Source organism: Rissa tridactyla, chromosome 1 (assembly GCF_028500815.1).
Source record: "Rissa tridactyla isolate bRisTri1 chromosome 1, bRisTri1.patW.cur.20221130, whole genome shotgun sequence".
Taxonomy (NCBI): Eukaryota; Metazoa; Chordata; class Aves; order Charadriiformes; family Laridae; genus Rissa; species Rissa tridactyla.
The window spans coordinates 193,662,040-193,950,397 of NC_071466.1; the positions used below are offsets into that span (position 1 = coordinate 193,662,040).

General features: G+C 40.8%; 3 protein-coding genes across 6 annotated transcripts; 2 read left to right on the forward strand and 1 right to left on the reverse strand.

Annotated features, from left to right (window-relative positions):
* The first annotated feature begins 581 nt into the window (after positions 1 to 581).
* Positions 582 to 152,875, forward strand: CPED1 (cadherin like and PC-esterase domain containing 1). Of its 3 annotated transcripts, XM_054199693.1 has the most exons (24): positions 582 to 718; positions 1,191 to 1,667; positions 12,945 to 13,131; positions 34,190 to 34,296; positions 36,138 to 36,213; positions 48,112 to 48,268; positions 49,732 to 49,900; positions 62,148 to 62,290; positions 63,729 to 63,801; positions 65,457 to 65,624; positions 66,592 to 66,696; positions 67,603 to 67,772; positions 69,516 to 69,575; positions 73,123 to 73,190; positions 73,524 to 73,568; positions 75,460 to 75,646; positions 78,618 to 78,786; positions 123,979 to 124,096; positions 130,901 to 131,037; positions 140,106 to 140,326; positions 140,587 to 140,688; positions 140,889 to 140,976; positions 143,565 to 143,711; positions 149,444 to 152,875. In XM_054199693.1, the coding sequence occupies exons 2-24, from the start codon at positions 1,416 to 1,418 to the stop codon at positions 149,645 to 149,647; spliced, it is 3,153 nt and encodes a 1,050-aa protein (XP_054055668.1). In that variant the 5' UTR covers positions 582 to 718; positions 1,191 to 1,415; the 3' UTR covers positions 149,648 to 152,875. The 3 variants fall into 3 exon arrangements, with proteins under 3 accessions (XP_054055668.1, XP_054055676.1, XP_054055687.1); XM_054199701.1 differs by lacking the exon at positions 69,516 to 69,575 and having other exon boundaries at positions 149,444 to 152,873; XM_054199712.1 differs by lacking the exons at positions 140,106 to 140,326; positions 140,587 to 140,688; positions 140,889 to 140,976; positions 143,565 to 143,711; positions 149,444 to 152,875 and adding an exon at positions 131,486 to 131,614.
* A 17,182-nt stretch (positions 152,876 to 170,057) lies between these two features.
* On the forward strand, positions 170,058 to 184,697 carry WNT16 (Wnt family member 16). Its single transcript, XM_054189032.1, has 4 exons — positions 170,058 to 170,146; positions 170,239 to 170,510; positions 172,407 to 172,693; positions 180,671 to 184,697. The coding sequence occupies exons 1-4, from the start codon at positions 170,058 to 170,060 to the stop codon at positions 181,133 to 181,135; spliced, it is 1,113 nt and encodes a 370-aa protein (XP_054045007.1). The 3' UTR covers positions 181,136 to 184,697.
* An 8,300-nt stretch (positions 184,698 to 192,997) lies between these two features.
* On the reverse strand, positions 192,998 to 221,776 carry FAM3C (FAM3 metabolism regulating signaling molecule C). 2 transcript variants are annotated; one of them, XM_054187134.1, is made up of 10 exons: positions 221,651 to 221,776; positions 209,091 to 209,152; positions 206,277 to 206,381; positions 205,168 to 205,197; positions 204,604 to 204,727; positions 199,047 to 199,105; positions 197,550 to 197,600; positions 196,988 to 197,072; positions 194,558 to 194,684; positions 192,998 to 193,526 (listed from the first exon to the last, which is right to left on the reverse strand). In XM_054187134.1, exons 2-10 carry the CDS (start codon positions 209,101 to 209,103, stop codon positions 193,437 to 193,439), a joined length of 684 nt encoding a protein of 227 aa, XP_054043109.1. In that variant the 5' UTR covers positions 209,104 to 209,152; positions 221,651 to 221,776; the 3' UTR covers positions 192,998 to 193,436. The 2 variants fall into 2 exon arrangements, with proteins under 2 accessions (XP_054043109.1, XP_054043119.1); XM_054187144.1 differs by lacking the exon at positions 221,651 to 221,776 and adding an exon at positions 213,572 to 213,581 and having other exon boundaries at positions 209,091 to 209,153.
* Between the last annotated feature and the right edge of the window lie 66,582 nt (positions 221,777 to 288,358).

Sequence of the window (288,358 nt, forward strand, 5' to 3'; positions counted from 1 at the left end):
ATATGAGCAGTTTAGGTCTATAAAGATAACAGAGTTCCTCAACTGTTCCCATCTGTCTCGTCCCTGTCCTGTGTCAGCAGGGGGAAGTAGTAACTAAGACCTTCTGTGGCTTAGATACTAAGTGCTTTCACTGGAGTATTTTTGTCCGCCCTCCTTTCTTTCCCTCTTTGACATCAGTAAGAAGTTTTATTTATACACTGCTATGAGATATTATATCTTCTATGGAAAATTACTGACAACTGCTTTGTCAGTGACGCTAATGTCCAAGTAAATCTGCTTCCTTTTACAACATTTTTGTTAATCTGGACTAAAATACTGCAGGTGCTGCTCAGATTTCTCCTGCTTGCAAGATATTAATATTGTTTCAATTAAAACTGATTGCTGCAACAGCAGCTTTCTAAAAATTGCAGTGATGGTGGCTTCGAGGCATGCAGTGTGAGCAAGGACACCTCTTGTTCCTCATCCAGATCCCAGGCTGAGTCTCCAAACCCCGTGCCTGCTCTGAGCGGAGCTACTTTAGCCCCACCCTCTGAGCCGTCCAGCCTTTATTTATATGAAATCTGTGGTCCAACTGGCTTCAGATGGCGTGTGTATGTGCGTGTGCCTGCCTTCTGAGTGTGTGAGACGAGCTGGGATCATGAGCCAGGGTTGTTCCAAGTGGTTTTAATCAGCAGCCCATTAGAGGAGAACGGAAAACTTCTAACAGGATAAGAACCGAGTAAGTAAACCTAACTTTGAACTCGCAATCTGGACAAAACAAATGCAAGCGAAAATCTTCATAGGCTGTCAGTTTTCAGATAAATGATCACTTTTAGAGAGAAAGCTGTGCATGCTGACAGGAAGGAGGCAATTTAAAAGGACTGGAATGAAGGAAACTGTAAAAACAAAGTGGGAATTGAGAATGCAAGAGAGAAAAAAACAGCAAACGGTTGTTCACGAAGTTGGTACACTCTCATACTCTTTTCAGCTGTGGACAGGACGTGTTAAGCTTTAACCTCTTGCTTTCTTGGATACTGTTGTCTGGCTGAGTAGTTCCTTCTGCAAAGGGGGTGAAGATTTCTGCTCCTCACCTGTCTGCCGGCAGGTCTGCTCTCCTGAGAGCGTGGTGTGGACGAGCTCTCTACGTCTCCTTGCAGAACGCCCCATGGCACGCTGCTGTTTGCTGCTGCTCACTTCTTGTTTTTTCACAGGTTTTTCCCGTACCCCCATGGGAGGGCACTTCCCGAACCTCTGCTCCCCTGGAAACCCTGACTTCTTGCCAGGCACCAGGAAAGCGCTCAGCAGCAGAAATGGGGAAAACCCTCATTAGTTTTGGGTAAGGAGTGCTTTTGACTTTTTTTTACCCTGGCACGACGTGGCTACTTGGACTGCATCTGCAATGTGGCAAAGGGTGAAGTGAGGACGGCAAAGAGGCCATGGTTTGTGGGCAAGTCCCCAGGTGCCGCAGGCTTTGTCGCCCTCGTCCCTTCCTTCTGGCCTTGGTGGTAGCCATCTGCCTGTTCTGCCAGACCCTGACCCCACTCATGACCAGCAGCATCCTTTCGGCAGTCGTTAATGGGATTGCACCCAGCAAACTGACTAAAACACAGCAAGGAAGATACAAGGAGGTCTCCCCAAGCACCACTCGCTGCTTCCTCCCTGGCGGTAATTCACAGGCAGTGAAAAAGGTAAGTCAGCTGGAGCAGAGTGCTGAGCAATAATTAGCAAAGAGAGGGATAGCGAGTCTGGCAGGATCATCTGAGTCCAGCTAAAATTAGCCCTAAGCTTGGAAGTCTGAGATCTGTATACAAACAAATGGGTGATCTAATGACAGCAGCATATGCGCAAGCACATCTCCGTTACCAGCTCCTTGGCGTGGCGTTACTGATACGGGAATCCTGAAATCTTCGGCTGAAACATGGCATTGCTCTGTGACTCCAGGGAGATTTCAGTTTGCTGCACAGACCATATTTTATTTTGGTTTTAGGAATCGGGTCAGAGGCTTTACAGTATGGGCACGTAAATCAGGAGCCAGTGGGGTTTCATGAAAGTGACTGAGGCTATTAATTAGCACCGGGACTGCAGCTGCCCTGTTTTAAAAGTTATCTGCTCGTCAGTTTTGAACTTTACTGGGATTCTGCTGAAAAGCTGACAAGAAGTGCATTTGAGAAATACAAAAAAGCTCTTTTCACATTTTCAAATCACACTATTTACTTTAGAATCTTTGTCCCACAAAATTTACTTTGTCCTTAGGTTACCTGACCTCATGTTTATTTTGTATAGGGTTCCTAGAATGGGTGTTAAAACCTAACAAATGCAGACACTGTTATTTTAGTTGGAAAATGTGGTTTGTTAAATGGTCCAGACTGAGGCAGTTATTTTTACTCTGGAATCTGTGATCAGCACTAGCGCAAATGTTTCAGGTTTTCTTCAATCCTATAGAGGGCTGCTAATAGTGCTGCAGATATCTCACCATGAAATTATCATTACGCTGGTATTTTATATTCAACTGTATTGGGACTATAAATATTAATCTGTGATTTCACAGATTATGGATAGCATCCACATAAAGCAGCTCAAATTTTTAAAAAAAAAATTTAGAAGACTGCTTCTTTGATTAGATAGGGTTCACACTCTGAAAGGTCAGCAATATTGATTTTAGGAGAGCAGTTGTAAAGAGCATCTTCTGCAACAATCGAAAACAGACATGTGAAATAACTTTGGCATGAACTCTTTAACCTTAAGGCTTAAAAAATGGATTCTTGTTCATGTGAAGGTCAGAGAGATTTTTCTTACGAGTTGCAGAAATCTAGTCCATGCTGCATTTGTCATAATTTTATATTTAATGATGCTTTAGTACGCTAGGTACCCAGATTTAGATTTGTTCAGCAATGTGACATGAAGAATTACAATTTAAAGGGAAATAAGCACAGCTGACGAGTATGGTTCACGTTGCATTACAACTTTTGACACTTGCAGTCCATTCCCTTTTCCTCATTGCTATTGTAACGGCAAAGAACATTTAATATCTTACCTTGGGCTACCTAAAGTCTGTAAGAATTGGTGGAATAACGGCAACGTTTTGCTAGCATATTGTTTGGCTGGAAATATCTGTAATTTCCTCTTTCACAATTTGTTTGAGAAAAATGCAGATTGACACTGAACTTGGTGCGCTGGCTGTTCGAAATGAGAAGAAAGCTTATGTTTTCACAACATGCTGTACTTATGGCCCTCCAGCCTGCATGGCTGGATGTGACTATCACACGCACATGCTGAACCTATAGTACAGATGTAAATGCTTATGTTAACCCTTATAGGTATGTTTTCCATGGCTGTGCTACTCTTAACACATTCCTCTGCAAGTTCTGAAGACCACCCATAGCTGGCTCCCTATTTGTCTTGAAAGTTTCCTCTAGAGCATAAGGAACAAAATGTCTTGCACATGTTGGGATGTTACTCTTAAGTTGCTCTCGGTTTCCAGAGAATGCTCTGCTGGTTGTGTGGGCTGAATAGTAATAATAATCTCAGGGAACAGAAAAGACAAACATCTCCAAAAATCTCTACCAGTTTGCTTTGAGAGGGTGTTCTTGAACTGTGTGTGCTCGCCCACTGCTTATTCAGATAACAGAACTGTTATCTTTCTTGATTTTATTGGGTATCCAGTAACATCTAAGACAGATGTCATGGCTGAAACTTTACACTCTTTTATTTTACAGTCACGTGCCCACCCACAGTAGCTAGCTTGGAAACAAGTTTTCATCAAAGCTCTGGCTTAGATGTTCGTGTATGAATCTGGAAAAACACTTTAAAATATATTTTTAATTAATTGACTAGTCACACATGTATTCTTATTCTGTAAATAGTCCATCAAGCAGATTTATTAAAAATAATCTATTGTGCAGTTAAACAGTGACTTAAAGCAAACACTGCGACACGTTTTATGAAAGTAAAGTTCACAAATAAGTTTTAAGGAAAAGAAGACCCTGCTGAAGATAATATTTTTTAGACAATACCCAGTGTTTCTGTGTTTTAAGCCATAGCGTCTGTCACACTGCAGAATCTCTTCTGACTGGGTAGGGGCAGATTTAATTCTTGCTTCTTTCAGAGAAACAATCAGTATTGTGTTGAGCCTGCTGTGAGAACTTGGTTGTGATTGGTATTGCATGAGCAAAATCCCCTTGCAAGGACTGATAATTTCTCCATTCAGAGTTTGCTTTACACAAGTGCCTCCAAAAAAAAAAAAAAAAGAGGGTAAAAAAAAAAATAGCTGTCACCTTTTATAAGCATTTACGGGAAGAGGAGGGGGAGATCTGAAGAAAAAGTGCAGCTTTGCCACTGCATCTCTGATCTCAAAATTCCTCTCATTTTGCGAGGGAAAGTTCCCGACATATGCGGAAAAAGCATGGGGCTGGAAATTGCCAATTTGGTCTGTAAATGTGACTTTAACTACATCCAAGATGCCCTGGGATGGAGCCATTACTGTCAGGCACATAGTGACTGTCTTTTTTTTAAATTGCAAAAATGCAGATTTTGTCCATAGCCTGGAAAACCTGACAGAATTAATAGTACTTCTCTTGCAGGTATCACACATCACAGGAGTTTTAAAAGCTGCTGGAGAGCTGGTGCCGTAGCCTTATTTTCACATGAACAGAGGTCAACATTTTCTAGTATAAAACTAAATGTTAATATCTGTAGCCTGAAAAATAGAAGGCTTATTTCTGAATCTCCAGCACTAAAGGCATGAGAGGGAGATACCACATCCAACAGCAGGCTGTCTGCAGGTTCAGCCAGACACATTTTCCTCCTGCATGAGGAAATATTTGTGAATACATCTAGTAAGGAGGAGACTTGGTGTTGTAGCATCTAAACTGAAATCGGTATTAACCAAAAAAGCCCATACAAGCCCCGTGTAGGTTTGCCTGGCATGGTATTGTGCCAGAAATACTTTTGGTACCAGACAGATGTAAAACCATTGTGCTCATTTTAAGTGATTCAGCTCTGCTTCTCAGCCACTTCTGAGAAGAGCTAATTAGCTGGTCATGGATGTGTTTCCACTCTCTGAATTAATTCAGCCAGAGCCAGCTTAGGTGTCTCTGCATAGCAGCAGGTTTTGCCCAGGTAGAAACAGTACCTTTGCTCTTGTGAGGAAGCAGTGAGTCAGTACTGCTTACGTGCTAGGCACTGTTTCAGCATACTAACTCTCTAACCATGGCTAAGGTATAAAAAATGAGATTTCAAATTTGACGATGGGTCTTGAAGGAGATTATTTCATGCATACTCACAAAAGCCTTGCTTCCAGGCACCGGAACAGGATGCCCGGAGAATTTGTGGATGCCCCATCCCTGGAAGTGTTCCAGGCCAGGCTGGACGGGGCTTTGAGCAGCCTGGTCTAGTGGGAGGTGTCCCTGCCCATGACAGGGGGGTTGGAACTAGATGATCTTAGGTCCCTTCTAACCCAAACCATTCTATGATTCTATGGTACATCCCCTGGCCATTTAAGACCACATGACAAAAACAACGTGCAAACAAGCAAGACTAGCAGCTGATTTTATGAGAATTTCATGAATAGGTGAGGCTGGTATCTTAATAAATGAAATATAATAGAAATAGTGAAAAAAGCTGTTTTCACTTTCAAGGCCCTCAACTTGCCACTTATGTTTGGTGTAAAAGATACATCTCCAAGAGGAGCTACAATGAGGTGAGCAAACAGGAAGAATGAGGAAAGGATTTTTATAGCTTTATTCTGAACACATAGGATAGGATATCATTTACTGGCCGAGGACAGCATGGAAGAAGCAAGATAATGACAGCTTGATGTGGCCATATCTCACAGATATTATAGAGAAAAAAAAAAAAGAAGGAAAAGAAAAAAAAAAGGGGGGGGGAAAAGAAACATCATGTTTTAGTTCTAACCAAGATCTAGAGGGAGATGCAGTTGAACCTCTTGCATAGATTACAGGCCCAGGTACCTATATTTGAAAATCAGAAGTGAAATTCCTAAAAAGCTGAGAAACTGTTACTAGAACTTTACAACTCTGGATATCCAGAGTGGAGTTATCCTGTCTTTACTTGAGTGTTCCGCTCATCAGAGTCAGAAAGCTGGACTTCATAGTCAATGGAAATAACTGCCTCTGATGCAAAATTAATCATGACTTGATGTAGTCATTTAAAACAAATCTGATGAACTTCACCCTCTAAAGGCATGTATCTGTTGTTTTTCTGTTGATTTTTCGGATGGAATATACTAGCTTCGGTCAGAATAAGCAGGGAAGGACAGGAGCAGGAGGGGAGCATCATGGAAGAAGGCATGGGGAAAGGAGTCACTGGCTGGGGCAGATGTGGGAGGCAGAGTAGGGAACTATGGCTGCAAAGCAACAGTATCCTCAGAAGGCACAGAAAAGAGACTGTGCACAGAGGGGGCTGGATTTGTGCAGGGGAAGAGAAAGGGAGATGGGAATGGAAATGGAAAGAAAAGAAGACAAAGCTAGTGGGAACTTTTGAAATGTAAATGTGTGAAAAAAAAGGAGAAACGAAGCTGGATGATGGAATGAGAAGGGGTGATTTTTGCTATTATGCAGAAATGGAGTGCGGTGAGAGCTCTGGATAGAAAAGATTACATTATGCCTAATAAGGTTTGATACATTTTTAAAGTAAATTTAATCTTAAAAAGGATATTTATTTTATAGAATACAGTAGGGGGATAAGAACTCTTTTCTCCCCACAAAAGAACAAAGAACTTTGCTAGTATGAAACCTCTCTTCAAAGAAAGCAATTGACAGATGGTATGGTATCAGCAACTGGTTTCCTTGGAATGATACCACATTCACATTGCACCCTACGAAAGCGGGACATTTTTTTTTCCCCCTTTTCAATGTAAAATGCAAAAGGCAATGAGGAAACAGCTATTTTTACTGCGCAGATAGCTAGAGATATTTTGATGATAAAGGGCAAGGCTATTGTGGCAGCGGTCAGGAAAGAGGGGCAGGGTGGAGACCTTGCAGGAAGGGAACTTTGAGAAGGATGCATCAGCAGCAAATGGGAAATGGAGGCAGAATTTCACTCGCGCTTCATTGGAGCCCTTTCCTCACACATAGCTGTTTTGATAAGATGGGTAGGATTGGCTTATCATCTGTTCTCAAGACAAGGCAGTTGGTACCGTCAAATGTACGCAATCATAAAGCAAAGGCATTTTGATAAAATAGCTCTGTACTTCCAGCTCAGAGCGCCGGTGATGACTATGCAAATAACTCCAGTTTTGCTCTTGGATTTATGAAGTCATCAGAAACCAGCCATCAAAGTAGTGCCAATAATCTAGTCTCGCTTGTTCTGTATTTATTCAGCAAACAATTGGAAGCAGAATTACATTCCACCCATTTCATTCTACAACCCAGTCCTTTCTGATTAGGAAATCTAACAGAACATAAAGCCAACACATTTAAATATCCTCCAGAAAGTGAAACAGGAAATTAACTTCTCTGTTACTTCTTGATACAGGAGCTATGTGCACTTCAAATATAACTGTAGTATGAACAACTTACTATTTCTAACGTCTATGCAAACATGAAAAAGAATTTAAAAGTCACATTTGGAATTAATAAAGGTCTGCACAGTCCTGTAAATGAATGATTTAAGGCATTAGAACCACATGCTAAGCTTTTATTATTGCTCTTCTTATTAATGCTGTTTACTATTAGTGCAGTAATTTCTAGGAGTCCCACTCACGGATTTTTTGTAATGTTGTTGTACTAACGGGCATTTAGCAGCGAAGGTAGATCCACGCTTCCTTTGCTGGCTAAATGGGAGTTTAGGCAGTTCACTGCCTGCGAATAGTGCCAGTAGTGCCAGTGTTGTTTGTATAACGCTGGTTGTTTTTCATGGTATTTCTGTTGCACACCCCTTTCATGACAAAGGCCTTTTGGTTTGCATAGCGGCTCATAGATCTCTTCTGCAGCAGCCCAGTACCTGCAGAAAGCAGTGGGGTTAAAGCAAGCTGCAGTCAAATTACTTGAAGCTATCGGACAAGGCTCCGACAGCCTTGGCCAGCTTGGTGTGAAAGAGTGACTGCCTGAAATCAACGCAGGGACCAACACCACCAGAACTGGGTAGCTGAAAAGATGATTCACAGTTTTTGAGTTCTTTCCTGAGAGAAGCTGAGGCAGACATGAGTTGGGCCATTATGTTAGGAAGAAGAATTTTGTTTCTGCAGTTGAAGTGATGGTCAATGAAATTCTATGGCAACAGTTCAACCTGTGTATCTGCTTCCTTGCCAGGCAGAGACAATGCATCAATATTTATGGAATTATGCAATCTTCTTGGAATCTGAAAAAACGCCAAGTAACTGTTTTTCTCTCCTCAACTTGAAATATCTTTGCTATTTTCTTCTTGGCCAAAACAATGACAGTAATTATATATTATAAGATTCAGTTACTGACGGAATTTTGGATTTTTGGAACAACCCAGAGATTTGGTACATAGAGGAAAACTTCGGCAACTAATATAATCAGTTATATCTTTATACATTCATAACCTAGAACTGGATAAACTGGTTTCAAGGAAAATGTCAAAACATTTTCTCTTTAACAGAGAACTTCGCAGCTATGTGGAACTTGCAGGCAGACAGAACTAAGAATTGCAACTCAGATAATAGATGTCTATTTTCAGACGAGGACGGTTACGTAATTCTTGAGCTTTCATATTGTATAAACTGGGCTGTTTATCTCGTTCGTTAAGACCTCAGATGACTATACCTTTGATTTGATAATTTTTTGAAAATCCATAATAAATTTTATGGAGCTCACTTCATTTTCTTTTGTGTTTTTCACGTTAGTCTATAAACTGAAAAAATTACAAAATTCATTTTTATGCATTTTTATTCCCTTTATAGCCCACTGTGGTTTGTTTAGACCAGTTATTAAGGCTGGGGATCATCTACGTAACAGCCTATTGCACTAAAATGAGGTCAGTGACTCAGCTAAGTGCAATGGTTTGCAAGCTGCAAGAGCAGGTATATCATATCAAAGCTGACATAAGCCTCATCCTCAATCATATGGGAAATCTCAGCTTTGCTGTAAAGCCTCATTAATTTCAGTGGAGACAGCCACACCATTCTCTAGGTAAGACACAGGCCGGAGATGTTCTTTACCAATCCCTTTCACATAAGGTGTATTGAATCTGCAATAAACTGACCTGCTAACAAATAGCTTGAGACTTCAAACTGGGGAAGAGCTAAAAAATGGTTGGGATGTGAAAACATTTGACCATTTAACAATTATTCTCAAATATTCAAAATGTTATGGATCCATTTTTTTTAGTCTAAGCCTACTGCACATTAAAGTTATAGGAATGCCAAAAAAATCAGAACCATAAAGCATCGAAATATGTGAACAGCTTATTTTCATCTATCATACTCTGCTGCTTTTATACCAGCTCTCTGCCCAGACTGCATTTTTATGATTGAGAAACATTTTATAAAACCCAGCACTCTTTAAGTGTATAAACATGACTGCTATTGCTATAATATTGGAAATTCTGAAATACATCCAGTAGTAACTAGATCAGCATGGCCAGTGATGTAAGGCATTTTATATAGAGCTTTGGAAAATATTATGGAATCACTTGTTACAAGCATGCAGTTGGCCAGAATATTTTTTTTTAATTCTGTGTAGCCAACGGGTAGTTTAAAACAAAAGAAGAAAGACCCCCGCCCTACATTGCACTGCCTTGGCAAGAAAACAGAGGGGACACGTTGCATCTTGTAACCTGGACTGCAAATAGCTCTGAAAGGAAAGGGCAGAGGAAATAAATTTGGCAACACTGCGCACGGATCTCAAGCAAGCACCGTAAAAGGTGTCGAGCTACTTCATATTATTTAATAGTACCAGATTAGACATCAGGCCAAGCTGTTAAATTTAGGCCCCTGAATTGACTTGGTGTTCCAAAGATCCCATCATGGCTTTTTGGGAGGATAAAAATGCCTGGTGTCCAGCGCCCGGGCAGCAGGAGGGGAGGCTGGGGGCGCAGGCGAGCGTGTCCCCAGCCAGGCCGGCTCCGTCCCTGCATCTGCGGGCTTTGGGCACTGGCAGCTTGAAGGATTTTTATGTGTCTCTGGACGGCGTGTCCAGCCCTCTGGAGCAGCTGGTGGTGTGCGAGGGCCCCCGCAAGCCCTCTGAGCCCCTGTGAAAGGCGGCCGCTGGGAGCCGGCTGCTGTGCAGGCCCTGCGGAGCCGCTCAGGGCCGTTTGCCTTTGTGCTGTGTGGAAGTGACCTAGGTTACCGCAATTGCTTGAACTTCCTTTTTTTTTTTTTTTTTTTTAATGCTACTATCAATGTACTCCTGAATATTTGCCATTGCCAAACCAGAGCCTTGTAAACATTTCTGCTAATCTCCAGGGAGCTGGGGAAGACACTGTCTGCCTCAGCCCTCCCATGGCGGTGTGAGGGAGAGCTCCCTTCCCGTGGAAGATCCTGCCACCGGCAGACACTGTCTGCCTCAGCCCTCCCATGGCGGTGTGAGGGAGAGCTCCCTTCCCGTGGAAGATCCTGCCACCGGCAGGCTGGCGCAGGCTGACCCCGGGGGGGTCCCCAGGGCCCTGGGGACACCCTGAGGCCCGTTGGGTCCTGTCCCCCAGTGCTAAGCCAGCCCTGGCGAGGGGCACAGCCCGGCCTCCAGGCCCCAGTGGCCACCAGGGCCACCAAGGCCTGTTGCAGCAGGCGGGACCCTCGCCCTCAGCTGCAGCGGGAGGGACAGGCACCGGAGGAGCCGCAATCGGCAGCTAAAGCTGGGCAGGGATGTGTCCTGGGCTGCAGCCCTTCTGCGCTACACACCTGTCCTCACTTCACCCCGCCACGCTGGCCCGTGCCGCACACGTGGGATGGAAGAATGGATTTGCTCGCAAAATAACGGCAGAGGTATTTCTCTGTCTCTCTCTCTCTCCTGATTTTCTTCCACGCTGCAAGTGAGATGGAAAGTGGGAAGTGTCTGGCTGGACTGCCCGGAGGAGGAGGGAGAGGGAGCACAGGAGGGGGCCAGGGCAAGGGCTGGATTTAGGAAGAGGGAGGGAAATGGAGAGGAAGGGCTGCCAGCGCTGCTGACGCTGCAGGAGGGCAGGAAAGAGAGGAGATAAGAGGAGAGGAGGGAGGTGCAAAGGCAGAGGGGAAGGAATGGCGGGTGCTGTGGTGGGGAAGGGCGATCTGAGATGCTGTAATGCTGTGCGTGCCGCCTGATTAATGTGTTTTAAAACCACTGCGATGGCGGGGAGGACGTCTGACAGGTTACCGAACGCAGTTCCCGTGACTTCACCCTGTGCTATTTGTGCTTCTTCCGGCCAGCACGTGATCAACCTCTACTTGAATATCCCCGTGTCTAAAGTAGCTTTGCGCTGCACATTTAGCAAATATATGGGGAAGACGCTGACAGCGCTGTATCGAGATATTTTTCAGGGTCCCCTCCATGATGGTGCTAACCCTTTCCCCCAGGGGGTGTCTGCTCTGGGGCAGAAGCAGACATGGCGTTAGAGGCTCAGGGATCTGAACTAGTTTGTGCTCCTCACTGCCGCAGAGAAACTTACACCTCAGCCAAGCGTAACATAAAACTGCATCCTGTAATTGGGGAACAGACTGCTGAGAAGAGTGACTATAGGCCTATAAACAACTGGACACATCTTGAATGACATTTGTTTATGTCAAAGCATCAGTCTCTTTTTAGTGTGGTCTGCTGTGCACAAAATGGTGGTGCCTTGTTTGTGTAGCACTTCCTATCTCCAGTGATAAGCTTACTAAAATAAGAAGTTATGGAATAACTTAGTTTTTAAAGGACATGCTGCTACTTACTGCTATGTTGAAGTTCATGAACTTGCCAAGAGCTAATTTCATGTCCTGAATTTAATTCCTTAAATGCTGGAATATTTCAATCCTAAAGGCAAATACTTTTCACCAAAATAAAATCTTGTCTATTAATGGTGTATTATTGCAAAAGAACAGACAGGCTATCGCAGATATTAGTGACCTGTTTCCCACATGGAGCATCCTAGTTTTATGCCTTATGTAAGACATAAAATATCCCCCTTTCCCAAAGACCTGATGACAGTGGTCCAGTAATTTGCTCTTTTCAGATCTTAATGTCAAGTTCACACTATCTCTGTGTCTTTGGGGTGGCTCTTTTCCATTTTTTTTCTTGCAAGAAGCTCACATCCCAGGCTACTATACAGAGGAAGGGTTTTCTCTAGATCCCATTGTCCCTAGGCATTATGTGGGAAGACAGTGAATGGTAGACAACACAAGGGTTCCTTAGGATTCATTGGAGACATCATATACCTTTCCACTTGCTCCTATATACAAGTCTCTCTGCCAGTCCTCCTATGGGCTGGATCATGTTGGACTAATAAGGCAATAAGGTATGACAAGGTTACATTTAATTTTCTAGAGGCACAGCAATTCTACAGTACTGTTTAGGATGCCTCTGCATGCTTTTAGCTCAGTACTCTTCTTACTTTTCTTAATCACACTGCACAGCAGAACTCAGACCCCTGCACTCTACCATCTACATAGGACCCATATTACATGGAACAATTGACATGGGACCCACCAAGTTCTCTCTGGTAGGTGACCCACAGAACAACCTGAGGCCACAGTCAAAGTCAGCTGGCAAGTACTGTTACCAGCTCACCACAGCAGCCCAGATTTCACCAAAGGTGTTTCCATGAAGGGAAGACCACGGTTTGAAGATCCTCCATTGCTACCCTGAGCTTTCAAACCCTTGCAATTTCAGTCCAATACGAAGATAGAAAAAACTGAAAGGCAGACAAAATGGAATTTGTTGTCAGAAGTCCCTGATACAAAGAGAATCCTTAATTATATCAGAAATATTTCCTGGGTTGTCACAGTATTTGTGAAAAATAACAAGTATATATTATACTGATGAGGAGTGTCCTCTCTTACAACCATTGTCTTTGCATTGTGTTTGCTGTAGATCGATGACTCCATTCTCCAGTACTTTGGAAGCCATACGAGAAGAGCAGTTCTGTACGCACCTCCTGCCCACCATGAAACCGAGCGTCAGCTCTGTCAGCGCATCCTGGCAAAGCATGGATATACAGTCACAGTCCTTGAAAACAGGAGATTGGTGGAAGATCCCAGGCGTGAGGCCCCTTATCACAGTAAGAATTATTGGACTTAGTTAATTCATTAATTACTAAATGTTAGCTGTTGATCTAGCATTCTTCCACAGAGATAAAGCTTATAAACTCTGGATGCAAGTAAGGATACAAACCAAATCCTAGCCCTTCCCAGTTATGCAGCTAATTTCCCACAATTAGACGATTCTTTCATTAGATACTTCCTTCTGTAAAAAAAAAATGCAGCAGAGTGAAGCATCGTAGTATTAACAAGTAAATCAGATCATTTTGGTTCCTGATGTCTTCTCATACCAACTTCATCAATATAATAATGGAGGGATTTTCAGTAGAGCATTTAATAACAAAACAAATACCTGCTATATTTGGTTCTTTCTCATTTCTCTTGAAGAAAAGCTGTATGCATGAAGTTATGCTTTTTCCTCTGGTAATGTTTTGATTGTTCTGTAAGCTTGTTAAAGAACACAATACAGAAGAAGTGCATTTTGCACTTGTTGAAATTTGATCCACAGTTAAAGCAGGCTACTGAAGTTTGCTCTCTTGCACAAGGGACTGTATCTTTGTTGTGTAGAGTTACACTGTGCTTGATAGAGGAGCTTTGGGCACCAGTTATATTTATGCTGACCATGGCTCTTGGACACCTTAGAGGTAGGAACTGAAACTGTGATCTCAATTTGGTCTTCTGTTGGAAGTCCATTTCGGAACTGGAAGGCTTTGAAAAAAATACACAGGCCACCATTCTGTCAATAGGAAAATGGTATGGCTGGTTATTTCTCATGCTAAAGGGAGTGCCGCTTACATCATTCAGGCTTGCAATACATTCCTCGGGTTACTAGAGAGCTCAGTTTTGTGCTTTAACCAATCAGAGAAGTTTCATTGAGGAAAAACATAGTTACTTAGCATACTTCAGGCTGCTCAAAATTCCACCACTAATTTCAAGTTTCTTTAAGAAACTTTCTTGAAAACGAGCTACATGCAATTTTCTTGGCAGAAATATTAAATTGTCTTCATCTGACTCTTTTATTTTAATCTGGTTTCATAGGCACCTTTCAGCCACTCCTTGCCTTGAGTACTTTCCATCTCAGGGTGCCAAGTCAGTGTGTCTGCAGGCTTTGCTAATGTCAGACGGGCTGCGGAGAAAAGATGGACATGTGCTCCATCTCTGTGAAATACTTTTGTTTCAAATGGCCAAGGAAGTGGATATGCCAAATTCAGTTATGACCTAGAAAAAAAATGACTGTACTAGATTCTGCTACAGTGATCAGCTCAGGCTGAAGTTCTCCAATACACTGCCTCTGCAGAAATCAATTTGACGGTGGGTATTTATATTTTACAGGCTAGCACCAGTACTTCCTGTAGTATTTTTCCAGTAAGGGAAAAAAAATAATAAAAAGGGTTTAGGTATTTTCCAGGAACGTCCTACAGCTTCTAGCAGATGTTGGAGTATGTAAAAAAGTGAAATACTTGCCAATTTAAGGTAAAGAGTAAGACTCTACTAATTCAGTTTCATGGCAACATAAGTCTGCCTTTAACTTTTCCCTGTGTTATGTAAGTGCTTAGCTTTAAAGTTACATTTTAAAAACAAGAAGTAAGTAAAAGAGCATGTCTGCATACCAAACCAATGATCTTTTCTTAGAACTAAACAAGTTACACTCAAAGTTATTTTTCTTTGCCAGTACATGATGGGGTTTACTGTTCTGGATGGGATAGTACTCCTTATTTTGGAGAAGGGTATTTTGAGCTATGCTTTGTCATAATATTTTACTAATAGGAGTGTTATAAATGATTAAAAAATATGTTCCTTCAAGCCTCTACTAAAAGGATATAGATAATGGACTGAGAAACATAGATCATAAGTGTTGTGAAAAATCTATAAAAAGAGTCATTCCTTCTTACTTGGTATTATTTAGCAGCTCTATCCGGTGCTTTTATTTTTGTGCAGTCTGTCTTACTCGTGTAACTTTCAAAGTTCACTTTAAATTTGAAAGGATTTTTTGTTTAGAATGGCTGAGAGCCAAGACTTTAGCTGAAGTCATATATGGAAAAAAATTCACCACAAAACATTCCTAACTTTTTTGTGCTGGCCCGCTATTCATTTTGGGACCAGTTCTGCTCCTGTTTGAAACCCAAACGTTAACAGCTCTGCGCACTGATCTTCCAGAGAGATCCTCCACACCTGGGCTGCAGCACTGTGTTGAGTTCATTGCTGTCAGAGAGAAACATCAGAAGAATAGTTTTCTTCAGTGGAAATTTTTCACTTCTTACAGACCAACCAAAACATCTTGAGTTTTGGTAACTGGAAAACTGTTAGCTAAAAAGGAAAAGAATATCTTTTTTTTTCTTTTTCTTCTTTCAGTCAAAGAGACTGTGGTTTATGGGTTTCCTATGAAAAATCTGTACAGATGCTTTTTGCAGTAAAATATAAATTATTCAAACCCCTAATTTTTCACTGAAAAATAGCTCTGTCAGTAAATTCTCGAGCAGCTTTGGTTGAACAAAAAGTAGCTGTGCTTTCACCATTCCTTAGCAATTAAACCCACATGGAGGGAAAAGCCCGTGGACTGATGATATCTGTGCCTGCTCTGAGCTCTTTGAGTCTTCCTTTTTCGGCAGCCTTAAATGAGCTGGTTTTGCTGTAAGGTTTAACACGTCTCTTAGTCTGCTGCAGGGATGGAGATAGAGAGGTGGTAGTCAGGTTTTGCAAAGAGCTGGGATTGACACCTTGGGCTGCTGGGGTAGATCCATTCAAGCATGGTGGGTCTCTCCAGTGTCTATAAGTCCATCGTGAAGCAGGCAGCTCAAATGAAGTTGGGTAACAGCTGACGAGAAAGATACCAGGTTGTATTGGCCAGCACATCTATAAATGGTACACTTGTTTTGTTTGCCAGCTAGGCAGAAGATGATGTGCTTGGTGTGTTCTTCCTTCCTTCATCCTCATATTTTTAAAATGTGAGAATCTGCTCATAGAGACATAGCCTCTGGGACATGGTCTGCCTTTGCTGCAGCCTGGGAGCAGGTTTGAAACTGGTGTCACACAGCTTCGTGGGAAATAATAAAAGGATCAGGAGGAGTGAGAAAGCCCCACACCTCTGGGCTTTCTTCTAGGATGTTTCCTGTGCTGAGCCACACAAGCCGCAGGCCTTCCTTCCCTCAGCCTAGCAGAGAGCTATGCTGCTCTGTCAGAGGTGAGTGGGATGCGCCACCTGGCTTCAGAGCACCCTTAGGTCCTCCCATGGTGGCAAACGCCAGAGAAGAACTCACCAAATATTTTCCAGAGTTTTCTGTCTTCTTCCCTTTCCCTCCAGTCGGAGAAGTTCTCATCTCTGGGGCTAGAGCAAAGATGAACAGATCTGTGGGTCCCTACAGCTCTGTGATGCCCTACCAATGTTTTCAGGTTTTTTAACAGGAAAGTTTTATCTCAGAAATTTGTTGCATTAAAATGCATTTCTGCCCTCCAAAAATAACATTGCTGAGTTACTGTCTGCTGCCTGAACCTTTCCTGAATTCCATACTTTCCGAAGCTGACATCTTCTAAGATACATAAATTACTTGTATCTTTCTTTCTGGAGCCATCAGTTTTTCTGGCCTTTGCTCAATGCGCCTGCCTCATTAGTCAATGGTGACCCTCCCTTAATAGGCACTTCCTTAATTTCTCAATTCTTCGCCTTTACTAACAGTTACACAAATCTCAGAAAACTACAGGCTCTGAAAAACATGTGCAGTTATATGCTACAAATCTGGCCAGCCAGTTTTAATTCATTCTGCAATAACGTGCAAAATTCTGTTGTTACCACTGCTTTCGGACTAGAAAAGATTCTGCATAACCTTAGTGATAGCCAGGCAGTTTGGCCATGGAAAAAGGCACATCTATTCAGGCTGCTGGCAAAGTGAGTGCAGTGTAACATTGTATGCTCCCGGCTGCCTTAATTTGGTGGAAGTTTTTGCAATTGCAATGAGTGACTTCAAAAAAAGAATCATAAACCATTTTCATAGTATTGATTTTACACAATCATTTTCTATTTTTAGAGTACTACAGTTAAGTATTTAAATTTTACTACGGCTTCTGTTTGAGTGACATCCACTGAAGATGAAATTTTAGCCATGCCATTAGAAAGATCGTTACAGTATATATATTGATTTGGATTTTTTTCTGTGATTTATTGTTCCATAAGATAAGTATTGAACCCATCTTAGCTTTGGTTGATATTTACCTCTTGAGTCAGTGAGTCTTGATATTTATTTCCACTGAAATCAGTAGCAGCTTCACGTCCTATTCATTCAACTGAGATTGTTAAGTGGAGATCATATACTATACATATATTGCAAATATTAGATCTGAAGTTATTTCCTCTTTTCTGACTTTATCAATATGCGCTGAATTCTGTTCTGTTTTCTGCCATTTTAAGAGCATGCGGGGTTTAAGTACTTGGCTGTGTAAATTAAGCCCTGGTTCCAGCAACTAACTATGAGGATGATCTGGCTTTTTGCAGATGTGGGAGCGGTGCTTGGGTGGAGCTGCTCTAAGAACAGGAAGGGATGAGTGAGACAACAGACCCATGGGAGCAAATCTGGGTGAATCTTGGCCCTTCTCTTTATGTGCTGGGGTCAGGACATCTCTCTGATATTTAAGGTGGCATCTCATGGAATTGCTTAGTTATTACAGCAAGGAGTGAATAATCCCTCATTGTTAAAGCAACCTGAACATATTCAGACATAAGTAATTTTGCTGTAAAATGCCAATTTGAGAATTGTTGTATTGTTATAGCAGATATGGCCTCTGCTGCCTCCCTCCTCAGCTCTCTATAGAGCACTCTGTTGCTTCCTTGTAGCTGGCGGTTGCTCCCTGTAAAAGCTGCTGCTTGGGGAATGTCAGGAAGCATGAGCCTGCAGGAGCAAGCACAGGTGTTCAGCAGACATGGAGTGATGCTAGCCGCAGGTTTCTGTCTCTCTCTAGATGGTGCATGACCGAAGAAACAGTTGAGGACACATGAAAGAAAATTCTGTTTTGATTCTCCCCAAAGGCTATTTTCCAAGTCAGTCTTTGTCCATTTTTCATTTAGCTTTGTTGGGTATCCTTTGGAAAAATTGCTCTTTAAAGAAAATCTGTTTTCCATGGGAAGAAAATGTCTGTATCTATTCAGTTCAGTTCACAGTAGGACTAGGAGGCAGCTGCACCAGAGCTAGAGATGGAGAAACTAGGATAGAAACCATGTAAGTCACTGCCAGACCTAGAATGAAATGCATGCTTCTTGCTGTATATCTTTATGTTATTCCTTTAACGTATTGTATCACCTCTAGTACTCCTCACTATTTACACTTTTGACCAGAGGCTAAATCAGAAAAACAATCAACTTAATCGCTCACATCTGGCCAGCAGCAAGGTAGGAACTTGCAGAAGTGCTACTTCGTAAGTGCAGCCAGTAATGGTTTCCTCAGGGCTGCTAATTAATCCAGAGAATAAACTACAGCCGTGGGTTTTGGAGGGCCCCTAGGGCCATGTCTGGTGACTGTCATGCATTCACTTTTCATTTTCTAAGACATAATACATCAGCAAAAGTAGTGAGAATAAGAGGAGGTGGTAGAGACAGGAGGACACAGTGATGCTCTTTCTTCAATAAGTGTGAAGACTGGTATGACTGGGGAAGAGAGGTGCTTGTTAATGTAAAATACTTAAAAAGTCTGCTGTCAAGGAAAAAAGAATAATTTGTTCTTCATGCTATAGTAAATAGGACGTGAAGTACTACAACAACAACAACAAAGTTATGTTGGATATTAGGAAATCTGTTTTGTGGGTTAAGCTGGTGAAGTAATCAAATGGATGCCCTGGAGCTGTGGAGGTCTTCAGTCTTAGAGGTTTTGAAATATTAGGTAAAGAGATTTTATTGGGTGCAGTGTGTCCCCTTGTGGGGTAACACGATGGAGGCATAGACTTCTTGAAGTCTTTGACTAGCCTTGAGAAAATGAGGCAGACAAGGAACTGAAGGTGGAAAACAGCAATTTCTAAAGCAGATGGAGAGATTTCAAGTGTGAATCAGCTGTGGTGACTCAGGGCTCCAACTGAGGAACAAGAAATATGTAGTTTACAACATCTTCTTAAAATGTAAAATATTCTTAGAAACCCCGAATCTAGGAGAAAATATTCCTGACATGAATGGGGAAAATGGAAGGGAGCCCAAAGTCATTGGTGCTTATAGTATAGCCAGCTGAAGTTTGAGAAGGTAGAAAGCAAATAACGTACTCTGAAATAGGGATGGTTTTCACGGGACAGCATGTAAAAATCAGTACTAAGAGAATGAAATCTCCTCCCTTAGTGACTGGTTTTCTATAGAGTTTGAAATATATTAACAAGAGTAGGTAACATTAGTTCTAACTTAACTTTTATTTCATTTTTTTTATTTTTAATTGTCCCAAGTACAGCTAGGAAGAGACCCTACTTGCTGCTTGTTACAGCCTCAGACAAGTTTCCATGAAATCAAACTAACTTTAGCAAACAATTATAAAGACTAAAAGCCTCAAGGAAAATTGCTGGTGTGTTCTGTAAACATCTGGTTGCCATTTTCAATTACAAGGACCAACCCACTGAAGGAAGCAGTTTAGTTTTTTTGGAACAGAAATGGGACACTGGGGTTTTTGTTCTTTTTCATAGTGGAGAGTAAAGGAAATGTCAGGAATAGAGAGGTCACTAGATGCTCAGCTTTTATAAATACAAAAGTCTCTGAGAAAATTAAAGTAAATTGAAATCAGGTTCTGAAAGTGTAAACAACCCTGTGGAGGTAAGGTTAAATAAGCAGGACTGGAGATCCTAGCATGCCAGCAAAAGCACAAGATCATTCTATCACAAGTAAGTCATTTAAAATATTGTGCAAAGTAATAATGGTGAGGCTAGCCACAGAAGTGTTTTGTGGGTTACTATACAAATACATGTATATCTTCAAATGTAGAAGATGTAACTTCTTTTCCAGAAATCATTTTGGTTAACTGTTGGTGCAACTATATGGCTGACAGTATACAAAGCTGGTTGGTTTACTAATGCAAAATATACGTCATGTGAGTCCTGGGCAAAGTTTTGACAAGTAAAACATACATTTAAGAAGCATTCTTTTTGCATGTTGTTAGGCGAGGAGCTTCCTAAACAAGCTAAATAAGTAGAAATGTGATCCTCAGAGCATACTGAGTTACAAGCATACTTCATATTTGTTAAGTTTCTTCTGCTTCCTTCAGATGAAACTTCATATAGTTTTAGGAAGAAAATGTATACTAGAAACATACACTGTCTTGATCACTTTTAAATTTTGCTTTTGGCAATTAAGCCTGGCTGTTTGCTAACTAGCTGAAAGTGGATGCTTAATCTTGTGACACAGACATCGTTGGTTTCAGGACAAGACAGGTCAGTTCCTGACATACCCGAAGAAATGCTGCTTTCTAATGTCATGCTGTGGTTTCTTGTTAGAAAATCTAAATGCATCGTATATTTTTCTGAACAATATGTATTCTTCTTCCTAATTATTAACAGAGCGTATTCATGTTTTCTAGCAGAAGAGTACACAAACTATTTTTGTGTGTCACTAAAATAAACCCTCTGTAGAATTGTACTAAAAACCCTGTTTCAAATTCACTCTTTTCCTTGAGGAAGGGAAATTCTTTATTTGTTCATAACAAACATGTAAGGGCATTGAACTTTGTCAAGTTAAAACCAAAATATAGCATTTAGTCATAAAGTTACCAAACACACTTTTCTTTTAATGTTCTTTTTAGTCATATAAACAGAACATACAGTCTGGTGGAGAGTGGTATTTATTGGGCTGACTTAGAACTTAAAATAATTAAAATATTTCACACTGATTACACAGTGAGAAATTAAACCTTTGCTGGAATAAATTATGTCATGTTAATAGAATCTGAAAAACACCGGTGTCCAGGCAGATACACACATCAGCCAAAGGAAAGCAACAATGTGCGAGTCCTCTGAAATTAAATAAATACAAGGGATTAAGGTGTAAGTATACAAGCTTTATAATATGCTAGTAACATGCAAATCCTGTAAAAGAGTTTGAGGCAATGTTTTGTAACTGTAGCCTATGGGATAAGAAGGTAACAGCAGATAATTGTTTATTCAAGTATTTTTAAAATGCTTCACTTTAAGAAATGAATCCTGGCTTCGATAGGGTTCAGGCAGAGACTCTGGTTTATGAAGGTACATGACTGTTCCTAAATGTCAGATGATTGTCGACTAATATAGGTGCTGGGAGAATGACAGTAAGCCCAGCCAGAAGCCTGGAGCAGTCCCGCCAGAGCGCTCTCCCTGAGGGATTGTTGCATTAGTGTTGCCCAATGTTTTGGCTGCTGCTCTTTTTGATGCACTCGCTGGCTCCGAGCCCTGGTCAGCTGTGAGAAATGTGGTGTCTTTCGTCATTGTGCTCCCATTTTAGGTAGAGGCGTTACACACCGCTGAAACCAAAGCAATTCTTTTTAATTTTTATTTTTCACTTTAGCAACCATGACTTTTATTTGTTCAGATAACAAAAAGCTTATACACTGTGTAGGCCTTCATTGTAATTTGCAGCCAGCCCACTCCATTCCTAGATTCAGATTCCAACTTCTCCAGCTGCATCCACTTTCAGCGGACAGCTCTTTTGAATGCTGCATCCCAAAAATGCCCCAGACATCAAAAGTGCAGTAGCCACCCACGGGTTAGAACTTGTTTCTGAAAATTTCACACACCATATTGTTGTTACACTGGCTTATTTTACATCAAATGGGAATCTTTCCTTCATGAGAGGAATGATTATTCTACCCTTCTGATGTTCATTGTACTCCCTCATAGTTGATTCTTAAATGTGTATTGAATATTCTTTTATTTGGCCCCCGAGGTTGTCCATTTGGAGGTAATCCTAGTTTGCACAGATGTTGAAGGGAAAGGAAGCTTCTCTGACATACTCAGAAATCAAAACTAACTATCCCTCGGTTTCAAGTTGGTCATGAGAGCTTTCAGATTTCTGAAAAAAATCTATTTAATACAGAAAAATATTACTAAAAGTGACACCTACTCTTTGATTAGATAGGAAAAAACCCACATATAATTAATTGCTATCATTTTTGGCAGGTGTGTTTCCTTACAAAAACAATGTCCATTTTTCACGACAGAAGGGCAAAATATAGAAAGGATTTGGATTAAAAAGTAACAAAGAAACAGGATTTGAGCAACCTTAACTGGTAGCAAGATTAAAAACATAAAGTCTTAACATATTTCCTCAATGGTGCCTCACATGAGTAGAATATATTCGGACAGAGGGAAGGACAGAAGAGCTGAGCGGTATGCAGTTTGGAAAGATTGAAACAAATGATTCAAGGCATAAAGTGTTTCCATAACAAGCTCATTGTTGTAATGACTTTGTTTCTGACATTTGTCGTAATGCTTTCCAAAATAAATATTTAGCTATAAAAAGGAGTTTTGTTTTTAATTTATAGCAACTGCTAAAAGTGTGTATGTACATAGAATATACTGAGTTTTCTTCTGCATTGTGTAAATGCAAGATGAATGTGGCAGAACCACAGTTATTTTAGATGTGACAGTTAGAATACAATTCAATTGTTCAGTTCTTTGAAAAAGTACTTTTAGTATAAAATGGTAAAAAAAGACAAAAACATTTTTTCTTTATTTGGAAGAAACTACTGTTTGCTACAATTCTTTTTTTTTTTTTTTTTTTTTTTTTTTTACAAGGCATAAAATAGAAAACCTATCAGCATACTGAAGTACTTTGTTAAACAGGCTGATAAACAAAAGAAGAACAAGACCTAGATATTTTGGACCAAATCAAGAAGTATTTGTCTGTCTAAATTGGAATTAGGCATTTAAACTATTTTTGTTTCCATCTGGCTTCAACAACTCTCTCACAAAAAAAAAAAAGCCCTCACTCCAGTTTGGTTTTCTCAACCAGAGTGAGACAAAGTATCACTGGAACCTGTCTAGAAGTCAGTCTTCAAAAAAATTAATTGAGGTAATTTTCTGTAAAGAGTAGGCTGAAAACAAGGACTTTAAATATAGAGATTTTGGCACGCTTTAACCCCATTTTCAATTGGAACAAAGTGCTGTGGCTTTAGAAAAAGGATTAGAGGACCTTTGGAGAAAGCTCTAAGAATAGAAAGAAAGGAGTATCCCAGAAAGTACTATCACAGAAGGTACCTGTAGACTAGTTAGGTTGCCTTCTTTATGACAGGATAATGTGTAAGGTAGGAGAAAGCAGCAGGTTTTTTTCCTCTCTACCTGGCGTCACAAAGTCTGATTTACAACCCAGACGTTACAGCACACGTTTTCTTTGCAAATTTAACAATGTGGGGGCATCTGTGGACCTCCAAAAGTGAGAGATTTGATCCTATGTTTTTTTAAAATCTTTGGAGAGAGAATTTCAACTTCTGCTTTAGAGTCCATGTTCCATGGATGGTCTACATGGTAGGCAGGATGATGTCTGTATCACCGGCTTTCACTACCCCATGCCAGGTGAATAGATCTGAAAGGCAGCCCAGGGTGCTGCATAGAAAATAGCATCTGTGGGGTACAGCTGTAAATCTCCCTTACATTAGCCATGACTTAATCATTGCATCACTGTCTTCTGTGGTTTTGTCTAACTCATAAATGAAATGGGTCAATTCCTTAATCCTGAGGACAAGTGATGCAGTATGGCTCATGTCCATGTATCTAAACTCTTTTTCCCTGACGGAGGGTGGCCTGCTTTTCGCTGAGTTTTTGGAACTGTCACTGGCTTGAACTGTCTCCTGGGGCATTGCATGGCCACCCAAGGAGAAGAAAACAAACACAACAATGATTGCAGGCCAGTGGCTGAGCCTGTGTACTGACACTGTTTAGTTTAGCCATTGCCTCTATTCCTAAGCTTCTCTTTTTCAGTCTTCTGATGTTTCCTGCCTCTAGGGTATCAAGGAATCTGACACATAAATTAGTGTTCATAGGATGCCCGAGTGCTGTAAGTGAAGTGATCAAGGGCTGCCATTCAGATTTTAAAATATGTGTCTGTCTGTCTTCCGTAGGTGATCAAACACCATACTTTCAACATTGTAATTGTTATCCAAATTAATTGTAATTAGAATGAGACAGGACATTAAGACAAATAAAGCCATCTGCTCCTTAGCTGCTTATCCTGAGGCTCCTCTGTATCCATAGAAGGGAAGAGGCTGTTTTCTCAGCTCTAGCACAGTTTCTGCCCTTTAAAGTCAATGATTAATTCTGATTAGTGCCATCATTCAGAGGGCTTCTCATCTCAGGTTCCTCACCTTGTGTTGCAAAGAGTGGGAGTGGTAGAAATGTTGGGGTTAAGGGCAGGATGGAAAGTATAGTCAAGCTGTCAGTTTGGTTTCCTCTGTGCTCCTTTGTGTGTGTGTACGTATACATGCATGTTTGTGCACGTGCATAAGAGAAGAGTGATCTGTGGGCAGATCCCTCCCCTGTGATGTCCCTGGGAGCAGCAGGGTGCTATTTGGGTTTCCCCACCTGCTGCCGTTCCTCTGGGCTCTGTTGGGCACGTCTGTAGGTGAGCTTTTTATCACAGAAGCAGCGATCACCGCACTCCTACTCTGCTTATTCAGCAACAAAGGCATGGGTCTGAAAACTGTAACCTGAGTTCCTCTGAGTTTCTCACAGTAAAATAACAGAGCTTCAGGCCTAAATTTCTTCCCCCCCAAAAAAAACCCATAAAAAAAATTGGTGTTTTAGTAAAAGTTTCTGTAATAGAATTTTTGAATTCTGGTTATTCTGCATCAAATGACTCTGTTGGTTTTTCATCTTACATCTCTGTATCCAGCCAAGAGGAGGTTTTCCTGTCCCCAGTGTGTTCTTCATTGCTGCATGTGTTTGTTTCCCTTCTTTTGCCACTCTGCTCTGTGAGTGACAGAGGTATCTACCTCACATATTGAAACTGCTACTTTTCTTTACGTTATCTGAAGTGTAAATAACATAACTTCATAATAAACAGTGGGAGATCTTGAAGAACCTTGTGAATATCAGACCAGAGTGGGCACATATGCACACAAGCAGCACACAGTTCGCTACTCAAAAGCTATGCCATGGACTCTTCTCAACTTTGCTTTGACTCACCCGCTCATGATACATCCTTCCACTTCATGACTACATGCTGCTTTTTCTCATGACTTTGCCTGAGGCTGCACAGAACAGGGGTAAAAAGTTCTTCCCTGGATATGTTCCCAAGAGTTATCAGTTAGAATAACTTGGATCATGTAGCAGTGAGGGTTGTCCAAAGGCAATTGTGTCAGGCAGTCTTCTTCCTTGGCACAGAGCAGAGTGGAGCTGAGGCTTGGAGAGCTGCGTGCCCTCTTCCTCATCACATGAAGCAGTGGAGTTTTCCTCCCTCAGCAGGATGCACATGTGAAAATCTGGTAATATTTTGATTTATTTTCTTTGATGCCTGCATAGTGCATTGCCACCTCTCACGCTCAGCCCCAAACCCTGCTACCAGGAGAGGGACATCACTGCAAATTTTTCCAGTGCCTATGACAGATGGAGCATATGGACAATGAATTCCTTAACTATAGAGCTGCCCTCCCCATGAGTTTCTTCTGATCCCTGTGTGTCTCAGCTCCATCACCCTCCTCCCCTCATGCATATCCTCTCTCTCCAAGTCCACTGTCAGTAGCCTGTCTCTAATATCTCTCAATCTGACTTTTCTGTCAGACAGTTTCTTTCTCTACCTTCACAGCAGGTAAGGAAGCACCTACACAGATGGATGAGGTGAGCTTTGGCAGGTCTGACAGCTATGTGCTTTAACGAGGTACCAAGTACGTCCTCTGGGATGGAAGTACTTCCATCTCAGTCCCACAATGCTTTCCTGTGCAAGTGAGGAACCTATGTAGAAGCTTTGACTGTAGTAGCCTACCCTGTGTATTAAATAAGTATAGAGCAAGAATTTCAGCATTTGGGAGCAACGAGGGATGTAAACCTTTAGCTTGCGTACAAGTAGAGCATACCATATTGGATTACTAGATGCTTTTGGCTTCACTGGGGCTTGCTATGCAAAAAGTATACGTGTGGAGAGCGTACCAGAGTAATCTGAATATTCACCCAAAGCACGGCACGTAAGCACAGAAGTGGAATAACAGGCTTGAGTGTTGAAATTGCCCTGATGTGTTTGCTGTTGGGTCAGGACTACATATTTTCCTTTTGTTTGCTATTGCACCCTACTGTAGCTCAGAAAGTATTTTGACAGCATCTTTTCTTAGCTTGAGTTGACAGATTATGCCATGATAAAAACTATAGGTTATTAGAGTTACAATCTGTAATACAACTCAGTGGAGAATTATTCTTAGCCTGACACATTCTCTCCCTGATAAAGTAAGAACATCTAATGCACCTGTCTTACATACTGCACACTCTTCTCCTCATGTCAGACTAATATAATTTTTGAATGTACTTTATTTACTTTTATTTCCAGTATTCTGCTCATTCTTTGGTTGCACAGAAAAATATACGGATATAGTTTAATAATACTGCAATTTTTTTGTGCATTACCTTTTGTTGTCTTACAGACAGTTATCTGCAAATTGAAAAACACCACTTTGAATCATTCACTGCAGGTCTGCAAATCCTTTCATGGTTGTATCTTATAGTAGGGTAATTTGTTGATTGAAGAAAGGATTGTTAACCTAGTGCATGACTGAATGTGACATAAATGGAGACAGGATTGTCCTGTCTCTTCTCCATTCTTGTATTTAGGCCTGCAAGAGATTTATTTTGCTTCTTTTAGAGAAAGTCCTCTGCCTTGTATTATCAATTACTCCAGTAAGGAAGATGGTAACTGGTTGACTTGGTAGGTAGGTCCAAGGCACTTTTAGATCGTGAGACCAGGTAGAAAATGGAAAACATCTTGCCAAATTTGAGAAAAGTTCTGGAAGAAACAGGTACCTTTTGGCTTGTTACACTCATCTATTTTTGTGGTTTTAAAATTCTGTTGTGGATTGCCAAGAGAAGCAGGCTTGCAGCCTGGCTCTCCTTGATATAAGGAAACTAATAAAATAACTCTTTCTTTCCAGACAAGAGTGGAAGCATTATGCCTCCCCATTTGTAGTTAGACCTAACATCTCTCTGCAGTATTTGCAGAAGAGATACGGAATAGTCAAGCATTACCTTGGTCTTATGGGTGAGGCACTGTGGTAGGACTTCAGATAGCTATTTCAGTCCCCAAATGCTGAGCTCAGCTGTGACTATGCATTAATTCTTGAGCAGAGGGCAATGTTTTGTGCCAAGCTGTTGAGGGACAGATGAGCTGTCCTCGGAATTAGACTGGTTCCACTTGGTTCACACCAGTCTCTTCTCTGCAAAGAATGCTTCCCTTGGCGCTTCAGGCCCTCTTAGTTAGGGTGTACCAGAGCCAAAATAAAACCCTGATCGTCCTCAAGGGGACGGGGGGGGAATAGTGACTGTCCTCAGGATTCCTGCAGCCTTTCCCTGGCTGCCATACAGCAACTGTACCAAGTATTTTGTGAATGAATTGACTGCGTCCAACAATCTCAGCCTGATACATAGGGTGGGGTTTGGGTTTTTTTTTTTACACTTATAATGCTACACTGTAATTCATGTGCCAAAAAGATTTCAGCCTAATTTGTCTAGTTAAGCAGGAGGTTACTGGGCTGGAGTGTGTGTTATGGCAGAGTACAGTCAGTCTCAACAAGGAGCACAGAGCATGCTGTGGGAACAGAGAAAGGTTTGCACATGGACAGGTGAACAGCTGCTTTCCAGTATAGTTCAGAAAATATCAGAAACCTCGCCGTCTTTTCCTACGCTGTCTTCGCTCAGCAGTGATCATTTCTTCATGGTTGTCATAATGAGTGCAAATTGATGACAGCTCATGACAATCAAGAACCATGCCAAAAGAAAAATTAAAATACTTCCAATAACTACTTCTTTAAGGGGAAAATTCCTGCACACCTAGGTATGAGCCATTCCTTTAGGAAAAGCTCTACAAATGAAACAGTGATATCAAATCAAAAACTTGTAAAAGGCTGTATTGTTAACAAAGAGAAAGCATTTGGTCCAGCCAGCGGCATTCTGATCTTTGCACTAGCGAGACAGCCAAGCTGCCATAACCAGAAATAGGCTTCAAAGGATATTTTTCCTGGGAGCGTTATCAGTGAAGCTCAGATCTTCAGAGGTGTAGAATTCCCACCTCCCCAAACCCCATCACGTAGCCTGCCTGATGCTGCTGCCCTCTGAGATGCTGCAGGGCATAAAATCCAGCCTGGAGTCCGGAGCCAGGCAGTGAGGCAGTAGTTTTGTCTTTCAGACATCTGGTAGTTCTTCCACTCTAAACTCTTCACTAGCAAACTATTGGCTCCTATAAATTGACTACGTTGCAGGGATGAAGCCTGCTTTGTAAAACATATTGCTCTGTCCTGTTTAAAGTTGGATTTGTGCACAAGCAGCTAGTTCCATAAATATGTGCCTCTTCCCCAAATGAGGTTCAACCTGTGCTCACTCCATTACCCTGCAGGAGCAGAGGAGTTAGACTTTTTTTTTCCCCCCTGTAGACTGCAAGGAGTCATGATTCATGAACCTAAAACTTACATTCATCATATTATTTTTTTTACAGATCAGGTTTACAACATGCTAAAGTATATTTGAATACAGCTTAATGCGTCAGTACCTAAACAATACCTTTTCCTGAAAACCTTCTCTTCACATCCATGCAGCTCAGAGGTGCCTGGAAATATGTTTCAAGTGGAGTGGAGGGGAATTTCTTTTTAAAAAACATCATGTACAAATCTCAGGATCTCCCTTGGCAGAGGTAGCTTCCTTAAAATAACATATTCTAGTACTAGGAAAAGGATTAACTCCATCCCAGTCAGACCCAGCACAAAGTCTTCCAAAACCCACCTCCTTCTTGTAACCCTCTGCTGAAACCATGTTTTCCAGAACTGGGAAACAGTGTTACTGGTGAGGTTTGACCAACAACTGCAGTAGCAGGATTACCCTTTTGCTTGCATATAACACTCATAATCAGGTTTTTTTTGTGGTACTTAATGTCTGCAGGTTTATGGTTATAATTAAATAGTCCTATTATTTAGAATTCTGTGTTGCATAGAATAAATTCAAGCTGCAATTCTAAAGAGGAGGGATTCAACTCTTCCAGTCCCAAGAAATCTTTGCCAACAACTCAAAAGTTATTTGGGGATTTTTTTTATGCAACAGTATTATATTGTTAAGCCATATACTGTTTATGAATCTGGTCCTTTTCTGCAGTAGTGTTCTCTGGACTATTGTATCTGTCCATCTGATTTCTCCTTCTGAATTATGGCACTTTGAACTTGTTTTGAATTTCCTCAGGTTGAATTTGCACCATATGTCAACATTATTTTGAATTCTGATTGTATCTTCCAAAGTGCTTGTAATTCCCCTCAACTGGGTGTCATTTGCGGTTTGTAAATGCACTTACTATTCCATCATTCAATTTGCTAATGGAAAATTTGAACAGATCTGAATGTACAGTGGGCTTTTTTGAGGTTCTGCTGCCAAAAAAATCCACTTTGATATTGTAGACTTCATTTTTTTCAAATAGCTATGCCTCACCTGATAGGTATCTCATGTGGAAACAGTGTCTAAAGACTTACTGAAGTCAAACTGTTTCATTGCTAGTATTTCCTCTTTGTTCACTAAATCAGTTACTCTGTCAGAAAAAATTAGACTAGTCTTATATGATGTGTTCTTGACAAGCAAATGCTGGCTGTTTCTTGTCATCTTCTTATCCTCTAGTGCTTGTAAATTGATTAGCTTTAGGGTGATGGTGTGAGCGAGTACAAAATTGCAAATTGACTAGAAATTAAAATAAAAATAAAGCTGACCAGCTTTTTCATTTCCCAGAATGAATGAAGTACAGAAAGATAAGCATAAAAGATGAAAATTGTATTTGACCTTCAAAGTTCTTTCATTTCAAAATTCAGGATGGGGACCTTAACACTGAAAAATGAAATTTCAAGCTATGGTATTGAGATGAAACTTACTTGGTTAAATCAAATATTTTCCTGTGTATACATATAAGACATTAAAAACTCCATGGAGTTGCGTGCATCTAACAGTCTTCCTGCAAAATCGAGCCTCCAATGCCATAGCTCATGTGGAGAATTTCAAAGGTAGTGATAAGATGGCTTTATTTTAGAAATCACCTTCAGAAATTCTTAAAGTTCATCTATAAAATGTATGTGCTGTAAGCTTAAAACCCCACTAAATCCTACAGTTCTCATTTTGTTTCTGTCCACTTTGATCTATATCAGAATACAAAAACTCTCTGAGAATATTTTTATAGAAAAAATAAAATGTTTTATTGGTCTCTGCATTGCTATTTCCACTGCTGCTAAAAAACATGTTTGTTTTTCTGCCTAGATTATCTTTTCGATTATTTTTCCACATTAACCCTGTTAATTATTCCAAGTAACAAGTCAGAATCAAAGCCAATGAAAACAGTGGTATCTTGTTGAAAATTATAATTTGTACATTATATCAATTTTCAGTTGAAAACTTATTGCCCTCTAAATTGTAGAGCATGTACTTTGACTCATTCAGAATGAGAGTAATTAAAGGTCGTCACAGTGGGTTGGAATCAAAGTATGCTGTACTACTTACTGGTTCTTGGATTAGCAACTCAGGTTGATATCTCCAGGTAAACATGAGATGCACATCTCAGGTACACAAACACTTTTTAAGATGGGACTGCAAGACGGGGCTACAAAGACTGGAGGAGAAGAGAGGGAAAGACCTGGCCTAAAAGACATGAATAAAAGCATCCTGCTGCCAGCATCATCCATATCCACATTTAGCTCACTTTGCCTGCATAATAAATGCCATTCTGCAGATTAACATTCCTTGTGTAGGCAAGGCCTTAATTAAGAGGCTGAACTAAACAATTTTGGTTTGACAAGATGCTCAGAGAGGGGATGAACAGACAGTTGTATATTCTCATCATAAGAAGTTACTGCTCTTCTGCTTGTCCACTCCAAACGCAAAATAATACAAAGCAGTAGAGATCATCTTTGTGAGGTGGGACTACATACTGTTTAACTGGTTTACTGCTCCTGCATGCTGTGCTTCACTGCTTTGTTGAATAAGGCGAATGAGATTTCAGTAACTGTAGACAAAGCCCTCTATGTGGAAAGAAATAATGCATATTGCAAGTAGTTAAATTGTTCAGATATGAAGTATCCATTTTAACCTTCCACTGCAAATGTCCTGTCAAAGACACTTCTGATGTGAAGTCTGCAGGACACCAGCAAAACAGTGTGTACACTGAAGATGGAATAATGTGGACATTATTAATGTTTCTTTATTAAACATCTCTAAAAGCATTTTGAAACATGAGTTTTTCCATGCAGATGACTGGTGTTATTACTGTCACTTTTGTTCTTCCTTTCTCTTTAATTGTGGACTGTTTCAGCTCACACATTATATCTTGTTTTGCTTTAGACATAATTTCTGTGAAAGGGATCTTATGTGTTAAAATACAGTGCCTGACAGCTTGGGAACCTTTGCCAGGGCCATGTGACGTTACTGGAATATTAATAACACTAGCACCTTTTCACTGAGATATAGTTTTATAATTATCAGATTTGCAGAAGGGAGGCAGACTCATGGTCTTATGATCACAGATGTTAATATTCCACAAGAAGCTAAACTGTGAGAGGAATGACACGGGCAATTTCTAGGCTATATCTATTCACAGAGGAGTCTGTTCCAAAACTAAATAACTATTGTAACACATGCCTATGTTGTTTTTGTTTTCCAAGAACAACTTTTCAGGTGTAGTTGGTGAGGAATGTATTGATACATTTAAATAGAAGTCAGCCTGGTCTGTCAGCCTGTATCTGAAGGACAGCACTAGGTGTATGCTGTTTTTCTAATAGGAAGTCTCCTGTTTTCTATAAATAGGCGTTTCGGTTCTGATTGTTCTGTACTGAAATAACTGGCTAGATATCTAATTACTCTAAATAGAAAATACAAATAATGGCAGGCATTCAACCCCTCCTGAAAAATTTTTCCTAGCAGTTAACTGTTCTACTTCCTGGGCACTGGCTCAAAAGCATGCCAGGTCTGAGGGCCCTTTTTCCTTTTCTTCTTTTTGGCACATTCGTATTGATCACTCTGCTGTGTCCTAAAGGCAAATGATACACAGTGCAGCGTATCCTTTAGAGTCAGGGATCAAATTCATCCCTGGCCAGGATGTGTAACAATAAACAAGGGAAGGAAATGAACTGCTTCTGAGAAATGGACTTCCCTCCAGCTCCCTTTCAATTTGCACACAGCTAGGCATTGTGCTTTATATGTAATTATAATGATTTATTCAAAGGTGTTTACTAGTCAAAGGCATAACATCTTGCTTATCTGATAATTACATAGCTGGTGAGGTCATCGAGTAGGTTGTTAACACTGTCAATCTTTTGCACTTAAATGAAGCATTTGCTTGTACGTTTCTTTAATGTTTCATTTGCTATCTGTGCCATTTTTATTTCCCTGCAGGTTTTTGTTTGTTTCTTTCACAAAGGCGCATGTAGTGAATCTGTCTTGCCTAAATTTCACATGCCTTAATTATGTTTACTCCGTAATACTGCTTCTCGTAATGTGAAATTGAAGGATTCTTTACAGTAATGCATGCAGCGTAACTAAAAATTCAACTCTTCAGCTTTGTTGCACTGCTTACAAACATTAAAAAGCTTATAGTTACTTTCATGGTCCTGGACCCATTCTGCACAATCAGTTCATTACTGTACTTAATGTAAATTGAGTGTTAAATCTCCTTAAGAGAAATCTTCACCCTGCTTGGCATTTGCAATTGCTATTGGGATAGGAAAAAATTACATTTTGGAGAGGGAAATCAGGCAAAGTAAATATCTCTGTAGGCTGTCAGTGGGACCTAATTTAGGGAGTAATCTAATAAAATTAGGAAGGTATCACAGATGGATAGTATAAAATGAAACAAAATGCATTTAATCTTCCCAACCTTGGGAAAAAGAACCAACCAACCAGTCACTGAAATAGCTGTCCGGCAGAGTGCTGTGACCTAATGCTATACCCTGCCTTGGATGCTGTACGGCTGCTCTGGCTGCCCTTTCTGTTTGGAAGTTCTTCGTTCCTAATTGTCATCCTGTCACTGAAATAGTTTACCCATTAATGAACGTATTCATGGTGTCCTCAACAGATGTAGTGATTCTGTTAATCTTTTGAGAGATGCCATCATCTCTAACTAGTCCAGTTTATGAAGGCTGTATATGGAAGAAAACCAATAACCACTTGAGGGGGCTGACTAAGCTCATTTGAAGCTACACTGACATTACTGTACCACTGTGGGCAAAATCCCAAGATCTTCTAACCTGTAATGGTGTTTTTAGTTTTGTCACTTCTTCAAGCAGCTACCTCTGAGCCTGGTGTTGCTTTTTTCCTGATAATAGAATCCCATGGTCTCACAGGTCAGCTTTGCCCCAGAAAGGAAGAATCAGAGGTAGCTCAGAAGCTAGATACTTGCTCATTGCAACTTAGTTCCCACTTGTACACCAGTTCTAGCTGTTGGCAATCCGGTGTCTAATATTTGGAGAGCTGCTACAGCAAAATCCAGGCTAGAAATTCCTGCTGTTTGCAATAGCCTTACCAATATTACTTCCTGTAAAATTTACTACCAATAATGGAAGACCTCAGAAGATCACGCTGCGTATCAGGGATGTCTGTTGTAAGTATTCATGTTGAGGAGTTCAGAAAAAAGAACAAATTAAAGCAGCACCATGTTATTGAACTTTTTCATTTCTGAATGCTAAACAGATCAGACACCCAGGGACATGACATCAGTAGGCAGGTATAACAGGAGGTGCCAACTGTGAAATACCTGAATATAGTTCCAGACCTTGAACTGTGATAGTGAATATGTCTTTTTCCCCTTCTGGCACCTGTAGCTGTTCATGTACTTAGTACTACAACAGTCTGCCGTTCCTCAGGATTTGTCTCTAAGTATTTTTTTTTTTGTTCAAATAGGAATTGCATGATATTCTTTTTCTCAATATACTTTTTTCTTTTCTTTCCTGATAGGTCGTATAAGCCCTTGGGATCTTTTGATCTGCTTATCTCCCAGAAAAAATGATGGTACTGGCTGCATTCAAGTAGATGACTTGCATCATCTAGAGTTATTCCAAAAGGTACGAAATTATTGTCTTATACTTTGTGGGAATGACAGGACAGGGCTAATTTTCAGCACTCACTCATAAAAACAAAAGGTTTAACAGCAAGTAAAAAGTTTTTCATGTTTCCTACCTACTGAGAAATACTTGTCAGATACCAACATTTCATTCTTCTTTATATCACACCCAGTGATCAAAAGCAATTTCTCATTTGGACATAGTATGTTATTTTGGATGGAAGTATTTCAGTGTAAATACTGAACATTTTTACAACTGAGTGTCAAGTTTTCCTTTTCTCTTCTTTGGCTTGAACTTGAACCCTCAACTGGCATGTCAGGCAGCAAAAGTGTCTACAGAAGTCAAAAGGAAATTTAAGCAATTCGCTCTATTGGAAAAAGAGCATTTGGAAATGGGGAGAAACCACTAGCCAATGCATGCAGTGTTACAGAATAATAGCATAAGCAGAAGATAGCTGGACTAACTTAGGCTTCACATCTTATATCAGTATTGAGTTTCATCTAATCTAATTGCTCCTTTGTAAACATAATTTAGGCATGTCTCCAGACAGTGACAGTGCTCCTGCAATTGATAATGTGTGAGCTGGACCAGTGTCCTTCTCCAGGGCCTCCAGGGAGTTCCTTTTTCTGGCACTGCAATCTGCTTACTCACAGTCCAAAGCATCAGTGGTGCCAATATTTCTTGATATTTTCAGGACTGTTGGTTGGGGGTTTTTTGAGTATGTTGTGGGCACAGTTTAGGTTACTTAGATATGCAAATGTCTAAATAAGCACCTGACTTGTTGTTGAAACTATGTAAGTGATTTAAACTGAGAGCTTTATTTGGAAAAATGTGACCAAACTATGGATAAAGCTTGGCTTATCTGTGTCATTGTACTTGAAATATAATAATGACAAAACCACAAAGTACAGTCTCTGAACTGAAGAACAGGGAGAAACACAGCTACTTTTAAAAGGTATTTAGTTCAAGTATGAAGTTCATGAGGATGCAAAAAATCACTGCGTGTCCACAGAAGTCAGAACTAGGAGCACGTACACTGGGGTTCCCTGGGACAGGATGCCTTATCTAAGTGTAATCAAAGGGAAATTTTTATAGCCGTTCCAGTTTGCTAGAAATATATGTGTTTTGGATTCAGATCTCAGATCATAGAACACCCCAGGCTTGCGCAAACTGCTTTTTGCTCGTTCTACCGATATTATCATATCTGAACCTCTAATACTGTGCAACATAATAATCCTTACAGCACTCAGCAATGCCCAGAAGTTTCACACATGAATAACTGAGACATAAGGTGATCAAAGGAATTGTCCAAGTTCCCGCAGGAAGTCTGCAGCACAGCAGGGACTTAAACCAGATGGCCCGTATCTCCAGATAACTTTAAATATTGGACTAACATTACTCGCTGTTGGCATGTCCATACCACGGTGCACCACAGTTCTTTGTTGCAGAGCCTGGATGTGGTTTAGCTAGGTTAGCTTACCACTCTTCCCAAGCACAGCAATTCATGTTGTTTCCATGCAGTGGGAGACAGTGATTGATAACTGGCAGAGAACAGAGAAGCTGCAGAAACTAAAAAGGGGGCAGGGAAGGGGTGAAAACTCAGCAGCCAGGAGGAGACTGAAAGACTAAAATTTTGTTTCGTGATGGCCATGGAGGAAGAGCCCATACTTTAACTTCATTATCCCACGTTGCAGGAATGGCAAAGTTTTAATTCGCTTCTGACACTGACAGGAGTTTTGCACGTGAGGCGTCTCTGATAAATTAAACACAAACTCATTGAAGGCTCCAGGAAAAAGCATTTTTCTGAATCAAATCATTAAAATGTCTCTTTTTACATACAGGTAAACCTACTTCCAGAAATCCAGCATTTCCTTTGCAGAAAAGAGGGATTATGCCAGATCACAAAAGCTTTTTCAGGTAACCTAATTTCTTTAAATCTGCATATGTGATGATGGTCCTTTAATAGCTGTCACAGGAAATCTCTGAAATGACACTGTCAGGCTTACAATTCCTCTTTATTTTTAGTCATGAATGCATAGGTGAAGAAATGAAACAAGAATGAGAATCCATTTCAGGCACCACTTAAATACAAATTACAGTCATGCAGTATCTTTTCAGGTAAAGATATTGCATTGCTTAGCCATTGCATACTGCAGAAATAATTTGGCTCTAAGTGTCTTATTTTTGGACTGTTTTGTGTTAATGTAGTATATTGGTGTTTACACTTCAAAGCCCTGGGTTCGGTGTAATATGTTTGTTCAGCTTTACAAAAATGTTGTGGCATGGAGAAGGAGTAGGAGACGGAGTTTGGTTCCCATCCAGACATAGTTTACTGATAAAAAGCCTTTGTGTATTAAGATCATCAACCAGAAAAGTTTAAAGGTTATGGGCCAGTTGCCAGCGAATTCTAATTTACTATGGGTGAAATTCAGCTTTGAATAGAAACTGGAAAAAAACTGTTGTGCACCATATTAGATCTATTTGAACTACACAGGGACACATTTTGATCTTAGTTACACCACTAAATATCCGACATCAATGCTATTTTGGATTTATGATCTATTCTATATAAACTTTGCTTATTAAAAAATCTCGTCCTTTTTGGTTTTGGATTACAATAACAACCAACCTCGCATTTATTCCATTAGTTTTTAGCCTTGTTTGCAGCCAAATACAGAAGATTGATCGGTCTGATCCTCCCCCCCCTTCCCTCTCCTCCCCTTTCTTTTCACTTTTTATTTATGCTATACTTAGCACATAAGGAAAGGATTCATTACATCTCATTTAACCATTTAGAAGTCAGGTATTGTCTGCACCCGTATTCTAGTCTTCCCCTTAAGCCAGTGGAGAGTGAGGGGAACCTTCAAGCATTACTTTATTTTATCCTAAACTATGTGTTTAAAGTAGGTGTGTTGAATTACCCTCTGCATGTACTTAACTATCCAATTACCGGTCACCACTGACTGTAAATGGAGCCTAGACAAGTAGCTTAGATTAAATACCTGACACTTGGATGCTTGACTACAGTTGAGGTTGTGTGGTTCCTAACCTAAGCATACCATATTTTCCCTTTTAATTTCTTTTCTGTTTCATCTAGAGATTGATCAATATCTAAAGCTTATGTGAAGTGTTTCCCTTAAAGAACTGTATGTTGAGGGTCAGTTTAAATTGGACATTTTCATTTTCCTGGTGCAGTAAATTGTCAAAACTGATCATAAGGAACATACAGTATGAGGAACATCTACACAGGTCCTGTGAGAGTTCTTTATTGTGAAGTCATATTACACCGGGTAAGTGACATATTCTGTTTTGGCTGAGTTTTAAGTATGTCTTCAGTGATGCCTAGTGCCTTGGTTCCCTTGCACTAATTCACTGGGAAGTGAATTAGAAAGTATTCTGATATAGTACCAGTTTCAGACAAACCTGAGCAGATTTCCGAAAATTTCAAGGACTTCAGGAACTGGTAGTTCCTACTCATGTTGCAACAGACTGCCTTTAAAAAACATTGGTTTGCCCTGCTACTTGGAGAAAGGCCAATTGCGGTAGTTTTATTATTTTGCTACCGCAAAACCACAAACACAAGAGGCACTCACCACACACAGAGCTTTACCCTTAAAATATGCACATTTTCACTGGTGTCCATAAACTGTGCTAGAAGCCACTGTGTATGCAGTCTGTTAAGCTGTCCAGTGTTTTCCCCTCTTTAGGGAAGGGACATTTTTAAACATCTTATTCCATACTTATATTATTAGTGCTTTCCTTACAAAGAGGAAAGCCATTCTAACTGATGCTGAAATCCCATTGAAATCAAAGTAGTAGGTGCGCTTGGCAGCAGGGGTCTGAGTCCTACCCACCGAGTAAAGGAGGATTATCCTAGCAGTCTGCTGAAGGACTGTTGGATAGAAAAAGGCCCATCCTTCACCTTTCATTTACCAGTAAAAAAGATCTTGAACCTAATTAGCTGCAGTGTCTTAAAGTAAAAAAATAAAAATAAAAAAATTAATCTCTTAAATCACAGAGTCTCTACATCAGCATGTGTCCTAGGGGCTGAGGTAGCTGTTTCAACACAAGGGTCTCATGCCACTTGAGACACTATGGAGAGTCCAGGAAGCCCAGTAGGATGGGCAGATTCGGCACAGAACTTATGTCTGTCTGGTCCAGAAGCTGGAGGCTCAGAGGGATATCCTATGGTGTCCTAGATGGTAGTAGGTGTCTGTGTGTGGACATCTGAATTTAACACTTGATATCTAAGCTACCAAAACTAACAGAAGTACAGTTCAGAGTGAGCAAGCCCAAAAAGAGCATTTACTTTCAGCAGAATTTAGTATTAGCTGAATTGTTCCACACAGCCTGTATAGACTACACTAACGTCCACCAACAGGAATGGGAACTTAGATGGTTCCCATTAGATGTCGTCCCAAAGACGACACAGGGGGTTGTCTTTGCATAGACTAGACCTCAAAGTGTCTCAATCCAGAAATTAATCCCTTTCAGTATCACTGGGTATGTGACATCTAATTTACTATTAGTGAAATTCACCTATAGAAGGTGAAATTAGGATCAGAAGGGTAAATAATTTGATTTCACATTAAGAGGACAAAAAGGCAAACATAAAAAATTCAGGCAAACTTAAAAAATTAAAGCAAACTTTACATAAAGCCAAGATTTCACATCCTTTCCTCCCATTCCATTCATCCAATAAAGCCGGCTCTTTCCACTACTTGCTTTTGCTTGCATCCTCTGACAGACCTTTCTTCCCAACTGCAAAGCTGCCAATTATTAGGATTTGTTTGATCCTCAATTTTAAAATTATTTGGAGAAAGAGTGGTTTTCATCAGTATTTCCTCCACAGAAGTTTGTTTCCTTTCAAATCAGTCACGTACTTTCACTCTTGAGTGTTTGAGTCAACAGGGCTTCTCTGCAATTCCTGTTGAAGAGGATCAGTTGGTTTGTTATTACTGTGTTTGTCATTTAGTCAGCCCCCCCAAGGAGCCAAGCAATTTCCTGTAAAAGTGAAAACACAAAGTTTCTGTTTTAAGAATTATGTGATCTAATTAAAGACACACTACATCGTAGAAAGAAATATCAGGCAGCAAGGGGAAAGGATGGCATTACTGGATTTACTGTATGTATGACAGTGGTGATATTGATAAACAATGGGTACAAGGGTAAAGGTTATTTTAAAAAAGATGTTTTTCTATTTGTTGCTGCTAGGTTTTGTATTTAAGGGAGCATGCCCCTTCTCATATCTCTGTTGTATCGATATGGAAAAGAAAATTAGTTGTAGAAAATATCAGGTCAGTGCTTGTTTGTTTGCTTTGTCTCTTTAATGGAAAAATCTTTTTGTCACTCTGAAAGTTTAGACTGGCTCTATCTGTATGGGGGAAAAATTTATGCACATGCCACTGATGACTCCTGTTTAGGAGATAGGAGAGAAGCTGGGAGGAGAAAAGAAGTTAGAAAAGACAGACCAGAGGAAGAATTTAGAGAAGCAAATAAGGCAAAAATATGTGATGTGTGTGGATAAATTGTGAGTAAGAGAAGGAAAGAGATGAAAGCAGTTGCTGGAGGATAAGCACATGTGGCAGTAGGTTTGTGATGAGGCATAAGAATGGTAATGGATCTTAAACATAGAACACACTGATAAGCACGGGCTGCTCAGTCTTAAGATTGGTTTTACTCCTGCTTTTGCAGGGCATTTGGCCCAGTTTTTATTCAGGTTCCTGATGTCTGCTCACTATATGGGACTTGGGCCATGAGAAAGTTCTGGCGTGACTATTGAATGAGCAAGGAAGGCTCCTGGCATTTGTTGCTCAGGTCAGAAAAAGCTGCAGCTGTTGCAGGGATCTGTGAATTAAGTCTTCCTGCAAGGAACCCAAACCTAGAAGCCCTTGGAAGTTGGAGAATGACTGGCAAAGAGATTTCAGGTGCTTATACTTCGTGTCCCACCACAGGTACAGTTACAACTGGGCTTGGCTGCCTCGTGGAACTACTCTCAGCTGAGAGATGGAGAGGACTAAGGTCCACAATGTCAACAGAACTGCCCGGTCTCAGTTTAGGGCACAAGAAAGGCATCCTGATGTATGCACAGCAAATACGCTTTTTGACATGTTTTGCCTGAGAAAGTAGCGGGAATGCTTACAGCATTGCCTCCCTGGTTTTCCTGTTCCCTGAGCAGTCCAGGCTAGTCTCTCTTTCCACACGAGCATTTGTCCTGCTTCATCACTTCCAGGGCCCAGCCTGTGCCGTGCATAGCTGTTTTCTCTACCCATCCAGATCACCAATTCTTTTTCAAGTCTTACTTCTGCTGTATGCCTCCTTTCTGCATTTGTTGTTTAGCGTTACTAGTGCGGAGACTGTATGAGTGTCTACCAGCCTTCCATGCTCACTTGGTCACCTGCAGGGCTGGCTCATGGTGTTAATCACACAGAAGGTCTTGGGATAGGCATGACTCTAATGAAATTGGGTGGGAGGGAGAGCCATTGTAACCCAGATGTCTGCCTGTGCTCTCACTGTGTGATATGTTGACTGCCTGCTGCTAACTCCACTCCAGCTTTCCGCTTCTCCTGCTTAGCAAATCTGCCCTGCCTGTCCCCAGCGTCCCTGGGTTACTGTGGAGTCAGTGGGAAGGGTGATGAAGTGAGGGGAGGAAGCAAACCGTCATTGGTCCACCTATGTAAGAGAGAAATTCTAGATTAAATTTATTTTCTCTTATAATAATTCAACATCTCTGTGACAGAAACATGCTTATTTATAGGGCAATGCATTTCTTTTCCAGCTGGCCCTTATAAATGTCTGCACACCAGTTGTGATCAGTTTTGTGCCTGTGACCTTTCTGCTACTGAAGTTGCTAAGAGCTTCAAGAATGGCCAATAAAATCAGCATCTGATTCCTTTGAGTTAATTTGATTATAAACTACATGGGGCAGGATTTTCTTTGTTTTACAACAGGGTCAGATCTCAGCTGGGACAAAAATGTACTTCTGTAATAACCAATATGAGGACACTTAAAAGAAGTAAACCAGCTAAATGAATTTAATTACTTGGCCTATACTATTCCATGTTCTACCCTGTTACTAGTACAGAATTGTAGCTGTGGTTCTAATCACGTAACTGAGCAACTGAGTTGCTTTTTCCAGAGTTTTATAGCTTATCTGTAAATTTAAATTCTAGTATGAAGGGTGCACACAGAAGAAGCAACCCTTCTGGCAAATATTGACCACGTCCTTCCCCCTCCTCCCCCTCACCCCCACATCTTTTAACTGTGAGGATGCTTTAGGAATGAAGAAGCAATCACTATATTTAATAAATACTGTTTTCCATGCACCTGCTAAAACAGAGAAGCAAAAAACCATGGTAAATGATTAATCTAAACTGAAGCTGTATTTGCTGATGGTTTTGAAGGGGAAAATAAGCAACACGTACATTTCAAAATGTTGCGCTTTGTCTTTATAACTGAAACTTCACAAGTGCTTTTTAGCATGAATTTCAGTGCATTCCAACTCACAGTTTAAATTCTTCTCCCTCTAGATCTGCTTCACTATAAACTTTTTTTTTTAATACTAAACATACTTTAGATAGTTTAAATGTCTAGAAATGACTAATAGTTTGACATTTCCCCATTCTAAATATTCAGGGTGGCTTACTTTGAGATTAACTGTATTACAGAGGGAGGGGTCACTGCATCTTTTGAATATGAAAACCTTTTAAGGACAGCTAGATCAATAGTCAGCAGTGGGTGGGATATTGAACCTGCAGCAATGTGCACATCACAAATGAAGCTAATAACACCTGTCAAAACCATCACAGGAGTGTTAACTATCAAGGAAGAAACCATATTCCTGTGAAATCAGTGGAAATTTTGCCAGGACTTCATTGGGGGCCAGGATTGCCCCTAGTCGTCCTAATTTCCTTCAAATATTCAGCATCTGCTTTGAGTTTCACAGCCACCCTTTTCTAAATCCATAGGTTATAAAACTGAGTGTTAAAGGTTCTCTCTCTTTCTGTAGCAACCTCAAGGCATAATGTGTAAGCCATAGAAGAGTACTTATCTTTTTTTTTCAGAGTCTTTTCATCTCATAGGTCAAATGGATAACAGGAGGCAATTAAATGGAATAGGTCTGCTTTCTGTGACAAGTCTGCAATGACCTCAAGGCATGTAGCGGCAGCAGTTCAACTGAAATCATCCATCCTCCAAAATCAACACTGAAAAATGAAAAAAATGCACTTTTAATGTTCATTACTTTCATGATTATGCAGCTTAGAGCAGGTTTCTATACATGACTGAGCAAAAGGTACTGGATAGTAGACTTTATTTTGACCAAAATCTTCTAGTCCTGGAGGTGCTCGGAAATCTGCCTAAGACTCTATGAAAGCTTTTTAAGCATCTCCTGATGTGAAGCAATCTTTGCAGCTGTTTAACACACCTTTCCAACCTACAATGGCTGGAAAATTGCCCAGCTGTAAATACCAGAAGAGGACCAGGTTGTAGCAATGCAGTTTGCCCCGTCTGTTTCAGAAATAAGCTCTTTGTGCTCCAGCATCCCGTGCCAGTCAGGCAGATGGATGATCCCAGCACAGGATGCAATATGAAGTTCTTTTAACTCACCGAGATGCCCTGTCCGAGAGCAAGCCTGCAAGGCAGGCGGAGAGGACCTGTTATCAGTCCTTGCTGAATATTGTGCTGCAGAAAACTGCTGAGAAATGATGTGAGGTGCCTGCCATTCTCCTTTTTTCCTGTGTGAGAGAACTTAGGCTCCTGCTAGAGACAGACTACCACTATGAAAATCTAGGAAGAAGTTCAGAAGGCTTCTATGAAGATGGAAAGTCTCCTGCATACTTTCAGGATTAATGGACTTCCATGTTCTAAAGTGATGTTTTTCCTGCTGAAAAGAAAAGCAATTGGATGAAGACTCCGCAAGTACAAATGTCCTGAGCTTACAATGTCCTTCATGAAAGAAACGGACATTGTGCTGGGCTCAGGACAAAGCACAGCACCTTAGTTGCATTTCATCCATCTCTAGCCTTGTGCTTCGTTAAACAACCATCTGTCCTTGCTCCATGTTTGATGTGTGTAAAATACAGCCTATTTGATCTATTGAGCCTATTTGAGTTAAAATATTTAAGAAACAAAACCATATCATAACCCTCCTTGTAACAACAAAGGATAACATAAAAGGAAGGCTAAAGAGGACACATTCTCATCCATCTTCTGTTTCCTTTTCTTTCAATTGGGTGTTACTCACTTAGTTCAGCCAGTAGGGTCTTCTGCTGAATTCATTACCTTTGCAGGTCACCAGATGTTCATGTTAACCTAAGCGTTCCATTTATCAACAGTCCACATGGCCGCAGCCGAGTCAACACTGACCTGGCTCTGCTCCACGAAGTCTTAATTTGTCCAAATGTACTTCTATCTATCAGTAAACCTTTGCTCAGCCACACGTTGTAACTCTTAAATCAGCTATTCTTTATTGCATATGGGTTGAATCTCATGTTACGCTTCAGAACTCTGAGCCAAAGACAAGTAAATAATTTGGGAGCCAGAGACGGGGGGAAAGGGAGCAAGAAGTCATAGCTGTGTAAAATACTTGAAAGGCCTCATTAGATGTCAGTGTAGCTGCTGCATTAGATATCAGTTGTCGCTGTCAACTGATCTGTTTGACTCTGTGGTACTTTGAGAGACTGCAGTTGACAGAACAATATCTACCACCAGTTCATGTGACAAAGAGGTGCTTAATTGTTTTGATCTAGAGGTGTTGACTTGCTTTGGCTGATCTTATACCTCCCTTTCACATGTGCCCCCCAGCTGTTCCTGTGCCTCAGATCTATGTTTTACCCGTTGCTGTGGTTAGAGGGCTAATGTGTGAATTCGACTGAGATCTTGTAGTGGCTTCCTTACCCATCAAAATTTTATCATGGAGAACACTTTAGGCAGAGGTAAAGTGGTGCTGTTTGTCGGTGTTTTCAATGGTACCATTTCAGAGATGTCAGCATAAGAAACATTCTTCAAGACAGAATTTCAAGGAAGTGAAGCATTTTTTTTAAGTGAAAGCAGGTATCTGGCCTTAGGTGCTTTGCTGTACACTGGATCATCACAAATGGTGGCAGCAAAAGCTATTTGAGGCAAAGCCTGCAGCGGCTCCTCAGGAAAACCAGCAGTTTCTGTAGTTTGTGTAGTCTTTCAATTACTGCATAGCCACTTTAAAAGGGAAAATATTCTTTTCTAATTTACGTCTTTTTTTTTTTTTTCTTTTGGTCTTTAGAGTCTGCTACAGAAATTACTGATATTAAGATCTGGATTTTTGAAAGAGGGGGTGTAATCTGGACATGAGACTAGGATGCTGGGGCTCTTTTTAACTTAGTTTCCCAAGCTGCCTGACACATACCAACTACTGAGCCTGCCTCACCTCTTCTATTATAAAATGTTGATGTTATTTACATACTTCAAAAAGACTAGTTAATTAACAACAGCTTGTAGAGTGATTTCAAGACAGAAAAACATGGCAATTACAGCAAACAGTAAAGGCACTGCAGGCTAATTTTCATTGATGATAATGTTGATTAACAAATTTACAGCTCTAATGAACAGTACTACTGCTTTTCAGTGCAAGACCAGGTGAAGAGTTGCCATGAGAACTGCTGCAGACGAGCATGCTGCAGTTCAGCGCTACTGACGTCTCTTTATTATTATGATAATTGAATTCATTGATTACTAGGAGTAGATTTACTGAAGTGATGGACTGTCACTCCCTCGTTAGCTCTGCCTGATGATGTACATGTTGTGTGTCCTCTCAAAAGAGCAAGCACCTTGTGACAGTCTCACTCCCCTTTCTCCTTCTTCCAGCCACCTGGCGATGGGCTGTCTGCTGGGTGTACACTAACACAAAATCAACAGAGGTGTGTAAGGCACCATACAAACAGGATGCTCTAAAGCATGAGAAATAATTTACAAGCATTGCCCGTTTTTTAGTTCTCAATGTTAATCACCAACACTCTGAATTTGTTTAACCTTCTCTTCTTTAAGACATGTCAGTTTTCCATTTTTTTAATGTTGAGGCATTTTGTGATGCCTTAGGGCAATACAAAGGATCTTCTACCCAGTAGTTTGAGAATTTCAGAACATTTCTGTTTTTCATCTGTTTCATGGTTCACTGGGTAGTGAGAAACAAATTAATGTTAAAGTAATCTTTTCTATTTCCCTTAAAGAGCTAAAACTCTCATTTAAGAGGGGTAAATATAGGTACAAACCTCATCTCATTCTTTTCAGACTCTATCTTGTGAATTAATACTATATTGGTTACTTGTTCCCTTAGTAACACAATTAAAACCATATTTTAAAAAGGAAATGACACTCTACTTTCTTTTGAGTAATGAGCTGAACAGCCTTTCTCTGCTGCCCTGTTCTTATTTTCAGTGAAATATTTGATTTCTTTTAAATAAGGAAATTATGTTTTGTGCATTTCTCAACATTATGGTCATTTTAACAGAAGCAATTGCTGAAAAATGTGGACCCTTGACATAATTTGGCTTTCAGATGATCAGCTGAGAAGGGCAGAGCTGTCGTTCTTGTCCTTTGTGTGGTTCTGTTAATGGTGTCATGTAGCTATGGCCTAATGTAAAAGGTGTATGTGTTATAGGGAGCTTGGTCTGAAAGCACAGTTCTGCCTCCTTTCAGTTGTGTGCTGTAGCCACCAAGGTAGGACAACATGTCTCTTGTCTGCCCCCCTAGGCAGCATTGGCAAGGGGGTAACTTGAATTGCTGTCATGGGATTCATTGGGTTTTGTGTGACTTCAGTGCCACTAATGGTCAATAGTTCAGTATCCTGCTGTTTGAAGATGTAGGCCATGAGATCTGAACTGGAGTTGTTGGCTGTTCCTGATGGATGTGCTGCAGTACCAAGATACAGGGGAACAGGGCTTAGCTCCAGAACTCCATAGACAGATGCAACAGCAGAGGGCTGCGTCTTGCCTTTTTACCAGTGTGACGATAAATCAGCAAAAGATCTCTGAAGTCATCGGTGCACTGTGGAGGGCCTTTATGTGTTTTAATTCTGGTTTTGCCTGAACACCAAAGCTGTATGATCAAACTTTACACTCCAGAAATTATTTGCAGCTGCAAGTAGCTTAGTTTTCTTGCATAGTCAGTGAAAAAACAGACCCTTTCAGAGAGCAGTTCAGAACCAGTATTTCTCTTAGTGCTTGAAGGACTTGTCTCTCTCTCTCCCTCCATTGCCTAAAGACAAAGCCTAAGAATACTATTTTGCTTATATAGGCACTTCGCTTAGGTAACTAAAGTGATGCATAGGAGTAGTTGCAGTAAGACCATTGGTACTGTGGTGGAATGCCGTTGTCTCTTTAGAGGGCGGAAATTGCCATAGTGAAATGCCGTTGTGTCTTTACAGGGTGGATATGGAAGAAAAAGCACTTGATTTATGCTCCCTGTGCATATTCAGAAGCAAGTCTGCTACGTAAATCACTTAATGGGAGTTTACTGGCTTGTTCCTGTTATCACTGCACAGCCAAGTAGGCAGAGATTAGTCTGTTTTGTCTGTGTACCACCAGCAAACAGGTAGTCACTTACAAAGTCCAAATCAGTTATAATGCGTAGCACAACACAAAGATGCCAATGAGAATATAATCTGAACGTGAGCTGCTTTATTAATAAGGGTCTGGTTTTGATTAGTAAGCCTTTAATCCTGCTAAAGCGTGCATGTAAGGCAAAGGACCAGATTAATTTTAGATCCCAGTTTAGCTTGGAAGGCTGAACTGAGCTGATCTGATGAACAGCCGATAAACACAGACAATCACAATGTCATTTTAACAGGATCTGTATGAAAAAGAATAGTTCTTTTCCTTGAGTGGCTGCTCACAGCTCATCACCAGAAATGCAACTTCAGTTTCATTTTTCATTTCATGCACCAAAGTGGAAAGTGCATGCATTAAAAGAGAAGCTGTACAAATAAATTCATAACATTAGCACGGTGCAGTATGTCATTAAAAAGATAAGTAATAAGGTTTGGGAATAATGTGAACAGCTTGACTTTCCCCTGACTATTACTTAAGAACTTGAAATGTGAGGTGCGTTAGAGCTAATGGAAACAACCCTACATGAAATAATGACATAACGTAAGGGCTCTGTGCCTTTTTATCATCACGGTAAAAGCAGAAAATACATGCCACCCACTGACTGATCTCACATCACAATATTTTGATTACTACTAATAGTCACATGCCTCAGTAATCTTGAGGACTCTGGTACATCAGTCCTGCTCTCACTGCCTTCGGTGGCAGAACTGAGCCTCCCATAGCTTTCAGTAGCTAGAAAATGTAGCCTTAAACAGTGAACCTAGAAACAAGGATATGTGGCTATTTACTGAGCTGTCTGTGTGATTACAGTGGCAAAGTCCCTTGGTCCTTAGTCAAATAAATTTTTTACCCCCATTAATTGTCATCAGAGCTACATGAGAAGCAAACTTTTTTGGTATTCTATATTTAGAAATAAAGGATTTCTGTTAAGAAGAAGGGGGAAGGGGATGCTTTTTGTGTGCAGCGCTCATGCACTCACCTGTAAAGCAGGAATTGCAGCTCAGCCTCTGAGCTTGCAGCTGGAAGGGGGTGCTTGGTGGGTGTAAAGCTCTCTGCTAGCAGATCCAAAAAGGGTTACAGTCTCAGCATTTTGTAATTTACATTTTCAACTGATGCTAGTAGCTCCTCTCTACCTATTGTGTTTTACGCATTTTATCCTTAATAGCAGGAGTCGACCACTGCTTTCAATGTTCTGCTGGCTTTCCTTCTCATCCCTTTGTGACTTTTTCAGACCTGCAGCTCCCAGTCATCACCCCAGAGTGCTCCGGCCAGCCTGGGCTGTCAAGGGCCAGCGCCGCAAGCAACACGTCCCAGGGCGGCGAAAGCACTGACAAGACACGTACTGCCCGTCTGCGGTACTGGTGGAAGCAGAGCAGCAGCACACAGTTGTAAGCTAATGATACCCCACCCTCAGAAACTGGGAGTGCCTCCTTGTGCTTTTAGTTGGGAGTCAGGGACGCAGAATGTAGCATGGGGGAAGCATGTGGATGTATTGCATCTCTTATCCTTGCATAATGTTTGTTTCTGTACTAGCCAAGCTTGAACGTTTTATGTGTGAACAGGTAAGTCTTTATGTTGAGGGCACTGAAACACCTAAACAGATAAATACAGACCCAGAGACACCCCTGAATGTTTAGGTCTCAGAACAGCTGAGCTATTTCCTGCTCCCATCCCTGCCTTGCCCCTACCACAGACACACATACGTAGTCCTTTGCACAGAGACCCTCCCTTAAGTGAAGAACCAAGAAGTACTTGAGAACTGTCTGTGCAAATGCTCTTTCCTATGTTACAGTAACTCACAAATTCTATGCTCCATTCTGCAGAGGACAAAAAGAGGTCTCTTTAAGACAGATACTATTAGATTCCCTTAACAGATAGCAAAATTGAGGTCTGGAAAGGCCACATATTGCCAAAGATTACACAGAAATGAGAGGAGAGAGAGCCCTGTGTCTTTCACCAGTAATCAGTCTGAGAGACCCATAATTTCTGTAGTCATCTACTCATTGCATTTGCTATGAGGTAGATTGATATTTTAACAGGCAGAATAATAACCATATTTGTGAATACACGCAAGTATAGCTCAGGTTTTCCCAAGTAATGAGCTTTTAAATAACAGATTTTTCCCTTACGTTTGTTTTTTTTCTTTCCTATTTCTGTGGCTGATTCTTTTTTGTGGGGGCTGTGGGAGTTGTAGGCCAGTAGCTAGAGTGCCACGTCACTTCCTAGACAAAGTTAGCTTTCATAATTCTTTTATGTTTACCTGATTTATTATGGGTTATTCCTAGGTGTCATGGTCTTTCATAATGTTTGGAATTATAGTTTATGGCTTTCATTAGGGAAAGTATGCAGTACCACATGTTTGTGTCCCTTTATTACACTGAAGAAAGTACTAACAATAGTGCAGTCTTTCCATAGGGTTGTTCGGAGGTTTTTTCTGTATTCATTACAAATCAGTGTTAAATCTGGGTACCTTGACTATGCACTTCTGTTATTTAAACTGCTTGGATTTCTTTATCTTTTTTACCTTCATGCTAAATGTCCTGGATTTGCAACAATTATAATATGCCCACAATGCATTTACCCATATGTACTCTCAAACGTAACTCCCTCCTAACATAGCTAATTTCTATGTATGGGAATTAAAATTCAAAAATACTGAAAGCAATAAAAACACATGATGTAAAACTTTGTTCCATCCTGCTTGGTTTCATCTACTGTGTTGGTTTACTCAGAGAAAAAAAGGCTAATTCCCTATTTCTGCTAATTTCACCATTTCACTATTTTCTTATAGCTCGTTTTCCTCATTTGCAAAAGCACTTCATTAATGCTATGTATTTTTATTACTTTCCAGGAATCAAGTGTCAGCTTCATCAGACCACAAGGACATCCTTAAAGCTCAAGACCTTTCTGTCATCATCAAAGCATATGTGCTTGTGACATCCTTAACACCTCTGCGGGCATTCATTCATTCAACCACCACTGTCTGGCATCCACCCAAGAAGAAGCACTTTTCCGTAAAGGTAAAACATTTCATTTCCTAATTTTTCCATCTTTCAGGCAAAGTACAGAGACAGAAAAACAGATAATACCTTTCTTCTCTTTTCCCCCTTCTTTGTTTACAGTCCACAGCTGACAGTGCATATTCTCCTAATGTACAGCTTTTGTTTCTCAGAATGGGTGGGGTTTGCTTCATGAAGCAGGGAAGAGTTGCCCTGTGCATTGGGGGTTATGAAGGGTCCGGGAATTTGCTTGCCTCAGAGCCCGTTTTTATTGGTGACATTTGACAGGAGCAGCGAGGTTGGGGTTTTCTCTAAAGTACAGCAGTGCGGGTGCTGTCATGCAGTAATGTTTTTTTGCCTGGATATTGACAGTGTTGTAAAAAAGGAAAGTAAATATTTAAAATGGTTTGTTTAGATTTCTTTTTTAGGTGCAGTAAAACAGAATGGAAGAGGGTCAGGGCACTTCTAAATAAGGGGAAGGAAGTATTCCATGAAGAGGGTGGGCCTCCCGTGGTCCCGGTTTTATGAAGAAGGATGTTTCACATGTGCCTTAATAGGATTAACTCTGGACATCTCCAAGTGCCTGGAGAGACCTGTCTCTCTTGATGTCTAGTTCGCTCAACAGTCCTATGGATTTCCAAACATGCCTTCTCATTCCTTTGTTCTTTCAGCAAGGAACTGTGCTTGCAACATGGCAGGTCTTCATGAAGGAACTACAGTTCTGTGGCTGCCCCTTTCCTTTTTCCTTTTGAAGGAATAAAGTCACAAAGTAGCAGTGATTTCTTGAGGTCACATAGCTCAGCTCCTGCAGCAGCCACATGAGGATGGGCGCACTTTGCCCACGTAGCCCTCTTAGGGTAGGAGCAGGTCTTGGCTTTGAATCAGTCTGTGTGCTGTGGTGTCACTGTCAGGACTACTGATGATGCCAGCCATTTGGTATGTTCTACAATTTTAGCTCTCTCAAAGTTAAGTGCCTAGTCTAAGCTCATTATCTAATTCTAGTTATTGGAGAAACAGACACCTCTAGAGAATGTATCATCCCACCCGATTTAAACTCTAATTTTGGAATGAGATGAGTTTTCCGCTAAAAGTGTCTACTTCCTTCCACGGGCTATGACATTCTTAGAGAACATGCCAAATTCTAGATTGCCAAAATTAAGTGAGATGAACCTATTTCTCTTTCTTTCACCCCTCAGAAGCTGTGGAAGCCCATGGAGATATATTATTTTGCCATCTATTTTCCTCTATTTACATTTAGGAAGAGTAATGGTCACTCGCTTTCAAATCTTGGGGTCCAGTTTTGTTTTATGTTTATTAAAATAGCACAATGTCCAGCAGCATCACTGTTGCATCTGAAGTAGAGACATACTTTAAAGGCTAGTAGTCATTAGTGATTGTGATATGGCTCTGTAAAATAATTCCCACTGAGGGAGTTCTGCTGAATGGGGTGCCAGCCACCATTTACAGAGTACTTTGGCAGCTGAAGAAGCAATAAAAGTGATAGATAGAAGCAGCAGCACATCTACAGTAGTTCCAATCTGGTTACTGCTGCTGTGGTGTTATATATTCCACAGCTTTAGGCAGACTTGTCAAAATGGCAAGGAATAAACAAAAAATAGGCATCACAGAAAGCACATTTTTAGTGATGTATAGATTGAAATGCAAATTAACAAAATAATGGAAAATGGTGTGTAGAAGCCTGCCTCTCAGCATGAACTGTGTGGCCTATAAAGAAGCTGGGAGGAGTGAGGGAGTCTCCAGGAGAACTGAGACACTGGGAATTCATGGAGTGTCACTTGTTGCTAGTGGCATCTACAGTGCCAGCAGAGTGGTCTCTGCCAAAGTAGCCAGTGGAGCTATGCATATTTGTACCAGCCAAGGAACCTGGTCCAGAAAGCTCCTAAGCTTTGAATTTCTGCCATCTCCATTGTGTAGGACAGAAAATTGTTTGTTACGTTGTGAAGCTCCAACCTGTCAATAGTCAATAATGACAGAAAGGATCTCTAAGACCTGTTCTTCTGCTGACTAACAGAATACCCATGGGTGTCACTGGGGACTGAACATCTCTATAGAAGAGACTTTGGTCTGGAAAAATTTGCTGGTGTTTGATGTGGTTTTCCCCAAGATCAGCTGACTGAATTATTTTTTTTTTAAATGAACAGATGAGAATAATTTTAGTTTGTTGCATTGCCATCATAGATGTGCTGCTTTCAGTAGTGTTGCACAATAGAGACCTCCTCAGTGTACATAGGCCTCCGGTCAACAAATTTTCTTATACCAGTATAATTGAACTATTATCGATAAGAAATGGATCCATAATTGTGGTTAACTTAGTTACAACATCACTATCACAAAATCAGTATGTTAAGTTTAAAATTTGATCCCCTACGTACAACAACTCTTTATGGTTGCTAGAAACAACCAGAATGTGGTATATATGAAGGAGAGATTTTTAAGAAGACTGGAGATGGGCTACCAGATAATATCAAATGATTAAGAGAAACAGTGTAAAGAAAAACAGAAGTTTCATGAATTAAATAATACTGCATTCCCCACTGCTTCTTTGTTAGTAAACTATTCTAAATCATTTTTACAACTCAGATTTACTTACCCTAATCATAGTGGCAAGGCTTCAGAATGACTCCTTGAATAAGCACTGGCCAAATGGCAGTTCAGGAAGAGTTCAAGTGTGTTTTGCTCACCAGCTGCCAGGTTTTCTCTGGATTATACATATTTTAGTATCTCAGTTCAGAAAGCAAAGGCAGCTAAATCCTGCGCTGGCGTGAGGATTTTGTGTGGAGTCAAGGAGTGGCAAAAGTGCAACTCGACATTTGGGCCCTGATTGGGAAGATGCAGGAAATGCAGGGGAGAGAATGGCTTTCTGCCACATAAATGTTTTGATATGAAACTTGCGTAATAGCCTTATTTCCTTGAGTAAATTTGGAAACCCCTTATTTAGACCATCTGTGCTTTGAAAAATTAATAATAAAATAGAAGCTTTCTATTTTGCATATGGTACCAATTAAGGGATGTGCCTCTGTCAATGTATGCAACGATTCCCTTTGCGTTAATTGACATGATGCATGTGAGCAGAAGGCTGGCCCCTGAATAATTTTCTGTTTTATAGAAGCTGGTGTGCAAAACAGTTGTTTATGATTAATTATCTCAAGGTTTAACACACTGTGAAGTGCTTCCTTTGCCCTGCCATTAACCTTTCCCAATCTGGTCCCTATTCCTAATGAAGGGATGCACTTTCATAGACTTCAGTTGTGCTGCGTCTTGTGTCACCTGGGAAGGGTCTCCTGTGCTGTTGGCAGCTTCCCATGGCCTCCACTCTGGCTCATCCTGCCTTTACTCTTCCAAAATAGTCAGTCAGGTGCCTCCTGGATTTGAATTCCTTGACTGGTGTTCTTGCATAACCCTCAGTACCCTCAGCTGAACCTCTGCTCTTAAGCGCTTTTCCAGTTGTCCAGTGAAGTAAACATAATTTATTAAAGCAGTTTGCTGTTAAGATTGCTGTGGTGTAAGTCACTGTAACTCTTGCTGAAATTCTCTCTCTGTGTATTAAGCATTGTGAAACTTGAGTAAAGAGAAATATTTTTTATACTTAACATATATGCAAATAAAACTGGACCTTTGCCTACCCAGGAAATATATTTCTTAATATGACATGGAGGTCTGGCTTAGAGCCGAACAGTGTGAAAATTAGGTTGCAGTATTGCCCTCAAGTGGCCAGTTTTGATACTGCTTCAAGTAATAGCCACAGCTATTTACTGTGAGATGGGATCCAAACACACAGGCAGATAAAGAGCAAATGCTTAGAAACAGCAGAAAGGCTCACAATTTTTTCCCTTTGTTTTATTTTTGAATTCTATATTCTTGCCTTGTCACTTAGCAGGAGAAAATACAAAGGAAAATCACCATCAACTCTTATTCAATTAGATTGCAGGGTTATTTGGGAACAAAATTAAATTTGTTTATTAAGTTCTGTAAAAATTTAGCATATGCATTTCACTGTTCTTGCAAGTAGCCTGTGTAGAGAATCAAATGCTGTAACGCATCTTTTCCTGGGAGACTGAGCATAACATAAACACCATCTCTGTTTTCTGTCCTCACAGTATCTAGAGCCCTATCATTTCTCTTTTCACTGATAAAAGAATGAAAGTCTGTCTGGACTGGGGGAGATCAAAGACATGCTTAGTCTGACATTCTGTTTCTGGCAACAACCAGGGAAGAAAGCATCATGAAACTGTGTAACACGACAAGCGTAAAGTGGTACTCATCCCTAGACAGACTATAGCTATTTTTGGTAATCTGCAAGGTTAGAAACACAAATCCGGAAGTGGAATATATGTCTTTGTTTAATAAGATCCAGTGGACTTTTATGCCATGCAATTCTGTATTAACTCTCTCCGTTAATGCTTTTGGTCTTCCTAATATCTTGCGACAATGAGACTCTACAGATTATTTACGTATTGCTTGAGAAAGTATATTTGTGTGCTTTAAAACTTCTACCTGAGTACTTAATTTCATATTCCTAATTCTTGTCTTAAGAGAAAGAAGGGGTAATCCTTCCTTCTTTACCTTCTCCATGGCTGTGCCAATCTGTCATGCAGTGCACAAATAACGTTAAAATTCTTTTCTGCTCTTCACATTATGAACACCCCAGTTTAGCTAGATAGAGCTCTAGACTGATTATTCTTTATAGCGTGGTTATGTCATAAGTAAGTCTTTATGCTGTTATCCCGGCCCTTAGCTCTCTGCACTTCTTCTGGTCCATGGATCCTCTTCCTGTGGCTCTTCAATCCAGGCAGCTCTGTAAGCATGCCCCTTTGTGGCTCCCAGCTTCCCTAGTCCTACCTCCAATTATCCGGATTTTTCTTCTCATCTTTCCCTTTTTGCTTTCCAGCTTCCCTTAGTCAAACTGATCCACTGCTGCTTCTCAAAGCAAGCTGAGAAATGCCGTTAGTAAATCACCTTGACTTTTCCACTAAGAAGTTGATGCAAGGTTGGGAAACCATCCTTAGTTCAGTCTCAGTCAAAGGATCTAATTTTGTAGTTGCTGGAGCTAGTGAGTGGCTTTTTGTCTTTGTACTTAAGAGCAAGGATCTTTAGAGGAAACCTTTCTCAGATGGCCTTTTCTCCTCCATGTAAATAAGTTATAAAAGTGTTAAGGGATAAGAAGTTTTTTTGTCCTGAACTATTAATTTATATCCCTTAAAAAAATGTTATGTAAAGAAAAAAATATACATACGTGGGAAATTTACTGTATAAAATAGCTGAACAATACTGTGGTTTCCCCCTTCATCAAAAGCCATGTTAGAGCTGCAGAGAAATGGCACATCATAACAATAAATCAGGGCCGGAATAAGCAGACCTACCTACAGCTAACACTATAAACTTATGATAAATTACTGCACTGTTTTCTCTGTGATGTATTCTGGAACCATTGTTTTGATTATGGGTACATTTTTCTCCCATTACATGTCTTACGAATTTTTTCTATATACTGTGATCAGTAGAGAGGTCTGCCTGTGCTAGCAGGCAGTATGGGAAATAGCTTCATTGCAAAATATGTTTTTTCTGGCCTTCTATGAGGAATCAGTCTGTATTCTTGCAGATATCTTAGATATTTAGATACTTCCATACGTAAAGAGATTCTTGTTTGTGTGCAAAAGAGTATTTTTGTATCTATGAATGACTACTTATACCCAAAAGCATTTGGACTTGGTGAAGAGATTTCATCAAATGTAGTTCCAGTAAGGAGACTGAATGTACAAAAATGAACTGAGAGTACAGAGCCTATACTAAAAGTTATCAGAGATTGATTGAATTAATTCAAGTGGAAATATCCTCAGCTATTTTCAAGGAGAGGCATTACCTTAAGTCTTTTGGAACCCTGTGGATCCAATTGATCAGAAAGAGTGCAACAGCTCTGATGCATAGCAGAACAATCTGGAGAGGACACCCTCCATTACTACAAAGAGAGTAATTTCTTGAAACCAAAAGTCATGCTTTGGTTCCTCAGATGTAAACCTTGCTTTCAGGTATCATCCTGATAACTCTGCCATGTAGTTTTAAAGGCTACAACTAGGAACCAGTGAGGTTCTTTCAAAATCTATTCATACAAATCCTGCAAAATATGATGCACCAAATCCTGAAATGTAAACCTCAAAATTACACTGAATTACTCAGTAGCCCCAATGGCCCCTTATCTTCTATCTCCTTGCCTCTTGGGCAAGTTCAGAGCTCAGCTACACCTCCAAAGGTGAGCTAATGTTGCAGGAAAAAAATTATGACTTCACGTTGTTTAACCAAAACCAGGACAGAAGTGGCTAACTGATGGTATGTAATTAACTGTCAACCACTAATAATAATACACTCACTAACAATTTCAGTTACAGAACAGGTAAACCATGATACCAGATGCTTCAAAAATGTTAATAAACATTGCATATTTCTAAAGGTCCTTCTATAAATACCCTCTGAAGTAGTAGTCACGCCCACCCACTCACCCACCTTTACCCTGTCTCTCAAGTAGCATGGGCTACAAACACAACACCTTTCTCCTGGGACTGCAGCTTCCTTTCTTGCAGGCACCACCTGGAGAAGTTCCAGCTCTTGTGTGTGCCCGTTTCACATGTACCCACATTGGACCCATGCCCATCCTTACACCCTAGAATTCCCTGCAGTCTCTACAGATGCTGTGATGCCAACGGGCTGACTTCTGGCAGTGCCTGGCCGGGTTTTGACTGCTACTGTTTCCACCCCAAAGTCCCTCCCCCTGCTGCAAATTTTCATGCTGCTTTTATATTATATCCTGAGCTGAGTCCTTCCTTGTTTCAAAAGTCACTTTGTAATTTCCTGGTTACTGTTTAACCTTGCTGATGGTCGCCTTCCTTTTGAGCATGATAAGTTTGGGACAAACATCCTTCCAAGCAGTTCTGTATATTCCAGGCACACGGGTTTTATTGTCCGTGGGTGGGCTGTGTGAGCACTCCTGTGGTATATCACCTGCCTGTCTTCAGTGTCTCATTTAGATTCCCTGTACAGTCACTGGAGGAACAGAGCAGTTTTAGATTGCAATTAATGTCACCGTTTTGAGGTGTCTACCTTAGGACGGCATAAATCATGCTCTTCAGGAGTCTGTGTTCTGCAGTGAGGTATAAAAGGAACCTAGACATTTAGCTCATATAGAAACATAACCCATGTAGTCTCGTAGGGTGGGATTTCTCCACAGATTTTGACACCTCACTGAATTGTCACACGAGCTGTGCCTCTGAATGCCTATTACAATCAACAAAAAGCTAATCAATGCAGTCAGTGAAGGCAGGTGTTTTAAGTTTGCATTTATTGCCATTCTGAAAGTTAGTTAAGGAAAATCTTTCTTGTTTGTCTCATCAGGAGGCAAGACTGTGCTGGGACTGAGCTAGAAGGCAATCTCAGAAAGATCACTACAGTTTGTTTCTATACTCTTTCTCAGGGCAAGCCTCAACTGACCATTCAGCTGGCTGCCCCAGCATCTCTGATAAGAAATTCATTTGCAGAAAAATTGCCAGAGGAAAATCCTCTCAAGGGAATTACTACAGTCACCATAACATCCAGCCCTGGGGGTGCCACACTCTTCTACTCTCCTTCAGGCCCCATGGCACTGTACATGAAGCTTGAAAATCAGAATTCCTTTGTCAATTAAATTGCATTTTTTCAGCGTGTCAGGTCTTTAACTAGTGATTCAGTGTATTTTTTGAGGAGCTAAAGGGATCCATGTCACTGAGATCATAAACCTTATTTTAATGACTGCAGATTTTAAAAAGTGGATGTCAAAGTGGGTAGAGAAAAAGCATTGTAAAATTAATATTGAGTTAGACAATATTTTTTTTGCAGTGGCTTATCCTAAAGCAAAAGCAGTTATCAGTGAGGGAAAGGTCAATGAGTTAAAATTAATCTTAAAAATATTTCTAGTTCATTCTGCCTTTACAGAAATATGTGCTTGATCCATGTAATTTGACCGCATTTACACACTTCTGTAAGGCATTACATAAATATGTGGATCATATCTCTAACCGCATGCATCCAGCATGTGGACGAATGTCTTCAAGATTCTGAGAAGTCTTGCATTTCTGTATACAATGGTGTCATTGTACAAAATATATGTGCATGTCTGCGTCAAGTTTTACAGCCTACTAAAATTTAATCCCTATTCCTCTGCTTAAAAATTTGCCAGCCAGAGGTCAGCTTTCTCCCAGACTAAATTCTTGTGATTGCCGCTGTTTTTTCCCATTCTGTCCTCTTTTTACTATTCAATGCTGCTTTTAATCACATTCAATCAATAATGAGATTGAATCTTGCTGGACAGGTAGTCTGTCTCTTCTGAAGGTGAGAGAATCAGCATCAGTGGTGATCATCTGAGGAAACCTTCGACTCAGTGACTTTAATATTTTGCAGTTGAACACAGATATTTATATATCTTTGTTGGGCACGCTCACAAGAACCTGAGGTTGCTGCAGGTTTTCACACTTTATCACCCCTAATCCATATAGTTTACATTGTCCCTATCAGTTGCTGAGAATCCTGTAGAATCTGTAGGAGTCAAACCTAACCTGAACGTGTTTAAATAGGATTTTTTCATGAATTGGAATTTAACCTGAAGTATTTGTCTCTTGTCTCCGCTGGTCCTGAACCAGCCTGACTAAATATTTATTTTCAGCCATTGGCTTAGAATAAACGTTGTTCTAAAACCTGATATCCCCTAAGGAGAACCTCTTGAGCAATGTTTCTTTTCTAGTCTGGCTAAGGAGGGCTGTAACAAAAATGCAGTACCTTGGAGAGGCCAGTTTTATTTTAACGCCTGTTGTGTTGGCTATAATAGCCAACAGAAAGCTCCGAGTGCAAATAAGGCAAATCAGCCTGTCTTTCATCAATTCTTACTAGAAATATATGCATTGTGTATCCTTTGTGTTGAGGTGCTTAGGAATTGGTTTACGGAGCAAATGAGCTAATGAGGCTTTTTCTGTCCCTCTTGCCCTTCCTTCCAGTCATGCCATCTCTCCTGATAAGATTCTGCAACTCCTTATGTTCCCTGTGCAGCAAAATAACACAGCTTCTCACTTAACCCCTCAATACCCACTGCAGATTTAGGAGATTAGAGAAAAGGTGCAAGCCAGTGTAGCAGGAATGTGAGTGATTCAGGATCAGGCAGAGATGCTGGAAATAGTTGTCAAAGACAGCTGAAGAACCACCATGTGGTCGCACCTTGGTGAGATGAGTCTTCATTTTAATTTTTTTATTTCACATTAACAGTTTAGTTAACTGATTTTGGCCTGAACAAGAAACTGAAACGGGACAATTTCACTCAGAGATGAATCTAAATCAGAACTGATTTGAAAAATATGCAGTTTCTTGTTCTTAATCTTTGTACTACTCTGTGGGAGAAACACAGCTCTGGTGATCTTAGACCTTGGGAAACATGGACTCCCTCTCTGCCTGTTGTGGCAATGAAATGGAGTGTGATCTGAGGATTTGCATAATCTCTTTCTAAATAGCAGCTCCAGGGCTCTTTTGCCCTAGAGACTCATGGAATTGCAGTACACATGGAAAACTTTTTACAGCATAAAAATACAGTGTGATGTAATTCAAGATTTCAACGTGTTGCAAATATCCAAAGGGCAGAGTTGAGGCTATATGTGCACCCTTTGCTTTGCAGTTTCCTGGAAGTCAGGGTTTAATCTTATAACTTTAGTCATATATACTGTTATTTTTTTCCTACTGGCATTTTAAGTATCTTTGTCAAAAAGAGGAGAAAAAGTCCCAGGCATTGCAAACCTTCAGCCCAGACCTGTGTATGGGGGACATTTATTTTAGTCAGTAACACTTGGGAAGGGAACCAGGGGTGATAAGAACAGGAAGACTGGCAGATCAACTTCCTACCCACCAGTTGTTTACCAGCATAGCAGAATGGAGTTACCGGAACTGAAGAGAGCAAAACGCAAAGGGGGGTCAGTGTTAGCTGCATACTTCAGCATTTCCCATGGCTGTCTGTAGGCAACGATACAGTATTTTTTGAAAAGGAAAGTGGAAAGTGCTTATTACATTTCACTGCAGTATGCTGCCTGAAGAAACTGAAAGCCATTAATCTACACCAATGCAGACCAGCAGCTTGGCAGTATTCATGCTCACATGGGGAGGCTACAACGCTGTCTAGAAAATCCTGTGGACTAGAGTGCACAGAACTATTTTGTAAGATCTTGTATCAGCATGATGAATACTTCATAACACATCACTGTTAACTAGCGGTGTGCCCCAATGATCCCTACTGGGTCCATTCTTGTTCAACATCTTTGTGAAATGTCTGGATGATGGGATAGAGCGTACCCTCTAATGACACAAAACTAGGAGGAGTGGATGATACAACAGAGGTTCATGCTGTCATCCAGAGAGACCTCCACAGGCTGAAGAAATGGTCTGACAGGAACCTCATGAAGTTCAACAAGAGGAAGTGCGAAGTCCCGTACCTGGTAAGGAACAGCCCCAGGTACCAGTACATGCTGGAGGCCAACCAGCTGGAAGCAGCTTTGCAGAAAAGGACCTAAGAGTCCTGGTGGACACGAAGTTGACCATCAGCCAGCATTCTGCCCTTCTGGCACATCTGGAGTACTGGGTCAAGTTCTGGACTCTCCAGTGCAAGAGGAATGTGGAGAGTCCAGTGGAGGGCCACTAAGATAATTACGGCACTGGAGCATTTCTTATATGAGGAAAGGGTGAGAGAGCTGGGGCTGTTTAGTCTGGAGAAGCTTCTCAGGGGCTTAGAGGGGGATATCATTAGTGTGTACGAATACATGAAGTGAGGCTATAAAGAAGACAAAGTCAGGCTCTTTTCAGTGGTTCCCAGTGACAGGACAAGAGGCCATGGGCACAACTGAAACACAGCAGGTTCCTTTTGAACATCAGGAAACACATTTTTATACTTTGAGGGTGACTGAGCGCTGGCATAAGTTGTCCAGAGAGTTTGTAGAGCTTTTATCCTTGGAGGTATTCAAAAGCTGTCTGGACACAGTCCTGGGCAACCGGCTCTAGGTGATCCTGCTTGAGCAGGGGCGTTGGACAAGATGACCTGCAGAGGTCCCTTCCAACCTCAACCATTCTGTGGCTGAATGATTCTGTGATCATGCTTTAGAGCCAAAATATCACATTAAACCTTGTTACGGTCTTCTGCTAAAGGCCGGGCTTGGTTAGCGCATCTACTGTGGATACTTGTTTGCGACATGTGTAAGTGGGTGATAACCGAAAATATATAATGGCATATCTAAGTCAATTTAGCAGAGACATTCCTGGAAATAATCCAAAATTTTTCTTTTCTGAATATCAATGCAGAACATGTTCTATGTGTACTTTATGTGCTTTATCTCTGAAGATAGTACTTTTCTACTATATAAATGTAACTGGTCATATAGTACTACTAAATTATCTAACAGTTTTACATAGTTCAGACATTAATTGGGTTCTGTGCCGCGTGATAACTCTGATGGAAATATGGTTCAAAGGCAGCACCTTTCTTAGCACAGAGGACTCTGATGCAACAAAACCTTCCTATGGCCCACTCTTCACTGAGGCTCAGCGCTGCTCCAGTTGTTTCCCTGAGTCTCTCTCTGGAGTGGTGAGATGGGTGAATTCACATGAGTGATGAAAGCAGCTGAGGACAGTGTTGTGCAGGCCAGTGAATATGCCACTGAGAGGATTCACGAGTCTGAAAACCTCAAGATGAGCAAGAGTTCAGTCAAAACACAGGCTGCGGTGGATGATCATTTTTTCAACGTCTTTATTCCATATTCTGTTTAAAGCTTGTTAACCTGGGGTAAGAATTCTTAGTCATGGTCAAGTGGGATAGCCCTTGGGATAGTACGTTAACAAGAGAAAAGGCATTTACTTTGAGTGTGCTTTGACCTACTGCTGAAGAAATAAGTGTTTGTGGTTTCTGTTGCCTAGAACCAGTTGACAGCAAAAGGTTTTATCAAAGTATGCTTAGACTGTGAGCAATATTTTTGAAAAACAGTAATACAGAGTTTGTTTCTGATATACTTACTAGTAAAGAAAAAGTCATTCTCTACTAGTATGCTGCCTGGAGCTTTTCATGCCACTTTTTACTGTGCAAATGAGTAAGAACTGAAGTTGGCATTCTAAGGCAATTTTTACTTCTACCAGCTTTTTTATTTATGATCTTAAGCACTGAATTACTGTAATTCTTCAAAAATATATGTAATCTCTTTCACAGCTGCAAAGGTTTTTTGAGATATTCTTCAAAAGCAGTTCTCCCCAACAAGCCTTCAACAACATGAAGGAAGCTATAACCAAACTTCTACTTATAACTGAGGTCTTCAGTGAATCATCTGCCTCAGGACCAAATTCTTTCAACCAGTAAGTGACTTGCAGTGGTCCTTGCTATGCTATTGTCAAGATAGCTCCTTAAAACAGACTAAAAACTCTAGAGGATACATGACTCCTAAAATAAAAAAATCCCCTCTATTTCATTCTTCCTTATAAAGTGACGACGTGCTGCATTTAAGGAGTAAAACTCTTCAAAATCCAGAGTGTTTCTAGTTTGTGAAAAGGTTATGATGAATACTTAGGACCAGATGCTGTGTCCCGATGAAGTGTTTCAGGCAGCACAAATGACCAGAAATCACTCACAACTGGGCTAGTCACAACATATATAAAGCTGTAATTCCCTTCAGTAAGCCTTCTGTCATATGTCAAATATTTCATGTTAGAGTAGCCCAAAGGGTTCAGAGCTGGCTGTGGCAGGCAATCTGAACAAGAGACACTGTAGAATACTTTATGAAATGTACCTTATGAAATATACCTAGGCAGCAACAGTGACATTTCTGTGGGTGTTAAATCATTGTAATCACTTCTGTTAGAGTGTAACAGTTCTTACACATAAATCAACCTTTATTATGTAATATTTTTATTATTTAAAATTAATATTTGTTCGATATATGTTATGTCACATCCCTGACATTTTTATGATAAATACTAAATACATTACTATTTATTACATTTATATGTTTTATAAAGCTATTTGAGAACCCAGGTGTTTTAGTAGCAGTAATATAAAGCTCATTATTTGACTTATGCACGTTGGGAATAAAGATTACATTGTGAGTGGAGAGGGTAGTGAGGAGGGTAGGAGGGCAGTGAGTGTAACAGGGATGAAGCTATAGAGTGGTCCAAACTCCAAATATTTTCTTACCAGTGGGATGGATATCTCTTGCTTATGTAAGCCAAGACTTTTAGAGCTTCTGGCTCGTGCCTTTAAACATCCCCATAGCTGCAGCACAACTCTTGCTTCAATGAGTGCGGAGAGTTTCGCCATATATATTTCCCTCCAAATGTCCTCAAAACTTTTGCAGGACCTCATTCTCATCCAAAGGCATTTCTTCCTCCCACGTAGTTCACCTCCCTCACTGATTTAAAAGTCAGCCATATAAATACACTTTAATATAGCACAGTTTTCATCAGTTCACAGTCTGACTCCATCTGTGTTTAATGCTGCTGGCTCTTCTTAGAAATTTTATTTAGTCTGTGCCGCATGCTGTCTCTTGACCTATGTGTATATATTTTTGCATGTGTTCTCTGGACCTGTTTGTGTATGTCATTGTAGCTGATATAGGGACATGGTTTAGTGGCAGGCTTGGCAGCGTTAGGTTTATGGTTGGACTCAATGATCTTAAAGGTCTTTTCCAACCCAAGTGATTCTATGATTCTATATTTCACAACAGTACCTATCTAATCTGAATTCCTGTTATATTCCTGTATTTCTGAATCTGATTCCTGTTATATTCCTGTATTTCAGATGCAGCCAATGTTTTCAAATGCTAACCTTTGACATTGGATTCGGCGCTTCCATATACCCAGTAGTTCTTGAGGTGAGAAAATTACACAAATTATTGCTTGACACAAAAAACCTACACCAAAAAGAACACAGCAGGGAACCCTGTTTGACAGATACCCTCAAATCTCTGAGAAATGTACAAATACATTAATATTAATTTTGCCTAAAAGTGGAGAGTTGCTGTGGAAGAAACCAGTTTTTAAGGGACAGAGCTCCTGAGGTGAAGTTCACCGCCCCAGTAAGTGTGCAGATCTTTCAGTTTTAGCATTAAAGGACTATCACCCCAACTGAATACCAGTGAAACAAAATCCTTAGGAAGCATTGCATGAAAGTAGAGTTAAGTATTAACTGTGCCAGAACAAAGACGAAGGGAGGAAGTTAAAATACCACAACTGGCTTCTAATACAAATTAAAGTTCTCCCTGAATTGTTCTGTACTTGAGTTCATGACCTGCTTTGACCTCCACTGTGCTGCCTTCTTCCTGGATGGTCCTCAAGGCCCTCAAAGCCAGAGAAATGTGACCTGTGGCATAAACTCCCTGTCCCGGTTTTGTACCACTTCTGCCTCAGAACAGCCTGGCCGGAAACAAAAGTTGTACTGCTTTCCAGCTGCTTCTCATTCCCCCTATATATACATACAAATATGTGTGTATACCTAGGTATATAAAATCTTTGTCCATATTTATGACACACAAACTGAAAAAAAAAAAAAAAACAAAACAATTAATAAAACAATTAATAAATACATCCCAGGAAATTACAGGAGAACACTTTTAATATTCATCCTCAGTTAAAATCTGTTCAAGTTTCTAGTAACAACAGTGCAGTCAATCCCTCCGTCCTTCACAAAAGAAGAATCCTTTAAACACAAAGGAAAAGTGGACATATGAAAGTTCACACAATTGAAAAAATCCATGAAGACAGTATCCTTAATTAGCCTGACAAGACTTGTTTAGCTAGTATAAGAAATGTGACATGTCATAACAATTTAGTAATTGTATACCAGGCTGTTAAAAAATTGTCCCAGGAGTTTCTTAAAAAACTAAACATAAAGCATAATATTTACTTGCCTGTATAGTAGTCTCAGCCATCAGCCATAATCCATAAATGTACAGTGAATCAGTAGGGTTTAATAGTTTGCTATGAAAATACAAATTACTCTAAAAAACTAACAGTTGATAATTACTATGACATTTGGCTTTGAATAGTATCCCTTGGAAACCGTAGTATGCACACAGCCCATGCAGCTTGAAGTTATATTTGTGTTATGATAAAAGACCAATTTATTCATATTTTATAAGCATGAGTTTATTCATTGTGTTTATATATTGAAAAACTTATACTTTCACCTGTAGTAACTCCTAAATACCTGAGTTTTGCGAAAGTTATGTTAACATACAAGCTGACATTTTATTATTTTTTTTAAATCAAATTTCAAATCAAACACATGGGAAAAAAGCTCTCACATGAGAATGCAATATTGTACTCTATCCACTGGAGGTCAGCAAACATTGTGGTGTGTAGTTCTGACAGAAAATGTGATACAGTATGTGTTATATTATAATCCTGTCTATTTTATTAGTATTGTTATGACATATTTTTTTATAAATAATTATAGTGTGGTATAAGTGGTTATGAGAAGACTGGACTTGATATTCAAACTACAAATTCTTACATTGTTTTCCCATAGGTGCATGAAAATTTTGACTTTCAAGATGAGGATGAATCAAATATTCAGGACCAAACTTTCAAAGAATTTCTTTTTGAAGATACTTTTAGATTTCTCTTATCTAATGAATCCTCAACATCCAGTTTCATAGAAGCCTTACAAAAAATATATGGGTCAACTGTGAGCAAGGTAGTTCGTTCCACCTTTTTCTTATTATTAACTATATGAAAATATTTCATTCTCTATCGTATGCTTTTCTGAAATTTTTGGTGCCAACTTATAGAATGAAGGATTTATTTAATCGAAACTACCTGTTACTGAATTCTAGGGAATAAAAAACTGTAACTATATTGAACAACTGAATTTTCTTTTCTAAAAATTCCACTCAGATTATGTCATTCCCCAAAGTACAGTACTTTAAAGATATATTAAAACTTTAACAAAGTAATTTTCCCACCATTTTTTTTTAAAATGGTCTTTTTCAATATACAGGCTTGTGTGTTTTCATAAACCTAGAACTGATTAACTCAGACAAGTAGATTCATGAGCATCGGAATTAAACTTTGTTTCCTACAACTTTGTGTCTTATTCTGAATCCAAGATCCAATTACAATTTTTTGCATTTATAAGATCTGCATAAAGTTTGCATCACTAGTGAAAACTATTTCTGACAAGCTGCAATCACTTTTAGCAGTATTTCTCTCAGTCTGAGCACTTTTAAGGGCGCGTTTCTGAGGAGCCCCCTGCTTGCACGGGACTAAATTATCCATGATGGGTTCTCAATTTATGACAGGATAAAGTAGGAAGCCGCAGGCATATGCACACGTACGATATGATTACCTATGTCTGTGTTCTGTAGGAGACCAGCCCTCATTTCAAACTGTCCGTGTCATTTTCTATACTTTATGCAGTCTCTTTCCACGGTAGTTTTCCATGGGTACTTTTCTACACAAAGCTAATGCACAGTCTACTTTGTTCTAGACTGAGAAATGGGAAGAGCTATCAAGGAGCTGGCTTGACATGACTTTGGATGAGGTTAGGGCAAACTGAGAGCTGTTGTAACTTGTTCCTTTGATCACCAAAGGGTTTGGGGTCTAATGAAAGCACATTGCTTTCCATGTGATTTCACCAGTATATGCTGCCCTTTCCTTCATAGGATGGAACTTACCACAGAGAAGATGAGCAATGTTTGTCTTTAGAGGAGATAAATTCAATGATTACTTTCATAAAGGAGCTGAAGAGTCTTGGACAATTTAAGCTGGTAAAATAAACAGGGTTTTGTTGTATTGGATGCATATTTTATGTAAATCTCTTAACATTTCTCCTTCATTACCATTCCTTGCTGTCTCTGGCGCATGTGTTAGGTGGATAGACAGGGAAGCAGGGAGGTAGAGGTTATGCTCATTTTAATCTGGAGGATTTTTGGAATTTAAATTAAAAGAGATAAAGAAATAAAACAGAGAATTTGAGTTGAGGATTCATTGAAAAGGACAGCTAAAGCAGAAACAGAGACCAGAAAATAAAATGAAAGGAAAAGGAGGAAAATTATGTAAATGACCAATGAGTTGGTAAGAAAATAGAATGATAATGAAGCAAACCAGGTGTGAATGAAGAACTGGAGACATTACAACACTGAGATCATGACCAGAGAGTAGATATAGATGAAAAAGTGGCAAAAAAAGCAGGTGAAAAATGTAATGTGTCTTCTTGACACTTCAAGTGAGTTAATTTTTAGAGAAGAATAGAGATGCAGGAATAACAGTCAGTGTCTGTGAATAGGCATGGCAGTTAATGAGGGAAATGATGGGTATTGGGGAAAGAAAAGATCTGCAACTGTATCTGTTGTTCAGAAAGTCTGCATGATATCAGGATTTTTTCTAGCCCTCCTGGATGAGTTTTAGGGTTGGAGACTGATGAGACTTCCTGAAGAGGGATTGAGTTGAATAGATCTAGAAGTCAAATCAGAGGCTAAGTAGTCAGCCTTCCATGGCAGTACTAGTAATCCTGATTTGCAAGGCTGGGAAAGACAGTCATTTTCTACGCGTGTGGGAAAGAGTGTTAATAGGTATCCATCTGTATACTATATACACTGTCTGCTGATCATTTCTCACTTCTTTGCATTTTACAATTATAATGTGTAGTCTCTAATCAGTGTCTCTCTTCTCAGCTTTTCCCTTCTGCTGCACCCGAGATTCAAACTTTACTGCGCGACCTTTATCACATGGTAGACCCAATGAGGCGGCTTGGTTCAGTCCTGACTGTGCATTGGTTGCTTTCCAGTTTACTTGAACAATTCCAGTTCATGACTAAAGAAGCACATACAAATCTTACAGCATGGTAAGATAGCTATTATATGATAAATTGAGGGTAGTTTCTCAAATTATATTAATGTCAGTGGCTCCAGTGAGCATCATAAAACTTAATCCTTCAGTAGATGCAGGTCGGCTTATAACACTTGAGATGAAGGTTCCTCATCCCATCATGGAGCACTGTCAGCCATTTTGCCATTAGAGATGTAGCTAGATTTCTGCATAGGACAGTTTTGTCCCTTTGCTTCTCTTTCTAATGCAGAGGACTGGCTTAAAAAAATTAATTGGAGCTACAGTAATTTTTTTTCTATTAAAGATGAAGTAAATTAGGTAGGTTGTTTCTGAACAACTGTAAACTCAAAATTAGGAGTGCTTACCAGGGTTAAGACTGTCTTTTAATTTATTCATCAGTTAAAAGCAAAGCTGTAAAGAAAACATAAAATTTCAGGTGGAAGTTTTTCCAAAAGGAACTAATAATTTTTAGTGGCTCTAAATTTTCTGTCCAACAAAAGACAGGTCAAAGAGCATGATGCTCTGAGAACCTCGTTTTAACTCCTTTTGAAAAGCTGGAAAAATATTGTAACGACAAGGTTAGATCCACTGAGCTTCTGGCGAGAAATTTTAACTTTCATAAGGAGGGGTGGAGAAAGGAAGGAAGGAAGGCAGGGAGGAATGGATGAATGGAGGGAAGGAGAAAAGTTGTGGTATACTATGTGTTTAGTGTAAAATTTGTAAAAATATGTTTTCTGTACTCATTATCTCTTGGCTAATGACTTTTCATACACATGTATGCCATACTTCTTTACTGACTACAGGCATATATGATTTTGCAAACAAAGGCTTGGGAACGGAGGCACATCAGACAATGTGCGTGCTCCATTCCACTAAGTCTCAAGTTAAATGTGTGGATGACATTATTTTGTACATTTTGCTTGGAGAATGCCGTAATGACTATATAAGGTGTTAATTTTGTTCCTTATTGAATTAGGCGTGGCTTTCAGTAAGTCAATAGTCATCTGTATCTTTGTTTGCTCAGCGATAAAGTGGAGTTTATACTTTGCCACCATGCTAGGTAACTGTTTATTAGTGTTTTGAAAATACATGGTTCCATGCATGCACTAAGTGTTATTGTTACTGCCCTCCACTCCATGAAATGTAACTCAAAGATGCAGCTGCTTGCATTCATGTGTAAGCCCCTGCCCTTTTGCCAAAATATTTAGGTTTGCATATCAAAGCATACCAACCTTTAGCAGCTTTCTGTTCTAATCTAAGCTGTGCCACTCACTCACTTTTAGCAAGACCCTTGGCCTCTTTTTTTTTCTTATTGTATGTGTGTAAATATGTAGAATCACCATGACCTTTCTCCAGGGCATAGGCCAGTCTACTTCTTTGCACTGTATTTTTCTGCAATGGCTAAGCTAATAATTCTGTTCATTCACTGTATAAAAAACCATGTGTTTTGACATTGCTAAATCAATGATGGTGATGCATGTGTCAGATATGCATGTAATTATACTTAATTGCAAGGAAGAAAGAGCTTAGTAGAGCTTACTCCCCAAGTAACTCAGGTATGCAGTCCAACCAGACAAGATACTTATGGGAAAAATAACGACTTCTGACTTAGGTCTTGTACAATTATTCTGTTCACTGATCATGAATCCATAGGATGGAGACAGGATTTAAAGACGTTTCCTGGTCTTAACCCAATTCATCCACATGACTAGTATTGAAACCTTAAATGATATTAGTGAACTCTGAATTCCTTCCACAGGAGAAGCAAGAAGAACTCTAGAAACTCATCTCAAACTATAACGAAATGGTTACATCCTAGGTGAGAATGACCATCTCAGATGTATTGGTATAACATATGACAAAGTTATGGAGTGCTACTACCTAACATGTGCACTGGAATCCATTTTCTGCATTATTTGTGCACTGTTTTTCAACTTTATGCAGTTTCAATTGATATGACTAAGAGGTACTTTGTTACTGTCTTTTAGAATAGGGGCTGTGAAGTACCATGGCAAGTATGTTTGGCTGTGTCCAGGCAGCAGGGTAGCACGGGAGAATCAGATTAGTGAGAAAAGCTAACCCTTCTGTATTTGCATAACACAAAAGCCTAAGTGGTTCAATAAAATTGAAAATGCTCTTATGAAACAAAATTATATATTTGGAAAAATGTTGCTAGCTTTCCATATGCAAGTCCTTTTTTAGGTTAAAATAAAAGCATCATCCCTCAAACTCAATTTGGGTTGAGAATAATTTCTTGGAGTTTAACTTGGTCATGCTCATTACCTGGACAGTTTGAGAAGCAAACATGGTTTGGACCATGGGTCAGAAGAAGACAGCAGCAAGGAAATCTGGATAACTGATCTGCAATGTGAGGAATGAGAGAGAAAGGGAAGGAGGAAAGGAGAGAGACGGTTGCGTTTAAGTGCCAGGAAACCAATCCCACTCTTGAGTCTGCAATTTTGTATTTCTCTTTTGAAGATCAGTGCAAGATACTTAATTCTGTGAACCAAATGCCCTCCTGGAAACTCTGTGACTGAAGCCAAGCAAACACTCCGCCAGTTTCCAAACAGAAAAAATTGCAAGTGTCATGTCTCACAAAATTACCTCCAGTGGTTCCTCATTTTCAAGAGAGACCTACAAAACATCATCTAAACAAATAAAATTCATAACTCTACTGAATACTGAAATATGGTCTAAATTTTGACTTTATGACCCATTAAAAATTGCACCATTGAAAACTAATACATCCATTGGAAGCCACAAAAGTGACTAGATTTTTTACTTTTTATATTTTAATCTTATGAAGGATATTATCTACATCCTTCATTCTTTATGTCTCTGACTGCTTAGACCATCAGAGCTACATTACTATTGCTGCTGTCAATCCGCTAGTTTTCTCGTTTGTGGAATCAAAGAGATTCCTAAAGGACAACTTCACTGACAATAGTTTGTGATGTACACAGTGGGGATCTTTCAAAAGGTACATTCACAAGCATGTACTCACCTAGGGTATCTGATGTACAGTCATTAGTTTCGTTAGAGCTAATTGCAAAGCATGTAGGCAATGCACACATCTGTGCTTGATAGCTCCTCCAAGATACTAAGTAAATAAGAGGCCAGTCGTATAGATGAAGGTCCCTTCTTGAGTAACAGCATGTGAAGGAAAGGACTCTGCAGAGTCCAGGATCTCAGTCGCTCCCTGCCTGAGGAAGAACTTCGTAACTGCATTGTTCCTCAGTCTACTGACTGCAAGGAGCTTGGACAAAGGAAAACTTAATGATGCTGATGATTAAAAAGCCCAGTCTTCATCAGAGATAAATCATAGAATTGTAGAATCATTTAGGTTGGAAAGGACCTTTAAGATCATCGAGTCCAACTGTTAAGCTAACACTGACAAGTCCACCAGTAAACCATGTCCCAAAGGGACATGTCTTTTAAATACCTCCAGGGATGGTGACTCAGCCACTTCCCTGGGAAGCCTGTTCCAATGCTTCACAACCCTTTCGGTGAAGAAATATTTCCTAATATCCAATCTAAATCTCCCCTGGTGCAACTTGAGGCTGTTTCCTCTTGTCCTGTTGCTTGTTAACTTGGGAGACTGACCTGCACCTCAGCCTCCTTTTCTCCATTCTAAACAACCCCAGTTCCTTCAGCCGCTCCTCATAAGACCCTTCACCAGCTTTTTTGCCTTTCTCTAGACATGCTCCAGCACCTCAAGGTCCTTCTTGTAGTGAGGGGCTCAAAACTGAACACAGTATTCGAGGTGTGGCCTCACCAGTGCACAGGGGGAGTACCAGAGTACAGGGGGATGATCACTTCCCTAGTCCTGCTGGACACACTGTAATCTGAGTATCTTTCTGTACTAACATTTTAAAATATTACATTTTGATACCCCCCTGCAATTAGATAGAGTTCTATGTCTCTTAATGTTGACTGATGATAATTACAATCCCCTTACAGAGTTTACACGTACAGGTCACACCGTTACTTTGGGAGCCGGGGCCTTGCAGTGGTGGTGGCTGCCACACTTTTGAGGTTTTCTCTGGCTAAACCAAAATCTGACATGTTATAGAGCTAATACATCTTATTTTCACCTTACAATAGGGTTTGGGACTGGGCAATCAAAAAGGAACAGAGGAGAGAAAAAAATGTATTTGACAGGTGTTAGCCATTACCTCCTTGGCAAGTAGAAAGAGGCGTGCAAAATGACTTATAGTTTGGAAAACAAACTCTCTCATAGTTTGTTAAGTGCCTCCTGTGAAGGAAGTCATGAATGTGCATGAAATTAGGGCGGTGTCTAGACACTGCAAGCTCAGAACTACATTTTCACACACACACATAGACACACTGATCTGCCAGCTGCTTATTTCCTTATCTCATTAAGATAATGCAGAAATCTCTGTTTTATTATTGGACAATTTACTTTTTACCATGATTGACCTCAATATTGCTTACAGCATCTCCCATTGAAACATTAGTGATAGCTGATTGCACAGAACAATATTGCCACCTCCTTTCCTTGGGACAGACAGTGACTTTGTGTCTTTCAAAATCCAAACTGAATGGGCAGCAGTATCTAGGAAGAAACTACTTTATAAGAACTTCTACAGAAAACACTGAGAGGAAAACAAGGAATGATAATGGACCTCTGAAAAGGTCTTATCAGCCAGAGATTCAGTACATGGACTGGAGAGAAGCCTACTGCCTTTCTTCTACTATGCTCCCAAAATGCTATATGAAAGAAAACTGTGGAGTTAGCAATATGGGCACCACTAACATGTTAATGAATTGTTGCAATTGATTGCAATTGTTGCATTGAGGATTTTTATTTATATATATATATGTGTGTGTGTGTACACTCTGGATGTTGATTATGGGATTTTTTTGAATTAACAAACAAATCAAACACATAGCTGTTCCATTATATGAATTCATGCTAACGTCGGTACAGATATTCACGTTGACACAGGCCTTCATTTATATCTAATTCTTTTGAAACAAAGTCTAACCTCAAATATATACAAAAAAGCATCATACAAACAGCTAAGAGACATGGTTTGGGTTATTTTATTCCTGGTTATATCCACTCTTCCTTTTCCCAGTAGTTCATTTATGCTTTGAAATTTATTTCTGGTTTTCTTTTTTCATGTTATATGCTACCATTAATTATGGAATGTGTGTTTTCTGTCAAATTCATTCAAGTAATATACCTAGTGTTGGGAACATGAATCCAGAAGGTTCATCTTTCCAAGGAGAATATTAAAATACCATATGCCCTGGGTTGCCATATATAAATTTTTGAAAATTTTTCCATGGTTTCTGTTACTTCTGTTCATGTAGAAATATGTCTGCTGTTCAATTGACAGGAATTCTTCTCAAGCAAATGCGAGTCCTAAGCAGAATGTTCCTTCCGACTTTAGGAAGAATCATGAAGGTAAGGGATCAGAGTAAGGTCTTTTATATGCAGTATGTTTTTCCTATTTGTACTACTTTTCATAGCATGTATGATTTAGATTACATTGTGTTGCATTCCGGCTGGAAGGTCTTGGCTTACTACATATAAAAGACCAATTCCTTCCTTACCTGTGTGAGTTGTTCTGCTGAGCCCACAAGTGGCGTTCATGAGCCTAAAGCAAAGATCTCACACTGAAAAGAATAAAAGTGCACTGTATTTTTTATAATTAACACAACGAGGGTTCCTTCTCCTATAGGACTGTGAATCAGTCTTAGAGAAGAAAATTATTAATTGTTTCTGTTTATCTTTCAGCATTGCATTATTCCAGTAAGACTAAAGAAAGACAGTGCAGTTACGGTAAGTCAAGGTCTTTCTAGACCACTAAGGGGGAAGAAGAGTGATTACTTGAACCAATTTCGTGGGTTTTTCTGCATAACCATTCAATGAATAGAGTGCCTGTGGGCTGTTATGTTAAAAAAAAAAAGGGGGTTTTAAGTAGTAAGAATGTTTATGAATCACTCAATAATTGGGCTATTATGTTCAATAAGCCTCAAGCACAAAGTTAAACATTGCTATGCATGCATATTAATGTGAGTATTCCAGTACTCATTGATCCCTTGCCGCACTTCAGTAGACTTTTGCCCCTTATTTCCAAGAACTTTAGCATTCATTTGTTCTTATGGAATAACCTTTAAACTTGTATGGAGTTTAATCATCCTTGTATAAGGCCAGTCTTCAGCTCAATGGTGGAGTTTTAAAGAGCTGCTTAAGAGATGAAGAGTTTTTCTAAAATATCTGCTCGTAGGAATATTTAAAGTATATTTAAAGATATGTAAAGATTTAAAGTATATTTGTCTTTGGTGGGAGCACTACTTTCTGCCACCCTCCTCACTGACACATTATCTGAGAAGTCGCTTTATAAACATTAAACAATTGCTCTGTGGTGGAAAGGCTTTTCTATCCACTGAGCCTCATTTCCCCTCTGTTACTGATCTTGTGGTGCCTCCAGGAACTTCTCTGTGTCAGTCAGAGGCCAGAAAGGCTCCCGGGCTGGCTGGCTGGCATCACCATTCTGATTGCATATTTTATTTTGAAAATACCTCAATTCATTTTATTTTGAAAATTCCTTCTCATTTTTAAGCTAGTAGTGAGAGAAGCTTTCTAGGTAAGGTACATAGGATCCGGAGAACTATTTATACCCATCTGTAGGATTGTTTAAAAATACCTTCTGTGTGTCTACTTATAAGCTTCTATTCCCCTACAAATCTAGCCCAAATTCTGCTCTTCCACTGGAATAACTTACTTTACATTTTCTTCCATGCAAAAGACTGCTGAAATTGCTCTGTTTTGTTTCTCAAGGTAGATATTTCAAGGTAGAAAAGGCCCACATAGAGCTGCTTGCATCCCTTGTGACCCTTTTAAGCCATGTTTTAAGCCACAAGATTTTTCAGATATTATAGTAGAAGAGTTTCCTGGCTGGAGTATTTTCTGAAGTACCCAGTTTTAAACACATACTAGAGAGTATATGTGGAAAGCAAGTTTTGAATGTGTAATTATACTGTAAATCTGAATCCAATAGGTTGGATTAAAATATTTGTCAAAAGTGGGTTGCCAGCAAATAATTCTCATGAGTCGTTTGGCAAACACTACAAAATAAAGGATACATTTGAGCAAATAGGATTTGATTGTGGAGATTTCATACACAGGCAAGGAGCTGGAATTTGTTGATTTGGGAATTTTAATAAAGCATTCTTCCAGCTGTACTACAAATGACCCCATGGGTCTAGATACCTACATGTGACTTGTTCTTATGAACAGTAAGAGTATGTCTAACTTATTTTGATTTTTATTGGCAATTACACATGTACATAAACCCTGTACACAGGCTGGTACCTAAGTAGGTTACGAATTTTGGCCTAACTCTTCTTTAAGTTTCAATTCACCAACTGGAGACAGGATCTCTCAGACCTAATCCTTGCATTTTCAAAGGCTTACTCAGACTTTGAGTTTTGTGACTCTGACTAGAGTCATTGGGCACTGAATGATTAAAATCCCTCCAGGGTCTAAAAATTTCTCTCAAGTGCTAATACAAACTCCATTAAGACCTTTTAGCAGGATTATCTGTCTCAGAGTTACCAGGCATTAAAAATCTTGCCACTGTACATGTTATCAATCTGCCAGAAGTTGCATGTTACCTAAAAATGTTCATACATTTCACGGTTTTTTCTTTGATGCCTTCTTGGAACAGATAAAGATACCCTATCTCATATCAGGCAGATCTTCACCAGTCCACAGCTGGACTTGAATCCTCAGTTTAACCCAAAGATCAAAGAATACTACGCAGAAGTCCCATTTGACATGGTGACAGTGAAGATAGGAGCAGAACCCTCTAACTGTCAATGCCAAGTACATCTTGATGAGAAGAAAGGGCCAAGGTATGAGTGACAAAATATGACTGTAAAAACTAAAAATGTCCTTAAATTTGGAAATATGCCAGAATATTACAGAATTTATTTGTGTTTCCAAAAGCACAGAATGCCTATAGATTAGTCACAGGAAAGTCAGAGGGAGTTCAACACTCAGCAATTTGTATTTTTTTGTCAATGTCCTGAAGGCAATGGTAATATGTTCTCAAGCCGTAATTAATCCTAGCTTTATGGAGTGCACAGTTGCTAGCATCTCCCCCAGCTTCTGCAGTCACTGACAGCATCAAAGCTGGGTAGGAACAGACTGTCATTACATTGCACACAGCAGACAGCAAAAAATTTGAAGTTCCATATCCAAGCCTTGATTTTGCACTGTGGCCTAAGCTACTGCCCCGCCGGGCTTGGTCCCTCAGCCAACAGTCTGCTTACTTGAGTCAGAGTAGGGCAGCTGGGATCAAAAGAAGAAATAAGTTCAAGTTCACTTATTCAGAATGATCCATTTTCATCAGAATTATAAGAGATTGTCACAGAATCATAGAATCATTTAGGTTGGAAAAGACCCTTAACATCATCAAGTCCAACTGTAAACGAGGGTCTAAAAAATTCTCTCAAGTGCTAATACAAACTCCATTAAGACCTTTCAGCAGGATTATCAGTCTCAGAGTAACCAGGCATTAAAAAACTCGCCACTGTACATGTTATCAATCTGCCAAGCCCACCACTAAACCATGTCCCCAAGTGCCACGTCTTTTAAATACCTCCAGGGATTGTGACTCAATCACTTCCCTGAGAAGCCTCTTCCAATGCTTCACAATGTTTTCGGTAAAGAATTTTTTCCTAATATACAATCTAAACTTCCCCTGGTGCAACCTGAGGCTGTTTCCTCTTGTCCTATCACTTGTTACTTGGGAGAAGAGACTGACCCCCACCTCGCTACAACCTCCTGTCAGGTAGTTGTAGAGAGTGATAAGGTCTCCCCTCAGCCTCCTTTTCTCCAGGCTCGTAAGACTTGTGCTCTAGACCCTTCAACAGCTTTGTTGCCTTTCTTTGGACACACTCCAGCACCTCAAGGTCTTTCTTGCAATGAGGGACCCAAAACTGGATACAGTATTCGAGGTGCGGCCTCACCACTGCTGAGTACAGGGGGGCGATCACTTCCTTAGTCCTGCTGGCCACACTATTCCTGATACAAGCCAGGCTATTGGCCTTCTTGACCACCTAGGCCCACTGCTTGCTCATATTCAACCAGCAGTCGGCTGACAACCCCAGGTCTTTTTCCATGGGGCAGCTTTCCAGCCACTCTTCCCCAAGTCTGTGGCGCTGCATGGGGTTGTTGTGACCCAAGCGCGGGACCCGGCACTTGGCCTTGTTGACTCTCACACCATTGGCCTTGGCCCATCAATCCAGCCTGTCCAGATGCCTCTGTAGAGCCTTGCTTCCCTCAAGCAGATCAACGCTCCCACCCAACTTGGTGTCGTCTGCAAACTTACTGAGGGTGCACTCAATTCCCTTGTCCAGATCATTGATAAAGATATCAAACAGAACTGGCCCCGGTACTGAGCCCTGGGGAACACCACTTGTGACCGACTGCCAACTGGATTTAACTCCATTCATCACAACTCTTTGGGCTCGGCCTTCCAGTCAGTTTTTTACCCAGTGAAGCATATGCCCATCCAAGCCATGAGCAGTCATTTTCTCCAGGAGAATGCCGTGGGGAATGATGTCAAGGCTTTGCTAAAGTCTAGGTAAACAACATCCACAGCCTTTCCCACTAAGTGGGTCATCTTGTCATCAGCAAGAGTCCCAGCTTATCTGATCTTTTAGAGAAGTATAAAGCTGGAGGATAGGGGAGAGAGCAAAGTCATCACTAAACATCATGTTTGAGCACTGACCCATAATCATCCATGATGTTTAATTGCTACTATGATCCCCGGCACAGTTTTGGCTTTCCCAACCAGCTCTCTCACAGAAAGAAGCAGGAACAATCACAATAGGCATTTTGGGCATGACTTGGTTTTGGATGTTGGGAGGGACAAAAAGTGTTTATAGGTCAGGTACCAGAGAACTGGCCTATTTACATACTAGCCATTAGTGAGTGGATAAAAGTGAGAGCAGGGAAAAAGATTTGCTTGGGCGGAAGAATCTTTAACCATTACAGAGCTAGCTTTGCTTCGTGGCATGAAGCACCTATGCAACACACTGCCTTTTGACTGATTATGAAGCAGATGCTTTGACCTAGAATGTCTGCTAATAACCAGACAGTCTATACGGTTGTTACTGACCTAACGCCTAATATGATTCCTGTATTTTCAATAAGTAATTAGTCTTGATTTATCATTTCAAAAAAAGCTCCTATAAATTTCTTCCACCCAAATTTTTAGTCTTTTAATATTAACCACCTTGGCAGCCAGCATGGAGACATGCAAAAAACTTAAGAGATTTCTTATTTGTAAAAGGAAAACAGAATAGCAATATGTCCTTTACACTGAAAAGTAAAACCCCTGAATGTGCTGGTTCTGTGTCTTTCAGCATTTCTCATTTCCCTGCCAAGGGAAGAAGAGCACAGGCCAGCTTTGCATTTGTCTAGGACTCCATCACATTTGGCTAGTGGACAATTTCAACAGCTAGCTGACACCTCTGATTTTGTTTGTCACCCTGCTGACTTCACTGGGAACTTGGACCTGCCAGGAATTATTGTCCCTAGTGGCTTCATTCATGGATTTCATGTCAGAATTGTTCTCACAGCCACTGAAGCTGTTTTCACTAAGTTTCGCTGTCAGTATTCTGTCTTCCTGAAGGAACTGTTTTTTTTTTAAAAAACACAGTTTTTTACTTAAAATCATATGTATTTTGTAAGAGAAAGAAAATGTTAGAAATAGAAGCCTCAAGGAGCAAGTAAAGTTTAGCTGCCATAGATAAAGCAGAGTAAATTTTTGTTTCTTTAGTGTTTATTCCACTTCTTTCCTGTTTTGCTTTGCAGCGTTGCTAACTACCCCCTTGGCCTTGGATTGAACAAAATTGTTGTTCTTGTAACAGATGATTCGCAGCCCATCCCTCAGGTTGTGAGCAGCTACAAAATCGCAATTTATCGAGAGGACCGCCCTAGTCTGCCTTTGTTTGATGATTATATGATGTGCGGGTTTGTGCAGGTATTGTTTCTATATTCTTTTGCTCTACAAAGTAATAGTGAATTTAACTGTTTTCTGTTCATCCGATAGTATAAATTAGGGTACCTGTGCCAAAGCTGGTGTAGAGTCGGTTTTGGTGAGATTAGAATCTGAGTTCCAAATAATAATTGTATGAAATACAGCATTTACACAACATTTTGCATATAAAAAGTAAGTCCAGCATAAGTACCTATTACAGTTACCATGTATTTGAGAGCTCCAGTTTAATTAATCATTACTTTGGTCAGCCAAAACCGTACCCATCAGAGAGCTGTTGTTTGCTTGTGAGAAAACAGCCCCTCTGTACCATGCAGTGGGCAGACTGCAGTTTTCATAACTATCTATCTATGACATTGGAAACATGGAAATCCTTTTACCAGGAAAGATATTTATGATGACGGTGTGTTTATCAATGTTCAAGACTAATGCTGCTAGATAATTTACGAATGAAAAGTGTTTATTCTAGAAGACCAACAAACACAATGGAAAAAAAAACAACTGATGATTCCAAAGGAGGGGATGATTGTTGCTTACAACACATTTATCTGCATGTAAGCTTGGGAATGTCAATAAATTACTCCTAAAAAATAACAATCCTTAGGAAGCAGTGAAGCAGTGAGTCTCTTGAATGAAAAAAAGGGTGAGAGTCTAAAAGCCCCTGGGGAAGGGGAGCTGAGGCTAAATTGAACACAAAATTGGAAGAAGGATAATGAAAGAAAGGAACAGTGAAGTTTTCAGTTAGTGAAACTGTGGTGATAAAGATATTCTTTGTAAGGTAGAAAACCTAGGACACAGGCTGGAGCAGAGCTGTTTGGATTCCAAAGTCTGACGACTAAACGTTGGTACTTGGTATGGTGGGCAAAGATAAGTCAGTCAATTCAAAGAAGGAAATGACATGGTAAATCATAACCAAGGGCAGCGCTTTTGTCTGTGGGATTTTAGGCAAATTAAAAGGTTTGGTGGGTTCATTCTAAATATTAGAGCATTCTGAAGGAGTGCATTTTGTCACAATTGATTCTCCAACCAAGAAGCAGGATTTTCAAAACCATAGTGCTGAAACTGTCATCCGTGCTCACATCAAATATCTAATACTATCTTTATTTATCTCTATGAAGATCGTTATATATCAATATATCCCTTTTGTAAAACTTATTTCCCTTGTCCAGTTTCTTTCTATAAACTGCAGAAGAGGTTGGGAGACCAGCGTGGGAGAATGCAGAGGATTTTATGTGGTGGGACAGATCAAGAGGGATTTGCTTGTTTGTTTGTTTGTGGAGAAATAATCAAAGGGGCTTAAAACGGGAGCCAAACAGATTATAAATGTTGATAGCAAATTGTATGTTGACAATAATTATCTCAGTCTGCGAATCAAAACTGTCAGAGAAAATGTATATAGTAGTCATAGCCTACTGACTGCTGATCTGAATACCTGATTATGGTGTTGTCTGGCCCTCCACTTGTTCTTTGTCTCTTCTCTTACACTTATCTTACAAGCTCAAAATGTCAAGGACTATCTTCTTGCTCTTTGTGCCAGCTCAGCACTAGATCTAGTAGTTCCTATGGTAAAACAGGTAAGAATCAAAACATATAATACCTAAGATTTCAGTTTGGGTGTGCAGCAATTTGCCTGACACCTTAAGTGTGAATTAGTATGAAAAGGAGAGCAGCAATAGGTTGAGCTTGAGTTATGTTACTAGGAGAACACACTGGCTGGAAAGATGTGAGGGAAGCTCCTCTTGTTGCCCAGTCTGGGGCATGTATCTGGGTGTAAGAACAGGAATTCAACCTCATGCACATCCTCCCACACTAGAGTTTACACTGTTGTTAATGGTTTATGATAGCATTTATGAGACTGAGTATGAATCTTTGAAGCCCTGTGAAGGGAAAGAGATCTAGAACGATAAAAATGAAAAGTGTTTTAGAAGTTTCTTTTGATTGAGCTTGGGTTTCTGCTCATCTGTGAATAACTGCTCTCTACTTAATATAATTGTTCAGAGCTAGGGAGGACTTCAGGAATTTAGAGTAAAAATGAGATGAAAAGCATTCTTGTGGTATCTAATGAGGGCTGTGAAGACAGATTATGAGATTCTAAACTAACATTTTTTTAGATATGTTAAAGGCAAACTTATCAGAGAGTGCAATTAAAAACAAATGAAGGCTGGAGCTGGAGATAGAAATGGCATTCTACAACACTCAAAAGCCTGCATTTTCTCCCCCTTTTCCCTATTTGCTAAAACAGAATTTATTGCCTTTTGCTTAGAGTGATGTTTTTTTATCAATACAAAACTCAGGTTTTAAATAGTATCATTACATTCTGCTTTTCATACCAGAGAACATTATGAGCTCTTGCAGGGCGGGTTAATACACCCTGATCAATGGCACGAATGCTTGTTCTCCTAGTAACAAGACACCTGTTTTAGGAGCAAAAGGATAAATACAGCGTGAACTGATGGAGTCTCCTTTGGACACTTGACTAGGCACAACTGGGATCACACATGGGGAGAGAAAGGTCACTGACAGTGGTGTGGTCTTTCTCACAGAAGGCTTCAGTTAAAATTCTAATCCAGCAATTTTTTTTCCTGACTTTCTTTTATGTTTAATCCCATTAGGATATTCAGGTTTCACTGCAAGATGATACTATAAAGAAGGTTACAATAAAAAGACAGAGTGCAGGATGTTGTTTCCAGTCTTCTAACAATTCTCATGCAGTTGAATAATCCTGGATTAATTTCAAGGCTATTGAATTAAGAAGGGTGTAGTTCCAAGCCTTGCAGCCTCTAAAAGGGGAAAAAATATTGCCCTCTCTACTTTTTGATAGCAGCTATAATATCCTCATTAAAACCAAATTAGTAGAGGATAAACTGTGGCATCACCATAGCACCTTCAGCAGCTTTGGTTGCCTTTCATGGTGTGTTCTGCATTCTGACAGTATTGCTTGTGCTGCAAATGGAGAGGTTATTGGTTTGTGCTTTAACTTAATTTTGTGCAAATATTGACAATATTCAAATCAAGTGTCCTTTGGAGAAGTGGTGCCATTTCATTATCACCTGTGACGCTGTGATACCAAGACAGGCAGAATACAAAGCAAGCAGCAAAAACCAGTGAGCTCTTAAGGCAGGGGTATCAGCATTATCCTCAACTGAAAGATCCCAGACTACAAACACATTGTCATAAAGGACAAATATTTTATTCATTCTTGCCCTGTGCATTATCTTTAAAATGCAAACAAATTTATCTATGCCTCACTTGAAATGCATGGATGCCACCTCTTTGATTGTTAATCTTTGCCTAGTTGCAATCATGTAAAGTAACGGGTGATGTGCTTAGGGAACCTTGTTTGACACTGTGAACTTTTGTACCTATAGTGTCCTGCTGCCACATATTTCAGGATTTTTGTTGGTTTTTTGGGTTTGTGGTTTTTTGGGGGTTTTTTTTGGTTGGTTGGTTGGTTTTGGGTTTTTTTTGCATTTTAGTAATATAGTTATTTATTTGGTTTTGCATTTGCTTTGTGAGTAACGGATAGCTAATATTATGTTTTATAGCCGTAGTATGTGTCATTCTCTTTATCTGTGCATTTGCACAAATGTGAAAAAGTACTTCCCAGAATCAGTGCAGTGCAGTGGGCTGATGCTCTGGCTGTCCTGCAGCTTTCTCAGGTATAAAAGAATGGACTTACAGGAGAACAGCTTGAGAAACTTTCCTGATTTTTATAGCACACCTTATTCTTAAGTACTATGATCTCTTGTATTTTTATAAACCCTTTTATCATATTCATTTTCTAGAGTCCAGATAGCATAAGAAATCCAACAGAGCTGATAATGAGATACTGGTATAACATTGCTGACTGTGTAAGGCCAAATGGCTGCAATGCAGCTGGCAACAAGATGCCAGCAACAATATGTTGATTTCTCTTTATGTCTACTAAACTTCCATTGATGAAAAAGCAATTAAGACCTAGGCATAATATAATAACTTTATTGAACTTTACTATAGTCTTTGAGGGGTAGAAATGAGAAAACCCTTTAGAAAGGAAGAAGCCTCTAAAATAAAATCAAAGTAATTTCATTTTCTCGTTATGTAAGGTATAAGAATACTTTTTTTTTCATCTCAAATTATAAATTTCCCAAGGAAAATAAAATGTTTTAACTTCATTTTAAACTTCGTGCTATTACAGTTACAATGCCTTTCATACCAGACAAGTACAAACTCTCAATTATAGAAACATGAATTAACCCTTTGCCTAGTGCTTTCATGCAAAGATTTCAAAGAACCTGCAAATATTAAATGAAAAAAAAAATTAAAAAAGCTTAGGAGAGAAACAAAGAACTTGTCCTGTAGTAGAACAGGCTTGAAGCACATTAGTCTCTTCCGTATTTCCCATTAGCTGCATTAGATTCAGTGTGAGCCCCATTACAAACCACCCATCTCCTCTGTCCTTAGGACACTGTGGATGCCATGTGCAGACTCAGGTTTTGCAGTGCTTGTGGTAGCAGCTGCTGACCTTCTTGGCTGTCCTGGGTTTGAGTGTCTTGCTTGCAAACACATAGAAAGTGCATCTCTGGAACTGAATATACAGCCTCATTATAGCCAGACCCTGTCTTATTTGCAGTTAGCTTACTTCCCTTTCAGAGAATAAAAGAATATCCATTATAGGAGCAATCACATGTTGCATTCTTCAGTTTTGTCAGATCTAGTGATGGTGAGAATTTTTTACAGTGGTTTTGAATTTTTCAGAAAACAACAAAAAATGCCCCAAACTTAAAAAAAAATAGTTGGAGTCAGTTTTTGTTTTTTTTTCTTGCTCTGTTTTGTTTTTTTTTTAAAGCTTTCTGATTATGGAAAAAATATAAAGAAAAGCATACTCATTCTTCAAAAGAAGATATTTTGATTCAAAGAGGGTTATTTGATGAAAAGAGATTAGAATATGAAAATTACATTTTTATGACATATATGACACAGTTGTTAAGTTAGAGATTTTAGCTATTGTGCAGTCTGTAATGCTAACTCTGTTTTCAAGGAGGGAGTGGCTGGGACAAGCAAAAATCCCACTCATTATTAGATCTGAAATACTCTAGTCTATACTCTAAATTTTCTTCAGAAACACTGGTGAGAGCATAGTATGACAGTCATTTTTTCCAGGAGCAATGCCAACTTAAGCATCCCTTTCCTTGCCTGCAGCTACTCATGAACCAGATGGGAGAACTTATTTTTTTTAAATGGACTAGTTTCTTGGATGAGGTTCTCAATCTCTCTGTGTGGACGCAAGGGAAGGGGTAGGTGCAAGCGCAGGAATGAGTAGCCAGGCACAGAAGAGTGGTAATGGGTGCTACTAAAGGCAGCTTTTGCTTCCTTCATGAAAGAAATTCACATGGAGGTTGGTTTAAAGCTCTTGCGAGTGAGTAGTTATAGTTGTACAGGAAAAAAAAAAAACAGAGACCTGGTTTTAAATGAGCAGGACCTTCATGTTTAGAAATTGTAGGAGTGATTTATGGGTGAAAACACACAAAATACTTGAAGTACATTTGCATTGCTATTAATCTATTAAATAAAGCGTAAATTATTTTGGGTTGTGTGTGCTTGCAACCCATTCACCGTGAAAGACAAAGTAGTGTTCACATAACCTTGAGGAGCAAATATGTAGCAAACTAAATACATTGTTAAATTGGAGGCATTTCAGATGAAAGCCACAAAATGATTAGATAGCTGGTACAGAGAGACTGCCATAAAAAGAAAAGTGAGGGCTTATGTCTTCAACTGCTGTATGTCAGCATGCTTCAATTAATTTCAGGGGAGCAAGTCCAAATTACACTGATGGAGTACCTGTCCTGACAGAAACATATGGCTAAATTCTGTTCCATTGTATATGCCAGGAAATGTTAGTGAGTGAATTCACTTGCATAAAACTGATGAAATTGCAGGAACTTTCCTAAATATTCATGGTCAAACAACAGCTCAGGAAAACCTAAAAACTATTTGAAGGGCTTTTAAAATATTTAAAGGTCAAGGGACGTATAATTACCATTGACTGTAAATATAAAGTGAATAAACATGTAAATCTAATAGCACAACTTGGTGCTTCTAAAAAGTGTATTTTTGAACATATAGAAGGTAGAATTGTAAATAATGAGTACACTGGACTAATTTGCAAGTAGAGGGTTAATTTCTGTGTCTATCTCAGAACAAAATGTTTTGTAGAGTCAGCATATTCTGGCCTTGTCAACATCTACACCATTAGGGAGAGAAGGCTTGCCACATTTTCTTAATTATAACAAAGACTTTTGTGATGATTTAAAGCATTGCTTTGTAGATGAGTCAGAGGAATAATTAACCATTGTGATGGATCTTCTTTACATTTATGCTGTTCTGTGCTCAACTCCTTTTGGATCTCAGCATCAGAGATGTGACTGTTAGGCTGGTATCTTGATCAGCGGTCAGTATCTGCTGCTTTAAGGAAGGGTCTCAAAAGCTCAACAGAGCACAGACCTGTCCTTGGGGGGAATTATTGTCACGCTCTGGGTTTTCTCTAGAAATCAAACATTCACTTCTTTCAACTATACAGCTGACTTCGTACATAATCTGCACTGTCATCTGGTAATCAAGGGTTCCCATAATCATTGTTCACTGTCAGACATCTGCCGGGCTCTGAACAGGCCATAGAGAGAAAATGGGCACAACTAGGGCATAAGGTGGGAAGAACCAGCAAAAGAATGAGTTTGGCTGTGCTTCTACTTAGGCATTTCTTTCTCTAAGCATGGAATTAAAGTTTGCTTTACGGTTTTGTCCCGTATCTCCAGTAGGCTGTGCCTGACTAGGACCATCATCATACTCTCCGGCATTTTGAGTCCAAATTTTGAGGCTCAAGTCCATGTTGGGTCCAGCTGCCTGGAGAAAAGCATATAGTCTTCCAGTTTACTGCATTTTACTTACACTCCTGATTTTATATTACTTGTGCTTAGTCTTCTCTATATAGCTAAGTTTCCTGTTTAACATGTGATGCGAGATTAATACCAGATACCCTCCAGGAAAACTCTCCAGAAGTATCAGGCAGAGACTGAAGAGAGCGGATGTTTCCATGCAGCAGCTCCATTTGTCATTATTACGATGCATTGTACACTGGAAATGGTGTGTTACACAGATCACTGATGGATAACTTGCCACCAGTGCTTTAAGACGATCCATGGGAATGCTGATTTAGTGATTCAACAGTTTTCAGCCAATAATGGCTGAGATGATGCCAACTAACTAATTTCGTTTATAATCATTAGCCAGAGGAAGTATTAGGTTGCTACAAGTCCCTGAAGAGGGAGAATTTTTTATGCCACTTTCAGCCTTCATTATTCCTATGCTCCCTTTCCTTGGGCAGCATTCTGTTAGTTATGAACTTCTTGAATCAGGAATGATATCACTCTTCATCACCACTGAATTTATTGGCACCAGCTAGTGTTTGTAGCACCTCCTACCTCAGCAGTGGGAAATTTAGAATGTCCTCCCCTTCCTTTCCCTCTTCTCTGTGTTTGCAGTTTAGCACAGTCTTACTAGGAACATCCCACCATCCTAGACACTCAGTTAGGTGACTCCTGACTTGAATGGTTATTTTGCTATTATGCTGCCATAGAAAAATATCATTAGTGTATCATTATGTGAGGAACAAAACCATAAAAGATAAACCTCAATGATGCAACAGAATGATTCCATTCTTTTGTGTGTTCAGGCTGTTCTCCCCCTTCATACAATTACTGATATCATCCCATGGGTGTGCATGACACATTAAAGGTGCAGAAAATGAAGATCTGCACAGGAACTAGACAAGCAGAAATTCTTAAGTGTGTGACTAAAAATGTTTGGGAGTCAAATTATGACCCCTGTCATTGCAAGTGGTGAACAAGATTCTGCTGGTGCTGGTGGGGGGTATAATTGGACATTTCAGCCTGATAGATGCCTTGCAATACTTGCTCCCTAGGGTGCTGCAGGATGGGGAGATGCTGAGACAGATACAGTGCTGTGGATGCAGATTCTGTAGATACAGTACTATCTCTGAGCCCATCAAGGACAGCTAGTACAGACTGGACTAGACCCAGGTTTTTCTGATTCCTTGCCTTTAACCACAGGATTGAAATGCCTTTTTAAATAATAGCAGTGAGCCATTGTGGGTAGCTGTGAAAGGAGACAGGCAACAGGAAACCCTGGGTACGCAATTCAATTCCTGGGAGAACATTGTTCTCTGGAAAAGCTTATCAGAAAAAACGGTTTTATATCTTTCTTGTTAGCTATGGGGTTTTTGTTTGTGCTGAGTTATCAGGCAATCATCCCACATATTTCAAATAGATTTTTGCTTATGCTCCTTTTTTGCTTTTATTTTGGATTATTTCTAATCTAGTACAGGCACAGTGACGCCACTGGAATCAATTACATTTTGCTAGAGAACTGGTAGCAGTAACTTCTGCAGAAGACTCCATGTGGCACAGACTTTTTTGCGCTTGTTCTTGTTTCCTCTCCCTGCCCTTCTCAGTGATTCCTCCATGCATTTCTGCAGTGTGGTCCAGCTTGGGCAGGAGAGGTACAGTTTGATGGATGGAGGGGTAAGTGGGAACCATGTGCTTGAGTTGCCTCAGCCTGAGACCAGCCTGGAGACTGAATGCTTGGGGGGAATCCTGACCCAGCCTGACTAACCACAGAAGGGTTGCTTCCTTCTGTCTGCCCCTGCCTACAGGAGGGCACCATTGGAGCCAGACCCTGGGCAGGCAGAGGTGTCTGCTAGCATGCAGCCCTGAGCTGGGGGCCCTTGAGACATACCCTGTGTACTGTACTAATGATACCACCTCGTGAAGGCACCTGAGATCTCTGGAGAGGAACAGATGATATGCTTGGGGACTCTCAGTCACCCTCTAACAGCTGGTGTTTTTCCTTGATTCCACAGGGAACCTACCTTTAGCTATCTCAATCAACATGGTGGGCCAAGCTCTTGCCTTCAGACTTTGCACTGCCTATATTAACTGTTCTTAATTAGGGGGTCAGAGCATAACCCATAATTTTTCCATGCTTCCATCTCTAACTGTGCCGTATCAGGATATAAGAATTAACAACCCAGTAAAGTGTAAAGCCTTGCAAGTCTTTGGATGAGCTACATAAATATGAGAACTGCAAAGTAGGAGTTGAGCAGTTATCCTTTTGTAAGCTCCAGGAAGTGCAATGACACGTTTAAAAGTACAATAATAGAAGGGGGTGGGGAGGAAGAAAATGTCATCCAAAGTTTCTGAAGCCTCGCTGAAATACTTAGCTTATGTTTTGGGTAAATACCTGTGTCAGTGTTTGCATTCTGTCAGTTGTACCTGATTCATGGAGAGAAAGTTCATTATTAACTTGGACTGTATGACAGCACACAGTGTTACAATCACCATCAGACTGTCATTTTATAAGTTGCAGACAAACCAGTACATGCATATGGGCAAAGTATTTGCAAAATATATGTTGCGCATGCATCTGTGTTTGTTTTTTAATGAATGGTCATTGCAGTCTGTACTGGAGCAAAAGTTACTGTTATAAGGTTAAACTTCAGTAGTTTTTTGTGGCATACCAGGGCTCTGTGGTGCCTTGGTTACATTTTTTTTGTGGATGGTGGCATTTGTTAAATTGCTGATGTGACAGTAGAGTGTTGTGGAGCTACTTGTGCGGGCTGTGAGAGAGCTGCTGCATGTATAGGGAACACACAAGGTGCCACTGCTGCATGGCACCCAGGCTAGTCCAGCTCCATGTTAATGTGCTGTCACAGTTTCTGGTACCTGAGCTTATTCCATCTGCAAGACTTTCTCTCATGCTCATAGACATATCATGAGGGGTAAAACTGTCTAAAGCCAAGTTTAGGCCACAAAAAAGTCGTGTGTTGCTTAGTGCGCAGTTGTGTGAGTACACCTCAGCTCTTCCAGTTCTGAGACTCTCCAAGAAGACTGTCATTTGGATTTAGTAACAGCTCCTGTACCAATTTTTGCCAAGTGTATGATAGTAAAGGAAGAGAAAAATATCCTTAATCCAAGCCTTTTGAAAAGGGACAAGACTCCCATTGACTTCAATGTACTTTGGATCTGACCTAACTAGACTTATTTTGTTAGCATATGGGGTCAAAAAATGAGCGTGCAGAAAAGTATGCCTACCATTGCATCTCCAGAAATAATAGCTGTGCTTTGATCATCTCAGCTTTTGACACTAGTGGAAATTGTTGGTGACATTTTGCCATTAGAAATCTGTAATGCGAAGTAGAGGGTATACGTTGTTATGAAGATGATATAAGGGAAAGACTAATGAGTCATAGTAATGACTCCATAACTCTTTGTAGTAATTTGTCTGGTCTTTTAATGATAATCCTGTAATTCTGATTTGGTAAAATAAAAGCAAAAAGAGTAGTTCTGCGAATCAGCCATATGGTACAATAGAACAATGGAGACTGAAGTGATTTATTGCTGCACTGCTTAAAGTCTGTCACCTCTTCTAGCTAAATACTCACAATGCGTATTTGAAATTCAGATCCTTTTCCCTGTGCATTATGTTAGTAAAGAGGATGGGACATGACTGAAATCCTGCTGCGAGTTTCATGGTCTGGCATAGCGGTTTGACCATTTATGTTCCCATTGAAAGAGCCAAGGATGCTGTGGCACCAAGAGTGGATAACTTACTCAGGCTGCCACACAAAAGCCGGGAAATGGGATAATCCCACGTCTCAGTGAATACTTGAAACAAAACTGGGATCTGAAGGTTTTATAACAATATGGGGCAGTCCTTGCATTCTGGGCCTGTCCAGATCAAGTAGAAAATTTGCTCAACCTTGTTTAGAAGCTTGAGAAATGGCATGCTTCGTAGACTGGAAAACTGTGGAAGTGTTTAGCCTAACTCATGTCTCTCTCTAACATCAGTCAGAAGTAGTTGGACCTAGGTCACAGAGACATAGGCGTTTCATAGCTCTGTCTATGAAAGCTTGTGGAAACTCAGAATTCAACTTCCTTTCTCAAAGTTCAAGAGGCAAATAAGGAAATCACTGTTCTTGATTATTTCACTTGGTTCCTCAGTAGTTTCTTCATGTAGAATATTCTTAATTGAGATCCAAAATAGAAAGTTGTTTAACTTCTTAGGTAGTTGGCCAGATTCTTTTCTGTATAGAGTTATAAATATGTGAAACAATTGTTACTTCTAAAGACTGCTGGTATTGGCCTATATTGCACCTAAGTAAGACAGTGGAAGTTTATTGCATGGCTAATCATAGTTTAATTGGTCTGATTTTGTGTTTATTTAACAGCTTGATAAAGAGCATTAAAATTAAACATTGAGTATTTACATTGTATTTACTATGCAAGATGAGCCTAACACTTGAAGGACAAGCTTCTACCAAAGTCAGGAAGCCAATCTTCCACTGCTCCTGTTCCTTTTGGAATCAAAAGAATAGGTATAAAACACAACCACCAATATATGACAAAAAAGAGACTCAGATTTGGTACATTTTGCTGTATAAGTATCTTCACTGAGAAAATCAAGTTCACAGTACATATCCATTGCTATTTCTGTAGCTGTAAAATTGTCTTTATCCTACAGAGAACTGTTATTCTCTTTACCTAACCCTCTATAGTTTGTGTTTCAAAGCTGAAATCCAGGCCATTCACTATTGACAGTTCAATTACTGTATTCTTTTCAGTTCATGTCATACACTGCTCTCAAATTCATCAGAAAATGTGAAATAGCCTGTTGAATTTTCCCCTTGATGATACCACAATAGATGTGAAAGAAGAGCCTTCAGCGTGAGGCTTCCTAAGCGTTAACAGATCATGAAAATTGGCAACAACTGTTGTGCTGAGTATCATAATCTGCAAGAGGAGGGCCAGCAATTCCACAGTGATGAGAAGAGAGTGCTTGGTGTTTGAGCTGTGGTCACATTTGCCTTTCAAGTCATTTGGGCCTCCATAACACACTTTGTGGGAGAAGAAAGCTAATGCAGCTGCCTTTGCTAATCAGTCAGTACGAGCCAGCCCCTCGGGGAGGCAGGCAAAGGCAGATACATACTGAGACACACAATCCTTGCTGATTAACAGTGAAAGCTGGTAAAGTTACTCTCTAAGCCTGTCTGGCCCATCAGCTCCAGAAATGTAATTTAGATGATTATCTACATGCCCATTAAACCTTGTGACCCAACGCTACTCTGTTTGAAGTTTGCCTGCTTAAACTTGCTAATAGAAAGAATAGAAGGATTAACTCAGAGGTCATGAAATAAGAGAGCAGCAAAGAAGATGACAAAAGAGCAGAGGAAAACTTCCTACTGCATGTATTTGGTAAGGAGAAAGAACTATAGTTCCATGATCATCTCAGCAGATACTGTTACTTTATGGAGCAAACGAGCCATCTGGAATTCAGGCTATTTAATACTTTTTTGTGTGTGTGCTTTCAACCTATTTTGTTTAGCTGCACAAATAAAATGTGCTACCTGTGTGTTAAATGTTGTCAGGTTAGGTGTTTACAGAACTTATCGTAAAAGAGCATGGTATGGCTGATGTATGATTTTGCTCAGGGTTGGAGTGTGTAGATATAAACAAGGAAGTACTTAATTTAAATCAGTCACATCAGAGTAGTCGCAGCCAGGTCAGAATCAAGGCCAACCTTCTTCCCTTTAGGTTAAGAACCTCCAGCCATAAAAGGTGCTTGTGAACTAAAAGATTATCAATGAAAAGCTTACCCAGTGAATCTGTTTTTTAATTAGTCAAATTGAAATAAATATAAACATTTATAATGATCTGCATGAATTAGTCACAGGCTGTTGCAATAAAAACGGTGGCTGGTTAAAACTATATTTGTAGAGGGAAGGTGGGATTCATTGCAGAAAACAGAATGGAATACGTGAGTACCTCAGTAAGGGTGTCCTGGGGATCTGACTTGTTACTGGAAGAAAATGAGCTTGAACTTTAAATGGAGTCTGAAGGTCATTTGCCTACCTTTGCATATACTGCCACTCTTGGAATGAATCCTTGCCCTTTTGCTAAAGACACAATCAACCCACTTGCTGAAAAAAATTGGTTGGGGCATATTTCACTGCATTCCAAAGAAGACAAAACCATTTCACTAATGCTACGTTGGATCCCTAGGTTTTGCAGTATGAGCTCTCTTTATAAAGAATTATTATGTTCTACTTTGCAATATTTTTGGTACGTTTCTTTATTTATGTGATTTTTGTTGATATAGTTATGATTTCATTTTATTGTGTTGAACTGACTATATTTTCCAGCTGGAGTCTCTGTACATCTCAAACTCCTTTCATTTACATGCACAACTCTGTACGAGCAAGACAGCAATATGCTAGTGGGGAAAAAATAGAACAGTATTCAGTGCTGGGGCAATTAATTTTAGAACTTGAGACTTTTATTTTTTGATGTTTTTAGCAATTTTTTTTTTTGGTTTTGTGGCTCAAACTGAAAACTCACATATTGCTCTGGAGTTGATGCCTGTACTTTGTAGTAAAATGCATCAATTTTAAAATTCCACCATAAGCATCACAATGAAGCTGCCTTGCACCTTAATCTCGTTGAAAATATTCAACATTAGTGTCCACTAGAGTTGGGATCTTCAGTCTGAAACTGTTAGTCTTCATGTGTTGACCACACTGTCAGTGGTTCTGACCTTGGAAAATATATTTTCCCAAAAGTTTTAGGAAGGAAACAAACTTCTGCTGCTGATCCCGAGTCTTCCATTGAGTGGCATGTGCTCAGCTGCTTTCAACCAGACTGCTTCAGAGGACAGAAGTTACTCATAAATCTCATTCCATCCATGTTGTCTGAAAAATAAAGTAGATGCCAATATCTGCTGGGAAGCCTTGTAGAAAACAGATCAAAGGCTTCTGGGGTTTATTTAAGAAGGACCAGTTGTGAGTGGCTTAATGTCTGAGCATGGCATGAAAAGTGAAACAGCCATGACAATGAGGCACCATACACAGAAGACCTCTGGGCTTCAGTAAAGAATTTGAGTATTATGTGGTACAGGTGGGCTGATGTCTTACCCTGTCATTCTGTTATTCCTTTGCCTCTAAATGAGCATTGCCTCCTCTGTCTAACCCTCTGAAAAAGGGGAAAAATTCTCCTCAAAGGGATTGCAGAATAGAGCCTTCTTCACTTACACAGTGAAATCCCTGCTGAAGAGATGTTGTCTTCTCTAGGTCATTTGTTTTACAGGGTCTGTGAATCTGTGTAATTCACGTGTGGCCAGTGCCCTGGCTAGCATTTTTACTTTGGGAGTTTCTCAAAATGAATCACACCCTTTAATGTATTCCTATTCTAGGTGTGAGAAACTGGCTTATTTTTCATTAGAATTATCTGTTTTATTTATGCCTACCCCTCCTATGTCCGGCAGGATGCCTTAATTTATAAAATACTTGGAGACAGCTGCAACATCCCTCAGTTCTTACCAGTGATAGGTTTGAATACAAATAGTGCCTGCGCTTTCCTGTGGAACCATTGCACTTATGTTTTAGGGATTTCTTTTCTATTCATTTTTGTCCCGTTATTTTCTTCTTCCTTCAGACATTCCCCATGTGACTGTGCTTTCAGCATGGATGGCAAGTACAACAGCAAAAAAGAATAAAAGTCTTAGAACAACCCCAAAACAGGTTAAAAGTTTAAAGAAGTGACTACCCTGGTATCTCAAGATGAACACTACTCCTTAGTCAGCTCTCTGTTTGTTGAACTTAATGGGATACAAAGGCACAAGCCCTTTCCCAGCCATGGTCTTTCCCATGGTCTGTTGGGAGAAGGGTTTAGGATTGCTTCCAATCACTCAGACCTCTTAGCCTGAGTCCTTCTGAGGAAAGGAAATGCTTCAGCAGGGAAGTTCCCAACAATTGCTTCTTTAGCAATGAATTCACTTTAGAAAAAGACCAAGGAACCTACCAGGAACTGCCATGTGAAAAGGATACAATGAGGAATGGAACAGGGATCAATTGGCTCGATATGGACTTCTTGTCACACCAGAAACTCAGTATCACATCTCACCCTAGGCTGCTGAACCCAAAGAGACTGGGACTGTGCATACTTGCCAGTTCTGTGTAAGTGCTTAGTATGTTAAAGATCATTTTTACACCTTAATGCACCCAAGTAGCACTAGACACCTGTGTTTCAGTACCTGTACCAAACCCTGAATGTTTTTGGCTGGTGACCTGGTAAGTTAAGGTAATTCCCATGATCTGTTGCTATATCAATTTCTTCTATGAAATATGTTGTCACAACTCAAAAACCCTACTGATACTCCTTCTGATATCTGTCTCCATTGTGCTGTACCTTTCCTGGTCCAACAGCCTAGTGTTTTTCATGGTATTAAGCTACAGATGAAAATGAAAAAAAGGGATTGGAAATAAATTGCTTGAGCATTTATCTTCTTTTAATTAAAATAAAAACATTCCTCAGTAAAATTATGTAGTTTGTCATAATAGCATTATCAAGAGATGCAATGCTTGACGGAAAGGTTGCACAATTTTTGTTTGCTGCTGCTTTTTTTTTTTTTTTGAGGCAAACCTTTGACACTTCAGAATTTTATTATGAGAGAGGGTGGATGTCATGGAAATTGGTTATAATGTTACCAAAAATCTCTAAGAGCTGCCAAGTAAATTCTAGGCAAAAGGGATCACTAATAGAATGCAGGAACTGAACAACAATACAAATGACAGCAGAAAGACACAGAACATACTTGAGGAGAGCTCTAATCCCCATGGCTTGATGAGGTTTCAGAGGGAAAACATGAAGATTTAGTGCATTTTTCTGCAAAGGGGTATGCACGCTTAGCTTCACACACTGTGGACATTTCCACTGAAGTCAGTGAGATAACTTGTTCTGAATAATACCATATGTCTCCATCTTTGCAGGCCCGAAGTCTTAAGCAGAATTTATTAAGTCTGGGATGTGTATAATTGTATCCATGTTCACATTTGTCCAGTGCTAAAACAGGACAGTCAGTACTTATTTATTCCTAAAACAGAAACATACTTGTGCCTATCAATGCTCATGACTTTTGTCTTCTAATTCTTTTTGCTCTTTTTCATGGTGCCATGCTTTGATATTTATGAAAAATGACCCTGTTCTTTAGAAAGGAAAAAATAAATGATCTGTTTCAATTTATGTGAAATATTATGTTAGTAATTCAGAGAAGCAAATTCATTGATTACACAGAGCCGTTGATAAATATCAAGCAGTTGTTTATACGTATATGGAGCCTGAATCACCTCTTCAGAACTAGTTTTACACTGGGATTTCCTGAAGTCTTTACAAATTGATGTAACATCGTAATCTGCTAGAATAATCAGAACTAACAAAGAAAGAATATATCCTCTTATACTTTCTTCCTTTTAGCCTTTCTGTCTATATGTCCATCAGTAACATCTGGTCACTTTGTTTGGGCAAATGTTTGTGGAAAATGTGTCAGTTCCACCATTGATGTCCCTTTCACAATGAAAAAAATGCTAGTCTTCATTGGCTGGTAAAGTAATAAAGTTTGAGAAAATGTTTTGGGAAAAAACAGGTCAAAAGACATGTAATTTCAGAAAGTACCTCTAGTGAATTTACAGTGTATGTCTCCTCAATTCCCACCAGGTGAGCATCTTGCTAAGCAGGACAAGTAATCAAAGGACAGAGACAAAATTGTATTTGTATGTTTTGTGCTGGAGTGACTGAGTTTTTATCTTGTAAGCATCATACTTGTGTAACTATTCAGACCTTAGGTTGTGAGTGTCTCTTCCGCCCATTTATTAACAGAGTAACAAAGTACTCAGCTAGCTATAGTTACCTCGCATGTACCTTTAAAATTTCTCCTTAAAAATGGTTTACCAGCAGTATTAAATCAAAGGGTTTCAAGTATTCTGTAGCTGGTTTACTCAAGACAAAAAGATTTATTCAATGAAATCTTTACCTGCTCAAGTGATAGTTGAAGCATTTTGTATTTTTAATAGTAAAATGCCTTAAAATATTACATGGTGCACATTATGTATTTTGGCAAATATGATTTTATGTTCTTCCTCAACATGAGCTCAACATGAGCTTTCGTTTGTCAGAAATCTGCAAGATACTCGGTTTTGCTATCAAATCAACCACTCCTCTTACTGTTCCTTTTTGTTTGCAGTTAAATACTTTTACGTTTTCCCTCTACCAAACCTTTGTATTCTTTGCACTGCATGAGTTGACAAGCCTAACCTAGGAGTAAATACCTGGAATCCTCTAGCTGATTGTGCAACGAGAGCAGAGGATAAACTGAGGTCTTAATGTGGAAGAGAAAAAGTAGGCAGCAAGAATTCTGTATGTGTAGTGGATCTTTGGAAAACATCAAAAAACTGCAGATACGTGATGCAGGACTGTCTTTTAATCTTGGCATTAAAATCTTGGGACATGACTTTTCCATTCTTTAAAGGGTGTGGAACAATTTAGAGAAGGGGTTTTTTTAAGCTAAAATTCAAATCTTGTGGCTGAAAACTTGAAATCTAAATGAAAGCTGTAGGCAGCACCAGTCATGAGCAGAGTCCCTGCCTGGGGATGTACAAGATGGGTCTCTGCAGTATGCGTACTGTGTACCACTAAACAAATGGCAGGAACATATGACTGAAGAATTTATTTGTGTTTCAGTAACCTTGAGCTCAAAATACTCTAGATGGGTTACAGTGACCAAAGGAAAGCACTACAGTTGTCTCTACAAGCACCAAATTCACTGAGCAGAATAGCCATGCGAGAGCAACATCTACAGCAGTAGATCTCAGTCCCTGGCAGGTGCACTTACACTGGTATTTCAGTATTTTATTTCTGGTATTCAAAGCTTCTTGTCTGTGATAACCTCTGCCACTGCTGTTCCCTATTCATTTGTGCATTCACTCTTCCACTGTAATATTTTGACTGCTACAGAGGGTTGGAGTAACTAAAGTTTACGTTTAGAGCAAAACTAACAAAATAAAATTAGCTAACAGTACAAGATTATGGTACTTTGTTGCCTGAAGTTTTATAGGACTTAAATTTTCTTCTCTCTTTCCCCCTCCTTTTCCCTTTCAGCTTTCTCACTTTTCTCATTTCCTTTGAGAATTCTGCTGTATTTTGTTGGGAGGCTGTATATAGGTTGAGGGAATTAGGTTGCAATTTGCTCTGAATGAGCTGATGCTCCCAGGCATCCACCTCCCCTTAGGGAGCAAGTACAACATTCATCAGCTCAGTCACTGGCAAAGTTCACACACAGGTTTCGCTCTCACAAACCTTCCAGTTCCCCAGTTGGATGAGGAAAGTAGGTGTTAGGAAAACTTTCAAACTTGCAAATAAATTGGGCGGGTCCCAAGCAGAACTGGAAGATGAGTACAAAAGACTGTAAGGTCATCTAGGTCAAGTGGTGAAACCCAGAATAGAGCGAACACCTGCACTGATGTCCTTTTCCCCTGGTTGAAAACAGGATTACTACACTCTTAAATATTGCACCAAATCACTGAGCACTTTAGGGGCTGTTGGTGAACTGCGCACTAAGGCCTTTGAGAGCTGGGATGTAAAGACATGGTCTGTGAATCCCTGGCTGGGCAGTTACATTAGTTGTCCGGTTCGCAGGATGGTGCAGAAAGTACTTGCAGAGAGGGAGCTCTTCTGCTTCCTTGCACCTGAGCCCAGGGAGGGCTTCTCCACACTTTGCTTGGCAGGGTGCCAAGACTCAGCATTTTGTCCCAGGCCCACTCTCTCCTGATAAAGACAGAGAGAACGCACCATAAGCTTGTAGACATAGGCAATTCCCAGTACTGCTTACTCTCACGTACAGACAGAGCAGCTGGCGGTATAAGGCAATGCTACTTGCCATAAAACCTTTAAAAGGAAAATGTAAAAGACATCTATATTGAAGGCATCAGCAAGCAAAGCATTGTAGATCACAGTGGGAGAAATCATTATTAGCAGTTCTTAACTTGCAGTAGGCATGATAAAATACCCCCCCCCCTTTTTTTTTGTTTTTGTTTGGAAAGAGTTTGTGCTGAGGGATGAGAGAGTGCTTGGCTCCCAGAACCCCAACCCTCTTCAGTCCCTTTGAAAAATACACATTTGTGTGTACTGATTTCAATTCTGCACTCAGCTTTGCCCACACATTTCAAAGAGATATGGGCACATGACTACAATGCATTTCCAAAACAAATAATAAATATGCAGAAGTCTTTTATAAATATGTGTGATAACTAACACGTATTTCAAACGACGTGAAGGCAAATTCCCACTGTGAGACACAGGGCCTCGAAACTTCCAGCAGAGAAGTTGACACTAAACTGCATGAAATTCTTGCATGTCAAAGACGGGAAAGTGTTAGGAGGATGGCAACGCAGGAGGGGCTTGGCACAATTTATTGTCTTTATTTTACTTAGATTCATGCATTTCTTTTCAGATATATTGCATACTTTATGTTAACATTATGAAGCATTATTTGCTGTAATCAGTAATAACCTTGCGTGTTTTTTTTCTTAAGTTGTTTTATATTTTTTATATTTTATTGTTGCAAATGAGGACTGAGCTTGCATTCAGCTGTTGCTGTGCCCTGCCAGTCTGGCATAATCCCACCAAAGTAACTGAAGCTGTTGTAACTGAGTACAGACTGTAGGCTTGTGCATTTTGCAAAGCATCTGGAAACTTTGGTGGATCCCAGCCAAAACCGTAACTCATTGTTATTGCTCTGATTATGTGATGATTTTATGACATACAATATCCCATTTTCTTAACAGCAGTCTTTTAAATGCAAACCTCCGGGAACTGATATATTTCTCTCTCTAACTTTTGTTTGTTGCTAGCTTGGGTAAGGGTGTTGAAGACAGGTAAAATGTATTTGTTAGACTTTGAATCTAGTGCCTGAGCATGACGAACTTTTAACACATTACTTAAGCAGTTCGGGCATTCTAGTCAGCTTACAAAACAGGACTGAGGGCATCATAACACACCTGAGCTTAAATCAGAAAAAGTCTTGGAGGACTGAACTATTCATTCACTGTCTGAAAGACTGAGATACTCCCCTTAATAATATATTTTGCCTGGGAACCTGCGAATTCCTGTTTGAAATGAGCACACCAGAAAAATGGAATAAAACAAGCTGGGCCCAGTATCGATCCCTGGGGGACCACACTTGTGACAGGTTGCCGCTTTGAAAAGGAGCTATTTACCACCACCCCCTGGATGCGGCCTGTCAGCCAGTTCCCACCCACAGACCACTTGTCTCAACTGTAACACGTCAGTTTCTCTAGCAGGAGGCTGTGGGAAACCATCTCAAAAGCCTTGGAGAAATCCAGGTGGACAATGTCCACTGCTTGCCCCACGCCAACTGAGTAGGTTACTTTGTCATAGAAAGCGATCAGGTTTGTCAAGTATGATTTGCCCTTGGTGAATCCACGCTGGCTTTTCCCGATCACATGTTTCATTTGACTTGTGTTGCCCCCAGGAGGACTCATTCCATAACTTTCCCAGGGACCGAATTAAGACTGATGGGCCTATAATTTCCTGGATACTCCTGTAAGTCCTTCTTGTAGATGAGGGTGATATTAGCCTTCTTCCAGTCTTCTGGGTTGACCCTCGATCTCCATGACTTCTCAAAGTTTATGGAGAGCAGCCTCACAATGACGTCAGCCAGCTCTCTTAACACACTCAGGTGGATAATACCAGGGACCACTGATTTGTAGGGGTCAAGCTCCTGTAACAGTTCACATACCGACTCTGCCTTCACTGGTGGTGGGTCCGTGTTTGTATCAACCTGGATTTTTGTTCCAAGGTCTGGGGCCCATCAGTGCTGGTAAAGACAGAGGTGAAGAAAATGCAGAGAACCTCTGCCTTTTCAGCATTGCTGGTGACTAATTCACCTCTCCTATTTAACAGCAGGCCAGTATTTTCCTTCTGCTTCTGCTCGTTGTTTATGTACCTGAAGAACTCTTGTAGTTTTTGACATCGCTGGCCAATTTCAATTCAAGCTGAGCTTTTGCTTTTCTAACTGCATCTCTGCACACCCTGGCAATGCCTTTGTAGTCCTCAACAAGTATTTATCTGCTTTTCTGTCACTGGTATGCTGCTGTTTTGGTTTTGAGCAGACTCAGAAGCTCACAGTTAAGCCAAGGGGGACTCTTGCTCCACCTACTTTCCTTACCTTTTAAGGGATGAACTGTTTTTGTGCTTTCAGGAGAGAGTTCTTGAAAAATTCCCAGCACTCGCTAGCTCCTTTATCATCCAAGGAAGCTTCCCAATGAATCCCTCCCAACTGAACCCTGAGCAAACTGAACTGTCTTTCGCTGACAGTTTAGTCCAAAAGATAATTACAAATTTTAACATCTGCTTGATACTGCAAATATTTTGTCTTGGACAAAATCCCAAATGAGTGGAATTTTCTTTGACTTTGATCTCTTATGTCGCTGGATGATGGATTGAGGTACAAAAAGGTGGTTCTCTGTTACCTTAAATGTCATGCAATTTTTCACAATGAGAACCGTCAGCCATTGGAATAATCTCCCCAGGGAAGTGGTGGATTCCCCAACATTGGACACTTTTAAGACTCCACAGTTCCATGAAGAACATTGGGCACTTTTCAAGCCAGAATGCATCCTGTAATATGTTAGTCTTTCTGTTCTTCCTGTGAACACAGCTTTTCCACCTCCTTTGTGTGTGTGCACCGCAGTGAGCAAAGCAAGGAGTACTTTCACTGCATCTAGCAGAATTTCACCTGTCTTTGAAGGTCTGAGTGGACTGTAGCACTCCCACTTTGCTGAATACCACAGCTAGTACTTTGTGCCTGCCAGCTGGCAATCTGATATACAAGTGGATATAACCAATTAGCAGGGACCCTAGTTCTAGTGAGGGATTGGACTTGCTGTGTATGTATCGTACCCGTGACTGCAGCTGGGTTTCAGCCTCTGGACTTTTGGCACTCTAAGGTAGGAGCATCGTCTGCCAAGCCAGACTGCAACTCCCCACTCACCAAGCTAGAAACTGTGCTACATTTGCCTTAATCTAAAGCTAAATATGTGACAAGATATATCCTAGTATTCTCATGCACAGAAGTTCATCAGAGAGGAGGGAGCACATTCACTAATATTGTTTTTCTATTTTTATGCATTTTATTTCTTTATCATTCTTATTTACCATTTTGTAAACCACTGTTTATTTCCATCACATCCAAAGAAAAACTCATCTTGCTTCTCTACCGTTACTCTGACATTTTGAAGAAGAGAGTTCGTGAAGGTCCAAAGGATACTATGTGCTCCTTCGTGTCACATTTAATCAAAAACTCCACTCAGAAGAATTTGACTTAGTCATATTCGTGTAAAAGTAACTGGGATTAGTAATCAGTATCTTATGCAAATTCATATTTTGTAACATTTTAAATTGAAATGAGCATAAAGAATCTGGAGTTTTCTGTTACCAGGCCTTTGGTTAAATATCCTTTTTGGTTTGAAACTCTGTTTTCACTTCTTTCTGAATCCATGTGCTCATTCATGTCAGTGTCTCTTCTCTATTGCAATGGTTTTAATTAACTTTATAGTTGCAGATCTGTACAGAATTGCTTTTTGCCCTGTGAATTAATTCCTTTCTAATAACAGTTAGTTATAGATCCATCTATGAAACAAAGGAAAGTCCTATAAAGAAGAAACAAGAAATGGAAAACAGATATTTGGCAAAGAACATTATTGCTCGTTCCTTTCACCCATCGATGTTTCTTAGTATTTCATGAGTAATAGATTATGTGGCTTCTCCCAGAATTTTTTATTGCGGAATGCCCTTCACTGGAAGACTTTAAGTGAGATTAGTAAAACTGCTGGTAAACTTGATCTTGCCTCAGTATGGGAGGATGAACTAGATGACCTCATGGGTTTCTTTGCACCTGGGTTTCTTTCCTGCTTCGTGTGTCTGTAATTCTCACAACTCAGGCTCTTTTTGTAAAAAGCTGTGCCGTGCTGCATTTAGTTTAGCCTAAACACAGAAATAAAATAGAACTGCTAGTGATTTGCTCTATCTATATTTCACATATCTGAATTTAAGAGCTTCTTTTTCCATTCAGTTTTAAAGCAGTGAAACAAGAGAGAAGTGTAATTTAGAGACTTCTTATTGCCGGAAATCTAGCTTTTCTCTGTAAAGATAAAGGTCAAGAGGGTTTTAAACCAGGATATTCCTTGCCAACTGAGCAATTTAGGAAGCAATTATTTGTAGCTAATACAGTTTGGGATGGATGCCATCATCAGAACAATGAGACTTTTCCCTTGTTTTTGATCCAGTAAACATTCTGTTACGGAGCTATGTAACCATACATATGGACATTAGGGAAATGAAGGCAGAATTTGAAAAAGGAAGTCACTGAATTGAAGACAAACTCATGATACAGATTTTAACTCAAAATTGAGGTGGGCTCAAGAATAAAGGCTTCATTTATGATTGCTGAAGAATTATGAGGTTGTTGGAGGTCAAAAGAACTGTGGTGTTATGGTCTACATAAAAGTATAAAAAGAAAGCAAGCAATTACTTTAATCCATTGTTCAAAGCAAGCTATTATGTCTATCTAGTTTAAATTAATGAATTGTGATGTAGTAGAAAACAAAGACATTTTCAGATGACATATTTTACTTGCTAGCAAAGTGATGTCAAACTATATATTGCTGCTCTAATGCTTTCCCAGAAATTCAGCTTAATAATAATCAATAAGTTTTCCAGAAATCTTTTTTCATATTTGGTTCATAAGACCAAATTGAGAAGTCAAACAAAAGCATTTTGTTTGAAATGGCCTTTTCTATCAGAAGATAATTACTGTGTACAAGTATGAAAAGCTATATATTGTCACAAGAGGTAAAGTTCTAATTAACTTCTTTTTTACAGCGTAGTCATAGGAAGCATTTAACACTTTTTCTTCACTTCTGGTCAGTTGTGCACAATGAAAGCAAATTATTCATATTTTTCCTGTTCAGATAAAATCTTTCCTCTGATATTGGTGGTAATTCCAACTGAAAGGAAGACACGTTTGCTGAACAAAACGTGTTTTAGCCACACACCTCCTATTGTATCTCAGTTAGAGTCCTATGGAATGGCCAGTGTCCAAGGACACAAAAAGAGGTAAAACGTCTGTTCCAAAATAAATATGGAAAACTACTTTAGGGGACATTTATGTCTATTAACATCAGCTGTGTCACATGTGTTAAACTTACATTAAGCTCTAGTGTGCTGAACAAAGCCAGAGTATGTAAAGCTCTGTTCTGTTGAAACAACGGAACAGAAATAGGACAGAAATGAAACAGTAAAAAGCAGATGCAAAAAGAAGACCTGTGATCACATACAAATACTGAAATTATGACTTTTTTCAATTTTAATGATGCTACATTCCTCATCTCGGAAACATGTATTAATACATAGGTACCAGAAGAGCTGGACATACCTTGTCAAGATGTTTGTTAATTTATTAGATGCAGTATCTGTCTGGTTGTTTCTGAAGATAAAATTTGGACTGTGGTTGCATACACACTTGTGCATCGTTAAGCAGGAGTATGTTAGGCCGCCTTTTTTCCTCTTGTAATACTGTGTTACAGATTTTACCTACACACACTCCACTCTGCCTTACTGATGCTTTAATCCAGTAAAGGAGGGCTCAAGGCTTCCTTATTAGTAATAAGTAAAAGATCAAACAGTCTCGATTATTGAGACTATGCTTGGTCTAGCCACCAAAAAATGTTGAATTCAACGATAAAAATAATTGTGTATCACATTTTAAGCCTAGATAAGACTTCAAAAATAACCATAGAAATCTAAAAGTGTCAACCCAGTCCTTCTGTGTGGGAAGATTCCACAGCTGACAAAAGCTATGGAAGGCCAAAATAGCAGTAGGCTTTATTATGCAACTTTGGTATTTGGTCCAGGTAGGTGAAATTGCGATGTCCTTAGCCAAGGGACATTTTCAAAGACCTCTTCCAGGCACGAACCCAGAAAAGCAGAGTCAATACATCACCCACACCTTCTTTAATAATTCTTTCCACCAGGGCTTAGGTTGGGCAAGAAACTCTTTATTCCTGTTCTGTAGGTGTGATAGAGTTTGAATGCCTGACAAGCCAAATTAAGGTGAGGCTTTATAGACCAGACCTGTCTGAAAGGTTGATTAATAAAGACAGAGACCTCTGCTAGAAAGAACAGTGTTTCAGAAAAAGAAAATGGAGCACTGTAATTGTTTTGTTCTACTTCAATAATTCTGTGTTTTGAGGCTGTTTTCAGGGAAAAGCAGATGGACAACTGAGTCACAGGTTAAAGGTACACCACACTCAATAGGAATTTGATTCTTTCTTTTCTGGTTTACAATAAATTAAATTAGTAATCATCAGCTTTAGACAGGAACCCAGAAAAATATGTAAATCCACCAAAAAAGAAATGTAAAAGAGTATCATCTTTTCAGAATGCATTTCATTGTTCCCCTTGAAAGCAAGATATCGAAAATAGTACAGTTTTCAGTTTAGCCTCAAAGCTCTGTTTTTCATTATTGTGGCTTATTGCCCACTATTAACTGTTTCCAAAGCCCTTTCAAAGCTCATATGTTCTTTGACTGGTTCTGCTACAGATTGTGAAAGAAATTACTATATATTGTGTCCCGTTAAGTTTTATATTTGGTTTGCTGTAGAAAAAAGTATTGACAATGTCTTCTGCTGCCTACTCTTTGACACTAGAAAAGATGAGGATAGTAGTGAGGATGCCCTCTGTGCTTCATAGCAGGCTTAAAAGAAATTTGATGATGAATTGCCAGAGAGCTGACATGGTACCTGAAGAGCTACCGTGTACATTTCTAAAGGATGCTCTAGTAATTGATGGCTTATGTTTACCCTCTGTACCAAATATTTTGCTCAGTCCCCACTCTCTGAAAAAATGAAAATATGGTGGTGGGATGGAAGGGAAAGCCCTCTGTGACCTGAGAAGTTTTCTCAGTCTATACACTGTGGATGGGATCCGTCTTACCTGACTTATGTTTTCAACAATGTAGAGCTCTACAGCTGAGCTTGTTCCTTTGGCTGCCTTTGTAATCAACTGGGAAAAATTGGCAGTTTTAAGGCACTGTTCAGCTGATCTGTTTTGAATATCTATTTTAGTTGTCTGAATGGCTTAGCTATGAAGATGTAGTGTCTGTATTTCAGCTGTTAATATTTGACCAGATGAAATCCATCCTGTGTAAATTGCATCCTGAGCAATCCTGATAAAATATGTGTGACAACTCATGCATGCGAAGTTAGGTGGGTCTCATGTTCACAGGAGGTGGGGAATGTGGTGCAAACTCCTTTAGCAGGATGTTGGTTGCATCCACTAGCACATGAGATACACATAGTTCAAACCTGCTGTCATAACTGTGGTGCCACTTTGTGACTACTGAGTATCTGAAGATGGATGTTATGTTCGGAAGTTGAAGACTTGTGGGGTGCTGGATATTCTGTATACGTATATTTCAGCAGAATGAAAGCATATGTTCCTAAATGATTTGTCCTGTGTTGGATCTGACTCTTTACCCACTGAAAATTCCTAAATCTCTTACCAGTACAGGGTCAAGTCATTACAGAGGTAATGTGATTTTTGCATAAAGGTTTGTTTTGGAAAAGGAAGTGAAAGAAGAGAAAAGGGAAAAAAAAGAAGACTGGTGATGAAGGAAATTGAACAGCAAAACCACTTTTCCCATAATAATTTTATTTGAAAGTATAAATTTGTGGGTTTGTTTTTTTACTTTTTCTTTATATGCCTTGAGGCTTTCCCCTTCATCCAGAGTTTTATCATCTGTTAGGAATGCCATTTATAATTTAAATAAACAATAGAGAAATAAACCCACTAGTGATAAGACTGAAGGCTCTGTCTTTACTCTCTATGAAATAAAAATTCAGTGTTCGCCCCTCACCTTATGAAGTTATAAAGATTTGCCCCAGTCACACACTTTTGTGACTGTTCCCTACCTTTAGGTGTGAAACACATTATAACTTGTTCAAAAACAGTTGGAATATTAAAACTGATCTGTAAGTATTATGATTTGCTTTTATTATTTTGTAATATAATAACATGAACAGCACAGCAAATTAACATACAGTATAGCGGTTCAAAAAGGCCACTTTTTTTTCTTTTCATTCTTTTGAGTTCTCAAATCCCAAGCTGTCAATCTGGGCTCTTTCAAAAGTGTTCCTTAAACTATAAATACCAAGCTTGAAAAGAGGTAAGGATCATCTGAAAAAGTTGTCTTCCTGGAAAGAAGAAAGAAATGGATGGTGTCTAAGTCTTAGGGGTAGGTGTTCATCAAGATGTAAAGAGCACATCATGCACTTAATTTTGTATGTGGTTTTGACCCTCTCACTTGCTGAGCAAGTGCTGGGCTTTAAGAAGCTTGAAAACATAATTTGTCGTGATAAGGACCTGGATTAATTCCATTCCTCTTGGTAGGAGCATTGATTTCACATTAACTCTTCATGGGAGCATCTGTGTCAGGGGATACTTACAGTAAGTGCCCTTAGTGGCAAATGAGCACTATTCTGGTTCCTCCAGAAAGCTATTAGCTTTGGCATACTCCGAATCAACTTCTGGAGCTGCTACTCTCTATCATTTCACTAAAGATGGCTTCATCTGCTGTCTTAATAACTTACAGGACACCTTTAAACAGGCACATGGGCCAAAGCATCAATTTACTTGCCAAGATATGAATGATACAATACTCTTGTGTCAATAGATAGTCTCTGTCATAAAATGTTATAGGTAAAAAATTTAAGACAGCTTTGGATTTCAGTGTCATCCTAAATATGTCCATATTTATCTCAGTTCCCTACGTCTGTAGTGTGTTTGAAGATCCCCTGAACAAATTAGCGAGAGGTGTTCATCCCTGTCCAAATCAGAGCATCTCTCTCAGATGCCTAAGCTAGAGCATTAGTCCTTCAGAGTCCTCAGTAAAGTGAATGGAGAAAGGCAATCCTCCAGGGAGTGAGCTGGAGAACCTAACCCATGCCATCCAGACATTACAGAAAACAGCTCTTCTCAAAGTCAATAGCAACCTTATTCTTCTCCTTCTCAGAGATCATGATCACTTTAAAACCAGAAGTCTAGTTTAGGTGATGATGAGACAGAAGACATTTGCTGAGTTTGTTCTCTGGCTTTCCACAATTTTTGCAGACTGTCTTGCAGCTTCAGAAAAGACCTGCGAGTTTCCTACTATGATCTGTGAAAGGGCGCTCTTACAGTAAAGATACTACAGAAAAAAGTCTCTGTGCCTGTATAACATTCAGCAATTGCAGGGATGGAAGTAGCTGTTCCTGGGCAATGCTGAGTATTTTTTTCTCAACCCAGCGTTGATATGAGTGCTCAACCTTAAACTTGTGAACCTAAAGCAGGAAGGTGTAAATGGGAACCGTATGCTTGTGCTTAGCGAGAACAGAATCTTACCCTGTCTGCTTGCTCCATCTCCTGCCACAGAACTGGGAATTTCTGTCACATCTCAGCTCTCTGTCCTGCTAAAGGAATCAGATCTATTAAACCAAAGAAATACTGTTGTTTAGTTACTCCTTAGAGATGATTGCCTGGAGCAATCAATTCTGGGGAGTAGAAAGACAGTCAAAGAGCCTACCCCTCTGTTATCTGCACAGCTGCCACACGTAACTTTCCGTCCACAGGCTGTTGATTAATTTACTGGGCCATGTTTTAAAATGGAGCGAGACATTTTTGTTCGATACTCTTATTTTTCAGGACACTTTGGTTGTAGTGACTGGCTGCTAAGCCCTTTGCTGTAACTGCAGATATATTTGCAATAGATTTTTCTTAGTTTATGTTTTTGTAATGGTTTGTGCTATTGCTAGTTTCTAATAAATCGCATTTGGTGTCATACTACACAACTTAGAAAATTATAAAATACTTGTAAAGGTTGTTCTGCAAATGGAGCTACCGTGTCCATTCCCCTAATGAAGCAGACAGAAGCTGATATAAATGAATACATATTTTGAGTTCTGTATTGCTAAAAATATCGTCTTTATACACCAGAACTGTGACTGATAACCAGACTTAATTGTAAACTCCATGTAAATGCTAAATTACAGCTCCTTGTTTAGTTGAAGCTGCAAATTATCTAAGTAGGAGTTAAAATACTAGTAACATCAAATAGAGGACTTGTCAAACTTGCAATCATTCAAATAAAACTTCATCACAAGTATAGTGCAGCTGGTTAAATTAGGAACTCTATTTACAGCTCATAGTAAAAATACTTTTATTGTTTGTTGTGTTTTTTTTTTTTAATCTAGGAAACAGTTGCCTAAAGTGAAGTAGAATCCTCATGCTGGACAAACCCTTACTTTAGGGTTAATTCCTGGTTATCCCACTGGAGATTTTTCACTTAAACCACTAACTGAACTCCCATCAATCAGTATGTAAAGGATTTGAATTTGCATCTCCTACATGTCAGCACTACTCATTAGGCTCTTAGAGATTACAGACTTCTCTTAGCTGTGTTTTCCACTGGTCTTAGTCTGGCATATAAATTCCCAGAATATTTACTAAACAGGCTCTGCTGACAAATTTAGAGGTGAATACCTACTTCTAACTTGAATCTCAGCACCGTCAGGTCTCAGGTGGTTGTGTGCACGCCAAGCTACAGCATAAAGAGCCCTTAGGGCACATTTAGTCTTCAGCACTTACCTTCTGAGAAGAGGCTGAGGGGTCTTTTTTAACCCAGAGTGCAGGTTTCGGGGAGAGTTAATAGCAGCCTTCCAATATCTAAGAGGAGGTTGCCAAGAAGAGGGAGCCAGGCTCTTTATGGAAGAGATGCACAGCAGAACAGAAGCTGATGGTCACAAATTGAAACAGGACAGTTCTGGCTGGGAACATGTCTCACTTTGAGGACAGTCAAGTGATGCAGACTGGAGGTTTTCTGAGGATGCAGAATAGACAAAGCAACCTGAGCAACCTGGTCTGATATCATAGCTGAGTCTGCATGGAAGAAGAGGTTAGATTAGAGACCTCCTGAGGTCTTTCCAATGAATGATTTTGTGACTCTGTGATTCTGTGAACTCTATGGAAGAAATACACATTTTTGAGAGGAATAAAACAAATCAGATGTGCTCTTTGACTGTGGCAAATCATTATGATGTGAAAGATTCAAAACTATATATTTTATTTTATATTAATGATAGAAGTGCCTTTTCATTTTGAAATTCTATCATTTGTCATCTGAAGTAACTAATATAATTTAGAAAATATGAAGAGTGCTACAACGTAACTTATAAAACACAGATGAACATACCACAGCCTGAAGGTAACCCATTTCTTGCTTTATAAACCAGAAATACTTGTGGGAGTATCATAATGTTCCAGAGCACTACACTGTGCAAACAGATCTCTGCTCTTAGTTGACAGATGTGGAGCAAAAACATGTGGTCAGACAACTCCTTAAACACTGCACATGTGGATGTTGCAAGTGGCAAGTTATTCCAGATAAAATCGCTATAAAGTTATGATCATCATGCTTTCGCTCCGTCATTTTTCTGACAGTATATCATGATTTGACATTGTATTTTTTTGATACCATTACTCTCTGTGTGAGGAGAGCTTAGGGTAAGGAGCTTGTACTTCAGAAAGAAGGACAACCAGATCTGAAGAGTTGCTCTGTTGGAAAAAATTATGTATGTAAGCTGTATCTGGTAGGGTACAAAAATGAGTATTTGGGGCACTTACACCTTGCGTTAGCTCCTGGCATTTGAGGCATTCACTATTAAGCATTGTGAAAGGATAGAGATTACTTTTGGAACTCATTGTATTTGCTGTGGAGAGGTACTCGTTAGCCTTGTGGACCTTTGCGATAATTGCATTCAACAGCTGCCACTGAGGTCAATTAGAAGACAGGGAAAAAAAAATATCTTGGGAAATGTCCAACTTCTTGTAAAAACTGGTTATGAACGGCACACTGCCAGTGGACCACCAGCGCTCGTAAATAATGATAGCACCTCTTTTGTTTGGCTCTAACCCAGAACTAACTTCCCAACTTCAGTCAGTTAGCGGAGGGTGAGAAAAGCAGAAGAGGACTAAGACAGCGTTTTTGCTTTACAAGAGATGCCTTCCGCACATCCAAGTCTCATTTACATGGAGCTTCACTTTCATGCTCTGATACAGTGAAGGGGTTTATACTGGTTTGCCAGGAGAGAGCAAAGGCATTCCCAAGCCATTGAACTTGGCAACATGAAGACCATTTGGTGCCTCTGTGTGTCCGGGTTTTCTTAGCTGCATTGAGGTCATTTGTTGGACCTGCGTACATTTGCATTCCCCAGTATGCTAGATGCTGAAGTTCATCAGTCTAGAAGGAGGAGGTTATTTAATCACCATAATCTCAGCGTGGTGGTCCATTAAGATCAGTCTTTGTATGGACATTTTGCAGTGCAAAATTGTAAGCTAGAATTTATCTGCTGTGTGATTTTTTAGTGTACTCTATATGAAAATAGTAATATGGTTCTTTTAGACTAGCAGTCTAATCTTGAGTTGTTTCCTCCTATGTAATGCTTTCAACACAATAGAAGGCAAGTTTAATATTGCAAAATAGAGGTCTTTTGAAGTATTTCCTAATATTTTTTAGCAATTGCAAAAAATTATTTAAGCAATTCTATTCAGTTGTCATAACATGGCACATCTAGACAGCCACGTACCTTAAGAAACTCATTTACCATTTACTTAACCCATATCCTTCTCTTTTCCCTTTCCTCCTTCTGATCTTCCCTCAAGCTTTCTCACTCTGTTCCTCATGTTAGAAATATGAAAAGAATATAACTGAAAAGAAATAATAAGTTATCAAACAGAAATACTTCCCTAGAAGTATCCTCCCCTGATTCAGTCATGCAGAACTGCCATTTTTATAAGACACAGGGGTATTAGCAGCTGGAGGGTAAAGATCAGTATGGTAGAGTCGGCACACCAAGATTACTCCACATCTGTGTATTGCTATAAAAAAAGACTATAAAGTTTAGACAATCTCTACTGTTGTCAAATGATAAAAAGGCTGTAGAAAGGATTTGGAAGGAGGGAATTAAAGAGAAGTAAAAGCAAAATGACAACATCCTTGCACTAATACTTAATTTAACCTTTGTTAAATTACTATCATGTATCTAATATAGATTACAGTATACTGTATATAATGGTATCTAATATATGCTATATCACAATATACTGTAACCTAATATTTGCTGGAATAGGTCCCTTCCATTATCTCAGTCCTTTTGTCTGTAGTACATCCTCTAAGCCTGATCTGAACTGGAAATGTTTTAGTTTTTCACAACAGCCAAGTCTGCAGTAAGGCCAGGGTGTCGGTGTCCGCCGTAAGTTCTGGCCACCCTTTACCATGTGGAAGAGAGCTTGCGCTGGAGGGAATATAAGCTGTGTGTTTGGTTCAGGATTTGTAGGGGTTTTTCTGTGTTACTACTGGGCAAACACTCTGAGTGAAGTTCCTATTGCAAGTTATCCAGTATCTTACCTAGGTAGAGTAGAAAGATGAAAAATAGGTGGTTAACAACCAGGAGTATGGGCAGGCTAAGAGCAATCCATCAGCTAGACTGTTCATCCGTCTAGGCAAAAATATTTAAACAATAAGATAATATTCAATCCATGGTTTCAGAGCTGCTCAGAGGGCATTGCCTGTAATCAAATAGTCCTATCAGTCAGGAAAACAATGATGTGAGTTGTTATGTGGGAGGGTTTGCTACAACATGTGATTGCTGAAGGAAAAACTTGTTCCACATCTCTAGAAGCCTGAATTTACAGCAATTGATTTTATTAGTGGACACAAGAAAGTTAAACATAAAATGCCTCATAGGATGACTCAAAATACATACGAAAGGTGGAGGAGTCCTTAGCTCTATCCAGAGTTATTTCTTTGAAGTGCTGAATCTTGGCGAGTGTAGGTTGGGTCACCACCTGGGCCTGGAACATTGCCCAGATCCAAGTGCAGCCTCTCTCCTTGGAAGAAAAACAGTAGTTAACATGTTTCTGACATTCTGGGGGGAACAACCTGAGTCATTTTGATTCAGTTATGTTTGTAGTGCTGCACTGGCTGAATTATCTGCCTCCTCATTGCTCCCCAGACCTGAAGTGAGTCACAGAAATCTTCCAGACGTTTGTCTATTAGGGCGAGTAAATTGCTGTGTAAAACTATTTGTGTAGGTCAGGAGAACTTGGGTGATTAATAAGCTGTAATTAAATGTCTTAATATATTGTTGAGGGAGCCTTAATTTTGATTTTAAAGTGTTTTTTTTCTGTTTTCACCGTGCTTCATCTCTATGCTAATGTCATCTCGGTATTGACCAAAGCAAGGCTTCAGCTCAGCGTCATTTATCATGCCTCATGCAGTAAAAGAAACATTGTCACTAAGCACATTATTCAGTTTTCAGAAGTAATTAGTTGGTTTTCGTGAGGGGGGCCCTGTTCAACTAGTGGCTGCTTGATTACTTTAGCTGAATGAAAAGGACACACAGTAGTAAATTACTGCGAGCAGGCTGTTGGAGAAAGCGGATGAATTCTAACTTCAATCTGCTCATTTGGCACTAACTGCATGCAATCTGTTTCTGCCCATGTGTGAAAGCTACCTGCATGCAGTCTGCTCCTCAGTAAGCCATCAAGCTGTAAGGAGGCTGCATTTTCAGTCTGCTATGCACCAGAAGGCAAACCTTTAATCAGCATCTTTTGAAAAAGATCATGATTAATAAAAATCCGTGAAATTCACTTCTGTGATTATAGCAGCAAGTGTGCTGCAAATTCATTAGAGTCAATTTTGACCCCATTATGGCTTAGAAAATAAATTACTACATGGCCAGATTTGTAGGTGTTCTAGGAAAACAGATTTGCCTGTCTTACTTCTGTCTCCCAGCTGTGTATGTTAAATGAATATCTGGGGATATGTAAAATTTAGTGCTGGACATAGCTATTATTATTAGACAGCAAGGAAAACATTCTAACTCAAACATTCTTTTGAATGAAATATGGATTGATTTTCTAAGACAAATCAGTCCTTCATTACTTCATTCTTTTCATCGTAAGCCACTGTGGTAAAAGGGAAGTATAAATGATAACCAGATACTGTCTAAAAATACATTTATCTTTTCTGTTTTGGTAGACATAATTTTGTGCATTGTCCAAGAAACTTTAATCTCGAGTGATGTTGATTGATTTCCTTTTAAGTATCGTATTTTTACTGAAGCTTTTAACTCAAGAGGAAGAAAGAAGAAAAAAACCCCACCACTTCTTAAATCTTCACATTCTCTCCCTCTCTTTCATACATGTAGAGTAAAAGCCATTGTATTCCCTTCTGCACTGCCATAGCTACACTACCTTCTGAATATAAGTAGCTTCAATATGAGTTATGGATAGTGTGGAATGGAGATGTCCTGGGCATTTGCACAGAGACTTTCTCTAGTGTCATTTATACATTCTTAGGTTTAGCCCTCACATTTCTTTGTGTATGCAACAAGGCTCTACACTTTACATCAGTAATATATTTTTTCATAAAATATTTTCTGGTTACAGTTAGAAAGATTTGTGTAAACTCTATCTTTCTAAAAATATACCCTCCTAAGATCTTTGAGCCTCTTGACTGACTTAAACAAACCGCTTAATGTCTTAACAAGAGAAGGGTCTGACATTTGGCCAGAAAAGCCTCAGAGGTGGACCCTTTATCAGAGATGGGCCCTTCATCGGAAGCCACTCTAAAAAGAGAGCCAAGTATAAAATGGTGAGACTGCAGCTTGTGGGGCTACCAGCTGCTGTGACCTGCCTCCCACTGAGCTGCCAGCAAAGCGTAAGGTTTTAGGGATCGTCCCTGCCCTCAGTGGGGGCATCGCAACCCGCGCACATCTATTTCACATGCCTCTTTCCTTCTCGGCACCTCTCAGGTGAGGAGCAGTAGTTGCTGAGGTGGCCTTCCACAGAATGCACATCCACAGGCTCAGCTCTGGTCCCATGGCACACCTCAGTATCCCTCTGGCCATCTATACCTGGGTGATATTTTTCAGTGCAGAGTTGGTATTGAGCAGGCAAACCATCTGTGCCACTCTCACTGGAGAGCAAGCACAGGTCCATTCACCCGGAGTATTGCTTTTTGAAGAGGAAGCTGTTCGTTCAACTCTTGGGAGCGGACTTGAATGACTCAGGTTTTCAACACATCTGCTCCCAGGATCTGGCCCTATGTGTTCCCTGGGACACCATTGAAGTCAGCCGACATCAAAGCGCATGGATGCACGAAGCTGGCCATGTGCTTGGGCTCTTCAAACATGTGCGTCAGTGCAGACTGTAAATACACAAAGGGAAATACCTCCTGTTGTCCACCAGATATAAGCGTGCTTTCCATTAGAGTGAAGCCTCCGCACACATGTAGATTCTGTCTTTACATGAAAGGCAGGAACTCGCTGGGTTTTTTTGGCATTGTTTGGGAAAACGATTTCAGAAGTCTTCCACTTGGTGTTTCTGAGCCTCTATTAGTGGCTTCCTCAATGTTCCCCAGACCATACACGACTCTGATGTGTATTCCAAAACCTAGTATGCCACAGAGAGCAATTTCTGTATAAAACAGTGTGTGCACCAATTCCTTAAACAAAAAACATTTTAATTCACCCTGCAGCCAACATAACATAAGTAGAGTAATAAATTTTTCTGGCTTTTTTGATGAATATATTTAGTCCATTTATTTATTTCCTTAACTTTGTTTTTTACTACTTTCCCAAGGTAACAAAGCTCTCTAAATCTTGCTCTCAGTCTGTCCATGGCTCACTAAAACTTTTTCAGTCTTTTGGGCCAATTTAAGCTCAATTTAGACTAAGAAAGGAAATCCTGATTTTCCAATTTTTTATTATTTTTTTTAATAAGAAGAAAAAAGAAGCAAAATCACTGCTCCTGTTGAATTGGGCTTAGTTCTTTTGCATCCTGTTTGTCAGTCACAAGCTTGCTATTCATCATGAATATTTTGCTGAAAAAAAAGTCAGTATTACATTCCTTTTCTCATGTTCAGGGAATGTGCGGAAGAATCACAAGCAATCAGTTGGGAAGAGAGAGATTTAAGCATCCTGAGGCCTAGGAAAACACAAGCAGTGTAACTAGACTCCTTATGCATTGCGTAGGGAGTGTTAGTGAGGTAAAGCTTGCAGAGAAAGGTTTTGGTTTTTTTTTTTGAGTAGAACATCTGATGCAACTGGGGGAAGAAAGAACACACAAAAAAGCATCTGTGTATAACCTTTTTTTAAATTTGAAATAGAAGAGTACAGATTGTAAATATAAGATTCTACACGAGCCACCACAGTGAATAGGGAGTCAGATGTATTGCCCTGCAGAAAATCATACGGAGAGGAATGTATCTTAAGCGTATCTTTACTCTGGGAGTTACACATCCAGTCTTGGGTTACAGGAGAGCCTGGCCTCCACTTTGAATTGCCACGTGCTCTCTCAGGGAGTGAAGTACCTACTTCAGTCAGTCCTTTCTCACGTTAAGAGTTAACAGGGAGCCTGGTGGTGCTCCCTCCATCCAGTTTCACCCTGTGTTCCTTACACACATCTAGCCAGTGGGCAGGGCAGGTTCAAGGCTCTTTACAAGTCAGCATTTAATTGTATGTGCAAAGCAAATGCAAGCAGCTTCCTTGGGAGAGACTGAGACACAACTGCCCAGAAAAGCCTATAGCCCACTTATTGGAGGGAGGACACTGGGAGCTTGAACTGAAATCTCTGCTGCAAATCAGTCAAAAGAGGGACTTTAAACTCTCTTTACTATATCACAGGGAAATGTTCTACCAAGGAAATACCAGTTAATGGTTTGTGCAATGCACACTCCCAGTGGCATGTCCTGAGAACACCTATCAGATCAAGCACTGTTGGCAAAGGGATTTTTGAACTCTGTCAGGGCTAAAGGGGCTGACTTACATAGTTCTGCTGAGCTATGGGTGGGTTTGCCTATGCCCACTAGAAGAAACTTAGGCACTTAGGAGAATGGTGGCAACTGAGTGAGCGTTTTGAAATGATGCGTTGCAGATGTGAATAGTGTTGGATGCTGATCCAAGTCATCTGCCCAAACTGATGCAGAAAACAATAGGCAGAGCTGTGAATTGGACACAAACATCCTAAGTCTCTCCTTGGAGTCTCCACCTCGGTATGCCCCAAGCCCTAAATAAAGTTAATAGATGTTCTTGCAAGGTCTACAGGATTTTGTGCTGAAAGTGAGAAAGAAGTACTTGTGGTATGGTACACCCCGAAACACTGGGTTCAAATCTGCAAGCCTTGCTTACTGTGAAAAGCAGCTTTAACAGTAGCTTCAGTAGATGTATAGCTCACTGGACCGAGTCCTTGGCTAACATAAGTTTTTTCAATGCATTTCATACATTGTCAAAGTATTTCAATTTCAGGATTCGTGAATGAAGAGTAATGCTTCTCAACTCATTCCTTCTCTCATACCTTTTCATACTTTGTGCAGGTAGTGATTACCTTTTCAGACTGCGGCGTTCTGCTACGTTCAGCGTGGCCATGATATAAAGGTCTTAGTCTAAAACCAAAGGGACAAGGCTAGAGCTCAAGTGCCTCTTCCACATAGAAGGGTGTAGAGTCTAGATGTCTCTGCAATATGAACCGTGAATGCCACATAACCTAAGCATGGGAGGGTAGAAAAGAATGCTCCATAAAAATAGCCACAAGGCTGTGGGATTTCCCAGTTAATATAGTACATTTTTTACCTATGTTACCAGGGAAAAGAGTCAGGGCCACATCAGCGCTTTATTGAGAGAGAACCGTAAATACCTATTAATTCCCTTTGTTATCATATAAAATATTTACTTCTTACACTGTCAAAGCACATGGTTTTCTCAAGCTTTTCCCCATTTTCAGATAGTAGACTTGGCAAAATTCAAGTCAGTTCACATTCAGAGATTGCACTGGAAAAAGAGAGGGGGAAAGCGGAGGACTAGGTGGGAATCCAAAACTGATGCAGCTCTTAAAGTCTCCAGGTCAACATTACTGTCTGACTTTTTAAACTAAAAAACCACCAGAACCTAAAATAGCCTCTTCTTATCTGCTATTCCTTGTTCCTGTTTTATCTTCATTTTGAGGGAGGAAGAAACACTAAATTCTTTTCATTCCTTTTTTTCTTGCTTTGTATTTTTAGTTTATAAAGGATACAAGCTGGAAATTGTCACTGTTCTTGCTTGGGAAAAAATATCATTATTTGCGTTAGCAAAACATGTTTGCTAAGAAAGCAGATGAAAAATCCATGCAGATGTTAGCTTCAAGTATTGAAAAAAAAAAAAAGAAGCTGTAATTATCTTTATGTACAGTGTGACATATTTTCCAAAACTTATGTTTACAATATTTTATTCTTAATGGAGTTGGATTTCACATTCTTACTTCAACTAATTCTGCTGCATCTCTGAGCTGTTCAGAGTCATAATTCACAAGTCTCTGCTAGATTAAGAGTCCTTCTTTTTAGTCCTCAAGAATACTTTTGTTCTATGGTTCACAAATGCAGAACTTTAAACTATCGTTTGCAATATTAATATGATGCAAAATGTAATCGAATCAAAGTCCTTCATAGATTGAAGGGATTCTTTTATTTTCTCCACACATAAAAAACACTAAAATAATGGTATGAAATTTGCAATATATTCTCTTTATAAGTAGTGCTCATTTCTCAAACAGTTCCTTAGCTTTCTGTGAGGTTAGTGTTCTCAGCACAGAGGAAGCCACTTTGCATCTGCTCTAGTGACAAGATGAAATTTATTTGCCCATATAATCTATATGGTCTTTGAGGCTGTTGCCTTTGTAGAAAGGCACCTACTGGGATTTTCAAAAGCTCTTTAGCAGATAGTAAAGATATTGTGTAGATATGACATTCTTCCATCACAGGTTTGTGATTAAGAGAGAAAAATCCTGCAATTTGTGGTATGCTTGTATTCTTAAGACAAAACAAGAACTGTAGCAACAACAAGAATAGCGCTAGTAAGAACTTGAAAGCAATTCAGACTGATGGCTGCACTTTGTCCACATTTCAAACTGTTCTCTGATGTCTCCACCATGCCTTGACAATATGGCCAGTATCTCAGCTTTTCATATCATCCCCAGTCTCCTACTCATGTCTGTGCACTGCATGTTCCAACCCTGTGAGTGCCCAGACTCCTTTTCTAAAGTGTTTTTATAGCCCCTACCAGATCCTCATGGAACTGAACATCTCATAGTCTTTTAATGTGTTTTTTGTGACAGTGCCTTTGGGGTCATTGGGGAAATATTATCCCATTTTGCAGATGGAACACATTAGGTTCCCCACAAAATGCAGTGGTGGCAGCTCCTTTCCTTTAAAACATAGCTGCAACACACGGACACATTACTCCATCAGTTCAACCCATTAATCCTATATTCTTTGTTTAATGGATTTGTGTGTCTTTTGATGTAGGCAATGTCTTCATCTATGTCTGAGACAGTGCTTGATGAATAATAATAGTCATTGTTTACCAGCCAAAAGCAGTAGTGAACTGAAATTTCTTGGGAGACTGCCTCTCTCCTTGTGAGAGCTTTCTAGACCTATTTTGTACACCCAGGAGTTTCAGTTCCACCTAGTTAATATGGGTGTTGAACTGAAACAGCCTGAACCTCTGAATCTTTGGAGGTTCATCTATCACTGAATAATGCAGCCGGACAGAGGGGGACGGTTGAATAGAGGTCAATACACCAACTGTTCCTTCATTTATTACTGCCATATTAATAAAGTTGATAGAGTGGAACTAATCCATCTGCTCACAATTTATTCCCGAGAAATAAGATACAATTTCACTATTTCATGAGCTCACTCTTTGACTAATTTTATTAGATTTCCTTCCATAGCATCATTTTTAATCACTTTTCATCCAGTTTTAGTTATGTGTAAAATAGTAGAAAAAGATGGACTAAAGAGAGATGAAAGGATTTCATGAGAAACTCGGGTCAGCTTAAATAGAACCAGATCGAATAAAGTTAAGTCAGAAAGCCTACAAAGGCCAACAGAAAAGCGTTCAAAATGACATCTTTCACAGGAAGCTTTGTTCTGCCATGTCTAAAATGTAAACTGTCAAAAGAAATACGGCAGCGCCAGCAGCATCATGAGATGAGGCAGGGCTGCGGTGCCTGAGGGGAGGCTGAGCGACCTGCCAGGCTGATGGGCAACGCTGGACGAAGGACTGCAGGGTCAGAGCTCAATGGATGGAAAGGTCTCCTCCCTTCTTTGCAAAGAACTAGTGAATGAGGTTTATCTCGTCCACCAGTTCCCACACACATTTGGGCTCTGGTTGTTAAAAAAATGTGGGATTTTGACTGCATGTTGGTTGTATGCAATGCTAAAATGAATTCCTGTGAGCTTAGTTATATTTCCCTTGTTGTTTAGTTTAAAACATTCTGAGACGCTAATCTTTTATTAGTCTGGTAGGGGTAGTCTTCAGTGGTTTGGGCTGGGTGCAATTTCAAACATGAGTACCTAAGTAGAAATTGCCTGTTTTCCTAGGTATTGAGCCCACCATCCCCATTGATCGCCAGGGATTTTAATACACAGGCAAGAAGACTTTTACTGAGGAAGCTGAATGTAGAGCCTAGATACAGGCGTCCTGCATGGGAGTTTCAAAACTATTCAATTCATTAACATAAATCTACTTCCACTAAAAATGGTAGTTTTAACAACAGCTTGGAATGGACAGAGTTGGATTATTCCAGAAAAATTCTGAAAATCCTACCTTCCTATTTTAAAATATCTTTTTGACCTGACAGATAGCAGCAGCCGTAGATCCTAAAAGTAACTTTATTTTTGTTATGTGGTGCTCTGTTACTGCTGGAGCACTGACTGTTCAAACAAACACAGAGGGACAATTTGTCCCTATTCAATATGACTTCTCCTAGGAAAGTCTGGGGCTTCTTACCTTCTCTCCTTTTAACTGCTTCCAGTTTGGTGGAAGCTTATGGAGTTATTCAGTAGGCAATTACTGTAATTTCAGAGTAATCATTTTTTCGTTAGGGTGGACATAGTAAAAAGGTACAGCAGCAATTAAAAATCCATTAATAGTTAAGTTAGATCTCTTAATCTAAAGCATAACTGCAACTACAATGGTATTATATATATGACATTCATTCCATTATGTTAGCTGCATTAGTGTGGATCATCTTTATAATGCTTTGGTTCTCTCTCTCTCTCTCTCATACACACACACACACATCTATATGATTTTAAAACTGTGGGGGTTTTTTAGCATTTTTGTGCACCCGAGTGAAACTATGTATGTATATGCATATGTAGAAATATATGAGAGGAAATACAGTGCAGTTATTGAAAGCTGAGCTAAACAAACAAAATTCTTATTAAATCTGGCACCTAGACTATAAATATATGAAAGAACATATGCATTAATAGCTCCATATTAATAATTTGAGAAAACTGTGAAGTAGCAGGCTCAAAAATCTGCATGATCTCTTAAAGGCTAAAACTTTATGAAGAATCAAATACACTTTAGTGTGGTCAGAACAAAAACAATTCTCATTTCATACGGCAGATGGACTCCAGAAATGTTCGCTATCTAAGTGTCATCTGATGTTGACTGAAAGCTATCTAGATGTACGAGGAAAGCTTTAGTCCTCTTTTATTTGCTGGTATCCAGAAAATCTTCTCTAAAGATAAAAGAAAGTTTACTAGCAAAATGCCAAACCAATCTTATAAAGAGTCGATTTTAACTGTGCACTGAAGTACATAATGCAGGGGAATTTTTCTTTTGATTCTAGTCCAGACATTTCAAGGGTCTTTTTATGTCTGCCTTCTTAAAATTAGGGTTTGCAGGGAGAACAGACACAGAGCAAGAGCTATCATTTTAAGTTTACGTGTCTGGCTCTCAGCTTTGCCACGAGTGATCTTTTGTAAACATACTTAAGATCACGAGATGTTTTGTCTTCGGGCAAGGCAAGAAGGTTGTCATGTCACTGCAGCACCTGAAGAAAACTTTAAAAAAATCTGCAGGCAATTAGAAAAGCCCTTAATGTGCTGTACATTGGTGGAGCTGCAGTAAATCTGTAGCTGCCGCAGATTCATTTTGCACGTTATTATTAATATATCAATGATGACAAAGGATTGGTCTCCCACAAAAGTAAAGATGAAACAAATAAGGCTAGTTCAGTGATTCACAATCTCTCATGACCCTATAGTTTTATATGTGGGTTACATATTAAACGCAAGCAGTGTCTTTTAAAATTCGTGGTTTACGTACTTAGAAAACACAACGAAGTCAAAGGGAATGAGTGATGTAGTTTGACCTGCAGATTGATTGTGATTAGTAATAAACCAGCCACATGAAACCGTTGTTAATGATATTGTCCAAGGAATGCAATTAAAATTGAGTTTTGTTTGTTTAAACACATACCCTGGGCAGAGGTATGAACAAGAAAATCCCTGTTAAGTTATTTTATGGCACTATGTTGAGAGCAATGGCACCACATTCAGGAATTTCAGGCTTTCTTGTGAAGTCCTGTGCAAATTGTTTTACTGCAAGGTAGGAGCTTTCTGATGTTAATGTTAGTTGAAGTAATACTGTCAAATAGCTGTACAGTGTGTCCAGACCCACAGGCTCCAAGACAACCTCACAGTTTAACACTAGAAGATACCATGCCATTCATTTTGTCATAACAGCTTTCCCTAGTTATAGACCATTAGACAGAGAACAGGACAACTGTACAAAAGAACCCACACATATCTACCATTTCATTGACTCTTTGTGCACAAAAATGACCCTAACCCTTTGAAGTCAGTGGGAAGATTTTTTTTTTACTTTTTTTTTTTTCCCCATCATGGAATTTAGTGACATCAGAATAATTGTGAGACAACTATTTCACTTTGTTTTTTGATTGCATAGTCAAGACCCACCAGTATTTACTAAATTCCAGGATGGATTCATATCTCCATCTATATCAGTGGCACATATCCTACTAACTGTCAAGTTTCACCTTGACAATATTAGGACATAATTTTCATTTTGCTCATTGGTCCAATTTAGGCATAGCATCCTAGATGTACCATGATTTCATAGAAACAGTGAATGATATTACGTGACAGTTTCAAAATTAATTTTAATATAATTTTAGAAAATAAAAATAGAAATTGGCATGCTTCAGTGAAGAAAATACCAATGAAATATTCTTTTTTCATTTTGGAGAAATTACATTTTATTATTCTTTTTGGTTTCAAGAATACTCCTTCTTGAAATAACACACTCTAGTAAAAGTGTTTCCATTTGTGTAGTTTGTAACTAATTAGTAGTACTAAGCATATGCAATTCTTTAAAAAGGCAAATTTTGAATTATTGAACATTACCATGGCTAATATTCTGTTTAGCCAGAAAGGGCTACAACTGCATTTTCCTAGAGTATTTAAAAATAAAATCACATTAAATAATGATTGCCGTGGTTAAATTTTCATATTATTTTCTCCTTTGTCATAAAATGATCTTTTTCACAACTTAAGTCCCAGTTTTATAGCTTTTCAGTTTTGGTGAAAAAAACCCTCATTGTGTTCTGGTGAGTTTATCACAATACAGAAATGAGGGTGAGACAAAGAAGTATGAGATAGCAGACACCATTTCTTGAGCTAACACTGACCCTAGGATGCTCCTAACTTCTGATTAAACGACTGGCAATAGCATTGGTTTGGGCAATGCAGTATGGAGGATGAGTATTTTTTCAAAGTAATTTTAAAATCTGAACTGATGTAGGTATATGCCTCTGAATTGTTCTAAACTCTTGTTACAGTTGAGGGAGAAAGGTGTTTTTAGGATGTGATTCATTTTATCCTGAAGTGCACATCTAAAACAGCTTCAAAATGTGTCCCAGGAATGCTATTTCTCTGCTGAAATGATCAAAGAAAACTAGAATGAGCAACTCATGCAGCCGTATGTACTGTAGATGTCTAAAATCACAAGAATTGCCCAATGTCACAAATGCTGTGATGTCATTTATAGCATGTCAGTGGATGCTTGAACATTGTAAGTGTAAGGCACAAGGTTGATGTAGCCCGTTACTTAAAATGTAAGAACCCACATGCACTAAAACTTACAGTAAGGAATCACTATTTAGCAGGATATTTCGTCTGAAATTTGTGGGAGCTGGCAGCACTTCTGGCTTTCCATGTAGAATAATGTTCAAGTTTTCTAAAAGCCAATAATGCTTTTCGCTTGCAAATTTTAAGAAAGTTAATTTCAAATTGATTCATTGGGATTCCAGATTGTTACTGATAATTTTTTAGGCATCTAGCATTAATTAATTCTCATATATGTTTCTCCTAATGCCTGTAAAATGTATTAGAAATTATCAAAATGTGAGAAACTCAGCTCCTTATGAAGTGTGTTTACAGTGTATGCCATTGCATTAGCAGTCTCCAGTTCTTTACTACATTCTGTTGATTTAATCAGCAGCTCATATTTCTGTACCCAAGCATAAACATAGAAAAAAAAATTCTGTGTTAGTTGTGGGTCTTAGCGAACTCTTCTTTAACTAGAACATGAAACAGATTCTTTTCTATGAAGAAAATTAATTAAAAGGTGGATGTTTTTAAACACAAATACATCCATTCTTTATGTTACTATTATGGTACTGTCTGAGGTTCACTACGGATTACATCTCACATGAAGACCCACAAGAAGATTATACTTATATTAAATCCTTTCCTTCAGTACACCTAATGAGTTTTTGTAACCACTCTACTAGCTCAAACATTTTTCCCTTGTAATTTTTCGTTTTTCTTTCTCTTTTCCTTTATGCACCTTTATCTCCTGAATCTAATTTGGGGCATTTCATCACAGAAATATATTCCATATGACTGCAGATATGCATACAACATTGCTGAGGGCAAATAGGTAGAGATTGTATGATAAGTAAAGACAACATGACATTACATGAATGTTATATATGTTTGCCTTAATAAATTTTCTTGTGTCTTTAGCAAATGTAGTATCTTGTAGGTTTACTGTGGATTGGGATAATTTATTACAAAACCATTGTCTGAATGGAAAAAGGATTCTAAATTTCATATTAAAATATATATATTGAAGAGCAAAGCATTAATGAATTGCAGAACGAACCCCAAATAACTTTTCTCCTCTTTAAATGTCCTTGAAGAGGATTTTAAAGTCATATAGATGGGTGCAGTGTTTTCACAGATTTCATTTTAATTCAGGACTGTGGTTCTCGAATTCGTCCAGAGGAATCCTGTGGCTTGCAGCCCCTGTCTCATGAATACCTCTCAGCAATTTCACAGACGGTGTTTAAGACCTGTGAAGCTGGAGACACAAAAGGTTTGTACTTAATCCTCTTTTTCTGAAAATTAACTCATCAAAGTAAAACTAGAAGAGATGTTTCCTCTTTTCTATGGACGTGCACTAACCCATGCACAATAAATTTAACTAATCATTTGTAACAGTTACAGATGTTTAAAATTGGGTTAATTAGTTTACGTGACAATTTGTTTCTTAATAAGTTTCTAATCAGGGTGTGTTATTGTCATGTAGCCTCTAAAATGCATTGAGATATTTCCATCAAAACCATTTAAAATAAAAATGTTTTATTCTAAATGGAAGGGATTATCTACAAAAAAGTAGAAATTAGCTTTACAAAAAGAACACAACAGTTTGAATTTTATATTTCCACTTCTACATCGGAAACACAAAAACAAATTACAATTTTGTGTTTATATATATAGTTAGACCTTAAAAATCAAATCAAAACATTATACAATAACCAATACAATCAAGATATCTCTTTGGTTTAGTGAGAACCCAGATGCCAACAGATCGTTGGACAGGTATTCTTGTTTAGGTCACAGTTGGATGAAGATTTATGCAAGTGTACTTTCACAAATCTGAGTAACCCACAGGACTGCTCGGGCATGCAGTCTTATTCATAGCTTAAGTTGTTGCTTGATTAGACGATAAGTAATTTTGTTCAATTTTTTTATTGGACAAATGAAAAATAACCCAACACTCCGGTATGGTCTACTAACACAACTGTATTTTTTATCTTGCTATAGATAGGAGCAGCTTCTTACAGCAGTAGATTTGCACAGACTCATGGAATAATCAATAGAAAGTAAAAGGAATGTGGGAACTGCCTGAATACATCACTTCATGTGAAACAGAGACATATATTAATTGTTTGTTATATGAAGGGAATGCACAAAGGAGACACTACTGTATCTAGCAGCATATTTTAATCACACAGCAAGTGGTGAATCATAAAGAAGCACAACCCATCCTAAGGTACTATATCAGGACATAAAGTTCCTGACTAGAAAGCCCAAACCAAATCCATAGAAGAGTCCTTCCGGGGCAGATAATCTGTTTTCTCCTGATACATAACATACTTTTTTTGAATACTGCATCTAGCTAAGTGAAGCTGAATATAAAATATCTTTTACAGCCTTATTGCGAATAATATACACAATTAAAATGGAAACAAGCTTCAGAAGATGTAGTCTCAAAGGACAAGTATATTAAACAGGGAAGAATAATTTCTGCTTATGAAGCGAAGATTGCCAAGAGGTGTCTAATGAGCCTAGGTCTGGGGTTTGCAGTATCTGGCAACAAGTGGCTGTATAGTTTTAATGTATGTCACAACTTCCAACTGGAACTGGAAAGCATGGCTTTTTGTGGAAAATCATTCCAAATTTGTAACAACGAAATGATATCCTAATCTTGGCAGTGAACATTTTCCTAACACATATGGGAGCAATTGCAAATTCCCAGCTAAAGCAGCAACTTCTCTTTTACTTAAATAAGTTAAATTTTCAGAGTAGCCAAGCAATGTCGCTTCCTCTCAGAAGAAAACTCAGAATTTCTGCAGAAGTAAGGCAGCGTTGCACACTGTTCTTATGCCAGGGAACAGCTTAGTTGTGTAGGGATACTGAGGTACCGTCACCGCAAAATCAGTCTATGCTGACAAAAGCTTCTGCTTATGCAGACACAGTCAGAGGGTGAGGCAGAGCAGCAGAGACAGAGATGAAACCTTGGTTCCTCTGACATTAATGGCAAAACTTAGAAGTCTGCTTTGCAGGTCAGTACAACCACAATTTCATGCCTCATTTCTAGTCCTTTGATGTAGTGTAGAGACAGTAGTTCAGGGTCTAACCAAAGGCAGAGCTGACCACCTCCTGTCCTAGTCACCATGGCACTATTCTTTGGCGGAAGCTCAGCATCTTACCAAATATGTGCTTTTTTTACACCATTTCTTTCTCTCTCTCTTTTTCTTTTTCTTTTTCTTTTTCTTTTTCTTTTTCTTTTTCTTTTTCTTTTTCTAATTTTTAACCAATAAATACAAATTGGAATATTCAACAGGGGAAGTTTCTCTCTTTCCATCTTGTTTAGATCACAGAATGAAACTATGGTTTTTGTAGCAACAAAAATCCTTTTTCCTTCAGAAAATCTCCTTTGATTCAATGGGGTTTGAACCAGGCTATCATAGGAAAATTAGCTCTTTGTTCAGCATTGCCGTATTATCAATAACACAGAAGTCAGCAAGCACTAACCGTGTGTTTTGCTCCTGAGAGAGAGACACTTGATAGAGACCATGAGAACCCCAAGTTGCACTAAATTCCTGCAGGTGAATCAGGCCACTACAGCCTGTGGAAATTCCGTTTGCAGACAATTAGAAAATCTGGTGGGTGAGAGATCACAGCTTCATTTCTAATGTTCTGCCTCGTTGCTGTGACTTGCCTGTTTTCATTGTATCGTGTCCCTCTTTACACACTTTCTGCAACTTTATCCAGTTTAACGTAATTCTGTATGAGCTCTCTCTTTGCCTTCAACAGCTACCTGGATTTGGGTCCAGCAGAGACATAAACTGATGTTCAACCAAATGAGTGTCTCCTCACAACACTCGTCAAATTTGCTACAAGGAGCAAATTTCAGTTTGGACATAAGTCTTTAGGCCTAAGGCCATTTATTTGGCAGCATCAAAATCGTGTCCTTTTAAAAATAATTTTAATTTATTTTTCATAAATGCAGGTAAAAGCAAAAGAAAAAATATTTCTATGGCCTATTCATGGAAAAAAAGATTTTTAGAAGGCTTAGGGTGCCAAATAGACACCAAATGTAAAAGTAAACTAGTCATAAATCAACAAAGTATGTTTAGCATCAGTTTAGGTTAAATACTTAAATTTTGAGTTGTCAGTTTAGAATATTTTTTTCTTTTTATATGGATAATTCTTTGGCACTATAGAAAAACTTTGATTTTGATCTTGAAACCAAAGTGTGTGTATTTGTGGCTATGACAATGGGAAAGGTTGAATAAAAATAAAAGAGGCTGAAGGAAGAAACAAAACTGTCAAATTAAGCAAACAGCCTTTATTAGTTAAAACTTTTAACTTCAGGTTAATATTTTTAAAATACATATTAAGCAGTCCTAATGAATTGTTTTGAAAGTATATTTCTTTTCATGCCATTTTAGGGGAGCAGTTTTGGGGAGTATTGGCGATGTTTATTCTCATATCTTAAGCAGAAGATTTATGTATGCAACTGATAAACTGCACTAACGAGCCAAAAATCCAGTTTAATTTCATTCTTCCTGTGAAAACCTCCTACTTGCAGGCTTTCATAAAGCTGAGTTTTTACCAGTTTTTAATGTGGGAATAAACTAAGAGCAGCTCTCTCTTTCCTACTCTCTTACATTGAATTGTAAGTAAACGTTCCCTTGCCTGGTAGAGCCGATGCGAACTCTTTCAGCTGAAGCACCACAAAACACAGGCTGACTGAAATGGTGCTGAAAGCTGCATGGCGTGCAAAACCTTATGTAATGGGGAAAAAACAACTTATAATCGCAATAGAAAATAAGATTAATTTCCAAACTAATTTGGATTGTTCGCAATTTTTCACTGTTAATTGTCTTTTATATATGAGATTCATTTTATTTTTTAACACAATCTTATTTTTAAAGGTTAAGAATGCATTTACTAACTGCTGTGAAGTTACAGTAGGAAAAGTTTATAATAATTGGATTAAAAATGCATAAATTTGCACACATAATTTAAAAAAATCTATAAATACAAAACCTGCAACTATTCTGTTAGCATTAAATGTCAGTGCTTCCTATAAACATGAGTTTATCTCCATATATCCTTGTTCTCTATTTTTTTTACATTTGCCACTAACCTTTAGCATATACCAAAATGGATCTGTTTTTTTCTTAATATACCTAGAGAGCTGTTGAATATAAACCAAACTATTTGAAACAAGCTTTTCAAAAGGTACTTATCACTTTCAGTTGCCAAAATTTAAACTTTTATTATTCAGATGTTTCAGCTCCTCAATATTAATTTTATATAGTTCTACTTTTCTAGTTTATTACCTAAAACCAGATCAGCTCGTAAATGTATGGGATGTTAAGAAGAAAATTCTATAAAATGAGGGATCTCAGATGATGTAGACATTGACAGAAATTTTATGTATTTGGTTTGAAAGAAAAATTACAATGTCAGGAAAAAACCTGCCCAGTTTTCATATAATTTTTAAATATAAACCATTGCCCAAACCAACTTTCGGATCATTTAGGAAGTATTCTACAGCAGTGGTCTGAGTCCAGACCTCAAACCAATCAACCAACCAACCATTCTGTCCCTGCTCTGTTAGTCAATGGTTACTCAACTTAACTGTTGCACTTGATGATCTTAAAGGTCTTTTCCAACCTAAATGATTCCATGATTCTATGATTCTGTCAAAAGGCACAAAGCAATAGAAGGTGTTTGCCTGGCACGTATTGCTGTGTTATCTGAGACATTGCACTTTTCAGCCTCTTCATATGACTGCTATGAAGCTGGGAATGACTGTTTAGCCATGGATTGCAAAGGGGGCGCAGAGGGAGCCAAGGGCAAGTGGCGATACAAATCTTGGAAAGTCAAAGTATGCCTGGCCCCAGTGGCAGCCAGGAGGCCAAAACGTGGAGCAAGGGACCTCAAAGCCAAAGGAGGGCCAGCATGAGAAAGGGATTCACAATGGCCAGCACTGGAGGCTGCCAGAAAGATTAATTGTCTTAATTCAGCCCTCAGTTTCCCAGCTGAGCAAGATATTCAACTGGAAGAGCACTCCCTGCTCCAGAACTTAGTTATCCACTTTGTAACTTTACGTAGACTGACTTTAATGCCTATATCAAATGTCTACATAGGACCAGGGACCACAGTTCAGGTCTCTCTTCTCCCCCTAAAATTACCAAGCTACAATTATGCTGTTTTTCTGTCCTAATGGATTTTGAGCTTTAAAGTTGTCCTCAGCTAAGAAGAAGAGGGAGGAACGTTGTCCCTAAGGACAAACAGCTAGGTGATTAGGACACAGACAATGCAAGTTTGAAACTCCCCTGAGCAAGGAGCACTGGGCAGCTCCATCTCCCCGCTTGCACCCTACCACCATGGTCCTGATTGTCCCTCCTCTCCGTCATTCCTCCATGCTGAACAGAGCTGCTTGCCCTGTGGGGAGCCTTCAGGAAACACCCACACCCATGGGAACCAGGGGAGCTGGGTTGTGCTCACTGACCCACAGCATGGTAAAGTCAGCATCCAGGCTTTTGTTTAGGTTCAGTCTGCCATTATTTGCTCCACATCATCTACAAGAGTAGCTGAGGGTGGGGTGAGCATCTTCTGCACGGGGCAGAAGTAGTGGCAGCTGTGTAGGCTACACAGCAGCTGGAGCTGCGTGGTCGTAGCACCGTGGGATATATTCTGCCCTTACATGTGCCAGTGCGGGCTCCCATACAAACAATTCTCAATGTTTTTCTTTAGAAGGACTTCTTTATCTGCTGAAACAACTCATCCTGCTACTTACCAAAACATATTCGCGTGGGGCTTTTGCTCAGTGCAAGCGCAGGCTGCATCCCTGGAAATTCCCTTGCTCCTGAGGTAGCAGCTGACTCTCCCAAGGCTACTGGGATCCCACAGGGTTGCTTCACTCAGCCTCCCACTCAGTCCCTGGCCTGATAAATGTCGATAGGCAGCAGCCTTGGTTTTTTGCCGTGGCTTCTTGTGTAGCAGCAATCTATCACACCCAGCGAAGCACACCCAGCAGAGATGCTGTCTGTCTGTGACGGTCACAAACTCTAAGGCCAGGTCTGCTCTGCAAACATTTGCTTTTGGAGCTGTTTGCTGGGCTGCGGTGAGAAGCCTGGCTGTGCTAGCAAGGCTAGATAGCACTCACACAAGGACCTGGGTGCCCCCGCGCTCTTCCTCATGTAATGCTTTTAATCAGAGCAAAAGCAGGTTTTGCTGGCAGAGCTACATAGGCACTGGGAGATGTTGTCAGGACACTTGTAGGGGCTAGAAAAAGTGTTTCTTGTGTTGATCTGAATATAAGGGCAACTCAAAAGTTTTCTGTCTTCCTTCAGAGGTTAAATCCTTCAAACTTCCAGAGGGATTTTGGAAATGAATAGCTTTAAAAAAACAAAATGACAAAACCATTCAACTTTAGGTAAGAGATGCCCAAAACCCACAATATACGAAGTAATTTTTGAAAATAGGCTCTAATAAATCATATAGGTTATTCACCTCACCTTACTTTCACTTTCTGAAATGTATGTGTGTAGCCTGGAAAAGTCCTCTGAATTCTCACAAATTAAAGAAATTAGGATTTTCTATGGAAAGTCATCCCCTCTCTTGCTTCATTTTTCTAACAAGGGTCTCTCAAAGTCTAGCTTCGACCAGCTACCCAACTTTTAGATGAGATGAATCTTGTAGATGAAAATGAATCTTGTCTTTAGACACTTCTGAAGGTGAATATTTTCTTTTCACATTCATCCTCCTCACCTCCTTTCCCTTTCTTATATCCCTTCTGTGGAGAAAGGACAAGCTGCTACAAGAAAGGCAACATGAACTGAGAAATGAACCCACAAACTACTGTCAATTTGAGCATTTGCAGCTCTTTCAGGGAAAGGAAAAGCTACCACCATAAATGAATGAAAAGGGCATATAACACAGAGGAACGAAATTATCTCTTCAAAGGGCTGGGGGGCATTTAATTTAGGGAAAAGTCCCGTGACAAAATACTCAAAAATATCTTGCTTGCTGTATAATAAAGCTACTCACAAAAATACACAGGAGGTGCTGACATCCCATTGATGTTTTCCAGGGCAGTGGATTGTCCCTTGCCTCAGCTGCTCTGACAATAGGACCTGTGACTGGAGAGAAATAACCTGGCAGCCCCACGGCTGCCGATACTCTGTGCTCGCCAAGCCTGAGCTCCAGCGCTGTGTGGAGGGCAGAAAGGTATGTAACAGATTTTACGTGTTAATTTTTTTTTTTATTTACCTGGCTATTTAGTGTCCTGAAGCTTTAAAAACAATGTTATGATTGATGTGTAGGAAAGATCCCTTTTTATTATAACTGGAAAAAGATTCAGATGGAAAATCCACATGGATGAAAAGCAGCCAGTATCTATAATTTAGCCTCATATGCAGACATGGTTGTCTGCTGCCATTTTGCATAGGAGCTTGGGTTACACCAGTGGAGTTTCAAGACCTACAGTGTTTGTGGTTACCAGTTAGACCTGCAGTGAGTATCCAAGGACTGTAAATGGAGGACAGATTTGCATTGTTGTCACAGTTTTTCTCACACTTGATATGCAAGTTGGGTTTCTTCTGCTGCGTACCTAATGCATGGCATTGCTTGTGCACACTAATCTTACCAAGTCTTCTTGCACATTCTTTTCTTGTAGTGAAGCTTCTAAGGTGGTTGCTTGGAAATACAAGGTCTCCTTAATAAGCATGCTATGACTGTAAAACTGTTGAGAGAGAGCTCTGATCTGAGGCTCAGGTACCTTACTGAGGATACAAGTATCCAGAAAGTAAGTAATTAATTGTTATAAAGATTTTTATAGTGTATTGTCTAGGTAACAAAAGAGTAACTAAAAGCGGCATTTTGATAAAATCCAAGAGCGTTTCTATATAGAAAAATACAAAAATAATAGACTTTCAATTAACATTTCCTCCGTTTCTGGTCATTTCTTGTCCTGCACAAAGTCCTTCATTGCCATTTGGCTTCATTTCTGCCTCTGGTTTTCTCCATTGCTGTGGAGCTGTGGGTTTCTCCTAGCATATTTTTTCTAAAAAACATAGGTTTGTATGACAGAGGAGAGGCTTGATTTGCTCCTCCTGTACAAACCAAGCACTTTTGGATTGACCACAGCAAAAAATACAGAAGAATTTGATAGCTTTGCTTTGGTCTTTAATTTCCACAGGCATCAGGCTGCTTCAATAAGCAAACACCCTTTGATCAGACAATTGAAGGATAGCAGAGGAACAATATATCATCATGGCAGTGGATTGCCAGGGTATTGCTGGGAGGATTATGCTGACATTCCCACCTCCTGAACCCAAGCACTCACATTCACCAGTGTCCAAAACAGGACAGTGTTTGTTAAGGGTCCGTTAAAACCAAGTATATGAAATGAACGTTTGTGAGCTTGATCCAGATTCCACTGTGTTGTGACTCTCTGGGGTCACCGGCCTATTCTAGTGTCAGATGAGAGCCAGATCTCATGTGATCTACATTAACACCATGCGAGAAAATTTTCTGTAAAACTAATTGCACTTGTTCCCCATTTTTCATCTTTTGCAAAAGTCTTCTGTCGTTGTCTGGTAACCTTCACTGCTCTGTAGAAATCTGCTGAATCACTCCTATTGCCTTTGCACAGATGTCCATTTAACTGGTTTATTCTTTTAAAGTGCTCACTCTAACCTGTGTTCCCCTTTTGGTATATTTCTCCTAGACCTTTCCCGCCGATGTTATTTTTGTCATAACTTTGCAGTGGTTTTAACTTTGTGTGGCATTTTGCAACAGCATTTTTGCTTCTTTCACCAAATAAATAAATGTAGAGCCTGGACCAACTCCCTCGTGTCAGTAGAACGAACTTAAGAACTACGAGACTTTCTTCATACCTAAATCACATGAGGAAAAATGGTCCTCTGCTTGGGTGAGGACCATTTTGTGAGGACCATTGGGTGATAAGGTCCTGATTCTGCCTGTGATTAAGGCAAACTTTAATATTACTTTACATAGTCTAAGCAATGTAGTAGAAAAAGTATTTTTTTCAGGTGCTCACTGAAAGGGACTTTTGCCTGTCAGTTGCGTTGTATGCTATTATGTATTGTTAAGCAACCTGGATCTTTTATAAGGGAGCTGTTGAGTAGCCAGCAAGATATAATTCTTGTGAACAAATACATTTTTACTATACAAGAGATTTTGGTAACCATCTATAAACACTTATATTTCCTAATTTGTGATATTAGTTTTAAACCATTATATACCTTTTCTTTAAGCAGTACAGAGACCACTGACTTTTTAAACTAACGACATCATAGTTTCCATAATAAAATAAGCAGAAGGTTTCAATACTGTAAATTTAAGCAGATTGCAAAAAAAGCATGAGTGCAAAATGTAAGGGCAAAAATCATCAACCCAAGTGAGGACACTGAGGTGATCTAGAATGCTGTTTGATTTATATTGTCATTTGCTGAAGTTAGCTAAGAACAACAGAACTCACTTGTGTCCACTTCTCAAAATGGGCTCAACTGACCCGTGTGCCTCTGTATGCTGGGATTTTTTAGTAAGCCACTACACGGAATATTCAGCTTGTGTAACTCTGGTCTCTGGAGTTCAGAATCCTTTACAAAGGAGTCATGTATCATGATCTACATCATCTGAATTCTTGCTCAAAGTTTATTCTGAACTAAGGCAATAAAACCTCCATACACCCTACATAATTACCAATCCTTTCTTAGGAAAGCAGAGACATGTATGTCTGAAATGTCTTTGGGTCAAATGACATCATACCTTCCATCAAAACACTAACAGCCCTCTATGACTGAATTTCACTTCTGAATACCTTCATAAAAAAATCAGTCATGCAAGATTTCAGCAGGAATCACAGGTAAAGCAAGTAGTGACATTTGTGATTCACTAGGCTGAAGTCTCTGATTTTTGTCCTGGAAAAATTATAATTTGGTTTCAGAAATCTGATCCGCTGGTTTTACTTCTTACAATTAAAAACATCATGATAAGACATTATAAATACTGTGTCTGTGATTATGTCTTCTCTTTTAAATAGGAGGTGTTAATCTCTATGCCACTGTGAAATTCCAACTATGATAAATGCAGGCTGTTTTCTTATGCGCCCCTATTAGTTTTACATGAAAAAAAAAAGAAGAAAAAGAAAAAAAGCCTACTTGTGTTTCTACCTCTAATGAATGTGAAGGGAAGCATGTAATGAGTTAACCGCTGCTGTGCTGTGTCCCTGATCACTTCAGCAAGTGATGAAATAAGATGAAAAGTGAATGCTCTTTTTGGCTGAAATGCAGCACGTGTAAGATCAACTGTATCTTTAAGTGCAATTATTCTGTTTTTCTCATGTTACATAGAACAGCAGTAAAATGCTATTCAAATATGTTTCTTGCTCATTAATTTCTTTTATGCATTTGTCAATCTTTCTGAAATATGTTTATGGTCACCCAAACAGAGCCCTTCTTTATTATCTAGAGCATAAATAAGCCTTCAAAAATGCTTTCTAATTAGTTTTCTAACTCCAGGCTGCTTTTATGTCATATTAAAATTGATTTGTTTTTCAGAGCTCATCTCTAAAATTACCATCTCCTTTCTCTATAACAGAAATTCATTTTCCCTGACTATGACTTCCAGTTGATTTCACATCATCATTAACTGTTATTTTAATTTGTGTGCCTATAAAACTGTGTTTGAGCTAAGTTGTTTCTGTCTCATAAAAATGCAAGACCACCTGTAGTGAAACAATAACGCTCAGATTGGTGGAGACATGAGAAAAGGATATACATCCACAAAAACTGTTTATGGGGCCTTATTTTGCTTTATGATGTGTTAGCAAGACTAGTCAGTCATATGTTTGCATTTCAGGCACAGTAAACAGGCAAATCTTGAAGTGTTGAGGCTAAGGTGATTCTGGCTGAGTAGATTTTCATTCAGTCCACTTTTAATATCAACAGTCCTTTTTCTCCTCCATTTTAAACTCTAAGAGTAGTGAGATGCAGGCTGTCTTCTTCTTAGGGAACTCCACATATAAGTCCTAATTGAATCAAAGAAATAGGCAATCATAATAAAAATATTATATCTGTATTATATTGGCTCAACAAAATCCTCTGTAACTGTGGTTAATGAGTTTTTGCTGTAATATTTATGCAATTCTATTCAGATATGATGCTTTGATTTTTGTACAAGAACTTTAAAAAATGGGTGAAGGAAAAGGGGTTCTAACAGGTAATTATTTATCCAATTAGCAGCATATAGAAAGCTGGCCTCAATAGCAGGGGGGATATGTATTTTGTTTATCATTGAGAAATACTACTCGGAGTTTAGTCTTATAATAAAGTACCATTGAGTCATGTGTAATTAAGAACAGGAAATATGAAAAGGCAATATTTGCTGAAGTACTTAAAATTCAGCTGTTAAAACAGGAATCTTAACTTATAATTTCTTAATAATATTTTAAAGTTAAGTAGTGTTTTAGACTTACAGGTGTTTAAATTTCCTAAGTGTGGTTAATTTATAATGATAGGTCTGGTTAAGAAGTGAATTCCACTATGCTTACACAATCTTTTAAAGCCTGTAAGCTATAATGGAATTTTTCACACCAAACATTTGCAAGAGAAGACACTGAAAACATCTGTCTGCATGAAAGTGTTGTTCTTTGTCTGGTAAAATTACAAACTTATGTATGCCTGATCCTTTAGTCATCCTGCAGACAAATCCCCCATTGACCTGAACAGTACATGACTCAGCCTTGTGCCAGACTGTAAAGGAATTTTCATATTCTACACATCTGAGCCATCATTTTCCTCGTTATTGTCATAGAGCTAAATACAGAATCATCCCCAGAGCCCCTGGTTCAAATCATATTAAACACTACACGGCACACACAACTATAGTAAGTTCATGCAGCTGTATAGAAATAAATGTGGCCATAGCTACCACGCGTTCAGTTACATTGAATGATTATTCTAATTCATCGAAGCTCTTGTGTTAGTTGTAGGACATAAGGTTTCTTTCTGGGGCTAAACACCACTTACTTTAACCTTTGAGTCTCGCAAGCATTTGCTGAAAATGAAGCTGACTTGCAAAAGGTGGATGCTTTGAAAGATGCTTTCTGGTGGTCTGCATACTGGGGATTTGGACTAGATGATCTCTGGAGGTCCCTTCCAACTCTGAAAAATTGCATGATTCTGTGATACCACAAGAAAATGTGTTTGGCCAGCTCTGTGCAAGGGCAGTTTGAAAAGCAGGTAGAATTACCTACAAATGGCCTCCTCTTCCACATGGATTTTCTGTGGGGAGAAGCAAAAGAAGAATCTGTTTATTTTTCTAGGATTTACATGTCTCACAGCATGGTTGGACCAATAGTTAGAAGCAGATTGTTGGGTGCAGACAAGGTCTTAATGAATGGGTGCTCTGTGTGTGCAGATTTGATGTACTATGCATCCATCAGCCTGGGATGCATTGGGTTACAAGGAATGCACACCCATCTTTCTAGCTGAGATCTTCTCTCTGCTTATGGGAGAGCATTCCCTTTAAAAGCCCAGCACACACAGCCTCCATAGTGTGACTGCTGATCCCCTCCTGTGACAACTGCAAAGAGCTCTCTATCAGAGCTAGAGGGCAGGGACCATAGATTTCACATACTGCAGTCCTAGTTTTAATGACGTATCATTCAACAATGCTGTGATTTCACTGTGAAGAAAAGTAGCTGGAGTTAAAAAGGTTTGCATGATTCCAGTGATACAGTCCTGGTATGGACTTGAGCAGTCAAAGACCTTTTGACTGAAAGCTAATATGGTTATTATAATTGACATCTTTGAGGATAACCTACACTTCTGATCTGGTTTTCTGTACGACCACAAGTCCACTTTGTCTCATTTCTCTCTTCCCCACTTACATCAAGTCTTAAGTATTCTCTTAGCAGATTATTTTCTGAGTATTCAGGTTAATTTCCCTAGTGAAATTTCCTCACCAGTGTGATGTTGCCATCTGTCTCATTCCTGACTCATCCTGCTCGGCCACACCTTCTCTAGGAATAAGTATACATTCCCAGATGGACACCCAGACACTCAATTGCATTAGCTGTCTGATCTAATTTCCTGACCTTCTTCTTTACCTTCTCACAAAAAGCTCACTTAAGACTGAAAATGGAGATGTTCTGAGACTCAGAACTCACTCCTTCAGAGATGGGCTGCGTGCAGTCTTGTCAGTCGTGTGATGGTATTTCAAGAAGCATACCTGAGCCCTAACAGTTATTTTGTCCAGTTACACTGACCGCTCTAAAGGAATCTGCTCTGACTTCTTTCACCCCCTTCATGTTCTCAGAACATCAGGCAACAACAATAATACTATTCCAATGCCCACGTGATATTTTCATATGGTTCCCAGCGTAATGGCACTTGAGGGCTAGAACTGTCACTGTGAGAAGTGATCTTACCTAGCTTGTCTCTCCTGGTACTGGTTTTAAAGGAGTATGCCATCCCATCTGCAGACCTGGCCAGCTAGGTACCTCAGAGCAGACCTGAAAACACATTTATGGATCCACTGCTTACGTGTGTGTGCATCTAGGAATTGTAAAGCCCTCCAACGCTGAAGTATTTAATAGTGTAAATTGAGGGGCTGGGGGGTTTGCTCTGGTTTTGACGTAAAGAAAAAATGGGAAAGAGGCTGATGAGTCTATCTCAGTCTTCGATGGTCTGCGATGTTTGAGACACTGGAAATATTTAGAATGATACTTCACACTTAAATTTCTAGAGAATACACAGTGTTGGCAAAACTAGACATCTGTGCATCGTGTTCATTGCCCTTGGCCATGGCTCTTCTCTCCTTTTTTTCCACAAAAAGTGTTGTTCTGCCATTTGTACTCAGTGGTAGATGTGAGTAGACCAATTACAGTTACAAGGAGAAAATATCAGTCAGAATCTTAGTCACAGTAGAATGAGTGAGATAAAAATGCCACATCTGCCAAATCAGTGTAATTAATAGCTGAATATGTTCCTTTGCAACTAGAAATCCCCATGTGCAATGATAACAAAATGGTATCATATGTTATTAGAAGTAGAAGAAAAACAATCTAGCATGTTCTACCAACTGCTCTATGTGTGTAACTCAGTAGAGCCTGTTTGTTATTCTGCTAATGATGTTCTGTGTTTTCACAGAAATGTTCTCACCCACATTGCAAGTTAATGATATCCTTGCCTGCTAATATCTGAGAACTGCTTTTTAAATAGATACACATCTACATACTACAGTGACGGACTTAAGAAAGGGAGATTAAAAAGATGTGGATACAGACAGACTGGAGAGATTAAAAGATTTTGCAAGTTAAAAGAATTGTTTAAAACCTCAAGTTAACCTACTTTAGAATTAGGACATATTGTAAGTGTGGACTGTCTTCCTAATTGTAAATAATAGTGTGCATGTTTGTGTCTGCCAAAGAGGGAAAGAGAGAATACCCAACCAATCCTTCCAAGGATGCAAGGATCCTTGACTTCTCTGACTCATGTTATGCTTGGTTTAAAGAGGTTTCTTCTGACACAATGTGAAAAGAGTTGGAAATCCCCTTGCATGTGAGGGAACTCCTTGTGCAGTCCAAGAATAAACAGCAGCTGTTTAAGAATTTACTCTGTGAAGCAGCTTTGAGAGGTCCAGGACAGGAGGCGAAAGAGCCTCGGTGCTTGTTTTAATGATTGCTACCATAAATAATTTATCTAGGACTTCTCTGCAGCCCACAATGGGGAGGCATGGGATGTTCAAGTCCTTGTCATGCCTATTCTTGGCCATCGAATCAGATCGGGGAATGTTTATCTGAAACTGCTTCTCTTCTGTGGGAACTGTCATCGATATGCTGTTGTGGCTTATTTTTACTCACAATAGGTTCATAGTGGGAACTGGAATCAGTCTCTAAAGCTGTGACATTCCTGAAAGAAATAGATAAATAGAGATGTATTAGATGAAAGAAGTCCCAGATGCCTTTACCACGTAAAATCTCTAAGAGAAGCTTTGGAAATGTACAATTAAACATGTAATCTTGTGCAGTCTGAATTTTATTTGCATAACCAAATATTCAAAGTGGAAGTGGTAAAGCATCAAACCCCAAATCAAATTTCAAAAACCAAACAACAACAACCGAACTTAGAGGGTGCCAACTACCCTGAGTGCCAGAGGAGGTAGGAGAAGCAGTATACTGCTGGGCAGAGAACAGGACTGTTACTGTGTTTTGGCTCTGTGGGGTTTCTGACTCCCAGTTTTACGTTTATGCTCCTCTGTGTGGACTTCTGGCTGAGGTGACTGTGGTAATAACTGATTACGCACACAGTTTCATTGGCAAACCACAATGAACCTGGGTTCTCTTCCCCTTTGGACTTGTGTCATTGCTTACATGTTCTCTTCAGCAGGAGGAAATGCTAGTCCTATCCACTAAAAATAGGGCAATTACATTAAAAAACCCCACATATTAAGTTCTGTGGTCTCCACATACAGAGATGTTTGATTTGACAGGGGAGTCTACAGAATGGGTAGGAGCAAGCTCAAATTTGACTTCTTCAGTCATTTGCAAGTTCAGAGTAACCCAGCGAAGACTGTTGATACTTGAAGTTCTTCTGTCATTGTGACAACACTTCTAACTCCCTTCAGGCCATGATGCTTCCTGGTGGCCACATCACACAAGCCAGGACTCTATTCAGATTATCTGCCACCAAAATAACCCTTTTTTTTTTTCCCTCTCTGAAATTGCAGAAAGCCCATCTCTCTACAAATAAGGCAGCAGCTGCATCCATTGATGTGTGAGCGTGTGTGTGTTTGTGTCCCTTTAGTGTAAATTCTAATGAATCACATTTATGGAAGACAGACATTAACCAAGACGTGCTGTGTAGGAACAAACCACATGAAAAACTGGAGGAACGAAAGCAGGAAGTTGCAAGAAATCATGAGAGGCTCTGTAATAGCAATTGGAAGTAAATAAAAACTTAAGCAAAAGAAATTATCAGCAAGGATGAAAAATGCAGGACTAACTGTGCATCTAGAGCCATCTATAACCCGTACTTTTTGTCTTTGAAACATATAATATAACTTTTTGTTAATCAGATCACACAGATTTTACTAAAGGAGGACTTTAGTATTGAGGTGTCAGGGCTGGAGAACTGGCAGCTCACAGAAATATTTCTTGAACGTTATGAGAAGGGTATAAAATCCTCCAGACTAGCTGTATTCTTTTCTTAGCTTTTGGAATTTGGAGTGTACAGCTTCTAAGTCATATCTTTTTTTTCTATCCAAAGATTCTTTTTATAGGTGACTCAACTAACAGAGGGATGATGTACTATCTAATAGAAAGAGTGAATAAGACTCTTCAGGAATGGCAAAAGACTCATGATGTTAAATGTTACCATAATATCAATGAGGGGAAAACCTTTATCAGTTACTCCTACTACCCCCAGTTTTGGATGAATGCAAACCAGAGACCAACTTTTGAAAAAGCACTAGAACAACTGTTGCAGAGGTACCGTACAAACTCTCTTGCTGGCTTGTTTGTATTCTTGTTCTATTCACAAATGTTTAACACATTTTACAATTAAAGTCCGTAAACAATTAAACCTAACGTGTGCAGACCGTATTGTGTGGTTGAAAAATAGCAGAAAATGACATCAAGCCTCTGATCAGGATGCCAGATACAGTTCACTGAAATGCAATGCAATGCAGTTAAAATGTTTGCCATCTGTTTTAAGGCAACATGTGTTGTTTTTCCTCTCTGGATTTCAGATCACGTCCCCTGGAGAATACAGACCAGACCGTATTAATTGTAGGTGGCGTTCAGTGGCTTAATTCCAATCACCTGCAAATTATCCAAAAGGTGTTGAACAGGTAATGTTATGTGCTTGGTGTTATTCCAAGTCTTGATATGCTAAATTATGAGAAACAACTTAACCAAAAATTTTAAATACCAGCATTTCATTTGTTTTCTCATGGGTGCACACTTAATGGACTTTGAAAACATAAAAATTTAATGTCTTTTGATGTGTCTGTTGAGTAAAATGTGTATTTATTTTTTTTTTCCCAAACAGGGAAAATCTATCAAATATCCTGGTAATTATCAAATCCATAGGGATGGGCTTTCACCTCCCAGTGGATGGAATACATTCTCTGTCACAGGTAATCTACAGTATATTTAGAGTGCATTTTCATGGAAGACTTGTCATTTCAGCAATAATTTTGCTATCTGGTCAAAATATGTTGCAACCTCTGCTGAGCAAGCTTCAAGTGGATCAAAGAAAGAATAATGTTTGTATTTGCTCATACGGCTTGCTGATGCAGATTCAAAACGATTTGCCTCATTTCGTGGATTCCGCTGCAATCAGAGCACCGTTTGAGATGCCGTGCTCAGTCAGATGTCCCAGGAACCAGAAGAAGCTCCGACATTAATCCTGCTGCCAAAGTTGAGAAATCGAACTGGGGGTAGGCAGATTGCTCCTCGTACGACGTTGAGTGCTGGCCCTCCCCAGGCTTCCTCCACGGTTACTGCTGGCTCAGATTCACTGTTCTGGCTGCATCGCACAGCTCTCCATAAATCTATCTTAACCAACCTATTGAAGCCAGAACATTACAGAGCAGCTGGAATGTACCGGTGAATCTAGCGTGTGATTTGTATGTTAACCGGATGTTACAGTCAGTTTAAATCATGTCCAAGACTCTCAGAGCAATAGGTGGGCTCATTTCAATGTGCTGTGTAACCCATTCAATTCAATATTTTTATTTACAATTTGGTCGGTAGTTTTCTGTTGAACACATACAAAATGTGTGGATGTGACGGGGCTGGGAAGGGCCGGAGGGCAGAGCGGAGTAAACGATGCCTACCAGCGCTGAGTGTAATGCCCCAGCTGTTCACAGGTGTTGAAAAGAGAAAATTAGTAGCTTTCATAGTTTACGTACAGCGCTCCTATTGCACTAGGGACTGGCGCCCATGTCTTTTTGCAGCCATGACACACTGCTGTATTCAGTGTGTGACTTACTGTCACTCTCACCCTCCTTTTTGCTATGGAGACTGCCCTGTCAGATTTTGCCCATTCTTTCTTTCTAAGTTAGTACTATCTATCTGCCTTGTCTTCACCAAATGTCTTCTTATTGATTCCAACCATTTCCTTAAATTATCCACATGACCAAATTAGGATACAGTAGGGAAATGATTGGATTTAATATGAAGAAATGTTAGAATCATAGAATCTCAGAATCGCTGAGGTTGGAAGGGACCTTTAAGATCATCAAGTCCAACCTTTAACCTACCCTGACAAAAGCCACTTCTAAACCATGTCCCTAAGTGCCCCATCTACCCTTTTTTTAAACACCTCCAGGGATGGTGAATCCACCACCTCCCTGGGCAGCCTATTCCAATGTTTAATAACCCATTCAGTGAAAAAATGTTTCCTAATATCCAATCTAAACCTCCCCTGACATAACTTGAACCCATTTCCTCTCGTCCTATCACTTGTCACCAGGCAGAAGAGGTCAGCCCCCATCTCTCTACACCCTCCTTTCAGGTAGTTGTAGAGGGTGATGAGGTCTCCCCTCAGCCTCCTCTTCTCCAAGCTAAACAACCCCAGCTCCCTCAGTCGTTCTTCATAAGGTTTGTCCTCCAGACCCCTCACCAGCTTTGTAGCCCTTCTCTGGACACGCTCCAACACCTCAATGTCCCTCCCGTAGCGAGGGGCCCAAAACTGAACGCAGTACTCGAGGTGGGGCCTCACCAGTGCCGAGTACAAGGGGATGATCGCTTCCCTAGTCCGGCTATGTTGTCATAGCTGCTGCCATAGCTTTCAGGGGAGTTCAGTCCTAGGAGGAAGAAGCAGAAGTTTGATCGAAGGTAGGTGAGGCAAGGACAGAAAGAGCATTAAAGGCTTCCCAGGACCGCCTTTTTCTGTTTCTCATCCAGTAGTTTATAAAACTCCAAAAATCAACTACAGTGCATAACCCACATTCTTTTCCCTTTCAATATTGGAATCATATGCCAAATTACCCCTGTGGTTTGGGTGCTCTGAACTTCTGGATTACCCCAGCTACTCTCAAAGCCCTTCTGTCTTCAGTGTCAACTCCACTGCCTTGACAAATTTATGGCTAACCTTTTTTCTATTCCTGGCCTTCCTGCAGTGTCTTGAGAAATAATAATCTGTTCTTCAGTGTAACCATTTCTAAGATACTCATGGCCCTATACTCCTTTTTAAGCAACAGTCTCAATGACTTTGATTTGAAGCTGGATTTTTCTTTTACAGGAGCACTTTCACCATTTGTTACAGACAACTTTATAATAGGATTATTTTTTTCTGAAATATACCTCATGTTAGCTGAGTATATATTAAAAAAAGTTACCCAGTATTTTAAACATTAAATTCTTTCTATGAAGGAAGTTCCACAACTATTGAAAAGTAATTGTAGCTGGTGCTAACTTGATTTTAATCTTGATCTTACTGAAATCAACCTGATTTGTAGTGTAATTGAGGGAAACATTTTCAGATTGTCTTGTAACTATTTTTGTGCTGCAAAACCAGTTCTAAGAAATTTCTGAAAAAATCTACAGTAGTCTTGGAGGAAGAGCTACTTTCAAGAGTGAATTTATAGTAATTCAAGTTTGGAATATACATAATTGCTTTATGTAAAATGCAGTTTTGCTATTCATTTCAGTGGCAGAATAAAATAACCTTTAAACAGTCGTTCTGACAAGGCATTGCAATATTTTATCTGTAATGCAGGCAGAAGTGCAAAACTTGTGGAATGAAAACTTGGTTATTCTGGATACAGCAAAAAATTTCGGCTATGAAGTTGTTGACACCTTTGTCATCACCATGGGACGTTACAAAGAATTCCTGCAAGGGAAGTGTGGCTGCCATTTCCATGAGGTAATAGTTGATGCTTATATCAATCCCAGGTATTTAAGAGAGATTTTAACTGTCAGGTGGCTAGAAACCAAAAGGTGCACAAAGGGATTTGCATTCATGACTTAAAATTAGGTGTGAATAAAAGCTGTGGAGAAGCAGTTTGTATGGCAGCATTTAGCCCTTGCTGCTCAGAGTGCAATGCTGCCCGAGGAGGGGCTGAACTGATGTCGTGGTGATTCCTTGAAATAAAAACCAGAATGCTTTTCTGCAAAGGCAACCTGTATAAAAGGGTGTTGCACAGTTTCCAGGTTCTTATATTATTGCTATGCACTATATATCTCTACTGCTTCTGCACGGGCTCACTTCATCTTTTGCCATACCTCAATCTCTTAAGCCTTCCTACAGACTCCCATCAAATCAGAGGTACATTTAAAATGGAGCTTAAAATTGAAAGACCAGTCTTACTGCTGTATATCACTTTCCATGTATCTGAGAAAGAGTTATCTGGGATAGTTATAGTGACTGACTATACAATCACAAATCTCATGCCCATAGTTCTGTTTTCTTATTTGTCTGAAATCTATATAAGTTCTGTCTTCTGTTTTATAACTGCTGGACTAGTGAAACAGGGACATGATGAAATATGAGTAGGGCAATTGAGAACATATTCTTCTGTCCATTCGAAGTTCTGGTGAGGAATCTTCACAATATATTAAAAATGACAGGACTCCATGGATTAAATCAAAAATGAATAAGCAAACACATTATTATATCTAGGCACAAAATCAGCCCAGAGGCTGCCAAACCAGTGAAACTCAAGAGTTTGAAAAACAAGATATTTAAAGTTTTTCTGGTTTCCTTTAAGATGTATTTTGAGTATGTGGTATGTCTTTTTATAGTGAGTGCTCTTCCCCATCAGCAAAGGAGGGACCTGTTTTAGTTTTGGCTTTCTTGTATAGCGTTTAAGAACTGTCACCGAGATCACCAGAATATTCCTATAGCTTCCAACCAAGTCCTTCCTCGTACCCATGACACCAACTTGTTTGTACAAAAGGACAGGTCCCGGGTTCCCATTTTGAGTGGTCAGTCTGCTGAGAATCCAAACACGTCTTTCATTGCCCTAATGAAGACCCACAAATATTACATTACTCCTTTTGGAAATCAGAAAAAGCTTTGGGGAATAAAGGAGGCTCGTATCTTTCCAGATGCTTAGCTCCTGATTCCCAGTAAAAAATATTTCTTCAGTGAAAACTGGAATCATGCACTCATAGTAACCCCGTGCTGTAATTTATTGCTAGATCTAGGGACAGAGAGGCCTTCTGGTACCTCTATAGAAAAAGTCATGTTTAGGACAGGAAGACGTTGCCTGTGATGCTACAAGGATCTTCATTCTTACGAGCTGAATCTGGGTTGTCTGCTTATAAAAAGACTGGGAAACTACCACAATTTATCCCATTAAAAGCTGTTTAGGACCGTAAAACTTGAACTGTCATATCTTTCAGGAAGATTGCATTTCCTCCTCTCCAAAAGAGAGATGACAGGTGCAAGTTCTTTCATAGAATGAAATATAGAATGAGAAGAAATTGTTACCAAAAAGTTAAAACTGGAGAAAAAAAACTATGCAATGAAAGATGTCTGTTTGAAACCAAGAGTTAATGAATTTATGGTGTTTCACAGTCAGCTGGGGACTTTGAGCCAGTAAGAAGCTACTAGTTGGAAGAAATCTCAGGAGTTTGGTTACTCACTAAAATAATGACACAGGTAATTGGATGTGTCACTTAGAGAACAGAACTCCACAAGTTAGCTCTTACAGAGAAAATCCTAGAACTTTTTTTATTAGAGTTATCAAAAGTGCATAAATATTAAAAAAGACTGTGACCCACAGAAGTGAAATGCTAGCATTTTTCCAGCATGAATTTAGGAATTTGTTTTCTGTCAAAACATATTACTTCAAATAAGAGAGACCACCAAATGTTTTCTGAATCTCTCAAGAGAAGGATAAAACCCCTTTGCTTATTTTGCCAAGTCATGCCTATTTCTCTATAAGCCTCGCTCCTCGCCAAGCCTGTTCCCAGGACATGGATGTGTGCAGGGTTAGCACAGAAGCTCCGCAGAGCTTCACAGGTACAAAGGTGGGCCATGACACCAAGAATGAAGGGGAAGCACTAATTTTTGCTGTGAAGAAATGTCAGGACAGCTGTGATATATTTTCCTTCAACATCCAAAAAAAGCAAAGACCTAAAAATAAGGTTTCCTTCATCAGACACCCACAGCATACACTGGAAAACAAAATATACTGTGCCTAATTAAACCTGGGAGTAGTTTAAACAAACTGAAATTCAGTGGTGATGATAGTAAAATTCAAGCATAGGCTCCGGAGTGTCCTTGCGGTGTCTGCTGGCCAAGGACTAGCATAGCAAGCCTAACTATTTTCTTGTAGCCAGTGGATTATATTTAATTCTCTTAGCCACAGCAGTCACCTTTACATAAAGCAGAATGAAAAATTAATAACTATAAGGCTGTGATTTTTCTCCTTAAATATCGCAGACAGATATACAATGTCAGAGACAGTCTACTGGACAACAAATGCATTCCCAAAAGAGAGTGGGGAGACAATGAGCTGTCACTGGTTGGGACTCTCTTCCACATGAGGCTCACTGGGACTGAGCACAGGTTTGGGAGCATTACCAGACCCGTCTGACCTCACGTGCTGTGTGTCAACCTCACAGCTGGTTTCCACCCTGAGGCTCCTCAGCAGCTCACCTGTTTTCAGCCCATTGCCATAGCCTCTGTCCTGCTTTGGGACCAAACACAGCTGGTACGGTTAGTTAACCAGTCCTTTAATCTACGCTGCTCAGTAGATGAGAGAGGCACGAACACAGCTCAGTCCAAATGGAGCTGGAAAAGGGGGAGTAAGTCACCAAGCAGGTATTTATGCAATGGATAAATAGTCCCATGGAGTAAATGCCCCCCTCCGTTTTACCCAGACAGCTATATTGACCCTTTTTTGTCTAGAATCCAGATGTTGGTGTCTTCTTGGGTCATTGCTGATGCTCACCATTTCCACAGAGCTTTTGAGTGAAATGGAGAGCTTCAAAATGAAATATGTCAGATGCTTTGTATGGAACTGGGTGGAAAACAGCAGGGCATGATTGGTCATCAGCGTTTTTCATGCAGTCCTCCATTATTTTGTATGAGCTCACGTGCAGATTTGGCCTTGTTTCTCTGCCGGAGGAATCTCAACAGACAGTATGTGTTTTGGTGAGGATCAGAATTTGGCTCATGGAGCCCTGATAGAATTTGACTCACGGAGCTGTTGTTAATGAGGCTTAAGAGGGCATTGTGCCTGAAAGAGGCATAGATGTGCCCAGGAGAATCCATCAGCCCCCCCAAAATGAGATTTGATCCTTGAGGAAAGCAAAAAGAAAGTCCTTGAATGCTTTTGATACCTCGTTAGTTTTAACAGTTTTGTCATCAGTTTATTTCTGCATCCTGGCCAGTGGAGTTTCATCAGGTGCTGAAGCAGTTAGTGCAAGGAAAATGGCATTTTGCCTCCAAGGATGGAGCCAAGAACACTGCGTAAAACCCCAGCACTTTTCATGTTTTATGAAACCAGATGAGATGGATTAAATCTGCCGCTTTGTACTTTCACTTTCGTTCTCTTAAACAGTGACCTCCTAAACTCCCAGAGTTTAGGAGTAAACTGTAAATGCCATCTGAGCTAAAGCACGGCCGTGTGGGAATGGAGGGCTGGCCATTCTTTGCAGTCAGAAAACAAGAAATGAAATGCATTCAGCAGTTCTCATTTAGTTCTCACTACCTGGCCAAACAAAAACCTATTTCCCTGGTTGTCCTGATCAATTATTTGAGTTCCCACCAACCCACTTCAGAGGGCCCTTGGGTCACCCTGATAGCATAGAAATCTGCAGCTCAGTAGATCCTACAATCTTCGTTCAGATTGCCAAGGGATCTGGACTCACAAAGGGAATTTATCAATCATCTGGGACAACAAATCTTGCATAACTCTGTCACTTTCTGCCCCAAACATACTTTCAGATCTACGCACACATGCAAACCTGAATTTTAATTACCTCATTCTTCACAAATGCTTATGGAGAAATAGATTGGCCAACAGTTATAAAGACCTTTACGGAACCTATTTTTTTATTCAGATTTATTTCCTAATTTAATGGCAATGAAATCATGGTCATAGAAACTAGCAACCTTGGGATTTTGGTGCCTTAATTAGTGGCTGGCTGCTGGATGAACATTAGATTGCATTCCTGGGAGATTATGCCTAAAAGGAATGCAGTTTGGGTGATTGGTTCAAGGTGGCATCGTTTTGAAATAGTTGTAAGATCTAAGGCACTAATTTAGAAAAATGAACCTGCAGTAATTGCATGAAAACAAATAACAGTTCTTGGCTTAGCTGTATCAAATTGATCAGAGGATATATTAATTTTCTACATGGATAATTCCTGGTCTTTTTTTAGTTCTGCCAGCTCCCTCATAGCCTCTCTGCCCAGTCTTTCAAGCCTTTGCACATGTTATTCCTTCACTCACATTTAATTTTGTATGAGTTGTTTCATTTGTTATGAGCTTCACTACATATGAACATTGTTTCTGATTGTTCAGTGATAGTAAATACGCATTATATTTCTAAAAAGCAAATATGCTTCCGCATAAATATATGCATTAATTAATGAAGTCTGCTTTTTCAAGTGTCTGCTGTGGTTGATATAGCAGGAAAATTGATGAGCATCAGAGCTATCAAGCCAGCATATATTAACTCTTTTAAAACTAAGTTAACCACTTGGTCCCTTTTCTGCTACCTCTGGATATGCCAGTGCTCGGGTTGGGGTCCTCTGTCCTGCATCTGTGCAAGGTTCTGAGGTTTTGCCTCTCTTGGACTTGCTTCATCAGTGACTGTGTGTTCACTGAGGTGAGACCTTCTGCATCTTATAGGAGAGCACACACCCCCCAGTCGTTAGGCTCCTGACAACCATACCTTTCACTTTCCCTCTCATTAATTTCACGGACATTTGTTTATTACATACAAATTGAACATGGTAATTACAGAGCTTTATACATATTTGGGGGTCCAAGGAGGACCATCCTACTGCACTAAAAGTTACTGAACCACATTGTGGTTATGTCAGTGTGATGCCCCAGGGAGAGGGATGTTAAATTGCACCGTAACTGCCTTCTTGGAGAAAAATGACACATGAGTGTTTCCATCTCAACATGGGGCTGGGACAGATTTGCATCAAGACCTGAGAGTGAGACATTCTCGCAGGGCTCACAGCTGAGACAGAGCATATGTTCCTCAAGTCCTTGGGATCAGTCCTTGGGATCAGAGCAGTATTTAAACCTTCCTGCAAGTCAGGGCTGTCCTGAGTTTATTTTTCCCCATGGTAAATATACAGACAAGCTGTTAAGTATGAATCTTGTTGTTCAGGTAAATTGTCCCTAATGAAGAGAGCAGAGTCTAATATACAAAGGCATTACAGAACCAACCAAGTGAGTATAATAGGCCTATACATTTAGTTTTCAATGCTTAAGTGAATAATATTTTGCACTTTAATTAGTATGTACCAAGTTGGCCTACTAAAATACTATTTGTGAGCAACTTGCAGCTCAAGGTATGAATATCAGGACCTGCTTTGTGGAGAGCTGTCTCAGCATTTCTGTACACACAGCTGTGTGTCCTAGGTGTAGGCAGAAAGCGCTCACATATGTCACTTCTTTTGCAGGTGGTGAAATCCAATCCCTCTGAAGAAAGTCCGCACATAACAATGACGTTATCAAGGCACTATACACTGGGGAAATATTTCGGCAGTCAAAGCAAACCATCACAACTGCAGGACTATGCAACAAATTCTCAGTCCCCATACCATGTCCGAGGTCCAATAAATCAAGTTTATTCTGAAATCCTTCTCAGCAGGCTGTGCAAGTAAGAGGGAGCTTGTCAGCACATAGCGTCTCTTGGATGAAGGGCTGGGACTAGAGATCTGCCACTACCTGAGTGACAATCGAAGGACCGTGGTGAATTTATGACACGCTATTTATGACATGCTTCCTTGATTGGCTGCGCACACATCAACAGAGTTTGGGACATGTGGCATTTTTCCTAAAACTTTATGGAATCAAGATATGCCCTGGCAACTCTGTGGTGTCAAAATGGAAGATGGAGGGATGCAAAGGAGAGAAGAGGGGAAGTTACTTGAACTGTTGCCAAAGGCTAGAACAGCTGTAGCTCAAGCAACTGTGTATTAATGATAGTAAAGAGGAAGAAATATATACACTTGAACGATTTGGAAAGGACTGCTTTAGCTCTTCAGCACTATCTAGTTTTCTATTTATAGAGACACTGTAATGATTGAATGTATTTAGAAACTGGCTACATTCCATTTTAAAGAGTTCTATTTTATATGGATGGGTTCCTTTCAATATCAAAACTTCTCTATTTAGGCACTTGGTTTATACAATTTGAAAATGTCTATTAGCATTTTACTGATGACGCCAAGTTTTGAACTCTAGGGTTTTTAGTGAAAACACACCCCTTCTTTGATGGAACAGATGTCTACTCTATTTTTTGCATGTTCTAAAGCTAATATAGAGATAGATTACTCAAACTTGGGACCGATTATAACCGTTTCAATGTAGCATGTAAATATAATGAATAACCTTATTTATGGTCCCAGTTTAGGAGAGTAGCCATATGCAGGAAGACTTCCTAGATATGTGCTTCAGCATCTTCCTTGGCCTGTAAGCCAAGCAAGTCTTCTTCCCACATGGAAGTGCCATTTTTTTAATGATTGTGTATAAAATACTTGCCAATTTGTGAAGTCAGTACCACACACAGAAGAAAAATCCCCTTTGCAAAAACACATAAGAACTTTGGGGACTGGTTTTTAATCTGTCATGACGAGTGTGTGATGCAATGTGATGGGAGCAGAATATACTGCCTGCATCTCCTGCTTGGCAGGGACAAGACCTTCTCTGAGCACTAGTTTCATGCTGTAGCCCAGCTACATCACCAGTGTTTGCAGATCTAGTCTGGGCGAAACCCCACGGAGAGGCTCCACCACTGCAGGGGGCACCAGTTTGCCCATCCCCTGCCATCACGTTGACAGCACATTCATTCACAGCTGTGGTGCCCTGATGGGAAACCAAATGTGGTCCAGGCTTAGCAGCTGGGTGGTGGGTTAATGGTGACAGAGAGCAAAGCCCCCTGACACTGTTCTCCCTACAGATTATCCAGTTATGGATTTTTATGAATCCAGTCACAAAGTTGGCAATCAGGGCACCCCTCTCTCCCACCATGCACTACAGAAGGGAATTGGAATGAGGTAATTACGAATCTAATGAAGGATCCGCCGAGCTCTGTAACATGCTTCCCCCTTCACAATTCTGTATTTAATCCTCCACTAGCCTCTACTGCCTTTGGGAGAGGAAGCCTCAATAAATGTTAGGGAAGAAACAAATTATAGCACAGAACTAATCAACATCTTATTGGCCTTAGTACCACCCAGAGGGGCTGCCCTGTATAGAAGTAGGACTAGAAATTCATAACACCGCAATTAGGATTTGCCAAAGATTCTTAAACTCAACACAGTCTCTATCTTCAGCCAAAGTATTGTGAATTCTTGCTCCTTGAGATAAGCTATGTAGAGATATAATGGCAAATTCTCATGCAATATGGACTTGATTGGAGGATCGTCAAAAAGAGGATCTGGCGTATCTAATTCAGGAGGCTTTCCGCTATATTGACAAAGCTTCTAATTTAGACAACGACATTACATTTAGCGAGACAGTGTGAAAATTTCTGTTTCTCTATGATATGCTGCTGCTATGCTTACAGTAAATGTCCCTGAATTTCTATGTAAGGTTTTCGCTGGCATGGAGCTTTACGTGAAAGACGGGTCAGGAACTGTGCATAAATGCTGAAAATGTCAGCATTTGGTTTTGAGCAATATAATTATCTAAGAAATATAATTGTATGCAAATTTTGTAATATATAATCTTGGGTCTGGAACTCCGGGGCTGCACAACCTTAGAGTTGAGGGATTTAATATCATGTCATTAATATCACTAGCTACAATGTGCAGCCAGATGTCTTTGGTATGAAAATGATCAATGATAGGTGTATTACAATTCTGCTTCTGTTAATTTTTTTTTTGTAGCTCACTTAAATCCACATGCTGTTACTGTTATTGTTCTGTACACAAATGTTTTTAAGGCATGAACTGGGTTTTTGTTTTGTTTTTTTTTTGAGTCAAAGCCTATTGCTGAAGCATCAGCTATATTGATGGAAAGGAAAGAGCTGACACTTATATTGTAGCTGATATCAGCAAATGTGCAATTCATCACTTCTGGTTTCACCACAAAATGGTTTACATGTGCTGTACACCCAGATGTCTTAATGTTTTCCGAATCTTAATATTTTTCAAATGTATCAAGTTGAAATTTTCCTGTGTGTTTTCTATTTTTTACATGTCTATGTACATATATATGTCTGTACAAAGTTATTGGTACAATTCGCAAATTGATCTTTATTTAAACAAGTTCTTTGAATAAGCTTTGTTCCAACACTATATATGATCCATGTAATCTTAGGAATAAACAAAGGGAATGCAGACTAAAACAGGTACCAAGGTACATTTTTCATTTAACTTTCAAATATATCTGGCATCTATAGGTATGTGAAAGAAGAGAGTTGAGATTCACATGGAAACATCACTCGCTTGAACACATGAAAATTTACAGATTAAGACAATAAAAGAACTATAATGTCTGAATTCCAGTCAGAGCACACGTGTTGCTATCAATGCTTTACTTTAGAATTATCACATCTGCTATGACGTTTTGCCTGAATAAGCATTAAAATGTTCCTACTATATTAAGACTGATTCGTAATATAGGATTCTTTTCCCCGTAAATTTACCTTAGTCCCATTACTTACCATTAAAACAGCAAAAGGCCTAATTATAAGGTGAATTCCACTTCCTAATACAGACAGGAATAGCCCTGGAATTGGTGCTAGGATTGAAATAATCAGGCTGGGGAACAAGTACTCTGAGAAGTGGTGTTTCCTGCCCAACATCTGCCCAGCAGCACGTGGAGTTTAGAGCAGAACCAGGGTATACTTTAAGCTACAGGCAGAGAGACTGAAACTCTGCTGCAAAAAATAAATACCCTGACATCCAAAGCAGCAATCTCAGCTATTTTTGCACCCCTTTACACTTATAGCAGTATGATGTACCAGTGTCCAATGAGTTATAACTCCTCCTCTCTCCTATAACTCCATAGACGTTGCACAGTGATTTGGTTTTTAGCCTTGCTGGGTAGATGGCCACCATGATCAAGTCCCTCGCACTGAGTATCTTTGAAATAAATGGCTATAACAAAAAAAGATTTCCCTATTTGTAGGGAAATGCCTTGATAAGTCAGCTTGACAAGGAGCTGAAAGAATGAACTACAAATACTATTTTTGCACTTAGTACTATTTGAAAATGTTATTCTTTAGCATAATCTCTTTCACACCACTAAATCTAAGGCCTTTAGTTTTCTATTCTGTGACATACTAAAGGGACATCAAAGTCAATTTATTTGCTTAGTGGGTGGGGTAGCGGGGCATCCAATTACCTCAAGGTTGAAACAACCACTAATAGTTATGCTTCTGTTGCTATGCTGAGCCAAATAGAATGCTTTGAAGAAGCAGATATGTGTGATATTAAGTTGACTGCAGTCCAGGGATCTTTCAGATTACTTTTTTAGAGTAAAGCAATTTTTTAGAGGTGCAGCAAGCTATTTGGCATGGAGTCAAACTGCTAAACAAGCCTCTGTAGGCTCGCATGAAAAATAGTCTTACCTTTTTGTTTGCCTGCTAGCTTTGCATCTGGCTTGTTTTACCTCGCTGTTACGACTATCTGTACCTGCTCTATTCCACACCAGCCTTTCTTTCAGGGGACCTGAGAAGTTTCTTCTTCATCTTAGAAGCAACTTTTAGAAATCTGAGAGATGCTTGTTGCAGATTCAGGCAGAACCTGCAAAATATCAATGTCGTTATCCTTATGTTTTTGTCAATTCCAAGAGCAAAAGATCTACTGAGTGCAGCATGGGTAAAGCATGCCTCTTCTCTAGGGCAGTGATTTTCTGTATCGAATTTAAACCAGCTGTGTTGTGGTAAGCACTTAGTGTGCACTAGCACTTAGCTCTTCATGGAGCTTGCCTTTACCAAGCCAAACTCCATCTTCCAAACTGCACAGCCAACTTTACCTGTGTAAATCTTCAAAACACTGGAGCAGTCAGTGTGTAATGCAGGTACACCTATGTGTCGGTGCTGGTACACATCCTCCAGTATTTACTGGTGCCTTCACACTACTCACTGAATGGAAAAGCACTGACTACACAGTAAAAAGATGCTATGCGTTTTAACCTTGCCCGCCTGTGGTTTGGTGGTACTAAAAATAGTGTTACATGTGTCGGTCTGGGCCAGTACCTAGAGCCACGTGTCCCAGAAAACTTCTCAAGTCATTGACTTGAAGGGCAAGATGGGCCCGGAGGGTCATAACAGGGACTCCTGCAGCACCAGTTTCCGTTGCGATGGACTTCTCCTTTCTCCAGGTTCATTTATCTGTCTGCTTGGCCGGCTCCTCGGCAGCTGTGGGCAGCCCTTCCTGCAATCCCTCAAACACGCTCAACAGCCTTGGCAAGGCACACCGTGGTAAGTAGCCCTGAACTGAAGATAAAGTGTATGTTTAGATGAAACGTGAACTGAGGTCTTTGTGAAACACAGCACCTACTCAGCATCTCCTTGACTTCCTCTAGAATTGAACTGCTCTAATGAGGAGCAGAATTCAGTCCCTTTCAGATGAATCTCAGATAACGGGGTCTTTTCTCGACTTTTGACAAACTTTTTTCCCCACTGCTTGCTTCCATGAAAAAAAGGGAGGGATCTTCTCTGCATGCCTAACAGAGTGAGATGAGCCGCGTTAGCACACAGTCACTGCAGTAGGCTTTTCCCTCATATACCTCATTATGGGGAGAAATTTCCCACGGCAGACGGTGTTCTCAATACCGTGATTTATTTTTTTCCTGGCTTGAGCAGTGAGAGGCAATGCGATCCAAACAGCCAGGGCCTGGCTCGGTGTCCACCAGCGCTGCCGGCCCCGGTGCTGCTCTCAGGATGCGAGGCAGAGCCTGGGTGAAGACAAGACTGCAGAACTAAAATCCTTGCCTGAGGAATCAAAACGCCTCAGACACCTTTTGGCAAAGTCAGGGCAGTTACAAAAAGCTCACTACAGATCAAGAGGGTGAAATGAAAGTTGTCAGGAGCCCTTTAAAGTCAGTAAATTCTCTGGGATATTGCCAGAGTTTGAAGACCAGATCTGTATTTGGCAGAGTTTCTCACTTGCCATGTTCTGAAAACGTCTTTTATCTCTTATTTTGTACTTCTCATTATCAACTTCCATATTTCCGTTATGATTCTCTGGGATTAAGGAGCTTAAAGTAATACTTCTGCTCTGCCTGATAATGACTATGCAGCCTCCCCGCATGGTAGTCCAATTGTCTTATAAATCAGGGAAGTTTTATTATTTCTGCAGGGTTTTTTTCCTTTACTTCCACATACCAGCTCCAAAAATTTTGTATATTTACAGTTAATCATCTATGGCTTTAGTTATGATAACTTCAATGCCTCCAACACATCCAAAGAAACCTGCTGATCCCTATTTATCTTAATAGGACAGAAAATACTTTAAACCATGAAAACCTGACCTTGCAAGTCATTAGACAATGCAGCACTCAGCATGATCTAGCCCACAACTGGCTTCCTGGTAAAATAAAGAATCAGAATCACGTCTTCGTATATAATAATGTGATGTTGTCTTTTACTAAAGTTTATACTAGAGCGATTACAATTTGAAAGTGATTTGTGTGGACTCATAGGGTTTTTTTCATCTCAGGGCCTTTGTTAAGCTCTCTTTACAGCAAATGGTATCTATTAGCTACTGTAAAATCCTGTTTCAACTTGCTTTGTGCACTGCGTCCTGCCCAGTTATTCTAAGACACATACATACAAAGGGATTTACTGCCGATGGTAAAAGGTTAAATCATAACAGGTCTTACCACTCCACCCATTGCTGATCCCTAAATTCCACGTTGCGTCATTCCGGTGCAGTAACAAGGAGTCAGGGTCTAGTAACCCCGTGATGCTGGCTGTCTGCGTGGCTCCTCAGTCTCTAGAACAGTTCAGCGCTGAAGCCCCGATGGAGCTATCAAAATAGCACACCTTCAGCTATGAAACACATACAACAGAGCCTGCAGACATACTCAAAACACGTCTGTTGCGTCATGTTCAGCCTGGAAGTCCAGGATGACAACTTCTAGGGACTATCTATTTTCAGGCACCAGAACCCAGATTCCTCCTTAACTCTAGATATCTAACTGAGGCATAGTAATTATGAGTGTGGTCACACTAGGCTTCTTCATAGTCACCAGAGAAAGACCAAGGTCTGAGTTATTCTCTATTACTTGTCCAATATTGCTTACTGTACAGGGAACTTAAAGTAAGTGAGACACTGGCACAGGTTGCCCAGAGAGGTGGTGGAAGCCCCATCCCTGGAAGTTTTTAAGGCCAAGCTGGACGGGGCTCTGAGCAACTTGATCTAGCGGGAGATGTCCCTGCCCATGGCAGGGGGGGTTGGAACTAGATGATCTTTAAGGTCCCTTCCAACCCTAACAATTCTATGATTCTATGATTCTAAGTCTCAGAATCTTCTGATAGGTGCCTAAAGTTTTGAGAGAGGAATGTCAACTCAACAGAGGAGTGACTGTTGGATTCATTGTGCAGGTAGATGTTTTTGCATCCCCACTCTGATCATTTAGACCAGGAATTTGACCACAAGGCCACCACCACCATCAGGACATGGTCCCCAGCATGGCCTAGGGTGGTACCTTCTCAACACCTGCTCCTGGAGCTGCTTGATTGTTTAACAGTGTGCTGGGTCAGAGGGAAGACAGCCCTCCAGGTAAACTGGTGAGTAGAACATTTAATGGTAGTATGGGATATGCAGGTTTAAGACCCTTCATTTGGAAAAATGAAGAACAAATCTACTGCCTTACAAGGGGGCTGGGTGGATGTCTCTCTTTCCGTGAGAAAAGCCAAGCTGTCAGGTACTTTACTCCAGAAAATATTACAGATTATTTTTCAAGTTTAGAAACCAGATCAGAGATAGGTACCTGGCTGGTGTCTTGAAAGCTCCAACTTATGGCTCTTACGCCTGTGCTTGAAGTCCGTGGTCAGCCTAAGTACTTTAGGGGCTACTGACTTCACTATGCAGTAAAAGCATCAAATAGGTGTTAAAAACCTGAGTCAAATACCTTGGTCACATACCCCATTTTGGCTCTATGAAGAATTTATTGCCCTGAGCACCTCTCCACACCTCACGCACACAAACACACCCCCAACACCATTGCCATGATTTACAGCTGTTCATGCAATTACTCTCTAACCCACTTCACTCAAAACAATACAGGCTAGGAGAGACCTTGCTGAATTAAGGTGTGTAAACTAATCAGGGCAATGTCAGATGATTTGGGCTGGGCAGCTGCTAGATAGCAGCTACGCCAGTGGGTGAATGGTAGCATCCCTGAAGACATAGAGGGGAAAGGCGAACGAGGAGCTGACAGTCTCTCCGCAAGTTAGCTGCATCTTTCCCTGCTGAAGTCCTGTTGATGGACTTGTCCTGCAGCTCCTGGGGTTTGAATGTCTGGCTTCAAAGCAATATCGTTAAATTAATATGAATAAATACCTGCTACAAATACAAGTCTGTAAATGAGACAAAAAGGGTCAAAATCAGGAACTTCTAAATGTTCAGTAACTATATCCAACTGTGCCTAGGGAGTCCCGAGGGACTATAATGAGTCTATAGATCAAGTTAACACCTGCTCCTCATGCTTTTCTTAATTAAAATTCAGTAGAGATGCAAGTCATTTTAATGAGTGATCTGCAGCTGCGCAGGAGCCAGTTTGGAGTAGAGGCTGCCTCGACAACGCCGCACAGTTTGCACAAGGCAATTGTCCTACTTTGTATCTGGCACATCATCTTCAGTGCTGCTCCAGCCCAGGCAATTAGGTTTTTTCCAAGTTTTTTTTCCTGGGGCATTCTGAGGGACAGAATATCAACCGCTTCATCGTTACGTGTCCCCCAAGTTCACAGTTGTTTCAAGTTTGGACTGATAACCTCCAGAAAAACCTGCGTTTAGACTGTGGGAAGGTCAATTGGGGTGAGCTGACCTGCCTAGAAGGTGTCAGTGCCCAAATAACAGAACGACCATCACAACACTAGGGAGTACGGTCCTGCAGCTGCTGGGAGAGAGTCAGCACAGCGGTACACCCCAGTCTTCCACAGCCAAAGTGACCGAGGACTGCAGGCCAGCAAACGGCAGCACTTGCACATCTAGCAAGGCTTTTCTTGTCCTGAAGAGGCCCTCCCTGCCGTGGACTTCCTTCGATTTCTTCCATTTGGGAAAGTAAGTCCTAGCCTTGCTCTCTCCACCATAACCAGGACTTCCAGGACTTTGCCTCCTTCTGGGGCTTGGGGAAGCTGGGATGATCCTGCCGCTTTCCTCCATCCCAGCCACACATTTTCTGGGATGTTTATAAGTGAAAACACCACACTGACTATTCGTTTCCTGGTCCAAGGTTGTTGCTGCCCCTGCTGGGCAAAGGCTTTCTACACAGAACATAGAAGGTCTGGGTAAGGAAAACTGATGGGGAGACAAAAAAAAAATCCATTGGCACATTTAAGGTTTTGACAGTAATTTAGCCACAGACAAGTTGCTGAAGTGAAAAGTATGGCTAATGTCCAAGTGGCAGCTCACTTCAATATAAAATGAAAGAAAATCCAAGGCTTGATTTACAAGGGCTCTGGTAAAAATGCTGTGACACAACCCTGGTAGATTTTTCCCTGTTTGTGTCTTAAAATCTTTCACTAAGTAATAATATTGAGGGACCTGGCCCTATTTTCTTAGTTTCAGATGGAATATTTGCAGGGTTTTTTTCTCACCACATAACAATATTAATGGCAGTGCAAGCGATGCTCAATAGACAGAAATCTAAGGTCCAATCCTGGTTTGTTCATACATGATATCTTATTACTTTTGAAGGAAAAGAAGATACCCAGCAGAAGTGTCCAGTACCTTTCCAGATTATTGTTGAGAGATTTAGAGACAAATACTATGAAAACATCTAAGCAAATGCCCTGTCACGGCCACATATTCAACTGCTGTTAACAGACCTGCTTCCTGTATCCGTAAGTGTTTTATAGCCAACTAGTCAAGAATGTAGATAAAGCGGTTTGGTATTAATGTCTTGCACATAGTTCCAACGTGAGGACAAGCTACCTGTGTCCTTTTCCTCATGTCTAGATTCCTTCCTCCAACCGTTCACATTTTTATTTAGAAGGATCCCCAAAAGGGGCTTCCAGGTTCCTAGAAAATGACAAACCTCAGAAGCCCAAAGTTCTTCAGATTTGCATGTGCTTTACTTGGATGCACACGCTGCTCTGTGTGAGCATGACCGCATGCAAGCAATTCATGGGCTCTCCTGGCTCATCTTGTCGAGTCCTGCAAATAGATAATTCCCATTTATTAGAAAGGCATTCCCAGCCTTTTCCTTTTCCTGCCTTTCGTCGAACATTCTTTTGCAAAACCTTTCAGCCTTTCTTTTCCACTTCCATCGTTTTGCCTTACTTCGCATGGGGTTCCACGCTTTCCATCTCCCCCTACCCCTGCCTGTGGAGAGTTGACTGAGCCCATTTTCCCAGTCCCCACACACCACCTTAGCCTGCCGACTAGCGTCCAGCTCTCAGTTGGTGAAGCTGTGGTCTCCATCAGCTTTATCTTGGTGGACAAGTGGTGAAGGCTTTGTGAGCGAGGCAGCGTGCCTCCATGCTGCAGCCGCTTTCATAAGGATTACAGGCTGTCCTGACAGCGAGCAGAAGGGGCAAGTTGCGCAGTTTGTTTCCTCAGAAGGTCAGAGAGAGCTGTACCGCTGACTTACAATGACCTCCAGACCTCAGCGAGCCTCCAGACTCAGCATGCCTCTCCTGAGCTAAGACTCCTGTTTACAACCAGGGTCGACTGTGCAACTAAAACCTGTCAGAAGCAAAAGTTGTGAGAAGATGAAAACTTAAGTAAGGCGGTGTCCTGGTTTAGGCCATACTGGGCAATGACAAGACAACAGATGAATGCATTTCAGTTTTCCATGTTCTCTTCCTTCGTCACCCTTGTTTTGCTTTCCAGAACATGAATTCCGTCAAATCTCTATTTTCACATAAATCTGTCCTACCTACCTTTTTATCTTCCATCCCCCGCGCCTGTATAGGTGAAATTACATGCTGTAGTTACACAGCCATGTCCTCCTTTTTACCCGGTCCTAATGCAGTGACAGCGTACTAAAGGAAGGAAAGTTTTGTGTTGGTGAGGTGGAGACCTCTGACTTAAATAGGTGGAGCTGTATTCCTGTAACACAGCAGATTCGGGATTTGGGTGAGTAAATTGCACCAACTCTCACACTCACACGTGCGTAAGTGGTCTCAGGAGTCTCACTGTAAAGCAGTCTACCTTGTAACACATCACCTCGGCGTACAGCTTTAAGTGTCTTAAAGCTTAGTTCTATTAAAAAAAAAGTTGTTTCCATAGCTCCTGGCCACTTTCTGAGCCTCGCAGGTTCTGCAGCTAGGGAGTAGTTTTACATCTGATTTTTTTTAATTTTTTTTTAAAACCAGTTTGCTTATTTTTGTAAGGCAGGTAAATTTAAAGTTAATATACAGCCCCTCTATAGCCACAAATAATACAATGAAACTTTGTCCTCCAATATTGCTGCAGGGATCTGATCCAGTAGACACTTACCGTTAAGTTTATATGACATAAATACAGCCTGGTATAGTTTGATTCAGCAGACATTTATTTTTCTGCTTTACTTACACTGTACAGATAGTGCCATTTATTCCTTGAAAGTAGTCATGGATATAAAATAGAGACCATATGGAATATTTTCAAGCTCTGGGGTTTTTTTATAACGAGATCTGGGAATATGCTCCTCTCCATTTTGAATACATATGATTCACTTAACGTTTTGTATTTAAGCTTCCCTTCTAACTATGCTGCATTAGTTTTTGCTGTGCCCAGTTCCCATAACAATACAAGTCATCTTTATTGGTAAAGGTAAGTGAAAACTATTTACTCTCTGTCCTTCAAATTCAGTTTATATTTTTGTTTTGGCTTCGTCAGTATATTTTCACCTCTCAGTTTCTACATTTACCAGAAGAAGAACTTTAATGGAGACATTTTTGTTGGCATTGCTAACGATAGCATTTTCCATCTCAAATGTAAAAATAAAAATAATACATCAGTGCTTCAAAAGCATGATAATGACGTAAAAATTGTGGCAGCTACAATAAACCAAAATAAGTTGAGTTCTCTTTCGTATATTTTTGCATCTGAATCACACACTCAAGCGTCCTCTGCAGTCATGAAAGCTTTTCAATCACACGTGTCCAGTAAGCTGTACTTCAAAACACAGGCCAACTATCACCAAGTCAGTCTGCAAATCTTTCCTAATGAATCACCCAGATTACTGTCCAGCAAATATGGTCTCCTGGGTAGCCTGGAGGTTAGATAGACAAGAAGTGCACAGAGACACTGGATTCTCGTGATAACCAAGCCAGCCTTCTGATAATAAAAATAGAAATCCTTATCACTTTCCTCCCCTTTGCTCCAACAGATATTAAAGAAGTGTTACAAGCCTTGGAAAACACAAGATGAGGTGAAGATAGTGACAGTCATTTCCAGAAAACAGGCTTGTTTTCCCTTCTTTTTTTGGTGTTGGACTGGGCCTGTTGTATATCATCATGATGTTTGTCCATGAATGAATGGATTCTCAAGGGACCCTTGCAGATAACACTTCCAGGGTGCGCCTGAGGAGGGTGTATGTTCCATTTAAACACAGATAATGGGATGTGTGGCACTAAAAAGCAATTCTAAGTAATCATATATAGCTTACACTCAAATATCATAATACAAACCTATTTCCTAATCACTTCTGTAGAAATATAGAGAAATTCAGCAACAGCAATGAAGCACCTGTCAGGCTCTCACACACAAAAGTACCAAGTGCAGCTGGAGCAGAGTGATGAGATGGAGCAAATTCTACAGCAACTTCTGAGGATACTTAGGAAATAAAATTGATTAATATTTATGCAAGTGAGAAATTAAAAGACTTGATGGTCCTGTCTGTTGTCCTTCACTAGCTAAAGGGCAGGAAAATTCTGAATCACGAGATAATTAAATTTTCTGAGCAATAACAAGGTTGAAAGCGTTTGCTATGAGCATATTGAAACTATAAAAATATGTCTAATTTCTAGACAGAAGAAGTCATTAACTTGGTGTTGAGGCTGTAAATAAATCGTTCATTCAAGAGGGAAACTTAATACTGTGTGCGCTATTAAAAACAGATATTTATGGCACCTCAGCACTTAATTTTACAGCTGTGTTTGTGAGCTCCTTTAAGCTTCATCTGGGGAATCTTTCGCATACCGCAGGAACTGCAACTGGCTAGAGTTCCCAGCGCTCTGGGAAGCAGCCCTGTCTCTGTAGGACAGGAGAGGAACGGCAGGGAGTTGCCCAGTTCCACTGCCACGGTCAGCATTAGCCACCGCACTTTGAAGGAGCTGAGAGCCTTCCTTCAGAGCTGCTGGTGTTTATGGAGTCCTGGCATCAGCCGGACCCACCAGGGCATCATCGGATCACGTTCCTCCCACTTGCCTCTTCTAGCAAAGACTAACTGGCTGTACTAGCTCCTGAACGGGGTTGGGGTGGAGAGTGCCTTGGCCTACTCTCCGGGATGAATCCCAAGGCATCTTTACTACTGCCCGTGCCGTGCTGAGGGATACTCTCCTCTGCTCACATGAGTAGGGGAAATCGTGGATGCTCAAGGTCCACGCTGACCCCATTTTCGCTGGTGGTGACTGGAGATTTTTGCAGCTGTTGAACCGCTCAAACATCTCAAAAGACAAGAGTCAAGACAATTGTGCATATATAATTTGCACAATTATATATGTGCAAATAAATAATTATCAGCACAATAAGAAACTACCTGTAGGAAGGGCATAAAACCACGCAAAACCTCCCCAAACAACCTAAACTATTCCCTTTTACCCGCATGGGCCTTAAATTTCGCATGATTTAGGTCCGTGCTATTACAAGGCTGCTGAGATGTCAAACCCCAGCTACTTTGATAACTCGCCAGTTTAGCAGGGAGTTCAATTAGTTGGGGACAGCCTAAACCCTGTAGACTTTGGCATCTTGCCTGTGGCTACACGCATTTTAAACCACAACCGCCCTGCCTCGTGCAACAGTGGATAAATAGCGCAGCTGCAGGGATATAACAAGGGTGAGATTTCCAAAGCTGAAAGACTCTCTGTGACAATGGCACTAAAAGGTTTAAGTGGGTTCAAATACCCCAGAAGCAGGCCCAGCCAAAAAAAGCATGTTAGAAAGAGAGGAGGAGGGGATGACTAAGGAGAAGAAATAAGAAGGTGGCTCAGGAAACAGGTAACGTGTTACACTGATTTAGTAAGATTTAGTAACATTCAAGGAGGGATTTGATGTTTATCAGCTAATGCAATCAAAAATGTTGGAAGTGTTATAAAACCTGCTACTTCGAGGCAACCCGTAACCTTTTGACTTTAAAATGAACCTTTGTGAAGTTGCAGATTACCTTCTTATTAGGGAGTCTCTTGCACCTTCATTTTTAACTTCTGTTGTCCTCATTATCAGTGAAAACAGGCAATTTTATGTAGGTATTGGGTTAAAAAGAGTGTAACTGCACAAATTTTTTTTTTATTTTATTTTTGTCAATCTTTGATTGACAATTTTGTCAATAAGTGGGAGCAAGGCAGGCAAGACGTGAAGCAAGGTTTACTGAGGGTCTAAAGGAAAAATGCTGAGGTAGAAAAGATTAAATTAATGCACTGAAACAGGTAAGATCATTGGGATTGGGAGAAAAGGTGGGAAATTAATGATTTGGATCCCATGCTTGCGATTTTTTAAGTGTTGCCAGATCACTTGAAAGACTGTGAACTTGAAAACTTAGGCCATTCGTTCTTTCCCGTCACCAGCACCTGGCAGGGAGCAGGTGACTTACAAGTGACTGCTGTGGTTGTCAACAAAATACCATTCCCTCCCATTTCTTCCTAAACTTCCTCCTTTCACAACTGGCCTTGCAGGTAGATCACACATATGATGCAAGTGGTCTGATGACCGGACCAAATGCTTTGCGGATTAGACACACACCTGTGCCTCAATGCATGAGAATATAATAAATTGAGCGGCGACTTTATGTTATGACTGTTACAGAGTAGATTCTTCTGTTTCTATTGTTATCCTCACCCAAAGAATAAGCAACTCATTAGAGAATTAGCAGTCAAGAACTGAAGTCCTAATAGTGGATTCGATGATGGTGTGCACCTGACAAATTAAATATCTTTCTGAATCTCAGTTCTCTCATCACAGGATGGCAATACCTCTGCCTGCGTGAGTCGTGTCACTATTACGAGATATAACAAAATTATTGCTCCGAAAGGGCTGTGTGGAAAGTGTTAACGCAAATCGGCAGCTGGGGCGGGAACTCGAGCGGAGCTGCAGTGCTTTTAGGGGAGCAGCTCCCCCTCCTTCCACTTGTTGTACACCTAAAGTACAGCCACCTGAGCGGGAGCGTGACGCTCCTGTGCGCGCACACACACACACACGTGTGCGCACACAGGGTACCTCATCCCGCTTATCTCAGGAACCTCTCTATAAAGCTTCCGCTTATGGCAACAAAGCGGTGGTCCTACACTCAGAGGAGACTGATTTAAAAACTTCCAGACTTCCCCTCTCCATTAAAGTCACTTGGGCTCTTCCACACGCCTGAGCGACTTTTTTTCACCAAGGTCCATAATTACCTCCTAGAAGTCCTGCCACACCAGCCAGTAGCACCAATCCTCCTCCAATCTCATACCTTTTAAGTGTAAAACAAAAAAAACCCAATAAGTTTAAATAATACTGCTTTAAGTATGATGAAAAACATTAAGCAAATTTTATGTCAGTGAAAGCTTTCATTTTTCATAACCTCACGTCTCCTAAAGCATTTCCCATCCTCCTCAAAACAACCAGGGAAATTCATCGATGGGATAAAGGTGCACTATTATGAAATACAATTTTACTGCTAATTTTAATTTTTAGTAGTAAGTAGGTTGTGGGTGAAATCAGAATTAAAAAGGGGAATTTTTTTCCACATCTTTCACACCCCTCTTAGTTATGCTTTGAAGCCTTATCAGCCTTCCCTTGACACCTTTTGCTTAATATTGGTATGCCAAAAACACCTCTCTGGAGTAACTCTAGGAAATACCTACACTGGGACTGGCCGTGTCAGAACAGAATTTGCTAGCAGCACTTCAGAAGAAACCTGTATCTGCTTCCAGGATCCTCCAAAATATGAGCAGATCTCAAGCACTGGTGTAAATATCGGTAAGTCCAGGACACTGCCTCCAGATTTGCGAGCGCGGGGAAGAGCAGACTCCAAAGTCAGTGTGAGTCTTCTCTTCCCCAGCCCTGGCTTTCTGGCAGCACATCACCAATAGCCGTAGATTGCCAGGAGATGTGCTCAACGATTGCTTCAGCAACTGTCACCGGAGTTATGGGCTCCAGAAAACTTACTTGGAGGCTACGCTAACTTTCTTCTGGTTTTTTGGTAAGGAACAGAAGGGATTGTGACAGATCTGCTCTTTCCTTGCCTTCCAGGCCCTACTTCTCCATTTTTTAACTTATCCACGCACGTAGATAACACAGTTCTGTATACTGTGTTGTGCAGCTATTATAAAGATAATATTAAGGTGTAGCTTTGGAATCATTACACATTTGTGAGGTCTGTGTGTGAGGTCTCCGTCTGCCACCATGTTCTTACTGGGTGCACTTTAATTGCCGTCGTGGTCATTTGTGAACTCAGTGTGCCAGGTCTACATTAGCAAGGGGCACGTGTATTTTCAGGCTATACATACTAAAATGAAAAATAACACTGAGGAGAGCAATAATGTTAAACCTCTGGGCAAGAGGCAGGGGAGATCTCGGAGGACTATGTATGGGAGAAGAGGCATTTCTCTTTTCCTAATTTCCCTTCTTCTGCCAGCCTGAGCTTATCGAAAGCCTAAGACTCATCTGCTGAGACAACACCTCACAGAGATGCTGCAGAGTAAGGGGGCACTGTACCAAGGGTGTAAGAACCCCACCAGCATCAAGCCTGGGGTCTCCGTGCACATGTCTCCTCACGTCCTTTCTCACTGGGGGTACAGTACTCTCACAGCCCCCAAGCTGCAAACGCTCTGCTGGGGCACCACTGCTTTGCTGGGGAGTGGGACATGATGGTGGCTTCGTCCAGCCCTTCCCCGCTGCCGGAGCAGGGCAGCTCACACCATCAGCGCTGCCTGCGGACCGGGAGGAAGGGAGCGGGGCAGAGAAAAGAGTCCGGGGATGGCCGGGCTGGGTCAGGCCTCCCAAGGCACAAGCTGGTTTTTGCCGATGCTGCAATATCGTTGGAGCTATCAGCTCCCAGCAACCCTGGCAGCGTGCAGAGCTGTGCGTGGAGAGCTGCCGTACAGCTGTGATATCGGGGTATTGCCCCACACCGTGTGACAGATAAGTGAGCTCACAGCAATTCGCGGCCACTGACCAAGTGGCAGCGACCTTTACACTGACTACAAGTCTCTGCTGGCACGTGACACCTGGAAACAGCCTGGCTGCTTTCCTCGGAAGGGTTTGTCACAGCCAACACATACAAACCTTGGTGGCAACACCTAACGTTGACACGGCTCCAGTTTCTTCAACACAAAGACTCAGCACGTCCCTGGTTCCCAGGGCTGACGGGTGTCATCGGGCAGCCAAGCTCCGAGGTGGGTTGAAAGCACATTTGTTGCATTAGAAGTGCAGAATTTGTGCTTGGTCACCAAACATGGTAAATTTCCTAGCTGAAGGGATAACCTGATTTAGAGAACTTGGGAGATTCTTCCATATGGATGGCAGGTTTATCTCTGCTCAGTTATTTAAGACAAGAGGATGATGCCCCCATAGGTCAGTAGGGCCCATACGTACCGGTGGCATAATGCAGCCTGCTGTGTCCTATTCGTGCCTTCTGGGCATCAGAAGCTTCAGGAGAAGGAAAATAACTTGAACAAAGCTTTCAAAAGTGGTGGCTTGTTTAGAAGTTAACTTTGTATGTACTTGCATGTAGTAAATAAGATATCAGGCCTTGATTATAGTGAGAGCACTAGCCACTAACTTTTTTAAGAGACAATTGGTCTCTCTCTGAAACATATTGTCTGTCCAATGATCTGCTTATTCACACAGATTCTGCACGACAGAGTATTTTTCCTTATCTAACAGTGAATCAAAAATGTATGTATCTGTATTTGGCTCTGTTAAGTTCATGTTAATCATCATTAAACAGTAAATTAGTAAATGTTCAGTCAGGAAATACCACTCAGCTTAGACACATTTCCTTCTTTTTTTTTTTCTTTTAACAAGAGTTTATTGTCTTCTTTTTAAAATAGAAAAATGCATGCGTTTTAGTATGAATAGCCACAGATAGCCCCACCTTGGCCAGAGAAAGTAAGATAAGCGGTAAGTCTAATTTATCTCCCCTGATTTATAGTAAATTTTGATCACTGAGGCTTGGCACTTGTCCTTGGCTTGGCTTCTGGTTCACACTCACATTGCTGTCTGTCATGGAGTGAATGGGGGCTTTGAAGTGCCAGTGAATTAAAATTACAGACTTTAGCAACTTTTGGCAAATTTCAATATATTTTGGTAGATCTGCAAGGCATTTCCAAATCGTGTCCCTTTGCAGGTTTGCAAAGCACATAACTTGCAAAGTAACTTGTCTGCCCATCCCTTCCTAGTAGCCAACCAACCTATATGCAGACGCATAGCTCTAGACTGATAGAAATACTCCTGTATGCGGTGCTTTTGGCCAGGGAGGAGGATGTTGCTGGAGGGAATAAAGAAGAGACATGGTGTAAATGGCAGGCAGGAAGCTGAGCGGCAGGAGAAGGGCAGAGGCTGGGGGTTTGGTGGGGAACCAGCCTGCAACAGCCAGAGAGGAGGTGCAGGGGCCACGGGCAATGGATGGGGGAGTGGTTGTAGGGGAAACAGATGGGAAGAGAGGCAGATGGGGGATTAGGACACAAATACATAGTAATCCAAACTTCTTTATATCAGATGGTCATGGAAAAATGTGGTTTCCTTCCAGTCACTGCTGGAGATTGAACTGGATGATGTCAAGAAGTCCCTTACAATTTATATTAATTTTTCTTAGCATCAGCCTTCCAAAGAGCAACTGTTTCAGTTTATGCAAGTGTATATGACCAAGGGCGTTTCCTAACTACTTAATCATTATTGTAGCAAAAAAATGTAGGCAAAATCAGATCCCAGCATATGGGAACCCAACAGAGAGATAAATTATTTATTGTACCATATATAAAATATGCCACAAATAGGACTGGAGTTTTTGAAATCAATATTTTTCTAATTTAAATCTTACATTGTTTTTAGCGTGTAAGATTCTGCAGCTTCTAGAGAAAACTTCACATATAAGAATTTAGTACCAAAAGCTCCACGCTAATTTAAAAAAAAAAACAAACCAAACCAACCAAACAAAAAAACCCGAAAAACCAAAGAGACCACCGGGATGAACCCTGTTAAAAGAACTGGCAGGAAAAAATAATGTCAGAGTGGATGATAAATGCATATAGCAGATCAAGAAGCACATAAGAAATACACGGCTGCTAGACCAGGGCTTTGATTTAACTGTAGTAGGTGGAGCCAGGAAGCAGCAATGAGGATAAAACAAACCATGTGTCCTGGAATAATTAGATAATTCTCTGACACAGCCCACACAGTTTTGGCTGGTTCAGGCCTGTTTCATGGCCGGTTCCCCGTGTTCTGTTGTCGTCCTCCATCCATTTCCCTCACTCCGGACTGAGTTCCTCTGCAACCACAAGCAGATGTTCTCCAGACTAAAATTCAGAACAAGAAAAAAAGCTATATCGGAAGGTTTAAGTAGCTTATGGGGTCATATGGCATCTACTGAGGACTGGCAATGCTTTGGAGACCCTTTAAGAACAGGCAAATGAGCACAAAGTAGGAAGGAGACGCTATTTTATAGATTTAAATGTATCACAGACCGTGCTCTTAAAATATCTCAGCACATCCATGGGGAAAAAGACAGGGGAAACACCACAATTATGTGATTATTTCTCAACATGTTGTACTCTTAAAACACACATCTGTCATTTGAGACAATTTATTGCGCTCTTCACTTGGAGCTGTTGTCAGTCAACAAAAGCTATTACGCTAGTTTACAACTGTGTCAAATGAAAGTCTTTACAGAGCTGTCATTTTATCCAGATTATTTTTAGTGCAGGTGTTTCACTTACACAGAAGGAAGCAGCAATATATGGAGATCAAAGAGGACGTGAAAGTCCAGAGTGCCAACACCACCTCTTCATCAGGTGCTGGCTGACTCACTGGCTTTTAACGTATAAAATGAGTAACTATTATTAAGGTAGTAGTTGATAAGAGTGTCTCAGTGAAGTTAACAGAGTGGACAGAAGCTGTCCTAATGAATACTGATGTTGGCTCTGGAGCCGGTTAGTTAATACTGCTAAACCATTAGAAAACTTGAATAACAAGTGTAGGGAATGTCATGATTTAGTAACATCCGTATTTCGTGCCTTCTCTTCTCGCTGCGGATGAAATCACTGCAGACCTACAGGTTCCTCTGCCTCCAGCCCCACGCTGTCGCGCCCGCCCCCCCCGCCCCCCAGCGCTTCACATCCCCGAGGAAAGGGCCAGCACGACGGAGGGGCTGGCGACCAGCCTCACGGCTGCCGGCGGGGGCACGGCGGAGCGGTGCGGAGCAAGCGCGCAACCCCCGCGCTCCCGCCGCGCCCCGGCCCGGCCCGCCCCGGCCCGCCCCGGCCCCCGGGCGGCCAATGCGCGTCCGTGGGAGGCAGAGCCGGGGACGGAGCCGGGGAAAACATCAAACCCCAACTTTCTCACCTTGAAGGGAACCCAGCGCTGCCGATGCTGGCCCTCCCGCCGCCCTCCCCGCCAGCCCGCCCTCCCCGGCAGGGCGCTCCGACGGCTTCCCCCGCCAGCTGCCGCCTGCCCCCCGAGGAGGAGAGAGCCGAGTAGTGGGGGGGGGTGGGGGGGGGGGACGACGACGGCGGGCAGCGGCGGCGCGTCGGGGCTCGATGCGGCGGCCATGGGGCGCGGGCCCCCCCTCGGACCGTGGCTACTGCGGGCAGCTCTGCTGCTCGCCCTCTGCCCCGCCGCCGCCGGCGGCACCTGGATGTGAGTAGCCGGGGGCGGGAGGGAGGGCTGCGGGGCGCCCGTCCCCTCGTGTCGCCCGGCGCTGACGGGGCGGGGGGGGGCTGCTTCTGCAGGTGGCTGGGCATCGCCGCCGCCGGCGGGCCGGAGAAGCCGGGCTGCGCCAGCCCGCCGCTGAGCCGCCGGCAGCAGGACCTGTGCAAGCAGAAGCCGGAGCTGGTGCCCGCCATCCGGGAAGGAGCCCGGCTGGGGCTCCAGGAATGCCGCAGCCAGTTCCGACACGAGCGCTGGGACTGTCGCCCGCCGCCCGCCGCCCGCCGGGGACCCGCCGCGCCCCCCGCCGCCCTCCCCGCCGCCGCCGCCGCCTTCGGGCACCAGCTCAGCAGCGGTGAGTGTCCTCGGTCCCCCCCACCCCCGACGGGGGTCCCCCGGTTCTCATCTCCCCGGAGAGGGCGGGGGGCCGGGGGCCCGTCGGGGCGGGCGCAGGGACCGGCCGGAGGAGCCGGGCGGAGAAGCGCCGTCGTGGCGGGCGGTTACCGCATCCGCCCCGGGAGGCTGACACAGGTACACGAAATGCCCCGAGCTGACAAAACCTGGCAGTTGTCTTTCCAAAATTATTGTTGCTTATTGTGATTTTTTGCTCAGTGCGTCCGTGGGTGACAGTGCCTTCAACTATACCCACTTAACTGTGTTGAAATGTTGTTATTCTTAGACTGATGTTGGGTTTATCCCCTTATGTCATAATTACTAAATGAGTGGGGTAATGACACATAGGATTTCGAAAAGGTCACTTGATTGCAGGTGAAAATCTGCTCACAGCACCATATGCAATGTGAAACGCTTTAAAATGTATCATATGTGCTCAATTAGGTGCTCAGCACCGCAAGACCAAAGCTGCTTTCCTTGCATCGACTACCAATGGGATTGCTGAAATTTACACTGAAATAGGGACATTTGGGTTCTGTATCAAATGGCAGCATCAAAGGTCTCGATCCTGCAAGTTTCTTTTGAACACTTCGCTCAAGGTTTTTGGCATAGCCATTGATGTGAACTTAAGTATTGTGGTACTTCATTTTGTGTTTGTGCGGTCTTCACTGCAATACAACAGGGAAAAAAAACCAAACAGTAACCATGAAAATGTAAAATGAGCAATAGGAAGTGATGCATATTCCAAAAAAGAAAAGGGGAAAAAAATGGGGAGCAGTTCTGTCCAATGGGAAGGACTATTCCTGCAGATCCATAAATGAGTGCCACTGCTAACCCACAAAGCTTCACTAGTAGGTCCTGTGGAAGCATATTATGATGGTACAAGCACCTAATAATAAAATACAAACCCAATAGAGACTAATACAAACCGGAGAAACAAACAGGAACTTTCCTGCCCATGAGCAGAAACTTGGAAGACTGGAAATAACAATTTGTTTTTACACCAGTGAACATTAGTACAGTGGAATTTTAGCTGCAGTCAATGGCCAGTCATTGATTTTCAGTTTGCTTGGAGAGTATACCTTGCTTAACACGGGTTAAAGATCTGTGCCATATTATGCCAGAAGTCTCAGAGAACGGGACTGGCAGATCCCCCCATGATTCTTCTGAGATGTAGTGTAACAGTTCAAGGCTTTTTATACCCCTGTCTTTCCCATGGTCAGCTTATTCTAGGAAAAGCACATGGCCTAAATACCCTTCTGCCATCCTGATTTCCGCCTGGTTTAAGATTCTTAGGGCTGTTTGCAACCTTTGTGAATTAGAACAACCTCAATGTTTGCTAAATTTAGCATGAGGTAAGTTCTGGCCCTATACCAAAGTAACCTGGGATCGTGACAGCTTCAAGTTCCTCCTCCGAGATCTGAACTAACCTTTTCTTCTTCTTCAAGTCAATCTGAACAGTGAAGAGCGGAGTGGACAGTAAGGGGTGGGAGGTGGTGGTTTGTTTCGGGTTTGATTATTTTTTTTTATTACTAAAACTTAATTGGCTTCAAAGTTGCTGTGGCAAGTGAAGTTCCCAACCAGATTTAGAAAGAAGTCACCAAAAATCGCATGGTACAGGCAGCTAGAAACAGCACCATTAATAGCATGGTCATATGAAGAGGCCTTTAAGTCTTTTTTGGATGTGAACATCCACCCCTTTAAACAAGTTAACTCTACCGACCAAGCTGTGATGACTTTAAACTTGTAACTGTTGCCTTTTAATAATAGTCTGGCTTGTAAAATCGCTTTCTCCAGCTCCACCAGGACAGTAGTCGGGGGGAGTGACGAAGTAACCCACTGGTGCGTTGCTTTGCAGGCACGAAGGAGACGGCGTTCATTTACGCTGTGACGTCGGCGGGCCTCGTGCACTCGGTGACGCGGTCGTGCAGCGCGGGGAACATGACGGAGTGCTCCTGCGACACGAGCCTGCGCCACGGCGGCTCGGCCAGCGAGGGCTGGCACTGGGGCGGCTGCTCCGACGATATCCACTACGGAATGTCGTTCAGCAGAAAGTTCCTGGATGTGCCCCTTAAGAACCTAACGGGCAAGAGCGGGAGCGGGCTGGCGGCCATGAACCGGCACAACAATGAGGCTGGGAGGCAGGTATGTGTCGCTGTTCGGAAACGGCAGCAGTCGCTTGTTCGCCTTCATTGGCAAAATGGCATCAGCCAAACGAGGCCTGGCCTTGGCCGTGGGTACAGATGGGGCCAAGGGCGAGAACAGCACTAACGTTGCCAAGGCACATGGGTGCAAACTGGGAATCAGAGCTGGTTTTAACTAACTGACTAAGCTGCACAGGTTAAAATCAAATCCACAGAATTAGAATTGGATCTGGAGTGCTAATCAGAGTTATCTTAAATAGATATTTGATATTCTGTAGCAAACTTGAAATAGTCTTGTTATCAGCATAATACATTAGGAGTTTTTTCACTGATTATTCTGTTATTATCATGGCCTGCATTTATTAATTCTCTCTAATACTGAATGAGCAGGCAGCCTGGACATGAGGCATCGTGACCCATCCACAGTCTGGGTCTAAATCGTCTAAAATCGTTCAGAGAGGGAATCAAGAGTTAACCTTCCATTTAAAAAGATGGGATGGAAATGACACCTCTGTTTTAGAGTAGCCCACTGGGTAGGGCACTCGTTAGAGAAGTGAGAGGAGACTGGCTTCGGATAGCTTTTCTTCAGCCCAAAGGTCTTCAAACCCACAGTTGCAGAGGAAATGTTTAGGGGGAGTGTGTGTGACGTTAGGTCCTCCTGTCCTGTTCTGCAGAGGATGATAAATAAGGGCAGAAACAGCCAACACAGGGAGATGTGAGTCTGTAATCTAGTGCTCGGGGCTTACATCTGGAATGGCAGAGACCTAGATGCTGGCTCTTGCTTTAAAATTACTTTCTCTGCTTTACCTTGGAGTTTTTAACTCATAAGTATTTAATGTCTCTCTCTGGACCCGTAATACCTTAAACCTGTTCTGCTCAGTGATGCAGCTATAACTAAAGTAAAGAAATGTAGACCCTCTGGTTTTCGACTGCACGTGCTGATGGACTCCATTGTAACTCAGCAATTTCCTGTAGCCAGAAGCAGCATCAGAGTGGGTTTGACTGAAAACAACTTTCCTATCCGCCATAGGTGGGGAATAGCCATAGTAAGCCGTCATAAGACTCATGGAGGTATCATTGCAAACTATTTTAATTTAAACTAATTTTTACAGTTTATAAAAGTTTTATACATTTATTTATACATTTATTTATACAGTTTATATGTTATTCAATTTAATTAAGTAATATAGTTGGAAAACCAGGAAATCTTTCAGGGACATAAGCCCTTTTCAGGACTGAAGTAGAAGAACCAAACTCTAAACCTAAGTAGATGCTGAGAGCAGTTACCGTGAGTTTAATTAGATGCCAGTCAGCTAATTCATCTCCAAGGGAAGGTGGTTGGTATCGTGTAGTAAGGGATGTTCATAAGAGGAACAGAAGATTAAGTGATTATTTCCTTAGGGAAAGAGCAAAGGGTCATTTATGAAGTTTGTAGAGAGGAATAGTTAATGGAGATAATAATCTCCATAAAATTATCTGTCTTAATTTAATTATTTTTAATATACAGTACAGATATGTATTTTTATTTTAATACTCATGTTTGTCATTAGACAGTGCCGTTTTCTTGGATCAGGGTGACAGTGGAAGTGTAGGGAAGAAGGCTGCAAGGCTCCAGAGGAACTTTAAAAAGAAAAAGAGAGATGTGGTTTCTGTGTTTAGGTGGCAGCGATAGAGGTCTTCCCTTTGATACCTTTCTCTTGTCTGCCTTTAGCTTTATGTTAGCAGCAGCAGCAGTTTGCTGTCCTTTTGTCTTCAGCGACAGTGTTGGCTTATGGTCTTCCCATCCCATCCTTGTGCTCATCACTCGTTGCTGCAGGTGTGACAGCACAACTGTCCGGGGTCTCGCTGTACCAAGGAACCATTCAGCTTTAAATAATAACGCACACACACAGAGCCTAGAAGAGAAACTTTTCTTTTGGTGTTGCTTTCTTTAAAGTTCGATCAGTTCCCTGATCTCCTCTATAGCGGTCACACAGGCCTGTGTCACGGGGACAGGACTGACTGGCAAAGGGGAAGGGTGCGTTCAGCCAAAGATAACGTATTTTCAAACAGTGAGATAAAGCTACAAGGGGTTGGAAGATGTGGTCAAGCGAGTCTTCATTTTCCATCAATCCAAGTTATCTTAGATGACGGTTACATGCACGAAAATCTAATCGATTATGAGTCCACATCATTAATGTCATGCAACTGCAGCATCTTCTATTACTATTCATGTTGAGCGGTACCTCTTACAGTATATAACTTCATGAAACCACAGTTTTAGACTAGGCTGGCAGTTTCTGGGAATGGGGTAGAATCTGGCCCAACAGGATCTGGTAGGTCCTGAGCATCTTTTGGGGTTTCAGGCTTTTCACAATACTGAGCTTTCCCACAAGGCTCTCAAAGTACACTGTCACAGGCTTCTTTGATGCACACAAAACATACGCTCATTCCTTTTTCAAGACACAGTGGGTGTTTTTTTTTTAAAAAAAACATCCACTGCAAGCCTGGAAGGCCAGAAGACCCTTATTTCACTGGTTTTGTGTAAATGGTGTATTTGTTGTTCATTATCTTGGAAGAAAATATGCAAAGTATTTAGTCAGCTTCCGTGCATAAATATTTTGTAACTTAATGGCAAACTGTAGGATAAAGCAAATATTTTGACCACTGTCCAGAGTGAAAGAGAATGTTTATCGTTGGTACTTGGGATGTCTAGCAGCAATATTAGCTGAAGTCAAGTTTAGCAGAAGTCTTCATTTTTGTAGTTTCAAAATCCTTGACTAGGAGATGTTGGAAAATGTTGACCTTCATGTTTTGGGGCTTACAAGAAGGATGTTTTGCAATATATTTTGGTACCTTATGACCTTTTGTAATAAATACTATCGTGTTCCTGGTTCTCTGTCTTGCAAGAGCAGCCTTCCAGGGACAATACTTCTGTGTTTGTTTGGAGTTACTAATGGAACTGGTATGTGCAGAATTCTCTTGTTCCTTTCCCATTTCCATGTAAAATGCTACTTTACATTTCTACACTTCATAGTTAAATCCAAGATATGTCAATCTTAAAATAGTAAGGGACCTGTGGCCGAGTTGTCCACTGCTTAGCATACTAACCTGAACCTCAGAAGATCTGGATTTCATTCCTTATTCTGCCACAAGATAAATGTTCATCATCTTTTAGCATTGTAATGTTCAGTGTACTTGGATGTGCGTACGTGAGTCGGGCACCTCTGCTTCTTATGAAAGGATAAGGGGAGTCAGGCACTGTGGATTGACTATTGTTGCATTCGTGTTCTTTTACCGATGGAAGAATTCTGCTCAGTTTCCCGCTTGTGGAGATTTATTTGACTGGCGGGACTGGTGTTCTCACATTGAATTAGCTTGGCTCATCAGAGAGTTTATTTTTACTGATACTTGTGTGGGTTGGTAACAGACTCACCAACAGTCTGCAACTGTTCTTAAGTGCTGTACCTTCAGCAGGACATGTGCTTTTATTCATGAATAGTCCTATTAGCTCTACCAGTGGCTTAAATTAGGCTGTTTGATTAGAGGCATCGATTCCCATTGCAAAACAAGTACTGGCAGCCCCTGTCTCACAGCTGAGACCAGTGCCTGCAAACGGAGAGCTTAGCTTGGAGATATTAAGCATTAACTGGCAGTAAGGGGTATACAAACTGTGATTCCACTGACGCTCTCCTTTGCTGCACACCAGTCCCTGCTTTCTGCCCATCCGCCTGTTGTAGCCACGCGTTCCCACCCCAGGCCGCTCCCTCTGTTAATTGCATTGGAAGGGTGAAAGGAAGTCAGTCTAAAAATGATCTTTTTTTCAGGTTAATTTTTAACACAGAACAGTGTTCAGCACTGTATCCAGTTCATCACTTAACCCTCCTGTTGTGCTAGTACCACCGGGGCTGAGGGCAGCGAGTGGCAATAGGGGCAAAAGGAACTGCTCAGGTGGGCTTGTGGCCGAACACGACACCCGTGGATCCTGCTCAGTTCCACACTGAGCATTTCTCACAAGCAGGCAGTCGGTTTCGTGACCAGCCTAAGAAAACTGAAAACCTGCCCCAGCTTCCACAGAAGGAAACATCTATCCACCGTGTTTCTGTGAGTAACGGTGCTCCTCTGAAGTTCTCTACGCAATTTTGTCCCTTAGGGAGAATCCTCTCATAATTCCATGGATAACTGAAAAGATTTGCCACGTGAATCTAAAGGTGTGAAACTGCGCCCTGGTTGTGGAGTCAGTCTGGAAGTCACGCTCCCAGTAACCTTGGGCATCCCAGTAAGTCTGTGTGCTGCTGAGACACAGGCGTGTGTCGCAGCCACGTCCCACCAGAAGGCTGTGTTGGCTCTGTAGGCACCATCTTAGGTTTGCTTGCAAGAAAACAGCAAGACAAGGTTCCTAGTCCCTAAATTTTGTCAGATGTTGAACTATGGGGATTTGTTCATTAAAGTTCACATGGCAGCCTGACATCCAGCGGCATGGTTTGTGATCCACCAAAGCAAGACGTCAGCTCCTTGTCATGACAGTAGAGGCAACCCAAACTATGCTGGAATCCAATCAGAAAACTTGCCCACCCTAGCAGCTGTGAAGCAATAGCCTGGGGTCATGCACAATTGTGATGACACCATCAATCATTCTACAACAGAGTGGATCAAAGCTTCATGTGGGAATCCTGAGCAACACAGAACAAAACCACAAATGTTTGTAACTGCTATGGATGTTCTTGGTGCTTCTGCACTCGATCACATTTGTAGCTCTAGCATTCGTCTGATCGTCCATACACTGCTAATATATGCTGCATTTTTATAGTTTGATATCAACCGGAGATGCCAACATCAGTTTCAGTTCCTGTTTAGAAACTCCCTTTAGTTTTCATTAATTCATCCTCAGAGAAAGACGCTGGGTGTCATCTGCTGGGCTACGTGCCCACGTGGAAGTAGCTCACCCTTAGCCGCTAGCAGACATGTCCAGTGCTTCCTCTGACAATTTCGGGATCCTTCTGCCTCATCCAGATTTTACTATGCCTGATTTTATCAGTCTTAGAAGTACACTTCTTTCCCCAAGCCAACTTGTTTATTTTTCCCCTGTTGTTTCTTCCCTAGTTAGTACCCTGTCATACTGCAGTGAAAGCAAGGATTACATCTGTAACTTTGGAAATCTTGTAGTGTAACGTGATTTAAGACTACTTTGAGATTCTCGTTACTTGCCTTGATATGAATGACTAATCGTTAGAAATTGGAAAATACCATTAAATCTCTGTTGGTAAATTGTGTGTAAGATTTATCTTTTGACAGCATGTTTCTCTTTTCCTTGACATTTTATTAGGTTATCTGTATTCTGACAAAGACTTTTTGTTGTTGGATCTCAAAATCTCACCTGCCTTCATTACTGTTACCTCTTAACGATGCATATTCTGACTACCCAGTGATCTCCTTATTGATAGATTCTTCAGATACGAGCATATGGTCAAGTCTGTTTATTAAACAGAAACTAGCCTGTGAAGGAGAGAAGAGAAGTATCTACAAGAATTGCTGCCAGTTGATTTGCCACTGAGAGGGTCAGTGCGTGCTCTGGGGTGAGCGTCTGCTTGTTGCAATGTTCTTATTTCTTCCAGAATCGGCAAAAATCTCCAATCTCACAAGCAATGCACAGACCCTGGCAATACCTCCTGTACTGGTGCGTCACTTCACCAGGTGTAGTTTGCAAAGGCCGACGGCTGTTCTAGGTCAGGGCGTACACCTGCTCTTTCTTGCTAATGGTTCTTTGAATGCCTTGCCTGTTTGGCTTCCGTAGTAACCTCTACCAACAAATAGGTCCTGTTCATTCACCAAAGATGTGACTCCAAGCAAACACTTTGGTCATGTGTATTTTTAATAATGTTTGTAGAGTTATATGCAAATACCAACTCGGGCTTGTGTCAATATCTTTGGGGCAGAACGTGCCAGGAGGCCTCAACTCCCACTGAAATCAATGGATTTAACCATGTTGGACTCGTCCCAAACTTCCGTGACCGCATTCGCCATGATGAAAATTCCCAGTTTAACACACAGGGTAGAAACAGCTCATTTTATCTGCTCCATGCCTTGACTAGCGCTGAAACTTTGAGGATGGCGTTTGTGCTGCTTGAGCTACAAATAATCAGGGACTCGAGTTTATTTCTGGTTCTGCATAGGGTCAGTAGGGCTCGGAAGGATTTCAGGGCTCTGATCTCGCTGCAGCATCAAGGCTTAGGAACAGGCAGAATTGAAAGTATTTTTTGAGGGAAAACCAGAGGAGGATGATAGATAGGCTTGTCTTCTGTTTTTTTCTTCCCTAAGACAATTTGAGAAAAACACAGATTGACAGCAGTTAATACTTGTGGGGGCTGTGGGGTAGCTGAAGGTTTAGGGTGAAATTTAATAAACATCAGGAAGGTTGTGGGAAATAGTGGTTCCTCCGCAGAGGAATAATTTGAATCTGTATTGTCCTTGCTGCATGAGAAGTTTCCAGAGGAATTTACTATAACTTAATTTAAAATTCACGCTTGCTGGTACATTTCCCAATTGCCTTCATTGTGGAAATTAAATATGGGGAGAAAGGTTAGTAAAATGGAAGGTGGTAACATGGGCTTTCCACACCATTAACATTGGCCCATATGAGTCTACGGGATGGCTCCAGAGAGTACGTTAATAGAAAGGTAAAACAAAACAAAATAGAAATTATGATACCTTGTCCTTTTGCTGTATCTGGGCATGAGACGATTTTTCTGTGCACTTTTCCAAACTCTCATGTGAGATGTGTCACAAGTCTAATTGTAAAATTTCATACTATGACTATTAAATATTCCAGAGGGAAGTATTATATTGATTGTCTGCTGACTATTTGAGTTGTAGTCCCAGATAAAAAAAGTTACTGCTTGTTTACAGATTCCGGTTCTTTGAGGCTTGGTCTCCTATAAACTGAGCCAAAATTCTTGTGTGTTGCAAAAGCTTAACGCAGGCTGCAGATTCCCACTGTTGGTCAGACTCTTCTTGTTCAGCCCAGTGCTTGCTCCTGCATGGGCAAGGAAAAGTCGCCTATCTAAGGGTATTGTAATGTTGATAACAACTGTGGAAATTTTGCTAAAACATTGAAAGTTATAAAAGTAATATGAACACAACTATTAAATTGTGTTAAATAGAGACATTATGCAACTGGAAACACTAGAAACCCACGATAGTATTTGTACGCCTGAATTACAAGAACAGGACTTGATTCTGTAAGTGAGAAGCACCTGAGATTTACTCCAGAACACCAAAGTTGAAGATACCTTTGCTGAGCTATAGTGGCTCCTTTGATAGACTTTCCATGGAGCTCAGAGACGTGGGCATCTTCCTGCTCTTCCAGATCGGGTCTGCCCCAAGGCTTCTCCAGGCTGAACCCTGTGCCGCTTCGGTACGGAGCCACCGCGGTCCCACAGATGCTGTTCTGAGACCTCAAGCCATTCCTGTGGTCTTAGTTGGAGAATCTCTTGTGAATATTTAGTGATCTTGATGGTAGCCACAGGGCACCCTTAAAAGATGGCATAGGCCTGCCCAGTAAATGTCTTCCAATGTAGGAATGGTGCCGTCACCTGCCCTATCCCTGCTTCCCCCCCTGCTATTCCCCACAAGGGCTGTTTGCATTCCAGCAGTGGGAGGAGCGACACAGGACGTGTCGTTTCAGGTCTTTAGGATCCTCCAGAATGAAAAGCCAGACAGAAATGCAAGCTTTCATTATTGTGGTTTGATATTGCTGCGTTATCGCCATTGCAAAGTGCAAATGCAGAGTGCTTCTGAAGGTCAGGCTTCTCATCGTGATGGTCCAGAGTGGAAACCTGATTCCTAACACGTATCCTCCCGTGCTTTGGCTTCCCTATCACTGAAATGGCAATGGCAGCTGTAATATTAAGTACTTCGAGACCACTGTGTTACTGATGTCAGGCAGTATTCCTGATGATTGAAAGACCATGTCCAAATGTCGTTCTCCCTTTGCTTTCAGGCTGTAGCAAAGCTGATGTCAGTGGATTGCCGTTGTCACGGTGTTTCCGGGTCCTGCGCTGTGAAAACTTGTTGGAAAACAATGTCCTCCTTTGAAAAGATTGGCCGGTTCTTAAAGGATAAGTATGAAAACAGCATACAAATATCAGACAGACTGAAAAAAAAGCTACGCAGGAAAGAGAAAAGCCAGCGAAAAATACCGATCGGCAAAGAAGACCTGCTGTATGTGAATAAATCGCCCAATTACTGTGTCGAAGACCAAAAATTGGGGATCCCTGGGACTCAGGGAAGGGAATGTAACCGTACCTCAGAGGGCCCCGACGGCTGCAACCTCCTCTGCTGTGGGCGCGGGTACAACACCCACGTCGTCAGGCACGTGGAACGGTGCGAGTGCAAGTTCGTCTGGTGCTGCTATGTGCGCTGCCGGCGGTGCGAGACCATGACCGACGTTCACACCTGCAAATAAGATTAAGTACAGACAACACGGCCAAACCCGCACTGTTTGGTACACACAGTAAGGCAGCGGTGACTCCTGCCATGCGGGATTGCAGGGGGATCAGCCTCAGGGGGAATGGGTATGGCCAAACGATGGGTAGTCCAAGCGTTTGGCCTGTGTGAAAGCAACATAGCGAACAGCAGCCTGCACACAGGGACAGGTAAAACCACAAAAAAAACGATTCCCGCTGACCCGTTTGAACACGTAACTCCATGAGCAGGAACAGATACTAAACTTTCCAAGTCTTTAATAGCCACAACGTCATGAAGATCCATGTGGTCAGTAGGTACAGTGGAGAAAACTCAAGATCTTGTTAGCCAGAGACTGAAGAGTTAAGAGAGCATGTAAGGCACGGTAGATATAATCCTTATGTCTGTATTTTTTAAAATTGGGACTAGATGGTTCATTTCTGCAGGCTTTAGGGAAAAAAAACTAAGATAGGGGAAATATCCTGCTGTTGACCATGAAGCACTTGCTTTGCAACTGTTTGGAAAGCTGTCTTCTGCACGATATGCAGAAAAGTGTGTGTGACTGCGGAGAGCTGGGCACTGCCTGGGTGGATGAGGAGGGTCCCTCGGCATGGAGCAAGCTGTGTCCGGAGAAGAGGGGCTGGAGCACGGCTTGGTGAATGTGTACCAAATAGCAGCCTCGGTATTTTTTATAGGTTGTCTTTCAAACGCACAAAGGACAGGTCTGAGGAGGGACAGAAATACAGTTTACTCTTTGAAGGAAATAAAATCCTTCGCAGGCATTTCCTCAGCATCTGAACACATAATTGGTGAGTCAGCCGGTAGTCACCCCACTGTTGGACTGTATGCAGTAACCTGCCATGTTGAACCTTGCTGGTGGTTCACCATCATTTTGACAATTAACCATACGAGATTCAGCCCAAAGAAATCTGCCATAAAGCAAAAGATTTTTTAAAACATTGCTGTCTCTTATAGAAGCAGCAGCTAGAACTTTTCATTGCATTGCATCCTAAGTAAGTTCAATGCACAATGTAATTTATGGATTGGCTCACACCACTAAAATATTTAAACTGTTATTGAAAACATTTTCTCCCCCCTCCATATGTTGGCTCAATTTTATTTTACATCTGTGAAACGTTGTTTATTTTTATGCAATGATTTAATGCCTGGCTTAAAAAGCATCATGTGAAAGGATTTCTGTTGTTTAAATGTGCAAAGACCTATTTTTGATAAGACAAGAAAGTTTATATTTTGTAAATATTTAAATTATGCAAGTTATGTAAAAGGTTTCCAAAACTAATGTGATAAGATTACAGCCTTGACGTTTGTTGCTTAGATATTTTTTACTATTGTAGTAGCCTTTAATTGATTTTTATTTGCATGTGCAGGGGAAAATTAAAGAATTACATAAATGTTCTTATTTTTACCATCAGGGTGGTTATAAATATTGCAGGTAATACACACTGATGAGAAACACTTACTATGATTTTCTAAATGATCAGCTGATTAATATTTTGTATACTTTTTTATTCTTTTAAATCCATTTTACAAGCAGTGAAATCCCGGCTCCAGCGGTAAGCGCAGAACTCCCACTGACATCAAGGGGACTTGCAAGGGTTTGCAATCCCTTAACTTGTTCCAAACTGACAGTCAGTTTTTAGAAAGAAATCATCTTAGACAGTTTGGTTAAGGCTTTCAAAGTTACTTTGAGGAATTAATTTCCTAGTTGTCAATTATTTTCCCATGAAAGATGGTGACCAGATTCCCTGTCGCTCTTTATCAGATGTGTAGGTCAGGAAGAAGCAAACAAAATCTTCTGTGTTGTGGTACTTCACTGCCTTATGTGGAGTATCTTAGGAACATCAGTTCAGCAACCTCAAAGTCCTTTATCTGTTGGGTTTTTTTTGGACCTTATCTCCACATTTGGCTAGTCTGTCTCCATTGACCTAGCCAGGTGATTATCCTGAGGCCACAAAATCTGCTGTCTGTGGGAAGGGGGCTCAGCATACCACTCGCTGTCACTGGAGGGTGCAGCACCCTCCCTGTGAAAACTTGGATGCAGGGGACGCATCCTGGTGGAAGACCCTGAAGAGAGACTTGTAAGCCCCTGGTTGTTCCCATCTTCCAGCGATGAAAATACACCCACAGTCTCCCCAGGCCATGCCACAGCACCTATTGGCAGCATGGATGGGACATGCTGCTGGTCACCGTTGATATGAAGGTGTTGTAGAGACCACCCCTCTCTCCCTCTCTCTGAATCTGCCCTACCTCAGGCTGCTGGCAGAGGTGAGTGCCTCGGAGCCCTACGTGAGGCTGCTCCTACCAGTGCCTCCATGGAGTTCAGTGTTGAGGTCACAACTGTTCTGTTGTGTGGGGCTCCAGCAGGAACCAGCTGCTGGGAGTTCAGTGTGGAGGCCAAGAGCTTCTCTTGAAGCAGCCCTGATCTGTGTCTCAAGACTACCTTAGCTTTTACCGGACTGAAAGGTTCTTCCATGCCTGATCTGTAAAGCAAGGAAAATTGCTGATGCACATCTCGGTATGCCTTAACTTCTGGCAGTGCAGGAAATAGGGAGAAAATGATCCTGGATTCCTGGGTCTAAGGTTGGATTTGCCCAGGAGAAAAATCTCAGTAGGCTGTTTGTGTGGGTTTGAAGGGGAAGGGCACTCCCATCAACGTTGCATGGAGACGTGGGGCAGTCATGATGCAGCCAACACAGACGGGGTGTCTCTTGCCTGCTTGGCTAGCCACTATGTAAGGCTGCGGTATTTTTGAGAGCTCATCTAGTTCCAACAAGATATCTTTCTGTTCTTAAATGTTGTTAATAAAATATTTTTTTCTGGTTTATGGGGGGGAAAGAGTTTATTTTTTTCAAAGAGTGACAAAAGGCAGCAAAGGCAAGTGGCAACACACATGGTTTATGAAAGCTATAATGGCTGAGCCAACAAGGTAATGGGTTTGAAGCTTCACTGGCAGCAGAAGGACCCATCTTGCCTCTTCAGAAGCTGAAGAAAGGTATTTCATGGGAAGTGGCATTACACTGTCTGCACCAAGGGCAGAGCACTGGTGAGAACAAGCACAAGTGACCCAAGGGGCTGCTCCTCGCTCTCCTGCTGCACCAGCATTGGGGGCTTGGAGGGGGAAGCAGAAGCAAAGCTGAGTGCGCTGGGGAGACTGGAGCATCAGCCCCTCTTTACCTATCACAGCTGCAACTGCCGTTTAAGTTAAGCTACGCTGTAACTTACCTAAGTTACACCCATAAAACTAGTTCTGGATGGGCAGCATCTGTAAAAGCCATCCTGGACGGGATCAGGATGTCAACATTGTTTTGTAGTGGCACTGGGGCTAAAGGCATTAGCTGACATCTACTGCAGTGTTTATTCCAGAAAACTGCCTTTGCTCCTTCCACGCTCTGGAAAAGCTCTCCTCGGGTGAGAGCGAGAGGGGGAACCATCTGTGAGACAGCATGCCTCCGCTTTCAAAGAGGAGCCTACGTACGACATAACGTGGTTCAGCTACTTCTGTGGGCATGTGGCACTGGAATGAATTTAATTCACTCGGTCTAATAGGGTGGGGTTTTTTTCCCAGTGCTGGGACTGGAGGATCAAGGTTGTTGACTTTGAAACCAGAGCCTTATAATACTCTTGTACAGCTTTGCAATAATACATCCTTTCTGTTTGAAAGTAGCTACGTGTGTGCTTATCTGAGCAAGCGAGATTAGAAAGAAAATTGGAAAGACATTCACAGCTTTAGTGGGGGAAATGTCTTATCTCAGTCCTGTTCCCTCCCACTGCCCTTTTATGCGTGGAGCAGCAGTTTGTGAAAAGTAGCAAACGTACGAAAAATGCCACAAGTTTACTTTTTGAAGAAAGGAGGATTGTAACCTCTTCTGAAAGTGAAAAAGATAGATGCCATTTTGGAAACAGAAATGCAAGTGCACTGGCTGCGTATTTTAAGAGCAAAGTTTTGTTGCCAGCTGAAGTGCTGGCGTCCCCAGGGGAGGTTCTGCAGGAATACAGCTGGTCAGTCCGTCCACATGGCCGCCTGGGTGTGCAGCGGCAACTGGAGAGCATCGTCTTGTCCTCGCCTCTTGGAGATCCCTTGTCAAAGGATGGGTGGTGAACGGAGATTGTCTCCATCGCTACCAAAATGTCTCTGGGCTGGGCAGCACTTTTCAGTGAATGACAAGAATGTGAAACGTAGGTGTAAAGTAAACAGCAACAATTAGCGTCGGTCATTAGACAAGTGATGTTAAAAGGACATCCACATTGGCTGGGGTCATTAGACAAAATGATGTTAAAAGGACATCCACATTGGCTGGGGTTTCTGATGGAGCTGAGATGCTTGATTTCATTGAAGGATGAGGTTTCACAGGACGGCAAACTTGATTTCAGGGCGGTACCTCATAGATCAAAACTGACATGGATAGGTCATCCCAACTCATTCTGCTGGCTGAAATTTATTAAAAACATGTAAAAGGCTCATCCCACTGTGTCAGACTTCATGACAAATGAAGAACTATTTGTCTGAGCCCTCTACCTTATGATAGATATTATACAGGGTGGAATATCAGGAAGTGTCAGAGTGGAATAAATGTTATTATTTGTTCTAGATAATCTGCCCAAAATTGCTAATTGTGAATCCTCTCCTGATTGTATCCCATCTTTCCTGCCAGGTCTTCTGGAGTCCTCAGAGCCAGTAGCAGTAGTAGTGGTGAATGTAGTATCGTGGCTTTATTTTAAATTTCGTGCAAGGATTTGCAATGGACATTTTTTAGGATTTTTACACACTTTTACAGTTTTTACTTTCAGTGGATCTGCACGAGCAAACAATAGCTGAGAAACGGTTGGCTTCACACCCACACGTGCAATGAGCATCACTAAGGAGGGCAGTAGTAGTATTCTGACTTCAAATGGGAAACTGGGGAGAAAGGACTTGCTGAAAGTCACTTGCCAAAAGCAGTGGCAGACCTAGGCTTCGAAACAAAAAAAGACTAGCCGGGTCTCCTGCTCACCAACCTAATGCTTTGGTTACCCGGGCACTGCATTTGTTTCTCAGCCCGCGCAGTTTGAAATCTGTGTTTTGCCAGGTGGGGCTGTACAGTAACCATCCGAGTCGTGGCTACTGGGCACGTCCGGCTACAGCGCCCAGTACAGTTTTTAAAGAACAGGCAAAGACTGAAATAATCAGTTGGCTAAAATGGCATTTCCTAAACATAGCCACCTACGGTTTGTATTTCTGGAAGGCGAGTATGCCTTTTTCCCCACACACAAATGAGAAATTCATCCTGAAGGGAATGGTGCCTGTGACCTCCATGTTAATTTGCAGATAATTAGTGCTACAATACCTGTGCCTATCCCAGAGTCTGCTGTTACCCTGCACCAACAACTGTGTAATTCCACTGGTAGTTCTGTTAAATAACTAATGGTTTACTCAGCCGAGAATGAAATGGGAATTAATCCTCTCCGGCCACTGTGTCAGCTCTGCAGGGCTGGAAGCGCGGTGGCAGATGGGAACAGGAGACTGCCATTCACGTCGCAGCCAGCAGGTAACACTGACTGGTGATCCCGCTGGCCGAGGCTGGAATTCGGGTGCCAGGGCTGACAGTAAATGGATGGCCTTTGGTGGAGGGGAGTTATCGCTTCGTTTGCACAGCAAAGAGGTGTAACAAAGTGTCTGGGAGAGTGAAGGCAGACAAACGCATGGAGTTTAGATGCACTAATTGAACTGGAGAAAGATAGAGAGATTAATTGCAGGGTAGCGCCACATACCTTATGAAACCTTCTGCTGGACCTGAGCCTACAAGCGGGAGCAGAGCTTGTCACAGGCTAAAAGATCAGAGCCCATCTCAGGGTTTGGCCATTTCATTTTCCTCTCAGCCTTGCTACGTTTATGACCATACAGTGTAATTTTGAATGAGCTGCACATTTTCCTTGTTAATACTTCAAGAATCCATCAGCTTACCATCCGATTTTTGTATTTATTTATTTTTTTTTAATATCAAGTTATGTGTGTATCAGAATGCCTTAATTAAATGTTGAAACTTCTGATTAGGTATGACTTCTAGAATCATTTTGCCCAAAGCCCTGAAAAATTGTATTTGATTGTGGAGCAGAGTGGAACACATTTCACGAGCCCTTCTGTTTTCTAGAGAAAAAGCTTGACGCTACGTTAGGGGTTAAAAACTGACCGCGGTATTATTTATGTGGATGATGATTTACTCTCTGTGCTGAAAGGTACATTGTGCCTCGTGTCAGTAGCAGAAAAACCAGCTGACAACCGAAACAATGTCCTATTCTTTTGCATGGACCAATCTGCCCCATAATCTAGGAAATTAATTTGACACTCTATTGTGCCTCAGTATGTGCTAAATAATAATTTGACGTTAAACATACTGAGTTTTTAGAGGAGCTATATATCATCAAGAGAATCAACGTGCAGAGGAGCACAACAGCAAGATACTATTCAATTCCAGTTTAAGATATGCTATTTGGGGTTTGTGAAAAAAAAAAAGAAAAATTGGCTGGTCATTACCGATTATGCCAACGGAAGCAAAACCAGAAGTTACCTGAAACTTAGAGAATGAAGTTGTTAAGTTTTATACTTGCTGATTTTGGAGCTTTTGGCCATAGTTTGATGGCAGGCTGGGATTGCCCACCAGGTTGGCTGAGCTCAGGCTCCCATCCCCTGCCCTGGCCCCATCCTGTTGATCGGTTTAATGATATAGTTCACAGAAACGCTCCACAAACAATACGTTTGGCTCAGTTTGGAGCAGCAAACGGCAGTGAGGACGTGGAAGTAAGAACGGAGGGAGGTCACCAGGAGTAGCAACTCCTTGAGCTGATTGTGCTGCCAACGTCAGAACATTGTCCAACTATGGTTTCACACTTCATGTGCATTGAAAACTCCAGGTTTTTAATATAAAACAAACCAACAAAACCAAAACCTACACAGCATGAATGGTGAGTATTCAACAAAAGTTCTGCAAACAAACAGCTAGTGAAATAAACCCATTTTAATGATTTCTATGCAAGAGGTTTAAGTAGAACCAAACTTCTGGGATTATCCAATGCTACAACCACCTCCTGTAGAAGTTTTGTGATCCCTTACAACGTGCTGACATAGAAACCTTCTCAGGAAAACAAGCAAGCCACGTACAGTAAGAAGGGTTGATGTTTCAGGGCAGGCAGGTTTTCCATTGACCAATGACTTTATGGCAGTACAACCACAACTACCCTCCTTAAAAAGCCCTCCTTGCTTTTGGTCACTCAGGACTAAACAGCACTAAGGCGAGACAGAACAGTACTGTACTTTCTGATGAGACCATATTTGACATAATACAATTGTGACCATTTAAATAACCTTGAAATATTAGTTGGGCTCAGTGTTTGTTGTTTGGTTGTTTGTTTTTTTTTCCATTTGCTGAGTGTGCCATAACTGCAATGCTAAGAAAGCAGTCTAAACCTCTTGCATTGTAGTGCAAGATCAGCAAGAGGAACAGAATTAACCAGCTGCTTTGGGCTGCCTCCAGGGATCAGAAATTTCCCATAGAGGATGCAGTGATTTGTGTGCATTTTACACAGTAGACAATGCAGCCAGACTACTACAGTGCTCTATGCTGATCCCTGCCCCTCTCCATACATATTCTAAAGCCCTGAAAGAAAGTTTTCCTTTCTACATGCTTCACATGATAAACACACCATGTTCATTATATTTATCAACACACTACCAAACTTAACACAAAGTGTAGTTATCTACATTGTGTGTTAGGTTCTTTCAAGGCATCTCTGAGGGGTAAGACATAAAAGCCATAAATCAAGACATTTTCCACCAGGTTTTACAATGGGAAGGATGATGCAGCTGCCAAGATCTGGGAACGTGAGGCTGTACTGATAAAGACAATGCTGAAATACTCAAGGCCGAGGAAGATCATTAGTCAGAGAGGATCGCTGCAGCACTTGATAGGCAAAAAGATTCGCAGACTACATTCCACAAGAGACAGCACTCCCTTCCACTGCCATCCATCAAGCTCAGAGAGGAGACGTGATTCCTCCTCAGCTGGGAGGGCCTTTCTCAATGTCAGTGAGGTTGTATTGTAGCTGTATCCTGCTACGGACAACACCCTAAGACAGGATCAGACATTTTTGAGGGAACAAGCAATTACAGATTCACAGAAAATAGCCATTTATAAAGGATAAATGCAGGATTAAAGGAACTGGGTTGCATGTTCTAGAAAGGAAAAGATAGGGCCAGGAAGAACGTGAAGGACATCTAAGATGAGAGTCATCAATTTTTAACTTGCAAAGAAGTAATCATTACTTCTCAGCAAAGAAGATTTGGATGGTACATGAGCCAACACACCTAGATGGCTGGTTAATCACAGGAAGAGACATCTGAGGAACCCGTTTTAACCTGAGCCTATGAAGGATGCATTATATTTTATTTCTAAGGCTCCTGACTACAGGAGCAGCAAGGAGGAACTAAAAGTGGGATTAAGCTAGTATTAAGATAGTAAGAAACATGATGAAACACCTCAAGTAGAGCACATTCTCTCTTGCCATTCTTCATTTTTTCGCCTCCAGGAAGGCAGCAGCAGGACATGGCTGAGCCAAGGTGTCGGTGCCCTGTGAGGAGCAGGGTCCCTCCTGGCCCTAGCACAGCATCAGGAGCCACTGACACCTCATGGTATCACCAAACAGGCCAAGAACTGTTCTTGCACCTTCCTGCTTTGGCCTCAAAGTTCCCATCCAACCTTCCAGGTTTCTTTTTCAATTTTCTTAGCCAGGCCTCCTGCATTAAGGCTAGGGTATGGCCTTAGCCTGGCCTTACAGATGAAAAACATGAAGAGGATTTCATCAATAAAAAGTCCCTGCTTGGTATCCACCTTAGCCACGACCCAGGTAAGTTTAGGGAGGGACCACAGCCCTTCCAACCCTTACACAGGCAAGTCAGTCAACACTTATGGTGGCAATATTATTAATTCCCCCTCCTGCAGGTATCCACCCAGCCTCTACTTTGTCAATATATTCATCCTTGAAAAACACTCAGACTGCAGAAGATCCAAACAGTTTAGGAGACATTACATGCACATCAAGCGTTCAGTAGTCACGTCAATATTTGAGGGAACCGAGTGCCCCAGTAAGACATCTGGAAAGCAAAACATGCTGAGCAAAGGAAGCTTTTTCCAAACTGCCACTTGGGAAACTAAAGCTGTAAAAAGGCTCTGCTGCTTCCAGAAGGGGAAAAAAAAAGTCTGATCATGAAAGACACCAGGGAAGATGCAGAGGGTAGGTCAAGGCAGAGACCCTCCCTCAGCTTCTGTCTTACAACTCCCGTTATCCACATAAAGCAACACTAGTACAGCAATTGAAAGCTGTGGTTTACAATGATGTCTTCAGACAGCTTGAATCCCAGCTGCGTGCTCCTTGGTGAAAATGAAGTTACAACCTTCTTGCATCGTCCCCTCCTCTTCTCACAGCTGCACTTTTTGAGGTAGACAATCTTCCACAATCTTTCTCTTTCCTTCCGTCACTGCTCCGTTCTCAGCAAGTCTGCAAGATGCTGCAAATGTTCCCATCAATTTGTGTAGGAAAACACGCATCCTTGAGCTCTGCCACACACAGGTACTTTCACATGAAGCTACCCGTACAAAATGCCTCCATCTTTGCAACTGACAACTTCCACCCACCACCTGTGGGAGAGACCAGGGAGGGCGGAAAAGTCATCTTTTTGCTTGGTAACTCAAATGAAATGCAGACAAATTATCAGAAAGTCTTGCTGCTGAAGACTAGGCATCAGAAAGTTTACCTCAACAAGGGGATACTGGAAGTAGCTCACTCAAGGCAGAAGAGAAGAGATGCACGACTAGATCTTGTGGCAAATCAACAGACCACGATGATGGACAAGAGCAAGGAGACTCCATTTGTATGGCCACTCTAGGACAAGTTTTATCATAACTGAAGAAGGTCTTATTAAATGTGACACAGCTGTGAGGACATGGGTTAGAGAATAAGAGGAAGAATTCCATCAAAATCACCAGAATCAAATTATTTAAGAAGTTACAAAAACTTACCATTTTATTGCTTTGAAATCCATTGTTTAAAAGGCTTGTGGCAGAGGCAACTTTAAGGGGTTAAAAGAGTCAGAATATATTTACTTAATTTATATTGCTAAAAAAAGAGGCACAAATTTAAAAGATACAAGGGCTAAAAGAGGTTTGCCTTTAGTCTTATTTCCTCTCCATTTAATTTCATAGAGGAAATCTGAACTTTTTAATTTGATGAAAGATGAAATATTAATTGGCATTCAAAATCAAAAGAATGAAGACAAGACATTGTCTTGTAGTAGTCCAGGGAAACTATTAATGCCGAGAAATGTTTTTTTCCCCTCTTAAGCCCTTGCCAAGAAATAACTTCAAAATTATTTTGATATTATTCTGGATAGCAGCATAACCAATGCCGGCATATACACAATGAAACTGTTTCTGTGAAAACTCCAGGACTTACACAATTAGTTTTTCACAATAGCCTGATGTTATGAAATAGAAGTTATTTTCCAACTGACAGAACCGGAGGGGGGTACTTTGATGAAAAAATAGACATGATTTTGACATGTCCTCCTACACAAGAAAATCTGAAAGATTTAACAAAAGCAGTTTCACTGTATAAGGTGCATTTATTGCTGTTCTACATGAAATTTGAGGGAAAACCACATTATTTAACAAGCTAGTTAAACATACAGAACAACTCAGCATCCAGTCTCACTCTGGCATCACAGGTTATTTATGTGACTTACAAGGTAAAACCCAATATTGCTTGAAATTTTTAGTGCACAGAAATAAATTTTTCTCAGAAGACGTCAACAACAATAGTATTTCGAGTGCCACTGTGTTCGACTCGCGCTGCGGGTTCCTGAAAAATCCTTTGTGGCATTTGTCCCATGGTACTAGCCAGAAGTTTTTGAAGATTATACCAGAACTCATGACATAAAACTCCAAGAGATTACACCCAGTTCTGTGTATTCTGTGAATACTGACACCGTCAGTTATACCATACTAACTTAGTTTCAGCAGAAGTTCAAGCTGGCCCTACTTAAAAGAAACCAAAGTTTCCAAAGAAAGCAGTGTTTTCTCACAACTCTGATACAAGCTAGAGAATAAGGCCACTTCAACTTGGTCCATTTTCTTCCATTAAAAAAAAAAAAAAAAGATGAAGGAAACATTGTCCGTTAAGTTTAAGTGTCACACATTGCATAACCCAAGATACAATGCTTTCTCCAACACCTCGCTGCAAGAACAGATCTCCTCAGCTCGCATCAGATGTAAAACAGGTGCTGTACACGATTGTGTGCCCTGAAACAACTCTCACTAGAAGGCAGACTGCTTTCTAACAGGCTCTTTGTGATGGGAAATTTATCCTGACGTTAGAACCAAAAGAGGAAGTTATTCCATAATGCACATCTACTATGTGACTCGCCACTATAGCCAAACAGCCGTAGGTAGAATCGATGCTGAAACAGCAGTACAAAAACTGCAATAAAAACTGACCAAGTTAGCCACAGTACTGCTGCTTAACACCTCTACGTCTCTTCTACAAAGTAAACTTTATTTGAGAGTTAAGTACAAATCCTTCCAAGCTGTTTTTAAATATCACACACACACACTAAATATATTTACTTTTATTCTTCCCCCAATAAAAATAATTTCTATTGTGCTTCTCATGGCATATCTTGTTACACTACCATGTATTCTGATTATTCAGTTTTGATGGGGGACTACAAAATAAATTTCAGGAGCACTTGGTATTAGAATAACGAAATAGCTTTAATAAAAAGTGATGCTGCCATTAAAAAGGCAGAAGATAAAAAAAAAATTAAAGCTCTTTATTAACTTATCACTAAAATCTACAATATTCCACAAAGGTTACATACTTACAGCAACATTACGCTGTTAAGAGGACAGTACAACATTTGTAAGGATCTGTTTATTATCCGCATATGCAATTTATTAGCCATTTGACTTACAAGGTATCATTTACCACAGGCAGACTAAATACTGTGCTTTTAAGAAACCTGCATAGAAATGATTTGATGTTTCTTTTATTTTGGACATATTTACAAAAAGAACTGCTATGTGTGTTAGCAATAAATAATCCCAATATTCAAAATGTCAGTGCTCATGCACACACCGACAAGATGGTTGCATGCTTTAAAAATAGTATTTACAGTACAGTCTCCTTCATAGCCCTCTCCCTAATAATAGCAGAAAGTGCGTTTTCTTCCATATTCTTTCACCTTTCCTTTTCGTTTAGTCTTGCTTCTGAGGGATACATCCTTCCATCTCAACAACTTCTGGCCAGCCTTCATACTTGTTTGTGTCCTTGTTGTTCTTTATATGCTACAAATAGAAAACATCGATCTACTATTAACATAAAGTCATTTATCCTTTTGCTCTAATTCACAGCTTTAAAAGACATTTTATTTACTATTTTCGGGCCACGGACAAAGAGAAGACATCACTATTAGCCTCTTGTGCTTTGTATCAAATACAACAATCTCTGAGTATTCACCACTTAATGTAACTTGCTCGGACAAGCGTATGCTAAAAACAGTTAAGTCATACTGGGAAAACGTTTATTATGGATGTTTATTTAAGAAGAGAAAAACATGAGCTACTAGGAAAAAATAAATAAGGATACTAAATTTACAAGGGACTGAAAACCAACAGTCAAGATTTTAAAGAACTTTATTTAATGTTGAATGTTCGCCTTTTTTGAAAATTAGGGGTTTATTTTTCCACCAAGCAACCATCTGCAGTCAGGTAAGACATTACTGCCTCCAAGAGTTTGCCGCTGCTCCTGCACTGGCTCCCACTCCCTGCCAAACCTGGCCATAGAGAACGTGTCTTTCCTTACCCTCCTAGTACAAAGCTACCTTTACCAGTAATTAAAGGCAGCAATGACACACATTGAATTCTAACAGCTAAAGTATGGGCACATATTCTGTTTCACAAGTTTTGCTACGGCAGCAATGTTTTTTGACATAAGAGCAAAGTGAACAGCCAGGAACACCAACACCTTAACTACCACTTATCTGTTGGAGGTCTACCGTTGTTACTGCATCTAAAATACAAGCGTTACTTTTGAATTCTTCAGTATAATTGGATTCATTAATAAGATAAATGATCCAGTTATTGGGATACTAAGATCTACCCCATATAAGACTTTTTTTTCTTATTTGTGAATCACCAAAGAATCTTTTTTGTACATTTAAGAGAGGGAGGCTAGTCAAGAAATAAATTTGAAAATAACACTGCGTGCCACTACCGCAACACACACCCATCTTGAGCAAATGTGTGGTATTTATAATACATGCTACGCCTTTATTAATGCAAGGTGTTCAATTCCAGTAAGTTATAGAACCACAGACCTGTTCAAATGGACTTTTAGTCTTAATTCCTTTTCCACCGCAGAAGACCCAGTTGTCTCTAAAGCCAAGGTTAGTAATAGATGTGCTTCCTAATTCAGCGATCAGTTTCCGTGCTTCCTCATTAAGCCTTGAACAAAACAGAGAAGTTCAGCACGTAAATAAAATATGTGCCCTTAGAGCTTTCACTGTTCAATGGACCATTCAGCTTTAATCTGATTAAAAATAGTTTAACTCAGTCAATATTGGGCAAGATCTATCTTTCCAAATCAGATAAGGCTAGTTCTGAAATCACCTGATCTAATGAGCACTGCTCTTTAGTATTATAATCTTAAGGAATCAGCACACAAACCTATCGGTACACCAACAAAAGCCAAGAACCCTCTCCTCGGAGAATTTATATATACATCAAGCAACTAAAAAAACTTAACCTTTAAAGTAAACATTGTTTGCAGGCTGAAGCCTAGATAAAGTAAAAGGTATTTTAGATTAGAAGAATGACCTAAATACATGAAAGAAGTTCTTGTCTGCTTGGGTCTAATTCAAAATTCAGAATGCTGCCCCACAGCACAGTTCAGTGCCTGTCGGTCTAAGTAGGATAATTTTAGTACGGAAGGGAAAATGATTCTGTAGGATAAGTTATCATTCCAAGACCTCCAAATAACAGCTCTTTATTTCTTCCTTTCAGTTACTATATTTGCCCAATTAATAAACGTCACACACAACTTTTGATTATTACTACTTACTGAGATACAGTTGCATGACTCACTTTAGCTAAAATTAGGAAAATGATTAAGTACTTTGGAGGTTATTTGCACAACCCACACTCCAAGATTCTAGAGCTTTAGGGCAGCTTTTATTTTTAAAAAATCAAAATAAAAATATTCTATCTTTTAGACATGTTGGTTCTTTACAATTTTAACTATTTTCAAGAATTGGCATTTACGATTACCATCAACCACCAGTGGTAAGGTTTTGGCTAATTATGTAATACCACTAATAAGCAGGAAGTCCTGGCTGTCAGCATGAATGGGTCAAAAGCACCTTCTTGCTTCGTTGATACTGTATCTACATACAAGCTTTCAAAAACATCAGCTGTGACATGACTATGGAAACAAACTAAATGTACTTATTATCTAAAACATCAAAGAAGAAAGGAAAAAGCAAAAAGAAAAGTAACAAAACAAGTGAATAGAACCACAGAAGATCCAGCCTTAGCATAAAGAAACATTAAATTTGTTTCTTCTCCTAAAAGCAGTGAACATACTGACACTTACCACAAAGGAAAACAAAACAAAACAAAAAACCTCTTATTTTTCACTATGAAGATTAATCCTTTGGACAGGATGACTTAAGTGAGAAGTAGGTTACAATACAAATTTTACAGTATTTTTTAGTATCTATTCAAGGTGACCAAAGTTGGGATGCTTGGAAGATAATGCTTAAAGAGAACTAAATCCTCTTAGGCTATGTCTACTTTAATAATTTAACAGCTTTAGGGTGGAACAGTCCAAATACTGAGGCCAAAAAGTATAAAGCGCACACTAGTAACCTCTCAGACTTCAAAAGGAAGGATACAGGCAAGGCCTGCTCGGAACGGTCTCTGCACCCCTGTAACCACCAAATTCTGTCCTGGAGTAGACCTGAGAAAAGCGCTGGATGGAACAGACCAATTTCCACCAGAGTATGTTCTCACAGTCACGTTCCTATGTCTGGACATATCTGAATTTACTAGCATAAAAAAGAATGAGCTCTCAGCAATAGGAAAACCATCACATCTCTAAAAAGACAGGTATTTTTGGCAGCATACATTAAAAAAAAAAAAAAAAAAAAAAACAACAAAAAAAAAAAAGAGGTGGGGAAAAATTCTAGGAGAGAAACCTACAGGGTCTTCAGGAACCTGGGAGGATAAGGTTTAAGAAAAGTACAATACCTGACATGGCTACAAGTAAGCGGTTTGTTGGACTGACCATATGACCTATGTTGTCTTCTCGTTGCATCAACATCCTTTCTCAGAGGAGCAAAAAAACCCAACTATGTGTACTGATATAGCAGTTGCTAATTAGTCAACTATTAATCTCTAGACCTTTCAAATTTTCAAACACTTGTGATATTTCTGCTAAAGGACCTAATTTAATATCTCATTTATTGTTTCTCTGTTGTTGGGATCACAAAAGTATACACCTAACAGTCCTCTATGTAAATACATACATAATCCATTATACCTGGTTACTTTTAATTTGGTCCTTGCTGTCCCCAAAGCACATCAGCATTATAAAACTAATAAACTGAAAGCATAGTTTCAAATCTGTCATCTTGGAAGAACAAAACTTCATCAGAAGTGATTGGGTGATAATGCGTTGGTTTTTTTCTAGTATTTTTTTCAGCATTTAAAGGTTTAAGCAATATTGACTACATAAATCAATGACATACTTGGTTGCACCATCATCATATGTTCCCATTAACACTATCGTTCCATCTTGGATGGACTTCAGAAATTCAATAAACGGTGCCACATCTGAAAAGAGAGAGAACACGCAGCTGTTTAGTAACAAGCAACCATTCCATATTTAAACCCCTGCAAAGCCTTTGTGCAAAGACATTCCTTTTAAGAATATTTGTAAACGTACTTATGAATTTATGAACAGATGCAAAGCGGGAGAAAGATAAAATTCATCAGAGAGAACTCTTTGATTTTATAGAAAGAGTTTCATCCATATTGTGTAAAGATATAACCACTAGTGGGAACTACTCGAGAGAACAAGTGTGTTTGATTAACCATACCATTCCCCCCCATCTCAATTATTTGTATTTCTTTAAAGTTGCACTCTCCTCACAATTGCAAAGGCAGAAGTGAAGCACCCCCTTAACTATCACCTTAAACCACCACAGCAAATACAGCCTGGAGAAAGGCGGTGGGGAAGAAAAGAAAAGAAAAAAAAAAAAAAGGCATTTAAGTTGTTTCTCTCTAACCAGCTAAGGTAACTGCACTTACCTCCTCCCCACATGTCAAAGAATTTAGTGTCTACTGGTTCTCCTGTTTTACCTGGAGAAAGAGAAATATTTAGTGTCAGCAAATATAGCCAAAATTATCTTACAGACAACACTCCTGACTCCCCTTAATGACTGTTTCAGAGAAGTGCTGCAGAAGACACCATATAGGAGTTACCACAGTAATGGATTTATCTTTTATGAAGATTGCTCCTTAAACAGTGTAGTAGTTTGTGAAAAGATGCAGGAAAAGGTAAGAAGAAAAAAAAAAAAACAGAGAAGACACAAACTTTTGATTTTGCTTGAAGTGGATATAAAAAAAACAAGAAGCCCGCAGCCTCCACCAACAATAAAGAGAACTCACTTCATGTATTTGCGCTTTTTTTTTGAAGTTGTTTTTACAAAAACTGATAGCACAGCGATATGTTGCCTTTTGCCTTTAGTGCCACATGGAAAGTAAGAAAGATTAAAATTATACTGCATGTTTTGCTATAGACTGGAAATTCTTAGTCAATTTAAACATCCAGAACAATTAGAAGAAAGTGGACAATATAGTCATCTCATTAGCTTTTTTCTTCCCCACTATGTTCTCCAAAGGCAGTATTTAATGGAACGCACAGTTTTCTTTTTAATACAGACATTCATTTAAAGTTTGGAAGACAGGGAGAAAGACCGGCAGCTATATAACACAAAGATAAGTATTTTGGGTTTGAACAGATTGGGACAATTTAGGAGGGCAAAATAGGATTAGGCGAGTATTGTTCAAGTCATGCTTTAGATGACGTAAACCTGAGTACAATCCAAAAATAACATGAATTTATATTACAGCAAAATGACGAAGTGGTGCCTCAGTGATCCAAGGAATTGCATCCTGTATGTTAAGGACAAGCCTGCCAGTACTGACAGTTCAGTTTTCCAAGGTGATCAAGATGACACAGAGGTAAATTTCTGTGGTTTTAATGAAAGTTAAGAATCCTGAACAAAATTACCTAACACGATGTATTTAGGGACAAGATCTATACATATGGACTAATCATATATATTGATTTCAAGCTAGGAAATAATGAGCCATGTCTTCAGATCTGTAGTAACAGAATTGTTAAATAAGTTACACTGAAAAGAGATCAACAGAAGAATTTAGTCTACAAAGTCCTATTAGTGATGGCAACATACAAAGTCAAAAGAAGTAGCACGCGTCTCGTGTCTTTTTTCATGTTATATGTGCATTAGGAATTTACTTGATGTATCACTGAGATAGTAACGTGGAATGCTGTGGTGACTATTTTTACTACAAATTTTTAGAAACAAAAAAGCACTGAGTTTTTCTACTTTCTAACAAAAAGGTGTAGAGTTCCAAGATCTGATGTTGTCTCAGTATAAATATGCTGAAAAATATCCTTTTCTCCCCCTGCTTGCCTTTCACCATCCCTTAGTATTTCACCTTAAATTTTGGAAACAATCTGAAAATGAAGACAATTTGCTCACTTAAAATGCCACTTACCATTGACCAAGGCCACATTTATTCCTCTGCCAACATTATTTTTAACTCCGCTCATTAAACTGAAACAAAGCAAACAATTTTATTTTTAATAGGACAATTTCTTGATGAAAAATATTTCTGATTTTTAAATAGGATCAATCAAATTTTAAGAGATACATAGCTGAAAGACCACATGCTCATAAGTACTTAAATGAAACAAAATCTTCCTGAACTAATCTGTGGGCTCTTATGGTACCACTGAACTAAGAACAATAGATCAAATATCCCCAGTTGTATCCATTTCATTTGATTGCTTAATCATCTTGGTTTCAGAGTACGTGTGCATTTTTAAGTGTCACAAAAAATAAAGTGCTATTAATGTATTTAAGAAGATTCCTTGCAGTTAAAGAGCCTGAAATAAATAATAACCTGAGGAGCTTAGCACAGTCATGCAACCAACATTTTAAGCTTTTTTTTTTTTCGTACATGAGGAACAAAAATGTGTTAATGAGTTTAAAAGCTAACTGAACAGAGGCATTTCAAATTAATATTGCAGCATCACACTAAGAAATGACAAAGTCAAAGCAGTTAGTTACTTGTACCTATAACGGGACACCTAAACTCAAGAAAAATAGCTAATACATTGATGTGACTTTACACAAAAGTTGAATATAATCTTGGAGTACAGTTACACATCCCAAAAAACCTGTCACAATCTATGAAAGCAATTACTTGGCCAAAGTCAGAGTGGCAAAGGAGCTGGGAAGAAGAGACGCCCTGTGAAATGGAAGCCCTTTAGAGCTGTAAAGGGGAGCTAATGGGAATGACAAGACTGTTAGGCAGGATGCTGCGCTGCCTTGGGCCACGGTAGGTGTACCAGGCCAGCGGGAGGAAGCTTCCACACCTCCTCATCCCTTTTCACTGGCACTGGATAAGGATCTCTGTTCTGCCTCCAGGCCTCAAATATCCCAGCATTAACATTTTGAAGCTAGGAATAAAAGTGTTAACACTTTTTATTATACACAAGGAGAAACAGGAGCACAGGCTGAAACAATTACATAAATTAAGATAACAAAGAAGTCTTCAGCTGAGATTCAAGAAAGCACCTCAGCATAAGCATATAGGTGCACATATCCCACTAATTACAAACACACTCTAACAGATGTTTTACTTCCATCCTGATCAGGATTTCTTTAACCTCTCTAGGTTGCCCTAAGAAGGGGCTGCAGATGTGTAAAATCCTGTTATGTCTGAAACTTTTTTGATGTTTCTTCTGTGATCATATGATTTTTCAGGTCACGTCTAAACATCCATTCTAAGCAACATTTTGGAAGGACCGCATCCTTACACATACAACTGCAACATCAGCTTTCTCATACTAACTAATTGGTGATAGGCTAGAAAGGAGAAATGGTCTATCACAGAAGTATGACAAAAATCTTCCTCTTTGATGCTATCTTTTACACCCAGGATGAAGACAGAAGGCAAAAATTCAGAGGAATGTCAAATTTAATAGACAACTATCAGGAATAGACTCAATATTAGCTAGTTCAGAGAAGCTGTGAAAGACTATTAGTTAATCGTAACTCTTGGCACAGTGACTTCAGTCTTAAAGACCTAGTAATCAGAGATAAGAGATTCCATATTCTTCTGTTAGTCCTCTAAGTTATAACATCTGCCAAAAATTATGATTAAAACTAAAACTCAATTCAATAACTTCTGAAATAGAAGACTTGACATTTTCTGCTGAAATGCAGAATTCAGTTCTGGTTAGTAGGGAACTCCAGAAGTGTTTTAGCCACTGGAGGATCATTTCTTCCCTGATCACATGATTTCTGTGTCATGTCTGAGCATCCCTTCTGAACAATAAAAACATATGGCAAATGAAGACTGAAAACATAAATGAAAAAAGGTAGTGAAGTTCTGAACACGTTTCTTTGCTCACATAAAATTTAGTGGACATTTAATTTACCAAAAAGAATAAGAACTTCTTTTTAACTACAAAATTCTCTGTAAATAAATACCAGTCAAAATATCCAATACCGAGGTGACTAGACGCTGAAAATCCACATAAATAACAAAAGTTATAATGTATTTCAGGCAACAAAAAAACCCTGCGAATCTGAATACAAGAGCTACTAAAGGAATGTAGTGCAACATTCTGCTAATAACGTTACAGTGGCACAATCATGCAACTGGCTTCGTAACAGAAGAAGTAGAACTGCAGAAGTTGCTGGTAAAGAAGTATAGCAGTATCACCCCTTCATCTAAAAAGCCCACGAAGTACCGCTACAATATTTAATATTTTGATGATGACTACATTTTGTTCCTTTTAATTTGCATTACGTCCTTCCAATATAGGAGAACAAGGGTATAACTGAACTTCTATACAGCAGAATTCCTATTTCACACCAAAATATCTATATAAGGAAAAAGAAAAATTGCGAAACTGAATACATTCTGAATTATATCGGCACCTTTAGTGCCCTCAAACTAAGTGACATACTTACATTTAATACACAGCAAAAATAACCATGCTGTAAATACCACTGACAAATTATGAAAACTTGTCCCCGCTTCCTTGTCTCGGAATTATGGAGAAGAATACGAAGTAATCAGAAAGAAGCATTTTGCATGAGTGAGTTCACAAAGCATCACTAAAAAAAGAGGTACTGAAAAGGTAATAAGCTCTTTCAGAGCTCTGAGATACTACTTCACACACTGGAGATAGCCTGTGCACCGTCACAAATGCTACAGGCTGCAATGTGACAGTTTCCTCACAGGAGGGCAGTCGTTCATCAGTTTTAGAATCCTTCCAAAAATTTACAACCAACAAGTTCTGCTACGTTTGGAAGACAAATCAAACGTCTTAAGAGATAATTATTCTTCACAGAAAGAGTGGTCAGACCCTGGAATAGGCTGCCCAGGGAGGTGGCGGAGTCACCATCCCTGAATGTGTTTAAGAGTCGTTTAGATGTGGTGTTAGGGGATATGGTGTAAGAGAGAACTTTGTAGAGAGGAGTTGATGGTTGGACTCGATGATCCCAAGGGTCTTTTCCAACATAAATGATTCTATAATATAAAATTAATCACATTTTCTGGTGGACATTTAAACAGGCATTATAAGTCCTCCTCAGAAGGAATTCAGAAAGACTTTTGCCAAGGGAAATTGGACTCAAGACTCCAATGGCTGTGCACTAAGGTATGCGCTAGTATTAAAAGAATAGAGGGTTTCTTGCCAGCAACTACTGTCTTTTCATCACTTTCTTCAGTGAAATATCCAGTAGAGGATTTATTTTACTTTTTTTTGGACAGGAACAACAATCTCTTCTTAGTTAACAAGTAAGCAAGACATTAAAAAAACCAAACACACACATGCACACTACAATCCTGAAGCTAAAATATTACTTGCCCTCCCACAACTTTTAATTAATGAATCACCTTCAGCCTTTGCAGATATTAAGCTCCTAGCAACCAGAATGAGAAGGTAGTAGGTTTTGTAACACCAATAAAAATACCGTGCAGATATTAGACAAGACTGTCCAAGGTCACAAAGCGAATCAACGATATGAATGGAAACCAGAACCCGGCAGCTTTTATTTCATGCGTGCCACCGGCGTGCTCCTGCTTGCTTCACACTCGCTCCCCGACCATGCCATGATGTGCCGCTGCAAACCTGCTCTTGCGCTGCGCAGGCGAGCGAGCTCTGGCCTCGCAGAAGAACGGCTTGAAATATGAATCACAGAATGACTGGGGTTGGAAGGGACCTCTGGAGATCATCTAGTCCAACCCCCCTGCCAGAGCAGGGTCACCTACAGCAGGTTGCACAGGAACGCGTCCAGGCGGGTTTTGAATGTCTCCAGAGACGGAGACTCCACCACCTCTCTGGGCAGCCTGTGCCAGTGCTCTGCCACCCTCAAAGTAAAGAAGTTCCTCCTCATGTTTAGGTGGAACTTCCTATGCTCAAGTTTGTGCCCATTACCTCTTGTCCTGTCACTGGCCACCACAGAAAAGAGCCTGGCCCCATCCTCCTGACACCCACCCTTCAAGTATTGATAAGCGTTGATAAGATCCCCCCTCAGCCGTCTTTTTTCCAGACTAAAAAGACCCAAGTCCCTCAGTCTTTCTTCATAAGAAAGTCATAAAGTCTTTCTTCATCTTCATAGCCCTTTGCTTTAACCCTCTCCAGCAGTTCCTTGTCCTTCATGAACTGGGGAGCCCAGTACTGTACTATTCCATAGTACTCCTGAACGGTCCTCACATTTCCACTAGTGACACAAAGCAAAGAACCGGCACATGTTTTAGTTGTCAAGGAAAAAAAGCTCCCATTTCAACTTCACTACATCTTAATTGCTAGTTAGCGCTAAGTATAGTCTGATCTTTTAAGATCATATAAGCCTAATCTTACAGGGTTAGTTCAGAGAGTAAAGTGATGGAAAATGTAAATCAATACTTTTTATTCTCTTACAGATTAATGACCCTGTTTCCTATATTACATGGGGTTATGCTGTCCACAGTGAATTTGCCATTTGCTCTAGAATTCATTAGCACTCACTACCGTACGTGCTATCTGAACCATACTAACATAGCTATGTACACAGGCTACGCACTAACACAGCCTGGGCTGAGAAACAGCTAAACTTGGACTAGTTTAAATGCAAACAGAAGGCAGAGGCTTGACAACGTGACTGATATTTAAAAAAAAACTCCTTCCAACAACGCTAACATCATGTCTTTTCTAACGTGTGACATGCAAAACGGAGTGGATAGATTACGTTATATGAAGCTGCACACTCTGGCTAAAAATGAGCAGAACAACCTAAGAGCAAAGAAACAAAGAGTCTAAAAATAAATAATAATGCTCCCATTATGGGGATTACTGAAAGGTATTCATTTAAATACTCTAGGCACAGTATTATTGATAATACTGTGTTAAAAATACAACTATTAGAAATACAGCACTTAAAACCAAACTGTATTTCAAGCTGTTCCTTTCCTCGTTTCACAATTACTTTAACTTTATTAACTTTAGTTACCATCAGCACAATTAAATAACTACAGATCATTACAATACTATTTTTCCCTTTTGAAGTTATACTTTAAAGAAAAGTGGAAAACATGTTCTGACATTAGTACTATGGAAATAGATATTTTAAAAGGTAACTTGCAAAAGACAATTCCACAGCACAGTTTTAGCTGATGACGTGAAATATCAACAATAGTTACTTAAAAATACAATTGTTCATTGAATTACTATTGGAGGCACAAGAACAAGTTACTTGGAGGCAAGTTTGCATCTGACTTGACAAAGTCTAACTAATCCTTAAGTCTGTAAACCTGAAATAAAGTGTAAGCTATCTTGCATGTATTAAAATATCATGTATTTCTGATTTTATTGCGGAGTACCACCTGTGCTTCATCAGAGATTAAGTTACAAGGCAATATAATTTTTTCATGTGTTCAAACCATTGGCAAACAAAGCCTATGAAGAATCATTTAAACTACTGATTTTGTGTGCAAAGTGATCCAGGACAGCATTTGAAAGTGATACTTAGAGACAACAGGTAAAAATACTTACACATTATCTTCTACACAAATTTTAGGTCCAACTACATTTGCTGCTCCACTTGCCATTTTGAATGCAAAATGCTTTTCGGGACAAGCTTTAGAGATCCCACATTTGTATCTTGGAGGTTTTGTAGCTTTCAAAAGGAAATAAAATAGGATTTTAGAGACAACACCACAGGTAGGTTATCAGAGAAGCATCAAACAGAGAAGCATCAGTCAGTTTTCTGAAGGAATTAAAGGGAAAGAGCAAAGACAAACCGTATCTCATCCACAGTTTCACAGCAGCTTAACATATTCTAGGTTCCTGCAGTACCTCATTATTTATTCTACTTCTTGTTCTCACCCTGCTGCTTGCTCTGGCACAGTCATCAAAAGCCACAAGACAAAACTACAAGTGAAATGCTGGCAAAAACCAGGCTTAACCAGAAGTTTTGGAAAATCAGGAAAAGAGGAAAATTAGTTTCTGATTGCATTTAAAGCGTAATTAAGACTTTCTTAACTCAGAAAATTCAAGTGTCTTTCCGTTATTAGCAAAAGCAAGTCACAGCAGTAACACACGCATATGAATACTCACAGTGTGCAGCTGCATCCAGTGCTGATCTAGCTAAAATAAAAAAAAAAAAGTTTTACAAGATGTTACTATAGTGTCACCTGCTATAAAATATCCTATAAATTTAAAACCTTTCTGTACCCCTATAAAACCAGGCTGGTTGAAATGAAATATCAAATACATCCAAACATTACGTTCCAATATAAAACATTAACCTTTACACGGTAGAAGAATGAAAGTGATGAGGGACCATATTTAGAAGCACTGCCTTCATTTATGACTCTCTGATTAAACACAAAGATCCATTGAGATACAAAACCACCAGGGATTTCTGGAGGTGTGGACGCTGAAGGGAAATGAATTCCCTTCTTACAGCTTCACCAGGATGGGGTTCCTTTCACCTAACACTCCTGCAACTCAGGTGTACTTGAACCCAACCATCCACGACTCCCTTTCTTGGGACAGGGAGAGACACAAGCGACCTCATCATGAGCGTATCTACAACACATCTGCAATGCTTAATGACACCTGTGTCTCTTCAACAATTATTAACGATGCCTCTGGTGACTGGTTCAGACATTGGCTCACACTGTTGTAATGTGGAGTTAAACAGCATGAACCCTATCCATGTACCTAAAATTAGGGATTTTTTGTAATGAAAAGCCCCTTTAAAGATAAAGTTCAGACTCTGTTTTGAACCAACTTTAAGTCACTTCAGCTTTGCAGTGCAAGCAAAAAAGCCCACCGCAAACATAATTTCTTAATTGCTTAAGCAGCAGAAAGGCAGAGTGCAGTTTTCCAGACACATCATTCAAGTCACCTGCTTTACAACTCCAGACTAAGACTGTAAGTACCAGTAAACAGAAAAAGCAGGTGAAATTATGCATACTGGGCAGGCAAACAAATCAAAGTTATTAAGTGAGCAGGTTAAATATTTCATACACAAAATAACTTAATACACACATTATATATTATATATGTATAATATAGTAAAAAAACCCAAGTACACACATTAAAAATAAAAACAGATTTCTTAACTGTAAGAAGTCAAGCTTAAAGGAAAATGAATGATAGCCTTGATTACGGTTCAAGTTAATATTAACAGATGTCCAGAGAAAACAGTCGTCACTTACCAAATATGTGTCCTAAGTTTGCATCCATTTTTATTTCAAACACTTGAGATATGACATAAAACGTCAATAAAAATATCGCTACGACTACTACCAACTTTGCAGCACCTATTCAGAAGCAGACAAAAGTTTCAAAAAAAATTATCTGCAAATGATAACATGAAGTTTACCAAAATTAACTACATGAGAAACGCATATCAGATTATGCTAAGGGGAATTTAGAAACAGGATGATCATTTGTGGACTTGCTAAAACAGAAGTAATGTGCAAGAAATAGACAATATAACGTCGGATACAACTGAGCCAGTCCATCAGGTTACTATACCAATTGCACACACTGCTCTCAGCTTTCTCCAGCTTCATGCTCGTCTGACACCAGAGTACACCAACTCAGCTCAGCAGCCAGCACAAACCACAGAATTTTCCATGGAAATCCAGCTTCACAAAATGAACTGAGCTGGTCTAACTGGCTGTTGTCCAAAGGGGAAATTCCCCACTTAACCCCATCCCCCTTCCCTGTTCTTAGCCATGTGTATCCGTTTTCTCACTGCTCACCAACAATCCTCTTTGTCTCCCCCCACCGTTGAGCTACCTCTATTTTAATATATGGCCAAGACTGAGTGATTAGGGATCTGTTCATATACTGTAGCCTGGCTGCTCTGATCAGTCAGGTCTGAGCATTACATTAAAAAAAAAAAAAAAAAAAAGGAAATTAACAAAACCAACCAAACAAAAAGAAAAGCCTCCTTTTCAACAAATTTAAATTATTGACCATTGAAAAGCAAGTCTGAAAACTCAAGAGATACTTTACAAAGTAATAAAAAGCAGTGCCTCTCCCCTCCCCCTTTTAATACTTTGAAGCCTCAAGTAGCTCGAAGTTTTACAAGCTTAACTTTCTCCAGTGCTGAGTGGTCAAACTACCTACTGGGAGAAGAGCTGGAAGCATGCAACCACAGCAATCTATATCTGAAATGGAAACTCGGGTGTACGTGGTACTGTCATGAACCATGCCATTTTTTAGCACAATTTTCATTACATTTTGGCAGAATACTCCGCTCTTAGCTCATTGTAAAATATTAACTGAGAGTAGAAGTTAGGTGAGGAGGCATCTGATCAACATCCTGCCTTCCTGTCTCACCCCAGTATGTCAAACTGTTTGGAAGAAGCAACCTTACAGCGTGCTTCTGTTTCTCAGATTGTCAGCCAAATAAATCCTTCAGAAAAAAACCCCAAACTTCTGTACTCCTGCTGATCTCAGACTGCTGCTGTGATGGGCTGTTCAGAAAACCTTAAAATAGACGGATTACTCAGCCTTCAGAGGGATGAGAGATGTTAATCAATCCGTCCAAAAAGGCTAAAAAAAAAGATAAGGGGATAGAAAAAGAAAAGAAGGATGAAGAAAGAGATAACAACTTTTTTGTTTGCTTGTAGTTTGGTTTTCCTCTCCCACTTTCCCTTCTTGTGTATGTGAGCACATGCATACTACATAAGAAAATGCAGATGCAAACTTAATTTAAAAATATTACACTGGAACTCAGAAGATTACTGCATTCAAAGGGAAGTGAACCACATGTAACCACTAGAGAGAACAGATGATCCGAACATATGTTAAGAAGCAGAGAAAAGGTTTTCAAAGCAAAACTGCTTAGAACTGTAAGATGGTACCAGATTTTGGAATGTGTCACCTAGCAAGTAGCACTTGGAGAGTGTGGTGTTTCAGTAGATAGTAGGTGTGATCAATGAGAACTCAGCCTCAGCAGTAACCATCCACTCCACTCTGTATCCTTTCAACTGAACTGCGAGCACTCCCTCTAAGGGAGAAGAAATCTCCTAGTAAACCCTTTTAGCACTTGAACCAAAACCAGCTTGTTTGCTACATGTTAAACATCCTATAGGAACTGCTGTATCTGCTTTGTCTGTAGGTTTTAGCAAGAAAAGCAGTTAGATGGAAGAAAAAAAGGGGATTGGAAAAGTCATTTCCCAGGCGATTCAGCCATCATGTAAAAATTGCAGCACTTTCCAGTTCTTTATCAGATCTACTTTAGCAGGTTGCTCCCAGTTATAGATATTGAGGTTAATAAAACAACTTTAGTAGTGACAAAAATCATGACTAATTTCATGCATTAAGAAGGTTAATGTGCAACTTTCTTGGAAAAAAGGTGTCTTTTTCTCCTAGAAGATCCAACAGTTGCTTCTTCTGCAACATAACTCTACAACTATTGATAAAAGTGCAACGCATCAGAAACTCTAAACTGTTCAATTGCCACACAGGCTACTCTACTGCAAGGAAATGTCTTAAATAATATTTTATTGTAGCATTATATTGGCAAAGATCTTATTTTTACAACCACTACAAACACAGTTGCTCAGACCCTGTACTACAGTAACTTACCTCTATGAAAAGGCTTTTATAGCTTTCAAACTCCCAGTAACCATTCAGGAAGTTTCAGCCACTATATTATAATAGTATATAGCACTTTTGGTTGGGGTGGGATGCAGGGAAGAAATCGCTGAAGACAGCAATTGGCCATTTCCTCATTCCTTCATCATCTTACAGAATTAGCAGCCAAAGTATTATGTCAAGCCATGGCACCTTCACCAGTCACTGCAGACCAGCTGAAGCATTGTAACCAGCTGCTTGCTCTTAGACCCACCCGAATTCCCAAATGAGTTTCATTAAACGTCAGTTAAATGGAATGGCAATGCCTGTTACACCAGTCAAGTTTATTTCAAAACCTTATTGTCACAACTTGTTAGTGCTGCCTATAGCACTTGTTTGACAATTGACAGAAGTCCGATTTTACTGAGCGGACTTACCTGCTATTCTCATGTTTAGTCTTCAGCCAGCTAATGACACTACTGCATTAAAAAATAGCCACCTAGGGAAAAAGGAAAGTACATCACTGTAGTTACAGCCAAATAAGCACTTTTGTGATGAGTCAACAGGAAACTTCACAGATTTTCTAGCCAATAACATTAATGATGATTGTCCTGAATACCTAATTCTTAATGCTCACAATAAAGGGAGGACAATTTGAGATGGATTTCTGATTTATTGCTTTCATTTTCATTCAAATGCAAACATTTCATTGTACATTATCTTTAGAAATTATTTGAAAGCCTATTGTTATTAGAAGTCAGAAAAATTGCAAATCATTTAGAGATCACCAAAACCCCCACATAGTTCTCATGGTCTATGCTAGGGAAGAAAAATGGATACACCTTTTTCGCCTTCACTTAAACTCAGTATCTGAGTTCAGTGATTTGTGTCCAGATCCTCTTTGCCAAAGACACAGTCATTGTGCTCTACTGCTTAAAGTTTCCAAGAAAATGGTCAGCAGAGAAACAAACAGGAAAAGCAATATTTATTTCTATTCCATAAGAATTTCAAAATAAGTATCAGCAAAGCTTGAAAAGCAGACAAATGTTTTTGCACGCTAAGGTTCTACTATAAGGGAAATCTCATAGCATATTATGGACATAATATATCCATTATATCTATAGCCACATACATTATATCCATATATAGTATCTTCTTTCAGTGAAAGGCTAGTATTTATCTGTCTTATAAAAAGGCAAAAAGAATCTGCCAGGGCAGATAAACTCGTTTTATTTCAAAGTCTGTGAACAGAATTATTCTAAGCTCCTTTCTCTCCCCTCCCCACCCCCAGAAATATATCAACATTAAAATAAACACCATCTGCAGTTTGAATAACCACAAGCTTGTTTTAAGTCAGCTCTGAAAAAAACAAGTTTCTTCTTTTTGTTTTACTATAAACAAAAACACATAATGAATTCAAAGCATGAAAGCAAGAATATGAACAAAACCAAAGAGCAGAAACTAAGTGAAACAATCACACGATCCAACTCTGACTGCAGAATGCCTTTATCCCAACAGCCCCATCCACCCGCCTCAGTGATCATTGCTTGCTGCAATCAACAAATACACAACAAGTAAAATGCACTTTTTTTTTTTAAGTGTGAAATGCTTTTGATTTAGAAAGAGTAAAAATTAGTATGTCATGCCTCAACTTGAAAGGAATTTTAAAAGTGATTTATAGATTCTTTTCCTAAATTACAGCATACCAATTACGGCGGGTTTTGATCTAGAGAATAAATACAGGAATGCTACAGTACAGATAAGCCCTGCATAGCATTTTCCAGCTGCAATAGCATAATTTGTGAATGCCAAGTCCTTTTCCTATACCGCATTATATTAGAATATTTTTTTTTTAATTCAAGACAGAACAGGAATAAAATAGGACAGCCCAAGAGCCCTTAAGAATGCTTATAGATGATTACTCCACATCTTTAGCATTAGACCTCAACACTGGAATTACAGAAGTGATATAAAAATGGGTTGGGAATTTCTAAGAGTGTGTGTATTTCAGGATCATTTAAAAACAAAGAATACAGGACAACTGAGCTTGCTCAGATTCAGATGCACAACAACAGCAGCAACAAGATTCCTTTGATTGCTTTAAGAATGGGCTAAAAAAACCCAAACACTATTTTTCTCCTCTTTGACATAAGATTCTATCAAGCAGGGGCAGCAGAATTACAACCAAAGTATCTTCTTGACTTATTAGTGTCCACTAATATAAATAACCACTTTATTACTACATTAACGTAATTTACCTCTGTCAGGCAGTACAATAAGGCTCACATTTCGCACTTATTAGTCAGAGACCAAAGCAGGATGCGCAGCCTATGGCAGGGTCTACAGGCAGCCCCCGATGAGTACAGCAGAACCCTATACAGATGTAAAGGCCAAGGAGAGCACCACAAAACCAGCAACAGAAGCGAGCAACATCTAGAAGTCACACAGTAAAACAGCTGGTTTTGGGAAACATTATATTGTATGACTGTGAAACACAGATTTTCTTTTTCTTCAGATTGTTTTCTTAGCGCAGAACTTCAGAGGTTTATCAGTCAAGCTCTAAAACTTAGAAAGAAACCAAAAAATCCCTCACATGTAGCACCAAGTGCCTCGAAATAAGAAGTGACCCACAGAAGAACCTACAACTGGTGCCTTCAGATGCTGGTTTTCCTCTATGTTAAGAGAAAGGAAATTGTTAGTCTCCAGGGTGGCCTACTAGAAGGAGAGGTGCAGTTTACATATATCAGGGACAGCAGTAAAGGTGTTTTAAGTCAGACAAGATCTGGTTACAATCAGCATAGTCAAATATCCACACGTGGCACATGCACGCATTCACAAGATGAGTATCACTGTGAATTTCAGCTATTCTATTAAACTTCCCATATTCCTATTCATCAAGGGAATCTTGTGCAACTCTTCATGAGGCTGGAGGAGCATGTTCTCCTTTTCCTATGATCTCACTCAGTGCTAAAAATGAGGACACGTCTCCTCCCAGCAGCAACCACATCTGTTGAAGAGCCTTTTGAGCCCCACTGCCCACCATCGCCCACCCACCGGAGCCAGCACTCAGGAGAATAACCAGTGGCAAGACGTTCAGACCAGTGACCTCTCAACTACAGTAAGTCACATCCACATCCTGAATAAAGAGCAGAAAACTGCGAAGAGGTTGTGGTCTACAGGCTGGCTTTTTTTCTTATAAGGCTTTGATGATGGTAACCTTCAGCCAAGCTCTGCCAACCAGCCATCTGGTCTAGCGAGATGGTAAAATTCCAGTACGTAAAGCTGTGTAATATTGAGTAGCAGAAAACAAAGGGAATGCTTTGTTAAACTGATGTAGAAAGTTCTCTCTGAACATGATGAACTCAACAACAACAGTAAGAGAAAAGCACCAGACAGGCCAGAAGCTGGTGCTGCCATATTAACAAGTTCAGAAATTCCTCTTGCAGCACAGCCCAGCGCATGGGTTGCTTATTCCCCTCAAGAATAGGAAGGAAAAGGCAGACAGCTCACTGAACCAGAAGACAAGAAGTTACAGGTTATAAATCCTTTTTGAACACTGGCACGTCATTGTCCAGTTCCCTGCATGGAGTAGCACGTCTGTCCATGCAGAAAAGGGCTATTTATTCTGGATGCAAACTACTGGGGAGTGGGTATGTGGAAAGACGGTTGGGAGCTGAGGTTACTGCTTGCTTTTTTCTACTCCACCCATCCTTGTGCATTGTATTTTGTCCCAAGGCAGGGGGAGTTTCCAGATGTCGCGATTTCCAGTGCCAAAACCACTCCAAGCAACCCCGATGACAGCCCAAAACGCTATACATAGGGTGACATAACAAAAGTAGAAGAAACACAGAAAACAGCAGCTTACAATAAAAAATGGAAGAGAGAAAAGGGCTTGGGCTTTCCACCCCACTCTGCTCCACTTGTTGATTCGCTTGTGTGGGTATGACAGACTCAACACAAATCTGACAAATTCAGTACCTAGGTCCACATAGCTACTGCACATATTGTGATACATACCCAAACTAGCTTCCATCATCTTTTAAAAGTGACCTGTGTCTCCTGAGAGAATGCTGCGAGGTACTTCACACAGGGAGCTTATAATATAGCTTCATTTAGGAAAACTATGAGCCTATAATCCTGCCAAGCAAATCATCATCATGTTTTATTACATGATATAACATTTCTAACACGCCAAGACTGAGTTCTTTCCACGTTCACGTATTAGATATAACAGTCATTGAGGAAGGCTGTATTGAGGTAAGTAAAAGAATTGATAATTGCTATTAATCAGTTGTTATTAATACAGCTACACTGACACAACACGGAATGAAGCCACGATTTCAGTCCCAAGGTGAACGCAATTCAATTCAGCCAATTCTTTATCAGCCTTGCTCAACACTCTTGCGGTGTGTTGACACCGCAAGGGGGGACGGTGCCGTGGGACACACGACGCAGGGCACACGTCACCCGGGCACAGCCTCCGCCCTTCTCAGTATGCGGGAAAGCTATGGCCACTTGCAATGTACTGCTGTTTATAAGGGGTTTTCAAACACGATTGTAATAAATATTTTTATGCATCATAATGAAACATGCAGATTAGTCTACTTCATTCCCAGGATAATAGTATTTCTATTAGCAATTTGATAGCATGTGCAGATTATACTTATGAAACTGGCACACAAAAACAAGCAAAGATGAGAGGCAAGAATTTAGAAGGCCAAGATAATTTTGAATTCTGACCTTAGTAGATTAGGAAAAAGGTTCCAAAATCAACAACAATATTTAATAAAACAGAAAGTAATACTCTTCAAAACAGACATCCAGCGAGGCAAAACAGGCAGCAGTAATGAAAAAAAGGATCTGAGAGATTACAGCAGCTCTCTAATACTGGGGTCAACGATGTGGTAACCGCTCATTGTGGACTGTACTAACGGGATTGCTATGTGTGAAACCAAAAGCAATTATTCTGATCTGCCTAAACAAAAAAAAATACTCTGCTCTATGTGCTATCTAGACTTTTAACCAAGTTTCATATGTATGGTTTTTCCATAAGTCTATCTTAAAGCATAATCCCCAAATGGAAGAATCTAGATAACAATTACATGACCTAAATATAACAACTAAGGGCTGAAAAGAATCAGGTTTGCTTTGCAAGGAACTGTGAAAGCAAAGACAGAAGTAAGGAACGGACACCTTGTCTCTTACCTCCAAGGTGTAATTTAAAAAACTTTTTAAAAGATGCTGAGATGGACTGTTCTCAATATCCACTGGTTGCTGCTTATCTATCTGTAGCTGTAATGTTGAAGAAAAACAACTTTCCAGCTACAAATACAAACAAGAAATACAAAAGCTGGTTGTAAATCATCATAAAAGTCTAGGAAAATACAAAAGACATGTCTTCTTAATGTAGGTAGCCTACAAGGTGTGAGTTAGCGTCCCCTTCAATATTAACCTCATATTCCTTCACTGTTGTATGCAAATCTGTACCCAGATATATAGCACTAAATCTGTATTAGCCTGATAAGCTTTGAATTAAAGTCAGAGGGATATTTTCCCCCCAAACCATGATTTAAAAGTCTGTATACTTTCAAAAATGGTCAAATAATGTTATACCTGTTTTTATCAGTATTTACTATCTGTTAATATGAATGGCATACTAAGTACACTGTACCAGAATTAGATAAGCATTCAAAATTACTTAGTACCAAAGGAAAAAAAAAAAAGAAAAAAAAGGGTTGAGCTTTTATTTTTATTTCTGAGTCATGAGTAGATTAGGACAGTGTTTATTTTTTGCAGTACAAAAGGCCTTCCTCAATGATTAGCAGATACATTTTTTTCCTGTCAGGGAACAGCTCAGAAAAAGACATTTTACCTTTTTATACCTAGTAAAACGCAATCAGTGAAAAATCTAGTCTCTGTTAATAAATAATTTCAGTCTGTTTTTTTCAAGCAGCTCAGAGCAGTGGTGGTTTTCTACTCAAAATTACATGGTGAATTAGATGTGTCAGGGACAGCACTAGATATTCTCATGCGAGCTCTGGTTTTAAACCAGTGGTTGTGCCAACCTGAATGACATGCCATGGACAAAACAGCGGAGACAGTCGAAATCATTCCACGTCTAAATTTGAGTAGGAATCTAGGCTTCCAGTATGATCATTTTATTCAAATACAAGATGCATTTCTTCACCCAGATAATTGCAAAAAGAATTATATCTTTCAAAAAGTAACTACTGTAGATCGATTTTATTGTATAATCATGCACCATTTGTGTCTTCTGATGACCGAGGCTGTCACCCAAGCAGTTTTTCCCTACAGGCACTCCTATATCCATATGAATTCCTTGTGGTTATGGCAGAACTCCACATAGGCAAAAGGTTTCTCCACACAGAACCACTTACAGACTCCTGGATATGTGTTTTTTTCTCCTTTGAGACAAATAACTACCACGAAGTATAATTATTAACTTCTTACAAAAATTATATCACCTGAATTATATTCTTCCATATATGTGTAAGATTCAGCTTGGTATTCTGATAACACTGAATTAGACCCAAAGGGCTTGCGTGTTAAAACAATTTCATTTTACTTCTGTCAACCACAAGTGAAACCCAGATAAATTTAGCAAATGAAACCCAAACTTACTCCAAAATTAAAACTAGGTAATTCAGCTACTGTTGCATGTCCTATGTTGCAAATACTGCTACGTGGTTTCACTTCTAACAAAGAAAATAGACATAAGAAGCATTAGGACAGAGTGTTTAAATACCTGATGTGCAAAACAAAAGTTCCCAAATGACGTGTTAAATCACTGACCATGCAAGCTTTTGCTAGTGGCATCAATCCAGCGCTTTCACCTTAGCCAATACACAAACTAGTCAGTCTCAAAGGCAGAAAAATTCTCATGAATCCTGGGAAGCTTGAGATAAAAGTACTAAGGCATTCTTCCCACTGAGAATGAAACTCAATCCACATTCCTTTTTCGATTAAAACAACAACAATCCCCCAAAAAAATTCAAACCTCAGAGGTACTCAATCCATATTCTTAAGGCTCTTCCCAAACATTACACAAAATTTACTGGTCCATATATTTAAAAATGGAATTTAATTTACTGTCCCTAAAATCCATACTGTTCATATGCGACAGAAGTAAATCGTACTATTGCTGCTGATGTGCCTGTTAAAGAGAATCTTAGCCCTGTATTTCGTAGGGTTGGATAAAATCATGTCAAGAAATTCATATAGATAAAATCCTCAAGGACAAATTGCTAAACCTCATTCATCCACTTGCTTCCCAGATTAACGGAGAAATACATAAATCTCAAAATAGAGATTTAAGAGAGTGAGGTTAACATTTTCTTCTGTCAAATGATGAACAAACTATTTCAAAACTAAAGCACTGCTGCAATTACCATCTGTTCAAAAGTTTGAACCCACTGATTTGTTCTCTGTTGTGTTTTTCAAGAAACAAATTACCACCTTGATTTCATAAAACAGCAAAGTCTGTTCAATCTTTCCACCACAGGAAGGAGTAAATAAAGCTTTGCAACTCATTTATCTGCAAGATCACCAGGTCTCACTTGAAACAAGGTGTGGCCAGAATCCAATAGACATTTCAAATGTACAACAGCTTTCACATCTTTGTATCAGTAAAAAAATACCAAGCCTGTTACCAGAATAATGCATCACTACTGTGCATCTTACCCTGCCCCATACAGCAATTTTCAATAGAACTGCTATACAAAAAGACTACAGGTCTGAAGAAAAATTAACATACATATAGTTAATATGACTTGATATAAGCACACATGACCACGGCAGAAATTTATTTGAGGCTATGGTTACAGTGTGTCACTTCACAGTGGGGCCCACTTTAAATGAAGTTATCAAGCAAGCAGAACAGGAAAGGAGCGTTACAAACACTTCCTCTACAGGTCCAAGTTTACTACAGGAAGACCAATCTGCTTCTCCACACTATTCTGCTCCCAAGGCACAACCAGACCCTAGATGGTAGCCTTAAGATGTCAGAATGAGACCATCATCTTATGAGTGAGATCAATTTACTGCACAGACCACCACATCAACCTCATCACAGAGCTGCACGCTGAGATCACCCACACAGCGAGGCACGGAGCTCCTATATACTCTGCAAGTCAGAGAGGATCAAGGGTACCGACATCACCACACGCTGCTGCTGACCAAAAAAATACTATGATACTACCAAGCATTTAAGTTTCTCCAACAAAAGCTCATCACGATCTGAGGCTGCACGTTGGAGAAGAGTTCTCATGTTTTCTCAGTAGCAAGCTGACCTCACCTGGAAGCTGGGACATGCCTCTAGGCAAAGTACTGCCAGGTGACAACCACCGCTCAGAGCGCTGCTGATATCTCTCCCTCCTCTTGTTCTAAGGGATACAGAAACCCCAGCTCCAGCACAGAGCACCTTCTCGTCCACTCATCTCCTATGTGAGGCAGCAGCTGGCTTCGGCAGGACAGAAAGAAAGTGCTGCTGGCGGACGGAAGCATCCTGCAGAGAAAGCATCAGGCGTCAGCTCGGGGTAGAAGGGGCAGCAGCACAGCAGGCCCAAGACACAGAGAGGCCACGCTATGCCTACAGGACACTGTAGAGTGGGATCATACTGCAGATATGAGACTGCTGCCAGTGACTAATAACCTCTATGCTGCATGATGCATTCAGAACCGCTCCTCGGTCATTGGTCATTCAGTCATTGCTACTGGTCAATCCTAGCACTGGACAGGCCACCATTTGTGACCATGAGGTGGAAGATGGTCAGAAACGGAGAGGAAGTCGGTCAGTTGCATGATCCGTAACAGCTCTAGAGTGACTCATTTCCTACTGAAGACACAAAGAGACAGCAACAAAAATTGCAGTTTCTAGACTAGACTGGTTTCTGAGCGTAAAGGGATTGGAACAAGGTCCATAACCTACCTCCCAGCTGTGTGCAATCTTCCAGCAACCAGCACCAAACACATATGCCGTATCCAAGAAGAATTAATTTCACAGCAAGAAAAAATTCTAGGGGCAATGTACTCTGTCTTTATATTTTTATGTATATATATATATACTTTGTATACTTCAATATTTAGTCAACAATTGGTACACACCCCACTAACTAAAATCCGACACAGACATCTTCTATCCTACGAGATTTTAAAATCTAAGGATCATCATAGGTGGGAAAAATTAAAAGTTATGTGGCAAAGAAGTTCCTACTTGTCCGTACCTATGGAGAAATTTGCCACATTAAATACATGTAAACTACTTGGAGGAACAGCATCACTGTCAGTGTCACTGACAGACGGGTGCTTACCCCAGTGAGCTCACCACCGAGACTCTACACACAGCTGACAGGAAGATGCTGATATGTAATCACTGTATACTGTAACAACTCCTGATGCCATGCTTCTCTGGATCATGCTGTTCACTAATTATTACAGAAATGCCTGTAATGAACCTCCTCCCAAACTCAAATGCAGTTCCAAAACCATTCAGGTGTCACCGAATATTGGAATATCTGCAAGAACATCTGGGCTGATCCAAAAGCAGAAATAAGCACCTGGGAGCCAGTCAGCAACTTTCTAGCAGCAGTAGTAATAGCTTATACCAGCTCAAAAGTTTGCGAAATGACAACTAAATTACCTGTTGATACCAAAAGAGATAAGGAAAAAAGTCTTTGCTACTAGGAGATGCTTACTTTCTCCTCAAATAGAAGATGACTGGAGAGAGGGTGGGAGAAGGGAAGAAAGTCAGTCAGTCACAAGAAGAAAGCAAGTCTTACGAACAGAGGGGAGACTGTAAATGTCATCTATTTTGATGTTTTAAATTAAGATGTTAACTGGACTCTCATGAGAACTACCATGCTTTTATAAATATAAGCACATTGTGCAACTTTCTAACATTAAAACTGACTCAACAGCAATGCACATCAAATGCAGAGCAGAGTTTACTCCAGCAGCTCCCTCTGTCCTGATAAGCCTTCCAAAGCTTCTCCCCTCTCCCACAAAGTCTCTTCCATATCCTCTTGGCACTGAGCTCCAACAAGAGCTGGGAAAAGCTAAGTTGTAGCTCTCTCTACAAATTAAGATATAAACTATTTTTGTATCCTGGAAATACGGTACTATATATGGGGAGCAAAAATAGTTGAACAATTCCAGAAGAGTAGCTGTTGATAACTCCCTGTGAACACTTAAGTGTGACTAGATTTCAGGAAGCCTGTGTAAAATAATACTTACTAGTCATCAATGACTTGGACTACTGAATAGGGATAAGCATTTTAAATTCATGGATAACATCAAGATGCAGGCAGGTGCAAACAAATTAAAGGGCAGAATTAGAACTACAAATTATCGAGAAAAATATTTTTTTTCTTTTAAGAAAAAAATAATCATTAAATCCTCTCGGGATGCTTATACCATTAAGAAATGCACGAGGAAGCTAAGCTTGGATTCATGGTTAGACACAGCATTTCAGACAATGAAGCAGGAAGCCAGAAGCACGTATTTATAGGTTACAGGTGATTTATCATCCATCCGACTTGAAAATCCTGGTGCTAACAAATGACGTTTCAAGCAGTAATACCAGTTTAAAGTTATTTCCTCATCACCGGTCTTTCATGTTGTCGCTGGGCCTCAGGCCTGGATAAGCATGAAAATTTACGAGACAGGTGAGCTCACCTGCCACGTTGCTCCAGCCCTACTCACCATTTCCCCAGCCCAGGCCACATGATTTTGCTCACTAAGGAAAGTTAACCTAGTAAAAGGGAATGAATATAATTTCTGCCAGATTAGCAGACAACAACTTTTAGGAGTGGTGGGAGGCAAAGCCCAGCAGCATCAGGCTGTTACATTTGCTCAGACAACTCATGAAGTATCATTGCAAGATTTCTGACATTACTGCAAATTACATTTTTCTTCAGGTAATCCTGAGAATTTATGGACAGAATTTATGGGAACCTTCTAAACCGTGAAACAATTACGATAATTCCAATGCTGCTGACAGCAAAACGATTGTCACAGGGTTGTGCAGCTGGCCACTGGCAAAGAAAACACACAGGTTTACAATAATTATGCCTTAAAGCCTAAACTTTCTCAGCAGATTTTAGTGAAAATCTCAAAACTGAACACATTTATCACTTATATTAGGGCTCATGGAGATATTGCTTGCCAATATAAGTGGCAAGACTTGCAGCCCTTACACTCACATACATGTCAACCCTCTGACCTCCCTGGGACGGCAGGTTTAAAAACCACAACCTAAGTTCTATTTGAACAACAACTTCTCTTTGAAAATTCAATTCTTAAGGAACAACTTCTCTGTGTCTGCTGCAGATTCATTTGATGGACACCTAATCTTTAGGCTACAAAATAATCTGTAAAAAATGGTATTTTTTGCAGCTTACATAGTACTGATCCATCTTATGATCTTACAGGAAAAAAAAAAAGTCCCTTTCCCATATAGTATGCTAATATTCCAAACAAAACTGGAAACTAAACGTTCAGGAATTCATTTTTTAAGTATTAGCTTGTCAAAGTTCCACTACATTCTCAAACTCTTTCTATACTATCATTTTCTTCTCAAAGCACTGAGAATTCTCATTAAATGCAGAGCACGTATTCCCTGAAACACTCGGGCTGCACCTAGAGAGGCTGGGCAGTAACTTGTGGGTACTGTGAGGTGACTTTTTGGAACTATTTACTCGGCATTCTTACTGGGTGAAACGGTCAGGACTGGTGGAAAGAGACGGAAGTGATGGCCTGCAACAGACCAGGTGCCTCCTCCATCCCCAAGTGATTAGATGTCATTACACGACAATACCAAGCTATTAGCTTGCGGAGAGCCTACCTGCAGGCTTAAAGCAAGTTACAAAACTTGTTTTGCCACGCAGACAACTGTGATTTCTTCATACTTAAAAGAACCCCGGGGGGGCGGGGGCAGGGGTATGTGCTAATGAAGATATTCATACCTTGATTAGCTGGGCAGGCTTCAAAAAAAAAAAAAAAAAAGAGCCTGTTGTGCAGAGTCATTAACCAGCCATTTCTATTTTATTTTTTTTTGCTTCTAAATAATTCTGCTGTTAGTATTAAATAAACGCTTTGTTAAAAGAGGAGCTGCGTTCGCCAGCACAGACCCGCCGGGGGCTGGGAGCCTGCGCGGCGTTCCGGGGCACCCGTAACATCAAACGAAATACCTGGTACGTGCGGAGATCTTTACACAAGTCTGGAGTTACTACGGTAGCATTTAACCTCTTTTACATGTGGAAAAAATGGAAAGATCAAGACATCGGGTGAGTTATGCAGCCCCTCGGCAGCTCAGGCAAATAAACGTAACTTAAGACACGGTCACGCTTACCTACCAAAAAAAAAAAAGTATGGAATTACTGTATTTTTTCCTACTTCGGCAACTCAATAGGCGAGAAACCAAAGGAACACCGACTGCTTCCACAGGTACCCCTCTGCAAACCTGGATGCGACGGCACATCCTCCTTCCCCATCACCTCACGCCTCTTCTCCGTAACGGTGTATTCAGCGTTTTAATTAAACACACACACACACCCACACCCGGCCCCTGCTCCCAGCGCATCCACCGGAGCCGGCCCGGAGCCCCCTCGGCCGGCGGAGAAGGGGAAAGGAAGGAGGGCAGGGGAAGGGAGGGCAGACCCCCGCCCCGCTGCCCGCCCGGCCGCTACCCCGAGGGGCCCCGCGGGACGCGGCTCTGCTCTGTCCCGCACCCGGGGCCCCGGCCCGCCGCACCTCTCCCGGCGGGAGGTCGGACGGGGGAGAAAAGGCCAGGCGGCCCGGGGAAGTCGCCGCAGGAAGGCGGCAGCGGAGGCGAGGGCAGGCGGCCAGCGCCAGCCTGGCCACCCCGCGCTGAGGAGAGCGATGCGCGGCCGGTCGGCGGGAACGGGGAGCCCTGGGGAGCCCCGGGGAGCGGAGGGGAGCGCGGGCGCCTGCAGCCCCGCGGAGAACGCGGGGCTCTTACCTGGACTGTACGGACGTCCCCTCAGCAGCCCCGCCGCGCCGCGCAGGCTGCCCCCGGCCCTCCCGCCCCGCGATGGAGCAGGAAGCCCAGCGGAGCCGCCGCCGCCGCTGCAGAGGCGGAGGGAGGGGCGGAGGCCGCGCGCCCGCCCCCTACCGGTGGCGGACCGGGGCCGCCGCGGCGCCGCCCCGCAGCCGCGACCGCCCCCGCCGCCGGCGTAGGGGCCCCGCGGGGCAGACACCGGTGGGGAGGGCGGATGTGGTCGGGGGTGCCGTCCCGGGGGCAGCGGGGCCTCCCCCGCACCCGCCGGGTGCCCCCTGAGGGGACCGGCTACGACGCCAGCCCCGCTGGCGTGGCGCGGCGCAGGCGGCTCGCCCAGCAAGGGGGCCTCAGGGCTACAAGTTTTTGGATCGTTTAATGAAGGCTGATTATTCCCCAAAAAATCCCCCACGCGTCCACAGGGGTGCTCGGTGTGCCCAAAAACCAGCGCGGTGCCCCGGTCCGGGAGACTGTTTGAAATGTTTATGCTTGCTTTATTTTATATTTTAAACACCTTTTTTTCTTTTTCTACCCCTGCCCCCCCCGCCCCCCCTCCCCCAGTACACCAGAAGTTATTTTCTGTTGCCGAACAGAATGGGCATTTTCTGCTTTAAAAAAAAACAAAACAAAACAAAACACCTTTTTTCTTAAAAACTTTTTGATCAGTCAGACAGAGCGGATTTGTGTTATCACATAAGAAGAAAAGGTAATCCCTTTCTCATCTTTTGTGCTTGGCTGTGCTCTATGGCTGCTGTCTCTTTTTCCTATTTATCCTATTTTTTCTTCCTTTTTTTTTTTCCCCTGGCACTGGTATTCCTCTAACCCCACCATGAGTTGGCGTAGGGAGGGAGATGAGCTGGAAGGACAGGACTTTATTGTGTGGAAGAAGATTTCTGTTGGTAGAACTCCTTCAGCTGGACTATTGCTGGGGTGGGTATAGAAAGGGGCAGGGCAGCCGACAGCCAGATTCAGTCAATTCCACTGCTGTCAAACCACAAAATCAGCATTTTTCCAACATCAGGGTGGCAATCCTCTTAGCAGAGAACAAAGACACATCTAAAATATAGGGCATATCATGCGTCCTCAAAGTCAGGTAGACAAAAGGAAGTTTCCATGCCTTATTTTAACCACACCTTGTCAACAGATTTTTCTTGTAATGGATTTAAAATAACACACTTTGATACTGACTGCTCCTTGCTACAGTTATTTGAACATCGATCAAGTAATTTCTTTAGTAAATTCTCACAACACATTGAAGTTTCAGGCATGCTGTAATCTCCAAATGAGCAAAGAAATACCCAGTGTGAGCATTGCTTGAGGAAAAAAAAGTCTTTATAGCTTTTAATTTTAAATGATGATATAGATATATCTTAGTTTGACAGTTATTTTAGTGCTTAATAGGTGAAATTTCACCGTGTTCCCCTGATTACTTATGGAATCATGGAATTTCAGAGTTGGAAGGGACCTCTAGAGATCATCTAGTCCAACTCCCCTGCTAAAGCAGGATTGCCTAGAGCACATTACTCAGGACTGCATCCAGGCAGGTCTTGAAAGTCTCTAGAGAAGGGGACTCCGCAACCTCCCTGGGCAGCCTGTTCCGGTGCTCTGTCACCCTCACCGTAAAGAAGTTTTTTCTCATATTTGATCAGCACTTCCTATGCTCCTATGTTGCAGCTTGTGCCTGTTACCCCTCGTCCTGTTACTGGGAACCACTGAAAAGAGTCTGGCTCCATCCTCCTTCAACCCACCCTTTAGATACTTGTAAACGTTAATAAGGTCTCCCCTCAGCCTTCTCTTCTCCAGGATAAAGAGTCCCAGCTCTCTCAGCCTTTCCTCATAAGGGAGATGCTCCAATCCCTCAGTCAGCTTTGTTGCCCTAGGTGATTCTGTCTGTATAAACAGAGTAATAAGGTCAGTATGCTAAAGGAGGCTGGCTCCTTTCATAAGCAAACATTTTAAAAAGATTACCTAAGTAGCAGTATCACATTATTAGAAGAAGAAATAATATTATCTGCACAATAACCAACACCTCGGAATACATCCATATCAAACTCAAAGAAATAAATAAGGCTCGTGAATGGCTGCGATTAAATCCAACTGATTATTTACCTGGTGCCACAGGCATGGGTGCCACAAGGCACGCAGGGTGGAAAGTCACAGTTCCCTGGAAATGTGGCCGCTGGCAGGAGCCCAAAGAAGAGGGAGTACACCAGCCCCCGCAGTGTCTCAGGAAGGCTCCGAGTTCCTCTTTTCCCTTTTTTTCTAACTTGTCTTATAATTTTCCCTTTTTATCTAATTTCCTTTTTGTAATTTGCCTTATAATGAACCCGCTATGGCCGTTAAGTAGAGGTCTTCCATAAGAAATACAAATAATACCTATACCTACCTACAAATAATATCTATATCTATTTTGCTTTTTATTATTGTCTGTGATGAACTGGCCATTTTTCCTTCTATAGATTAAGAAATTCAGTATGAAACAGAATGTGTTTCATAGCCACATACATTCTAAATGTTTCATCGTGACGTAATGTATTCTAAATTTACAATGTGTTCTAAATTTACAGTTTTTAAATCCAAAATGCTTATATTTGTTTACAACAATAAAACAACAAAATAGCTTGTTTTTATCCTTACACTGTTAAACTCTAAGAAAAACATATACTGTAAGTATTTATTTAGCAAACTTCAGAAACAAAAGTGTCTTAAGAATTTGGGTACATTGGGCCTGAACAAAGATGACCTTGTTGGCCTTACTCATATTTTCATAGAATCATAGAATCATAGGGTTGGAAGGGACCTCTGGAGATCATCTAGTCTAACCCCCCTGCCAGAGCAGGGTCACCTAGAGCAGGTTGCACAGGAACGCGTCCAGACAGGTTTTGAATGTCTCCAGAGAAGGAGCCTCCACCACCTCTTTGGGCAGCCTGTTCGTGCTCTGCCACCTTCAAAGTAAAAAGTTCCTTCTCATGTTTAGGTGGAACTTCCTATGTTCAAGTCTGTGCCCATTACCTCTTGTCCTGTCACTGGTCACCACTGAAAAAAGACTGGCCCCATCCTCCTGACACCTACCCTCTAAGTATTTATAAGTGTTGATGAGGTCCCCCCTCAGCCGTCTTTTTTCCAGACTAAAAAGACCCAAGTCCCTCAGCCTTTCTTCATAAGAGAGTTGTTCCAGTCCCCTAATCATCTTGGTAGCCCTTTGCTGTACCCTCTCCAGCAGTTGCCTGTCCTTGAACGGGGGAGCCCAGAACTGGACACAGTACTCCAGATGCAGCCTCACCAAGGCAGAGGAGAGGGGGAGGATGACCTCCCTCGACCTGCTGGCCACACTCTTCTTGATGTACTCCAGGATGCCATTGGCCTTCTTGGCCACAAGGGCACATTGCTGGCTCATGGTCATCCTGTTGTCCACCAGGACTCCCAGGTCTCTTTCCATAGAGCTGCTCTCCAGCAGGTCAGCCCCCAACCTGTACTGGTGCATGGGGTTATTCCTCCCCAGGTGCAGCACCCTACACTTGCCCTTGTTGAATTTCATAAGGTTCCTCTCTGCCCAACTCTCCAGCCTGTCCAGGTCTCTCTGTATGGCAGCACAGCCTTCCAGTGTTTCAGCCACCCCCCCAGCTTTGTGTCATCAGCGAACTTGCTGAGGGTGCACTCTATCCCCTCTGTCCCCTCATCCAGGTCATTGATGAATATATTGAAGAGGACTGGACCAAGTACTGACCCCTGGGGAACACCACTCGTCACTGACCTCCAACTGGACTCTGTGCCCCCAATCACAACCCTCTGAGCTCTGTCTTTCAACCAGTTATCTATCCACCTTACTGTCCATTCATTTAACCCACTCTTCCTAAGCCTCCCTAGGAGGATGCTGTGCGAGACTGTGTTGAATGCCTTGCTTAAGTCAAGGTAGACCACATCTACCGCCCTCCCCTCATCTATCCATCCAGTCATGCCATCATAGAAGGCTATCAGATTAGTCAGACATGATTTCCCCTTGGTGAATCCATGTTGAATACTTCTGATAGCTTTCTTTTCCTCCACATGTCTTGAGATGACGCCCAGAACGAACTGTTCCATCATCTTTCCAGGGATGAGGTGAGGCTGACCGGCCTGTAGTTCCCCAGCTCCTCCTTCTTGCCTTTTTTGAAGACTGGAGTGATGTTGGCTTTCCTCTAGTCCTCAGGCACCTCGCCTGTTCTCCAGGACCTTTCAAAGATGATGGAGAGTGGCCCAGCAATGACTTCCGCCAGCTCCCTCAGCACTCTCGGGTGCATCCCATTGGGGCCCATGGACTTGTGACTTTTGACAAGTTTCTTTGCTCGTGTCTTGAGCATTTGACCTGAACTTACTTTCTCATATCTCTCATAACTGCTGATTTTTACTGTGTGAAGTTATAGCACTGCACTGTGTTTATTTTTTTTAATTGAAAATGAAAACTTTTCTTCATGTAATTGCAGGAAAGCTAAATGTCATGTGTGCCTTATTTAGCATCCTAGGGATGATGGGGATAAAAGAAAACAAAGTAAAATACAGAAGCAAACTCTTTCAGGTGTTTTATCTTTAGGCTGTTGATTATTGCCTCTAGTAATAGATGTTTTGCTAATCAGTCACCAGTCTTGAGTCTCACTTCTGGTATCAAAGCAGTTCCTGGTGGCTTTTTAATGCACTTTTTTCCTGTAAGCCTAAACTTCATGTTTTTATGCTTTAAACTAATACTTCTGCCCTAGCTGATCTTTCCACAGTGTTTTGAATGAGCCAGCCTCACGCTGCGGGCAGAGATCCAGCTCTCCAAAACTTGGAATATCTGTGACATAAGAGTTACTTTTCTCAACACGGTAGCACAATCATAGGAAACGCTTATCTTTGAATTGGGTAGGGTTAGTATTACCGTTGCTGTGTTAAATAAGATGCAAACCCTAGGACATCTTTTAAATATTATACAGAAAAAGAAAAAAAAATGAAGAAGAGAAGAAAGTTACTTAGAGAAGGCTGCAGGCAGTTTGCCCTGAAGCAATTGGAAAAAGTGATTTTCATCGTTGTCAGTCCCTTAATTATAAATAGAAACATAAATGTATAAGCGCAACATGAAGGCCACTCCTCTCTCCTCTCCTGCCTCTTTCAAACATGCAAGAACATGTATAAAAAAACCCCTTCCTTAAAATGACGTTTTGTTAGCTTTCTGGCTGGTGTTATCAAGTTTTATATAAACAGTATGGATGTGTGTCCGAAAGAGAAGGTATTATTTAGTGTTCCCCCTGTGATGGGGTAGGTATTTAAAATATATACCTCCTCTTTTTTGGGACTTCTCCCCCTGTTGATCTCAGAATTTAATTTGCAAGCAGCCAAAATACCAAGTCTCTGATATGAGAAGTCTGAGTAACAATGGATAGAAAGGATGGATGTGAAAATAATCCAAAAATCCGAATCCAGAGGATGGATTTGAACACCTCCAAAGCTTTCTTCTCACTGATCCTGATCAATATTTCACAGATATCTCTCTTTTTCTGTAATTTCAAAATAAACTCCAGGTCCAAGCATTCTCAAACTTTCAGATTTGGGTTTTTTTGCCTTTATTTAGGTCTCTTTTTATTTCAAGTTAAGTGCGTATGATTAGAAAAGGAAATCTGTATGTAAGTGTCCAAAATTCCACTGGAGTCAGTATAATTGCAATTGCTAAAATAATGTCACATTTCTACCACAGGGTTTCTTATTTCACTTTCCTCCCTCTATATCATCTAGTATTGCTTAACTCTTAGATTTAGTAGACAATAGTAGAGACCAAAGTCTTGTGTAAATTATATGTGCAACAAAGGGTAGAGGAAGCTTTCTTATATTGTTTGTTAAATACCTTAAATGTTACATGGGCTATTCCTTGTGTATGATATCGTATTAACTCCTTATGAAATATAATGGGTTTTTTGTGAAATCAGACAATTTGGTGCCAATAAGGACAGGTTATTCTGTCATTTAGACAGAAGAAGTGGAAGGTGGTAATTTTCTTTTGCCATATGGGACTCATAAATATTTGTCTTAACATCTGGTACACAGGTATTACTGCAGACGCAGTGAAATATTGCTGGCGTGAGATCTTATAAGCAATGTGTACTGAGCTGGAGATCCACATGAAATCTGCGCGCAGTGATAAAGAGCAAAATGGCAATCTTTTGCAAAACCTCTAATCTGTGGATATGGAGATCTTACGGTTCCCGTATATGACGTTATTGAATCTAAGCAGTCTCCCCAAAAGCTTTGGAAGTCCTAAAAATCCGTGCTTCGGTTTTATATGAGGAGCATCTGAGGAACACTTCCAACTGAGGTTGTACCCATTCGGATCAAGAACAGGCATCACCAGCTGGTAACTGTAGATGCCCTAAGACGGACACACTAGAGAAGATGGTATTGGTGATGAGTTGCACTGTGAAAGGTCACACGCAGCACTCTGAACATCTTGCCTTAGCATGAGAGCTCTTCTTTTCTGCAAGGTGAAACTCCTCCAACTACAGCCCTTCCTCATTGCAAGCATATAAAGCTTGCTTCCAAGTTTATTAATGCATCATTTCAGCAAGATATTGTTCCTGTGGGTCAGGTCAGAAGCTCTCAAATAGCTCATACCTTTCCCAAGGCAGAGCTCCATGCATCCCTGCTGCTCTCTTACAAAAAGGGCAATTCCTCCCCTCCCTCCCAGCCTGTCCTTGCTAAATTGCCTGTATTCATCCATTGCACCACCCCTGTTGTGTGAGCTATTCCACGACATCACTGTGATGCTAATTAGACACTGTAGCCCTGCAGTTGCATTCAGACCTCTAATTCCTCCTGTTGGTTCTCCGTGCTGCACGCATTAATGTACAGGCGCTTCAGATGGGCACCCAGTCGCGCTGATTTCCCAGAAAATGTAGGAGAGATTTCCCTATAATGTACTGTTGGCACTTCCCTATTGATGTGTATTTGATTAAGTTGACCTCTTCCACCCTGTTCTATTGATTACGCGTCACCCTGCACCATTTCCTTGTGAAACTGGTCCACCCCTTCCTTACTTGATTGTAGGTCATCATCTCCCTCCCTTGTCCTAGTTTAAAGCTCTCCTCGCCATGTTGGCCAGCCATTTGGCAGAATCACTTTTGCCCCACTTTGTCAAGTGGATCCTGTCTTTTCCTAGAAGTTGTTGACCCTCAGATAGGGTCCTATAATCATAAAAATTAATGCCAGATGCATGTTGCTGCGTGGTGATCTGCAGTATCTGTCCACTCCTCCTCAAGCCCTTCCATTCCCTTCTCTGGTGGTTTTCAAGGATAAAACCTGCGGAGTCAGGCTCCGCTGGTTCCACTGCTTTGCTGGACGGAGCTCCTGGCCCCTTGGCTGCTACCAGGGCACTCAGTCTATTTTGTAGGTGCAGATCTGCGGATACAGCAGGAGCCGTCCTCCTGTTGCTAGAAGCCACAAGCCTCCAGCCTTCATCATAATTTTTTCTCCTCCCACCCATGTAACTGCATGAGCAATGTGCTCTGCGTTTCACAACACAACTCAAATGATGAGAGAGGAATTGATGGACAGTCTCTCCATGTCCACCCACACCTCAGTGCTTCATCAAGATAAAAACTCTTCCTGTTTTACCAACACATAAACCATTGTCAGGGGTTGTCATGTCTGTGCTTTTTTAGCAGAAAGAATCCCATCTTGTGAAGAAACTCTCGGGATGCAAAAAGGGGCAAAAAGACAGGGCAGCTCAGCAAATATGTGGAGGGTAGAACCCATACTGAGTTAGGCCCTTAGGTGGTACTATAATAAAAAAACCATTAAATCCTATGTACCCAGAAATAGAAAGCAGGCTGTATAATTATGGGTTCTGCCAGCTTACACAGTTGTCACCAGCATGGAATGACCGGACCCCATCCTGCTAAGCCTCAAGTAATGAGTAAGAAAAAAAGCACAGAGACATTGGTGATCACCCCATGCCTATTGTCATGCCTGGCTAGACCACAGAAAAGAAATTGCATCCTTGGCTGTAGATTGATAGGCACATCCCTGAAGAGGGGATTCTAGTTCTGACCACAGTTACAGAACTGGTAACAGAGGCATCTGACTGACTTTGAAAGTGAAAAAGAAAACTGCGTGAAGCAGATCCAAATGCAGCTGGTTTTAGGCCAAAGGGATTTATCTAGAGACCAGAGTAGGCTGCATCGTTGCCCAGCTAGTACAAGCAGCTCGGCTCTAATGAAAGGAACCCTGGCAACTGCGGAAACTCTGGGAGCAGACACCTGGTTATGCAGTAGAGCTTATGGCCCACCAACCATAAGATCGCACTGTAAAAAATGATCTCTTCAAGGACCAGGAGATGCAGTACTCTGAGACTAAAATACTGAAGATGTTGCAGTTTGGACACTGTGGTTAGAAGGCATTACTTTGCAGCTGTGGGGCAAAGACCCAGAATTGTGAGGGCTTCTGGAATGACTTGGAAGGTGTCAGCTCCTCAGTTCACCCGTATGCCCTCTCACACTGTTCACTTGCCATCTTCCCACCGGTGTTACGCCTCTATGGATCTCACTGCTATTGCTGAGAGTCTCAAAGTAGCACAGTAATATTCATAATGAATTGCAATCAAACTCTGGCTTTGCCTGCAGCTAAGCAGCTACTCAAAAGCTCGTCACAGTCCAGCTGGGGCAGAGGTTCATGTTTGCTGAGTGATAAAAGAAATGCAGCTGGCAGTTTCTGTTCATCTGGTCACAAGCATGGTGGTTTTCTGAGCTCAGCAGTTTACTTCCTCCTACCACAGAGTTGACATGGCCACTGAAATTCAGATGTCTTTGAAGGGGGCCTACCTCAAGAGTCAAAGTAGTATGGTGTGAGAAGCAGCTGATTGTAACAACAGTCTCATTTAGCAAGACACCTTGTCAGAACCAACCCCTCCTGTTTGCAGCAGGGCGCTCGCTCCTTGTACGTCAACACTTCCAACTGTTTCTCATGCTGCTGCGTGCAGTACTGTACAAGTCTGATACCACAGATTTTCTGACAAAAGAACAATATGGCTTTCAATGAATTTTAAAAACATATATTCCCGAACAACTACAGATAGCTTAAATTTTAGTCCAAAGAATGACGTGGGGAGAATGCTTGCTCTGTTTCATAGTACAGACAGCGCAGGAAAGAAAGAACTCATGAGGTACAGGGGGATGCAGCTTGTAAGTAATTCAAGGTAGGCACCCTTTAGTGCTGGGCTGTTTCCTGCTCTGCTTTTCCTGGGTCTGTTCACCTTGTTTATTAGGCTTGTGATAGTGTCTCAACTTAAATACTAGTTTGTGGACTGTCCAGACAGCAAAATCTTCTAGATCCCCCCGCTAAAAATGCAGAGGGCCCACCTTCCCAGGGAAAGCCACCTTCTTCAAACAGGCACGGACCTCTTTCTCCGTCAAGCCCATGCCCTGTCTTTCCAGCCTGTGTCTCCGTAGCAGATTTCACTAGTTCTAAAGGATGTGAGACTGTACATGTGCCTTCCTAAGTGCACAGAATGGCTTGCACTTTTTAAATAAAGTACTAACAGCCCTTTCTAGCAACACTCCTAAAACATAAGACAGCAATTTTGTTTTTTACCAATTGTATTTGTCTGAATGTGGGTTTTTTCCCTTTTTTTTTCTTTTTTAATTTTAACAATAAAGCTTGTCAAAAGGAAAATCTATTTAGTACTTTAAAAAAAAATCTAGGCAAGACTTGAATTCTAAACTTTTATTACTCTCAATCGGTCTTTTATCCTGCAAATGGAAACAGCATGAAATGAAAGGAAAATACTGGAGGAGGGAGAGTCTATTATGCTGTTGCACAGTTAGTTTCTAGACAGGACATATTGAAGCTAAAGTAATTTGATTTACACTAGACAGAAGTGTTACTGTAACAGATTTGTGTTACAAAGCATCCCTTTCATGTACTTTTCTTCTTAAGGTACTGTATTTCTGTTAAAATTTCAGTGAAGATGTTTCTCCCAGTACGCTGGTTTAAATGATCCCTACATCCTTTCCTTTTAGAATACGCCAACATTGTTGCTAATTGATCAGATGAAGTCACACATAGTTTTTGTAGAACATTAGGAAGAAGCTGAAAGGGACCTTTAGTGGTCACCTAATCCATCTGCCCATCACAATCAGTAGTACGTAAACCTTTCCTTACAACTGTTGCTTTGTATTTGTATTATCTCCATCTGGTGATGGAGAATTTAGTTTCCATAAGTGATCCATACCATTACCTACCTATGCTTATGATGCTGATATCTAACCTAAACCTTCCTTGTGGTAGTGCAAGCTCATTTCTTCCTCTCACCTACAGTGATGTCGGCAAACTATGTATTTGTTTTGCCTTTGCTATTAGACTTTTATGTGTTTGAAGACTTTTCTTTCTGTTTTCTGTCAGCCTTCCCTAAGCAAAACACTCACACTTCCTCTAATCCTTGCTCACGGGTCATGTTTTCCAGACTTTCTGTCTCCTTCTTTGGATTACAATTTCTTGGAAACATGGTGGCCAAACCTCAACACAAATCTATTTAGGCATTACCAACATAAAATTATCTATGGCACACAGTACTCTTACATGATGTTTTCTTCCATTTTGGCTACAGCAGTCTGTTTGACTGATGTTCATAGAATCATAGAATGTGTTGGGTTGGAAGGGACCTTTAAAGATAATCTAGTCTAACCCCCCTGCAGTAAGCAGGGACATCTTTAAGATCAGATTGCTCAGAGCCTCATCCAGCCTGGCCTTGAATGTCTCCAGGGATGGGGCCTCCACCACCTCTCTGGGCAACCTGTTCCAGTGCCTCACCACCCTCATTGTAAAGAGCTTCTTCCTAATGTCTGATCTAAACCTACCCTGCTCTAGTTTAAAGCTATTGCCCCTCATCCTATCGCTACATCCCCTTGCAAACAGTCCCTCTCCAGCTTTCTTGCAGGCCCCCTTCAGGTACTGGAAGGCCGCTATAAGGTCTCCCTGGAGCCTTTTCTTCTTCAGCTGTGGCTGTGTGTGACCCCTACATCCTCTTCTGTGCAGCTGCTGCCCTGCAGAGAGTTTCAAGTCCTGTATTTATACAGCTGATTTTTTCTAACCCTAAACTGTAGCCTGTCTTTTTTATACCATTTCTGCTACATGTCAAGATCTTCCTGAAATTAATCCTGGTCTTGAAAGTCCTCACAGGCTTTTGCAGATTGGTTGTATCTGTTTATTTAACAATTAGATACGCCATCGCCTAGAGCGTTAATTGTGAGTGTTCTGTGCTAGAACCAGGACAGATCACTGGGGATAGCACCACAAAAAGGGATTTTGGCAGTATACAGCCCACTGTAGTTGTTTTTTTCTGTCAGTGCCACACCCACGTCATAGCAGTTTTCTCTAAATCTTGCATGCCAAGATTGTTCCTGAAAATCTCATGGACGGCAGAGTCCACAACCCCATTACCATCAAGGTATATGACATCCACTGCTTTTCTCCCGTCTACATGACCTGTTACCTTGGTTAGGTCACTAACCTAAATTTATTCTTCTTTAGCATGATAGGGCCTCTGATGTCTGTCTGAGGAAAGACATTTGGCTTCATGGTATTTGAAGTGACATTTCACCTGCATTAATAGACCCTTCATTGATTTCACAGTAATTAGACGATACCTGCTTGTCTAAACACAAACCACATTTATAGTCACAGAATGATTGTTAATTTACATGTTACCATTTTAAATTGAAATAACCAGAAAATCCTACACTTTTTGAAGCTGCTTTTGAAGATTTTGTTTCTTGTAGCACTATTACAAGCTGTCTAAGTGAACACAAACTGCTTACAGAAACATATACCAGGATTTCCATAGGAAATCTGCCCTTCCTGTATTTAAGACTAATCTGGTATTAACATGTATCTTTAATCAGAGGCAGGCCTCTACTTCAATTAATTGTGCAACAGCTGTTCTCAACTCAGGAGCACTTATGGGCATATAAGAAATGTAGCTGTAGAGAGGAACTGATTATCTTTTGGTAGCAGCCTGTGTCTCTTGAAACAATTTCCCTAACTGAGGCCTGAATGATGGAGCTGGAACTTAGATTTCAGCCAGAGGGAGGGGTTCCTGGAGTAAAACCTCAGAACTGAATGCCATTGCACGTTCAGAGTGCTTTGCTCATTAATCTGATCCTACCAACCCATGTGGGAGTGAAAAAAAAAAAATAATCCTTTAAATAGCTTTATCTACTTCCAGCAGTGAACAATCTGTCTAGAAAATTTCTGATGAAACATTTTCTCATCAGGATATGCCGTTCATTGAAATCAAAATGTTCCACAAGAGAATTTCCATTTTTTGACCAATTTCCAATGGAATCCAGGCAGGTTTCCAAGACAACTGAGCCTGCCAGTTTGCCTGTCTGTCTTCTCAACAGCCCTTCTGGCTGGTTCTAGGGGATCTTGGGCTTACAGACTCCTTCACTTTGGGGCTGACAGAGTGCTGAGAGCTGGGAAGGAAGGACCCACCAGTTTGGGGCTTCTTGGCAATCCCAATTCCCCAGACATGCAGAGGTCGAGGCTGACAGGCTGTCCCAGAGCTGAGGCATCACGCCATGAAAAGACTCAACACTCCTTGGTTTCATTCCAAATTTTGAAATATTAAAATCTTCTACTGGAAAAAGAATAATATCTGTAGTTCTTCACGTTGTTCTAATGAGTCTGTATTCCTGATCAGAGCTTAATACTGCAAGATAGCACATATCTATTTTTGCAAGCTGTTGTATAAAATGGCACAGATATTAATGGGGCTGTGGCAGGCTGACTGCACTTAGGCGTATAAATTGCAAAGATCGCACTTGAACATAAGCCAAGGCGGTAGTGCCCCTGGTGATGTGGTTACTTACCACTGCTATTACTACCAATTTCTTCACAGTACTTAACAACTGATTAGTTCTTCCAATATATCCTTAAAGTACTAATAAGTAGTATTCCATTTTTAGAGGCAAAAAACTGATTTGGAAATGTTACTGGTTTGCTCAGAACCACAAAACATATCAATATCGTCAGGCTTACTATTGCACAGTTCAGCGTATTTCGTTAAGAGTCTTACTTAATATAAAATATCTTATTTTGTGCCTCAGATGATCATCCAGTTCTGTCTTCAGCCAATGAAAACAACACCTTCCCTGCCTGTTCTTTTCACTCTTCACATGCTAGTCTTACAATCAAGGGACTTACAGCCCTTACAGCTCAGCTCACAGAGGGAGTATGTGTTTGTTATCTACTTCTGTGATGGCATTGCCTCTGTGACAGCATTAACCCAACATGGCACCATGACCTATGTACTGATTCTGCTGTTGTCTTGGGGATCTACAGGAAAAGGACAGTAGAAAACAGCTATGGAGATGGTAGTGACTTAAAAGCCACACCAGATTTTTCCAGAAGGGCTACTTGCTATTCATGTTATTCATGGTTGTTTGGCATTCCCACACTAAAATGTTTTGGGAAAAGCTCCAGTATCCCTTTCATGATGCACAATGTCAAATATAGAAAAATATACAATTAGAATTACTAAATGTAATGAGAACTACTAACACTCAGCTAAATTGGGGTAATGAGTAGCCCGCAGAGTAGTAGATCTTCAGTCCAGAAAGACTTTTTGAAACTTCATGATTGGGCCAACAGAAACCTCATGAAGTTCTAAGAGAGGCGGTGCGAAGTTCTGCACCTGGAGCAGGATAACCCCATGCACTGAGAGTGGGGTCTGAGGGCTGAGAGTGGGAAACTGAGGGCTGGTGGTGTGGGTCACAGTGGATGCTAAGTTGAATATGAGCCACTAACATGGTGAGGGGGTAGAAGCATGTGATGTACAAAGCCTGAGGGAGTTTGTTCAGCCTGAAGAGAAAGCCAAGAGAGTAACCCAATTATTGTTTTGAGCTGTCTATTGAAGAAGGGAGGGTATAAAGATAAGACAAAGCTAGTCTCCTCAGAATTGCACAGCGAGTTGATGAGGTTCAAAACCTCCAACAAGGAAGATTTCAACCAGGTAGACACGAAGCCCACAGTGGGGGAGATTAAGGACAGTGGGAGAGATTGCCAACAGAGGCTGTGGAATCTCCATCCTTGGCAATACTCAAAGCTTGGTTGGAGAAGGCCCTTAGCATCTCAATCTAACTTTGAAGCCAGGCCTACTTTGTGCATTAGGTTGAACCAGGTGACCTAGAGGAAACCTTTCCAATCTAAATTATTCCGTGCTTCTGTAACTGCGCTCTCATGGTGAATAAGACAAACTGCATACCGGGCTCTATCAGGAGGACACTGGTCAGTAGATCAATGGGAGCTCTTATTGCCCTTATTCTGCTCTGGTGAGGCTATCTCTGGGATACTATGTGCAGGTTAAGGATCACCAACTGAAGAAGGATGTCAAGAACTGTATAGGACCCACAACACAGTCAAGGGCTTGAGACACTTGACTGATAAGTCATAGCATATCAGCTAGCTGTTTAGGCTTATCTTATCCTGTAAGACAGAGTTTATGGGATTTAAGCTTGTTCACTCTGGAGAAGAGGAATCTCAGGGCTGATCTGATAGCAGCCTACAACTGATTGAAGGACAGTTGCAAAGACAATAGGTCCAAACTCTTCTCAGTAGTGACAGATAGCTTGACAAGGAGTGACAGCCACAAAACGCCAATTGGGAGCTTCCATTTGGATACTAGGAATAACTTTATCTCTAGGAGAATGGCTCAGCAGAGAAACTGGTCACCCAGAGAGACTCTGGAATCTCTGTCCTTGCAGGTTTGCCAGCCCTGACTAGACAAAATCTATCTGACCTGATTTAATGTTGACTGTAATCCATCCTACTTTGAGTGGGAGGATGGACCAGTTAACTCCACCAGTCCCTTCTAACCAACATTTCTATGAATCCATTAAAATTATATTTTCTAAAATTTTATTTGATTAACATTAAACACAATTATCTAGCTGAAACCAAGACCTTTGGAAGTTTCTTTATTGCAAATAAACAGGATATCAGTGTAGGACATACCGTGAAAAAACCCTGTTATGTTGTACTCGTGATTTTTCCTAGTCTTTTTTCCCCAAGTATATGGTACTAGCCACTGTCAAATACAGAGCTAAAGGGACCATTAGATTGACCTATCTATTAAAGAAAATACAAGTTCTGTATTCCTAAAGAAAAGTGTAATGGCTCTTTCCACTTTTGTAGAATGTAAACATTTGCTGAAGGTGATAAAAAGTCAGACTGTCTTTCAGTCAACAGTCATGGCTGGTAGACACAGTACTTTCAGATACAGCCTCTGAGGGATCATGAAATTCTGGTGCTATGCAACATCCGTGAAAGTTTTCCGATTGATTTCCGTGGAGCAGGATTTCAAGCAGATAGTCTTAATCTGCCCACTTATGAGACTGTAAGACAGTGGTGATTTACCATTCACTTGACTATGAGAAGTATGTATATTTTAGAAAGTAAACTAAGCAAAAGGGTGTGCCTTGTATAAGGATAAATATGTGGTGGCAAAAATGAGGCGTTGGATGGATTCACCTTTGACTACTTACCTAATACTCTTTGCAGACAATAAATGAGTTTTAAAATAACCTTATTTTTGCTGTCATGCCAAATATACTGTCACGTGATGAATATTTGGGGAAATCCTGACTTCTTTGAAGTCATGGCAGACTTCCCATTGCCTGTATTGGCCAACACTTTGTAGGGACATGACTGTGTGAGGCACATGAAATGAAATTTTAACACATGTGAGCTAGAGTTGCTGGCAGAGTTGTATCTAAGACCAAATTATCTGTTATGTAGTGATTAAACTATGTTTTCTGCTTAGTCAAACATGCAGTTATGTTAGGGGATAATAACTACTATGCCACAGATGGAAAACACAGAGCGACTGGGCAGCAGATGAAAGGCTGGTGTCTGAGCCTATCTCAAAGCTCAGGCTCCTCTTTCTGTGTGTTACAGCATTCTTAGGCTAACCCACACTCAAGTTTCTTGCCTTAAGGATGCTTTTATTCCTTGATTTTCTTTCCAAAATACCGGGGCCCCAATTTTACTCTCATTGACTTCAAAGCAAGCAGATTCACTCCCTCTGTGGATACACTTTCATCTACTGTATTGGAATATTTCACTTTTAATTGTTTATTTTTAAGTGTAATTCCAAACTTTTATTTATACAAAACCTCTGTGTGGTTTTGACTCAATCTGAAATTTATGTGTCTTTGGGCTTCTGCTACTATTTGTCTTGGCTTGCTTTGACAGTTCTCATTTCTGTGTGTTGTAGTACTTGGGAACCCCATTGGTAACTATTCTTGCTCTTGGACAGGATTTTTCAGTCTTATAACCTAACAGTTCTCCAGGAGACAAAAAAAGATGTATTGGATACAAGAGCAAGAGGAGGGGTTAACTTTCTCAAGTCTTCTGCTTCACTCCCTTGAGTACCCAGCCAGTCAGAAAAAACACACCTGAACAGGCATTTTATACAAGTAAAGTTAGGTACAAGTCAGTTCTCCACAGAGTGGAGAACCCCAGCCGACCCAGAGAAGTCAGACATACCAGTATAAGATTAGCTACATCTATGCTCATAATTTCTGACATGGATTTCCAGTCCAATACATTCCCTCGGATTTTCTATTCACAGTTTAGCTTATACACTGTCTAAATAGTTTCCAAGCTTGCTGAAGTAACCTAAGAACTTAAATCAGTTTATTTCTAATATAAATGGTCATCACACCCCAGTTACAGTGCGGTCTGGCATTACGACTGAACTGGCATCATGACCACATTGGAAAACTAGTCTGCAGCACTGCTCTGCCAGGCATGCACACTCGTACTTCACCTGTTTTAGCAGTAGGCTGCTGATTTTATGAACTACTGCTGGTTTTGTCACTTGTCAAGGATTCCTAAGTATCTGCATGTCCACAAATCCAGGACATACAGACACTTCTCAAGGGCGTATGTACGTTGTAGTGTATAGACACAGCACAAGCGCTTTATAGCATGTGGCCCGCTGTGCAACTGATTTGCACATGCACTGGAAGCAAGACACATTTTGGACACCGATTTTGTGGCAATGCATTGAAGTTAAATCTGCAGGTGCACAATAGCTCTAACGCATCTGGGATATATCAGGCTCCACACACATGCAAATGTGTATGAGCTGTGCTGGTCTGAAAGGTGATTATGGAGTAGAGTAGGCAGGGTTGAAAAGATGACGTCTTTCTCTGACTTCATTGGACTCACTAGCAGAATAAGATGGTGTCCAACACATGCCTGGAGCATCACTGGTTTCAAACAACAGAGATCCTTTCCCTAAGGCCGCAAGATAGTTTGAAATCAGTGAGCCAGGGTGCTCATAGCTAAGGAAAACAACAAGAAGTATTCTCATACCTTGGTAAAGCCTATGTAAAACTTGACAACTATGGATTCAGAGTTAATGGCTATGCATGAATTGTTACTTCACGACCTCCCCCTCAACTTGGCTGGCCAAGGTGGACATCTGCCACGTGATCAGAATGAAATGGGATGATGTACGAAGCGACACCGCTGGGGCTATCTGTCTTACATACTTAATGGCAAATGTGTAGGAAACTTTCTCAGAAGTAGAACTGTGCTTCCTATAAGGACACAGTGCTATCCTTTTATCCCGGTGCTTTGGGAGCTCTCTCATGCAGAACAAAGCAAGGAACAAAATGTAAACCTGTAAATCAGGTACCAACTCAATAAACCAAACCAAAAATATCAGGCTTTGTTGCTGAAAGCAGACAGACAGACAGCTAGTGCTGTAGAAGCTGCTAAAAGTAAAAGTAATTTTCTTTTCTTCATACACAAGAGAACCACCAAACTTGCCCACAGAGCTTCCTGAGTCTGAGCAGGCTGCACGCACGTATGTCTGGTAGAGTTTATTTCCACTGTAGTCCCTTCCATTGTGTAGAGGGGCTAGTTTTGAATAAGCTGAGCAATAGTAGAGGGTCTTATGACAGACCAATACGCTTACTGCTTCTTACCTCTCCCTCCTTACTGCCACAGGCCTGTGAGTTCAGTAGGGGTACTCACAACCACACCTAAACTCGGATATAACACTTTCTGTCGCAAGGCATACCTATTACAACATGGGTAAATGCCATGTTATTTTCCTTGTTAACTGGTCAAGCAAGCTGTGAAGCAATATCAGTTTGACCCGAACTGCAGTGGCTCAAGGTATGAAAGTCTGTACAGGTACAGGTTTTTCCACATAGTTTTACCAAAGTGCTCCAGCCATGATGTACAGCTTGTGAGCGGTTCTGATCCCGCGCCTGGGCTGAACTGAAACTGTCAGCTCTGATGATTTTTGTGACGTAAACGCAGACCTTGTGTGAGATAACTGCCTCAATTTCCACTTTAAACTACAGATTAAAAAATAAGTTGGTTCAAATGCTACTGTAGCTTCAAGACCTTCAAGCTAAGGCCTTGAGAAAAGGAAGATATCCAATTAGTTTTTTGGGATTGTTTCTTGAAGAAAGGAATATGAATATGGTGGTAACAGGTTACAGCATTTGACACTGTAACCTTGACATTTCTTATTAAATATTAACAGCCAGCAACTGCGTACTTCACAAGCACCTGTGAAAATGAAACCTGTTTTTGAGAATACAAGGTTGATACTCATAAAATAAAGATGAGGACATGGATAAAATATAATATTCTGAAGTTGTCACATGATTTGTTAGCTCCAGGACAAGACTTGAGACTTTTTTTGATATTTACTTGAATGCATAATATTTTTCCTGTGGGGCAAAGACTCGTAGGCTCACTGGGATAAGTGGATTTAATTCATGAACTGTTTTTTTTAAGGATTGTGTGTAAAACACTCCTTGAATTTTTAAAGCAGACTATTTTTGAAACATGGTGGTAAAAATAAAGCAAACAGATGAGAAGACGGAGAACTTCACAAAGACAGCAACACTGTGCACCTTTGTACCCAACCTCAGTATAATTTCTTTCCCAATGATACTTTTACAATAGAAAACATGCGAGTCATTTTACTTTTGAAAGCTAAAAGTTGGTGCTGATCTAAGTCTCTATAGGAATTTTACCCTGACAAGTAGATGAAACATGGCAAATTAAGAATTATTTCTCTAATTCTTGCATTAAAGTGCTATTTTTTTTCCCCCAGGAATAATAAGAAATATGGTAAATACAGTAAATTGCCTAAGCACTTACAGAGCTTTTTATTACGTATTTATTACACACTGCATTTCTCTATCCATATTTTTCTGCATCATATTGGGAGCATTTAAATTTTGATTGTAAGGCGTTGGTCAACACCTAGTTGAACAAGGAGTACTCTAAGCTGCTGAGAAATAACCTTGGCAAAGACTGCTTCTCAGAGACAGACTGCACAAGTCCGTCTCTAGTTATTTTTGAGGACAGCAGTTTATTATTTTCTCTTCAATATATTCAATTACTTGAATTTTCCTAGTAAGGGTAGACATACCAATTTAATGGCTGATTAAAATGTCTGTATCATTCGAGTCATCTTGAATGAAATCTCAAAAGAATAAAAAGTGGATGAACAAAACACTGATCACAAATAATGACAGTATTACATACTTGGTATTGTCATATTTAAGCAAAAGAATAAGGTTCCTGCCCCTCAGGAAACTGGCTTTGTGCCTCGTGACTGTGGTGGGCATGAGAATAACATTCTTATATGCGCTGGTAAATCATTTCGCGTGTTTGCCTCAGTTCTTTACCCATGTGAAAGAAAAAGGGAAGGAGCACTTTGGTACTTCACAAAACATGAGGCAAACACCCTGCTGACGTAATTGAGCGATGAAAGCGGAGTAAGGATGGATAAGTGGCTGTAAGTTGGACTTGGGGGGAGCTGCAGGCTCTCAGGCAGCACACGCGGGCGCTCACTGCTCTCTGCTCCTGCGAGGGTGTCTCACGCCTTCCCAAATGACAGTCCCTAAGGAGCAGTAAAGATTTCATTCTCTGTCCTCTGGCAGTGCTTTCAGCTCTTCTGTTGAAATTGCCAGCACAGATGCTGGTTAGTGGCAGGAGCAATGATGATTTTGCGGTGAAGACGTGTCTCTCCTGGGAGCTGGATGAAATCCACCTAACTTATTCCAGCAGACTGTATTACAACCTCTTTCAGTCACCATGAGCCTTACTCGATTCAGATGAGCAACAGATTCAGAAAACGAACAGGAGTTTAACTGCACTTTTGAAATGGCATTACCATATCGATTCCTGTTTCTATATGTAGTCGTATTTTCTTAGCACCATTTCTGAGCCATAATGATTTTTGACAGCTTGTTGCCTAATTTGATTCCCCAAGAAGGGACATAAAACTGGATGGCAGATGAGATGCTTTAATTAGACACACATCCATCAATGTGCTAGGAAGGACCAGTCAATCAATTCTGCCTTGCCCTTGCCCTCGCAGCATGCTCGTTGACAGCAGCCACAGCCACAGAGCAGCCCTGTGAGAGTCACTGGTTAATCCCATCTCCCCATTGCTCTTTGGATGAACCTGTGTGTTCTCTTTATATTCCTCCATATCCAGACATCACAGAAAGCTTTAGCTTGTGGTCTGTTCTTCTTGTTGCCCACCAAGGTTGATGTGGTGTTCTGTGTACATGCATTGATTTACTGTAACTACAGTGTTGCCTACTATTTCTTATTATTTGCTTAGTTACCACGGTGGTTAAGGCTTTGGGCTTGCCGAGGCAGCCATGCTGAACAATTAAATCTCCAAGTGTGCAAAGGGTTTCTGTGTCACACAGCCCATAGGAGGAAAATAATACAAAGTTCGGAATAAAGAAGACCTATTTGCACAGAAGTATCTCACCACTTCCATTTCTCTCTTAAAAAGAGGGAGATATTGTGGTATCCAAGATGATATTGAACAGCAAATATGGGCAAAGAAAGATGTGTTAGTGGAACTTTTATTCACAGTTATAAACATATCATGGAGTGTCATGACTGTATTGTGGAAAATATTCAATTGTCACATATAACAGGAGTATAAGGTAATATATGTTCATACTCTACTGTGATGGTGGTCTCTTAACCTTTTGAAATTCCTTGGCTATATTTGCTCCTTTGCAGGCAAATAAACGGAATGCCTATGAAGGAAAGGGAGTGGGACCTTCTTGTACCAGTGGTACATTTGGCCCTGGGCAGATGGTCAGAAAGTATCAAGCCACTTTCTAAATGTTCGGTACAATGCATGATGCTGGAGTATAGTTGAGATAACTAATTTAATACAGCAGTTTCTGTCTTTAGTTTAAAGCAACATTTAAGTATTCTACCTGCACTGTAATTTCTGTGTATATGACTTGCTATGCAAAAGTACTGAAACACATACAGAGTTGTGTCATCTAGAAGAATAAAACTGAACATGGTGAGACCAGATGAAATAGGGTAGAATAGCATAGTTACGGTCAATCTGGTTTACAGATTATTTTTATGTTATAATATAATATTTGTTTGTAAAATTGCTTCAGGGCCAAATGGCTTCAGGGCCGAGAAAAGGCTGTCCTATACCCCTGGAAATGTACTACTTATGCAAAATAATAACAAGCAGAGGTGTCGTTTGATCATCTGTGGGCTGGCTGCACTTACAAGGCACTCTGCTGTGTGTACAATATGAAGTTCCATCAGCCCCACGACACCTCTGAAAATCATAAACATGTTCCAAAAAACATTAATCCCTTAACTGAATTGTCCAACAAACCTTCTGTAATCAATGAATAGAGAAAGGCACTTGCAGTTGGCTTGGCTGAATCATTCTTTAAAGGTATATCCCTGGCACCACTGGCTGTAAAGTAATACTCTCGGCAACAAATTATGCGCTTCAGTTAGGAGCCTAAAATAACGAAGAAGAACTGTGCAAATGGCTGTCCATATTTTGGAACATCCAAGAAAATATTTGCACTGTTATACTTGAAAGGGACATTTTTTTCTTTCTGTTCTTTATCGTTCTGTGTTTGCAGAAGAGTCACTAGAAGGGGTGCTCCATCCAGTGCTGCTAGAACGCAGCTGACCATTTTCTCAAGGGATAACAAATACTGGCACTGTAACAATTTCAGAGTATAAGGGGATGTCTTCTGACACCATTTTGCCTTCTTTACAGAAAAAAAAAATAATCCTGATCTTGCTCTTTATTACTGCTCTTTAATTTATTTAAAAAACAAACAGCACTTCAAGCAGAGCATTTCTAAAGGCTAATTCCATGTCTCTAGCAGTCAGTCACTTAGCGTGCAGCATCATGGCTTACAACAGTCACTACCTGAAGTGTGATAATAATTACTCAGAAATAGATTTGTTTATTTGCCTGAGAGGAAGCCTTTACTCTTGAAGTTGTCTTGATAGGAACGTCAACAAAACCCACAGGCTTCCAAGGATGGACAGAATTATTTTTATTTTTTTTTCATATCATCATAAACAAGCTCTGCATAATTCAACTTCTAATTGAATCACTCATCTCAGTCATAGCTGCTTGGCTAATTACTCTGGAAAATTAATTTTATTTACTTGACTGGCTTTCAAAAATCATTACTTCTGTGATACTGCAACTTAAGGGTAATTAGTTATTTGGGAGCTGAGGTGTCTTGTGATCTAATGACTATGAGAAAAGTGAAATCTCCATGCTAGCAAAGTTTATTTTTAGTGCCATGATTTCTACATTTACCGTAAGATAAATGCAAGCTTGGCACATCAGATTTTGAAATTTTTTAGATAGCTTATGCTAATTTATGTGATGTGCCAGATTCATCTCTGTCAACTCTCAGTCAAAACCAGGATGTCTGTCATCAGTTTTAGTTATTGGAATGCAAAAATTTAACTGCATAAAGCAGAAGGGCTTCATCTGGGTGCTATTGATAGAAGACAGATTGGTGGAGATGAGGTTCTTCAAGAGAAGGAGGAGTATGGTGGAACAGTGAAGTTGGCAGAAGCCAAAGATTGACCCTAGCTCTAGGGCATGACCTCAGCTAGAGATAAATGAATGGGCTCTTAGGAGCGTGTGGAGACCGAAGGAGAACTCAAAATGAATGAATAAGCTGTTTTTATTTCTTTCCTCTTTCTCAGTGCAAAGATATGGAGCTTGGTACATGTTTGAAAATAAAGAGAACATTAACAAAGAAACACACTGCCAACCACTTTTACTTCTAGATAGAGTAGCCAACAACTCCACTATTTTTGGCTGGCTGCTCAGGATGGGATGAAGGAAATAGCAGTGTTATATAAAAATGCTGCTTTGTCAAGAATATTTTGAGTCTCATTTTGTTAGAACAACATTATGGTTTTATGAGTTACCAGTCCCAGTGTCCAAAGCAAAGGTTGCTTGTGTAAAACTTCACTACCTGTCTCCTACAGTGTAAAGCCTCTCAGATAGATGCTTTTAGTACAGCACAGGGGGTGGGAAGATAGGTGCAAGCATATCAGCAGATCAATAAGCATGCAGGTGCAGAATTTTGATAGGGATTCTCCCCTGCAGCATGTTGTGGGGACAGAAGCTTAGCAGGACCCTGCATCCTCTACCACTGGATCCTACCTAACAGGAAGAGCTCCTTCAGCCTCTCGTGCTGTCCTTTGAGACTTCATGCATGGCTGCTAGTATTAGATGTTAAGATTATACAGCATTTTTAATGGTCACGCTTGGTTTTCAGTATCATATTTTTTAAATTTTAGATGCTCGGAGCCCGTTATGGTTGAATTTGTTGAGAAACATGACTAAATGAGAGAAGAATCTGACATAGAAGCTCATTAGAGTTGGAAAAGCATCATTTGCTATGCTTGCCAAAGCTTGACTGTATTTTAAATCTCCAAATATTCTCAGCTCTGGAGGTGAAGCATGACTTTTTCTGTAATGCAGCAAAACAGAATACTGCTGTGTGTAAGTTCATTGAGGCCTTTGGAAGTTAGGAAGGAATTAGGGAGATAAGTGATTAATAATCTGAACGACAGAAGAGCAGCGGACAAAAGAAATTAGAAGGAAAGAGACTGTAATAACTAACATATATATCTTGGTATCAGAAAACAGTTTCCAAACTTACTGTAATGTTTGTGACTCTTCTTTTCTTAGCATAGCATCTTATTACTACTATCTGCTTTTCCAGATGCTCAAGTGATTAACTCGGCACTGGAAATGAAACTTAAATGTTAAAAATTATGTTCAAAATTGGTGCATTAAAATAGAGAAAAGATCTTAAATTCACATGTTGAGAACCTAGAGGATAACAGAATTGGGGATCTCTGTGCAATTTTAATTTGCTCCTTTGATGCACAGACATTGTGATTGTCTTTAATAGTACAAAAGTGTACTGCCATTTTTCAGTAGTTTCCCACCTTATCCAGTGATTTAGATTAAAAAGAAATCTCATTTTCTCTACAGGGGTTTCAGGAGTGCTATTAATAGAATAAGCTAAGTAATTCAAAACCATTATTATAGTTATCTCCGCAATGTGAGTGTTATGTTATATGGTATCATTATTCTCATTCTGTAGGCAGAGGCAAAGAAATGAAAGCCAAAATTATCACTACAAAATATATGCCAATTTCTGCTGTTCAAAACCAAAAAAAAAAAAATAAAAACCAGAGCCCTAAATTGTCAAAGTGTGAGGATCACTTGTTGGCCAAGGCAATAGGTTAAATGTAAAAAAAATTGTTTAGAATCCCATAAGCAGTCCATAGCTGAGGGAAGGTTAGGATTCAGTTCCCCAGAATAGCACTCAACTGTCTTGTCTTAAGGTCATCACTTGCCATCCTGCTTTTCCCTGGCTTACCCACTGCATGGCTACTTATGTCTTTAAAGGAAGCAGCCTACAGTCTCTACCCTTAGAGGATCCCGATTTGTCCCAGTGCGTCACCTATTCCCCTTGTGAAGTTGAAATATCTTGTAATTAACTTACAATTAAATAAGGTGTCATAACACTTACACATACTGAAGAGGAAACAGAGAGAGAATGAAGAGCCTTGACTGGGACATCCTACAGGCTTGTGAATGCTTGGCTTTACCATCTTATTTTTTTAAACGTTTGCATTAGGAGGAAGGAAGCTAATTTCAAGCATGTTTCCAGAGAGGACTTGATCATCGGCATGCTGGAGTTGTACTGATTTTCAGTGTTAGTGATAAAGCAATCAATCAGCCATCCAAATAGTCTTACAGTAACTATTGTGTACTCAGCTGCTTAAATGAGTAAAACGCAAAGGAATAATTACAAATTTCAAAAGTATAGTGTATTTTTTTTTAGAGAATGGTACAAAGCAATTTACTGCAAATTCATTCTTTTGCACTCTGTGTTAATTAACTGTCGCCTTTGAAATGGCTGACTCTCGTCCTGGCTTATACTGACATGTGTGAGGATCTTTCCATCGACTTCAGCGAGCACAGCGGCATCTCTGGATGGTTGTAAGGTTTGTTGGCATCTGAACTAGGCAGATTCAATACCCGCAATTTTGTATTACTGTTGTTAGCTCTTTTCTCCTAAACACCGTGGTCTTACAGAGCCTAATCATTCATTCCTTTGTCTGTTTGGAATGATGCTTACAACTACAATGGTAGTTGTATCATCATGTATTTTTAAATATATGTCCTGTAGTGGCTGAACCTGAGAACAAACTCTGCAGAATTGTGAAGAGAACGTCAGTACCTAACGGCAGCTTTTCAAGGAGCTTTTTAATGTTCTGGTTACAGCTGTACAAACAGAAAGCTAGAAAGAGAGAGAAATGGCAAAGACTTACAACTAGCAAGCCCCCAGCATACTCATGGCTACAATGTTAAGTAAAACCACAACAACGATCCCTCCCGCTGGAAAAATGCCACCTATGACTTGGACCGAGTCCAAGATTTCTGTAAACGGTATAAAAACAAAGTTATCACTTGAATAAACAACTCTGTAAGGTCCAAAAAACCACCTCTTTCTCAAACATTCCTACTGCAGGCTATCAGGGCCACGTGGGCTGTGACTGGTACACCCTCCGCTGGACGCACACAGAGGGAGGCTTGCGTTAACGTGCAGTGACGTGGGTCGGCTGCATCCCAGGGCTCCCGTCACTAACCAGGACACCCAGGCCCCTGTAAACTTGCCAGCCCGTTCTTGGCTCTCCCCATAGAACCCTGTGCAGTGCTGCCGCAGGACGGGTGCCCCAGCAGATGAGGCTGACTGCAGCTGTGAACGCAAGGAGGGGGAAAAGACAGGCAGTACCCAGGGCTGGTGGTTCCCTTGTCCATGACTGGGGTTGACATCTCACATCAGCTTCTATTGTGTATCAACTCTTATGGGGTTTTTTTGTTTATTATTTGGTACAGCCTGGCCAACTCTATCATTTCTTGTAATAATTTGCTGGGTTTTTCTGTACCTTTCACACCATCACCACATGTTTACCAGGATTTCCAGATGTCTCGCAATGTGACTGGATGCTACTGCTCTGACTAAGGTTCCCAGATGTTGGGCAGCCCTGAGAAACGCATACTTTGTACTCCTACTTTGCATGTGCAATCAGTCAGTTGCAGTCAAGATATTCCATGTGTTACAGAGTATGGTGGTTGGCCTTGGCTGGCTCGCAGACACCCACCCAGCTTCTCTCTTGCTCCCTTACCTCAACAGGACAGGAGGAGAAAATAAGGTAAAAAAGCTCACGGTTAGAGATAAAGACAGGGAGATCACTTGCCAGTCACTGCCATGGGCAAAACAGACTTGACTCAGAGAAGATTAGTTTAATTTATTGCCAGTTAAAAAAAAATGAAGAGTAGGGCAGTGAGAAACAAAGACAAAATGAAAACACCATCCCCCCACCCTAGACCTTCTTCCCAGGCCCAACCTGTCTCCGTTATTCCCAACCGTTCTACCTCCTCCTCCCCCAAGCGGTACCAGGGGATGGGGAATGGGGGGTTGCTGTCAGTCCATAACAGCTCCTCTCTGCCATTTCTTCCTCCTCACACTTCCCTGCTGCTTCGACGAGGGTCCTGCCCATGGGCCCCAGCTCCTTCCACGAAACCTGCTCTGCATAGGCACTCCATGAGCTGCAGATTCCTTCAGGGCACATCCACCCCTCTGGTGTGGGGTCCTCCAAGGGCTGCAATGTGGATATCTGCTCCATCATAATCTTCTATGGGCTGCAGGGGGACAGCCTGCATCACCTTGGCTTTCTCCATGGGCTGCAGGGGAATCTCTGCTCTGGCACCCGGAGCACCTCCTCCCTCCCCTTCTTCTCCGATCTTGGTGTCTCCAGGGCTGTTTCTCTCACATTTTCTCACTCCTCTTTCTCACAGCTGCTGTGCAGTGTCTTCAACCCTTTCTTAAATATGTTTTTGCAGAGATGCTACCAGCTTGGCTGACAGACTCAGCTGCGTCCTGTGGTGGGTCTGTTTTGGAGCTGGCTGGAATTGTCTCAGCCCAACACAAGGGCAGCCACTGGTCTTCTCCTCACAGAGGCCATCCCTGCAGCCCCCCGGTGACAACACCAGGGCATGGACACCCAATACAGTTGTTGTGCAAGTCTGCAGTAAGTCCAACTTGTCCAGAACGCGCCAGGTTGCGGTACATATCCAGCTCAATTCTGCAACCCATCGGCAACTGCTTCTGTCCCACCCGTAGTGAGTCCGTGCGCAGGTTGGGTGTAGTCTGGCCATTTTCATGGCTAATTGCTTCCCAGAAGACTGCCCTTGCCCTTTTTCTCATACTTGCAGCCACATAACTCTCCTGCTCTGGCACACCTCACACCACATGGTATGCTGATTTGGTTTGTTAACCTGATGAAAAACTGCTCTCTTTTTATTTACAGAGTGAGTTTTCTGACAAGTTTGTTTCCTGACAGATGGCCAGCATCTAGCTAACTAAGTTAGTTCAGCTCTAAGGTTTAACTATGTGTGAACAGCCGTGATGGGCTTTCGCATAGTGTGCATGCATATTTTTATTCCCAGAAATCCCAGACGAAAATATGGGATGATTTTTGAATGTGGAATGTGGATAGGTATACATGATTAAAAAGAGTTGCAAATCCCCATGCCAGAGTCTGTTACATACTTGGAGCTCTGTGGAAGAAAATGAACAAGCTTGCAGGTTACCCTCTTTTGCACATTATACTCCATATAAAAAATGTTCCAACTTGCACAAAACAATTAACATCAGGCAAATGACTTGATAATGCACCAAAAATCTCCAGCTGAAGGTCCAGAGAAGGATAAGGATGATCATAGAATCATAGAATAGTTTGGGTTGGAAGGGACCTTTAAAGGTCATCTAGTCCAACCCCCCTCCAACAAACAAGGACATCTTCAACTAGATCAGGTTGCTCAGAGCCCCGTCCAACCTGACCTTGAATGTTTCCAGGGGTGGGCCACCTACAGCCTCTCTGGAGAACCTGTTCCAATGATCAAATGCATGGAATAGAAAGGAAGGGATTTGCATAATAAGGCTATTCAGCCAGGAGCGTTCCCTGGAGATACAATATGATACATACTTATAAAATCATGAGTGTCATAGTGAAGATGAATAGGGAATAATTGTTTGCTGTTTCTCTGAACCACAAATTGTTAGCAGCCGGGGGAGTATGCGTTGTTGCTGTGCTTCTCTGTCAGTGTCAGGATGCTAGACTGGATGGACATTTAATCTGAAGCAGAACAAGCACATTCTTAATGATAGCCTATAGTTTAAGTCGAGCAAGACATGTAAATAAATAGTATGATTTACTGAACATTTGAAAAATGATCATTAATTGCTATGCTATGATGTTTTTCATCAAGCACTGCAGGTAAACACGAAAGTTAGCTTTGACCCCAGCCAAGATGATAGTACCAATGTTTTCAACAACTCACTCGGACATTTACAAGGGAGAAGAGGAGAGAGCACCCCAGGAGGTGCTGCATGTTTCTTACTCCTGGAGGTCGAGCAGCCCTATCCAGACATCAGGAAGCCTGGGTGGAAAATGGTGGGACTGCCTCAGGATGGGAAATTAGGGGCAACTGGGGACAAAAGATCCACAGCACTATTTGCTTTTGTCTTGGGAACGCTCCCATAACCTATACATCCTTTATAGCAGAGAGATCAGATGAGGTAGATTGGTTTGAAGTAAGCATACCAAAAGTATTTAGACCAAACAGAAGATTTAAAAGTTAATAAGTCACCGGGACCAGATGGCATTCACGCAAGAGTCCATCAGGAAGTGAGACATAACATTGCAGAATTGTTGGCCATTACAGCAAGTGCTGGGAGCTACTGACCAGTGAGTCTGACTCATGGGAAAATGGTAGAAAAGGTCTGTCTTTATTGTAGACATTGCTGAATACCTGAATAAACAGTCTATTGAAAAAGTGTCAGCATGGCTGGGGTGAAAGGGCGCCCTGTCTCCCTCGCCTGCTGGAGTTCTATTAACATGGACAAAGGGGATAGCACATTTGAATTTCCAAAAAGCTTTTGACCAGATTATATGCCAATGATTACAAAAAACCCCTTAAACTGCCACAGGATTGCAGGAAATGACCTTTTATTGACTGGAGGATGGATAAAGGATAGGAAATAAAGATTAGTGCTTTCCAGGATGGTGACACATCAACAGAGGAGGTTGGGAGTGGTGTTGGGACCAGATTTATTCAGCATCTTCAGCAGTGATCTGGAAAGGGAAATGCAGCAAAATCCTCATATTTGAAGATAATACCAAGCTCTTCTGGTACGCAATGAGGAATTCCAGAAGGAGTTTACGAAACTGAATGGACAAAAAGGCATCAAATTAGTTTCACTGTATCTAAATGAAAAGAAATGCATCCAGAGAAAAATAACTTGAAGGGCACCTACATGCAGAATTCAGAATTGGCAGTTTCAGCTCAGAAAAGTGATCTTGGAAACATCATAGTCAGTTTAAAAAAATCATTGTCCTGGTGTTCAGTGTCAGCCAAAAAAAGCCACCAAAATGTGGATCATCATTAGGAAAGGTGTTGAGAATAAGACGGGGAACATCATTTTGCCACTATGTAAAACCCTCATCTTGCAAACTTAAAATTTCTGTGTCCTTAAGAAGAGCACAGTGGAGTTAGACAAGGTACAGAGAAAGACAACTAAAATGATTGAGGGGATGACATGGCACCTCATTAGGAAAGATTAAAAAGGCCAAAGCTGTTCAATAGGGAAATGGGAAGGCTGAAGAGAAAAAGGAATAAGATTTACAAAATTAAGAAGGTGGTGGAAAAGGTCAATGTAGAAATGAAATTCACTACGTCTTGCAGTGCTAGGACTAGAGAGCACTTGGTGAAAGTGGTTTAAAATAGACGAAAGGAAGATGCTACCACCGGCTTAAAAGGGAGTAGACAAATTCCTTAAAGGAAACAGGCAGCAACGTATGTTACCTTCCAACATCTTTTAACCAAGACTTGTGGGTGCTGGGGAACTGTAAGGGGAATGGTCTCCAGGCAGTGGTCTTGTTTCCTTTCTCCCAGTAGCATCAGGTATTGGCACTGTAAGAGACAGTACGGGCACTGGTGGTTTGTCTCACTGGGCCTACAACAGAAATTTTCACATATTCTTAGCCACAGACTAAATGGGCTGGACTGAATGAGGCGTAAGGAGAAATTTCTCTCCTCATAGTGAACACATACAAAAGCCACTGCTTTATTCTTCAAACCCCTTTCAAAAAAAAAAAAAAAAAGAAAAAAAATAGGAATTTCTTTTCACTAATTTCTTCCTCCTCCTCATAAAAACATCCTGTTTTCATTCCTTCTTTTAGAATCACCTTCTTAAACATTAACCACATTACAAGTTGTGCAATACACTCCAATTGAATACTAATACGAAAACAGAGTAAGTACAATAAACACAAGGACATGACAACATTAATAAATACTGTGTTTCTTTTTGAAAGCCCCTCAGCCAATGAAATGGAAGATTTTCATTTTATTCTGTGCCCTGCACGCTAATGATCAAATGCAGTGAGACTAGATTTCAAGTTTTCACAGCTCTCTTCATCTCAGAAACCTACAGAAGGCTTTACTGTCCTCCCACTCTGCTCACCGCTCCTCCAACTGGCACGCAAATAAAATCGGCTCTCCTCCCTCACCAGCTCCCTTCCTCCCACCAGAACTGATAAAGAACAAAACAGGAGTTGCTTTCCTGACTTCTCACTCTGATGATGAGCCTGCCTGAAGCTTATCTACTTACTCCCCTCTCCCATTCACAACCACAGAGAAAAGAAAGTAATGCTGTATTATTTCCTTCTGCTACCCATAAAATGAAGCAAATTAAAGCTTTTCTTTCTTCCCACACTCTCCTCTTTCTCTTATCCTGCTTTAATTGGTGTCCTCTTATTAACCCCAACAGGATGGCACAGTTATCTTTAGTTGTTTCATTACCTTTAGGTGTCTTTATGGTTTCTTATCCTGTAATCCTTATCTATTCAGGGCACATTTATCCTGTTACCTTAGTTGAATGGTTAAGGCCTCCCACATGTATCCCCCACCTGCACCTAAAGTCCTGGTCTTTCTGCTCACTTTGAGTTGCCCTTGAAGCTGGGATACTGCCTAGCGTTGCCTCTTGCCCGCACACCTATCCTGAGTGGGGATGCGGCAATATAGTCCACAAGCGGGAGTATCCCTCCCTTGCCTCTGCTCTCAGACAAGCATTGTGCAAGCAAGACAATAAGACCCTTTGTCCCCAGTGAACATTCAATGTTACTCATGTTGAGTTGAACTGAGTACGGGCAAGTGACTGGAAAATCAAAAATCAAGGTCCAACAGTCCCTGGGCTCGGGAGATTTAGAGCACTCCTCTGGGTGATATTTGTTTAGCTGTCCTGGAGCAGAACGGCACTTTTGAGTTCAGGCCATCCCCAGCCCTGGGGAATGCCCTAACCAAAGGTATCTGTCAAGTAGAAGTGAAGCCATGGGCATCCTTGATTTCCTTGGTCCCAGCAAGGCCTCAGAATGCAACTTCTCATATCAGGCATTTAATTTGCTCTAAAATTAATCATTTGTCTGTTTGAATGGAGGGGAAAAAAAAAAAAAGACAAGACAGTATTCTAGGTTAGCTAAATTGCACTTTTTTGGAAGGTTTACATTCTGCCACAGAGTCGGATGAGCAGTTAGTCATAGGGCTTTCACCTAATAGATCGCTTAAACAGCTGAGGGCCATAGCAGAGATGTCTCCTCTGGAGGGACCACATTGTTCTAGAAAGAAAGCATAATTATGTAATATTTTTGCAAAGCAATGTTAAACTCAGCTTCTTACAACAATTTGAGATTTTTTTTCCTATTTCTTATCTTTTATTATCCTTTCTATTTATTAAGAAAATTAAATGGCTGTGTGGTGTGTAAGCAGATGTTACCTTTTTATTTTAAAGACTATAATGTATTCTAGGTATTGAGATATAAAAGGAAGTCAGCTTGGAAGCCGATGATTTACAGAAGAAGGTCTTTATTTTAAGGAGATCCACTAGGCCACTATTCGTTCTTTTTTTTTTTTTTTAATAAAGATTCAGAGCACCTATGGTTCTGAGAGGGACGTAAATGACCAAACTTTCCAGGAGCAAGAACTTCACTGAGAATTTTCAACACTTCAGTGCAAGCACCCGCAGACATTCCTGTGCTTTGTGTTGTACATTCATCTCTGTGTCTCCCGTCTGTGTTTTGGGTATTTGCACCAGTTTATGATAGGCACAAATATTTGTAGCAGAACAACTACGTAGCGTCGGTTTTGATAACAGTCTTAGCATGACAACCGCGGGGAATATGTTCTTTTAATTTATTGCTCCTGGTGGGCAAAATTTAACCCTCCCTTTAGTACTGAGCAATGCACTGTGTATTTCAAAAAGAATAAATGCTCAGTAACTCATGACAATATGGTCGCACTCCTCAAACAAATAATACCTGTGTTGCTGAGGCAAAAGCCTGAACAAATTCTAACACATCAGAGATAAAGCTGATAAATCTGCAATTGTTCTGTAACAGTTACTTCTGTATGATACTGTACACAATTCAAGCACTCTGCAGATCTTGTCCAGTGGAATCCAGAAAAAGGAATCGACTGTATATCTAAGAACAAAATGCTCATTGCAGCAAGTGAAATGGCTACAGCAAATTTCAGCTAGTTTCTGGTAATACATTGTGATGCACAACACTGATAGGAGCAGAAAATCGTAATAGAGTTAAATAATGGATGGTACTCTTTAGCTCCTAGTTTTTGAGAGAAGGCTTCAAAACTCATTTAACTTCTCCTTTTTTGAATAGAAAATCCACAACTTCTGTTTTCTTCCAGTTCGAGTACTGTACAATGACAAAAATAAGCAGAATGCTACTTCAAGAAACTGAACCGTAAAAATAGCTGTGAAACTTAGATCTTCTCTTGTAATAATGCAAGAACTAGCCCAGGTGTCCGAGATCCTACCTTGAGAACTTCAATCTTGAGCAATGTACCTAAAGAATACAATGGTTTACTGTATCCAATTAGGAAATCGAATTCCTGTGGAAGCAGAAATGTGCATGATGTGTAGTGGCACCTTTAGGAAATTGAAATGCTACAGCAGAAGGCTCTTGCTCAGCGTGGCTGCACAATGGACTGAACTGGTAGTATTTTAATGACAAGAGACTTACAATAACACTACTAGAGTTAAAAACTTAGCGGAAGTTTTGATTTTCTGCACATACAACCTTTTTGACAAGTATTTATCGTGTGTTGGACACAAAGTGTCTTCTGTGCACTTGTCAGAAAGACAAGAAAGGACATGAAAGAGGACAGTAACAACTAAAAAGAAGTGACTGAGTCCTGGATGCTGTCATTACAGTAATGAAATTGCATCTTAGATAATTCTTACCTGTTCTTGGTTGTCCAGTGCATCAGGGTGTGTAACAGCAACTACAAATACAGGAGCCCAGAGAACTACTGTTCAAATGAAAAATAACCCATACATCCAGTTTTAGCCAAGTCATAAAAGAGTTGAGCTAGATAAAGAAAGCTGAGTGTGAGCTTTTGGTCTAATACTTTGGTATATGGCATGCAGTTACTATATACATGCTTATTGTTACATTGTATTACATTAATACATTTTTATATATATTTTTTTAAATAAGATGTAGGAAGATGATTACAAACTCGGCTGTCATCCCTAGAAGTCTGACAACACTCACAGTGCTCCCTTAAGTCTGGAGAGCCAAGAGTGAAACACAAAGATTAGACAGACAAATATAAAGGGGTCTCTCACTCTGAGACATAACAGATCCATCAACCCCTGTTAACTCAGCTGGAGAAGCCTTGGGTTATAACAGAGGCCCCCAGTTCTTACAGGAGCTTGGCACCTTGAAGTGGCGCTTACCACCTCCAGGTGTTAGGCAAGCTGTTGAGCACCTTGAAGAATGAGGTTTTACTCAGACTTGCACGTAAAGGTCCAATTAATGTGCATTAGAGTCACAGGCTTGATAAAGAAACAGGGTAATTATCATCTGACGGCTTAGATATTGCTGACTTCTCACAGTGCTGAAGAGCTCCTAGCTTTTGAAAGGGAAAATTTGTTGGTTTAAGTAAAATAGATTTAATGTACGGTTTATAATTCATAAAATCTAGAGGGAATACAGAATTTGCCTATGAATTATATTTTAAATAAAAACTGAAGCAACAGAACAAACCAATTATTCATTTAATATTGATGATCTCCATAGAGGAAAAGATGTTTCTCCAGGACTGCAAGGAATTAAACAGATTATGGCGATTATGGAGAGACACTGCCAAAGCTAAGGACAAAGTATAATCAGTTTACAAAATCCATTCTATTTTCTTTATCTGTTCCCCAAAGCCATGGTATTAATATCCATTTTCATTCAAATTTGTCCCAGGCCTATTTTTTCAGACTAACTCTTTTTAGATCCATTTTTGCAGCAGTTTAACAAATCTGGGAGATCCCTACACAGTCAAGAAAGAAGGAGGTGTGTTCCCCAGGGCTCTGAGAGTCCATTTCTGGGCACCATCTGCAGTTGTTTTTACTGTAAAACAGGGCCGTATTCAGAACTGTCGGTAACTGATGCAAAATCTAGGAGACAGTCAAGAATAAAGCCTGTTTGTTGGCATGATTCGTTTTGAGAGTTACTGAGCCTTATCTGGGAAGCCTGTAAAAGACCTGTGACTCCTGAAATATAGACCACACTCACTGAGGTTCCGGTAAATTTTCTATTGGCAGCTTGTGTCTAAATTAAGAACCAAACACTAATCTTTTCCTAGGATATACTCCATGATACGCACATCTGGCTGCGAGAGAGAATGTGGAGTTTAAGCAGAGTCTATTTCATTTAACTTGTTAACAGAGGCGTCAGTCATATCTCAGGTTTTCTCTTTTGGGTTGGACTCACCACCGCTGTGCACTATGCACTGGTTGTTTTCCTCGTGTCTGAAATGAATGTAAATTGGCCTGCTAGCAGCAAACTGCGTTGGTATAAATGGCTCCCTCCGCTGCAGAAAAAGGGTGATTCAAGTGTGCTGCATGCACTTGGGGCAGACATGATGGAGCTGCCTTCCTCTTGGTCGTGTCAGAGGGACCTCTCTGTCCGTCCATCACACAGAGCTGTCCCATCCGTTCCAGCCCCAGCGAACGAGGTAGGCTCAGGGACCTCAGCAAAGCAGGAAAATGCATTGCTCTGCCCCACAACTGAAGAAGATTAAACGCATTATTCTGTCCTCATACTGGGTCATAAAAAATCAGTTTCGTGGCAGCAGCAAAGCTGCTTACTGAAGTGTCATTTTCTATGACCAGCTTGGAGCCCCGAGGCTGAGCAAATCCCATTCTCAGCAGGGGCAGTCATGGATCTGCTATCTCCATTCCTGGATCCAGTGTCTGCCCCTCTTTTCCCTCCCATCTCCTGTGCCCAGCCCTGCTTGGCAATGCCATGCCACTGACCAGGGAAAAGGTGAGACAAGGTGTCATGGTTTGTGCCAGACTGACCACTGAAGCGAATGATAGATGCTCTCCCTGACCTCTGTCTCCAAGGAGAGGAGGGAGAAAGACAAAGAGACTTATGAGTTCAGAAAAAAACTAAACTACTTCAATGAAATATTAATAAATTAATAAAATAATTTTTAAAAAGAAAATAATTAAATATATACAAAACCAATGTCAAGCTCCCAGGATCACGATCACATCACCTGCAGGCACTGGGAAAGTCCCACACTGGACTCAGCGATGGACAGGAACTGGATTTCGGATCTGGATTCAGGAACTCATGGACTGGGATCAAAGGCAGACAAACAAACAGGATCCTCCTCAGACACTGGCCATTGAAGAAAGAGGCTGACTCTGTGATCCCTCAGCTTCTCAGCTTTATACTGAGCATGGGGCAGATGGGATGGAATACCCTGTTGGTCAGTTTTGGGTCACCTGTCCAGTCCTCCCCGCAGGTGCGACCCCTCTACGCCCTTCCACTTCTGACCCTCCAACGGGGCAAATAACAAAGTTAGTGTCCTTAATTGTTATAGGAATAAATATAAGCAAGATCCTCTCTGCATGCCATTCCTTGGCATAAATTACAAATAATCAGGTCTTATCATTCTGGGAATGAACAGTGTCTCTATAATATGCTGTTAATTTCAGAGTTTGGTTAGTTAGAAGAGGCTTAGCTAAAAGGTAAAGTTACTGAACAGAAAATTGGTTCTTTTTCACCTCAAACCAGGACGCAAGGCAGTGCTGCCCACCACTGTGTCTCCTCTTCGCTCTCACCCCCGTGCTTGGAAAACCTCCTGGTGGCATGGCTGCTCTCCCCACAAGGTGCAGAGGTGGGCACAGAGCTAGGGCACGGGTGCAGGCAGCGGCAGAGAGCTGTGAACTTCCAGGGCTGCAGAGCTTGCTTGGTGTCCACCCTCTGAACCATCCAGAACAAATGGGGCCATGTAAGAGCCCCTGTGCCACCACTGCTGAGCCAGAGTAGGTTTTTCTGCAATTGTCTACTTCACCTCTTCCCAAAGGCAGTCCTGCCTATGGCAGACCTGGTTGTCAAAATATGAGCTGTGGGGACTGATCATCCTCCCAGGACATCAGTGGAATTTTTTCATCTGTCTTCAGTGAAAGTATGTTCAAGTTCCAGATATAAGAGTGAAAAGAAGCTGAGCTCCGTGTCTATTGAAACCAAAAGCAGCATTTGGAAAATTTCTGAGGCTCTACACGTCTTTTTTTCCTGCCCAGTCTTTTGTCCAAAATGGACTGTGTAAAAAAATTATTCATTAGACCATCTTCATCCTTGTGAGTGCTGGAGCAGGAACTGACAATGGACGGAGGCGGCTGATGTCAGTAATGTAAGTGCCTTGCTGTGAACTGTAAATACTGCTAAAGTTAGAATATACCGTACTTAGGTTCCATGTTATCTTTTCGTAATCCTATAGAAAGTTATCTGTCAATATTCAGCAGAGAGACATTATTAGCAGCAATAGACATCCAATTTCAGCACTAACTCTACGGTGATATGCAGAGGTATCCCATACCTACAAGGCCAATTGGCAGACAGGTTGCAGTTTCTTGTATATCAGTCGTGTCAAGCCAACCCTTGAGAATTTAGCTCAAGTGTATTAATAAAAATAGAGGGCACTTTTGCGTAGTAACTGCTTTTCCTATGTCTAAAGTGCTCCATAAACCAATTCTGTAAGCTAATGGGATGGTAACGGATCAATAGCAATAGCGTGAGAAAATGTCGCTCTAGCACACAGAGACCATCAGATAAGCTGATTAATGCTCCATCAGTCATCTGGTACAATAGAAATAGTCATTATGAAAGAACACCAGTACGTGATCTCTTTGGAAAACAAACACTCGAACCTGACATTTTTTCCCACAAATGCTGGAATGTTCCCTAAAAGCATTTATGAAGTGGCCAGATGCATTGACCACACATAATGCTAGAAAAAACAGCTCTCCAGCCATAATTGTTCTTCAGCCATAATCCTGAGAAACGCTGAAAGTGAGTCTTTCATGTTTCCCATGTCCCTTTGGTGTCAATAACTCAAATGACACACCCTTACAGGAATTACCTAGAGAGGGATAGGTTTGCTTATTGCTTGGGAGTGCATGAACGGGGCCATTCTGTCCCTCACTTTATGACCCACTGTCTAATCTGCTAAACTAAAACCAGGAGTGTGGAGAACACAAAGGCTTAAGGATATGAGTAACTTTTCTTGACAGTAAATATCATTATTGCATGTTGTTCTGAAGCAGCCTTAGACTTTGAAACCTAGAAATGAGGGGCAGGATTCAAAGCCTCAGTAAACTTATAAACCAAAATCGAGCCAAGCCTCACTCTGAAACCTGAGAAAGCCAAATGCCTCCTTCACTGGGTTTAATGGAAAGCACATTATCACTGACAAGCACTGGATATTTTGCTAAGGGGACAGGAAAACCTTCATTACCTGAGGAAAACTTAGGAAGAATTGAACAGTTAGGATAGGTGGATAGTGAATTACGCAGTCTTGCCAGTGAGGGTTCCTTTGACCCTTGAGTTTTACTGCCTTCTGCCCTCAGATGGCTGACAGTGAAGTTTCTGGGCCCAGGGCTTTTCCCGGGTAGACCCATTTCCAGCTGCCTTCTGTAAAGAAGCCTTAGAGATACTCCTGGCTTGGCTCCCTGTAGCTGAGGTATTGCCAGCAGCAGTCACGGCATTTCTGCCTTATCCATGTTCATACCCGTCCACGTCATACTGCCTCTGTGCTTGGTCTGCTCAGTATAAAGACTCTCTTATCTGTTGGAGCAGTTCTAGGGGTGGTGCTTTCCCTGTTTCTGTTGTCTGTTTCTCCAGGCAATGCCTAGCTGAGGCAGGATGGTGCTCCACAGCCAGGATGGTTTCTGGTCAGTGGAGTCCAGGCAAAGGAGAGAGCAAGTCCTCAGACCAAAGCCTGGGTTTTGGCTCTGTGAAGGCACTTGAGAAATGTCTGAGCACCAGAGATATCATTCTGCTTGAGAAGGCATCTCAAACATTGCCCTCGCCCGTGTCCCTGAACTGAGAGTTTGGATAAGGCAGTGTGTTCACTTGGGCGTTTTAAAGACTCACTATTTTTTGTCATCCTTTTCTTCTTTTTCCACTGGCCACTCTCACCTCCTGGAAGCTGTTGCTACCTCAACTTCTTGCCCTCAAGAGCGGTATCAGCGGCACCCCATGCCTGTGTCGGGGAGATCCACTGTTGCTGTAGGTGGAGAAGGGGAAGTGGGAGAAGGGGGAAGCAATGGCTGGAAGGTCTGTCTCCTGCCCCTCATTCATAGCCTCTGGAGGAGGCATTTGTCTCTTCAAGTGTCATTCATACTTGAATAGCCATCCCATCTCCTCCAGGGAAGAGACCAGATGGAAGTGTCCCGTATGCCAGATTTGACTGCAGGTTGCCAGTCAGACCACACTGGGTCAGACAAGAGGCTCACTAGCTTTACACCAGAAATTCAAAGGATTTCTGGCCAAACCCCACGCTGCTTGGCCTGTCCTGAAATCATGGACAAGCTGCCTGCCCACTTCATTCCCTCCTGTGTGTCCTCTGTAGATGGCATCAGAGAGCTCTCTCCATCTGTGAGCCTTCAGGGCTAATGATGCCTTTGTCATTTTCAGTCTTGGGTCATTCTTATGTATGGCACTTTTACGATTATCACAAACCTGCTCTTTTCTGCAGTGGAACCAGTTGTTTCACACAGCAATAAACAGAGCATGTCGCTGGTTGTCGGGATACTCCTACAGAGACTAGATTCTGCAATGGAGACCTGTGTCAGGAGGCACATTATCTCTCGTGGAACACCAGAGTTAATCACACAGTTAATGCCTAAAAAAATATGAAGTGTAAGAAGATGCTGTGAACTAATTTAGGCTTAAGCATGATGCAAAATTATGCTCACAGAATAAAAAATTACCAATCTATGTCAGTGTGCCTTTGGGTGTTCTCACTGCAGAAGAGTGTGAGGAATTAGTATCCTATTAACTCATTCTTGGTTTTATAAAAGTTATTTCCCGTTAAAAAAATCCCTCAAGGGCATGACCTGCTAAACCACATTCTCTCATGCAGCCTGAAGTATTATCTGTACAATAACAATCCTGTCATTGGAATGCAAGACACCACATTATTTTTAGCGGATTAGTATCCAAAATCATTCGACCACAAGCCAAGGATCCCTTCTGAGAAAAGCCATGAGCTCGATCCTCCATTTATTACCTGCTAAAATGTTCTCATTTGCCTTCTCTTTGCAAAATTTGGCTCTCAGTACTCAGAGAGATTCCATTTCAGAAAAGATGTTTTCACAGTAATAAATCTCTGCACTGCGTCAAAGGGTGCGAGTCGGAGGGGAACATCAGGCTGTATCTAGGACAGACAGACAGGCTCAATTACCTATTTGATCATGGGGCAGTTGTGGTAAAAGTCGGAGCAAAATGAATCCACTGTTGCAATGTGTTGCAAACTCATTTAACCAGCTAATGCAGACTGGAGGCCTCAGTCTGTCCTTCCTGGGCAGAGAGCAAAGGCAGCTGTGTGGAGGGCCCAGCTGGAAACACCTTCTGAAGGTCTGAGCAATTGCCCTCTCACTGAATTTAAGTGAGCGTGTGTGTGAAGGCAAGGAGACATCTTTCTAAATAGGTATTTCTAAGATGGAAATACATAATAGTCTCTGCCAGATGCCACGAGAGTAGCGGTGGCAAAACTGTGAGATAATCTATCTGGCTTTTTATGGTGACGCTTCCCAGACAAAGCATCTCTGTGTCTCGTAGGCAAACACAGACGTGAGAATGTGGCTGCCTTGCAGGGAGGAAGTGCCGAGTGTGTCATCACCCTTTTTTATCTCTTCCCAGGGAAGAACGCTGGCTCAAGCATTTTCCAGAAGGAACAGACTGGCTGCTCCAAACATTGCTTAGGGCAAAGCCATGTCCTAATGCTGCAAATCAGGCCAGATTTGTTTTGGAAACCTGCTATTCCAGAGTGGTCTGGCTGACATACTAATTATTTCCTATTCTTGGCAATTGCTTGCTCGGACTGAATGTCCTTTTTGGAAACTGTTGACAAGATCTATGCACCACCCAGAAGAGCCTGGCCTGCACACGGCCTCATCTACACACACAAAGTATTCTTTGATGAAGTTCACAGTGTACAAGTGGGTGCTGGACAAGAAAATAGCTGCAAATATGGACAAGGAATAATTGTGGTCGGCACCACTGCAGCTACCAGGGCGAAATTTGTATCACAGATCATCTACGGACAGGCAAACTCCAAAAAATCCTAATTTTTTTTATTTGCAAAGAATACCCTGACATTCTGTTATTTTAGGCAGTACGACCATATTGAAGACTCTTGATTATTGTCAAGAGAGTTTGATCTCTGGATTTGTTTAAGCCAAATGCTGTAGTACTTGATGTTTGGTCTTCCCCTTTCATTGAGAAACATTCTTAGGCTGCCACTGGTTTTGCTGCCCTCAGTCCGAATTAAAAAAATAACTCCTTATGCAAGGAAAAGCAAGCACAGCTGTACTGCCATTATATTCAGTGGCAATGCAGGAAGCCCTGGGAGAAGCAGAGGTTTTGAAATGGAAGGTGACTGCCTTCACAGGACTGTTCTTTCCTTCTTTCTGTGACTGGTTTTCTGCCTATTTCCACACAAGAGACACTTCTTTGGGCTATTTTCCTTTTACTGAATTGTCCATACAATATTAGCCATGAATGAAGATGATTTTAGAAGTGTCGCTTTAAATTCAGAGTGCATTTCAGTATCTCATCTGCTTCCTCATGCTTCTAGTTCAAGGATGCTTCTGAAATCCATTACAGGATGTTCACCTTGCATTTTGCTTGTGAGTATTAATGATATACCTTCTCAGTACTATATTATCATAGAATCATAGAATGGTTTTGGGTTGGAAGGGACCTTAAAGATCATTTAGTTCCCACCCGGGAAGGGTTTCCGGGTTCCCACCCGGCAGGGACACCTCCCACTAGACCAGGCTGCTCAAAGCCCCATCCAGCCTGGCCTTGAACACTTCCAGGGATGGGGCAAAATATTAGTCAACAGGGAAGAGGAAAAATATGAATGGAGCAAGGTAGTGGCTAATCACATTAATTTTTGCCTCAAGAGAATGGAGTTCCAACAGCTGCTGGTTTTAGTCTGTGCACTGTGATGGATTTCCTGGCCCCCTGCCTACTGCTGGCTTTATAATTCCCCGAGGATCTCCCTACGATGCATCCTGCTTGCACTTCCCTCTCTAGCACCCATCCTGCTAGCAAGAACAGCAAACGGGTGGTGCTATGCAGCATAAGACTACTTCAAGATGGGCTTTCAGTTGTAAGGCTGCAATTCCTCACCATGTTCTGCTTCCCCAAAGCTGCTTGATCTCCTCCTGCTTACATAGGACAATTTCTGTAGATTTATACAGGAGAAAGAACATGAAATGGAGCCATTATTTCTCCTGCACTGTAGTGTTTGCCTTTGCCCTCTGGTTTGTTAGGTACTTATTTATAGCATGTTCCAAAATAGAGTTTCTTTCACTTTCTAGAAATCAAAGCTAAATGCAGGGGAGACTGAAGCCCTTTTTCATCCTGATGACTCGTTCAGTGTGGGAATGTTTGTCAACCAGCATAACACAGCCACAGCAGCTGAGAAGAAACATCAGCGCGTGACGAATCATGCACATTCAACTGGGGCTCCTCTGCTCTTCCTGATACTCCTCTGGGTGTCAGGAGGATGGGGCCAGTCTTTTTTCAGCGGTGACCAGTGACAGGACAAGAGGTAATGGGCACAGACTTGAATATAGGAAGTTCCACCTAAACATGAGGAGGAACTTCTTTACCCTGTGGGTGGCAGAGCACTGGAACAGGCTGCCCAGAGAGGTGGTGGAGTGTCCGTCTCTGGAGACATTCAAAACCCGCCTGGACGCGTTCCTGTGCAACCTGCTGTAGGTGACCCTGCTCTGGCAGGGGGGTTGGACTAGATGATCTCCAGAGGTCACTTCCAACCCCTACCATTCTCTGATTCTGTGACTCTATGCAGTGCAAGTAAGCTGAATTTTGCTACTACAGAGTGAATTGTCCATTTCTTCCACAAAGAAGGTACAGAAAGTCAGAGGGCGGGATGGATAGCTGAGGGAAGAGCCCGGGGAAGCTGGGCTCGCAGTCCCTGCAACATCTGGGGGGATGGAGGGACAGAGGGGTGATTACAGCTTGTGTCAGAGCCACTTCTCCTGCAACAACAAGCAGCTCACAATCCCCTGCTCTCCTGCTGACAGCAGCAAGAGCAGCAGGTGGCCTGGTTTCCCACAGCCCTCGCCCAGGCAAGGTGTCCAAGGTCTCCCACCCAGGCTGTGACGCTCCTTCCTTTCCCCTTCCTCCCCGGCAGTCGGGCCCCCAATTCAGCTGCCTCGAAACAGTCCCAAAATAGGGTGGAAAAGAAGTGACCCGCCTGCTGCCAATCCAATGCCAGCCCTTATTTTCTGAAGAAGCCAACGCCAGCGCTTATTTTCTGAAGGAAAACACAACTGCAAAATAAAAGTGATGTAAGTTCTTGTAATACTTTATACAAGGCACAGCTTAATGCAGAAAAAAGACATAAAAAATGCCCACTAAAAATAAACCCTTTTAGTACATAACAAGCTTTTATTCAGCACTGACAGTATAATCCCCTATCCTACAAGGAAAGCTTTGCCCATGCTTCTCTGTTTCCAAGAGCCCCATCATTAATATTATTCCTTCATCTACAAAGTGAACTCATGACTCTGCATAATCACTCTCCATCCTGTATGAAACGGTGTCGAGCCAGCATTGCACATACTCCTGAAGGGCAGCTTCCAGAGCTGCATTTTAATTAGGGTGATGTGTTGTTTCGTCTCTAATGGTTCGGGCACACTAGTGGGTTTCTGAACCTTAATAAGTTACTGCATGTCAGCCGAGGCAGGGGACTGCCAAGGTGCTTGCTCCTTCTCTGACAAATGCCAGGGAAAACACTTTTTTCTCTTATTAACCTAGCCTGAAGTCTGAGCTGACACATTTTACATCACGTTTGCAGCGAGAACCTCCAATCCATTACCAGTAGCTTGTTAAACAGCAGGTGAAATAATCTCGTCTCTCAGTGTGGAGTGCTGAGGCACGGCTGTGACGCTGCCCGTCCTATCTTCCTTAGGACAGCTCGGTTAATGGGAAAGGGGAAAGTTCATCTTCTCTGCCTTCTGTTTCTTAAAAATGCATGATAAATGAACCTCAGGTTAATTACATAGGTTTGCTGTCTGTAGGAGGAAAGATAGTTCTGTATGTTAATGAGGAATCCACAGACAGGTCATTTCATGCATTTTGACTATAAAATAGCATTGGGATTTTCTGATATCAGCCTTTTCTTCCAGTGGAGCAGAGACTGCAGTAATTTAGGATTGAAGCTTTCCTGTGTTACCTGGTGTCATTTAACCTTGCTTGAGCTTGTTTATTTATACAGAAAGTAGGGAAAGGAATGCTTGTCTTTCTCACAAGGCTGTGGGGAAGCTTTTATTGAACAATGGCTGCAAAAAACCCTGGGAACCTTGGCTAGAAGAAATAACGTAAACTGCTGGTGTGCTCACATTAGTGGGGGATTTATTTTTAAAAGTTAGTCTATTGGAGTAGAACTTCTAGGATCATTTAGTCTTTCCAAGGAGACAGCCAGGTATTTTTCTTTTGGTGACAGAAATATTGATTTGCTATCCAAAATAAAACTTATTTTCTTCACATGCTTGTTAGCCACACAGCCGAAAAAAAGCACCAGGTTGGAAAAGACTATTCTTCTTACATTTTTTTCGAAGGAATGGGTACAATTTAGAGTGGGCTCTTCCATGAGATTGCAAAGCTAAAGAAGAAAAGGTGGGAGCATTATAGTTGAAAGTGTTGCATGTGTTTCTCTCGTAGTAAAGTGAAACTAAAGGTGTTTCAAGTTTCCTGTGCTGAAATTCTAGAAACACAGGTGATGTTCCTGCTCAGGTGGTGACTCACTGCATGACTCACCGTCTGAAGCTGGGGCTGTCTCTTGGAACGGATGCCGGGTGCACATGCTTTTATCTGGTTTTATCTACGCTCTTTGGAGACGTGTCCCCACATGTGCCGGGCGGGGGGTGTGACAGCTCCCGGGCCTGGCGGCTCGGAGTAGGGCATTTCTGCACGCGCTTGGGAGCCTATATTTAGACTGCAAAGATAAGGTCCAGACAACCCATCAGGATTACAAGGCAGACCCACAGTAAATGTAGATGCCAAATAGGCTTTACAGGTACAGAAGCATAGACTGTCTCAGTCACTTTGTTCCAAATTTCCATCGCAGGTAGACGCCCAAAATCCAGCTGTTAAAAAATTGCCATCTAACCCTCAAGTTGCTCTAAGTCCACGAGGTATTTGTGTTTACAATGTAAAGTATTGCCCAGGTACTTGAATTTTTTTCTTTGTAAGTTTTGGCATCTACAAAATCTTGGCAACTATTTCACATTAAGCCACATAATGATTTGTAAAGTGGGGTTCCGCAGACGGGGACGCAGCCCAGTAGGCATTTATGTTATAACGACTAAGTAGATTTCTCCCAGATGCATGGCTGGAGAGTGTGCTGGCAGTGCTGCTTTTCTTCTGTTTGTGCAGATGTTCAAGGATGAGCATTCAAGAGGAAAGGATTTGGGCACAGCGGTGCATGTTGTGCTGGAGATTGCGGGTTCGTCAAAGCAGTGGGCGGGACGGATGGGGATTGTGAGAATGAGTCGGTGGTGTGATGATTCAGGCTACCTGGAAGGAGACCTGGCCTCTGGTTTGTGCTCTAAACCGTATATAGCGCATTAACGAGAGCAGAGCCTGTCCTACTACTGCCATCAGAACTACTGTAAACTTCTGATGGCACCACAGGATTGAAACCCAGGCGCACTGTTGTTAGGCGGATGTTTTATCTGGCATCACCACACTGCCAGAAGACCCAGGTTTCTCTTGGGTGACAGCAAGACTCACCTGAGAACAAGACCATTGACTGATACTCACTTTAGCCTAGTGAGTAATGATTTGGGTTCAAAGTGAGACTTTTCAGTTATGTGATTTAAGGCTGATCTCCATAAACATGAAGGAGTAGGGGGGCAATGTAAGGCAGAGGAGCCCAGTGCCAGCCAAGCACACTGGCTCTTTGGGCTTGAGGGACTCTCTGACCAGGGAGCGATCAGCCCTGCTGGATGGGAGGCTCCCCCTGGGTGCCTTACAGACCAAGGGTGGGAGTTCCTACCCCCAGGAGTACAGGATCCATTATGGTATGCTGGGAATAGCATTTTGGGCATGTAAGTGACTGACTTATGTCTAGGGGGACATGTAAGTGACTTACATGTCTAGGGGACGAACCAAAGGTGGGGCAAAGGGAGGCATCAAGGTCGTTTGAGGTGGAGCAAGTGTGGAAGAATAGAGGGGAAAGGGGGTAAAAAGTGTAAACAGGTGGTTGTGTCTGGCAATGCCCTGTGCCACATAGGGTGTGTGTGCACATGTGTGTGCAGGTCAGAGAACCAGCAACCAGACTGGGCCGGCAGCCCGGCAGTGCCTATGTCCTAGTGCCAGCAGCAGGGGACACGGATCCAGGGGCAGCTACTGGTCATATGCATAGATGTATTTACAGATTTTCCACTAATGGGCTTTCATCCTGATCAGCCAGAGAGGGGAACAGGATCAGGCCTTTTGTGCTGTGCTTGCTTAAGTGCGGTGTTTTCTGTCTGTGTGGTTAGCCGTGTGCCCTGTGGATATATCTGTGTATCTATGCATATATCTGTATCTGTATTGGGTGCATGTGGGTGTGCCTGTTGGGTGTACGTGCTGAGCCTCACCACTGGCTGGACCTGGGGCCATGAAGTTGTGGCAGCCTCACCTCGAATGGGCTGCTGGGTCTGGCAGCTTCTAACAGGTACTGTCCAAACCACGAGCTGTGAATTTGAGGAGCCAGGAGGGAGTATGAATCCCTTCACAGAGAAGAATAGTGAAGGCACCAGCACCTCCTTTCCAGTCATGACTCTAGAAGAAGGCTATGAAGCTAGGACAGCCTGAAGCTCTTTAGTTGTGCCTTGAATGAGGCATCTAAATTTCAGGAGAAAGGGAAGTTTTTTAAGGATTAGCTTAGATGGCTGCCTGTTCGCTGAGCATATTTCTCCACATCACAGACTGATCCCTTGCGTTGAGGCAAATGATTAAGCCTGAAGGAAGCTTTTACTGCTTGGCTTACATAATAATAGGTAATGTTATGATATTCTTTTAAATTCTTCTCTTTATTAAGAAATGTTCAGACTTGTTTAGTTGCGTAAAAACAGGAGAGGAAGAGAGGGAGGCATATGCTGCTCATTTTTTGAGTGGGAGAACTGGGTGGTACAGAAATAGTAACTACTGTTTCTCAGGACTGTACAGAGCATTCCAACGGACACAAATGTCCGAATGCAAAGATACGAGCAGAGAAAAAAATAAGAAGAAAACTCAGCATCAACCAAGAAACGAAGCAGATGCCTGTGTTTATTGGCTGCTATCATCTATGAAAGTCTGGTCCTGGATAAAAAGCCTACTGTGTACAGAATAAACAAACAGTGTGCTAATGTCCTGTCCCCGGTGAAATCACGTAAGATTTTACCACTTCAGTGAAATGATGAATTCACCAAAAGTCTTGTTAAAATACACAGGGAAGCAAAATATACTGGATAATATCTGCATCTGGCTGAAGGTAGTGGGAAAAGTTACACCAAATTCTAACGCAGAAGAATTTCTTAGTGAACAGAACAAACCTTTGTTATTGAAAAGCACAAATAAAATGCTGTTGTGAGTAGCTGCTAGTCCTTAGCACGGCGTTAATGGTATTGTATGTGGTTCAGTAACAAAATAAAGTATTGTTATAAATAGCACACGGGTCCTAGGGATTAACTGAGTTGTATCTGGAGATTGGGAGTAGCAATCCATGGAGAAGGAGAAATTTCCTGAAGTTTCATTAGCTGACCTCTGAATTGGACTACTACAGTCCTCCAAAATCAACTGATCAGACTTTGCCTGTGTGTGCAATATTTGTGGCTTGTAATAAGAATGGTAAGATTCAAATAAGCACTTACTAATCTTTTCTCGATAAAAGCAGCACCCTCCATCTTTGAGGGTATGAGTGGAATCTCAACTTTCTAGCCAAAGCTACGAGAAGAAATTAAGAATTATACAAGGAGAAGAGAAACAGAAACAATAGCTCATAGTATCTGGGAAAATCTTTTTCTTTCATGTCTGGTTTGTGTCTGTGGTGCTTTTTTGGTTATTAATTTAAGCTCACTGATAGAAGTTGCTTTGAATGTTTCTACAAAAATTTAATTATGGGAGGGAAAGACTGACAGGGAAACACTTTCCCCAAAGAAACCTTAAGATTCAAGATTTTCATATGATTGCACATATCATTTTATTTTAATTCAGACGGTTTTTATGGCTTCAGTAGTGTAATTTAACTAAAGGTCCGTGCTGCAAGTCCGGTTCAAGAATTGCACAACACACATTCCAAGCTGATTACATCCACTTGCATCTTTTCAAATTACACCCACTTTGGGTGATAAGATCTAGATACAATGGAAGGCAATATTTCCCTTCAGAGATTGCAATCACTGGTGATTTTGGCTATTCATATGGAGTATCAGGCTCAGCAAGGTGCTGTCCTGAAACATGCTGAACACTTCAAAATGCCAAATTGACTCAGCTCCTGCAGGAGCCAGCATTGTGGAGCTGGCAGGTGTTTGGCACGTTACAGGGCAAGTAGTGAAATTACGTTTTAGGACTTTTCCTTGTAATTACTTTGCCTCATGGGAACTCTAATTTGTTTGGGTTTTTTTCTTCTTTTTCCTCTTGCAGATGTTACAGTCATGTGAGAGCTACGTGTAAACGGGTCGTTCTAATTTTATGAATGCTTCACTTGTCATCAATAATGTGACACTTGCAATTATGTACGTGGCTGCGTATGTAGTACTTATTGTAGCTCTACTTATCGTGAACTGAATTTAAACCTAAAGGACTTCTCTCTAATTCCCCCGGCAGGAAAGATACAACAGAGAAAGAGCTGATTAATTCATGCTCTGCAGCTAGAGGGAAGTAAGTGTCATTTATCCGAAGTGCTGAGAATTATCTCCTTTGCAATACACACTCCAAAACATCCCCTTCATGATTCAGAGAGACTAAAAGCTTCATAGGCACTGTCATATTCACAGCTTAGTGTGAGGCTTGCTGTAGTAGGTCTATAACATTCAGCAGCGCCTTCCAGCACAAAGTCACTTTACCACTTCAGTAATGCTAACTGCTTTTATATAATAAACATAAATAATCTGATATAATTTCTACTAGATACCTGGTAGGACATTTAGAGTAAGTTAACTTTTCCACCAAAAACTCTACTTTGGAATCAGGGGTTTTTCCATAGATGATAGTTTTCTTGGAGAGTATATGTTGAAAACCTTATCAGCGTATCTCATGCTCTTACTTCTGCTCACAACCCCTTCTGTCCCCTCAGGAACCCACAACTGAGGTTTCTGAAGCTGCTTGGCCCAATGGGCCTGATTCTGCCCATGGGAAAGGGGACTCTAAGCTCCATTACAGCACTGGAGCATCAACAGGATGTGCTCTTTCACGTTTACACCCACTGGGAATAAAGCCAAGATTTATAAAATAATGATAAAGACGCTGCTTTTTAAACAAAGTCACTTCTTTTCAAAGTTAGAAATCCTGTATTACTATTTTTATATCCCTCCCCTCATCACAGTCCAGATGTTCTGGTGATCTTTGAGTCATGTTTTAGTTGTCCCAGTTTGGGGGATGTGGGGATAGTGTGTTTTTAGCAAAAGAGATTTTGTGTCATTTTTGAGGGAGAAATTATTATCAACAACAGCTCCTAGTGTTGCAGTATAATGATTTTATATTATTATCTATAGTGAGTGAAAGGAGCAGGGCCTTACAAGGAATCTTCAAAGCTTGTATCTTGAAATTGCAGGTAATCACTCCATGACTGCAATCATAAAGGTCCCCAAACAATCACAGTAGATTCAGAAAGGCCAGAAAAACCTGGCCAACACACCTGCAGTGTACCAAAAACCGGCATAACACTTTCTGCATCAAGCAAATCCAAATATTGCATCTAATAAGCCAGAAACATAAAAAATGCACAGGAATGGAGCAGGAGAGACCAAGGCCATGAGAACATCAGGGAGTTTGTTAGGGTCTTGGGAAATGCTTCATGTTTCCATCATGGAGAGAAACAAACACTCCTTGCATGAGCTGGTTCAAGGGAATTTTTTTCCTGGTCTGAAGTCCCATGACTGTTTAAACTGCAAGACTATTCCCCAGACACACCTGTTAAATAACTCACAAGTTTCTCTGCGGGCTAGTTGAGCTTTCAAAAACAAATATTTAAAACTGGGAATTGACAAATGTCTGCCAACACCCTTTATTTACACTAGCCCCTAGCTGTTTTGTGAAACTTTCCCCAAATAGTCAGTGTTTCTTACTATTTAACGGACAAAAAGTCAGCATAAATTGCATAGATCAAGTCAACAAAATTCTAGGGAGTAATTTTCTAGAGATGAACAAAAAATGAGTGAACTTCTGGCTTGGAAAAATCAAAAAATGGTAAAAAGCAGCCTGTATCTTAGTTTCAGCTTATCTGAACTCTGCAACTATGGAGAGATTCAGATAAAATCTTTCAAGGTCACATCATCTCCTTCGGTGGCTGACTGCACGTGGATGGATGGATGTGGATCCACGCTGGACCTAGATGCTGATCAGAGTCCCCTCGCTGGGCTCTTGGCAGTGGCACACTGGGTACAGGGATAGATTTGAAAGATATTATTTAGATCTGAGCTCAGCATTTTCTTTTCTTCTATTTAAGGTAGATCCCGACTCTGTCAAACTATTCTGTTCATCAAACTACTGTGTTACTACATACCGCAAATATAAAACAAGCTTATAATCAAAGAATCCAAGGGATGCACTTGAAAACTAGAGCCAGCTTTCAATAAGTGCGGGGATGATGCATATCCTTTCAACATATGAATTATGTATTTACTGTATTGATGTTTGAGAAAATTAGAAATCAGTATCCATCAGAAGTGCACATGTGACATGGTATGATAAACGGGTGTTCAAAACTGCATTGCTTTCAGTAAAAGATTCTTATAAATCTTCATGAAGCATTGACACGGTGAAGCCTACGGCATTTGGTTTAATAACGGCAGCCCGTGACCAAGAGTTGCTGGGGCTCGTAGTGCCATCTAGCGATGTTTGTGCGGAACTGAAATGTAGCTATTTTCACAATATTACATACCTTATAAAAATATTCTGTAATAAAAAAAAAAAAAACTCTCCGAGATTAGAAATACTATATTTTTTCATATAAGTAGCTCTTTAAATTCTGTTGTGCATGGATGATATCAGAAACCATATCTATATTGGTCAGATTTCCTTCTAGACTGCAGCGCGTTGAACTCTGAAATGCAGCCACTTCTGATGGGAAAACAAGGCAGTAATTAGAGCAGTCTTTCAAAAGACAGAAAAAATGGCTAATCCATTTTAAAGCAGATGCAAAAATCATTTAAAGTTACTCAACCTGCCAGATTTGAACTATCTAAAATGCAAGCTAGTGATACATACATGCTTGGTGACCTGAGAAAGCAGGAGGCAGCAACCACCTGCTAACTTTGTCTCCCCCAGTTCTGGCCTTGCATCTTTTCTGGGTTCCTGCTTTTCTCCCCACCTCCTTTCCTACCCTGTAGCATCTAGGTATCGCTTTGTCTTCATGGACACCTTGAAAAAGGTTGGTTTGCTAAAAAAAAAATAAAAATTAACTGTAGAAAAAGTCATCGGAGAAACTTTTAAGGTCCAAACCACAGGTAAGGAATTTACATTCTGCATTCAACCCCAGAATAACCTTGAGGTTACAGCCTTTATTGGTGACATTCTCATGCTCAAGGCCTATCTTTAAAACATAAAATGGCTGGTTTTACTATATGCTTCTCTCTCTTCCTCTGGATTTTCTTGTGAATCGCTGAAAATCCTTAATTTTAGTATGGAAAAAGAAATGTATTTCAACTTCCCCCCCGCTCCCTCCCCCCCCCCGCCCCAGAATATGAAAGCTCTTTATTGACCAGTTTGGACTGTAATGTTATAGTGTCTGAATTTAAACCGGATCATTTCTGAAATATTAATAGTAGTACAGTCTTATCTTCAGGCCTTAGTTAGATGCAAATAATCCTTTACAGACATAAAGCACATATGAAGCGTGAATTCCTGTCTCAACTGTGTACACAGTCCATCCAGAATGCAACTGCACTCAAGTGGGTGTACTAAGCAAATGGAAAAACTGGTTCTTGGAAGACTGATAAAAAAGTGCTAAAAGTGTCTGTCGGGGTGGTGGGTGCAGGTTTGCTCTGCCCCTGCGCAGAACTGGTGGAGCTCTTGCCTGAATGCCTGGGAGCTGAGCCGAGCTAACCTACCTCGGCACCTCAGCTACTTGAAGAGCTAGCTGACTTCTGCAGGGCAGGAGTGACGCTTGGTGCTGTCTGTACCCCTTTCCGTAGAGACACCCTCTATAAAATCTCTGCAAACTATACGGTTTTGGGTCTTGGGCAAAAGAAAAATACAAGCAAAAGCTTACTTCCACTATTATATTTAAACTGTGTTTCAGCCCAGTCTGCTCAAATGTGGCAGTGAAGAGGAACTCATTTCACAAATACTGCATGGGAGAGGGGACTGCTTAATATAGAAAACTTGCTGGTAAGACCACCACTTTCCCCCTGGATCACCTAAACCTCACTGATGCGCCAGGGTCAGAGCACTAAAGGCAGCAAACTGTGAGAGAAGGAGGAATTTACCAGATGTTTATGCATCTTTCATCTGCCAGATGAACCCATGAGGGAAGCAGAGCCACAGCCTGAGTCAATGCTCAACATTAACACAAAGCAAATCGTATTGAGGTTTTTTCGTAAAAATTTGCGCAATGTCATCACTCCCATTTTGCCTTTGGAGCGACTGCCTTTGATAGGGATGTGTTTTAGCATTTAGAATAATTGTTCATGTTGTAGGCCTAAATTTCATCCACTGCCTTGCATGCTGAGACTAGCTGAGCATTAGATAAATTGGGGCTTAGAGTCCCCAGGTATTTAGGAGAAGCATTTCAAATCGTTTGGCAAATCTCCCCTATGACAACAGGACGGAAAAAAAAAACCCTGATGACTTTCTATTTCTAGCTTACAAGACAGCAACCGCGACTCAAAAGAGCTTCTTTTATCTCTGGTGTGAAGGGATTGTATTCCTTCCTTTCAGATGTGGTTCTTCTCATTCCAACGTGTGCTAAATTATTGCTATTCCCAGCTGATCTTGAAGGCCAAGTGGAAATTGAAATAAAATTTAGTGCCTGAATTGCACAGCCTCGAGGCAGCGCAGCCCGGCAGCAGTATGGACATCAGATGGCTCCAGTCCTATACTCGTGTCCAAGGCTCTGCCTTGACCTTTAAAGCCAGCAAAAATCTAGGTCAAGCTTTCAGAAAAGCTGCCTCTTCTCTCATGACCTTTGAAGCAAGTGCAATATCTCTGATTCAGGAGGAGGGGGAAGGGGTGGGGGAGAAGGTTTCAGCTTCTTTCCTAAAACATGATCAGTGACAGGCTCTGTCACAGTACATGATACCAATGAGGATCATGCTTACTGCCAGGCATGACAGAACTGTTAATGGTTTTTGGAGAAGGGACCCAGTGGGATTTTTGGGGGCTGTGGGTGGGGAGGCCTGCTAACATCCCTGCTGCTGCAAGCTCCCTCTGGGGAACTTCATCTCCTGATGCAGAGAAAGGTGTTGGGACTGCTTCTCCTCCAGCCCCCTGTGGTAAGGGAAGCTCTCCTCCCTCCTTACCTTGCTGTGACCCAAGGTGCTCTGCCCGTCACTTATTCATGACAACTCTGCGTTTCCATTCTGGACACCGAAAGCTGCTGAAAAGAGCAGAATGGGCTGTGCAAAACGTGGTATGAGGCTAGTTACGGGGACCATGATGCCATGGTAGCTTCAGTGCCCGGGTTCCCTGGTGTTGTCTGGTGGTGGTTTAGTACAGCAGCATCTCTGCGTTGCCTTTCTGTGACTCCAGGGCGTGCCGTGGGCAGTGTGACACAGGTATCGGCTTTACACAACTATGTCACGCTTGTCAGGAACGCAAACATGGCTCATTCTCCTGTCATAGAATCATAGAATAGAATCATGGAATTGCTGAGGTTGGAAGGGACCTTTAAAATCATCGAGTCCAACCTTTAACCTACCCTGACAAAAGCCACTTCTAAACCATGTCCCTAAGTGCCCCATCTACCCTTTTTTTAAACACCTCCAGGGATGGTGAATCCACCACCTCCCTGGGCAAGGTGATGTCACAGGTGATGGTCTCCAAGGAGGATGGGAACAAGCACTGAGGGCAGCCCCGTTTAACCTGCAGTACCCCTGAACACCCGTGAGCACCTCAGACAAATGCCTGAAATGCGACTGTTAAATAGAGGGGGTTGCTGAGAATGCGCATGCATTGGGGGGGGGTGTAATCGTCCTTCCATCTGCGTGACTTGGTACTAGGCTTAGTTTACACATCAGTGTTGCATCAGGATTAACATCTGGTGAAACTCAGAAATTTATCAAATCCAGTTAAGCTTGCTAATTAACTTTCAACCTGTCACAGCCAATCACAGCCGCCAAGATAAGCCTCGTATCACTTGCAGGTTTTTTGCAATGGTTCACGAAGAAGTCAGCATTTCAGAAGTGATTTCAGAAGGCAACTCATTAAACTCAACCATATTGAGTTCGATTGCCTTCTGAAATGACCGGCATGTCAACTAAGCAAACCTTTTGTGAGACCGTTGTTTGAGATTAATTAAATTTAATTAGTCTGCTTCTTGCTTGTTTTCTGAAATCCATGGTAAACACTCATGACATTCATATTCAGAAGATCACAGTGGCGCTGTTAGGCCAGAATAAAGGTTCCTATAAATCCAGTATCCTGTCGTTGATACTGGCCAAAAGTGGATGCCTAGGAAAGACTGTAAGAGCAGGAGGAGCTATGCAATATGTTCCCCAAGAACTCTCTGATCTCTAACAAGACTCAGATACTTTCTGAGTTATATTTTCTATGTTCTTTTTAACACGGATAATGTGTTCTCCGGAAACCGATCAAGCCTTCCCTTGAATCAATGCAAAATTTTAACATCCACATGCTTAAGCAAAGAGATTTACAGCTTAACTACGCCACGTGAGAAAAAAACATCTCCTTTTGTTTGTTTTGAGCTTGCCTCCTCACAGTTTCCTTGGTATCACTTAGCTGCTATACTGGAAGAGAGAGTGAACAACCGATCCCCAGTCGTCTTCTCGTGCCATTCATCACTGAACAGACCTCTGACCAACCATGGTCAAAACTTGTATTTTCTCTATTTCCATCACCTCTGAGTCTTGTCCGTATCCACTTCCTGCTCTTTGGAGGACTTTTCCCATGTCTACTTGATGCAGAGGGTTTCGTAGCCTGGCTGCATCTCTGTCAGTCTCAGAAACCCCTCTGGTGCCTTTTTGCTCCCTTTCTTATCATGGATTTTGCACTGATGGACCTCCTTTGACTTCAACGGACAGAAAGAGATCCTCCTATTGACGTTGCATCTGTCAGTCTAATGTTGCACAGGTCATGGTTTCCCTCTTAACAGTTATCATCTGTTATAAATGATACATGCCGGCAGTACTGAATGACTCGTTTTCAGTATTCAGAAGGCCCACTAGCAAAGCATGAGGCACCTTTCCAAGCCTTCAATGTCTAAAGTCAAGAGGAACAGACACAGTATAAGGACAGAAACGGTTGTTCTGATTAGAGCAAATTGTTTCAATGATGTCAGGTTCTGGATAATGTAATCAAATCTTCCTGAGAAAGAAAAACACTCCGTGCCATTTTTCTCTTGCAGCAGGAAATCTAGCAGGCAGAGCACCTAATGGGATTCTCATCTAAAATTCCTAGTAGTTAAATAATAAGACGCCCCTCGATTATAGCCACGTATTGAGTCAGACATGGAATATTTAATTGATTCTTTCTGACAGCACTGAAGGTGGCTGCCATTTCTGTACGTAAAATTTAATGCAGCACAGGACTCTTGCAGGTGGTCCCAAGCAAAAAAAGAAAAAAAAAAGCGAGATGTCTTTGAAAAGCAGATGTCTTTATAAATCCTTACCAAGCAGCTGAGAGCATTTTGGGCTATAAGTCACAGGAGAAGGTAAGGCAGGTGTTCTGACAAATCTTGCCACTAATCAGAGCAGAAATGAGGCAACCACTAGTACTGTGTTTCAGCCAAACCTATGTCTCCTGCATTTGATTTAATAACTTTTTGCCTGGCAAGGTGCCTGCTGTGCAGTGATTCACTTCACATTTTAACAAAGAATAACTCAAGATAGAAAATTGAATATTGGATGGTAATGCAGTGTAGGGAGTTTTGATGACCTGCTAATACAGTGAATTCAACTTAAGTGGTTTGTGAATGACAACAAACCTCTCTTATTAAATTACAGTAGAGCATATGTTTTCAATCATGTCCTCTTTACTGTAATTTATAGCAAGGAAAGAAAACCCAAAACACAAATAGTACAGTAAGACAGGGATCCCTCTGCACAAGGACAAACCAGGTAGTTTGGGATGGTGATAGCAGAGAAACCTACCTCTGCTTCATTAAAATGAAAATAAACATGTTAGCACCTCGATCTGTTTTTGCTTGGAGCTGCTCCAGCTGATAGATGTGCAGCGTGGGCTGCGGAGGTAACCTGGGCCACCGCTGAAGGGAGGTGTCTATGTGTTAGACATGGAGCGGGTGGGGGAAAGAAGTTGTGTCCTCGCAGCAGCAGCAGTGGCAGCAGCAGCTGTGCTTCGGTATCTGGTGTAGAAGTAGGATTATATTTGATAGAGGGAAAGAAGGATTACAGTGCATCTGACAGTAGAGGGGGCTTGCAGGAAAAATTGTTTGCCGTGGATTATGGGGACATAATCTTTTAATGTCCCCAGTAAATGTTGATTTTGGAGGAGAGATAGATAAAGCGCATATTAATGTTCAGAGGGAGAGGGACGGTGTATGTGAGTTTCCATAACAACCCAATATGATTTTGATTTGCTTATTATTGAGAAGGATGGTTCCGTTTCACGATGTTTGTTATAGACAGAGCATGGTACATGTATAAATATCACAGCTGAAAATAACAGACATGGAAATAATCAGGACTGCTACATCTCTTTATCTAATACATTATTGATGTAGACTTCCTACCAGGAAGCCCTATTTTGAAATCATTCTGTAATGCCTGTCAAGGAAAAAAAAGGTCATGCTGAGCCTTTTTTCCCTTGTTTTTAAATTCAAGCCTTGCAATCATCAGATAAGTAAAAAACTTGATGAATATGTGAATAATCTGGTAGTGTTTCATATTTTCTAGTCTTTAAAGAAAAACTGAGCGAAAATGCATTTAAATAACGAGTATTGTTACTCTTCTTCATTTCTGGGAACTCATTTATTCTCTAAAGCTTGTGTGAACAAGTTTTTATTGTGGGGATACAAAGCATTAGATATCAAATCCAGTATAAGAAGGTGCAAATCCCATTGAAAATCCTGCAATTTATCTCTTGCCTCCACTTTCTCAAGTTTTGTTCCACAAGTATCTGTTGACCAGGAGCTCTGGCCGCCCTGATGTGCAGGTCTGAGCGTACACTGGATTGCTGGGTGTCCCTTGCGTCTCACACCTGAAATTTGCCTTGCCTTCAGTTATTACTTGATGCTGGTGAATATGGAAAGTAGCATACATATTGCGACGTTAAAAGCGTATCTAAAGGCAGGCCAGAAGCACAGAGCTCAGGCTGTTTTAACTTGTCTTTCTGACAATAAAGGCAATTGACCTAATTTTAGCGAGTGAAATCCGTGGGACCAGGGTTTCGCTCTGGAATTATCATTAGTATGTAATTATACACAAGAGGATTGTAGAAAAAGTGTATGAAGCTTAACTAGGAACTTTAGAAGAACTAACTAAATAAATAGAGAACAAAGCACTCGGTAAAACCATGGCACCTACCACAGGAATTTAATTAATGCCTCCCAGGCACAATCTACTTACCCGTATTTTGGTACTCAGAAAATGTGGGAATCACATCTGTCACCCGATAGCCTGGCTTCCTTCTTTTCCTTTTCAGCAGAAAAATCCCTCTCGTGAGGATGAACAAATAGCAATGAGCAGATAGTGACAGAGGGTCGTGATGCCCTGCGCGAGGTCCCACCGAAGGCTGTCCACGTCTGAGCTGCAGCGTTTCTACTCTTCAAGCACAACACGTTTAATGGTAAGCAAAAAATGACCTTTGTGTAATTGTTGCAGGACCATCAAAATCCTTAGAGACCAGACTGGATGAAGGGCTGGGTAATTCCTGCAAGACCGATGCACCGTATCGTTATACCCCATCCGGGGATTTCATTTACTGACAAAAGTTGAGGACAACAAGTCTTCGAGCGTCAGACCTTACCTCTGTGTCCAAAGCTCCAAGCTTAGTTTTGAAAAGTGAATGTCGTTATAAAAAGCAGCTGAAATGCATATGTGGCTGATTGCCAATGCCAGTATTTAAGTTTTCCTCTGAAATATTTTACTTCCAACATCATCATATTCCAACATATTTCTGCACCTAATTAACCTACAAAACCTAAAAAATCTTCAAGTACATATTCTGCTCAAGTTATCTTCTATGGGCACCCAAAATTTATAAGAAAGAATTATGGTGATTACACGTGATCGAGGCAACATTACACTTTTCAGGGAATTTTTACTACAGTAGCTAGACCATGACTAAAAAATCACTGGCAGTGTTAAGTGGATTCCACTTAAACAATCACAACATAGGTGACGTTGATTGTCACAGTGGTTTATTTGGCAGCATGAGTATGACTAAAATTAATATGTGAAACAGAGCATGGATTAATTTTTCCTCTGGCAAAAAATGTCTTTGTGTTATTGCATAAGAGGTCAGGGTGGTCAGCATCCTGAGCAAATGTGGTCTTCAGAACTGAAGAAATCCTGTTTAACATAATAAAATATGTAGACTCTGTTTTCATTGGCCACATTGCATTTCTGGAATGTAAAGAACCTCCTGCATACTCACTAGGAACTAATAGTTCCTGCATACCTGGAAAAGTTATGGCGTTTGATATAGAACTGATAGAAACATTTTTTAAGTAGAAACTGATCTGAAATTATAATTTATTAATGTAGCATAAAATTATAGTAGGGTGTCATTCTAGTATGGCCATATCAAGCCACTAATACAGCAAAACATTGAAAGAATTATAACATCTGAACTTACAGTTATAATTTTATAACTGAATCGTGTATAGCATACTCTCTTTAGAAACTAAGTGAAGGTATGGAGACTGTCTGGATTAGCTCAAAGATTAGAGATTAACCTTAGACAACAGATGCAATGGAGATTGTTTGCTGTATGTCACCCAAAGCACATCTGATCACACAGGTGTCTTCCATAGCAATGCAGTGATCGGTTAACTTAAAATTTGAAAAAACAGTATACTGTATAAATATAAATACTGTATAAATATACAGTATATATACAGTATTATATGCACTACTACAATTACCATTGACAGTTTGAAGACTGAGAATGTTTATTTCCAACAACCAAAAAATATTTTGCTGTTTGTTTTGGGAAGTGCATAAGGTGTCAGGTAAAACACAGAACTAAAAATGTAGAAAAATACAAAAGGCATGTGTTTCTGTGTAAGCACACACACGGGATCCCTCTTGGCTCATGGAAGAGCTGAGCCATTCTGCTCTTAGGAACAGGTATTTCTGCTTTAGTTCAGTCCTCTAGAAGTTAGCTGATTAAGGCTGAGCAAGGTGCTAAACGTTCCTTTCAGAGCCAATGGAGAGAAACAGGCACCTTCGTAAGGTAACTTTTCTCTTCCTGCGATGGGCAGATGGATCTTATTCTACGTGCTAGAAACTTCCTGGTTTTTGGAAAAATGTAATGAATTGGGGGCCATACCTGGTGTGGGCACACACAAGCAGCTTACTGACAGTATAGAGAATTCCTGGGCTGAAATTTCTCCAATCCTAGTTTTGCCCACTGTGTCACAGAATTTCCGTCAAATTTATAAAGTAATGCTGCTATTTTACAAATTAAATACAAAAATAAGCCAAAAGGCAATTTCCTGCAAGTGCTGTTGGGTGCCACAAGGATACTAGATACATTTTCCACAGGACACAAGAGCTAGATCCATGAATCACAGTATTACTAAAAGAAACTGTCCATTTTCCTTGCTATGCCTTTCAAAATTAAATTGGGCCATGAATTAATTCTTACAGTGAACAAGAAACCTGACAAACTACTACAGAAATAAAGGAAAGAGGTCAATAAGTAAGGAAAGATTATGGAACTTAGCATCTTAGGTACAAATACTTGCCCAAAAAGAGGGAAATAAAGCAGAAATTCATTAAATACATATATGTAGACATGTACAGGAAGATTGCCTACAGAAATTAATTTCTCCAGGCACTAAATAACTGTGGTATTTGGTTAGCAGACTAGATGAGGGGCTGAAGTGTCTGCATGGTATAGATACAGCTCACAGCTTCAGATTAGTCTGCAATAAAGTTTTGAGTGAAATTTATTTTCTCGAAGAAGGTAGCACTCCTGGTAGCTCTGGTGAGCTATGAAATTCACTTTTATACTTAACTGTAGAAGCAACTGATTGCGAACCACATTATCTTGGTTTATGAACCTGTCACGGTCACATCAAGACCGCGCAAACACCTGCCATCAGCGAGGCCCTGCTGTTTCATCAGGGCATGTTCGCTTTGCCTGAAATGCTGTTGCATGGACTTTCCTGAGATTTGATACAAGAAAATTGCAGTCGGTCCACCAGGTGATCTACCTGTAGCTTGTTGTTAAGGGATACATACCGTGAGGAATTTTGATAGAGTGTGTGGGTTTTTTCCCTACTCTAATTGCCTTCCTGTATGGATTTTATCTGATGATGTTGTATAATAAGAAATTGTGCTGTTCTGGGTAGGGCCTCAGGAATCATCTCTATTTTTTCTCTTTCTGGAGATAACAGGCTAAGTAAGAGAAACCCCAGGAGTAGGCAGGGGAGTGCCATGAATGCCATGACATCGGTCAGCATCCTGAAGCTATGGGAAAGGTTGGATTTGGCAGCCTCGGCAGGGCAGGAGAAAGCCTGGCTGCCACAATATTACCTCGCGATAGCAAAAATGACCATGGTTCGGTTCGTCAGCAACACCCAAAGGCACATGGCCTTTGTCAGCAACATAAAAGCAAAAATGCGTGGAGGTCTGGTGCAGCGCATCTCTTCCGGCGCACTGTAGCGTGTCCCCAGGTCAGGGGACAAGGGGACAGCTGGGGCTCTTGGCCACCCCGGTGTCGCTCTGGTGGTGGGAGCCAGCAGAGCGGTCTGTAGGAGAGGGCACCGCTGAAGGGCAGCGGTGGTGGGGCTGTCCCTACCCTGCATTTTAACGCAACAGGCTCTCTCGTGAAAGAAGTTCAGCCGCGAGTCTACTTCCATGACTTCCACCGGTTTTTGACTTCACACCATACTTAGGTCTGAGCGCGGGCTCCCAAGCAGCCAGCAAAATCGAAGCGCTCCCAGAAAATGACACCAGAAGATAAGCCAAAAGCGGTGGGGCCTGAAATGAGAGGTACGTTAAAACATACAGGATGAAAAGAGAAACAAACCCAGGCATTTAAAGACAGAAAAATCATAGAGTAAGTGAAATGAACCTGCTGGATTATACTTGTGCGTTGAGCTCTAGGCACGAGCAACATTAACTTTATTGAGGTCAATAAATAAACCTCCCCTCCAGAAACAAATTACTTAATTTAGCTCTGTGGTGAGACAGAGCCATCTGCAATGCCCACCCATTGCCAGAGCGGATCTATAAATAACTACCACCGTTGCACTAAAGCAGAAGAGGATTAAAGCTCTCATTTAGCTCCCTTGCAGAGACAAAATACAAGGCTTTTACTGCATGTGAGCAGTGTAAGTGGTGGCTTAATGCCAGGTGAATGATGGCCATCACAAAAACCTTCCCAGGGCACAGTGTGACACACTCATCTCTCCATTTGGAGCTAATATTTCCAGATCAGGAACTAAAGAGCAAACCTTCCCAGAAAAAAAATAATATAGGAATTAAAGTGCAATTGAAAACCAAATCACTGGATAGGTTGGAATCCGGGTTGCCAAAACAGTTTGGGGCACATACAAGAACTGTTTTAAAGGCTCTTTTTATGTCCCTTCAGTTTTCTTCAATACATATTTTGATTATATAGGCCTGCTATCAAATGTCAATGAAGAACACACTGCAAATAAGTTCTGTTTCAGACAGACTAAGGAATTCAGTGAGAGCCTTACTTTTTTCATCAGTTTAATGTTAGTAATTTCAATGCATGCAGTACCAGAATAGGTTCTGCTTCTTTCTTAATGATTCTTTCTATCTTTAATTGAAATCCTACTATGAATGGCAAAGGGAAATAGCCAGAACGCCGTATTTTATACAGCATTGAGATCCATGAGGATTAGAAACAGAGAGAGAAAGAGGGAGGAAAGAATATCAATGACCAGTATGTTAGGCATACACTGGTATTTGTCAGCTCTCTCATAGGGAGTATGGGCTTCCGAAAAGAAGCATTTTTGGGGGGAAAAATGTTAAAATGTTTCCCATTTTGGGGGGAAAAATGTTAAAGAAAATTTTGGAGCAATTATTTTTTTGTGAGAAAATTAACCATGAGCTTTGGTAGCTCTGAGTAGAAGTAACGTAAATGGGGAGCCACCTTATTAATTTATTCTTGGCGGGGGGGGTGTCTCTCTAGTTATGTTTTTTACCCACACATGTTGCCTTGTTTGCTGCCTGAAATGCTGCAAGTCATTGACAGTATCAGCTGAACCTGTCTTCAAAGGGGTTTCCTAGAGACCTACAACAGCAAATCTTCAAAGGCCACGATTGTAAAGGTTTTGCTGGTGGAAACACCCGAAGACATCTCTCCAGCAGCTCCTCACTATGATCTATTAACTGAACCGTAGTGCTCTTTGGGGTAGTAGAGTAAATGTAGACAAACAGCATTTTCAACTAGGCATCATAGTTTCCTACCTCCAAATAGACCTGCATTTTTATTTATGAACATGCCATCGTTATTGTGAGTAAAATCCATAAATTTCAAGGTCCCTTGCACATGCTCGGGGAAGGTCTGTAGGCTCACTGAAGGTTTAAGCTGAGATCACTGGTTTTACGCTGATGTGGATGAAGCACCAACAATTGTCTGCCTCTACTGGGTAACCTGTGGCAAGAAAAGCAACCTCCACAGGGGAAAGGGGTATGGAAACAAGAGGTGTGTTTGAGGGAGCAAGTGGTAATAATAGCTGTTTCCTAAAGGAATATGTGCTCCTTTTAGACGTCATGAATTTAGACAAAGGCATGACACCTCAGACATCTGGTGAGATATGTTTCCTAGAAGCATGTGTGTCCATCCTGTTTTCTCTTTTTTCCTGTGAGTTAAGAGGAAAATCCTTTTTAACTAAGCTTGTAATGAAAGAAACATAAGAGCAGAGGTTATGAGATAGTCAAGACAGTGATTTCTCTAAATATTCATTTTTTTAATCTAGTGCTTTGCTTGAGAAATAAGACAAGATGGAGAACCTTTCTAGGGGAAGGAGGAAATGCACGTGTCAACGTTTGGCTGACACAGCACAAAGCAGATGGTGCCCATAGTCTAAGAGCAGAAGTTGTGGAGTTTCTTCTGCCTATGTCTAAACCAGTAAATAAAAGAGGCAGGGGCTGCTGCCTCTCCCCCGTGAAGGCAAGCGGTGTGGCACAGAGCCCTTCCAAGGACGAGACTTTTTCCTTGAAAACATTCTTTTCCTCTGGGGAAGGTACCCAGCATAGCCCAAAACTGTTCCTGGGAGCACGTCAGTGACTGCATGGCATGGGTACACATCCGTCACTGTTGGTGGCCCTGCCCTTACCCTCTTTGCTTTACTGGTACAGGGGTAGCCCCAAAGACCAAAAAGGGCCAGAGACATAGTGATCGTTTAAATCTACCGATTGGCTGGCACGTTCTTGTTCAGTGAGAACATGACTCCAATCTTTTTCATACCAAAATGTGTATAAGTTTTCTTTCTTCTGTCTTTACAGCAGGATTTAAGGAGCTGTAAGGAGGAATTTGCAGCAGATCACAGTAGGAAATAGGCAAGAAAAGACAAAGAAAAAGACAATGTAATAAAAACAGAGAAGGCCCCAGGCCTTTACCTCTCTTAAATATTTATATATTCCTCTCCACACTCACCTCTGACAATACAATCTCTTTTTTTCTCACTCTTCTTTCTCCCATTCTCATCATTAAAAATGTTTTCATTTCTTTTTTAATCCCTTTACTACAATGATTCCTCCTGCCTATTGCCCTCTGGCTCTTCAACCTACGGTTTCTCCCTCTGTTAAAGGATATTTCTGGCAGTTAGGTGTTGTGAGTAATTGACAGAAAACATTTCTATCTAAGAATAACAATTTGGCAGAATAGAGGACCACAAAATTATTTTTTCTCCAAATTATTGCCGTAAAGCACTGAGATATGCAATCAGACAGGCAGTACATTTAAACAGCTTAAAAGCCAACAACAACCTGATGAAAGCATAAACAGCCCAAGAAAATACAACACAATATCTATGTATGTTCTGATTTAAAGAGTTTCAGCTCAGTGCTTCGCAATTTTTACCATTCAATTATCTGACTAAAATGAGGTTTCCAACAAGCTCCTTATCCCGGAGTCCTATTGAAACGATGCATTATTTTGCTGTTAACTCTGTCTTCCTTCCAAGGGCTATCACCGAAGAACTGATTTCATCTCGGGTATTTTCTGTTGCAGGTGTTAAAAGCTGAAATACAAGTTTCAGCTGACCGCCACAAGTTGTGCCCCAAGTGACTACTTCAATACTTATGTAGAGATCTCAAAGTTTATTCGGACTTGGGCAAGGAACTGCTTCCTCCCAGAATTAATCCCAGACTCATGGGATGACAGAGCTTCTGGAAGGTACTGGAAAGTGTGATTGAGAAATACTGTTTTATGCTCCTTTATGTAAGCAGTAAACAAGATCCCACCGGAAACAGCATGAGTGATGCTGTGTAAATTCTAAAAAACTTTTGGAGGAGGCTGGAGGAGTTAACCCAAATTACTTTAATAACCTGATTTTTAGCACGTCTCTGTGAATGGCTGATTTGGCAAAAGAAGAAGGAACAGAGAGCCAAGGGAAGTGGAAAGGGGAAAAAGAGTTTTAAGGGAAGAGGTAAATTGTACCTCATCCTGTTACCATTTCTGATTCTTTTATAGAGATTTCAGTCTATGGACACAAACCAGTATAAGCCCCAAAATACTCACTAGTAACTGATCTCAAGTTGTGCCCAGCTGTACCCCACTTAACCGTGAATTTTCACCCTTTTCAGGTCATCAAGTCTTAACATCACAACAAACCATCAACATGAAACCATATTCAAACAAGCCAGAAATCTGCTCCTAGGACTTCATTTACGTTTTGGAAAATCTACTGCCAGGGTGTGCAGAACCTAGGAATAAAAGGCAATATGGTTTTGAGACTGTTATATCGCAAATCTGTTTCCATTGCTGGTATTTTTTTCAAGGGATACAAACAGGGTAGCTATAGAAGACTAGATAATCATACCGACTTGCAGAAGGTTAAGGGGTCAAGATAGCCTCTACCAAGGACTCCATTCCAGAGGTAGATTATTATGAGAAAATATATTTAGTGTTAAAAGTGGGAAATTCAGGGAGTGGTAAAGAGGTGATGGAGAACAGAGCATGAAAATGAGTGAGAAAGAGCCTCTGACCATAATACAGTGGAAAATCAGAACCAGTGGAGGATTTTTATCATTTAATTTTAAAAAGTCAGAAGTCAACTCTGCACAATAGAAAATGCCTGCATAAGTTTACATTACTCCCACAAATTTTATCAAATACAATTTTGGTGGCCTCAATGGGTTTAAATCTGCTTACCCCTGACTCTATTTGGCCTATGTAATTTAGACAAAGGCTACACAGATATTTTGATTTCTAATGTAACTGATTTAATTAGTATGTTTAGATCGCTAGCATACACATTTCAGAGTTTACACCACCCATGAACATGTACTATTATGCGCTTCAAATGAACTGCCACAGTTCATAAAATCACTGAATCATCAAACATTTTCTTTGGAAGGGATCTCTTGATGTTATTTCATTTACACACACACACACACACACACACACACACGGTCAAAGCAGGCTCAGTTAGATCACATTGCTCAGGGCCTTCTTTTGAGTTGTAAGTATAACTCAAGTTTTGGATATCACCAAGGATGGACAATCCAGAACCTCCCTGAGCAACCTGTTATAGTGTCTGACCATACTCATGGTGAAAAAAATTTACCTTTAAACATAGTTGGTATTTCCTCTCTTTCAACTTGTGTCCTTTACTTCCGTATTCACTGTACTTTTGAAAAGGGTCTGGATCCATCTTGTCTATACCTCCCAATCAGATATTTGTAGATAACGATTAAATCTCCTTTCAGCCTTCTCTGCTTAAGACTAAACAAACCCAGTTCTTTCATTTTCTTCTTGTTATAGCCTGTCCTCCACCTCCCAATTACCTTGGTGGCCCTTTGCTGGATTTCCTCCAGTACGTCGCCACCTTTC

What these genes read in the sequence shown, in the direction of transcription:
- CPED1 (XM_054199693.1), top strand. Translation starts at nt 1,416, where the DNA reads ATGGTTTGTGGGCAAGTCCCCAGGTGCCGCAGGCTTTGTCGCCCTCGT. An exon ending in CAGAGCAGCAGCACACAGTT is followed by an intron (nt 48,269 to 49,731) that starts GTAAGCTAATGA and finishes ATTACTTTCCAG; the next exon opens with GAATCAAGTGTCAGCTTCAT. An exon ending in ATGGGTCAACTGTGAGCAAG is followed by an intron (nt 65,625 to 66,591) that starts GTAGTTCGTTCC and finishes TTTCCTTCATAG; the next exon opens with GATGGAACTTACCACAGAGA.
- WNT16 (XM_054189032.1), top strand. Translation starts at nt 170,058, where the DNA reads ATGGGGCGCGGGCCCCCCCTCGGACCGTGGCTACTGCGGGCAGCTCTG. An exon ending in GCCGCCGGCGGCACCTGGAT is followed by an intron (nt 170,147 to 170,238) that starts GTGAGTAGCCGG and finishes CTGCTTCTGCAG; the next exon opens with GTGGCTGGGCATCGCCGCCG. An exon ending in CGGGCACCAGCTCAGCAGCG is followed by an intron (nt 170,511 to 172,406) that starts GTGAGTGTCCTC and finishes GTTGCTTTGCAG; the next exon opens with GCACGAAGGAGACGGCGTTC.
- FAM3C (XM_054187134.1), bottom strand. An exon ending in ACTGGATGCAGCTGCACACT is followed by an intron (nt 204,728 to 205,167) that starts GTGAGTATTCAT and finishes TCCTTTTGAAAG; the next exon opens with CTACAAAACCTCCAAGATAC. An exon ending in CTAAAAGTCCATTTGAACAG is followed by an intron (nt 193,527 to 194,557) that starts GTCTGTGGTTCT and finishes TTCTATTTGTAG; the next exon opens with CATATAAAGAACAACAAGGA.